This window comes from Vulpes lagopus, chromosome 12, assembly GCF_018345385.1.
Source record: "Vulpes lagopus strain Blue_001 chromosome 12, ASM1834538v1, whole genome shotgun sequence".
Lineage (NCBI taxonomy): Eukaryota > Metazoa > Chordata > Mammalia > Carnivora > Canidae > Vulpes > Vulpes lagopus.
This window is the reverse complement of record NC_054835.1, coordinates 46,536,743-46,825,100: the sequence shown is the minus strand read 5'-3', so window position 1 is coordinate 46,825,100 and position 288,358 is coordinate 46,536,743. Positions and strand designations below refer to the sequence as shown.

The 288,358-nt window shown below is 39.6% G+C and overlaps 6 protein-coding genes across 13 annotated transcripts; 4 read left to right on the top strand and 2 right to left on the bottom strand.

The window, feature by feature from the left end:
- Positions 1-7,009: 7,009 nt before the first annotated feature.
- On the top strand, positions 7,010-15,102 carry LOC121474015 (solute carrier family 25 member 39-like). The gene is given in 8 exon segments (XM_041726844.1): positions 7,010-7,233; positions 10,289-10,356; positions 11,739-11,892; positions 13,595-13,657; positions 13,659-13,961; positions 13,963-14,246; positions 14,586-14,858; positions 14,987-15,102. Coding segments are annotated over 8 exon segments (1,485 nt in total).
- Positions 15,103-66,004: 50,902 nt separating this feature from the next.
- SMURF2 (SMAD specific E3 ubiquitin protein ligase 2) lies at positions 66,005-188,609 on the top strand. The gene is made up of 19 exons (XM_041725565.1): positions 66,005-66,099; positions 132,852-132,890; positions 138,690-138,798; positions 147,828-147,961; positions 150,845-150,910; positions 154,767-154,851; positions 156,874-156,957; positions 159,466-159,668; positions 162,232-162,316; positions 166,454-166,612; positions 170,611-170,806; positions 171,975-172,078; positions 174,975-175,089; positions 176,759-176,937; positions 177,972-178,109; positions 181,026-181,146; positions 183,512-183,713; positions 184,932-185,007; positions 185,260-188,609. The coding sequence occupies exons 1-19, from the start codon at positions 66,048-66,050 to the stop codon at positions 185,357-185,359; spliced, it is 2,247 nt and encodes a 748-aa protein (XP_041581499.1). The 5' UTR covers positions 66,005-66,047; the 3' UTR covers positions 185,360-188,609.
- Positions 188,610-194,675: 6,066 nt separating this feature from the next.
- On the bottom strand, positions 194,676-229,727 carry CEP95 (centrosomal protein 95). 2 transcript variants are annotated; one of them, XM_041724011.1, is made up of 20 exons: positions 229,441-229,727; positions 227,696-227,824; positions 226,373-226,480; positions 222,181-222,291; positions 218,766-218,871; positions 217,482-217,597; positions 213,342-213,458; positions 212,611-212,804; positions 210,470-210,582; positions 210,176-210,305; positions 209,437-209,590; positions 202,007-202,146; positions 201,112-201,201; positions 200,197-200,326; positions 199,199-199,368; positions 199,013-199,087; positions 197,595-197,747; positions 195,892-196,038; positions 195,401-195,472; positions 194,676-195,150 (listed from the first exon to the last, which is right to left on the bottom strand). In XM_041724011.1, the coding sequence occupies exons 1-20, from the start codon at positions 229,457-229,459 to the stop codon at positions 194,974-194,976; spliced, it is 2,451 nt and encodes an 816-aa protein (XP_041579945.1). In that variant the 5' UTR covers positions 229,460-229,727; the 3' UTR covers positions 194,676-194,973. The 2 variants fall into 2 exon arrangements, with proteins under 2 accessions (XP_041579945.1, XP_041579946.1); XM_041724012.1 differs by lacking the exon at positions 222,181-222,291.
- A 194-nt stretch (positions 229,728-229,921) lies between these two features.
- DDX5 (DEAD-box helicase 5) lies at positions 229,922-236,946 on the top strand. Its single transcript, XM_041724014.1, has 14 exons — positions 229,922-230,064; positions 230,351-230,529; positions 231,756-231,921; positions 232,269-232,365; positions 232,475-232,608; positions 232,728-232,793; positions 233,060-233,201; positions 233,287-233,447; positions 233,536-233,708; positions 234,036-234,146; positions 234,360-234,421; positions 234,497-234,556; positions 235,802-236,026; positions 236,240-236,946. Exons 2-14 carry the CDS (start codon positions 230,486-230,488, stop codon positions 236,641-236,643), a joined length of 1,845 nt encoding a protein of 614 aa, XP_041579948.1. The 5' UTR covers positions 229,922-230,064; positions 230,351-230,485; the 3' UTR covers positions 236,644-236,946.
- A 140-nt stretch (positions 236,947-237,086) lies between these two features.
- Positions 237,087-280,044, top strand: POLG2 (DNA polymerase gamma 2, accessory subunit). 6 transcript variants are annotated; one of them, XM_041724017.1, is made up of 9 exons: positions 237,087-239,950; positions 244,248-244,374; positions 244,497-244,602; positions 245,398-245,571; positions 251,333-251,473; positions 253,427-253,507; positions 254,752-254,852; positions 267,630-267,749; positions 278,163-280,044. In XM_041724017.1, exons 1-8 carry the CDS (start codon positions 239,389-239,391, stop codon positions 267,709-267,711), a joined length of 1,374 nt encoding a protein of 457 aa, XP_041579951.1. In that variant the 5' UTR covers positions 237,087-239,388; the 3' UTR covers positions 267,712-267,749; positions 278,163-280,044. The 6 variants fall into 6 exon arrangements, with proteins under 6 accessions (XP_041579951.1, XP_041579952.1, XP_041579953.1 ...); XM_041724018.1 differs by lacking the exon at positions 278,163-280,044 and adding an exon at positions 270,598-270,739; XM_041724019.1 differs by lacking the exon at positions 267,630-267,749 and having other exon boundaries at positions 278,163-280,043.
- MILR1 (mast cell immunoglobulin like receptor 1) lies at positions 271,172-287,075 on the bottom strand. 2 transcript variants are annotated; one of them, XM_041724021.1, is made up of 8 exons: positions 286,879-287,075; positions 282,583-282,858; positions 276,720-277,007; positions 275,076-275,186; positions 272,510-272,599; positions 271,939-271,995; positions 271,742-271,810; positions 271,172-271,304 (listed from the first exon to the last, which is right to left on the bottom strand). In XM_041724021.1, the coding sequence occupies exons 1-8, from the start codon at positions 286,961-286,963 to the stop codon at positions 271,252-271,254; spliced, it is 1,029 nt and encodes a 342-aa protein (XP_041579955.1). In that variant the 5' UTR covers positions 286,964-287,075; the 3' UTR covers positions 271,172-271,251. The 2 variants fall into 2 exon arrangements, with proteins under 2 accessions (XP_041579955.1, XP_041579956.1); XM_041724022.1 differs by lacking the exon at positions 282,583-282,858.
- Between the last annotated feature and the right edge of the window lie 1,283 nt (positions 287,076-288,358).

Genomic DNA, 288,358 nt, shown 5'->3' with positions numbered 1-288,358 from the left:
AGACACCCAACCAACTGAGCCACCCAAGTGCCCCAAACAAAATTTTTTAATCTTTGAAAAATTATCGGCATAAATATATAAATTGATGTGAAATGTTGGGATTTGGGAGTAAACAGTCAAGAAAGAATTCTTGAGACATCTCCTATGCAAAAAGGGTGATTTTTATTAAAGCACGGGGACAGGACCTGTGGGCAGAAAGAGCTGCACTGGGGTCATGAGGAGTGGCACATTAGGGATTTTCAAGTTGGCAGGAGAGTGGGGAGGGCGTAAGTCTCTAAGGAATGTGGAAGCAAGGTTTCCAGGACATTGTGGGGCCAACAAAGTATTCACACTGAGGCAGCTGAGCTCTTTGAGGAAGCTCACTGTGCCTGGCTCAAGGACTTGTCAATGGGCTGCAAAATAAATTTAATTTTTTCTATATTTCCTTTGCCTTTGTTCTCCACATGATAAATTATATATTCATATATAGTGCATATATGCTATATATGTTATATATAGTATATAAAATTATATGCACATAGATGGAGAACTCGCACCAATGTGGCAAAATAGTCTTTGTATTATTATTCTAAGTTTAGAATTTATGCAAGATTAAAAATTGAAAAAATCTGAAACTAATAATGCATTATATGTTAATTAATTGAATTAAAAACAAAACAAAACAAAAAATTGAAGAAAAAAAAAACCCACCAAAACCCAAACCAATACTTGTGTGGTTGACATTCTTTACAGCAGGTAGGTCCTTTCTTCTTTCCAGTTTATTCCTTGCTCTCTGCAGGTAGAATTTTAGGAGGAGAATATTATTAATTCTCAACCAGGAAGCTCATACTTTAGCTTCTGAAAAATGAAGACTTCTTGGCTCCCTAGTTTTCCCATTTTGTTGTAAGGCATTGATGGAATGCCCAGTGCACAGACAGGTGCCCTGCCCAGTGCAGGCTTGCAGGAAGGCCCAGGGGTATGCCTTGGGAGAATGGTTGCCACCCACAGCCTGGGCTCCAGACCAGTCAGGACCAGCTTCCCATGCTGGGGCATTACAGGCATTCTCAGGGTGGGTGTTCCTGTGCTCATCTCTAGGTGACAGTGACCTGCACTGCAGGCCTTTGGGGTTTCCTAAGGACAGTGGGGAGATTAGCTGAATGCCTTAAATCCTTGGGTCACCTTCTCAGAGATGGCGGTTCTCCTGGGGTAGCCCCTGGGGGCTTCGTTCATGCTGCAATCTGAGCTAAGAGGGTCTGGGAAATCATCGGGGGCCACTCTCGGTGGGTGGACACACTGGAGAATGCAAGAGCATATATTTGCAAAGTAGCTTTGGGACAAGCCAAATGTCACACATGGTTTCTCCAAGGGAAAGACCTCCGAAAGCTACAAAAGCCGGTGTGGCCCCTCGCGCACCCATCCCATCCCACCCACCCTGACCTGCAGAGATGCCTCTGGGACTTTGCCTTCCTGGCAAAGTCTGGGCAGGGGCGCCAGTCTGAGGTTGAGTCTGGGTCCCTCTGTTGGCCAGGATGCAGCATGGAGGCAGGGCAGCAGCGTCGGGGGTGGGGGGCAGACATGGACTGGGATGCAGGAAGTAGAGGCAGTCTCTCTAGGTGGATCTTGAGAAAGAAGAATGTAAATCCAATTTACCTTCAAAAGGTAAAGTGAAGCTAGTGCCAATGAGGAGGGCACGTCCTCTTTCTCCTCCCTCTCTGCCCGATAGAGGACACAATCTGGACAGCACAGCAATAGCTTCCAACTTGGGCCTTCCTGCTTCTGCTCTCGGCCCCTACCTCCTGTCCACACGACAGCCAGAGGGGCTTGTTTTTGGCTAACTTTGCGCACCTTATAACGTCTCCTAGATTCCTCCTTTTCATTTGTCTTCGTATTTTATTTTGAGGTCTATTTTATTTGAAATATAATACATACAATAATGTGTGTAAAGGGCTCCAATCTGAAGTGTGCAGCTCAACACGTTTCTACCTATAGACAGACACCCTCACATAACTGCCATCCAGATCAAGATACGGACATTTCCAGACCCCAGATGGTTCCTTCAGGCTCCTCTCCAGGCAATTACCTACTCATCTTTTTCCCACCCCTCCTCTCTCTTCCCCTATCAACCACCCCTACTCCTAGGTGGTTCATAACCACTAATCTGACTTCAAACACAGAGGGAGCTTTCAATTTTTAAGATTTTATTTATCTATTTATGAGAGTGAGAGATAGAGCATGAGCTGAGGGGGGAAGGGCAGAGGGAGAGAGAGAGAGAATCCTAAGAGGGCTCCACGCTGAGCCCAGATGTGGGACTGGATCTCATGACACTGAGTTCATGACGAGAGCTGAAATCAAGAGTCGGACTCTTAATCTACTAAGCCACCCCGGTGCCCCCAGAGGGCTCTTTTTTTTTTAAAAAAGATTTTATTTATTTATTCATGAGAGACACAGGGACAGAGAGAGAGAGAGGCAGAGACACAGGCAGAGGGAGAAGCAGGCCCCACGCAGGGAGCCCGACATGGGACTCGATCCTGGGTCTCCAGGATCACACCCTGGGCTGAAGGCATCGCTAAACCGCTGAGCCACCCGGGCTGCCCTAGAGGGCTCTATTTAAAGCACAAATCACACCATATCCTCTGCTTAATACTTTCTGATGGCTTCCTGTCACACTTAGAATAAAACTCACTACAGCCTGTAAGACCTTCCATGAAGTGGCTCCTATTGGGCACCCGTGTCTAAGACCTCTTCTCTCACACTGTCCCAAGCTCACTGAGCTCCAGCTATACTGGCCTTGCTTCTAGTCCTCAAACTATTCAACCTTGTTGCTGCCATGGGGCCTTTTCTCGTGCTTTTTCCTATTCCTGCAAGGAGTCTCTGCCCATATCTTCATATGGTTTGTTTCTTCGCATCATTAGGTCTTGCCTCAAATATTACCTCCTCCAAAGGCCTTCCATGACATCACCCATTTCCCTCATCACTATTCCTTTATTTTGTTTCATTTTGCAATACTGTTTACTCCTTCTCTTATTGGAAAAGCTTTGTTTATAGGCCAAACTTAAAAATCTCAGTGGCCTACCTCAAAAAAGATTAGTTCTTGCTCATATCACATTCTGATGCACTTTGGAGTGTGTGTGTGTGTGTGTGTGTGTGTGTGTTTGTAGGGGAGTTCTATTCCACATTCTCATTGAGGGAATTAGGCTTCTTCCATTCATTGATGCCACCATTTTCTAGAGATTTCTGCATCTGATGAAGCAAACAAGGAAGAGAAAGAGCATGAGTGACCACCGATAGGCTTTTATGGACCATTCATCACCTTGGCCCACATTTCACTGGCCAGAACTCCATGACATGGTCTCATCTCACTTCCCAGGAGCCTGGAAAGTGTAGTTGAGTGGTGTGTCCAAGGAAGAAGAAGAGGACACAGATACTTGCATGCACAGCGTTTTACTTTGCACTCACCCCAGTACCTACAACAGTGTCGCCAGGCACATGATGTACACAGAACAATCCTTCACATACTAAACACACACATAGATACATACATACACACAGATGCTGCCAATGAAAACTCAGAGCCATTTTTGTCAATCATTTTGGGAATAATGAAGAGAAGGCACACATTTGTCTTGGAATCCATCCTGCAAGGGACAAATTCCCAGCACTGGCAGCCAGGAGGGCGCCTGGCCTCTGGTGTAGAGGCTGGAAGTGACAGCCTGGGGCCCTGCTGGGCCACCTACTTGCCATGATCTTGGGTAGGTTACTCACCCTCTTTGGAACTCATGGTGCTCACCTGTTAGCACAGCCAGCAGGTCCCCACCTCTGGGGCTGCTGTGAGGGTCAGACGACTTATTCCTGTGGGTGAGAGGATGGGAGCCGTCGGGGTGCCCAAGGAGCGCGCCCTCAGGCTAGGCTGTTGTCACAGGCTTGGGGGGGTGTCTTTGCCTGTGGGCCCCACACACGTTCTCAGCAAAGCTCACACCCGAAAACCTGGATTCTGAGGCAGACATGTTTGCAAAATACAAAGTAAACAGGTGTTTCTGTCCTTTTAAGCATTTTATTTTCCTTATTTGCAAGGCCACTGGCCCTTGTTCTAACCTTTACTCTGGGTCCTGGCAGTGGGTTGTCTTCACCACCCTCTCCTTTATCCTATTCTCGGCCTTCTTTCTGCCACCATCCACCCCCCACACCACTTGGTAAATAGTGAGGAACCAATCAGGCCTCAATTCAATCCATCCGGCTCAGGCTGACCCCATGGGCTCTGGCCTCATTCTAGAATTTTCTTTTTTTAAAGATTTTATTTATTTATTCATGAGAGACACACACACAGAGAGGCAGAGACACAGGCAGAGGGAGAAGCAGGCTCTATGCAGGGAGCCCAACATGGGACTCGATCCCAGGTCTCCAGTATCACACCCTGGGCTGAAGGCAGGCATTAAACCATTGAGCCACCCAGGGATCCCCTCATTCTAGAGTTAATAAAGCCACATTTGTTCCTCCTCTGGGCAGAGGGCTTGAACCTCCCCCTGCACCCCCCAGGACCTGCCACCCCACTCCTCACCTGCCACACACGAAACCAGCCACTGAGGCCAAAATTTTGAGCTCTGAGCTCTGAAAGTTTTAACAGGAAAAAATAAACCCACCTCCTGGCCCCTTGAGGTATCTAAACCCCGATTCGAAGAACAAAGATGTTTCTGAAGCTCTGGACGTGTCACCTACCCCAGGGTTCCAGATCCCCTCACTGGGCCACGTATCACCACATTCCTCTACGTGGACTCAACCCCCCCAGGGCCTTCTAAATGGCCTCCAAAATGCACTGTGAGTTGACAATGAATTCCTTTGGTTTTACCTAGGAAGTGAGGAGAAAAATGCTTTCCCTTTTTTTTTTTTTTCTCTTAAATGCTTTCCTGATAGTGATCTAAAATAAGAGAAAGTAGAAGTTCTTGGTTGAAAAAAAATGTATTTTTCTTCTCATGGTGGGTTCATATTTTGCATGTTAAAAATGTGAATACAGGATGTGGGGTTTGCTATGTAAAACAGCACGGGAGATACTGAGTTCTGTGTGTTACCGGGAGGGGAGGTGTTTGTGTTAAACTGTTGGCTTCCTCCCAACTGGAAAAACCACCACAGGGAGGCAGTAGAGCTTAGTGGTTAAAAGTGTGGGCTCCGAAATCCAACGGATTTGAGTTTGAAATCTGATTCCAGTACTTAATAGCTGTGTGACCTCCCGAAAGTTACTTAACTGCTCTGTGCCTCACTTTCTAACTCAGCAGAAAGGGATGAACCTACTATCCAACTCCTAAGGGTGTTTTTAAAGGGTGAATGAGCTAAACAGCTCAACAGTAAGCTCTCAATTAGTTTAAAAAGTGGGAGTTTAAGGTGGGGGCAAAAAAATTCAGATAGATGCATATATAGAGGGTTTTTTTTTTTTGCTTGTTTTGTTTTTGAGAGTGCAATATTTTTAAGACCGTGCAAGGTGCTTCAACCTTCAAATCTCTAAATAGCTACTCAAAGAGCCTGTCTCCAGTCCTCACCTCCAATCACATACATCCCTTCCTGGTCCTGAAGCACATTTCAAGAGCTACTTCAGAAAAGTCATGACCGTCCACACTGCACTGTTATTCTTCTAGCTTTCTTGTCATGCAAAGGATGTATAATTTGTCCCATTTCACTCTTTTAAAAAAATTTAAGCTCAATTAACATATAATGTATGATTGGTTTCAGAGGTAGAGCTCAGTGACTCAACAGTCTTGTGTAACACCCAGTGCTCCTCACATTACGTGCCTCCTTAATGCCCATCACCCGCTTACCCCATCCTCTCACCTGCCTCCCCTCCAGCGACTGCTTGTTCCCTACGATTAAGAGTGTCTGGTGGGGGTAGCCCAGGTGGCTCAGTGGTTTAGCGCCTGCCTTTGGCCCAGGGCGTGATCCTGGAGACTCCAGATCGAGTCCCACGTTGAGCTCCCTGCATGGATCCTGCTCCTGTCTCTGTCTCTCTTTGTCTCTCAAGAATGAATAAATTAAAAAAAAAAAAAGTGTCTGATGGTTTGTCTCCCTCTGATTTTGTCTTGTTTTGTTTTTCCTTCCCTTCCCCTATGATTCTGTTTTTCCTTCCCTTCCCCTATGATCCTGTTTTGTTTCTTAAACTCCACATGAGTGAGATTGTATGATAATTAGCTTTCTCTGATTGACCTATTTCACTTAGCATAATATCTTTCAGTTCCAGTTCCATTTCACTCTTGAGTGTGATAATAAGCATTCTCATAGCCCTGGTTGCATGTACACACACACACACACACACACACACACACAGAAATAATTTATATGATTATCTTGTTATATGTAATAGTTATTGTATTATATACTATATAACACATTATAATTACAAATCACATTTTTTTTTTTTTACTTAGGATTTCACAGAGGTGGAGAAGTCTACTTTTTCTGCTCTTTTTTTGGTTCAAGATTTCAGAAAAAAAGCTTAAAGTAAAAGGTTTCATTTTGCTTGCTGATTACATTAAGCAGTGCCCAAGTGGGGACGGGGGCAGGCATGGGAGTTAGATTGTGGCTGGTAATCAAGTGGGTGACTGATTTGGGGAGAAGGTGAGAGTTAATTAGGTGTGTTGGCATCTGGGTGACCAGATGAGAGGAATTAAGACTTGATTACAGATCGGATCATGGTTCTATGGACAGGGTGGCTGGGTTATAGGAGTGGATTAGATGTTGCTGGACCACCAGATCCCTCACTTGTGAAAGGAAGTGAGAGAAACCAAGAGACAGATTATCTCTCTCCCCCAGTAGCCTGGGAAGATCAGAGTTGAGTTTGAATCCTGCCAACTTCTGAGCTGCTTAGGAGGAATTATTTAGAGCTGGAGAGATTCCAAATGAGAGCTAGGATTTGCAATAGTGAACATTTGCTAAGCAGTTCTTCCGTGCCAGGTACTGCACTAAGTACACCGCTTAGGTACTTGAACTTCTCGGGAAAGCCTCATCACACTCTCTGAGGTGGGTAGTGTCCATTTCTACAGATGAGAAAATGAAGGCACAGGAGGTCAAGTGCTTTGCCAAGGTGCGGCCAGCTTCTCTGGCTTCATCTCCTCCAAAGAACCAAGGGAGGTGGTGTCCCAGAGGCCAGGTCTTTGGCTCTGCAGACCCGCTCCTGGTCAGGGCTCTCCGATGGACAAGGACGGCCACTGACGCTGTGCGGCTCCCAGTGAGCAGCCAGGAGCGGGCCAGGGAAGAGCAAGCTGGTTGCATCTGGTGAAGAATCAGTGTGTTTTCTTAAATCTGAGGGCAACAACAGGGCGGCCAGGATGGGAAGCTGGGGTGTACTAGCCGGGACGCTGGGTCAGAGCTCACCCCACGATGAATCAGCACGCTCCCAGCTGCTGGTGATTTTCGAAGAGGAAAGATCTAATGCTGGGCAGAGAAAGGGCCAGGGCTGGATGGTTTTAAAGATGCTTCCCTTCGACCCAACACTGTTTTTTGAACCTCTTAAGCGAGTGTGGGAAGGAAAATAGTATATACCACAAACCATCCCCTGACAAGCATGACCTCTCTCAGTTCCTACAAGTGCCCTGATGGTGAGGGCAAGGATTCCACCTCTATAAAGAGGGAAATAGAGTCTCAGAGAGGTTTAGGAAGCTGCCTAGGGTCACACAAGCCACGAGATAGCCAAACCGGAGAGTGGACTGTCATCTGTTGGTCCCTTGCCTGGTACTGCCAAGGACAGTACTGATTGCTGGGGTAAAAGCCTGCAAGAAAAAGTCCTTTTCCCCCCTAGATTTTTACTATTCAATAGAAGAGATAAGAATGATATCCAAATGACCAATGGGAATGGCAGACATTGATCGAGAACTTTCTGGGGCTGACTCTCCGTTTTATTCAGTGACTCTAACTGGCTAACGATGGCCCTCTGAGGAAGGAGTCACTGTTCCCATTTTACAGTTGGGGAGGCTGGGTCTCAGAGAAGTTAAGAAAGTTGCTGAAGATTCCCCAGCAAGCAGTTGTCCCTTCCTAGTGGAGGGAGATATCGTGAGAAGAACAAACAACTCGTGTGGGTGGAGGTGGTTACATTTGGTGTGTGTGCAGCTCCAGCCTCATTCCAGGCCTGACATGAGTCATCTGCACGTCACAGAACCAGCCCCTCTGGACCTATGGCTGTTTTATCCATTAGGCAGAGCTGGGCCCGGATAATGTGGTTCTAAGCAGAGAAGATGGCCTCCTTCCAACCACGTCCTCTCTGCAGGCCCTTGGGAGCTGGCCAGGCCCGGTGACCCGTGGAAGAGGTGATGCTGTGCCCTGGTGTCCAAGCAGCATGGCTTGGCCGAGGCTTCTGGGCTCCTTCCAGTGCAGAAACCCATTTGCTTTTACCCTTCAATGTGAACCAGATGTGGGGCACCTCCACTCTGAAGGGCAGAGGCTGCTCCTGGGGGCCCCTTGCCACCCCCACTCCCACAGCATGGGGGGCGCTCCCTGGAAGCAGCAGTCGGTGGCCTAGCCTCCTTTCCTCTCTCCTGCTCCCCTCACCCCCACACTCCATTCCTCACGGCACCCCCTGCATCTTCCCTCCCCACCAACAGGAAATGACACTGGACAGATCTCAAAAGTCCATATGTCTTGGACAGTCTCTCTAGGAATTTTCTGGGCTTCTAGTTTGCTCTATGTGTCATGTCCTTTCCACTCAGCATTTTTGTAAAAAAATAGGAAAAAGGAAAATAAGAGTGAGCGTCCTTCTTTCCCCGGTGCTACCTTCCCTTGCCTTGATCTTGGCAAGAAATGTAATGTCTGCATGCACTCACGGATTCAGTGGGTTGTAATCTGTTACTCTCATTAGTTATTTTGATAATTAGTCTGAGTTTGGCCAGTGGGAGCCCAGTGGCTAATTGCTATGTCCTGTGCCAAGCCTGTCATTCTTTGAGCTCTCTAGCACAAGATGTTCTAGGCTCATCTCACACTTTCCCTGTCCCAGCTCTGTGAAATCAGTCATTTCTCCAAGAATCCTGGTTCATTTTAGTGCAAATGGTGTTTAGAAGTCAAGATCTTGGTGCTGGGTGTGCTCATTGCTACCAGGGTGAGGCTTCCCCGTCACTCTCAGGGGAGAAAACAAGGGAATGTAGGTGTGTGTGTATACACATCCACAGCAGAACACCCACAGGATGACATACATACAGACACAACCAGTTACATCTACGTCTACTTATTATTTTAAAAAATTGTGGTAAGATGCCCAGAACATAACATTTACCATCTTAAACATTTTCAGGTGTACATTTCACTGACATGAAGAACACTCACTTGTACAGCCCTCACCACCATCCATTCACAGAACTCATCTTGCAAAACCGAAACTCTATCTATTAAATACTCATCTCTATAATTATTTTTGTATCTCTATATACTGAAAGAGTTCACACCAGTATGAGTTCACACAAATGTGTCTGATTCCTGTCCAACGCCACGGACTTGGTCCCAACCTTCTCCCTTTGCATATTTATAACTCTGTTCTCTGGCAGAGATGCTTTCCCCTCCCCATGTGGGCTCTGACTCCCCACCCCAGGCCGTCTCCTGCATGGACAGCCTTCCTACCCTTCTCAGGCTCTGAATCCTTATGTGGGGCCACCCACACTCTGTGTCACCATGGCTCCCCACCCCCTCCCACTGTGGACATCTATCTTGCTCTGTCTCACCTAACTTTTAGGATTGAATTGTTCCAGAAAGGAAGAAGAAGGGGAAAAGGATATGAAGAAGAGCTATCAGTGTCATGATTTTAAAGATTTATTTATCTGAGAGAGAGGAAGAGCACATGCAGTCGGGAGGGGCAGAGGGGGGAGAGAGAATCCCAGGCAGGCTCCCTACCTAGGGTGGAGCCCAGCACGGGACTCGTTCTCATGACCTTGAGATCACGACCAGAACCGAAATCAAGAGTTGGACTTTCAACCGACTGAGCCACCCCAGTGCCCAGTCCCATGATTTTTAAAACTAAATTACACAGATTTTACTCGGTTCTCACCAGTTGTTGGTACCACTGGCCTTTTTCCATCCCGGGAACCAATCCAGGATACCATGTTACAATTCAGTTGGCCAATCTCCTCCAACCTGTGACAGTTTCTGAGTCTATCCTTGTGTTTCTTTGTCTTGATACCTTTGAAGAATACATTCAGGTGTTTTGTATAATGCTCCCCAATTTGAGCTTGTCTGGTGTTTCCTCGTGTTTAGACTGGGGATATAGATTTCGGGGAGGAATACCAAAGGGAAACCATTATATCGTATGAAGGGGTGCATGATGCCAATGTGTGTCGGTTACATTTTAAAGGCGGAGAAACCAGGTTTCCAAAGCTGTCACTTGCCTGAAGTCACACAACCAGCAGACAGTCAAGGAAGGTCAGAAGCTAGGCCAGTCTCTGAGCACTGTGCCGATTTCCTGAGTTTGAGAGTAAGGACTGGCCAGTGAAGGAGATGACAAGAGGCCCTTGGCGTTCCAGTGAAGGGTGGGAGGAGGGGAGACTTCACATCTATATTAGGTCCTCGGGCCAGGGCTAATTCACCACCCATGGCCTCTCCCCCAGGACCCTGTCCAGTCTTGTCTTAAATTCCCTCTGTCTTGTGCAAGTGGCAATGAGGGCCCCTCTTTAAATAGATCTGGCAAGACCATCTTTTGTCCATTAGATGAGATTGTCTGGTCTTTGTGCCTCTAGCGCTGGGATGAAAATAGTCTGATAATTCAAAAAAGATGCATTTTTCATGGGGGTTCAAGTTATACAAGAATCCTATAACCAAACCAGCTAGCAGTCATGTGGTCATCTGCCCCCCCAACCCCCATAAGGAGTTTCTGCCTGGTCTTTGGGCCTCTCCCGGTGGTTTGCTTATAGAAGAGGCCGTCAAAACGAATGTCTTCTGGATGTTAGTGACGTTGGCTTTCCTTTGCCTGCTCTTGAGCTCTTTGCCTAGCACTTATCAACAAAATCACTGCATCAGAAACTGAAACATCCTGAAGTTTTAGAGTGGACGTTCCAAACATGTCCTCTGGGCAGTGGTCAACCAGCATATGTGTTTTGTTTGGCTCTCACTCAATTAAAAAAGTTTAAAATTAGTTCACAACATGAAAAATTCAGGAGCTCATCATAAAAGCCTGGATTTTGGCCTCTTTTGAAAAATCAGATGTGGCAATGGATGGTCCACGTTCCCACCTGGCAGCAAATGACCAGGACTGGGTAGTGGCTGCCCCTTTCAGATGTGGTACACATGCTCCCATTCACTCTCTTCCTTGCTATTCCCTACATTTCCATCCCCGACCCCATCCGTGTGTATGGTCTGCCCGGCCTCGCAAGACGTTTGAGTCCACGATCCTGTGTTAGATTCTTGCAGTTCATTCATTCACTCTACATTTATGGAGCCCCTACCCAGGCCAAATTCTGTGCAGGGCTCCAAGATCAACAGCATAGACACTGGGGGTTCTAGAACTGAATGGAAAGTCCCTGATAAGATAAATCCTGTTGATGTGGGTGCATCGAAGGGGGGGTCCCCTAGCTCAGCCTGGGGAGAGTCAGGGGGAGGCATCCTGCAGGAGACACACATCCCTGAAAAGCCAGTCACTGACCAAATTCAAGCAAGGTTTATAGCTCCCTTTACTCTGAGACTCCTGACCCCAGGCTGAGCCATCTGCCTGTCTGGATTTGTCCTGTAGTTGCCTTTGAATGGCTTCATCCCTCTGCTAATTTTTACAGCCTTTCTCCAGCAACTTCTCCTTTTCTGTGTTTATTCAGGACCTCGTGCAGCTGTGAAGAGGTCCAGAGAGTGTGAGAGGGACAAGTGCAGGACACCCAGCTGTGGTGTAAGATACATCATGGCCAGGATTGCCTATCCTGTGAGCGACGGAGGCTCCGTGCTTTGGAGTTTATTTAGGTTTCAAGAGGTTTCGTGAGGCAGGGATGGGGCACAAGCCTTGGAGTCAGATGTGGTTAAGTCCTGGTTTTGCCACTTACCCGGTACCTGATTGTGTCTAGTTGATTATACTCTCTGAGTGTCTGTCCGAGTGTCTGTTGGCTCCTCTTTCAAATGAGGGCAATAGTTTTTATTTATTTTTTTTTAAGATTTTATTTATTTATTCATGAGAATAAACACACACACACACAGAGGCAGAGACACAGGCAGAGGGTCCATGCAGGGAGCCCGATGTGGGACTTGATCCCGGGACCCTAGGATCACGCCCTGGGCCAACGGCAGATGCTTAACTGCTGAGCCACCCAGGGATCCTGAGAGCAATAGTTTTTATTCACAAGGTTGCTGTCAATATCTTGTGCAATGTACATAAAATTCCAAGACTTTGGTTTGGAACATGTTACTTAGCCAACAGATACCGTTGTTTTTTAAATTTTTTTTAACACTCTTTTTTTTGGTTGGTTTTTTGGTGTATAGTTCTATGAAATTTTATGATGCGTGCAGATTCAAGTGATTATCACCACAATCTGACACAGAACTGCTCCATCATTACTGAGAAACTCCTTTGTGTTTGTGGCCATTCATGGCCACACCCTCTCCCTACCCTAACCCCTGGCAACCATGGATCTCTTGTCCGACACTATAATTCAGTCATTCCAAAAGTCAAATAGCATGTAACAATTTTTCTTTTGCAATCAACATATATTATTAGTAGTATCTTGAAAGAAAAGCAGAGCTATTTTAAAAATGTGTACCTATACCAACCAAGCAAAAAGGAGCAAAACCAGCTTTAGGGGTAGGGTCTAATATTTTTTCTTTTTTTCCACCCCCAGCTCTATAGAAATATGATTAACATATATAAATTTGTGGGGGTGCAGCCCTGATGGTCCAGCGGTTTGGCACCGCCTTCAGCCCAGGGTGTGATCCTGGAGTACTGGGATCGAGTCCCCCGTTGGGCTCCCTGCATGGATCCTGCTTCTCCCTCTGCCTGTGTCTCTGTCTCTCTCTCTCTGTGTCTGTCATGAATAAATAAATAAAATCTCAAAAAAAAAATTGTGGGGGCACTGGAGTGGCTCAGTGGTTGAGCATCTGCCTTTGGCTGGGGTCGTGATCCCAGGGCCCTGAGATCGAGTCCCACATCAGGCTCCCTGCATGGAGCCTGCTTCTTCCTGGGCCTGTGTCTCTGTCTCTCTCTGTGTCTCTCATGAATAAATAAATAAGATCTTTAAACCAAAAACAAGGGACGCCTGGGTGGCTTGGGATGCCTGGGTGGCAGAGTGGTTGAGCATCTGCCTTCGGCTCAGGGAGTGATCCCATGGTCCCAGGATTGAGTCCCACGTGGGGCTCCCTGCATGGAGCCTGCTTCTCCCTCTCCCTGTGTCTCTGCCCCTCTCTCTGTGCCTCTCATGAATAGATAAATAAAATATTTTAAAAAAAAAAAACAAATAAAAATTGTAGGGGCACCTGGGTGACTCGGTCGGTTAAGTGTCTGCCTGCAGCTCAGGTTGTGATCTCGGGGACCTGGGTTCCAGCCCTGTGTTGGGCTCTCTGCTCAGCAGGAAGTCTGCTTTTCTCTCTCCCTCTGCCCCTCCCCCTCTTTGTGTTCTCTGTCTCTCAAATAAATAAATAAATAAAATCTTTAAAAAAGAAAAAAAAAGGTAGTAAATATTAAGGCCTACAGCCCTGATGATTTGATACATGTGTACCCTGTGAAATCTGCACGCCTCTTCATGACACCCCTGGATGGTGAAAGTGGGCCTGCAGTCTCAGGGCCCCTTGATGGCCAGTGGCCTGATGCCTCTCTCCAGACTCTGGAGCCTCTCCTACACCAAACTGCCCTCCTCCCTCCCATCCACAGGGAAGTGCCTCCTGTACTGCAGTGGTGTTCTGGAACCCCTGTACTTGTGTCCAAAGGGTGCCCCCTGTGCCACCTGGTTTCAGGACCCTACCCACTTCACTGGTACCATGGACACTTTTGTGAAGATCGTGAGGCACGAGGGCACCAGGACCCTGTGGAGTGGCCTCCCAGATACCTTGGTGATGACTGCTGGCCACTGCTATCTACTTCACCGCATATGACCAACTCAGGACCTTCCTTTGTGGTCGAGCCCTGACTTCTGACCTCTATTCACCCATGGTGGCTGGTGCCCTAGCCCGCTTGGACACCGTGACTGTGATCAGCCCCTTGGAGCTGGTGCGGGCAAAGCTGCAGGCCCAGCATGTGTCCTACCGGGAGCTGGGCACCTGTGTCCGAGCTACTGTGGCTCAGGATGGCTGGCGCTCACTATGGCTGGGCTGGGGCCCCACTGCCATTTGGGATGTGCCCTTTTCAGGTAGGAATCAGGTGCAGCCGGTTGGGTAGGGGAGCCTCTGGATGACACACAAGAGGTCTGTGGTTAAGTCCCGATTTTTACTATTACTGACTTTAAAGTTACTTAACTTTTCTCGGCCTTGACTATCATGTGAAATGGTCCCCGCAGGCAGGGTAGTCACCCAGGTTTATCAGGAGAAGATTCCTATAGAGGGCACGTTACAGAAAATGGTACACAGCAGGCAGTTCTCATTACCAGGAGGGAGGGGTTGTCACATTATGTGGTAGTGGAAAATGGGAGGTTTGGGGCCACCCCATTGCCTCCTCAACTCTAATGAGTGTACCTCTGCGTCCCCCCAAGCCCTGTACTGGTTCAACTATGAGCTGGTGAAGAGCTGGTTGAGTGGGCTCAGGCCAAAAGACCAGACATCCGTGGGCATCAGCTTTGTGGCTGGCGGCATCTCAGGGACGGTGGCGGTCATCCTGACTCTACCCTTTGACGTGGTGATGACTCAATGCCAGGTCGCTCTGGGAGCAGTGGAGGCTGTGAGAGTGACACCCCCAGGAGCCGACTCCACCTGGCTGCTGCTGGGGAGGATCAGGGCTGAGTCAGGCACCAGGGGGCTCTTTGCAGGTAAGCCTGTGTGTGTGTGTGCGCACGCGTGTGCATATGTGTGTATGTGTGTGTATCCCCAAGTTCAGGAAGAATTGGGGCCTCCCCTGGGGCCCTGACTTCTGACCTCCTGCCCCTTCTCATTGCAGGCTTTCTCCCAAGGATCATCAAGGCAGCCCGTTCCTGTGCCTTCATGATCGGCATGTATGAGTTCAGCAAAATCTCCTTCCAGCGGCTCAACAGAGAACAACCTCTGGGCCCTTAAAAGGAGACGGGACAAGGACCCCATCTTTTCCATGGATTGGGAGGGGTGGTGGGCAGAAGGAGACTGAGCCGAGTGCTTTGTCCTCAGCACTGAGGGAAGGGGCCTCATTTCCCTTCCCCCTCAACTCTGAGCCCCAGGGGTAGGGGACTACCCCTCTAGGCCTGCTCAGGCCCCCCAAAACGGCTTTCTTCCTGCCATTTTTCATTCTCAAGCCCCAAGGATAATCACTATTCCATCACCACCCCCCACCTCAAGTTGAAGACCAAATCTAACTGACCCCTCCCTTCCCACTGTTTTCCTGTGTATTTGCTGTACCTGGGTCTGCTCCCGAGAGCCACAAAACCCTGGGCCTGGGGTAGTCTGCACCAATCCCTGTTAATTCCTGGAATCTAAAGATGATGAACTTCTCTCCAAAAAAAAAAAAAAAAGCCCTGACATCCACTCAAGTTGTTCCAAGTAGCAGTAGCTCATTCCTTTTTTTGTTGCTGAGTAATATGTCATTGTATGGATATACCACACTGTTTTATCCATTCACCTGTTGAAAGACATTTGATGTGTTTCCACTTTCTGACTTGAGGTGGTAGGTTTTATGTGTCAACTTGACTGGGCCCCAGGATACCCAGCTATTTGGTTAAATGTTATTCTGGATTTTTCTGAGGGTATTTCTGGATGAGTTTATAGTTTGTTTATTTATTTATAAATAATTTCTACATGAAACATGGGGCTCGAACTCATGATCTCGAGATCAAGAGTCACACGTTTTTCTGACAGCCAGCCAGACCCCCTATAAGTTAGCATTTATATCAATCGACAGGGGCGCCTGGGTAGTATAATCAGTTGGGCATCTGGCTATTGGTTTCTGCTCAACTCATGGTCTCAGGCTCATGGGTCTACACTCAGGCTCATAGATCAGGGTCTACACTCAGTGGGGAATCTGCTTGAGATTCCCTCCCTCTTAGCATCTCCCCCTCCCACTTGCCCTCTCTCTCAGATAAATAAATAAACCTTTAAAAATTAATAATAAATAAGTAAATAAATTGACTGAGTAAAGCATATTGTCCTCATCCAAGCAGCTGAAGGCCTGACTAAAACAAAAAGGCTGACCCTACTCCAAATAAAAGAGAATTTCTCTTGATTGCCTTGAGGTGGGATGTTAGTCTTTTCCTTCCTTTAGATTGAAATGGAAACATTGCCTTTTTCTGGATTTCAGGATTTTGGACTCAGACTGGAATTACAATTTTGGTTATCTTTAGTCTCCAGCCTATGGACTATAGATTTGGGGACTTGTCAGCCTCCATAATCATGTGAGTCAATTCTTTATAATCAATACCTATCTATATATAGCCTATTGGTTCTGTTTTTCTGAAGACTAATGACTAATATATGACTATCATAAATAAAGCAGTAAATATTGTTGTACAGGATTTTGTATAACTGCAAGTTTTTCATTTTTCTGGGATCAATACTGAGGAGTGAGATTGCTAGGTCTTGTAGTAAATGTATGGCTAAGTGTAAAAGAAACTGCCAAATTGTTTTCTAGAATGACTGTGCCATTTTATACTCCTACTGTTCATCATTTAAAAAAATATTTTATTTATTTATTCATGAGACACACACACACACACACACATACACAGAGGCAGAGACACAGGCAGAGGGAGAAGCAGGCTCCATGCAGGGAGCCTGACGTGGGACTTGATCCCCAGACCCGGGATCACACTCTGAGCCAAAGGCAGATGCTCAACCGCTGAGCCACCAAGGCATCCCCTGTTCATCATTTTTATGATCTTACTGTATTGGTTAAATTAGCTGACTTTGAAATGGGCTGACATTTTGAAGGCTGGTCACATAGGGATTTCTGCCCACTTGAATTCTTTTTCCCTTTTTAAAAGATTTGTTTGTTTGTTTATTTATTTTAGGGTGAAAGAGAGACAGAGCAGGGGGAGGTCAGAGGCAGAGGGAGAAAATTTTTTTTTAAATTTTATTTATTTATTCATGAGACACAGAGAGAGAGAGAGAGAGGCAGAGACACAGGCAGAGGGAGAAGCAGGCTCCATGCAGGGAGCCAGACGTGTGGGACTCGATCCCGGGACTCCAGGATCACGCCCTGGGCTGAAGGCAGCGCTAAACTGCTGAGCCACCTGGGCTGCCCAAGGGAGAGAATCTTAAGCAGACTCCGAGCTGAGAAAGGACCCTGATGTAGGGCTTGATCTCACAATCTTGAGATCATGACCTGAGCCAAGACCAAGAGTCCAAAGCTCAACCGACTGAGCCCCCCAGGCACCTCACCCCGCTGAATTCTAATCGTGGCTGTCACAGGCATCCTTGTTTTAACTTTCATATTTATTAGCCAAATACAGGGGTCTGCAGGGTTAGAAATTTGAAATAACAAACCTGGCTGCCTCAGATTTTCTTGGCTGGCACTGGGTCTTGCCAGGCCTTTGAATCGGCTGGGTGCAGGGAAGGGTCACCAGGAAACTCAGGCTGCCGGACTCGACAGGAAGCGTGGGACGAAGCTTACTCTGGGCCTGGCTCGTGGTCAACCCGGCTGGGGCCTGAGGCTTCCAGGCCGGCTCAGTGTGCACCATCAGGAAACAGCCGAGGCTTTTCAATAAAATAAAGATAAATTCATAAACAAGGAAACTCTGAGCTCCTTCCTTTGAGAAATATCATCTTATAGCCTGCGAGAAAATCTACTTGCATAGCAATTATGACCATGCGTCCCTTGGGCTCTATATACCCATAAGTCAGTGACAGGTGGTTTTGAGGCTTTTTTTTTTTCCTGGAGAAGACTTCTATGGAATCATTTACTGATGCTTAATACCCATGACCTTCTCCGTCCACCCTCCCTACACACCTCCCCTAGAGTTAACATGGTCAGAAGTATTTTTTTTTAATATTTGTTGATTCATGACAGATACACAGAGAGAGGCAGAGACACAGGCAGAGGGAGAAGTAGGCTCCATGCAGGGAGCCTGATGTGGGACTTGATCCTGGAACTCCAGGATCATGACTTGTGCTGAAGACAGACTCTCAACCACTGAGCCGCCTACAATTGTTATTATCTAGCACTGCAATTGTAAAGATTTACTTATTTATTTTAGAGAGAGAGATTAGTGCACAGAGGGAGGGACAGAGAGAGAGAGAGAGAAAATCTCAGACTCTCCACTGAGCATGGAGCCCAACGAGAGGCTTGGGCTCATGACCCTGAGCTCCCTACTTGAGCTGAAACCAAGACTCGGACACCTAACTGACTGTGCCACCCAGGCACCTCACCTAGCACTACAATTTTAACACAATGAACCTTTCTAGTTTATGTTATCATGCTGGAGTCTACCAGTAACCTTTATTGTATAAGTAGGTGAACTATCATCCCTATGTTATCTTTCCCGGGAGTAGGACCAAGATTCATAACTACCGAGGCACTTTCCATAGGTCCCATGGCTGTAAGTAGTGTTGCTGGGCCAGGAAGCCAACAGTCTGAGTGCTGGTTCAGGGCCTCACCCTCATTCTAGCCCAGAGCCGACCAGCACAAAAACCATGAGCCATGTGTGGCCACTGAGCCTTGAAATATGGCTAGTCCAAGCTGAGATGTGCTGCCAGTGGAAAATATGCAACAGCTTCTGATGACTTAGCATGAAATAATAATGAATGTAGAATAACTTATGAAGGATTTTTAAAAAAGATTTTATTTATTTATTTGAGAGATAGAGCATGAGAGAGAGCGAGAGAGAGCACAAGTAGGGCAGAGGGGCAGAAGCAGAGGGAGAAGCAGACTCCCTGCTGAGCAGGAAGCCCTACGCAGGGCTCCATCCCAGGACTGTGAGATCATGACGAGCTGAAGGCAGATGCTTAACTGACTGAGCCACCCAGGCGTCCTACTTATTAATGATTTTTAATATTTTTTACAAAATGAGATGATATTTTGGATACATTGGGTTAAAAATTTTTTGTAAAAATGAGTCCTGTCTGTTTTTTTTTTAAAAGATTTATTTATTCATTGAGAGAGAGAGAGTGTACACACATGTGCGAGTGAGCGAGTGGGGGGAGAGGCAGAGGCAGAGGGAGAGCCCTAAGCAGACTCTTTGCTGTATGTTGATCCTATAGCTGCAGGGCTCGATCCCAGGACCCCGAGATCATGACCTGAGCCAAAATAAAAAGTTGGACACTCTGACTGACTACCCTAGTGTCCCAGTTTTTGGATTTTTGAGTTTTTTTTTAATGTGACTACTGGCAATGTGAGTTACACATGTCTCACATTGTGTTACTACTGGACAGTGCTGTCTAGACATACCACATTTTTTTTTAAATAATAAAGTTTTTTAAAAAATAAAGTTTTAGGTATATGATTTCATTATCTCCTAAAAGCATTTTTATCCCTAGTGTCTGCCTTCTAGATGGCATTCATATGGATTTCTCCCTGCCATCTTTAAATGTCACCCTTCTCTGATAAATTTTGGGAAAGAGAACTTGTCTCCTGACTGCTCCTAAGCGCTTTACTTCTTCCTCTCCTCTTCTTTCTTCTTCTCCTTCTACTCCTTCTTCTTTTTATTTTTAGAAAAAAATTTAAAAAAGATTTTTTTCTTCTCTGTATCGTTCCAATTTTAGTATATGTGCTGCTGAAGCGAGCACTAAAAAAATTTTTTTAATCGCTACACTGAACATGGGTCTCAAACTCATGACCCAGAGATCAAGAGTCATGTGTTCCACCAACTGAGCCAGCCAGATGCCCCTCGAATTTTTTTTTATTGTAGTTAATATACACAATGTACAATCTACCATCTAAACTATTTTAAGGGATCCCTGGGTGGCGCAGCGGTTTAGCGCCTGCCTTTGGCCCAGGGCGCGATCCTGGAGACCTGGGATCGAATCCCACGTCAGGCTCCCGGTGCATGGGGCCTGCTTCTCCCTCTATGTCTCTGCCTCTCTCTCTCTCTCTCTCTCTCTCTCTCTGTGTGTGTGTGTGACTATCATAAATAAATAAAAATTTAAAAAAACATTTAAAAAATAAACTATTTTAAGTATGTAATTCATTTGTATTAAGTGCTTTCACAGTATTATGAATCACCACTATTTCCAGAACTTTTTTTTATCATCCTAAATAGAAAATCTCTATCCATTAAACACTAACTCCCCATTCTGCTGCCCTAGCTCATAGTGATCTCAATTATATTTTTTCGTCTCTGTGAATTTGCCTATCCTAGGTACCTCATACAAGTGGAATTGTAATATTTGTCCTGTTGTATCTGGCTCATTCCACTTAGCATAGTGCTTTCTGGTTTCATCCACGTTGCAGGATGTGTCAGAATTTCATTGCTTTTTAAGGCTGAGTAATATTCCACTGTATAGATACACCACATTTTGTTTATCCATTCATCTTTTTTTTTAAGATTTATTTATTTATTTATTTATTTATTTACTCATGATACACACACACAGGGGGGTGGGCAGAGACACAGGCAGAGGGAGAAGCAGGCTCCATGCGGGGAGCCCAACGTGGGACTCGATCCCGGGACTCCAGGATCACGCCTTGGGCCAAAGGCAGGCGCCAAACCGCTGAGCCACCCATTGATTCCCCATTCATCTTTTTTTAAATCCACTCATCTCTCTCTTTTTTTAGGATTTTATTTTTAACTAATCTCTACACCTAACGTGGGGCTTGAACCTACAACTCTAAGATCAAGAGTCATATGCTCCATTGACTGAGCCAGCCAGGCACCCCCTAATCCACTCATCTTTTGACAGATATTTGGGTTGTTTCCACCTTTGGGCCAGTGTAAACAATGCTGCTGTAGACATTGGTGTACAAGTATCTGTTTGAGTCCCTGCTTTCAGTTCTTTGGGGTGTATACCTAGCACTGGGATTGCTGGATCATATGGTAAGTCTCTGCTTCAGTTTCTGAGGAACCACCATACTGTTTGCATAGTGACTGCACCATTTTATATTCCCTCTAGCAGTGGACAAGGATTCCAAACGAATGGTTATCCTTTTTTTTTTTTTTTTAAGAGAATGAGAGATAGGGGGGTGGGGAGAGGAGGGTAGAAGGGCCAAAGGGAGAGGAAAGAGAGAATCTTAAATAGGCTTCATGTCCAGCACAGAGCCTAACATGGGGCTCGATCTCCCAACTCTGAGCATGACCTGAACTGAAATCAAGAGTCGGACACTTAACCAAGTCACCTAAGTGCCCTGAGTGGTTATCTTTTAAAACATCTTTATCCTAAGTTCCAAATTAATGCATACCCATTATAACATACCCAACCTGTAAGAAAGAATTGAAAGGTCGATGTTCTTTGGATGGAACTACACTGAGAGTGACCCATCTGATCTTCGTGTCTACTTATACATGGAAAGCTGTGTCTCCATTCTCCATTCCTGTGTTCCACTGTACCCCAGTCCCTGCACAGGGGCCTTATTTTTTAAAGATTTTATTTATTTATTTGAGACAGAGAGAGGGGAGACAGAGAGAGAGAGAGAGAGAGAGAAAAAACACAGAGGGGGTGGGAGAAGCAGACTCCTCACTGAGCAAGGAGCCCCACATTGGGCTCCATCCTAGGACCCTGAGTTCATGATCTGAGCTGAAGGCAGACATCCAACTGAGTGAGCCACCCAGGCGCCCCCACAGCAGGCCTCTTAATACAAAGCAGAACCTATGGTTTTCCCACCTGGAACCTATATGGACCTCCCAACATACTTTGTATTTATCCCAATCTGGACATTGGCACTTTGGCATGGCTGGCACTTAGCGTCTTCCCCAGCTGCATCTTCTTCTTTCACTCTGCTTTGGCCACACTAGCCTCTTTGCTATGGCTCAACACCCCCTGAGCTTGTTCCCACCTCTGGATATGTATGTGTGTTTGGTGTATGCAGAGCTTGTTACTGGGTGCCCCCCCTCCCTCATCTGAGACACCTGGTATGAATGTCCTACTGCTGTCCAGATACCGATCCACTCAACCGGCTCCCTTTGTCAATATAGCTTTTACCACCAACTGCCTTACATGCTATATGCTCATTTTTGGTCTCCCTGACTGGAATGGAACCTCCAATAGAGTAGGGGCTTTATTCTATTTTGTTCTTCTTGTCCTCCCACTGCCTAGAACAGGGCCTGCAAGTAGTAGGGGCTCATTTGTTAGATGTGTCTGTTTGTTAGGAACATGAATAAATGAATGAATGGATAAAATACATCTATTTTTATTTACAAATATTTTAGTTATTTGAAATACAACTGTATTCATATCTGTCTGCAAAAGGAGCAAAAATGATTGCACAGCAAAGGACTGGTTATTGGGACACGACTATGGCTGCCTTACAAGTAAATTCGAGGCAATTATGCAGGTCTGAAACACGAAGGAGCCTTTAAAAGCTTCACATTCACTGCAGAGCTCATTTGTTCTCTGCAATCAAGCGTATGTTTTGCTTGGCCACGGGATAAAGTGCTAAACACTCTTGATGCCATACTGCTGCCTGTAAAACTGGATTTCTGACACAGGGCTCCAGCTTCATTTCCTCATGGTCATCGTGGGAGGACAAGCATTGGAGCAACCTCCAAGTCATACTCCCATATGCTGTCCTGAACCTCCTCCAGGGAGAGGCTGGGGGAGGGACAGAGCAGGCCACAACCTCCAAAGTAGGCTCTTCAGAGTGTGTGTGCGTGTGTGTGCACGCATGTGTGTGTGTGTTTAATTAAGTATAATTCATGTACCATAAAACTGACCCCTTAAAAGTGTATGATTCAGTACTTGTAGTATATTCAGAGTTTTGCAATCAGCACCCCTGATATCAGAACATTGCGCCACTCCAAAAAGAAACAGCAGACCCACCAGCAGGCTCTCCCCATTTCCCCCTCCTCCCCAGCCATAGGCAGCCACTCATCTGCCTTCTGTGTCCATGGATTTATCTATTCTGTATATTTTATATAAATGGGATCATGTAATACGTGAACTTTTGTGTCTGGTTTCTTTCACCTACATAATGCTCTCTAGGTTCACCCACGCTGTAGCAGTTAGGAGCACTTGATTCATTTTTATTGCCAAATAATATTACATGGATATATCATTTTTTAAAAAAGATTTTATTTATTTATTCATGACAGACACATAGAGAGGGAGAGAGAGAGGCAGAGACACAGGCAGAGGGAGAAGCAGGCTCCATGCAGGGAGCCTGATGTGGGACTCCATCCCGGGTCTCCAGGATCAGGCCCTGGACTGAAGGCAGCGCTAAACCGCTGAGTCACCCGGGCTGCCCATATTTTGTTTATCCAGTCATTGGTTGATGGAAACTTGGGCTATCTCTGCTTTTTTGACTATCATGAATAATGCTGCTATGAACATTTGTGTACGGGTTTTTTATTTTTTATTTTTTTTGTGTGTGTGTATGGGTTTTTATGTGGACATATTATTTTTTAAAGATTTTTTTTTATTCATTTGAGACAGAGAAATACAGAGAGAGAGCGCATGAGCAGGGGGAGAGGGAGAAGCAGACTTCCCGCTGAGCCACGGGTGGACATGGGGCTCGATCCCAGGACTCAGAGATCATGACCTGAGCTGAAGGTAGCCGCCCAACCATCTAAGCCACCCAGGCACCCTGACGTATGTTTTTTTTTAAAGATTTCATTTATTTATTCAAGAGAGAACAGGGGGAGGAGCAGAGGGAGAGGGACATGTCTAACACAGATCCTGACATGGGACTCGATCTCAGGACCCTGAGATCACGACCTGTGCCGAAATCAAGAGTCAGCCACTCAACTGAGCACATAGGCGCCCCTTATTTGAGCAACTTTTGATATTTTGCTATATTTGCTTCTGAGTTTTTGCTCACTTTTAAAGAAATGAGGCATTACTGATAGAGTTCACCACCATTACTCCTGCTATGTAATTCTCACCAATCTTGTTCCCTTCTCTAGAGGTAACTACTCTCCTGAATATTTAGGATGTCTTCATAATTTTACAACATATATGGCATCCACAAATAATATCTAGAGTTGTTGTTTGGGTTATTTATTAACTCTTTAAATTACATGTATAGGGATCCCTGGGTGGCGCAGCGGTTTGGCGCCTGCCTTTGGCCCAGGGCGCGATCCTGGAGACCCGGGATCGAATCCCACATCGGGCTCTCGGTGCATGGAGCCTGCTTCTCCCTCTGCCTGTGTCTCTGCCTCTCTCTCTCTGTGACTATCATAAATAAATAAAAAAAAAAATTTAAAAAAAAAAAAATTACATGTATATATTATGCTTTACCATGCTTTCAAATTTATGTTTTTGAATATTTTTTCCCCTAGTGATACATATAGCTCTAGTTCTTTTTTTTTTTTTCTTTCAAAGCTCCTGCATGGTATTGCATTGTACAATTCTGCTGCAATTTATTTATCAGTCTCCTAGTGATGGATATTTAAGCTGGTTGCAGCTTTTTGCTCTTACAGACAGAGTGGCAATGTGCATTCTTGTTTATGCCTCCTTGGGCAAGTTTGTGAGAGCTTGCTAATGGTGTATAGCCACAAGTAGAATTGCTGGATTGAAGGATTTGTTCACCATGGATTTTACTAGCTATGTTCTTCAAAGTGGTTGCACCAATTTATACTCTTGCCAGCACTGCATGTGAGTTCCCATTTCTGTACATCTTTTGCCAATGCTTGACATCGCCAGTCTTTTAAATTCTTGCCAACCTGAAGGATGTAAAGTGGTCTCTCAGGGTTGTTTCAATCTGCATTTCCCTGTTAATGAGTTTGGGGACTCTTCCCACATGCTTTTGGCCATTCTCTGGGTTTCCTGTTAAAATCCTTTGCCCATTTTCCACTTGGGTTGTTTGTCATTTCTTCTTGAGTTTATAGGAGTTTCTTTATATCTTCTGAAAATGAATCTTAAAGTCTGTGGCTTTTTTTCCTCTGTGAATACAGTCTTTTATTTTCCTTTCTTATTTTCTTTCTTTTGGTACAGAGGGCTTTTTAAAAAAATTTATAGTTTCTCCTATTTGTGTCTTATTTGAGAAATCTTCTATTCCATGCTATAAAAATAATCCTCCCTATTTTTTTTCTAAAAGTTTTCAAGTTTTGCTTCCACATTTAGGTCTCCAATCCATCTAGAATTTATTTTTGTGTATACTATGAAGTAAGGATCTAACTATTTTCTCCCATGTGGGTAACTAATTCTGCTAGCATCACTTTTGAATAGTCCAGCTACCTCCCCCCCCACACACTGATTGTAATGTCCCCACTGCCATATATTGTTTTCATATGACATGGGTAGTTTCTGGCCTCTCTGTTCTGTTCCTTTAATCTCTGTTTCTCCCTGCACACATGCCATGCTGTCTTAATCATAATAGTATGACAGTATGTGGAAGGGCAAATACTGCAACATTGTTCTCTGGATATTTCTTACTTTTTGTTTTTGATCAAATTTAATAAGAAAACCTATTTTCGGGGGTGCCTGGATGGCTTGGTTGGTTAGGCATCTGCCTTCGGCTCAGGTCATGATCTCGGAGTGCTGGGATGGAGCCCTGCAGCGGGCTCCTTGCTCAGCAGGGAGCCTGCTTCTCCCTCTGCCTCTGCTGCTCCTCCTGCTTGAGTGCTCTCTCTCTCAAATAAATACATAAAGTCTTTTTAAAAAACCTATTTGGGGATCCCTGGGTGGCGCAGCGGTTTGGCACCTGCCTTTGGCCCAGGGCGCGATCCTGGAGACCCGGGATCGAATCCCACGTTGGGCTCCCGGTGCATGGAGCCTGCTTCTCCCTCTGCCTGTGTCTCTGCCTCTCTCTCTCTCTCTCTCTCAAGAATAAATAAATAAAATCTTTAAAAAAAAACCTATTTGAATTTTTGTTGAAGTTGCATTGTAGATTATAAATTTATTTGGGGGAAAATGGCATCTTTACAATTTTGAGTCTTCTTGTCTCTGAACAGATTATATTTCTCCAGTTCTAAATATAGGTCTTATGTCCTTCAATAATGGTTGGAGATTTTTTTCTCCATAGAGGTTGTGAATGCATTTTGTTAGATTTATGCTTAAGTATCTTAGAGCTAGTGTTGAACTGTATACATTTAAGGTGTACACAATAATGACTTGACTTATACATTGCAAACTCACTACCACAGTAAGTGTATTAACATCCATCATCTCATAGATATAAAAAAAAAGGCAAAAAATTTTTCTAGTGATGAGAACTCTTTGGATCTTTTTTTAATTAATTTTTTTTGAAGATTTTATTCATTTAAGGGGTACTTGGGTGGCTCAGTCAGTTAAGCATCTGCCTTTGACTCAGGTCATGATCCTGAGGTCCTGGGATTGAGCCCTGCATGGAGCTCCTGGCTCAGCAGGGAGTCTACTTCTCTCTCCCTCTGCCTCTCTCTACCCCCACTTGTACTCTCTCTCTCTCTCTCTCTCTCTCTCTCTCTCGCAAATAAATAAATAAAATTATAAAAAAAAAATATTCATTTGAAAGAGATGTGGGGCTCGATCCCAGGACCCAGAGATCATGACCTGAGCCAAAAGCAGATGTTTAACCAACTGGATCTACTTTTTAAACAACTTTCAAATATACTACACAGCAGTGTTAACTATAGTCATTGGGTAGCTTTTTAAAGCTATAAAATGCATCCTGTAGGCCAACACTCTGACCCCATAGGCGTTGTCTCCTAGCTGGCCCTGTAACTAAGCCTTCAGCAGGCCATTCCACCTTCCTTCAAGCCAATTGCTTCTGAGTGGCAGGACATGTGTTAAGACCAGTGAATTCTGTGAATGTGAGCCCCCATTATGCTTCTTTTGCTTTACAAGGGTTCTTTGGCTGGAGATGCCATTGTGTGGAATAGACAGTGATGAATAAGCTATTCTGTAGATCCCCAAATGATGGTACTGGCAGAAGCACTACAAGCAGGGAAGATCACCTGAACCTGAAATATGCATCTGTTCCTGTGAGGACAAAGCACAGCCCTGTCCATGAGTCCCATATAATTAACATGTTCCCAAGTGGCTGGCTGGTCCCTCCACCCTGGAAATGATGCCATGTTGGAAAGTAAGTTTTGACCTCTGTTTGCAGAAAGGGCCTTTGGCAGTGGCAGTAGACAGATCAGCCCAGGTAAGGGGAAGACTAGTTGTGGAGTCCGTGCATGGACTCCAGTCCAGCTGCCATGGCCACTTTGGCCGTGGGCTATTGAGGAAGCATTGGTATGCTTGGAGAAAGAGCCCAAACGATATCCACAGGATGAGTCATCCTGTCTACCTCATTTATGGGCTTATATATGGGCATTGTTGGGCATACATGTGGGACATGAATGTCTTCACACTCTAGGCCCATTCTAAAGGGTCGAACCACGTCTCTTTTCCATCCAGAATCTCCTTGTCACCAATTTTCCAGTCTTGTTCTTTCCAAGCTCCTGACCAGCCAGCCAACCCATTAGCCACTGCCAGTGAATCAGCGTGGATTCATACCACAGGCCGTATTCGATTCCACACAAAGAGGACAACCACATGTTTGATCTGAAATTCTGCCCACTGAGATTTTCCTTCACCACTGTTGTTCGGGGCCATGCTTGGGTGGGATGCAGCACAGTAGTCATCTGCTTCCTGCTGAGGTCAGCATACTGTACTGACTCAGCCAGAAACCAGGCCTACTGGTTCTTCTTCCTCCTCTGTTAACTGGTCATAAGGAAATTGCCTTGAGTCTCCAGGTAGGGGTAGAGGGAGAGATGGAAGAGCAGTAGGAGCTCTTTGTCATCCACTTATATAGTTTACTTCTGACTTCTGGACCCTCTCAGGCCTGGATCCAGATATACCAACTGCATTTTGTAAGAGGATGCAGGAAAGCTGCTGTGCATGTCACTTTGTGTCCTGTGGTGAAGTGTTCACACTGTACTCGGGTCCAGTAACAAAACAAGACCTACTGTTCAAATGGAGAACAATTTATTAGTAAATGAGGGCGTGACCTTCTCCAATTTATCATTCTTTTGTTGGGCCTTGTCAGCACTCCTTAGAGTATCTGTGTTGGCCAGAGATACTTCTGGTTGCATTAGGCGTGCTAGGTCAAAACGCCCCAAGGCAGGGCAGCCTGAATGGTGGCCTGGACTATCACGGAGCCCTTTCAGGCCCCATCACAGCAGCTTTGTAGGTCACCCAGAGTAGCATGCCCACTTGTGGTACATGCCATCTCCAAAATTCAGAAGTCCCGCTCACCAGGCGTGCACCTTTTGCTTCATGGTGGGCAATGCATAACACAACTTGTCCCTTACCTTGGAAGAGATGTTCTGGTGTGCCCCAAACTGTTGGATCCTAAAAACTTCACAATAAGGCAGGCTTTGAAAGCCATTGGGTTTCTCTCCCACATGGCAGGCATGTGACTTACTGAGATATCTGGGGTGAATACTATGTACAGCTCATCAATATAATGGACCAGCATGATATTCTATGGGTTATCAAGGTAATTAAAGCCTCCTGGACTAGATCAAGATGGCAGAAAGATAGCTGATGGAGTCCTAAGGCAAAACAGTAAAGATCATTTGTATTGACCCCAGCTTCTAAGTTTCTTCACTGATGGGTATGAGGAAAAACATTTTTCTGCAAACAACAAAACAAAACCACCCAGAAACAGTCATAAATACAGAGAACAGAGTGGTGGTGGCCAGAGGACAAAGGGGCGTGGGGAGATGGTGAAACTGGTGAAGGCAATTAAGAAGTATAAACTTACAGGGGTGCCTGGGTGGTGCAATCAGTTAAGTGCCTGACTCTTGATTTTGGTTCAGGTCATGCTCTCAGGGTCCTGAGATCAAGCCCTGAGTCAGGCTCCATGCCCAGCTTAAGATTCTCTCTCCCTCTCCTTTTGCCCCTCCATTCCTAAAAAGAAAGAAGTATAAATTTTCAGTTATAAAGTAATTATGTCAGAGAGATGAAAACTACAGCATGGGGAATAGAGCCAATAATGTAATAATGTTGTATGGTGACAGATGGTGACCGTACTTGTGGTGGTGAGCACTGAGCTATGTGTAGAAGTGTCGAACTACTATGTTGTACATCTGAAACTAATATAACATTGCATGTCAATTATACTTCTATACTTCTACACTATACTATACTTTTTTTAAAGATTTTTTTTAATCAAAGATTTTATTTATTTATTCATTAGAGACATGAAAGAGAGAGGCAGAGACATAGGCAGAAGGAGAAGCAGGCTCCATGCAAGGAGCCTGACGTGGGACTCGATCCCAGGACTCCAGAATCTCACCCTGAGCTGAAAGCAGATGCACTTAACCACTGAGCCACCCAGGTGTCCCTACTTCAGTTTTTTTTTAAGTGTTTTTCTGGTGAGTAGCTGTGTATTAGGTGCCTAGCATTGCAGCTCTGGTGGGCGCAACTGGCACCTGCTTAATTAGTCTCCTGACATTCTCTGTTACCACAGGGGGCTTATGCCACTCACGCAGGCATGCTCTGTGGGCATGGGGTAGGAATGGCTGTCCCTGCATCTTTCAGGTCTTTGCTGGTAGCGCTGATTACTGCACTTTCTTTAGGGTGTAGAGCTGGTTTTGGCTTGACATCTTGGAGGGGGGCCATTGGGAACAGGGAATATTCCACAACTTCTACTTGACCATTCCTTTTTTTCTTTTTCTTTTTTTAGATTTTATTTATTCATGAGAGACACAGAGAGGCAGAGACGCAGGCAGAGGGAGAAGCAGACTCCTCACAAGGAGCCCGACGTGGGACTCGATCCTGGCACCGGGATCCTGCCGCAGCCAAAGGCAGCCACTCAAGCGCTGAGCCACCCAGGCGTCCCGTCTACTTGGCCATTCTTACGCTAAGACCCTCACTGCCTGGGTCAGAGCACCGCTGTGGGGATTCTGTCCCTTACCGGGTGTTATTCTGTGGCTGCTGTAACAAACAGTAACAAATTATGTGGCTTAAAACAACATATATTTGTTATCTTAGGGTTTTGGAGGTCAGAAGTAACATGGTCTCATCTCACTGAGCTCAAATCAAGGTGTCAATAGGGCTGAATTTCTTTCTGGAGGCTCTCGGGGAAACCCATTTTTTTTCTTTCTCTTTTAATTTTTTAAAGGAAAGATTGGTTTATTTATTTATTTATTTATTTATTTAGGATTTTATTTTCAAGTAATCTCTACACCCAACATAGGGCTCGACCTCACAATCCTGAGACCAAGATTTACATGCTCTACCAACAGCCAGCCTCCCCTGGGGAAATCCACTTCTTGCCTCTTCTAGCTCCTAGAGACCATGTGCATTATTTAGCTTGTGGCCTCGTCATCTTCAAAGCCAGCAATGGCTGGGCAAGTCTTTGCATCACATTACTCTGACATTGAATCTTCTGCCTCTCTTTTCCACATTTAGGGACCCTTGTGATTACGTTGGGACCATGTTGTCTAGGATAATCTCCCTATTTTAAGATAATCTGATTAGTGGGCTTCATTCCATCTGCCACCTTGATTCTCCTCTGCCATGATCTGCAACATATTCTCAGGTTCTGGGGATTAGACTGTAGACATCTTTGTGGTAGGTAGGTAGACCTACCACGCTAAGTGTATGTCTTCCTGTAATACATTCAAGGACTAGGGAAATAATCACAGGATACTAGACTTGGGTCACGATTCCATTTGCACCTGGTCTCCATAAACTCTTATTCTGACCAGTAGACCACAGTGGTATTTAGGGTCTCCAGAGACATCAATTTAGAATTTAGAGCCAGTATTTAACAACCCCTAGAAAGTCTGGGTGTTTCCTCTTCCCCAGTGCACAGCCACTCTGGTAAGTGGCCCTGAGACCCTCTAGGAGGGTTTGGGGAAAGATTCACAGTATATACATGTGACTGCTTCTCCCTCAGTCAATGGGACTTTGGTCTGTGACCTGGTAGGTCTGGGAACTGCAAAGGAAATCATGAATCCCTACCACGGCAACGAAAGTTGCAAGATAAAGGAAAGACTGGTTTTTTAAATTTATTTTTTATTTTTTAAGGATTTTATTTTTAAGTAATCCTTTCACTTGAGTTCCTGCCTTGACCCCCCCCCCCCCCCCCCGCTCCTCCCTCACCCCGACCTGGAATTTTTCCTCCTTATGTCAAGTGGCACCTTAAGAGGTGGCTTATCTACTTAATTCCCAGGAACCCTGTGATCAGTTGGCTATCACTGGCAGTACACCCTGATTCCCATTCCCCTCTGCTGTTTATGAAGAAATTGTGCCATGTGATATCTGACAAACACCCACCTGACCTCTACCCTTCTGGGATTTGGCTACTTTCTTTTTTTTTTTTTTTTGGCTCATTTCTTTGTAGTTTCCCAGACCTCATCTCCCGCCTACAATGATAGTCACCACAGAGCTCCTGAAAGACAGTGGTGCTCCTGTCACAATGCATTTGTTAACATCTTGATGAAAAGAATGTCCTCCAGGCCTTAGGGTGAAGGAAGGGAGATATGGCTGGGAGTGGCTGAGAGGTCACATATAATCGATTCACTTGAGCATTGAACATTCCTATTCCTTTGGGCTTTCAGACTCCTTCCTCTACACTTAACATGCCAGGGATTTTTTGGCATCTCAACCTCATTAACTTTAGGTCGCTATTAAATCCAGTCTGAATTAGCCATTGTAGGAGATTATTCATGCCTAACTCCAAAGCCCAAACCTGAGTGAGTATATTCATGTCAGCAAATTCAGCCCAAGGAAGCCTTGTATTTACCCTCCTTGGGCTATGATGTGTAGAACCCATTTCCATATATGCTCCCAAGACTCTTGATTTGAATTGGCAAGGTTCTGCAACTCTTTTTTTTTTTTTTTTTTAATATTGTATTTATTTGAGAGAGAGAGCACACAAGCTGGGGAGAGAGGCAGAGGGAGAGGGAGAAGGAGAAACAGACTTCCCACTGAGCAGGGAACCTAGTGTGGGACTTGAACCCAGAATTTTGGGATCATGACTTGGGCCAACTGAAGGTAAATGCTTAACCAACTGAGCCAACCAGGTGCCCTTGGTCCTGCAACTCTTTCTGTGTATAGGCTATCACCTTCTGGCAGAGGACTTGAACTTCCCCATCAGATGTGTTGGGATCTAACTCTCCTTTCGCGCCTGGGAGATTGAGGAGGAGATTTGGCATCCCCTCTGTGAAGCAGCTGTCCGGAGTGGTCACTAGAGCCTCCAGGGCAGTGCAAGGTCAAGTCCCTCCAGACAGGGAAGGACCACCTGAGCTGACAGGGGAGGTTCAGGGAATTTGAGAGTTCAAGGTTTCTGCTACATGTACAGTGAGGCCGTGGGCTCTGTCTTCAGCTACATCTATCTGCAAGGACAGAAGATGAGGGCTTCTTCAAAGCTACCACCAAGCCTTTCTCACTGACCACTGCATTCTTAGTTCGACAACCATGACTTTCAATTTTTCCTTTTTCCGGTGTGTCCTCCTCAGGACTGCCAGAAGAAGCCAAGTAACCATGATCAGTGAAACGAGCAAAATTGTTCTAGTAACTAAGGGCCCAAGTCACTGCAAATCCTGGTGCTTTATCCACCAGCTGCCTCTCGTCCCTGCTACTGCCCATAAGTTGAGTGACTATAATGCTGCTGATTTCACGGGACGCATTCCATGCCCATCATTCCCTTCAAGGAAATTATGGTTGCTCTCCTCAAATATATGAGCAGTCTAATCTCAGGATTCCATCTGAGGGACTGCCTTTGGCACTGGGCCACTCCTGGTCCCCACTACTAGCAGGGAACAGGTGGCACACTCCAACTGGGCGATTTGAAGAGAGTTTAATGAGAGGAAGGTGAGGAAAACAGCAAGGAATAGAATAGAATGCCAAAGCTGGTAATAGAGGAATGCTTTCTTTGCCATGCCTGGGCCTGAAAGGGAAAGGTAGTAATGATCACTGAAGTCCAGGGATGGAGAGGTCTGATAGGAGCCATGACCTTCAGGGAACAGATGCAGCTTCCCCTCAGGCTGCTGGAGGAGTCAGCGCCCCATCTGTGCCCTCCGCCCCTCCTCCTGTCTTCTCTTGGCACCCCCACTGGCTGGGCCTATCAGAAGCCAGAGGGAGAAGGCCCACTGACATGATCCTTGGAAGACAAGATCCAAGGACAGAGAGTAGGATGGGGAGAGGTGAAGAGTGGATTTGGAGGGACAAATGTCCAGCCAGGCTATTATTATCATTTTGATGTTTAATAATCCTTGAATTCCAGTGATAAATCTTACTTGATATTTAATTTTTAAAATTTTTTTACAAGATTTTATTTATTTATTTGAGAAAGAGAGTGTGCATGCTTGCACAAGAAGTGGGAGGGGCAAAGGGAGGAGGAGAAGCAGACTCTCCACTGAACAGGGAGCCCAATGCAGGGCTGGATCCCAGGACTCCAGGGTCATGACCCAAGCCAAAGGCAGACGCTTAACCAACTGAGCCACCCAGGCTCCTCCTCCTTGATCATTTTAATTTCGTTTTTATTCCCTGATGAATTCATTAGGCAAATATATTGTTAAGATGTTTAAATCTGTTGTTTATTTTCTAGCCAATTAAAGGAAGGGTTTCCCCAGTTGCAATTAGTTTTGGAAGAAATGTCCTTGTGCTGGGGCACCTGGGGGGCTCAGTGGCTGAGTGTCTGCCTTTGGCTCAAGGTTGTGATCCTGGGGTCCTGAGACCAAGTCCCATATCAGGCTCCCCGCAGGTAGTGCAAAAGCCCAACTTTTGCACATAATACATACATACTTTTGATTTTTTTTTTTAAAGTAATGCCTGAGCCAAATGCAAGGCTCGAACTCACAATCCCAAGAGTCACATGCTCCTCGGACTGAGCCAGCCAGGTGCCCCTAGAAAGTCATACTTTTGCAGGGTATGCTGGGGTAATGAAGCCAGTTGCTTGGGGGCAGGAGACGCCCTTCACGCTGGGCCTCCCTGGCTGCCCAGCGGTATTTCAGACTCATCTGTCATCCATTTGCCCCTAGATGTGGCTTTTATGACTACAGTCTGGTCTATAAAATGTGAGGAGAAATGATGTGTTCAAGCCCCAGGCGGTGCCCTAAGGAAAGGTATGCCCCGCCTCCCCTCCCTTCCCTTTCTGCTGCCGGGAATGGGAACACAGTGGGCTTGAACCACCTCAGGCCATCCCCTCGGGAAGGGGCAGCAACAAGAGAGAAAGAGCCAGAATCCCTGACAACTAATGACTGCTAACAGAGAGCCTTTGGAAACTTCACTCGTTTAAGCTGCTGTTTCTTTGGCTCCTATTTGATATGTACCCTGTCAATATATGTCGACTTTACTTTATTACTTAAAACGTTTTTTTGTGTGATGGTTATTTTTTAAATCACAAGTAACGAAAAGCAGGCCTGGATCAAACGTGGACCCGAAGCAGGCAGCCTGCAGCTCTGAGGCAGCTCCTGACGGAGCACGGATTTGTAGAAAAGCCTGGACGCTGGAGTCCAACAGTCCTAGCTTCAAATCTGATTCAGCTAATCACGGCCTGTGGTCCCTCATGGGTCTCAGTTTTCTTATCTGTAAAATGCTATGAAGATGCAATGAGCAGTGATTACTCAAGCTTCTAGCAGCGTCCGTAGCCCTGAGCAGGCCCTGCCCTCTGTCCCTACGGTGGCCTTGGGTCTCCTTCTCTGCCTCCCTGTCCCTCCTCATATTCTGCTCTCTTGTTCTTTCTTTTTTTAAAAAGATTTTATTTATTCATGAGAGACACACAGAGAGAGGCAGAGACATAGGCAGAGGGAGAAGCAGGTTCCCTGTGGGGAGCCTGATGTGGGACTCGATCCCAGGACCCCAGGATCATGACCTGAGCCAAAGGCAGACGCTCGGGATCCCTGGGTGGCTCAGTGGTTTTGTGCCACCTTCAGCCCAAGGTCTGATCCTGGAGACCTGGGATCAAGTCCCGCATCAGGCTCCCTGCCTGGAGCCTGCTTCTCTCCCTGCCTGTATCTCTGCCTCTCTCTCTCTCTCTCTCTCTCTCATGAATAAATAAAGTCTTAAAAAAAAAAAAGGCAGACTCTCAACCACTGAGCCACCCAGGTACCCAGGTGTCCCTCTCTTGTCCTTTCTTTCATGTTTTGGGTTGCTTCTGTCCTAAGCAGGAATCCTGGGACCACCAGTGAATTTTTACCTATAGCGGCCTTTCAGAAAGCCTGCAGTCATCCCTGGCGAACCTGCTGTTACTTCTCCCTCCATCTACAAAGTTCTCCTTCAGCCCACTGAGAGATTTTTCTTTCTTCGCAGGCAGAGAACTCCAGACGGGCAATTATGACTAAGCCTGACTTGATGGCCTGGCTCTACCTCTCTCTCCCCCTCCCCAGGAAGCCAGGGACAGGGAGCTGGTGCCCTGGGCCCCTCAGCCAGCACTGAGGCACAGCCAGCAGGAGGAGGGCGACTGGCCAGGACTGGGCCTTCAACACGTCAGGTCTTAAAGGAAGGTTGCCCACTCTTGTCTGTTCTGGGGTTTGCAGTACATTTTTAATACTTCCTTGGGGAATGTATGAGGGAGAAAAAGAAGAGAGGAAAGGAAACAAGAACAAAAATACCTCTTACTCCCTGAGGGAGCAGAGGCCCTGGCTCTGGCTCCGGCTCCAAGTCCCTCTCTCAGCAGGAGAATCCCCACTTCCTGTGGTAGCCTTGCTTCTCAGGCCTTGGTTCACCCCAGCTCCGAGGGTCACAGATCACCTCACTCCTCCTGGAGAACTCGACCTTTTGTGCAACCACATAAAGGTAACCAGCGTCTGGTGGCTTGATGGGACAGACTTGCAAGGTCTTCCTGCCTTTTGATGCACACCATTCCTGAGAGCTGAGCTGGGCCCCTGTGGGTGAGAGGACCCTTCAGACTTCCTGAGTGTCTCCACACTCAGACTCTTGGGGTTTGTGGTCTGAGATGCTGGCATGAATATTGTGTTCTACAAAGTGTCCCCTCTGGGTCCTAGCAGACCTTTGTGCAAACCACCTCTAGCTGGACTGAGCAGGAGCGTCTGAAAGGCTCTTGACCTTGCTGCCTTTAGCAGAGAATGAATGAATGGATGGGTGGATCTGGGAGCATGAGGGGAACCGCCTGTCTGGGGCAGTGGTGCAGGATGACCCTTTGCTGAGCCAGCCCCTGCGCTCTATTCTGGCACCGGGAGCTGGTTCCAAGTGTACTCAGACATCTCTCAAGCACTCAGTTTCACTAAGGGCTGACATATGTCACCGTATTCTTTTTTTTTTTTTTAAAGATTGATTGATTGATTGATTGATTTATGATAGAGAGAGAGAGAGAGAGAGGCAGAGACACAGGATGAGGGAGAAGCAGGCTTCATGCCGGGAGCCCGACATGGGACTCAATCCCGGGACTCCAGGATTGCGCCCTGGGCCAAAGGCAGGCACTAAACCGCTGAGCCACCCAGGGATCCCCTGTCACTGTATTCTAATCCTCCTCCCACTTACAGACAAGGAATCTGAGCCTCAGTGAGGTTAAGTGACTCCCCTGCCAACACGGGGAGGTAAGATTGGAACCCAGAGCTGGTTGACTTGAGGGCCAAACTACTTCCCCACAGTTGCATAAGGTGTTGGCAAAGTCAGGAAACACGGGAAACTCTTTTCTTTTAAAGTCACCTGGCTGGGGTGCCTGGGTGGCTCGGTCGGTTAAGTATCTGTCTTTGGCTGGGGTCATGATCCTGAGGTCCTGGGATCGAGCCCCGCATTGGCAGGGAGCCTGCTTCTCTCTCTCCCTCTGCCATACCTGCTCATGCTCTCTCTCTCTCTCTCTCAAATAAATAAACAAATTAAATCAATCTTAAAAATAAATAAACAAAATCACCTGGGTGAGGTCATGCTAGTCATGTTTCTCCACTATCAAGCGTCTCTTTTCTCTCACTTTTCAGCTGTGCTTTTTGGGAAGGAAGTCACTATGCACAACCAATGGGTAAGGGTTAAGTACCAGGGAGCCTTGAGGGTGGAGTATGTTCATAGATTATTTGGAATTTTTCTGCATGGGAGATTTATATTTTGTCCTCCCTCATTCATTTATTCAATTACTTATTTTTTAAAGTGTATGCTACTTACATTTTCAAATAATAAGCTCGTTATGTTTTCAGGTGAAATACCTTTATTTTTTATTTATTTATTTATATTTATTTGAGACACAGAGAGAGAGAGAGAGTATGCAAAAGCTGGAGAAGAGGCAGAGGAAGAGGGAGAAGCAGACTCCCCGCTGAGCAGGGAGCCTGATGCTGATTTCGGTCCCAGGACCCTGGGATCATGACCTGAGCTGAAGACAGATGTTTAACAGCCTGAGCCACCCAGGCATCCCCCAGATGAAGTATCTTTAAATTGAAATTATTGAGTCTGTTAAGATGGAAAAAAAAGTACAATAAATGTACCACAGAATGTCCAGAAGTTCTGGAAACATGGAAAGTTGTGTACTTACTGTGTATTCTCCAGATTTGTAATTAGATTCACTGGTTTAAATGTAGAGGCATTATGGGGCACCTGGAAGGCTCAGCCAGTTAAATGCCTGACTCTTGATTTTGGCTCAGGCTATGATCTCAGAATCGTGATCTCAGGGTCATGAGACTCCATGCTCCATGGGGAATCTGCTTGAAGAGCCTTTCTCTTTCCCCCTCCCTCCTTTGAGTCTCCCCTACTCACTCTCTTTCTCTCTCAAATAAATAAATAAATAAATAAATAAAACCTTTTTTAAAAAAATGTATAGGCATTATACGTGGAAAGGCGTTAAAAGACTGACTTCCAAAAAAATGGAACATATTATTTGAAAGTGTTCCTGACATACTGCTTAAACCTAAGTTTATCCTGCCTCCTGACTTTCATAGCCACGAATGGTGTCTCCCCTAGCCTAGCCAAATCCCGCCTGCCTGTGAACAGCTTCTTTCACTCAAGGGTCCATCTCGCTCCCAATCCTGTTCTTTTGAGGATACTAGGACCCAGGTCCCACAGACCGGGGGTGGAGAAGGGCCTGGCAGCCACCTCATTTGATGAAAAATCAAAGAATCTAGGGAGAGGTTGTGGCTGGCTTCAGACATTCGATGGCTGTGCTGAGTGGGAAGCAGTCAGTTATCTTGAGCCAGACTCCTTTCCTGGTGGATAATTCTATGCCTCCCAGGCACCCATTCCCTGTCCTGGCAATTGTTTCCAGGGTAGGCATGGAACCTAAGCAGGCCCAGTTGATGAGAATGTCTGTAACTATGCATTCCAGAAACTTCCAGCTTGACCTTTGTGAAACTGTGAGAAGGGGATCTCCAGCAACTCAGCCAGGATTTAGCTCCCTTCCCCCTACCAACACCATGATTCTGGGAATAGGGTGACCAACCCTCCTGGTTTTCCTGGGACTGTCCCAGTTTTCAAACTCAAAGTCCTATGCCGTGGGAAAACCCTCACTCTTGGGATGCCTGGGTGGCTCAGTGGTTGAGGATCTGCCTTTGGCTCAGGTCATGATCCCGGGGTCCTGGGATCGAGTCCGGCATTGGGCTTTCATGAATAGATAAATAAAATCTTTTTTAAAAAGAAAAAAAAAAGTTCACTCTCAGGCAAATCAGGAGGGCTATTCACTCTACCACGGAGAATGGTTTCTTTGCTTTCCATTTCCAGCCTCTAGAAAGGAAAAAGTGAGTTTGTGAGTGAGTTCGGAGCAGGGTGAGGGGAAGTTGTAGCGGGGAGGGGCTCAAGCCACCAAAAGGTGGCTCCTCCTGGGGGAATAGTTGGCAGAGCATTGAGCAGTGTGGATGCCGGCTTGGGGCTCACCTTCAGACTGTCCTCAAGGTTACTCCATTCCTTCCATCAGGGAAGACCTCTTGGTTTCTTAGTTTACAGGAAATATACGGAAGGATGTAGATATATACACATTGACATGAAGAGATGCTCACAATCCATTCCTTAAGCACAAAAAGCAGGTAGGAGAATGCTTTGTACCATCTGTGCTCTTTTTCTGTAAATAAATAAGTTAGAAGCAGCCTGCCGGGGTGGCACCTCCTGCTATCTTTAACCTCTTATCAAAGACAAGCTTAAAGACGCTTGTTTTGGTTTTCAGAAAGGAGGAAGAAAATACTGCAGCTTTTATTATAATAATCATAATGCTCATAATAACATTCCAAGCTTTGAATTGCTCACTGCATTTCCCCCATAAACATAAGGCCCGGAGTTTGTCTGGAGATTGCTGTGGTCACACAGCGTGTTGGGAGAATTTTCTTGCTTTTTCTGTTCTTCTGGGAACTTGAATTGGTGCATCTGCCCATTTCCATGCCGAGCACTGTGTCTGTGGTTCTTTTCTTAAACAGCCAAGTTGCTTTCCATCAAAAGTTTCCTGGCATGGGTTTTATGACATTCATGCCCTTTGGCCAAAATGCAGAGGCCAAACTTTTGAGCCCACCAAGGCAGAGCTCCTGTGAAGAGTCTGTAGGAACTATTTCTCTCTCTCTCTCTATTCTGGCTGCAAAGTAAGATTTCAGGCCACAACCTCCGTGGTCTGGAACCTAGACCACCTTAACGAAGCTGGGAGATTCCTCTGCTGGGCACCTGAGTGTGAGGTCCCAGGGCTTAGGCAGGCTCAGCTTGCTTCTTTGTCCACTCCCAGGGAAGGTACAAAACACAGGTTTCCTGGAGACCTCTGGGCGCTGGCCTTCTGGACCATGTAATCTCTGATCTCAAATCAAGGAAGACAAGATTGGTAAAAATGATTTGCTAAAAAGCTGCTCCCTATGACAGTTCCTGCAGAGCCTGAAAGCCAGGTGTTCTTTTCTCTCTCTGGCACTGGGTTTTTCCTCCCCACGGTGGAAGATGCAGCGCCGGGACATGCTACCTTGCCAGTGCTCACTTTCTCACCCACAACATCCCCAGGGAGACACTGGCACAGAAGCAGGTTAATCTTCTAGCCCACCCGAGCTGACTGTTGACTTGGCATGAGCATCACCTCTCCATCACCCAAGCTGAGAACCCCAAAGGAGGAAACACCTGTTAGCCCTGTCTTAGGGACGGACGGGCTGTGAATTCCCCAAGATAGAGAGTGAGTCACTACAAGACTGTGGAGCGGAATTTACTCATCCCCCAGGAATGGACCCTTGGAAGGCTCCAGAATGACTAGCCTCAAGTGTTCTGTCTCAGGCACAGGGCATTTTCCCCTGAACCATGTCTGCAGTCACTTCCTCTCTGGACACATCCTGTTTCTGAGAGCAGGCAACTTGCCAGGCAGATCGCAGCCTCTGCTTCTGGGAGCAGACGGGCGGAGACATCCTTCCTCTAATTTCTAGTACCTAATCCCATCTTCCTTCCCAGTCAGAGATATCAATCAGCATCTCCGCTTTTCCCAGGTCCCTGCACGCCAGGAAGGGAGCGTACAGAAGGAGCATGTTTCTATTGGCAACTCTAACTTATTGGAGGTGCTTAGAAACCACTGCTGATTCGTCACCAGCTCCTCAGGCACAGGTAATCTGGAAAGGATCTAGGGCAAGGACCCATCCATCCATTCGCTCATTCACACAATAAATATTTATGGATTACCTACTGTGTGCCAAGCCCCATTCTAGATGGGGCTGGGCTGCAGAGGTAAACGAAACACAAAAATCAATGTCCTCATAGCAGTTACATTCCACTGGGAGGGACCACTGATAAACAAGATAAAAAATTATGGCATGTGAGATAGTGATAAATGCGAAGTGGAGAAAACAAAGCTGGGAAAGCAAATATGGGACGTTGTACGAAGGGAAGTGTGAAATGTTCAACAAGGTGACTAGAGAAGTCCTTGCTGGGAAAGGGAATCCTGAAATGAGACTTGAAGGAGGCAAGAGAGACAGCAGTGGAGGAAATAGCACTGTAGGCAGGGAAGAGCAAGTGCAAAGGACCTGGGGTGGGAGTGTGCCTGGACTGCCTGGTGAACAGGGGAAAGGCCAGAGTGGCTGGAGAGGAGTGAGAAGGAGAGAAGCACAGGAGTTGAAGTCGGGCTAAAGGGAACCATTCCATGCTGCAGCCTATGAGTGGTGATATGGACTTTGGCATTCACCCTGTGACATAGGAAGCCACAGGAGAGTTTTACTAGTGAAGTGACAGGATCTAATTTATGTTCCAACAGGATTTTCTTGTGAACCTGCATGGATAGTAGTAGCCTGAAGAAGGTGAGGGCAGGATGGAAGGCAGGAGATCACCAAGGAGGAAACTGTACGACTCTAGGGGAGTGATAATGGTGGGCTAGACAGGTAGAGACTGGTGTGCTGAGCAGGGACTCCAGAATATTCTGAAGACAGAGCTCACAGGAAATAGCCTGACAGACAGGATATGGTGCATAAAAAATATATATATATAAGAAAAAAAAGGGGGATCCCTGGGTGGCACAGCGGTTTAGCGCCTGCCTTTGGCCCAGGGCGCGATCCTGGAGACCCGGGATCGAATCCTACGTCGGGCTCCCGGTGCATGGAGCCTGATTCTCCCTCTGCCTGTGTCTCTGCCTCTCTCTCTCTCTCTGTGACTATCATAAATAAATAAAAATTAAAAAAAAAAGAAAAAAGAAAAAAAGGGCAACACCAATGTTTTCAGCCCAAGTAAACGGAACAATGGATCTACTATTAATTAAGAAAGGGACCCTTACAGGAGGGGCTGACCCAGGGCTTTTTATGGGTTGGGGCCATAAAAAGTTTGAGATGCTCAGTGGACATCCATGTGTTGAGATCCTGGCTAGAGATACAAATTTGGACTCATGGTTGTAATACTGGCACCGGTCAGTTGGGTTTTATTTCATATGTGAACATTTTAAAAATGAAATCTTTAAAAATGTCCAAAGATGTGGTCAAATTACACCTTCAAATGATTTCCCTTTTCATTCAGATTAAAAAGCAGAGTTTGAAGACCGTTTGGTAGTTTCCATCAAAGCAAAAACTGCCTGGGAATCCCGCAGCTCAATACTTACTCAACTGAAATGCATACTTATCGGTTCTAAAAGATACAAATGACGTGCTTGTAGCAGTACTATTTGAAATATCCCCCAAACTGGAAACAGTCCAAAGGTTGATCAATGATAGGTTAGAGGGATGCCTGGGTGGCTCAGCTGTTAAGTGTTTGCCTTCAGCCCAGGGAGTGATACTGGAGTCCCTGGATCGAGTCCCACATCGGGCTCCCTACATGGGGCCTGCTTCTCCCTCTGCCTGTGTCTCTGTGTCTCTCTTGAATAAATAGATAAAATCTTTTTTAAAAATGGAGATTGGAGAGACAAATTGTGATATATTTACATACAGTGCAATGCTACCCATTAATGAAAAATTGAACCATGACCATGCATAGCAACATGGACAAATGCACAAATAAAATATTAAGCAAATAAAGCCAGACACCAAAGACTAATATGTATGAATCCATTTGCATGAAGTTCAAAACCAGGCAAATGAATCTACAGTAACAGAAGTTGGAATAATGGTCATCTTTGGGAGGATAAGGACAAAGGGGGCATGAGAGGAGGCTTCAGGGTTGCTGGCAATGTTCTTTTTTCTTTTTTTTTTTTTTTAAGATTTTATTTATTTGAAAGAGAGAAGAGACAGTGGGGAGAGGAGCAGAGGGAGAGGGACAAACAGACTCCATGCTGAGTGCGGAGCCCAAATCGGGGCTGGATCCCACAACCCTGAGATCACCACCCAAATCAGGAGTAAGACGCTCAACTAACCGAGCCACCCAGGCGCTCCATTGGCAATGTTCTATAGCCTAGTCAGGGTGGTGGTTACAATGGGTGGGGCCAGTTGGTGAAAATTCGCTGAGTTGTACATTTATGATTTGTGTACTTTTCTCTACATGTGTTATATTTCCATAAAAATCTTATACAAAGTCCTCATCAGAAAAGCCCCATGTGATAATGGCACTCCCTCTGCCCCACCCCCCCATTTCTGGCTGAACCCCAACTCTACTCACTCCACTCTTACAACACTTTACTTATTACACTTCACTGATACACCACTGTTGGTTGTTCCTCCCTTGAGGATTTTGTACTTACAGCTCTATCTGCTCCCAGATATCCAGGTAGCTCACTCCCTCACCTAATTAATTCAAGTCTCTGCCTGAACCTCCTCTTATCAGAGAAATCTCCCCTTATGAACCTATGTGAAATAATATCCTCCACCATTCCTGTCCCCTTGGTCTTCTTTATCTTGTCCAAATATGTATCACTGTTTTACATATTATGTGCTTGTTTGTTCATTGACTTACTATCTGTCTCTCACTAGAATCTAAGGTCCACGAGAATACATACGTGCTTTTCTGTTGCATCTCCATTGCCTACATTGGGGCCTGGCATATAGTAGGTGCTCAGTAAAGATTTACTGGAGGAATGAATGCAATAGACAGCAACAAATAAGACAGATGTTATTGCTGTTCTCATGGAGAAAAGAGTGGCTCAGATCTTTAAAAGCAGTATAATAGTCTAGCTAGCTCTGAGGTAGGAGTTGTGTATTTTCATAGGATGTAGGGCAGGGACTGGCCTATAGAATGAACTTGCAGTTAGTGATTATTGTGTTTTGTATTTATTTATTTATTTATTTATTTACTTACTTATTTTAAAGATTTTATTTATTTATTAATGAGACACACACACACACACACACACACACAGATGGCAGAGACACGGGCAGAAGGAGAAGCAGGCTCCATGCAGGGGGCCTGACGTGGGACTCTATCCTGGGTCTCCAGGATCAGGCCCTGGGCTGAAGGTGGTGCTAAACCGCTGAGCCACCGGGCTGCCCTATTTATTTATTTTTTTAAAAGATTTCACTTATTTATTTATTTGAGAGAGAAACAGTACCGGGGGAGGGGTGTGGAGGAGCAGAGGGAGAGGGACAAGCAGACTCCACACTGAGCATAGATCACAACCCGGGACTCAATCCCACGACCCCCGGACCACCACCAGAGCTGGAACTAAGAGTCGGAGGCCCACTGGACTGAGCCACTATTGTGGTCTTTAAAGCAACATTTCTAAGCTTAGAAATCTACTCCCTCAGAACTCCTGGGTGGCTCAGTGGTTAAGCACCTGCCTTCAACCCAGGGTGTGATCCTGGAGTCCTGGGATCAAGTGCCACATCGGGCTCCCTGCGTGGAGCCTGCTTCTCCCTCTGCCTATGTTTCTTTCTCGCTCTCTCTCTCTCTCTCTCTCTCTCTCATGAATAAATAAATAAAATTTTTTAATTAAAAAAAAAAGAAATTTACTCCCTCAAAGAAAGAATGAAGATAATTAATTGAATGAATGAATGAACATTTTTAGCCCCATGTGTTTCCAAGCCATAGAAAAGAGACTAGATCCAAACCTATCAGCAAGTTCTTGAAATCAGGTGTGTGTGTGTCCGTGTCCCTCCTGAGTAGACGTAACTGCCAACACCATCAGTTTTTTGGAGCTCACTAAATTGTACCACATTTCTACATCTTGACAAGACCATTGCATTCTGAGCAGCATCTCTAGGACATCAGAGCTCCCAGTGTGTGGAGACTGGATTTGCCTTGCTGAGTAAGCAACAAGGGAGGGCAATGAAGGGTTCTAGATGAGAGCTGAAGGCAGGGCTCCAAATCTGGGGAGGAACATTGGTACTGGGGGAGGGAACCAAGGAGGACACATCACTAGCTCTATAGGATGTAGCTGCCCAAGGATGTATCTTGGGCTGGTGTCCCAAGTGGGGGTTTTACACTCATTCATACCTTTACCAGTGACCATCTTTGCCCTGTTCTTAGAGTGATGTGAACAGTTGGCCAAAGCTTGCATTGAGTTGCACCTGTAGCTGCTCAGCTGTGAACCCAATGTGCTGGTCTCTTGGGCGAATGAGAGGATCACAGGATTCAAAGGGTTATGTGACTGGTAATAACCCTCCTCCTGCCTGTTGGGTCTTTTATCCCACCAGTTCACATACCTTTTCAAACAGTAATTAACCTCCTCACAGCCCCAAGTGGAAGCTGGAGATGTTAAACACAGCGTTCCTTGTTTAGTTGGGAGAAAAGAGGCAAGAGCACTTCTAAGTGTCTTGGCTTGAGGGCACACACAGTGAGTCAGCGATGTCTCCCAGGAGGGGAGTCTGGAGTCCTGTCCACAAGTGACATGTTTTACTTTAATCACTACCCCACCCAATGCCTCTGGTCGCTTTCTTCACAACTCTGTGGTGTCTGTTACCACTCCTTCATCAGCACACCCTCTCCCAAAAACGTGTTGGAGTTTTCAACCATGAGATCTTTTTCTTCCTTTTTTTTTTTTTGGCCTTTGTAGGTTTGTCATCTTTTTTATTTCTTTGCTATCCTTTTAGTGAGGTCTCCTGACGCAGAGGAGCAAAACCCAGCTGGACAATCTGCCATCATTAAAAAAGTAAATTTGAAAATTATACTTGATACCACCACTTTACAGAAAATCCTGGGGAAAAAAAGGTGAGGGAAATCTCTCGTCTCTCACCCCAACAAAACAATGTTATGATTCTGGTGTACTGCTCATGTGATTCTTTGCTATGCATGTTTTCAGACTGTGGTCATCTTCTTGGTTTGCATAAAGTTTATGTCCTTCCTTTTTCACTTGATATTTGCATCAGAAGCATTTCCCCTGCGTTTTGACATAATCTTTATAACCACTGCTTTAAAGGTTGTACACTATTCCATTGGGGAGATTTACAAGAATACACTTTAGCCAGGATACTATTGTTGGTCTCTGTTGCCAAATATTTAAAATGTTTCTGGTATTGATTCATAAACGTAGTGGGGAGGGGCAATAAAGTAGGGTGTCTACACCTAGTATTTCTTTTTAACTAGAAAAAGTTATCATTTGAATGTTGCCAGTAAAATTTACTATAAGGGTGTAAAATTAATGGGAAAATATAGATAATTTAAAAAATAGTGTTGGGGATAACTGAGTAGCCATCTGAGGTGGGGGAAAGGGGAAAACTTGGATCCACTTTTTACCTAGGACAAATTCCAAATGCACCTCAGTATTTAGATGTCAAGAAAGAGAAAGCAAGAAAGCAAGAAAGAAAAGAAGGAAAAAACTGTAAAAGTACTTGAAAAATCCAGTGGAGAATTTTTTATTATTTTGTAAGTGGAAATTTTGTCCAAGTATGAAATGAAGTCCAGAATCCATAAAATAAAAAGTGGATAAATATGATTACATAAAAATCTAATTTCTTCATGGCAGAGACCATTGTGCATGCAGTCAAAAAACAAATGACAAACTGGGAAGTATATCTTTAATGCCTAATATAGAAAGGACTAATCTCCCTAATGTATTAAGATTTCCCACAAACTGGTGAGGAAGCAAGCCAATAATGGAAAAATGGGCAAAAGACTATGTATAGATAATTTACAGAAAGGAAACACAAATCATCCTCAGATATATGAAAAAAATATTCACTTTTTCCCATCGTAGGACCAATTCATAGAAAAACTACCCCGTTCATAACAGTCTTGATTTTTCTATTTGGGAAAGGCTGAAAATGCAGTTCAGCTTCGTGATAAAGAGCCTGCACTCAGGCTTAAGGAGCCTGGGCTTGAATCCCAGCTCACTGTTATTGGATGAGTTACTAAATTTCTATGGAGAGTGAATTAGTGATACCTACTAAAATTTAAAGTGTGGTTACCATTTAATTCATTGATTTATTGTGAGTAATGATGCCCCTTTGTGATATTGTGATTTATAATAAGAAATACACACTTGGAGGGCACTGGGTGGCTTAGGTGGGTAAGCAGCCAGCCTTTGATTTTGACTCAGGTCATGATCTCAGGGTCCTGGGGTTGGGCCCTGTGTTGGGCTCTGCATTCAGTGGGGAGTCTGCTCCAGCATTCTCTCTCTCTTTCTCCCTCCCAATACCCCCCAATGCCCCTCCCGCTGTTTGCGCACGTGCTCTCTCTCTCTCTCTCTCTCTCTCTGTGAGAAATAAATAAATAAATAAATCTTAAAAAAAAAAAAAAGAAGAAGAAATATACATTTAGTCTTGGTCCAGGTTTTCACACAGAGCTCCTAAAACCCATGGAATTTCCTAAGTAATGAGAGAGGGAAAGGTATCTTTTGTTATGTCAATGGAGTGTCTTTTTGGGTGACACCTAAGAATGGAGGCTGGCTGCCTGGAGACCCCACCATGTGATTGGAAGTTTAGATTTTTCAGTTCCATTGCATGTGATCTCCTGCACCAGGGGCTAGAGAGGAGCTGGAGATTGAGTTCCATTACTCATGGCCAATGATTTCATCAGTTATGCCTTTATAGTGAATCCTGCATAGGAACCCAAGAAGAAAGGGTTTAGAGAGCTTCTGGGTTGGTGAACACTTGGAGATTGGGGAGAGTGGCACACCTGAAGAAGGCACAGGAGCTCCACGCTCTTTCCCCATCCTCTTGCCCCACACACCTCTTCCATCTGGCTGTTCCTGATTGTTATCCCTTTATGATAACCTGGTGATCTAGTGAGTAAAATGTTTCTCTGAGTTCTGTGAGCCACTCTAGCAAATTAATTAAGCCTAAGGATGGTTATATAACCAGTTATCAGAAGCACAGGTATCAACCTGGACTTGGACTGACATCTGAAAGGATGGGTAGTCTTGTGCGACTGAGCCTTTAACCTGTGGGCTCTGATGCTATCTCCAGGTAGATAGTATCAGAATTGAATTGAATTGTAGGATACCCACCTGGTATCTAACCATTGCTTGGTGGCATGGGAGGAAAACCCTCCTCTACACATTGGAATTTGGGTACAGAACAATGTGACCCTTACAAGGGTGTTTGCTGCATTGTTGGTTGATTAACAAAAGATTGAAAACAACCTAATAAGGGATTGATTAAATAAATTAATATATCCAATTGTACACTGATATGGATGATAATTAAAGAAAACGAGGTGTGAAAAAAGATTACACGTTATCAGTTTCTATAATGTAATACTGGCTTGTCTCTAATATTGTCCCTAAGTGGAGATAGGATTGGAGAATGCCTTTTCACTGTATACCCCCTTTGTATTTTTTATTTTTTAGTGGAATTTATTGCCTATTCACAGAAAAATAAATAACATACATTTTTTTCAAATTAAAAATTGAAGTTTCCAGCAGTGGGGCTGATCTTTAGAAAGACCCTCTCGAGGGGCTTGCTCTACTGGTTAGGTAGACGTAAGGCAAAAAGCACCCCATACTCTGGAGGCTTCCAGAATGTGGAATGGGAGGCCACTCCACCCAAACTCCTTAGAGGGTAGAGCTCGAAATTTGGTGGGGAGGGGTGGGAAACTCTGCCCTTTATGAGGCTTAGTGGTATTAGAATCTCACTGAGTTTCTGAAGGACATGGGGGCTGGAGGAGGAAGTCACCAGGGTGGGCCAGGGAGGTGCTGGGGTTGGAACCCAGACCTGCAGAAATGAGGAAGAGTGCCCAGCCTATGCCAAGTGTCCAACAGCCCCCTTCCAACTGTGACCTCGTGGGACAGCTGCCCCAGCAACCATGGCAGAGATGGGTTCCCTTTGGAAGGTGATTGATTTTTCTCTTTGGAAAAGCCTCTCGGGAGAAAATATAGCAATATGTCTCCAGTCATTTCAATTTTAAGGAAACCAAGTTCTTAATTTTGTACCTGATGCTGGAGAAGCATGACAAATTGGTAATGTTTATTTTTTTAAGATTTTATTGATCTATTTATGAGAGACATAGAGAGAGAGAGAGAGGCAGAGACATAGGCAGAGGGAGAAGCAGGCTCCATGCAAGGAGCCCAATGCGGGACTTGATCCTGGGACTGCGGGATCACACCCTGAGCCAAAGGCAGTCGCTCAACCACTGAGCCACCTAGGCCACCCCAAATTGGTTGTGTTTAAATAATATAATGATTATCAACTTTATGCTTAGTGATTTCTACTTAATGATTTCCCACATTGCATATTATTGTATATTATTTATTTATATGGTATATGATTTAGTCGCTTAAATCTGACTCTGAGAAGGGCTATGGAGTTAAAAGGTATGGACATTTTACATATGACCTTGTCAAAGGGTTACATCCAATTTACATATTTCCAGTCATGTAAAGGACAATGGGTTATTCCATATGAAGACTTACACATTAATGTTCATAATCAGCGAAGAGTGGAAACACTTAAATGTTCACAAATGATGAATGTATAGACAAAAATGTGGCATATCCTTATAGTAAAATGTTATTCAACAATGAGAAGGATTAAAATGCTGATACATGCTACAACGTGGATGAACCTTGAAAGTATTATGCTCAGTGAAAGAAGCCAGTCATAAAAGACCACATATTGTACATCCATTTTTAAAAGGTTTTATTTATTTGAGAGTGAGAAAGAGAGAAATGCAGAGAGAGAGAGAGAGAGGTTAGAGCACAAGCAAGGGGTAGCAGCAGAGGGAGAGGGAAAAGCAGACTCCCCACTGAGCAGAGGGCTGTCATGGGGCTGGATCCCAGGACCCCATGATTATGACCTGAGCCAAAAGCAGACACTTAACTGTTGAGCTCCCCAGGCACCTCTTGTACATCCATTTATTTGAAATGTCCATAATAAGCAAATCTGTAGAGGAAAAAGGTAGATTGGTGGTTATCTATGGCTAGGGGACTGGGGGGGTGGAGTGACTGCCAATGGGTGTAGTGTTTCTTTCTGGGGTGATGAAAATGGTCTAAAATTAGAAAATGATATGGTTGTACAACTCCAAATATGCTAAAAAACCACTGAATTGTAACTTGAAAAGGATGAATTGTACTGTATGTGAATTATACCTCAATAAAGCTACTATGAAAAAAAAAAGGCAATGAGTACTATGAAACCCTAACCAATATGAGGTTGTTTCTTTGTTGTGATTTTTTCCTGATTTAATTAATGAGAAATATTTTAATATTTGAATAACTTAAAGATTTTTTTGAAATTAAAAATTTTTTCTTTATGAGCTGTATGTGCAAGTACCCTTGCCCATGAATCTTTTGGGTTATTGGGTTTTTTTCCTTGTGAATTTATTTGTTACCTACATAATAAAAAATATTAAAGCTTTCCTAATCACATTTGGAGACAGAGTACAGTCTGTTTCTTTTACTCTTACGTTAATTTTTCTTGGTAATGCACAACTTCAAAAAATAATTTTATAGGGTCAGATCCATATTTTTTTTCCTTTTGTAATTACTTTATTATTTTGTAATTACTTTTATTGGGAAGTTATTCTCTGATGGAATTAATAAAGAAGAATAAGAGTCAGAAATAACGTTGAATTGGCAAATAAATGAAAGGCTGATTCTTTGAAACACTAAAATAATCTGGTTATCTAATTAAGTAAAACAAAACAACCTCAAAACCCATAAAAACTAGAACTAGAAATGAGGAAGAGAATATATCAGATGGGAAGAAACCCCTTAAAAAAATTAAAACATATCATGTTGAACTCAATTCTAGTAAATCTTTAATTATTGATGAAGTGAAAATTTTTTTCTAGAGAAATATAAGTTTCCAAAATCGATCCATGACAAAGTAGTGTATCAGAATAAGCAAACAGATATGGAAGAAAATGATTATGTACATCTTTGAGGAAAAAAATCACTTCTAAGAAAATCTCTAAGTCCAGAGAATTTGTCAGTCTATCCTGCTAGCTTCTATGAAAAGAAAGGCTGGTGGATGTGTGGTGAGATAGTTTCAGTTTTCCAAAACAAGATTGTACCTAGAAAGAGTTCATGCCCTTTGACCTCAAGATGATCCCACTTGTACAACTAATAAAATAGCCGGAGATTTTTGAATAAGAATACTTATAACACATCTAAACTAAGTGAAAACCTGGAAACAACCTAATTTTCATCACTATGAGAATGAGCAATAAATCAAGGATATTTACAGCATAAAATACTCTCTAGCCACCCAATTGTGCTCAAATATTTAACAATATGTAAACAGTCTCATGATAAGTGAAAAATCTGGATATAAAATTGATTTTACAACACGATCCCAACTTGTTTAAAACAATTTTTATATTGATGCAGTAAAACACAAATTGGATAGAAATATTAGTAGTTGCAGGGCTGCCTGAGTGGCTGAATTGGTTAAGAGTCTGACTCTTGGGGCAGCCCAGGTGGCTCAGCAATTTAGTGCCACCTTTGGCCCAGGTTGTGATCCTGGAGGTCCCGGGATCAAGTCCCACATCCGGTTCCCTGCATGGAGTCGGCTTCTCCCTCTGCCTGTCTCTCGCTCTGTGTCTTTCATGAATAAATAAATGAATTTTTTTTTTTTTTTAAAGAGTCTGACTCTTGATTTCTGCTCAGGTCATGATCTTAGGGTCTGCTTGTCCCCTCTTCCTCTGCCCACACTCCCTTCCTAGCTTGTGCTCTCTCAAATAAATGTTTTTTAAAGAAAGAAATATTAGGGATGCCTGGGTGGCTCAATGGTTGAGTGTCTGTCTGCCTTTCGCTCAGGGCATGATCCCAGGATCTGGGATCGAGTCCCATGTCCGGCTCCTTGCAGCAAGCCTGCCTCTGCCTGTGTCTCTGCCTCTGTCTTTCTGTGTCACTCATGAATAAATAAATAAAATCTGAAAGAAAGGAAGAAAGAAAGAAAGAAAGAAAGAAAGAAAGAAAGACTAGTCATTATATCCGAATATTTAAAATTTTCTGATTTTTCAAAATGTTCTTTTTTTTGAAGATTTATTTATTTATTTAGGGGAGAGAGAGAGAGAGAGAGAGAGAGAGAGAGAGAGAGAGAGAGAGAGAAAGGAGAAGCAGAGGAAGAGGGACAAGCAGACTCCCTGCTGAGTGTGGAGCTCAATACAAGGCTCGATTCCATGACCCTGAGATCCTGACCTGAGCCAAAATCAGGAGTTGGATGCTTGACCGACTCAACCACTGAGGTGCCTCTGATTTTACAAATTTTCTACACTAAACATGTATTATTTTTATAATCCAAAACAGTATTATTCAAAAATACATAAATCTGTATAGAATAGGGAATAAAAATAATATACCAGAATGATAACAATGGTTATCTTTGGCTGGTAGCTAATAAATTGTTTTTAGTTTCTCCTTTGTACTGTTTACCATTTTCCAGATTTTGTAATGAGCAACAATTACTTCTCTAATAAGCATTTTAAAAAGCAGTCTCCCCTGGCTAGATAACATTTTAATTGTATTTTTAAATTTTTCATAATTATTTTTTATTCATAATTATTTTTAAGTGAATGTTAAAGATATGGTAAGTCTCACGTTGTGCATATTGAATTTTACAATTTAGTTCCCCTAGTGTATTCTGAACATCTATACATTCCTTAAACGTTCATCTAAAATATCATTTTTAATGGCTGCATAATATTTTATTGTAATTTTTACCAGATTCAGGTTTTTAAATTTTCTAATTCACACTATGCTTCAACAAACACTCTTACTCATCCGTCTTTCTTAGACCATCTTTCAGTTTTTTAGTTCTCTATAGTGTCCTAAATGAGGGTAGCCCAGCCTTGGATTTCTCTCCAGAGGAATAGGGCACTATTGCCTCCCCAGATGGACAGTCTGGACCAGCACAACCTACAACATGAACTGTATTTGAGTCACCTGGGCAGCTTTTGGAACTTCAGGCTCCGATTCAGTGGGTCTGGGTTGGCCCTGAGACCCAGTACGTTTTCTAGTGGGTTCCCCTGAAGTCCATGCTGTGGTTCTCCAGACCACACTTAGAAGAGCAGTTCCAAGGACAGCATATCTTCTGCCACTTGGAATTTCAAAAAGCCTTCCTCCTGTCTTGAGTTCTGTCTCCATGGACTTCTAGTCTCAGCTCCTCCCTGCAAAACTGGAGAACAAGGTGAATTGACCTTAAAGGTGAAGACTTTTCAGGTATTTTAGGGCAGTTGATGTGTTCCTCTGAGTCTTCTTTCTCAGCTTTTCCAAATATTCTACCTGGGACATGACTTAAAGTCCCTCAGGGTCTTGATTCCTCTTTCCTTTGTCCCTTTTACAGCACAGTTCCCAGAACGGAAAGTATGGCTGATACTGTAGGCTGCTGGGCTGGGGGTAGGGGGGGGAACCATCATGATCTTCTCCAACAGAATCCAGCTATGAATTCAGCTAAGAGCCCATGTCGCTGAAATGACTCATGCTGAGCCCGTTGTCAGCTCAGAGCCTGAAGTCATTTCCACAGGGGCTGCTGTTGGTTCACATCTTCCTCAACTTCTACTTGAGACTAAGTAATCCACAGGACTCTTGTTAAACTCTGGTTTTCTCACTTGAATTTGGCATAGGGCTGTCCTGGTCTCAGAGAAAAGCAGCTGAGACCACAGGAAGGGGGCGGTGTTGAGTCAGAGATTCCCACCACCATTTAGAAGGAGAGAAAGGTGTCACTGATATTTACAAATTACATCTTTTCAGCTTCATTTTGGAATCTCTCATTTGACAATCAGACATTTCTGAAAAAAAAAATCTACAGTAGTTGATGATAATGCAGAAATTTTTACTTTTAGTTTATTCAAGTGAACTTTTTCCTGACTGTGGAACTATTTCCTTTCACCTGCCTATCCATCCGATATGGGGTGATATATAAGATGCGCTAGTAACATGTAATATTAATAGTATATGGCATATGATTTTAATAAATGTTCTTTGTGGAAAATTCAGAAAACATGAAAGAAGAAAATGAAAGTCCTATTTGACGGCATCATCTACTGGCACCCATTGTTGACATTTCTTTCATTCTTTTTTATTTGAATATTTTTATCTTAAAACTCAGTACTTAAACTGTTTTATTACTGAGTAATAGATATTCAATGTTAGAAAAAAGTGGAAAATACAAATATGCAAAAGAAGAAATAGAAATTCCCATTCTCTAGAAATAGCCTCAGGTTACAATTTAGTGTGTTTCTTTTAAGATATTTAAATCTGGGGATCCCTGGGTGGCGCAGCGGTTTGGCGCCTGCCTTTGGCCCAGGGCGCGATCCTGGAGACCGGGGATCGAATCCCACATCAGGCTCCCGGCGCATGGAACCTGCTTCTCCCTCCGCCTGTGTCTCTGCCTCTCTCTCTCTCTCTCTCTGTGACTATCATAAATAAATAAAAAATTTAAAAAAAAAAATTAAGATATTTAAATCTGTATATAAATTACATTTTTTGTTAAGAAATGAAGTTACACAGGGGTGTCTGGGTGGCTCAATCAGTTAAGTATCTGACTCTTGATTTTGGCTCAAGTCATGATCTCATGGTCATGAGATGGAGCCCCATATTGGGCTCTATGCTCTCTATGGGTGTGGAGCCTGCTTAAGATTCTCTCCCTCTCGCTTTGCCCCTCCCCTCCTCCATCCCTCTAAAAAAAAAAAAGAAATGAAGTTACACAATAATACTATATTATCTCTTTTTTTTATAATTTTAAATTAGATATTTTTTTAAAAACCCTCCCCCACACCCCCCGGGGGGGGGGCCTCCTCCCTCCCCACCCCTCCCTCTCACCAGCCCCCCTACCTGCACCCCCTGGGGGTCCCCTCCCCCACCCCCCCAGCCTCCTCCCCCTCCCCCACCCCCCTAGCCTCCTCCCCCTCCCCCTGCCCTGCCAGTAATACTATATTATAAAGTTCTTTTCCACTTGACAATATATTAGAAGCATTTCCTATGTCAAAAATATACATATTAACAATACTTGATATTTATATATTATATATGCTATGTATCTTATATGTAATGAATATATTTCTACAATATCATTTTAATGGTTGAATATATTCCATAATAAGAATGTAGCATAATTTACTTAACCTCTCCCCTATGGTTAGATAATATGAGTTAAAAATGTCTTGCTGGAATATAAACTTTTTATTCTAAACAGGATCACTGCACTAAATCATGTGTTCTTAATCTCACTGTTAGCATGTGCTCCTTGATGATGCCTCCTTCAAGTTCTTAAATATTTTTTAAACTTAACTTTAGGAGCAGCCTGGGTGGCTCAATGGTTTAGCGCCGCCTTCAGCGCAGGGCATGATCCTGGAGACCCGGGATCAAGTCCCACGTCGGACTCCCTGCATGGAGCCTGCTTCTCCCTCTTACTGTATCTCTGTGTCTCTCATGAATAAATAAATAAATTCGTTTAAAAAACCACTTAGGGCAGCCCCGGTGGCGCAGCGGTTTAGCGCCGCCTGCAGCCTGGGGTGTGATCCTGAAGACCCCGGATCAAGTCCTGCGTCGGGCTCCCTGCATGGAGCCTGCTTCTCTCTCTGCCTGTGTCTCTGCTTCTCTCTCTCTCTATGAATAAATAAATAAAATCTAACAAATTAAAAATAAAATTAAAAAACCCACTTAACTTTATTACAAATATACATTGCAATGTATTAATATAGTTTACCTATTTGGTGTTTTTACTTTTATGGCATTGTATTAATTGAATGTATTATAGATTACTTAGCTGTAATGTAATCACAAATGGTGCATTAGAGACTGCTATTTTCAAAAAAAGAAACCTATTTTCAACAAGAAAATTAACAATGAACATTACACAGTATATTAGACAGCTTTTGTTTTTATTTTCTATATTTCTATATTCCATATATTTTCTATATTAATATTCATGAACATTTTCTACTGTTTTGTATATCCGTGCTTCTTCTTGAGCTTGTTAAAGTTGAGATACTTCAATCCAACAGACCTCCATTTAGGCAACTCTACCATGGGGTGGGTGGGCAGATTTCACCTTGGTTTAGAGGAATTCCCTTCAGCCTTGATTGACTAAATCACTTTCCATGGTTTCAGTTCTATGGAAAACTATTTTAGAGAACGTTCTGTGAACTTACTCTGTATTTTTTCACATTGTGAGGATTTACTCTGTAAGAATATTATTTCACCTGTATTTAGAGAAAGCTGCTTGTTTTGGCAATCTCTCTTTTGCTATGAGAATTCACATGAGCCAAATTCCACTTTCAGAAATGCTGTGGGCCAAACTTCATGCTGTGTAAGTTCATATCTAAAGACTGTAAATTTCTGAATGGCTTCATAAGATGAAATACAACTTACTTGTGCTCACTGCCTTTCCTTAGAAATTAATTCCAGAATGTTTTAAATGCCGACAAACAGTCATAGATTTAAGCTGCTAATGACAGCAGTGAATGAATTCAGAAAAAAAGACATCAGTGTTTTCAGATGGGTTAGATCACATGTTTTAATAATTTCACACATAAGGAAATTCTGACCTTGAGGGTAAACCCCTTTGGTCCCTTTAAAGATAACATAAGTCATTCTAAAGGCTATTTTTAAAGACAGTAACTTAAAAAATTAAGAATTCTATTCAAGTTTGACAGGATTTGGCATAATAAATGTTTGATAAATGAATGTATAGTTTATATTTACTTTACCAGGATAAGTAGAAAATATGGCTCTGGTCTCTTGATTGTTATATGGTATATGTTTTGGCAGGGATACAAATTTACTGTATGCAATTTTGTCTTTGAGCTTAAATATTTGGTTTTCAGATGCTCTCATGTTGTCTTATCCTAGCCTCAAGCCATTGACCATGGTGCTGCTTTTCTTTCTGTACCAAAACCATGTTCTACCTCTTACATCATCTGTCAGCTGTGTTGAAGAGTTCTTTTCCTTCGGGAGCCTAGGTCATGTCAGCCATGAAATAGGCCTAACTATTGAGCACTCCCTGAGCTACAAATATGGGAATGGGGCATAATATTGTTGCATGAGAAGGTTATAGCTTTAATTCTTCTGCAGAATATGGAAAGAAAATCTTTTTTTCATCTCAGTCCCTACTAAAAAAAAAGCAACTCTTCCTGAATCTGAGCTAGCACTTAAGAGGCCTTCCATATTTCCACTCTCCACTCTTGGCACACTGATCAGTCTCCAAGTAAACAAGCTCGGGCTGGCCTGCTGGAGAATGAGAGACCACCTGGAACAAAGGCAAGCTATCTCACTTGAGTCCATCTTAGACTAGCCAGGTCCTAGTTGATCTGCTAGCCAATTGGCATTTGACCAAAGATGCATGAGTGAGTCTGGCTGAGACCAGAAACCTAGCCCAAGCTGCTGACCCATATAATTGTGAGTGAAATAAATGACTGTGGTTTTACACACTGAATTATGAGATTGTTTGTTACACAGCAAAAATTAAGTGGTACACCCTGCTAGAGAGGTCTGGTCATATCACAAATTTAATAACTAGCTCTGTTTTACTTGATTGTGAAGTAATCTTTGGAGCTATTCTGTTCTCCCCTGACATATCAGCTCTGCCATAGCAACTTAGTGTGGTGGTTGAGGTCTTGGGCCTGTTTTTGCAGACCTAGGTCTGAATCCAGTTTCTTCCACTTACTTGCTGTACGATCTTGGGCAAGTCACTTTCCTCCCTCTGAACTTTATTTTCTCATAATGTGTAAAACATGGAAAAGAATATTACCTAATAATATCACATGTGGTTACTTATCCAATATCCTTTCCTGGTTCTCATACCTCCTAACAGAAGCCTGATTTTATTCAGTTATTCATACACTCTCAACATAGATGAGGAGGTGATTCCTAATTCGTTTCAACAATCTTGGAAATTCCATTGTCCTTACCAATGATTATTTTATTTATTTATTTACTTAAAGATTTTATTTATTTATTCATGAGAGAGAGATAGAGACTGAGAGGCAGAGACACAGGCCCCATGCAGGGAGCCCGACGAGGGACTCTATCCTGGGACTCCAGGATTACACCCTGGGCTGAAGGCAGGTGCCAAACTGCTGAGCCACCCAGGGATCCCCTCCAATGATTAGTTTAAATGTGGGCATATGATCAAATTTTGACCAATGAGAAATGAGAGAGAAGATGCTGGGGTAGAGGGATTTTGGGGAAATATTTCTTCACTTTCTTTTTTAAGTTAATTTACTTAAATCTCTATACCCAACGTGGGACTCAAACTCAAAACCCTGAGATCAAGAGTCACACACTCTTCCAATTGAACCAGCCAGGAGGCCCTATTTATTCACTTTTAAGAAGCAGGCAGAGATGACTTGTTTCTTCTAAAGATTATTTGGTCTGGATATGAGGCCTGGGACTATAGTAGCCATCTTGTGGTTGTGGAGGGAGTTACTTAAAAGTAAAAGCCAGAGGCACGCGCGTGGCTCAGTCAGTTAAGCATCTGCCTTTAGCTCAGGTCATGATCCTGGATCCTGGGATGGAGCCCCTTGTAGTCAGGCTCCCTGCTCAATGGGGAGCCTGCTTCTCTCTGTCCTCCTCCCCTTGCTCATACTCTCTGTCTCAGAGGAATATATGAGTAAATTTTAAAAAGTAAAGCCAAAACCCCGAGGAAGGCAGAGGCACCAGATAGGAAGAACCTGTGTCCTTGAACAATATCACTAGACACTAGAACTCCAATCATGGAATCACCCCAATCTCAGAGATGCTTGTTGTGTGAAATATAAATCCTCTATGTCATTCAAGTTTGTTTGAGTCAGGTTTTCTGTTTTTTGCTAACCAAAGCATCCTAAGTGAGATACCTCTTAGCACAGCATCTAGCTCATTGTAAGCCCTCCATAAATATTAGCTCTTGTTATAATTGTATTGGCTTCTTTCCCTCAACTATTAAATGGTTTCACATTTCACAGATATTGAGAAAACACTTTACTGAGTTCTACTGACCCTCCCAAGTGTGGTACTGTTCTCTTTACTTCTGGCTGTAGATCTAGAGCAGGGGTTGGCACTATGGCTAGTGGGACAAATCTAGCCTACTGCCTGCTTTTGTAAATAAAGTTGGCTTCTGTTCTGCAGTCAGGTCCTCACCTCCTCAATGATTATTCACTTGGGGACCTAATTACCGATGCAGATTGCAGCTTTCACCACAGAGATTCTGCTTCACTGGATGTATCGGTTAGGACTTTTACAGGCAAGTGACTGCAAACCTGACCCAAGCTGCATGATGGCTTCAGGATACGGGGGCTCAAATGGGATCATCAGGATCAGATTCCATTCTCTCCATCTCTTGGCTCCTCTTCCTCTGTATTGACTCCAGTCTCAGATAGTGTCTGACATTGAGGGCCATCATATGGCCCATTGGTGCCTATCCTTTCTAATTCATGTCTAGTGGGAAAGAGGTAAACATCTTTCTTGACATTTTCAGTAAAACTTTGGAGAATCACAGTGATTGATTTGACCTAAGCATTGAAAATGCTCTCTAGGGGGGCACCTGGGTGGTGCAGTTGGTTAAAGCATCTGACTCTTGGTATTGGCTCTGGTCTGATCTCAGGGTGGTGAGATGGGGCCCTGTGTCAGGCTCTGCACTCAGCCTGGAGTCTACCTGAATTTCTCTCTCCTTCTCTCCTCTGCCTATACTGTCTCCCCAGCCCCCAACTTGCGCTCTCTCCCTTTCATGTAAGTAAAGAAATAAATCTTTAATGAAAAAAATGTTCCCTAGAAAGCAACAGATAATTTCTTTTTACCCTTTGCATTTTATGTGTTGTTTGTCTTCCTTTCCTAGATTACAAAATCTAAGAACAGTGCTCGGCAGCTAGTATATGCCTAGTAAATATCATTTTGAATGAATGAATATATGTTTATTTAAAAGTTGGAACTGGGATCATTCCTCACATATATATTTGTTTTCTGCTGTTTTAAAGTTTATGTATTTATATCATGAGCATTCCTTTATGTCACTAAAGCTGTTTGAATTGGAGTCGAGAGGCAACGAGCCGTCATTGAAGGTTTTTAAGCAATGGTTGACATTGACCCATTGGCTTATGAGCCATGTTGATCTCATTCTGGCCCATATTCTCTGCATTACCCATAAAGACTGCATCATACAAATATTTCCACATCTCCTCCTCCCATCCCGCCCTTGGAGAATTGTGTTGTAGCTACTACAGTTTTTATTTTGAAGATGATTGGATATGACTTTTTTTTTGAGCCTGCTCATGTTGCTCAGTTGTCCAAAGTAGTTGCAGTCGTGTGATGCGCCCGCTCCCTTTCCCCCGGGGTTGGGGCTGCTACCTCATCCCCAAAAGATGTATTGCTTCATGAGATCAGCTTACAGCAAACCATGCACAGATAACTTTTCAAACATTTAATTGTAATACTTCCATGCTTAAATCACCAAATTGGCCTTGGAAAATATGCAATCTCTTCAAATTACATTCTCTTTTAACTCAGAATTTACAATATAACAGGGCAGTCTGTATACTTAAGATGTTTGAAAATGGGTGCATAAAAATGGCCTTGATTTACAGGATTTTCTTTTTTTAAAAAAGTACAGTATTGTAGATGCAACAAATAATGAAAATCAGCTGTGTAATGTGCCTTTTTACCTGTATTGCACATAACATAATTGGGTGTAGAGGGGACTTAGCGGTTATATTAGTTTCCTAGGGCTCCTGTGACAAAGTATCACAAACTTGGTGGCTGAAAACAACAGAAAGGTATTCTCTCACATTTCCAACGTTAAAGTGTTAGCAAGGCCATGCCCTTTGAGCTCTCTGAGACTCTGGGTAGAGTACTTCCTTGCTTTTGCCTAGCCTCTGGTAATGACCAGCAACCCTTGACATTCCTTGGCTTGCAGCTACACACTCCAATCTCTGCCTCTGTTGTCACATGACATTCTTCCTGTGTGTCTCTGTCTTCATATGGCATTTTTCTCATCTTAGAAGGACAACAGGCATATTGAATTAGGACCCACCTGCATGGCCTCGTCTTAACTTGATTACATCTTCAAAGACTGTATTTCCAAATAAGATTATATTCACAAATATGGGGGTGGAGTTGAGGACTTCAATGTATCTTCTGAGGCGAATAATTCAATCCATAACGAAGGGCATCTAGTCTACGTCTCTCCTGGACACATGAATCTGCTGTACAAGATCTGTTCAATCTTAAGACTTAGTGCAATGCACAACAGTCAGTTTGAATCAAAACCAGGTACCTGGGGTAATGGCAGGAAAAGGATCCTGGCAACAGATCTTCCCATACCCCCAAGAGTGAGATAGTTGCTGTTGAAACTGATCTAGCTATAGAAATTGGTTGGAAACCTGGATGGGTAAGATAAAATCTAAAAAAAAGTGCTGTGGGGAAAGTCAGGTGCTGAGCAGAGTGGTGGGGAATCCAGGTGGTGGCAAATATTCTGGAGGTAGATGAATGGGATGGTCATCACCCTCTAGATCATCACTGGTCAATAGAAGTACAGAGAGAGTCATATTTGTGGTTTTAGATTTTCTAGTAGTCATAAAAGTAAAAAGAAAGAGGGAAATTAACTATATTTTATTTAATCCAATAGATCCAAAATATTATCATTTCAATGTCATTGGTATAAAAAATATTAAGACATTTTGCTTCCCTTTTTCTTTCTTTCTTTTTTTTTTTTAAAGATTTATTTATTTATTTATGATAGACATAGAAAGAAAGAGAGGCAGAGATACAGGAGGAGGGAGAAGCAGGCTCCATGCGGGGAGCCTGACGCGGGACTTGATCCTGGGACTCCAGGTTCGAGCCCTGGGCCAAAGGCAGGTGCCAAACCGCTGAGCCACCCAGCGGTTCCCTTTTTCTCCCCATACTAAGTCTCCAAAATCCAAAGTGCATTTCATATGTGCAGCACATCACTAGCCACCTTTCAAGAGCATGATAGCCATAGGTATTACAGTGCTCTAGGTTCTAGAAGTGCTACCCCTCAGGGGTAGGATCCAAGCCACAGGCTGGGTTGTAGGTGAGACTCATTTCTGGGGAAGAACCTTGGCAGAAGCAAAGCAGATAATCAAGGATATGTGGAGAAGAGTTTAGGACAGTCCAACGAGGGAAAGGTGTGGACACAAAGTGAACACAAGGGACAGAGACCCACTTAAACTTGCTTAACTACGGGTGGGGTGGTTGTTCTGCACAGCAAGATCCGTTGGAAATGAATTGTAAGAAGTCATTTGTGGGCCAGGAGTACAGGCCGGAATTCTGTTAGACAATCATTCTCTTTGTCTCCCTCTTCAGGGTTATGAAACCACTTATTCTCACTTTGGTTTGTCTGCTTTGTTAGGCTCTTTCTACACACTCATTTCCTCTTTTATTTATCTACTTGAACTTTAAAATGTCTTTCTCAGCATCTAGCCCTACCACCTCTAACCCAGCCACACACCACATGCTTAGTCCCCCACTGTTCCCATTTCATGTTCCAAGGACAGAAAATCTGATTGGCCTATTGGTGAAGTCATCCCATAGCCAGGAGGCCCAGCTCACCCAGTACAAACAGGGCCACCAAGGCTCATCCCTGATGTCAGGCAGTAAGTTCTCACAGTGGGTTCTCTCCATCAGTAGCATTAGAAATGTAAATTCATGAGCCCCACCGAAATCTATTGAGGTAAGATTTCTGGGGGATGAACATTGAACATAATGCTAGAGCAGTAGATGGGGGGCAGATTCCTTCAGAAGAGGAAAAGGGTAGGGACTACCATTGTAGGCAAGAGTGAGGTGAGTGGCCTCCACCTGGAGAAACACAGGCCCCAGATGTGACCTCAGTTTCCATCGGTGGCAGCCAGTTCTACTGGGAGGGGGTCAGGGGAAGGGTCATAGAGAACAGCTTGGAATGTGACCTAATTCTAAACTATGTCAGAACAGGACTGCACTTGTGGGTTTTTCATAAGCCTAACTTAGAGAACCTAGGACAGGCAGAGGCAGAGAGGAAATGAGTGGAGATAGGGGAAGAGAGGGTCAGGTTAACAACTGTGAGTACTTGGGGGTTCTGCTTAGCTGCTTCATTAGTGATAAGCTGATTTGAAGGGAACTAGAACTAAGTATTACATTAAATTAAATTCATGATATTTTAAACATTAAAAGAAAGTTGAATTTTAAGCAGTGGCAGAAACTGCTGAGTGCCTGATGTTTGCTTTTTTCCATGGTGCATAAACTGTATTAAATTTGAAATTTACACTACAAAAATAGCTTCACAGGAGTTCCATTATTAACATAACCTTACCTCGGACAGATTTTTTATTACTGGAGACAACTCTTCTATGTAAAAAATATATTAATGGCTGGAGCAGAAGAAAAATACCAACTACAGATGGTAAGCATTTTCTTGCAAAGTCACATCAAATTTAACATTAGCCTTGGAAAACAGAAACATGTTTTAAACAAAAGGTTTTAAATATTCTTATAACCATGTGTAGATTTTCACCTCTGGTCTGGGATACCATCATAAAGAGTGCAAGTTTCAGTGATTAAAATATGTTAATAAAAAAGTTTAAAACTTTTGCTCCAAAATGCTATTTAATGAGTTGTTATTACAGGATTTTCACTGGAAGTTTCTACTAAGTGGCATTTATGGAAAAAGACTTATTAGTATGAAATAGTATGAAGTTAGTAAACTTGAGGCAGATGCCTACAATAATGATTTGATAAAAGGTGCACAATTTTACCGAGGGCAAATTAGAAGTCATAAGGGAATAGAAAAGCTTTGAAAAGATTTTCTGCAATTCCCATGCCCACTATAGATATGTATAGGTATGGTTTATATTGGAAGTGGATTTCTATTTTAGGAAGAAAGAAAAGGGTGAATTCCCTAAGGATTGTTTTTCCTGCCTTTTTTCTCAAGCTAATGTCTAAAAGTGTTGCCCTGATGAAGCAATGCTATACATGTAATGCTGAAATTTAACCTAATGGAAGTTTAGCTCCCCTTAACTGTATGAATGATTTTAAAGTGTTATTCTTATCTGAATCTTCTGTTTTAAAGGAGATTTAAACCTATACATAGGCAAGCCTAAACAGAGTCCTCCTCCGCATGTTAAGCAGGTATACATTTTCCCCACACCGTCTCTTACATATTTGAAGGTACTGCTTTAAACGTCTCAACAAGTAGTCTCCTCAGCTCCCCCATCACTGTTCTCAAATCCTAACTTCTATTGCTTAATACAAAGCTACAAATTATGTTAGTGGGTGGTTGGGGACAAAGTGTGTGCCATAAGAGTAAGGCAAGTGTGTACGTATCTGTCAGTTTGCTAATTTTCTTGCCATTGTCCTTCCAGTCTTTTAAATTGTGATAGCAGCCGTTGTTCAAATTGGTCAGGTTACCTTCAGAGCTCCTGCAGTACAAAGAATCATTTCTAAGGGAACTTATTCACTGCTTTGCACATAGTAGGCAATCAGTATTTGAATTTGAGTGCATTTCTAGCACCGTCCTTTGAATTTCTAGCCTAACTCATAGAACTTTATGAAATTCTGGAGTACTTTAATTGTAGGGCGGGAGGCAGACTGATGAGATGCTCTTGGAGGTAACTTCGTCTGGAGAATGAAGAGACATTATTGATAAATTAAAAGTAATGGCTGACACTGAATTAGCATTAAAATGTATTAGATTTTATTAAACATTTAAAATTGCATTAGGGGAACCCTGGGTGGCGCAGCGGTTTAGCGCTTGCCTTTGGCCCAGGGCGCAATCCTGGAGACCTGGAATCGAATCCCACGTTGGGCTCCTGGTGCATGGAGCCTGCTTCTCCCTCTGCCTGTGTCTCTGCCTCTCTCTCTCTCTCTGTGTGACTATCATAAATAAATAAAAATTAAAAAAATTGCATTAATAACAGCCTCCAGCAAAACTAACAAAGCACATAAAAAAAATCCCATCGTTATTCTTAGTTTTCATTGTCCTAGATCTTTTTGCATGCATACGACTTTTTGATGTGCTTTTAAACTTTATTTGTAAACTCTTCCATATTATATGATCTTCATAATTGCCATTTAAACGGCTGCATGAAAATCGATGCGGATGATGTAATACAGTTCACCATTAGGCTGTTCCCTCATTCCCCCTTTTGTTATTAACCGAACTTTTCAAAGAAACATCTTCTGTCTTAATATATCTGTATACAAAAAAAAAAAAAAAAATTCCCAAGAGTGCAATTACAGGGTCAAATGGCAAGGTACTCTTATTTTTATTTCATTTTCTATCTCTTTTTTCTTCCTGAGATAACGAGATACAGTTCTGTATGAAAAGCTTTTCAAACACTGGCTTATCTTGATAATAATCCTTTAAGGTATTATTATCAATCGCCTATGCTCCGAGATACAGCTGGAAAAGAGCCGGAGCGGGCAGGTAACCCGATCTCGTCCACCAGGTGAGTCCAGGATGGAGGTGGCAGCCGGGATACCAGGAGCACAACACCGCAGGGGGTTTGCAGGGGCTCCTGGTGTGGGACTCGTGGCTCTTCCCTCGCCCCAGCGACGCTGAATTCCCCGAGGGCAGGGGGCTCGGTTCCAACCTCGCTCGCTCCAGCCCCCTAGAGCGCCGTGCGCGCAGCGGGCATCTGATACATGCAGTCTGCGTCGCACGGACAAAAGCTCTCCCTTAAGTGGGCTGGACACTGAGCCCCTCCTGGTGCCACCGAGCTCGGCGCCGCCACTTTCTTCCTTTCGCCCGCTGTCTCCACCAAGTTCCGTGTGGGACCCTCGGCGGCCGCGAGCGCCCCCGCCCCTCCCCGCCTGCGCCCAGGCCCGCCCCGGCTCCGCGCCCCGCGCCCCGCGCCCCCGCGCCCCCGCGCCCCGGGCACCCTGCGCGCGCCCGCCCGCCCGCCAGGCCCCGCCCCGCCGGCCCCGCCTCCCGTCTCCTCCCCGCCCCCCGGAGCCGACGAGTGGCGGCGGCGGCCCCAGGACCCGGTTCCCTCAGACAAGAGGGCGGGTGGAGGAGGAAGCGGCCGAGCCCCGAGTCCTGCTCCGGCGCCGCCGAGCACCGCCCGCCTCGGCCGAGCAGCGCCGGCGGCCCCTGGGCCTCGCCGAGCCGAGGGGAGGGACGGGCGGAGGCGGCCGCGGGCGGGCGGCGGGGGCGCGGGCGCGGGCGGAGGCGGCGCGGCCGGCCGCGGCTGCCGCTTTGTTGTGCGGCCCGGGCCGAGGAAGGAGAAGTGGGAGGAGGGGGGAGCTCGGCGTCCCGCTCCCTCCGCGGCTCATGGCGACGACGCTCGGCACATCCGGGACCCTCCGGCCGTGGCGGCCGCGGCGCCGGCTGCTCGGGCCCCAGCCCCGGCCGCTGTGGTGACTCCGCCGCGCCTCGCCGTCGCCCCCGCCCCGCCCGCCCGCCGGCCCCGGGCCCCGCGCCGCGGCCGCAGCCCCGCCGCCGCCGCCGCCGCCGCCGCCGCAGCAGCCCCGCCGCCGCCGCCGCCGCCGCCGCCCCGCCGCCCCCGCCGCCGGGGACATGTCTAACCCCGGGGGCCGGAGGAACGGGCCCGTCAAGCTGCGCCTGACAGGTGAGGGGAGTCGGGGGGGCGGCCGCGGGGCGGGCGAGCCGGCGGGGGGTGCCTGTGGCCTTGGGAAGGGCCAGGGTCGTGATCAATGGTGAGTCGGGGGTCGGGGCGGGGGAAGGCCTAGTTCAGGGAGAGGAGTGGCAACACCGCCCGCCCCGCTCGGGAGGTCCCGGAGCGAGCCGACCGGCGTCGGGGTCTTTTGTTGAGGGGCGGGCTGCCCCGGTGGGACGCGCAGGCTGACTGGAGGCCGGAACGCGCTGGCGGAGGAGCTCGGCTCTCCCGGGGCTGCCGCCCAGGTGGGGTCGCCGGGGGGGGGGGGGTGACGAGCTCCCGTGGCGGGGATTGTTGAATCCGGCCGCTGACTGCGCGCAGTAAACACTCCTTAAAGATGGAGCGCTTAACGGGAGGGTGTGTGTGTGAGAGAGAGTGTGTGTGTGAGACTGTGTGAGAGAGTGTGAGAGAGACTGTGTGAGAGAGTGTGAGAGAGACTGTGAGAGAGACTGTGTGAGAGACTGTGTGAGAGACTGTGTGAGAGAGTGTGTGTTCCCTGGTAACTTGTTCGCCCGCTGTGCCCGCCTGCAAGACCTTCCCTCTCCGCCGCCGGCCGCTGCGGCCGGTGCCACACACCTGAAACGCAAGTCCTTGGGAAGGGGGAGGAGACCGAGGTGGATTTTTTTTTTTTTTTTTTTTTTCCGGTGTGTCCGCCTGCTCCGCCGACTCTGGCTCATTGTACACTCTGTGTTTTGGAAGTGTTTGATTGTAGGGTAGCATGTTTTGGGTTGTTCCTTGTAGGCCGCAGAACTTGTGTCTCACTTCTAACTCCAGACCTGCTCTAAGAACACACTTTTTTTTTTTTTTTAAAGAGGGTACGTACAAATTTGCAAGGGAAGTTTTGTCTCTTCTCCCCTCCTCCCCTTTCCTTTTCTAAATGGAAAAGAATGTATGGAGGGGTTGCTAGGTAGAAGGCTTCTCTCTTGCAAAATGTTTCTGATTCCGAGCGCATTAAATCTTTAACGGTACAGGTACATTTTGCTGACACAGTGCCATTTTTTGGGGTTCTTACATGGTCGTGTCACCTCATCTTAAGGACGGATCACTTTTGGTTTGAAAAGTGGAATTGAAATCACTGTCGCTCTCCCAGTTTCACCATTCAGTATTATCCGCGTCGATGTTTGGATGCGTGGTGAGAAAAATGGTCTTAGAGGTTGTGTGTGTGTGTGTGTGTGTGTGCACGCGCGTGTGAGAATAAACTGTAATTATGTTTGCCTACACTAGACATTGAGATTTGTATGGACTAATTTTGTAATTGAATGCTTGTGTGTCACATCCCAGTCCACTGGCTGAACTTTGCAGATTAAAACTTGCAGTGAATTTGGTATTTGAGAATTTAGTCTGACTGTAAATTGGCTGCGATTTTAAAAATATATGACTTGTCCGACAGTTTTACTCTCTCTAGGGAAAAATTGCAAAGAATCATGAACTGAGTGGTTCTTAATGGAAAACCTGGGTTAGGGATTCCCCCCCCCCCCCCACTACCGTTGCCCCCATTCAGTTTCCTTTGGAAACCTTTATAAGGGATCTTTGTTGCTTTAGGGTTTATCTACTGATGCTCTTCTCTGGAATCAGTCCCGTGGTGGTGATCACAGAAAGAACCTGTGATTCTAGGTGTGCAAAAAACCTCAGAAATAGGCTGTTGACCATTTACTTCCTTCTAGGCTATGTGCATCATGAGAAAATGAAGGAGAAAACAGGTATTTCGGAGGGTTTTTTTTTTTTTTTAGATATAATGAGTTTGAAATTTTTATTAGATCTTAATGTGTTTATTTGTGGTGTCCTTACAGTCTATGATACATTATAAAAATCCATGAGTAAACTTAGGAGAAAAGATGACACCTCTTTTTTTGGGGGGGAGAGGGAACACTGGGCTAAATTTATAGAGTGATTTTGTATTTTTAGATTTTTCTGTGGAATATTAAATACACTGTGTCCCCTTAATTGTAAAAGCAGTTTGAGGTACTCTCAGTTTTTGAAAACCATTGAGAATTTGTCTCTGTCATATTTTAAGAAAAAGCTATTCAGATATTAAAAACATTGCCCTCTCCTTTTTGGTTATATCTGGTGGATTCTGTTTTGCCAGGAAAGTTAACTTATATTTTCTCATTTTTGTCCATTTACAAATTAGATGGTATAGATTTTAACAAATAGATTTCAAGAGCTGGATTCAATTAGCAGCTTTTTAGGACATAAACATTAAAGGGTTAGATGGAAAAGATTGTTTTGACTGACTGGATAAATGACAGGGCTGTGTTTGATGTGCGTCCAGGAATTGGTCTGGAGCTGGTGCCCAACTTTTCAGTCCATCTTGAGAAGCCAAATAAAATATTTAACCTAGGCCTCGTTTTGTTTGAAAAAAAAAAAAAAAGTTGATTCTTTGTTAAGACCTTAAGAAATGTTTGGCATACCTTTAGACTAAGTGTTTAACAGTTCATTTAGATCCGGGTTCCATAATAAGGAAAATTGCTTAAAAAAAAAAAAAAGGCACATCCCACAGTGAATTTTTATTTGGTTTACAATACACTTGGGCTGTAAGATGCTTTAAAATTATTGTTCTTTGCCTTAAGTCAGTATCATACTAGTATTTTAAGTTTATATAAAATGTCTTTGATTCCATGGTGCTTTATGAACTGTAGTCAATTATATCTTTAACATAGAGTTGTCCCTTTACTGAAAGGTATAAACAGTTCTTACGTGATGACACACACACACACACACACACACACACACAGTCACACATACACACAGACTGGAGAAGAAATATTTGAGCCATGAGATCTCTGCCCATGACAAATATTATTAGACTTTTCCATGTATTATTCCTTAGCCCACACTTACCTAGTGAACTGTTTGGTGTTTTTGATGCTAAGGAGGTAGGGTTAGTTTAATCCCACATTTGAGATTCCTCAGGCCATTGGTAGTTAAAATCTGACTTGGTCCATCAAGTACTTTGGTTGTTCTTATGACACATTAACAATCATTAAAAGTGGCTGTATGGTAAAGCTATCAATTTCAACTGTTATTTCTATAGGAAATTGATTATAAAATATAAAATTTGTATTCATTGTACTTATGAATATCTGATATAAGCTTTTCTTACAATGCTTTGGATAGAAAACATCCTTTGAATTTGGTTACAGTAAAAATTTGGGGGTAATTTTTTTATATCCTTGTTTTTGAAAACCAAAATCTTGAAAAAGCAGTTTAGTATAATTTCTTTTTTTTTAAATTTTATTTATTTATTCATGAGAGACACAGGCAGAGGAAGAAGCAGGCTCCATGCAGGGAGCCCGATGTGTGGGATTCCATCCCGTGTCTCCAGGATCACGCCCTGGGCCGAAGGCGGGCACTAAGCCACCCAGGGATTCCCAGTTTAGTATAATTTCTAATATTTAAATTTCTTAGATATGGAGAAATAACAGATTACTTCTCTAGAACATTTATTGCAGGCCTTTTTGTAAACTAAATGTTTTTGTATGCTGTTCTTCATGTATTAATTTTTAAAACCCTTGGCAGTAATGAGGTTAACCTTGTCTATAGCTAAAGGAAAATCAACTTTAAAAGTCTCACTTTAAGGCAGCCCAGGTGGCTCAGTGGTTTAGTGCTGCCTTCAGCCCAGGGCGTGATCCTGGAGACCCGGGATCGAGTCCCACGTCAGGTTCCCTGCATGGAGCCTGCTTCTCCCTCTGCCTGTGTCTCTGCCTCTCTCTCTGTCTCTCATGAATAAATAAATAAAATATTAAAAAAATACATAAAAGTCTCACTTTAGATATGCTGGTATCTTAGTATTGTTTTTACTGTGTATTTTATGGATTCAAGGCTTTATTTTAATTTATTTTTTATTTTTTTATTTTTTTGGATTCAAGGCTTTAAAAATTAAAATTTGATTATATCTCACAGGCTTCTAAGTAGGGGTGTTAGTGATTTGAATGTCCCCAATTCATTTTATTTGCTTGGTTTTTGAGGAGGAAGCTAATGTGGCTTAAGCTCCTTCCTCTTGTCTGTTCTAGTCTAACACTCAGACATGCTGTGGAACCTTGCCTAGGTGCTTCATGTAGTTTGGTTTTCATTGCTGAGTAAAGGGTGTGTGTATGTATTAAAATCATAGATTCTACTTTTTTCCCTATTGGTTGAACTGTAACTATCATATACTACCATGTCACTTATTTTGTTTATCATTTAGCATATTTAGCATGTAACTCAATTTTCAAGGTAAACAAAGGCCACACTTTAGGCACACAGATTTTTTATTGTAGCCATTTTTGATGTCTTTTATAGATTGTGAAGGCTTTTTTTTTTCCTAAAGATTTATTTATTTATTTATTCAGAGAGAGAGAGAGAGAGGCAAGACACAGGCAGAGGGAGAAGCAGGCTCCATGCAGGGAGCCTGACGTGACTCGATCCTGGGTGTCCAGGATCACACCCCGGGCTGCAGGCGGCGCTAAACCACTGCGCCACCGGGGCTGCCCAGATTGTGAAGACTTTTAAAGATGTACAATATCCTACTTTTTCCAAATAGACTATATTTAACAGAACTTAATGTTTTATTTATGATTTAGTATCATTATGAATATAAATTACTGTCTGTTGTAATGTGTAGTAAAAGAATATCATCATGGTGTATAGGGATAACTTTGACGCTGGCTATATGGTGATAAGTCATTTAACTCCATTCTTACTGCTTTTTCTCTTTTTTACTCTCATTTTTTTTTTTACTGTTACTTTTATTCTAAGAATGCTGGACCCTTGAAATACACTGTTGTAATCAGCACTGTTGTGTGTTTTTGTATGACTGACATGTATTGAATGCTTATTAAGTGCCAGACACTGTCTTAAGTTTATATCTGTTACCACTTTTAATCTGTAATAGCTCTAAGAGGTAGTAAGTACATGTTGGAATCCCAAATTATCTGTCTAGAAAGCTTGTTACAATGTCTAAGATTTTGTGTGGAAAAATAAAATAAATATATCCCATGTATTTGGAATTACCCTTGGCCCTTGAGATTCATGGTCATCTTTTAAGGTTCAACTCAAGGCTTACCCTTATCCCTAGAACTTTCCTTGACCTGAGTAGGCCTTTCCTCTGTGACAAAGAGGCTTTTCCTCTGGTATCAGATCTAACTCAATGAAGGATATTTGTTGTTTCTATGCTGTAAGCTCTAAGGAGCCAGAATCTTTGTTTCGGCATGGATTAAGAGTTTTTGGCATTTTATTGAATGAATGCTGGAGACAAAGAAGTAATTCTCTGTAGTTCTATATGTGTTCTTTGTAGCTAAAGCACTAAGTATGAGTGGCAAGAGATGAGTCTATAGACAGGGACCAACCCAATTTGGAACTTACTATATTTTGCCAAGGTGTTTGATTTTTTTTTTTAAAGATTTTATTTATTTATTCATGATAGACATAGAGAGAGAGAGAGAGAGAGAGAGGCAGAGACACAAGCAGGGTCCATGCAGGGAGCCCGATGCGGGACTCGATCCCGGGACTCCACGATCGTGCCCTGGGCCAAAGGCAGGCGCCAAACTGCTGAGCCACCCAGGGATCCCAGATTTTTTTTTTTTAAGGTGGGGGAACCATTGAAGGATTTTAAGCTTTGGTATTTAGAAACATTATCTTGGGGCAGTGGGAAGGATAGACTGGGGTGGGAACTGGGAAGACTGATTTTTCTTTTCAAGGATTTTATTTATTTGAGAGGGAGAGAGAGAGAAAGTGAGAGAGAGAGAGAGAGACCACGCACGCGTGCGCAGGGAGGGGCAGAGGGAGAGGGAGAAGCAGCCTCCCTGCTGAGCAGGATACTGGACATGGGGCTCTATCCCAAGACCCTGGGATATGAGCCCAAGGCAGATGCTCAACTGACTGAGCCACGCAGGTGTGCCCCCAAAGATTGATTTTAGGATAACCAGTTAAGGGGATACTACATAACAACTATTATTGTTACTTTTTTTCTTGTTACAACTTTTATTTCTAAAATTTTAATTACAGATAATTGCTGTGAACATCTTGATGTGGATAACTTTTTAAAAAGGATTATTTTTCTAGGATATTTCCACAGAAAGAGTGCTCTTGTGGGGGCACCTGGGTGGCTCAGTCTGTTAAGCCTCCAACTCTTGATTTTGGCAGAGGTCATGATCTTAAAAGTCCTGGGATCCAGCCAGGCGTAGAGGCCCAGAGTCAGGCTCTGCGTTCAGTCTTAAGTCTGCTTGAGGAGTCTTTTTCTTGCTGTCCCTCTCCTTGCTCACATGGTCTCTCTCTAAAATAAATACATCTTAAAAAAAAAAAAGTGCTATTGTGTTATGGGGTGTGGATCTTTTCTAAGTTCTTTATTAATTCTTCCTCAGGCTGCTTCCTATAAGAATTGTGCGTATATATAGGGCAGCAGTGAAAAAATAAATGTACCTTCTTACTATCCTGTTACAAGCATTGGCTCTTGTTTTTACATTTTTTTCCTAATTCCATAGAAATATAGTTTTTCAACGTTGTGAAGTTGAATATCCTGTTTTTTTTCTTTTAGTTGACTTATTTGGCCTTGTCCTACTTACCTGTTAGGACCTTCATGTTTTTTCTTATTGATCTGCCTGAGAATTAAAAATGTTAATCTGTTGTTAGATTTGCTACAAATGTTTTCCCCAATCTGTTATTTGACTTTTAATTTTGACCATTTTTGGACATCAGAAATTTGTTATTTTAGGAGTCAAATCTGTTAAACTTTTATTTTTCTTATTCTGTTACTTGGAAGACCTTTTTCTTTAAGAGGCTTAGTAGATGTTTAAGTACATTTTATCTTAGTGCTTCTTAAAAATGGTTTAGGAAGATATTTATCTCCCAGTTTCTGTTTAGTCATCTCATCATTATTGATTAACCCATTCTTTCCACAGTGATGGGATATTTTTTGTTACGTTAAATTAATTATAATAGAGTCAGATTATCTCCTGTTCAGCGCCGTACTCTTTTCATTATGGTAGCTTTCTAATTTGGTTTAATATGCTCATTGTGATGGAAATTTTTTATGCTATCTTCACTTATTTGCTCTTCCATACAAATACTAAACTTGTTAAGTTTAAGAAGAAATTTCCTTGGGGTTGTAATTAGAATTAACCTTACTTTGGGGAAAAAGCATTTAAGTGTTTTTAGTTCTCCCTCCTAGAAGCACACTATGTTTTTACTTTTATGTAAGCTTTTGTTTGTATTGCTCTGGATAGTTCAGTAATTTTCTATGTTGTGATATAATTCCAGCTAATTTATATTTGTGATATTTTCATTGTATTTTGTAAGTTATTGCTTGTATTCAGGAATGCAGCAGTAGGTATTTTTGCTTGATTGAGCAATTTTGTTGAATGGTAATCCTGTTAGTATTTCACTTGATGCTAGTTTTCCAGGTATCAGTATTTGGCTTTTTTTTTTTTTTTTTTTACAGTTAAATGTTTATATTTAAAGAATTTCTTTTCTTTTGGATTTTTCCACTAATGCATAATTAGTTGAACAAAATGAGGAATTTCATATTAGTTTGTTTTAGAATAACTTCTGAAGGCATAGACTACTTTTAAAATAAACATATTTGGTATATTAAGTATTGACATATATCTTTTTGTTTTTTAAAGGTTTTATTTATTTATTCATGAGACATAGAGAGAGAGAGAGAGAGAGAGAGAGAGAGGCAGAGACACAGGCAGAGGGAGAAGCAGGCTGCATGCAGGGAGCCCGATGTGGGATTTGATCCTGGATCTCCAGGATCAGGCCCTGGGCCGAAGGCAGGCGCTAAACCCCTGAGCCAACCAGGGATCCCATATTGACATATATCTTAAGTTTAGCAGTTTGGTTTCTTACTAAAAATTGACAGTAAAAAAAAAAAAAATTGACAGCCGACATAAAAATAAAACTTAAGTTTTATTTAATTAATTTTTCAAGTTTTAAGGTAAAATGGTAATAATAAGGTAATAATGAATCTAATACCTTAAATGTGAGGTAGGAATTACTACATTGATGATTGCACAAAGTTTCTTTTTTCCCAGAAAGTTTCTTCATGCCCCTTCATAGCCAGTCTCCTCCCATCTCCAGTCCTTGGCAACCACCACTTTACTTTGTTACTATGGTTTTGCCTTTTCTAGAATTTTATGTAAATGGAATTGTGCGTTTTGTAGTCTTCTGGGACAGACTTCTTCTCTTAGCATAGTGCTTTTGAGATCTGTCTATCTTGCATTTCAGTTGTTCGTTCCTCCTTATTCCTGAGGAATGTTGCATTTTGCACATATGCCCCATTTTCTTTATCCATTCACAAATATCCACAGACATTTGTTCTTTCTAGTTTTTGGCCCTTACAAATAAAACTGCTGTGAACATTCGAGTATAGACCTCTCTTTGTGTGAACATGTTTTTTTATTTCTCTTGGGTAAATAATTAGATTGTTGGATCATATAGTAAATATGTAAATATGTGTTTGATTTTTAAAAAATCTGCTAAAGTGTTTTTCAAAGTTGTACCGTTCTGCGTTTCTACCAGCAAGAGTTCCAGTTGCTCCCAGTCCTAGCTAATACTTGAAACTTGAACACTTGCTCTTCTCATCTTTGATATTAGCCATTCTAATTGGCATAGAGATATTTCACTGAAGCTTTAGTTTTAATTCCCTTATTGACCTACAGTGATAAGCATCTTTTCATGGGCTTACTTGCCATCTGTGTGTCTTTGGTGAATGTCTGCTGAAATATTCTGCTCATAATTTGAATTATTTTCTTGTTATCAAGTTTTGAGATTTCTTTTTGTATTTTGGATATAAGTCCTTTATCAGATATGTGTTTTGCAAATATTTTTTTCTAATTTGGGGCTTTCCTCCCCAGTAGTGTTTCAAAAAGCAGAAGTTTTGAATTTCTATTTAGCCCAGTTCATCAGTCTTTCGTTTATGATTCATACTTTTTATGTCCTAAGACATCTTTTCTTTTTCCTTTTTTTAAAAGATTTTATTCATTTATTTGTGAGAGAGAGAGGCAGAGATGTAGGCAGAGGGAGAAGCAGGCTCCCTATGGGGAGCTGATGTGGGATTCCATCCCAGGACCCTGGGACCACAGCCCGAGCCAAAGGCAGATGCTCAACCACTGAGCCACCCAGGCATCCCCTAAGACATTTTTTTTAATCCACAATTCTAAAAGCTTTCTCCTATGTTTTCTGTGTTATAGTTTTAGCTTTTACATTTACATCTATGACTCTTTTTAGAAAAAGAGTCATATATTTATTTATTTGAGAGAGCCCAAGAGTACCTGTGTGTGCACAAGCAAGGGGAACTGCAGAGGTAGAGGGAGAAGCACACTTCTCTGTAGGGTCCCGGGGTTCCATCCCAGGACCCTGAGATACTGAGATACTGACCCAAGCTGAAGGCAGACACTTAACCAACTGAGCCACCCAGACGCCCCCATCTGTGACTCTTCTAAAGTTAATTTTTTAATACAGTGTGAAAGATAAAGGTCAATATTTTTTTTTCTTCTTCTTCCCCGTGTGGATATCTGACTTTTTTAGCATTATTTGTTCACATGCTTTTGTTTCTTCTGTTGCATTGTTTTGGCACCTTGGCTGAAAGTCAGTTGAAAATACACATATGGTTAGTTCTCTTTCTGGACTTTGTTCTGTTCCTTTAGCTATAATTCGATTGTTTATAAGTTTATCATTTATAAGCCACACTTTCTTGGTGACTATAGCTTTAACATAAGTCTTCTGATTTCAAACAGTGATTAAAAAGCTTTTCATAAACATTTTAATAACAGTTTAATAAGCATAAGTGAGTCTTTAATTTCTGGATCCTGTAATGATTTAGAATCTTGTAATGCTTTGGAGTGATTATTTCATTTATTCAACAAATAAATATTTATCAATTTCTTGACATTTGCCAGACAGTGATTATTTTTATTATATAGTACCATGATTGGAAATATAGGAAATCAGAATAAACCTAGATTGGGGTCTGTATTTTTCTTCTGAAAATTTCTATTACAGACTTTTTTTTTTTTAAAGATTTTATTTGTTTCTGTGACAGAGAGCGAGAGTACAAGCAGGGAGAGCTGCAGGCAGAGGGAGAGGGAGAAGCAGACAGGGAGAGAGAACAGTAGGCTCCCCGTAGAGCAGGGAGCCCGATGTGGGCCTCCATCCTAGGACCCTAGGATCATGACCTGAGCTGAAGGCAGATGCTTAGTTGACAGAGCCACCCAGGCTCTACTATTAATGAACCTTTAATAATTTTATTATTTTTATCTCTTACTGATGAAAGTGGATTGCAACAGGTATGAATTAATAAGGTTTGCCTGTCAGCCCCCTCAGATCGTTTTTGGGAAAAGGTGGGATAAAAAGAATAAACATATGTAAAATGTGGCAATAGAAAGGAAAGGATATACTGTAATTGTTAAATGTGTGTTGGATTATGGGTATTTTTTGGTTGGATTATGAGCATGTATTTTCTATAAGACAAAGGAAGAAAGTCAATTTCATTAAAATCTGAGCAGACTTTATTTATTAGAGAGACAGCATGAGCGGGAGGGGCAGAGGGGGGAGAGAGAGTTGAATCTCACACAGACTTTATGTTGAGTGTATAGCCTGATAATGGGGCTTGATTGTGAGATCATGACCTGAACCAAAACTAAGAGATGCTTAACTGTGCCATCCAAGCACCCGAGACTTTTTTTTTTAAGATTAAAAAAATATATATATTTTGGGAGAGAGGGTCCATGTGAGCCTGAGCAGGGGGAGGGGCAGAAGCAAAGGGAGAGAGAAAATTTCAAGAAGACTCCACACCAAGCATAGAGCCAGCCCCATGGGGGTCTGGACATGGGGTTTGATCTCATGATCCTGAGGTCACCATCTGAGCTGAAACCAAGAGTCAGTTGCTAACCAACCAAGCCACCCAGGCACCCCCTAAGCAGACTTTTTTATTTGACCCTAATACATTCCTAGGAATTGTCACAAAACAGACATCCATAAGGTAGATCTTATTTCCTGTGTAAGATTTACCCCCTAAGATTTAATTAGGGAGAAGGCCATTGGGATGTTGTGGAAAGAGTATAGAACTTGCAGGCAGAAAATTTAGATCTACATCCTAGTTAGGCCACAGGTAAGCTTTGTCCTTTGAAGCATATCACTTACTTTCTTGGTGCCTGTGCTTTTAGTTTTGAGTGCATGCTTAAAATGACAGTATTTTTATTAATCTTTTTTTAAAATAATTTATTCATGAGAGACACAGAGAAAGAGAGGTAGAGACATAAGCAGAGGGAGAAGCAGGCTCCCTGCGGGGAGCCTGATGCAGGACTTGATCCCAAGACCCTGGGATCACGCCTTGAGCCTAAGACAGACTGTGAACCACTGAGCCACCCAAGTGTCCCAGAATGACAGTATTTTTTTTTTTTTAAAGATTTTATTTATTCATGAGAGACACACACAGAGAGAGAGGCAGAGACACAGGCTGAGTGAGAAGCAGGCTCCATGCAGGGAGCCTGACGCGGGACTCAATCCTGGGTCTTCAGGATCACGCCTTGGGTGAAAGCGGCGCTAAACCGCTGAGCCACCAGGGCTGCCCCCAGAATGACAGTATTATTTAAGATACTGCTGGACAAGAAATAATTGTGTGAAAAATACTGATCAAGTTGTAAAGTATTTTGTTAATGTATTTTGTAATTTTTGATCAAAGACTTCTGAATGTTAGTCATAACCAATTATATGCTTTTATTTACAGGAGCAAGAACAACATTAATAAGGGTTAATATAGGTATCTGTTTAATATCATGTCTTATAAAATAGGCACAAATGTCTTGCATACCTTGGGGTACACAGTGTATCATAAAGAATTCATTCATATAGTTAGATTAGCTATTGTGTTACAATTTTCATTATTAACTTATTTAGCAAACACATTAATACTTAATTCCAGAGCATTAATTCCAGAGCATTAATTCCAGAGCATTAATTCCAGAGCATTTCTCTCTCCTCCTTCTTTTGGTAAAAAATAGAGCTTTGGAGAATAGTTTGACTAGCTCAGGGTGTTGGAGGTGGTGAAAATGGATCCAAATTCAGTCTTTCATGACTTAATACATTTCCCTCTAGCTTGCTGGCACTTTCAAGAATAGCCCGTAGTCTCACCTCTTGTCAGTAGGTGGGGATATTTTTGCACAGGTAGATGTTAGGAGTGAGTTAAGACCTGTAAAACTGAAAACTAAAAGTCTAAATGAGTGTACTTGAAATAAATGGAGTTGGAGAATTAGAACCTATCAAAGGTGACACTGGCTTTTAATCAAAAGCCATATTTTAGGATAAACTTTGTTTCATAAACTATATGCTACATGTGTTATAGGAGTAGATACAAAACTCTTTTTATTAGAATTGCAAACATAAGTAGTTAATTAGTTCATTTAAAATTTTTTTTGTATTTTTTTATTGGAGTTCGATTTGCCAACATATAGTATAATAACCAGTGCTCATCCCATCAAGTGCCCCCCTCAGTGCCCGTCACCTAGTCACCCCATCCCCCCCGCCTACCTCCCCTTCCATCCCTTCACCCGTTGTTCGTTTCCCAGAGTTAGGAGTCTTTCATGTTCTATCACCCTCTCTGATATTTCCCACTCATTTTCTCTCCTTTCCCCTATAGTCACTTTCACTATTTTTTATATTTCCTGAATGAATGAGACCATATAATGTTTGTCCTTCTCCAATAGACTTACTTCACTCAGCATAATACCCTCCAGTTCTATCCACGTTGAAGCAAATGATGGGTATTTGTCATTCCTGATGGCTGAGTAATATTCCACTGTATACATAGACCACATCTTCTTTATCCACTCATCCCTTGATGGACACCGAGGCTCCTTCCACAGTTTGGCTATTTGTGGACATTGCTGCTATAAACATTGGGGTGCAGGTGTCCTGCCGTTTCACTGCATCTGTGTCTTTGGGGTAAATCTCCAGTAGTACAATTAATAGTTCGTAGGGTAACTCTATTTTTAACTCTTTGAGGAACCTCCACACAGTTTTCCAGAGTGACACATTCCCACCAACAGTGCAAGAGGGTTCCCTTTTCTCCACATCCTCTCCAACATTTGTTGTTTCCTGTCCTGTTATGTTAATTTTCCCCATTCTCACTGGTGTGAGGTGGTATCTCATTGTGGTTTTGATTTGTATTTCCCTGATGGCCAGTGATGCGCAGCATTTTCTCATGTGCTTGTTGGCCATGTGTATGTCTTTGGTGAATTTCTGTTCATGTCTTTTGCCCATTTCATAATTGGATTGTTTGTTTCTTTGCTGTTGAGTTTAATAAGTTCTTTATAGATCTTGGATACTAGCCCTTTTTCTGATATGTCATTTGCAAATACCTTCTCCCATTCTGTAGGTTGTCTTTTAGTTTTGTTGACTTCTTTTGCTGTGCAGAAGCTTTTTATCTTGATTAAGTCCCAATAGTTCATTTTTGCTTTCGTTTCCCTTGCCCTCATAGATGTATCTTGCAAGAATTTGCTGTGGCCAAGTTCAAAAAGGGTGTTGCCCGTGTTCTCTAGGATTTTGATGGATTCTTGTCTCACATTTAGATCTTTCATCCATTTTGAGTTTATCTTTGTGTATGGTGTAAGAGAATAGTCTAGTTTCATTCTCCTGCATGTGGCTTGTCCAATTTTCCCAGCACCATTTACTGAAGAGACTGTCTTTTTTCCAGTAGATAGTCTTTCCTGCTTGTCGAATATTAGTTGACCATGGAGTTGAGGGTCCATTTCTGGGTTATCTGTTCTGTTCCATTGATCTATGTGTCTGTTTTTATGCCAAGACCACAGTCTTGATGATCACAGCTTTATAGTATAACTTGAAATCTGGCATTGTGATGCCCCCGGCTCTGGTTTTCTTTTTCAGTATCCCCCTGGCTACTCGGGGTCTTTTCTGATTCCACACAAATCTTATTTGTTTCAACTCTCTGAAGAAAGTCCATGGTATTTTTATAGGGATTGCATTGAATGTGTAAATTGCCCTGGGTAGCATTGACATTTTCACAATATTAATTCTTCCAATCCATGAGCATGGAATAGTTTTCCATCTCTTTGTGTCTTCCTCAGTTTCTTTCAGAAGTGCTCTGTAATTTTTAGGGTATAGATCCTTTACCTTTTTGGTTAGATTTATTTCTAGGTATCTTATGCTTTTGGGTGCAATTGTAAATGGGATTGACTTCTTAATTTCTCTTTCTTCAGTCTCATTGTTAGTGTATAGAAATGCCACTGATTTCTGGGCATTGATTTTGTATCCTGCCACATTGCTGAATTGCTGTATGAGTTCTAGCAATCTTGGGGTGGAGTCTTTTGGGTTTTCTATGTACAGTATCATGTCACCTGCGAAGAGGGAGAGTTTGACTCCTTCTTTGCAAATTTGAATGCCTTTTATTTCTTTTTGTTGTCTGATTGCTGAGGCTAGGACTTCTAGTACTATGTTGAATAGCAGTGGTGAGAGTGGACATTCCTGTCGTGTTCCTGATCTTAGGGGAAAGGCTCTCAGTGTTTCCCCACTGAGAATGATATTTGCCGTGGGCTTTTCATAGATGGCTTTTAAGATGCTGAGGAATGTTCCCTCTATCCCTACACTCTGAAGAGTTTTGTTCAGGAATGGATGCTGTATTTTGTCAAATGTTTTCTCTGCATCTATTGAGAGGATCATATGGTTCATGAGTTCTCTCATTTTTGTATATGATCTTATGTCATCTGGCTTTAAATATAACTGTTTCTCTAGTGAAGGAAAAAACTTATGATTGGTCAGATTATTCAGAATCATGTGAATTTAATACTATAAGATTGAATCTTTTTATTATCGAAATTTGGGAATTTGGTAAAGGAAGAAGGATGAGAAAAAAATTTTAAGAAAAGTGAGATGCCATTTGATACATGTGATACATTCAAAATACCATAAGGTAGTACTCAGTACATAGTATGTGTTCAGTAAGTATTTGTGAATTAAAGAATGATTGAGGGGATCCCTGGGTGGCGCAGCGGTTTCGCACCTGCCTTTGGCCCAGGGCGCGATCCTGGAGACCCGGGATCGAATCCCACGTCGGGCTCCCGGTGCATGGAGCCTGCTTCTCCCTCTGCCTGTGTCTCTGCCTCTCTCTCTCTCTCTGACTATCATAAACAAATAAAAAAAAATAAAGAATGATTGAGGGGGCGCTTGGGTGACTCAGTAGATTAAGCCTCCAACTCGTGATTTTGGCTTAGATCATGATCTCAGAATGGTGAGATCAAGCCCTGCAGCATCGGGTTCTGTAGTCTGCTTGGGATTCTTTCTCTCCCTCTGCCCTTTGCCCCTGCACTTTCCTGTCTGCTCTCTCTCTTGCTCTGTCTCTTTCTCTCTAAGGCAAATAAATGTCAAAAAAAAAAATGAGGAAATTGAAGAAAGCTTACATGGTCTTTAGGACTTCACTTGAAACAAATAATAGGATCTCTGTGATGTCCTTATTGAATTAACTGACATTTTATCTTAGTAATTTTGACAGAAGTTATAAAGAGAGAGGACTAAAGTATTCATTCAAATTAATATTTGACTTCATGAATAGAACTCTTTTACCATATTCTGCAAAATTTACTCTTTCTTTATATTTTATTTTTAGGGCACCTGGTGGCTCAGTCAGCTAAGTGTCTTAGTTTCAGCTTGGATCATGATCTCAGGGTTATGAGATCAGGGGTGTGGAGCCTACTTAAGATCTTTCTCCCTCTGACCCACTCTCCTCCCTCTCTATAAAAAAAAAAAAAGGAAGAAAAAAAGATTTTAATTAATTTCTGCATCCAAAGTGAGGCTTGAGCTTACAACCCAGAGATCATGAGTCACATGCTCTTCCAACTGAGCCAGTCAGGCACCCCCAAAATTTACTTCTTAACAAAGTAAAGATCAGTGTGATATTCACTGCAAAAAGATCTGTTTTGGTAGCATCACCTAAGAAAATTCAGGTGTATAACTAGTCTGTCAGTGTTAGGGAGATAATTAATTTTTCAGAGCTTTACAGTTTTATTTATTTATTTATTTATTTATTTATTTATTTATTTATTTTTAGCTTTACAGTTTTAAAGTGTTCTTATATATAATCTATTCAGAACCCAGCTTTATAAGTATTCTGAACCAATGAAAGTGAAATGAGAATCTTTATGTGATGAATTTTTTTCTTAAATCTTACGAAGAGAATATAATAGATTTTTGAGGAAACAATTGGCACTATTATTCCATTTCTATAGAAACGAGGCTAGTTGAATCAGAAGTCCTTTTTAATAAATTATGAATCCTTCTGGAGGTGCCTGGCTGGCTCGTTCAGTGGAGCATGTGACTGTTGATCTTGGAGTTGTGAGTTTGAGCCCCACGTTGGATGTACAGCTTACTTTACAAAAAGAGAAAAAGAAATATGAAACCTTCTATATTTTAGTTTTCTATTTTCTAGTTTTGAATTTTTCTTTTTTCTTTTAGAGGTAAGAAGGCTTAGATAGGAAATCAATATTTTTGGTACTTTAAAATGGGATTGTTGATGACATTTCAAATTACTTCTGATATTCAATTTGGTTAACTTTTTTTTTAAGATTTTATTTATTTATGTATTCGAGAGACAGGGAGACAGCGTGAGCATGTGCTTGGACAGGAGGTAGGGGCAGAGGGAGAGGGAGAAAAAGACTCCCCACTGAGCAGGGAGCTTGATGTGGTCCTCAATCCCATGATCATGCCTTGAGCTGTGCTTAGCAGATACTTAACTGACTGAGTCACCCAGGTGCCCCAGTTTGGTTACTCTTAAGTATGTCTTCTCTAATTAGAAAGAAGACTTGGAATGGTGACAAAATATTTATATACTCCATTTAGTGAATATTTGTTGAGAGTTTTACATGCACCTAACACTGAGATGTAGGCACTGGTATTTCAAGAAGAGGTTTGGACCTTGATCTTGCTTTTGGGGAACTTGCAGTATACAGGAAGAAAAGACTTGATGAAGTAACCAGGCAGTCAGTGCTAGAGTTAATGGTACACACAATGAGGATGAATAAAAGAATGAGAAAGCCTGTGGATATTTTTAAGGGAGCTCAATTTTCAGATTCTGAAATTGATCAGTCTTTCACATTTTCTTCTACTTTACAGAAAAAAGGTACATCTCTTGTCCATTCCAAATAATACATTGTCCTGTGGTGAGAAGACTTCCATGGCATGAAAGAGACAAATCAGAGTATTGATTAGGTTGTTGAGAAGACAATGACTCCAGTGACTGATTAACATCTTTTTACAAGTCAGGTGTTTTCTGGTCCTTAATATTCAACAAAATTGAAGGATTCGATCAAGTTGTTAGCTGATCATTAAAGATAGTTTTCATAAAAAATAGAGATGTCAAGTAAATGCCATTATTTTCCAGAAAGTTAAAAAAATCATAATAGATTATTGTGGGGCTTTTTTTTTGTATATAGCTTGAAGGATTAAAATAATTTTATGGCATTTGCTATAATGTGAATCGTTTCATTTTCATCTACTTATTTACATGAAGAAATTTTCTTAGCACTTAGGTTTATACAAATGAAAAAATAGGAATAGAATATTTATAATAAATATTTAAATAATATTTACTCAGTTGAAACTAAGAAAACTTCACTCATTTTATGAAGAGATGCATTTCTACCTCTTTTCCTCCTTCTTCCTTACCTCTTTTTTGACTAATTGGTTCTAATCAGGAGGCAGGAAAGGTCTGTGCATTGTTTGGTTGGTATGTCTCAAGTCTCTGTTAAACTATAACCCCCATTCCCACTTTGAACTCCTTACCTTTTCTTATGCTTTTCATATTTTCTCATAACTCCCAGATTCTTGATAGTGCTGTTTCCTTAACTTTCGTTCCTTATCTAGTCTTCCTGCCTAGTCTTCTCACTTATGAAGACATAACTGAAGCATTATTTCTTTTGAGAAATCTTCTCAGATTTGCCCAGGCTTAGTTAGGTACCCCTCTCTGGCAGTTAGAGTCCTGATAAAAAACAGGTAACATTCTCACCATAGGTGAAAGAGAATGTCATGAAGGGACCACTTACAATGAATGGACAAGGTTAGGGGAATATACCAAGGAGTAGTGCAGCATCAAGGGACTAGCACCATCTTTGGACCAGTCAAAGCAAAGGAAGAAAGTAGTTCTAGGAACCCGGAGAGACCCTTGCTGTTGCTTCTTATTTACTGAACCCAGTTTGCAGTTTGAAGCCAGAACGCCAGGGAACCTAGGTTGTATAGTTCATAAAAGTCATTCTCCTAGGACACTAAGCATTGGGTGAAGGGTGGAGAATGGATTTGGAGAGCAAATAGAGAATATCCAGTATAGCCTTATTTATACTCCTACAATACTTTAGCACACTTCATTGTACTATATTTCGTATTGACTTAAGAGTCATTGGTTGTATTAATGTGTTCCTCATAGCACTGTGAACTCCTTTGTAGCTATAAACTAACTTTTATTCATATTTGCATACCCATGGTGCTCATTAAATTTTTGTTAATTAAGTGAATAAAAGTTTTAGAAAGCTGGATGAGATACATAAATTAAAAGGTCTGTCCTACTTAGTGGTAATGTGTGGTGATTCCTAGTTCAAAAGAGAGTAAATCTAATAGTTTTTGCTTTGTTTGGCAGTTTTGATGTTTCTGCAGTAATTGGCTCACTCCTTTTAGTTGAAGAGAGGCCAGTGATTGATTTAGTCCTAAGAGATAGCTACTATATTTAAAAGGATTATAATGCAAGACTCTGAGTTGGCTGCTTAGTGGCCTGATTAAGTATATTTGTGCACTTTCACTTGTTACAGGAGAATCATGATGCAGGGCAAAAATCTGTAGAGGCTGGAAAGCTAACTATGTTAACTTCAGCAAGATATGCCTTACTCATTAGACTTTCTATGGGTTATGACATAGCTTTTTCAAATCTCTTAAATATTTGAAAGCTGGTCTCTATCAGGAAAATCCTTCCTTATTGTTTGCCAAACAAATTCTTTCTCTCTCCCTAATTAATTGGATTAATTACTATATTTGCTATAAAACCTTGTTAAAATTGCTGCATAAAAAATTACTGTAAAACCTAGAAGCCTAAAATACAAATGATAATTTTATTATCTCTCATGGTTTCTTTGGGTCAGGAGTTTGGGATGGGTGGTTTTGGCTCAGTCTGTCATATGTTTTACTCAGATGATATCTGAAGCTGGAATAGCTGGGGGCAGGCTGGACATTTATCTCTCTTCAGGTCATTGGAGAGCCTCTCTGTCGCCTCTCTGCACTGAATAGACTAGTTTATGGCAGTTCTAGGGCAGTTACACTGCTAGTATGACTGGCTCAGGGCACCAGCAGTTGTCCAAGGAACAAGGTGAAAGCTACATATCCTCTTTTCCTAGTGGTCTAGGAAGTAAGTCTGTGCCCCATTTTATTGATTACAAGCCAGTTAGTTCATTACAAGCTCTTCTAGATTCAAGGGAAAAGAACATGGATCTCATCTCTCTCTCTTTTTTTTTTTTTTTAAGATTTATTTATTTATTTATGACAGACATAGAGAGAGAGAGGCAGAGAGAAGCAGGCTCCATGCCGGGAGCCTGACATGGGACTCGATCCCAGGACTCCAGGATCACGCGCTGGGCCAAAGGCAGGCGCTAAACCGCTAAGCCACTCAGGGATTCCCGGATCTCATCTCTTAATGGAAAAAGTGACAAAGAATTTACAGCCATTTAAAGAAAAAGTGAATTGGGCAATTTTGCTCCCTTGCTTCAAATTCTCCAGCGGAGGGGCACCTGGGTGGCTCAGTGATTGAGTATCTGCCTTTGGCTCAGGTCGTGATCCTGGGGTCCTGGGATTGAGTCCCACATTGGGCTCCTGGTGAGGAGCCTGCTTCTCTCTCTGCCTGTGTCTCTTGCCTCTCTCTCTGTATCTCTCATGAATAAATAAGTAAAATCTTCAAAAAAAAAATCCATTGGCTTTCCATTATGCTTTGAATGAAGTAGACATTATTTGTACAAGATTCTGTATAATCTGGCCCCTGTTGATTGGTCTTTCCTTTGCACATTATGTTATAGTCACATTGATTTTGTTTTAATTTCTTGAAAAGGTCAATCTTTTTCCCATCTTAGGGACTGTATGTGTATTTTTTTGGCAGAGTGGGGAGGCAGGGATCATCTTTATCTTGTTTTTTTTAAATATATATTTTTAAAATTTATTTATTCATAAAGACACAGAGAGTCAGAGACACAGGCAGAGGTAGAAGCAGGCTCCATGTAGGGAGCCTGACATGGGACTCGATCCTGGGTCTCCAGGATCATACTCCAGGGTGCAGGCGGTGCTAAACTGCTGTGCCACCTGGGCTGCCCCCCGCCTTTTTTTTTTTTTACCAAAAAATAATAATGATACATCACTATTATTGTTTTAATTTAAATTTTGTTAGTTAACATATTGTGCAGTATTGGTTTCTGGAGTAGGATTCAGTGATTGATCACTTACATACAACACCCAGGGCTTATCATGACAAATGCCCTCTTCAGTAACCATCACCCATGTAGACAATCCCCCACTCACCTCCCTCCATCAACCCTCAGTTTGTTCTTTGTCATTAAGAGTCACTTGTGGTTTAAATGATACATTATTATTACTTAAAATCAATACTTCACTCAAATTTTCTTAGATTTTACCTAATGTTGCTCATTATCTCTCATCTCTGCTAGTTTGGGAGCTCCTGCAGGCAGGGTCTATGTGTTTTATTCACCAAGGGTAATAATAAATACACATTTGGGATATACTCTCTGAATATTTCTTGAAAGAATGACTGTTAGAAAGGTGTCTTAGGGTAGCCTGGGTGGCTCAGTGGTTTGGCGCTGCCTTTGGTCCGGGGCGTGATCCTGGGGACGTGGGATTGAGTCCTACGTTGGGCTTCCTGCATGGAGCCTGCTTCTCCCTCTGCCTGTGTCTCTGCCTCTCTCTCTCTCTGTGTGTCTCTCATGAATGAATAGATAAAATCTTAAAAAAAAGAAAGAAAGAAAAGTGTCTTAGAGTTTATAGACTAACCTCTTTCCCATTTTAGGTGAGTATTTTGCTTAGGGACATCATGTGTGTCTTTCTCCATTCCACGGTGAGTTTGCAAGACCCAAGGCTCCAAGGTGGTACTAGAAATCATATTTTGTCATATATAATTTGCTATATACAGGGGTGAGTTTACTGGAAAACTCATGAAGCTGTGAAGCTTAACTTTCAGGATTTTATTTTAGGGCCTGGGAGGGACCCTGGCAGTGAGTTCACATGGTCACTTTAGATAATCTTTTATTGGTGTATACTATATACATGGAAAAGTGCAAAGATTGTAAGTGTGCACCTTAAGGCTTCTCACAAACTTAGCACACCTATATAACCAGCATCCAGATCAAGAAACAACATTTCTTGTACATTGTCACATAGTTAGAAAGAATTTGCTAATGTAGGATACCCTAACCACAATCAGTTAAGATTGCTGTCTCTTTTTTCATCGACTTCCCCTCTATTACACTTGTCCCCACGTTGGTGGTACTGGAATGGCTGTAGGCATTTTGGATATCTGGTTATCTGGAAACTGACATTAGGAATACATTTAATTGGGTTTTAGCAGGATATGTTTATTTGGTTCATAGCCTATTCATGAATTGTCAGGGTGTTATTAGTCATCCCAGTATAGGGATAGTTTCTAGGAGTATTGCACATTCTTATGTTAACTTACCTGGCCTTGTGACATAAATGTGCAGACCTAGAAATGGTACAGTGATAGGAATGTGTCCCTTGGTATCTGGCACCTGACGTATGTGGTTAGTGAAGGAAAAGCAAGGTTTGATGCCAAAAGCCAGTCTGTGAAAATTCTTCCAAATCTTAAAGCTTCACATGAAAAAGACTTGTTAAGAGTTTTCCCAAGTTTGGCCACAAATCCTAAAAGTTTACATGACATTACCATTAATGAACCTGTGCTAGAAGAAACTTTTTGAAGCCATCAACAAGAAAAAATATGTTCAAGTACACTAAAGGAAGGACTGAATTCTTCTTTTGTTGTCTCTATAGAAATGACACCATTATAAAACTCGTGAGAAAGTATGATGCTAGCATAAGGGTTGACAGATCAATGGAATAGAATCAAGAGTCCAAAAATAAACCCCTATACCTGTGGTCTGTTGATCTTTGACAAGGGTGCCAAGACCATTCAGTGTGAGGTTACTCTTTTCAACAAATGATGTTGGAAACAACTGGATATCCACATGGAAAAGAATGAAGTCAAACTACTACCTCATAGTATATATAAAAATTAAAAGTGGATTAATGACCTAGTTTAATAGCTAAAACCATGAAAACTTTTAGATGGAAACACAAGACCATGAATAGGAAATGATTTCTTAAATGACATCAAAAAGCACAGGTAACCACAGGAAAAAACAAGTTGGACTTCATTAAAATTAAAACTTTTGTGCCCCATTGGCAAGGATTCTTATATACTGTTGATGGGAATGGAAAGTGGTTCAGCCATTCAGCCTCTGTGGCAAAAAGTTTAGCAGTTTCTCAAAAAGTTCAACATGTAATTACCATTTAACTCAGCAGTTCCATTCCTAGGTATATAAGATCAATGAAAAGCTAGGTTCACACAAAAATTTATACATGACTGTTCATAGCAACGTTATTTGTAGTAGCTAAAGTAGTTGTATGGAAACAACCCAAATGTCTATTAACTGATTAATAGATAAAATTCAGTATATCTATACAATGGGATATCATTCATCCCTAAAAGGTAATGAAGTACTAACATATGCTACAATATCAATGAACCTTAAAAATAGGCTATGTGAAAGAAGCCAGACATAAAGGGTCACATATTGTATGATTCCAGTTGGTAAATATATAGAGACATAAAGTAGATTAATGATTGCTTAGGTATGGAGTTTCTTTGTGCAGTGATAGAAATGTTCTGGGATTAGATAGTGGTGGTGGTTGTACAGCATTAGAAATATACCAAAAAAACTGGATTGCAGTTTAAAATGTGAATTTCATGTTATGCAACTCTTATCTCAGTAAAACAAATTGCAAAATATGCCATATGGGAAGAGAAAAAGAATATGCAGCCAGAAAACTAGGAAAAAAGGTATCATAGGGTTGTGTCAATTAACAAAAATAGTTTTTTTCTGCTTTTATGAAGTGGTATTTGTCAGCTTGTTAAAATTTATGATTTTCCCACTCTAAATTGACTATTTGTTCTCATACCTGATTTTATATTCATAAAGTGGGACCCTCAAACTGTAAACTCTGGGCTTCACAGAACCTAGATGCACCCTAGTATATATATTAGCATCAAATAATCATTCAAGCACTATTGTCTTTTTAAGCTTGAGGGATTGAACAAATGTTTATTTCTGTTCTCTCCCAAAACCTCATTTTGTGAGAGTAAAGAGATAAAAACAGCATACACCTACAAGAACAAACAAAACAAAACAAAAAAACCCCCCAAAAACAGAAGAGGAGACAATAGCTAAGTGATGTGAAAGAATTTCAGGAAGATGAAAGGTGGTTGGAGTAGGTAATTTAGCTGAGAAAATAGAATATAAAGTATCTGCAGACAGGTATACCCAATTTCTTGCTGTATTCCAGCTAGTTCATTTCACAGATGTCTAGAAAAGGCTCAGAAATTGGAGGCATTGTCTATCTCTGAGGCTGCAGGTGAGATGTGAGGCTGCAAATGGGAAATAGTTTAGTCTATAAACGGTTCTGTATATACTTCATCCCAGGCAGCCAGGTGACTGTTTTTCCTCAGCCCTCACAAAAAGTGTCTTATTTGCAGAGGAAGTTAACCAAACTGGCTTCTGTCCCAGGGATACCTGACACTGTGGAAGGTGAGGGAGAAATGCTCACCTGAAAATGAGGGGACTGGCAACATCTTAAACAGGGAAACTCCCAGCCCCCTTGCACTGCTCAGCTTCAGGAACACTAGCAGCCAGTTATATCTTTTATCCTTTATGGAGAAGTCTTTTCTGGAAAAGATTGGACAGCTCCAGAGAAAACACAAATACCAAGTCTCTCAGTGAAACAGCTTGGTCACCCTGCCAGACACCCTACAGTGTGAAAGTATCAGTTGCCAGTAGGGGAAGGGAGGGTCTCACCACTCAGTTCTTAAGCTTTTAATTTCACATGAAGAATTAAAAATGGCACTGACATCTCAACAACACTATCAGAACTGGGAAAAGAGTTGAGCAATATTCAGTATTCTGAGGGAAGATGATGTGTAGCCTAGAACCCAACCATTTGTTCCATCAAGTATGAAGGCAGAATAAAGGTATTTTACATGCCAGATCTCAAAAAAATCTGTCCACGTATCCCTTCTTGAGATTAAAAGATATGACCACCAAAATGAGGGAGCATACTATGAAAGAGAAAGAAACGGGATTGTACCCTAGTTACACAAAGGGAAAGGAAGAGGGAGGCAAAGGAAAGTCCTAGAGCTGTAAACCTAAAGTCTAGGGTAGGACACTCTGCTTTGAAACTTTATGCAAGCAACATCTTGTGTATTTTTTTCTTGAGAGAAGGTCTGTACCAGGACATTTGTCTATAAATGACCAAAAGCCAGACTTGGGAAAATGCATTGCAAGCCGTGAACATGGTCACCTTTTTAGCGATTTTTAAAAAAATTTTAGAATTTTAACAATTTTGTAGGTGAAAGAGATGGTATGTTTAAAAAATTTTGAATTTGAAAGTCTTTATTTAAACTTAAACCGATTTATTTGTTAGAGAGAGAGAGAGAGAGATGGCATGCATGAGTGAGTCAGATGCGCCACCCAAGGTGCCCTTGAAAGTCTTTATTAGTCAAGTTGATCACTTTTACTATCAGAACTGTTTTCTTTTTTCTTTTTGTCAATTACATTATGGCTTTATTGCTAAAATACTTGCTAATAGAAACACTCAAGTTTTAAAGCTGGTTGAGAACCAAGCAATTACCTTAACCTGGGATATGTATAGATCTTTAAGCAGTCTTTGTATTGGTTCCTGGTGAGCACTGTAAATCCCTTGGGTTGTATGTAAAATTGTATATGTGGAAACTTTTTCCCCCCTGGCATCAGGTCCAGTTTCATATTATTTAAAAAAAAAAAAGAAGTATCTCAGAGAGGTTAAATGACTTACTGAGCAGTGGTCTCCTGACTACTGTTTTGATGTGCATTCTTCTGTTATCCTTTAACAGTTGTATTTTTTTCTACAGAGTCCTGAATTAGTGTAGCTTTTGTTGTGTGATCAATTTAAAATTTCTTGAACAGTGTATTTAATGATTAAGATGAACCTAAGAACTCATGTGGGTTTTACTTGAGTGATACACTGTGTTAAAACACCTTAAAGTTAAAAAATGTGACTAACCTAAAATAGACATTTCAAATAGTCCTGAGCATTATGGAAAATAAAATTTTACACTTCTGTTTTAGAAGAAAAATATTGTGACAAAAATAATTCTGGAAACAGTCTTAAAGGGGGAAGTCTGCATCTCTCTCACATTTCATAAATATGTATTTTTTGGAATTGCACAGGAATGAGTGTATAGGGACAACTTAGGTTCTTTATTGGAATTTTTTCTAAAATGTAGATCTCTTCTACTGCCCTAGTTAGTAGTATCTTAATGACTGTTTCAGGATCTTGCTTTCTTTGGTTTGAACATCAGTCTGAATGCATTTTAGCATTGAAGCCTTAAGTAATGTAGGAAATTGAATTGGACACACATTACATATTCCTAAGCTTTTAGTTCATTTTGGGGATAGAATTTAAGCACTCGTGTATCTGTGACATACCCTTGAGCAACTACTGAGTCTAATGCTATGTCTTATTAGGCTGAAACCTACTTGGGAAGGGACTTATTTTATGCAATCTGTATCAAACCTACAAGGAGAATTCAAAGCTTACTTATTAAATAATAAAACCTGAGTTTAAGTTTGTTAGAATGTATTTTTTAAAAAGATTTCTCTATTTGAGAGTGTGGACATGCACATGCACGTGTGTGCTCACTAGTGACGGAGATGGGCAGTGGGAGAGGGAGAGAATCTTGAGCTGACTCCTCTGCTGAGTTCAGAGCCCAGCACAGGGCTCAGGCTCCACCCTGAGATTTTGCCTGAGCTGAAATCAAGAGTTGAACGCTTAACTGACTGAGCCACTGAGGCACTCTTAGGATGTATTTTAAAAGATGAAATTATTGTCATTTATTATATTATTTAAGAAACACTGATTACAAAATAATTTTAGAAGTTTTGAAAATTACTATAAAGTACTAAGAAAATAAGGTACTACCCAGAGATTACCATACATTTTGGAATTATTTGAAACATTTTCTTATAGTCTGTTCAGTAATGTGCTTTAATAGGAAAATTGCTTTCTAAGTTTAAAAATAGATTTATATTGATAGGCAATCAAGGACAGTCTTGTCTCCTTCCTCTTTCTTTCTTTCTTTCTTTCTTTCTTTCTTTCTTTCTTTCTTTCTTTTTCTTTCTTTCTTTCTCTTTCTTTCTTTCTTTCTTTTCTTTTCTTTTCTTTCTTTCTTTCTTTCTTGAATAAAGCAATAGAATTTTATTAAACAAGGATATAGAAAAAGCTCTCAAGAGTGAGAAGGGTCCTGACAGGGTTGCTCACTTTTTTCTCTTTAAAAGTTTTAAATTTTGATATATAATGAGAAGGGAAAGATCAGAGTTGCTGTGAGGTAGTTATTTAGCTTGAACTGTGAAGAAGATGACTTGTTCTGCTATTGTGACTGGAGGTGAGTTGTTACCTGATTTTTGTATATTTTGTGCATGATTTAAAAAAAAATTTAAAAGTGAGCTAAATGTATATACTTAGGAAATTTAGCTTGTACAAAAGATTATACAGGAAAGGATTAATTTCCATCCACTCCCTACTTTCTTAAAGTGGCTCCACCAGATGTAATACTCTGTTACCAGTTTTACCTACTTTGTAAATTGCCTACTGCTGAAGTGGATGATACTTGCAGTTTAGTTCCCTTTTCTTAGTAACTTATCCTACTCTTCCTTTTGGGAACCTCTTCTGTCCTACTCTCAGTCCAAGTAATTCCAGTGTTCTCAGCCCATCTCTGGATTCATGGTGTTTTAATCTTCTGCTAGAGAAAGCAGCATGAGCAAAAGCAAAGGATATAAAATGCCAACTTATATGTGTGGAGTAGGGTATAAAGGGGAAGAAAAGGAACACCTGAGGTCAGATTGTACAGAGACTTAAATGATAAACTAAGGAGTCTGGGTTTATCCAGTAAGTAGTCAGAAGTTAATAAACATTTCCAAACAAGGGAGAAATTTTGTATTTATAACTAATTCCCCATTCATCCCAACCCTGTCAATCCCTGCCTTTTCTGCTTTGGAATCTCTCTAGACCCATGCCTTCCTTTTCCATTCTTTCTCATTCCACCACCATAAGTCAGTCTTTATTACATCAGACTGAGATTGTTGCTGTAGTTAACAAACAAATGGTTTCTCTGCATTGAGCCCTTTGTCCTGCAGTCCATTCTGGGCATTACTATCCGATTAATCTTACCTAGAGCTTCACTTTGATCATGTCTTTTTCCTGCTCAGAAAGTATTTCTTTAGTTTTTCCCTATTGTTGACAGGTTAAGATCCAGACTTCTTCTTCCTTTTTTTTTTTTTTTTTAAGATTCCATTTATTAACTCATGAGGGACACACGCACACACACACACACACAGAGGCAGAGACACAGGTCAAGGGATAAGCAGGCTCCATGCAGGGAGCCTGACGTGGGACTTGATCCCAGGTCTCCAGGATCACGCCCTGGACCAGGGTGGCCCCAAACCGCTGAGCCACCCAGGCCGGCCAGGATCCAGACTTCTTAGTCTGTCCTTCAAGCTATTTAACCCAGTCTACCTTTTAAGCCTTAACTTTTTTTTCCTTCATTTAACCTAGGTTCTAGAGAACTTGGAATGTTCCTTCTACCCTCTCCTATATCTTGCCCCCTCCATTTTAAAATTTTGTCTTTTTCTCTCTTCCTCCTGGATTATCTCAAGTCTCATCTCTATTGATTAAAAATCATACTCATCCCTAGAGTTTGGTTACAATTGTACCTCTCTTGTATAGCTTCTTCAGATAATTGAGAAGGTAGTTAGAGTTCTTTTCTCTGAAATCTCAGAATTCTTTGCTTGTACTTAAGGCACTTCTTACAATGTTTTCTATTGTGCTTGTGTGTCTTAACTGCCTTGCTAGATGATAGAACATTGTTGTAGTGTTTATTTTCCACACACTGCCTCCGTGTACTTGTGTGCTTGATAAATATTTGTTTTGTTAATTGGATTTTCCTATTTTGGACTGCCTTTTATGCTGATGTATTTTGATAGTTCAGTTTAGCACTAATTTGATAGTAATTGTTTTATGTTTCTTAGTCTTGGTTTCCCAACTAGAATATAAAATTCTTAAGGGCAGGAAATATGTCTAATCTGTACTTCCAGAATCCTTTCATAATGTATGTATAATGTTTCTCATTTTAAAAAGTAGTGCTGAGGACAGCATGGGTGGCTCAGTGGTTTAGCGCCACCTTCAGCCCAGGGCGTGATCCTGGGGACCCAGATCGAGGCTCCCTGCGTGGAGACTGCTTCTCCCTCTCCCTGTGTCTCTGCCTCCCTCTCTCTGTCTCTTGTGAATAAATAAATAAAATCTTAAAAAAAAAAAAAAAGTAGTGCTGAGATACTTCTGTCTGGCATGAAAATATTTGACAATTGGTGAAAGGACTTAGAGGGTTTTTTTTGTTGTTGTTTACTAATGAACAATTTTAAACCATTTCTCAGAACATGTTTCTGAAACATTTGTATGACAAACACAAATATGGAATTTTTAGCTTTAGATTAGGTTATATTTTAAGGAAATAGGTTCAGGTAGCCTTTTTTGGGGGGGCACTTATACAATATGATGCCCTTTTCTATAATTTATATTTTCTATAAATATAATCTGTGGTATTCTATAATTTATATTTTCCTCTGTGTAAATAATCAAAAGCTTATCTACTTGAATAGTTCTATAGGGATTTGTGACAAGAGTATCTTTTTCTGTGTTTGAAATTTGACTTTGATGGGATGATTTTAGACAGCTCTTACTTTGTGTTGACAGCTTATAATGTGTCCTTTATAGTTGCTACCTAGTATAACTTAATATAATTATCTTTTTTTTTATCTTGGAGGGGATATGTGCATATATGCTTGAGAATTATATGCTAATGGCAATTGAGTTTAATAATATTATGTATTCTTGTGTCTGTATTTTTGCCTAGTGATTCTTTTTCTTAAAATCACAGAAAAAATATCACAGAAAAATCAGTACCTCTCATGTACTATTAGAACAATCATCTTGAAGCATTTGAACATGAATATGTAAATGATATAAAAACATAAGTACATAAGAACCTTTAACCAAGGTTCTTAGACTGTATGACTGTCTGGTTTTGTAACAGACAAGTGTTAATATGAAATAAAATTGTTAACATAGTCTGCTTTTGAAGTGGAATTTGGCAGTTTGTGTTCAATTCAGAGGCTTTAAAACTATTCAGGGAACAAAAGTAGAAAACAGTTTTGTACATATATGATAATTTAGAAAACTGATGTTATATGTCAACTATAATAAAAAAGTTTAGATTAAAAATAATCTTGACTCTTATCCTTTTTAAAAACTACAAACATATTCTCTATAATGTAAATTTTTGAAATCTAAATTATTTAGAGACCCAGGAAGTAGTAAACATTAAACATTTTAATTTTCATTGTTTAATTATACAAGTATTATAAGTCTACATTCTCACTAAAAATTTTATACAGTGTGGAAGTGAATACAGTAAAAAGTGTAAGTTCGCCTTTGAACCTCGTCTCTCTTCCCCAGAGATAACTGCTGTCCCTAGTCCATTGTGTATGTTTTCTAGATTTACTCTGTGCATTTGATTTGTATGCAGTCACACGTTTTTTTCTTAATAAAACATGGAAATTGAATCACATTGTACAAGTGTTCTATGACTTTTTCACTGTCTCGAAGTTATTCTATTTAAACCATAGTATAGATAGTATAAAAATACTATACGGTGATTAAAAATAGAAGACTCTTGTCTTTGCTCAGTATTTGGATTGTCTCTTTTCAGCTCTAATAAGTAGTGGCCCAGTGAGCATTTTTGTGTGTGTATCTTTTGGTTCATATTTTAGTATGTCTACAGAATATTTCTAGAATTGCTGAGTAGGGTAACTGAATTTTAAATATTGTTAGATACTGCAAAATTACTCTCTAAAAAGGATGTATGAATTTACATTAGTGACTATGCATGTTAAAAAAAATATGTTTACAACCCTGAAAAATACTGAGTTTTAACAAATCTTTTAAATTTTGCTGGTTTGGTGGGTTAAAATGTTACTGTGAGATTTGTTTTTTTATTTTAATTTCTTGATTCTTAGTTGTGGTAATCATATTTTCATATTTTTTTTTAAATTTTTTATTTATTTATGATAGTCACAGAGAGATAGAGAGAGAGGCAGAGACACAGGCAGAGGGAGAAGCAGGCTCCATGCACCGGGAGCCCGACGTGGGATTCGATCCCGGGTCTCCAGGATCGCGCCCTGGGCCAAAGGCAGGCGCCAAACCGCTACGCCACCCAGGGATCCCATATTTTCATATTTTTATTTGCCATTTCTACTTCTGCAAATTTCATGCTTATATTGTTTTAACTATTTTCCTATTAGTTTTTTCTAATTGATTTGTAAAAGCTCTTTTTTTTTTTTTTTTTAAGATTTTATGTATTCATGAGAGACACAGAGAGAGGTAGAGACAGAAGCAGGGAGCCTGATGTGGGACTCAATCCCGGGACTCCAGGATCACGCCCTGAGCCGAAGGCAGGTGCTTAACTGCTGAGCCACCCAGGAGTCCCGATTTGTAGAAGCTCTTTGTGTGTTTTGGATATTAATTCTTTGTTACACTGTATTTCATTTCATTTCTTTTAAAACTTCATGGTAACTTTTACCATATAGAAGTTTTTAAATGGCTGATTGTTGTAATAAGATTTCATATTTAATATTGTATAAAGATCAAGTCTGGCATTATAAAACTGACCTAATTAGTATGCCAGATTTTAGTTTAAGAAAAGTTTGATAAAAACTCATTTTATTTTCTTGCTGTTATATAACACGGACACTTAAAAATCATACTTCTAAGTATAAAGTTGCATACGGGCCTCCTTCTGTTCCTAATTTTAAATAATAAGGACAGCAATTTAAATAGTTAGATTATGTCTGGTGATACCAAAATGAGTTAACTTTTAAGGCAGTGCTTTCTAGATAGCTCTTTTTTCTTTAAGCTTCTTTTTTCCCCCACACAGTTTGGTTTCTTTTAGAATTGATAATTTTCCTGAGAAATAAGAGCCTAGAAAAAAATTTTTTTTTTTACAGAAAATAAATAAGATGTGAAATCTTGTATCACTTTGGACTGAAGTCTCACTTTTTTGATGTTTTAATAAGCACATAATTATGGTACTTGAACAAGAGATTGATTCTAAGCATATATACAAATAGAATTTGTGGTCTCTTCAGTTTTTTTAATTATAAAGATTTTATTTATTTATTTGACAGAATGAGAGAGAGCACAAGCAGGGGCAGAAGCAGGACGTGGGGCTCAGTCTCAGGACCCTGAGATCATGACCTGAGCAGAAGGCCGACACTTAACTGACTGAGCCATTCAGGCGCCCCTCTTTAACAGTTTTGAGCATATGTTCTGTAAGGGTACTCTAGAGGAAATTCTGTCCTGAAAAAGTGATTAGTAAATGATTCTAGCAGTGTCTAATGCCTTCCAAAATATGGAATAATTAAAACTAAAAAATAATGACAAAAAATTTATCTCGACGAATTTTCCTAAATGCAGGGTTAGCTATAGAAAACATGCTAAATGATCACCTATTAATAGAATAAAATGGGAAAAGCATATTCTCATCATAATTGATGTGGGAGCAGATTTTAACACCCACTTATGTTAAAAAATGCTTAGAAAATTAAGCTTAGAAGAAACTTTCTTAACTTGATTATCATCTACTAAAGTAAGAGAAAAATTATACTGAATGATCAAATGGTAGAAGTATTCTCTTTAGGATTAGGGATAAGTTCAGAAAGTCCAGTATTACTGCTTTTATTCATCATTGTATTGGAAATAATGTACAGTATTTACAAGACAAGAACAAATATAAGAATTGAGAAGACATAAAATTACAAATGCAGAGATGCCTGAGTGGTGCCGAGAGTTAAGTGACCAACTCTTGGTTTCAGCCCAGGTTCTGATCTCAGGGTCACAAGATGGAGCTCTGAGTTGGGCTCAGCACAGAGTGTGCTTAAGTTTATCCTTCTTGATGAGCACTGGGTGTTAAACTATAGTTGGCAAATTGAATTTAAATAAAATATTTTAGGGCAGCCCAGGTGGCTCAGCGGTTTAAGCGCCGCCTTCAACCCAGGGCTTGATCCTGGAGACCCGGGATGGAGTCCCACGTCAGGCTCCCTGCATGGAGCCTGCTTCTCCCTCTGCCTGTGTCTCTGCCTCTCTCTCTCTCTCTGTGTGTGTGTCTCTCATGAATAAATCAATAAAATCTTTTTAAAAATAATTATTATCAACATGTAACATACATACAGAAAAATCAGGTATCATAAGCATACAGTTCAATTATGTTCACAAACTAAAGAGACTTGTATAACCAGCACACAGATCAAGAAAGGGGATCTTACTGCCTGTGTCTCTGCCTCTCTCTCTCTCTCTCATGAATAAATAAATAAAATCTTAAAAAAAAATTTTTGTTTAATCCCTCTCCTCTGTCCCTCCCATGCTCTCTCTCTCAAACAAGTAAGTAAATCTTTAAAAAAACCCAAAAAACAAAAAACAACCCCAACAAGCAGAAATGGCATAAAAACCTAGGGCTAGGGGTGCCTGGGTGGCTCAGCAGTTGAGCATCTGTCTTTGGCTCAGGGCGTGATCATAGGCCTCAGGGATTGAGTCCCGCATCCGGCTTCTACAGGGAGCCTGCTTCTCCCTCTGCCTATGTCTCTGCCTCTCTCTGCTCACATGAACAAATAAATAAAATCTTAAAACAAAACAAAACAAAAACCTAGGGCTAGAGACAATATCCTGTATAATGACCACCACATTTAAGAGTAGAATAAAGGACCCAGCAAGTTGCACTGAACTAATTTTTAAATTTAAATATGATAAACATACTGCTGCTACTGCCCTTAAAAGTTTGAAGTTTTTCATTTACTTTTAATAAACCCTTAAAATTTTGCCTCATTCGGGAATAAAGCACCAATGAGCCTTTTTCTGTCTAGGATGGTCATTTTTACTGTTAAACAGAGCAAGCTGCAAATAATTTCTGAGATTACTTTAGGATGTCATTACACTTCCTTGACAAAAAAACTTTCATGTTGGTATTCATAGTAATTGGTGAATTTGTAGTTCTCAGTTGATTCTGAGGTAAATTATCTTCATTGCCTATGTATATTCATTCATTCATTTTGTTGCCTGCTTTGTCAAAATAAAGCCTGAATGTGGTATTGCTGCTATCTATATAGGTGGATGGAAAGATGAATGAGGCTTGTCTCTTCTTTCTGGAGATCAGTTACAGCTTCAGTGACAAAAATTATGTAAACAGATGTTTCATTTGTTCATATCCCAAATAACTCATTTTTTAAATATAAGGGATGTATATCAAATATATCATGATAAAATAGTGAAGGAATTGGGTCTGTTTTTGGACTTTCTATTCTAATCCATCAGTCTGTTAATGCACCAACACTGATCACTGTTTTTCTTAGTGGTTTTAATTATAAAGGCTTTGTAGTTTGTTTCAGTATCTGGTAGGACTACTCTCCTCTCCCCCCTAGCTTTTCCTTTTCTGTGTTTTCCTAGCTATTGTGATATTTTCTATATGTAGTTAGGTATCTATTTTCCAGAAAAAAGTTGCTCATATTTTTATTGGGATTTCATTGAATTCATAAATTAACATAGGGGCAGTATTTTAATGATGATGAATGAAACTTTTTTTAAAATTTTATTTATTTTGAGAGCAAGCAATCGGGAGGAGGGGCAGAAGCAATGAGAGAAAGAGTCCCAAGCAGACTCTAAGCTCAGCACAGAGCCCAGCATGGGGCTTGATCTCATGACCCTGAGATGATGACCTGAGCCAAAATCAAGTGTAAGATGCTTAAGCAGCTAAACCATCCAGGTGTCCCACTGAATGAAACATTCTTAATCAATAATAAGGGATTTCATTGGTTACATTTGTTTTTCAGAGAGTGTTCATAATATTTCTACTTTATAAACACACTGAGGGTGCCTCGGTGGCTCAGTCAGTTGGTTAAGCATCTAACTCTTGGTTTCTGCTCAGGTCCATGAACTCTAGGTGCTGAGGTTGAACCCCACATGGGGCTCTTCACTTCTCACTCTGCTTGGGATTTTTCTCCCCCTCCCATCTCCCTGTTCATGTGCTTGCTCTAACATAAAAAAATCTTTAAAAAAAATATATAAACATTCTGATTTTTTTCAGGAGAGTGATCCTAATATACGATAAGCTTTTATGATGGTTCTATGTGTATGTGTGCTTAATATCCACTTTTATCAGGTTATTATATATAATATCTGTCAGAACATGCAATAATTGTATAGTGTGCTTTTACATATGTTCCTGTCTTCTTCTTTGTAATTCTTTATTTTTATTTATTTTTTAAAGATATTTATTTAAGAGAGAGCACGAGCAGGGGTAGAGGGGTAGAGGGAGAGGAGAAAAAGGGTTCCTGCCTAGCAGAGAGACCAATGTGGTACTTGATCCCAGAACCGTAGGCCACCCAGGCCACCAACTGAGCCATCCAGGAGCTCCTGTAATTCTTTAAGTAGATATAATAAAATACTCACCACCAGTCTTTGACCTAAGTTGCCTTATTTATTTTTATTACTTGGGTGAGGCTCATCCTACAGTGAAACTCCTCAAGAAGGGTCTATGGATAGAATACTTCTTGAGTTCTTGTACATTTGAAAACAACTATTTTTAAAATCTTGATGCTTGAAAGATCATTTTGCTTGATGTGAAACCCTTGGCTTGTACTTTTTTCCTTGAATTTCTTGAAAATGCTTCTCCACAGTTGCCTTGCTATGTGTGTTGTTGAGAAGTTTGATACCAGCCTGTTTTCATGGGTACTAATTCGATCTTACCTGGAAGCACTGAGGATTTCTCTTTGTCTTTAAAGTCTGGTTTTACTTGGGATAGGTCTCTGAGTTTATTGTTTGAGTCTGTTTTCCCTGGTATACGATGGGCCCTTTTCAGTATGTAGATTGACTTTCTCTTATTTCTGGAAAGTTATTTTGTACTGTGACTTTAAATACTAGACGTAAAAATCTTTTTTATTCTATTTTTCCTCCTTGGCGACTCTTGATTATATGTCTATGTATTTTTTTTTTTAAATTTTTATTTATTTATGATAGTCACAGAGACAGAGAGAGAGAGGCAGAGACACAGGCAGAGGGAGAAGCAGGCTCCATGCACCGGGAGCCTGATGTGGGATTCGATCCCGGGTCTCCAGGATCGCGCCCTGGGCCAAAGGCAGGCGCCAAACCGCTGCGCCACCCAGGGATCCCATATGTCTATGTATTAATCTTATTTTTCTCTCTTCCATTTCAGTCTTTCTCTCTGCCTCCTTTTATCGCCTTTTTATTCTCTCGGTTGTCTTCCTGCCTTTCTTCAGTGACCGTTTTTGTTTTTTTATTTTTTATTTTTTAATTTAATTTTAAAATTTTTTTATTTTTTATTTTTTTTTAATTTTTAATTTTTTTACCTTTTTGTTTTTTTAAAGATTTTATTTTTTTATTTATTTTTAAAGATTATTTATATATATATATATTTTAGATTATTTATATTTTTATTCATAGAGACACAGAGAGAGAGAGAGAGAGAGGCAGACACAGGTAGAGGGAGAAGCAGGCACCATGCAGAGAGCCTGACGTGGGACTTGATCCAGGGTCTCCAGGATCACACCCTAGGTTGTAGGCGGCACTAAACCGCTGCACCACTGGGGCTGCCCTAAAGATTTTATTTATTTATTCATGAGAGACACACAGAGAGAGGCAGAGACACAGGCAGAGAGAGGAGCAGGCTCCTAGCAGGGAGCCTGCTGTGGGACTTGATCCCAGGACCAAAGGCAGATGCTCAACCGCTGAGCCACCCAGGCCTCCCTTCAGTGACCCTAATTTTTAGCTCTTCATTTGATTGTTTTCCCATGGACACTTTGTGATTTTTTTTCATTCTGTGGTGGTTTTATCTTTCTTCAGTTTCTGGCCTGAGTTTGTTGCCTTTATCCTCCTCCTCCTCTTCCAGATTCTTTTCCTCCTCTCTGTTTCCTTCTTCCATTTTATTCTTTGTTTTTATACATCTCTTGTTTGAGCATATTTAATTCAACTTGGAGTGTTTGTTACAGGGTTTTTTAATCTTTTTTTTTTTTTTGAGGGGAGCAGTTTTTATCAGCTGAAGTGTTTGCATTTTCTGTTTTTCCATCTTTGTATGGAGAATATAAAATTCATTTTTTTTCCCTAATCTCTTGGTAGTTGCCTGTGTTCTTAAGTTACTCTTAAGTATAGTACTGAGAGCTGTATGCAGTGTTTTAAGCATACTGTTGAAACCTTAGAATTATAGAGGTGAGAATTTTAGTGATACTCATGATGCCTTTACTTGTTATTTATTTGAGAGAGAGTGTGAGAGAAAGCATGTGGGGGGTGGGGAGAGGGAGAAGTAGACTCCCTGCTGAGCAGGGAGCCTGATGTGGAACTTGATTCCAAGACCCTGGAATCCTGACCTGAGCAGAAGGCAGATGCTTAACCAACTGAGCCTCTCAGGTGCCTGTCTCCCCAACCCTTGTGATGCCGCTAATTAATTGAAGTTGTGAAATCACACATATTATGTGAACAACAAACCAAGGAAGATAGTTGAGTCCTGGAATTTAGACTTACTTGCCATATAGTGAATATGACACAGTTAATGGTTATTCTTACTTTGTTTGGTAAATATGTGCTAAGGGTTTTATATAAATGACTGTAGTATATTTTTACGAGCTAATACAAACACTTCACCTGGGATGGAATGATACTGGAGTGGGTGTGGAGGAGTCAGTGGGAAGGGCGTTTCTTGCCTCTGCTTCTGTTTTTATACTGCACTTTCTCTTTGAAGCTGTTGTTCCCTCTGGTTTTAAGGAATTCTGATCAACTCCCAAAGCCCTGGTTATAGAGGAATCTCTCATTAGGGATTCTACCTTTTATTGTAATAATAAATACCATGTACCTCTGTTGCCAAGTACAGGTTTCCTCTGCCTAACCAAAAGTAGAGCATTGCTATGAAATCTTTTGTAAGCTGAAATTGTGTATAGCAAAGAAATAATTACATTTTGTAAAATCAAAAATCCTCTTCAGATTTCTTTTGGCTAAGTGAAAATGGGTACTGATACGGGTCTATCCTAAAAGCGAAGTGGTTTAAAGCAAACTTTCAGATAGTGGAGGAAACCCGTATTAAGAAATTCTTGGGACACCTGGGTGGCTCAGTGGTTTAGCACCTGCCCTTCAGCCCAGGGCGTGATCCTGGAGACCCAGGATCGAGTCCCACATCGGGCTCCCTGCATGGAGCCTGCTTCTCCCTCTGCCTATGTCTCTCACGAATAAATAAATAAAATATTTATTTTTTAATTTTTTATTTTTTAAAAAGATTTTATTCGTGAGACAGAGAGAGAGAGAGGCAGGGACACAGGCAGAGGGAGAAGTAGGCTCCATACAGGGAGCCTGATGTGGGGACTCGATCCCGGGTCTCCAGGATCAGGCCCTGGGCTGAAGGCGGCACTAAACTGCTGAGCCGCCCGGACTGCCCAAATAAAATCTTAAAAAAAAAAAAAAGAAAGAAAAAAGAAATTCTTTACGTAATCCTCTTATCTAATTCTCAAAACAATCCTATGAAGTAGGGGGGTACAAATAATATAAATATATCATCCTCAGAAAACACTGATGATGGTTAAGTCATTTGTGTAAGGGCTCAATGCTAGTAAGTGTGAGAGAGCTAGAATTTGAACACAGATGTGTTTTACTCAAGGTCTGTGTTATACTGTCTTCCTAAACTGTTTAGATCTCTTGACAGGTGTGGAGGCCTTTGAACAGCTTTTCCCTTTCTCTTCCTTTTTGTCTTTTTCCACAAGCCAAAAAAAAAAAAAAAAAAAAGTGGACACAGAAGCATCTGTAAGTTCCTTTAGAACCAGGTTTCAGGTCAAATAGGCCAAGTGAGTGTTTTGAATTAAGAGATGTTTGGTTTTTTCTGCCCATGTCTCTTTTTGACAGTTGTCTGAGTGTAATCAATTGGGGATTCATTTCATTAAATTGGTGAACATTCTCTTGGAGGATTGATGTTAGGAGTGTGTTGGGACACAGGAACTTATTAACCATGTGGTGTGGATTACAGAGGATGTTTTGGCCATTTTACTCAGACATCTGAACTAATGGAGAACCTTGTAATCAGTGTGTCAAGAATTAATTAAGTCAAAATTTCTAGAGATTGAAATTTCCCCTTTTCCCCTTTTTAAACAGAGATGCTTAGAACACTAGAGTGATGGCTGGCTAATGGATGATCCGAGAGGCAGTATCTGATAGTGAAGTGCAACTTCACAGTGTGACTGTGTGTTGCTCTTCTCTAAACTTTCATTTTCTTCTGTAGAATGGGAATAGTATCAATCCAGAGAATTTATTTTTTTTTTAAGTATTTTATTTATTACTGAGAGAGGGGGGTGGGCAGAGACACAGGCAGAGGGAGAAGCAGGCTCCATGCAGTGAGCCCAACGTGGGACTCGATCCCTGTTCTCCAGGATCAGGCCCTGGGCTGAAGGCGGCATTAAACCGCTGAGCCACCAGGGCTGCCCTAAGTCCAGAGAATTTAAAGAGCTAATCCATGTAAGTGCTTATTAACCCAGTGCCTGAGAAGTAGTAAACACTCAGTGAATAATAGTTATTGTGTAAATACTTCTTACACCCAATAAAGAGGGTATGACAATTAGTTCAAAAGTAGAATTTAGGAATCTTGTCACATTAAGCTGTTTTGTTGTTGTTGTTGTTGTTGTTGTTGTTGTCAGTCAGGCATAGGGGTGGGCATTGGTTAAATATATTTTGTCTCCTGAAAGAGTAGGTTGAGGAGCTGGTTTCCTCCAGGAGCTTGAAGAAGACCTGTCGAAGTATGTTCCTCATTCATCTAGGCCAGTTAATTTTCCTTTTGGGATCTGAAACTTGCCGTGTCAAGTATCCTTTTACACTTCTTTCAGAATTTAAATATCCACATGTGCCTCTCATATTAAAAAGTCTTCAGCCCATTTCCTTTAATTCCTGTATTCTTTTCAAGTTTGAGTTTTAGATGAGAATAGTCTGTTCTCATTACTATTCACATTTCCACTTTCATTATGGTTTAGTCCAGTCTTTACTCAGCATCTTCCAAAATTGTTCTTGGTGAAGAAGACTGGTGCCCTCATTGATGAAACGAATGGAGACTTTTCTGTTTTAGCTTTCTTGACCTTGCAAATTCACTTGACTAGGAGTTAATTTTAAGGATATCCTAGAGCTCGTTGAATGCTGGTGAAAGCAGGGCCTCAGGGGTTCTCTTCAGTCCTATCCAAGGAAAGCTCTTAGCTGGAGCTTATTTTAAAAGCAGGTTGCTCATCAGTTCAGCTACTGAGAGGCAAACTCTGGGTAATTCTTATAGTTTTTTAAGGACAGAGTAAAAAACCTATTTGGGGTAAATTTGTTTCAACTCTGGATGGACTGTCATTTATTTTGTCTCCCTGTGTGGTTGTCCTAGAGCCTTTAAATAGAAATTTTTAGGTCTGTTGGTATTAACAGACAGTTCTAAAAAAAAAACAAAAAACAAAAAAAAACAGACAGTTCTCCTGCCTTAATGCTTACACCAACCTGTTGTACCAGTTTGGGTGTGGTGGCAAGAGCTAACTCCTTGTGTTTTGGCAGATTAGCTGTCTGCATGCTTGCAGAGTAACAGGTTCCCTTTCTTTTCTGGCATTTAATATAAGCAGGATCATATAATTTTAGAAATTCCCAATTGACTGATAATCTCTCAAATGAAGTGGTTTTTTACTGGATTGATGCAGCCATAACTTTGGAAGTCTCATGTTAAAAACAAAAGAAAACAAAACAACAAAACTCTTCTAGGATGTTTGGTAACCACTTAATCTGCATTAACTTTATGTTTCACAACCTAGGGATGAAAGCAGATGATTATTTCCTCTAGTCACTTCACATGGCTAGTCTTTCCTATCATTCATTGTCCCCTTTCGTAAAACCACCCTGTTCACTGAGCTCAGGTTTATTAGCTAATCTTCATGCATATTATGGGAGTATTTCTGGGCTCAGTTGACATATAGTTGAAATACAAGTAGTTTCATGTCTCTCAGCTTGAAACTTGTTTGAAATATTAAATAGCTCCTTCCAGGAATCTTTTCATGATTTCCCAGGTCATTCTTCTAAACCTTGCTAACACTTAGGGTTATTGTTTTTATAGTTGTTGTTGTTTTTTTTTCTACATCTTCTGTGTGTAAGCCTTTATTTTCTCCACCAGGAGCCTATGTTTTAGGATAAGTATTTTTCTTGCAGTCAAGTCACCAAATTCATTTCCTGTAGACTTCAGGTCAAACTGTGGTCTCAAGGTAGCCTTCTTTGGTGGCTCTTCTAGGCTCTTCATGTAGGAGGTTTCTGAATAGGCTTGCTTTGGTTCTGAATAGTTTACCTATTTATTATCATGATTTTTTTCCTGGTCTGTTTTCTTCTGTTTTTCTGTTTGCTTTCTGTCTCCTTGTGCTATGTTGTTTTAAAAATTCTATTAATGCTGCTCTTCTTAGCCTCTTAAGATTATTTGTCATTCTTTCTAATAAGCCTTTCTTTCTTTCTCCTGCTGTGTAGCTTAAAAAGTCTTCTTTAAGATTCTGACCTGGGATCAGGCCCAGTCTTCAAGATTCTTTCTCAGGACATTGCTTGGTTCCTCTGAAAATTTTATCTATTTAGAAAACCTGTGGCTTACTCTGGTCTGGTTGTCCCTTTAATTTTAGTGTAGTGAAAATTGCTCTAACTTGTCTTAAGGGTTCTTAAGTACTCTTTACAATTTATAATCATGTTTTGGAGAGGGATGAAGTTGCCACAGTAGATGAAGGGAGCTATTTTCTCTTTAGATTTCATCCATAAGTAAACAGCAAAATGTAGTGAAGAGTATGAATTTGTTTTTTTTTTTTTTTAAGAGTATGAATTTGAAGTGAGAAGAATTTGGATTTTAAATCTTCCTTTTCTGCTTGATATTGTTGTCGTTGTTGCTAAGAGAGAGCAGGAAGGGTAGGGGTGGGAGAGGAGAGGGACAGACAGAGGGAGAATCTTAAGCAGGCTCCATCCACAACCCAGCATGGAACCCAACATAGGGTTCCATTTCACAAGCCTGAAATCATGACCTGAACTGAAATCTAGTTGAATGCTTAACCAACTGAGCCACCCAGGGGCCCCACAACTGATGATTTGATACACATGCTTCTGGAAGACAGCATTTGAGGAGTGAAAAATGAAGACCTTTTAAACCCAAAGACTATGAGACAATCTCTGTTTCATATTAGGAAAGCAGAGTGCTGTTGGTAGGCTGGTTACATAGGATTTGTTGGTCAGATAAGCCATGAACTGGCCAGAAGTGATCTGTGTACATGTCTTGAGTGTGTATGGATATGGATGTCTTGAGATTATGGTGTATAGCTAGCTAGCTGCCAATGCATAGGATAACCTATAAACAATATGGTTTGATTGTACAAGTTTAACATAGTTAAACTCATTCTCACTATGCCAAGAGAACACAATGATTACTTGGTACTTGATTTGAATCCCCAGAAAAGGGGCACCTGGGTGGCTCAGGGGTTGAGCATCTGCCTTTGGCTCAAGTCATGATCCCGGCGTCCTGGGATCAAGTCCCACATCAGGCACCCTGTCAGGAGCCTGCTTCTCCCTCTGCCTATGTCTCTGTCTCTCGCTATGTCTTTCGTGAATAAATAAATAAGATTTAAAAAAAAAAATCCCAGAAAAACACTGGAACAATCTTTTTTTTTTTTTTTTTTTTTTAAAAGAACCAATCACAGTTTTGCTCTAGTATCTTGTTCAGAAGTTGTCTGTATGTGCAGTCATCAGCTTGATCTGTGGTTCTGGGGCAAGTTGTGTGTTTCTTGGAGTCCTCTGTTTCTGAAGTTATTTTAATAAATCCACTGGTCTGGATTGGTAGCTTTGTTTTCACTGGTACACATAAACGCATACATCAACACCTTGAGGCTTGACTGCTGTAACTGTTGACAGGAAGACTTGAAATGGTCCCTTTAGGTGAGGTCCTTTCCAGAGAAAAGATCATTTACACTTATTGGGGCTAAGACTGAGTATCTAAAGTTAGTGTCTCAAGGTATTTAGCTAGATTTGCATTAAGAGTACAGAATAAGTTTTTAGTGGATTTGTGGCCCAGTCGAGTTGGGTACATTGTAATGATTTCATAGGGAGAAAGTCTGTATGAGCTCTGAGAGAATAATTGCGTGGCCATTGATTTTAGTGGCAAAACTTTAGGCTAGGAAGAATGAAGAGTTTCTGAACGTTAGGGATAACATGAGGAGTGGAGTTTCTATGTTAAGAAAAATACGTTACAGAGTTTCTGTTTGAATTGAATTCCTTGAAATGAAATGAATTCCTTCCAATGAAATGAATTCCTTGATCATTTGACAGGAACAGAGGGGGTTCCCTATGTTTCTCCAATCAGCAGATCTACTTTAGTGCCTCCATGTTCAATGGTAGCAGCGTATCTTGCATGGGGATTGCCTTTGTCACTTTTAAGATAAGTCATTCCACAAACAGTATTAAATCAGAATCGACAAAAGTGGGTATCTGTAGGACCAGAGCCGGGCATAATTAATTTTTGAGTTATTGCTAAGCAATCAGGTAGTTAGTTCCCCTTTATCTGAGGAGGAGTTGATGTTGCAAGAATAAATTCTGAACAGAGTTGAAGGGTGATTTAAAAAGTGAGCAAAACAGGATTTCATAAGAGATTAGATGGTTGACAAAAATGTTGAATGTTGCTTAGAAGTAAAAAGAATTGGGTAACACGTGGGATCCATCGAATGCATAATGTGCCACCCAGTGCAAACAGGGATAGTATATCTTGGCAAGATAAGCAATAGGCTTCTGGTGTGAACAGTGCTGTTAGATTACTTATGGAAGGAATTGAGGAAAGTTAGGTGTTTCATCAAGAGCTGTGATTTTGGGCAGCCCCGGTGGTGCAGCGGTTTAGCGCCGCCTGCAGCCCAGGGCGTGATCCTGGAGACCAGGGATCGAGTCCCACGTCAGGCTCTCTGTATGATGCCTGCTTCTCCCTCTGCCTGTGTCTCTGCCTCTCTCTCTTGTCTCTATGAATAAATAAATAAATAAAATCTTAAAAAAAAAAAAAGCTACTGTGATTTTAAGGATCACAATTCCATTGATGCCCTGAGATCTTTAACAAATCTGTAGTCATTTCCGTTAGTTTTCTCAAGGAGCAATAGGTGAGCATTACAAAAGACAACATATCTTTGTTCTAATAAAGGGTCAATATGAGATTTGTTCTTGATAATCACTTCAGATTTAAATATTGGAGTAACTGAGACAGAGTTTTGTAAGGATCAGTTTGAACTCTTAATGGGATCAGCACCATATGTAAGTGAAAATTTTAGTTCAAAGAGTACAAGTATCTGATCTAACAGTGGATTAGGAGAGGCCAGTAGGCACAAGACAACAAAGGGGTCTAGGGCTGTTTTGTGCACACTTTTCATTTGGGATTGCTAAATCTCTGTCTTCTGCAAAGCATTTAACTTAATGCTATCTACAGAACAAGCCTCAACCTAGCAAATTATGGAGAGCAGAGGTCATACTAATGGGCTAATTGAAATTGGTAAAAGTTGGGAGACTGAGAATAATAGCGTTATTCGTGATACTATCACTATTATTCTTTTAGTACGATGAAGGAGAGTAGAAAGGAATTTAAAGTAGAAACAGAAGATGCTATGCCCACTAGGAATTTCTAGGTCTGTTCTTGAACGGAGTATTATCTTCATCTTGTCTGGTAAGAGCAGAGAATAGAATAGGTGTTTTTTTTTTTTTTAAAGATTTTATTTATTCATGAGAGAGAGAGAGAGGGAGAGGGAGAGAGAGAGAGAGAGGCAGAGACACAGGCAGAGGGAGAAGCAGGCTCCACGAGGGGAGCCCAATGTGGGACTCGATCCTGGGTCTCCAGGATCACGCCCTGGGCTGAAGGCAGTGCTAAACCGCTGAGCCACCTGGGCTGCCCTATAATAGGGTATTATAGAGATTCTCAGAGGCATGTCTGTTCTGTATCTCTAACTTGGATTGTTGGATTCCTTTCTTGTTTTTTAAGGTACAATTTTCTAGTATCTGAACTTTTCATACATGCTGTATCTCCCTGAGGACAGTTCTTTATCTGTCGTAGGAGGGAAGGTTGGACTTTGAGTAAGTTTAATTTGAAGGGACATGTGGGCCTCCCTTTTGATAATATTCTGTTGTAATTCACCTAAATAATCTGCCAATCTGGTTATTTTCGGTTTTAATCTGTTACAGGGCTGAGAAGACCATATGGTGGTCTGGTTCTAAGTCCTTATGAAAATATTCCCTAAAATTTCTAAAATCTTCTGATTATGAATGATTTTGCTTGCAATTTTAGATTTTGGTCCGGTCTACCTTGGTAAGAAAGGCTTCTGGGATGGCCAGAGGCCCTTTTCTATATCTTTAGCATTCTTTAAACTTTTTTCTGATTTGGGATATCTGATCTGCATTAGGATCCTGCCTTTTTTTTTTTTTTTTTTTAAATTTGACATTCTGTTGAGGAAATTAGTAGTCTGTATAAGCTTGTGAAGTTCTGGAAGGCTTGGGAGTATAAGTGTCTAAAAGTATTCCAAATTCCTCAGAGAACCTTAGGCTCAGGGTGCCTGAGTAGCTCAGTCAGTTAAGCGTCTGATTTAGGCTCAGGTCATGATCCCAGGATCCTGGAACCGGCTCCCTGCACTACGGGGAGCCTGTTTCTCTTTCTCCCTCTGCCTGCTGCTCCCCCTGCTTGTGTGCTTTCTCTCTCTCTTTGTGTCAAATAAATAGATAAAATCTTAAAAAGAAAAAGAAAAAAAGAAAAAAGAACCTAAGGTTCTTAGTGGGTTTGGGGATTCCCTCAGGTACTGAAATTTAAAAAACAACAGCATGACCTTCTTTTGAAGAGTGTTAAGTTTTTAATGGAAATTGCATGATTGTCTGTTCCTTAGTCTGTATGTGCTCAGTAACAAGGGAGGAGATAGGACCTTCCTATTTAAGGGAGGAAGATGTTAAGGAAACCAATGATGATAAACTGAAAAAAGTATGAGGTCTTCATCTGAAGAATCAGATCATTAGGATTCTAGAACACTGGATAAAGGCTAAGCGTTGGAGGCAGGTAGTTAGGCACAGAGAATAAGCTACCTTTTCTTTAGCTTTTGCCAGGGAGTCCTTCAAAGCAGTTAAGTTATGTTTTTGAGGTGTTTAAATGTCTTGATGTACCAGTTTAAGAAAGTGGACTATTGTCTTGGGGGTTTTGCCTCCTTTGGTTCTAAGGTATTGCATAAGTATAAGTCATTACTGAAATCATGAGTTCCTCAAAGTGGCTGCTGCAATTATAAACTATCCATGGTGTAATTATACCATATTATCAGAAATGTATATGAACTTGGACTATAATGAATAAACATATACTTGATTCTTTGAATTGATAGCTCCCACAACAGATATAAAAAGATATTCCTTTGCTTTGTGGTAGACAAATGTATACACAGACTATGTAGGCAGTTGAGAGGGAGCCAGTAGTCTAGTACCTGTGGTCCTTGAATCTGGCCCAGACCATGAGTTTCTGAGGAATCCCTTAAACAAGACAGAGGTGGACTGACAAAAGACATATACAGAATAGATCCCCTCTCTTTGTGTCATTCAAGAAAGAGACCAAATTTCCTTTCCATCTCTACCCTTGAGAAACCAGATGGCTTGGAGCCAGAATAAGCAAAAAGTTGCGGGACAGAACAGAACAAACTCAGAGCTGAAATCATCTGAATCATTATCAGAAGTTGCCAAAACGCTGCTAAATCTAGGGCTCAATAGGTTCTTAAGTATCGGTGGTCTGTCAGCTTCACTGGGTAGCTCAATCATATGATCTCTGTGGGACCTCCAAACTGTTAAAGAAAGCATAACAACTCTTATAGAGCAAAGATTGAACACTAAGTGAAAAAGTTCTGTTGCCAAGCATGGAACCTGATCCAGCCCAGAGTTTAGGGAGGCTCTCAAGGATGAAGTTCAGGGCAGGAGAAATGGAGTGGGTATGTGTCTTTTTTTTTTTTTTTTGCCAGAAGACCATGAATTATCTTTATTTCATATTGGAAGAGGGAAATCTTTGAGTGTTGTTGACTGGCTGGTGATATCTGGGTTTGTGGTAAAGCGCTGGACTAGCTGGAGATAGTCTGTAGCATAAGTGTGGTACAGAATTGTGTCTAGCTTCCTCTGTTTTGTACATAAAATGTGTGAGTTTAGGAATATGTCACCCATTTGCTTCTTTGGCATCAGCAGGCTAAGTGGCCTGGTCAGGGTTTATCAAGAGTTTAGTAGTTTTTTGTATATGAGGGGGATGAGTGTTAGGTCTGGGTATGGTTCTTTAGCTATATACTTTGAAATGTGGTCTAGTACAAAAAAATACCGGCTTTAATGGGTCTTAATCTGTTCTTAGTTCATCTAATTATCTGTTGATGTTCAATAAACCACCCCAAGACTTAGTGACTTAAAACAGTGACATTTATTTTACTTGAGAAACTGCAATTTGTTCAGGGCACGACAGATTCAATTTGTTTTTCTTCTACTCAGCATCAGCTGGGGTGGCTCAAAGGCTGGGACCTATGTTATCTGAAGATTCACTAATAGTCACTGGTGGTTCAGCTGGCTGTCAGCTGAGACTTTAGCTGGAACTCTCAGCTGAAATTCCTACAAGGGGCCTCTCTGTGGCTTTGGTCAGTTTCAAGGTGAGTTGACCAAATCACTTCCAAATTTCGTACCCTGGGGATTAAGCTTCAACATACGAATTTTGGAAGGACACAAACATTCAGTCTGTAGTATACTTATTTTCCAATTATATCAAAATTTTATACCTTAATTTCTATAAAAGAACACTTTACTAAAAATAAAACATTATGTGAGATTTTTCAAATGTAGAAATAAAGGTTTACAAACTACATATAGTGAAACATTTTTTTACAGATTTTTACTTTATTTTTTACAGATTTTATTACAAGGCCTGTCACATTTTAGTTGCAACAGTAGATGCTCTTGAGGATACAAAAACCTAATAACTTTTTGAAACAAAAATCCTAAAAATTCTGCCTTTGCACAATAAATGACATTTAGGTCATTATGTAAAAGTGCTTATGGGTCTGAATTTTTCTAGTGGCCCAGAGAGTTTTCAGAGAATGAGTTTCTACGTTTTGTCCAGATACAGTGAATTTTATGTACAGGTTTCAGTGGACAACAAAGTGACTCCTCATAGCAAGAAATGTGTCCATTAGTTCTAATCTAGAGTTTTTTTTTTTTTTAAAGGGAATGCAGGTATGTCTTTCATGTGATAATTAAGATCTTGATCTGTTCTTCCTAAATGGTTTTTTTCTTTGTAATTAAATCTAGATACAGATTTTGTCTGTTTTGAAGATAAAACTTTGTCTGTTCTTCTGTAGCAGGGTACAATTGTTTTCAGTTTTTCCAAACAGAGTCTTCTTGATGTTAATTAGTAATTTGAATAAAAAAGCCTGGCTTTTTTTTTTTTTTAAGGATTTTATTTATTTATTTGACAGAGAAAGTGAGAGAGCACAAGCAGGGGGAGGGGCAGAAGGAGTGGGAGAAGCAGGTTCCCCACTAAGCAGGGAGCTTGGTTAGGCTCCATCCCAGGACCCTGGGATCAAGATCTGAGCAGAAGGCAGCTTAACCAACTGAGCCACCGAGGTGCCCTAAGTCTGGCTCTTAAAAAAAAACAAAACAAAAAACCCCCCAAAACCCAAGATGAATGTGAAAAAACATTAGGTAAAACTTAAAACTGTACTTGAAAAATATGTGTATAAGATCCTTTGTTATTATTTTAATGAGATTCTAACCCAGAATTATTTAGAAGAGGACATGGATGACCTTCTGAATTTCCATAAACCCTTTAATGTGTGTGTGTGTGTGTGTGTGTGTGTATAAGTACATAGTTTTCATCAGAATTTCATCGTGGCTCTTTACCACCACCATTTCATCCCCTGGAAGTTAAGAACCATTACTTTCTGTGGTTCTCAAAGTGTGGTTTAGAGATGAACAGCATCAGCATACCTCGGAACTTAGTCTTGCTCCAGTCTTATTCCAGACCAACTGAATTAGAAACTCTGAAGGTGCACCTGTGCTGCCCATTCCCTATCTATTTTTAATAAGCACTCCAGTCGATGTGATGCATGCTACAATTTGAGAAACATAACTTTAAGGTGATAGAGTAGATATACTCAAACAAATACTGCAGTAGACTCCTTTGCCCTGTTACTGTGTCAGGTGCAGTCTGAAAGCAGATAATCCTCTCTATGACCCATCATCAGAAGGTCAGTAGTATCCTATCACCATTTCACAATGCCTACATGATTCACCTCACCTTGTCATGTAGACATTTTATCACACATTATCACAAGAAGGGTGAGTACAGTACAATAAGATATTTTGAGAGAGAACACATCCATATAACTTTTATTAGCTTATTATTTTTAAAAATATTTTATTTATTTATTCATGAGAGACAGAGAGAGAGAGAGAAAGAGAGGCAGGCAGAGACACAGCAGAGGGAGAAGCAGGCTTCATGCAGGGAGACCAATATGGGACTCGATCCCAGGACTCCAGGATCATGCCCTGAGCCAAAGGCAGATGCTCAACCGCTGAGCCACTCAGGTGTCCCAGCTTATTGTTATAATTCTATTTTATTATTGTTAATTTCTTACTGTGTGTAATTGATAAACTCTATCATAGATATGTGTATAAAAGAAAAAACCTTGTTTATACAGGGTGGGGACTGTCTACCATTTCAGGCATCCATTGAGGGTCTTGGAAATGTATCCCCTGCAGTTAAATAGGGACTACTGTAGTTTTCTGTATGTTGGCTCATAGTCTGTACCAATCTATACTAATGTTAATTTGATGATCTGTTACAGAATAGAGATACTGGTTGAATACAAAATTAGGTATTATAAGCATGTTTATATGTTCTTGTCTGATATTTTTTTGAACACAAGTTTTGTTTCTGTTGAGATTTAAGATTAGAACTAATATTTGAAAATATCTTGATGATAAATGTTAATGATTTTAGGTGAAGTGAATTTTGGTCTATGACAGTACTTTGGTAAGCCCTCAGGATTACCTTTATCTTAAAACATTTTTGGTTGTAAGTAACAGGAAAACCACCCATTCAGACTAAAGTAAAAAAGAGACATTATTGGAAGGATATAGTTTTGGCACCCAGATGGGAAAGTGCAGCCTGACTTTAGGCGAGACAGGATCCAGGAAATGGAAAGCCTCAGAAACTGAAATAGCTAATCCCAGTGGCCTATTAGGGCCATTTAGAACTCTCTCTAAGTGCTTCCTAATTTTAGTGGCTCCGACTCCTAGTGCTAGTTTCACAGGAGAGGGGATCTGACTGGCTGCTCATCCAGTCAGCTATGGCCAGTGGGTCAAGATCACACTACAGATACAGCCATGGATAGATAACTCTCCGGTTTATGCTGTAGCTATAGATTACATTTTATTGAGAGTAATGTAACACAGCATTTTGATACCTGTTAAGGTTGACTTAGGGATACCTGACTTGCCTTTTAGTCAGTAGTGAGTAGGTTTCTTTTTCCTTATTGTAACTCTCTTTAAAAAACAAGCCATCACAAATTATTTAGTGAATATTGTGATATTCGTGAATATTGAATTTTAGTGAATACATTGTTATACTATAAAGTTGCTTAGTAGAATCATCCCATTATAATCTTGGCTTATTTTTGTATGTGTTTGAATAGGCTATGGGAGCATGTCTTCACCTTATAATCAAATGTAAATGAGACAGTATATGTTTAGTTTATGCTTTTTTCTTTCTGCATACTATATTTATTTATAATTCTATAAAACTTTGTGTATTACACATAAAGATTTATAAGAAGATATTGGTAGGTTTTAGATGCTTTGTTTTACATATATACTAACTGAGGGGGCATTGTGTATAAACAAGTATCAGATTTTTGGCACTTTCTTTGTCAGTAATTCTTTTGCCACTGTTGGAAAGGATTTGGCATTATGCCTTTCATTTAAACTCTACAAAGTTAAAAATGATCTGTTGAATAGAACTTGGAGAGGGTAATGTAAATGGCAATATGCCATTATAGAAAGAATCTAGGAAATGTGATGCATTAGTCCTTTGCACTGGAAAGTTTACTGGGAAATACTTAAACTTTTGGCTTGCAGTGGAATAAGAGGGAGGAACAGTGGAAAAAGGAAGCCTTTTGTTTACCGTAAAACAATGCAGCAAATTAGCCATACTGATGTTAGAACAGGAGTCTAAACATGACGCATCTAGGCAGATTCCATTGGAATGGCAAGTTATGTTGTGACACAATCTTGAGCCCTCCTGTGGAGCTTCAGAATCTGTAAGACTTCAGTATTTGCGGTAATTTTTGAAGATGTACTTTGCATGATTTTCTAGACTCTGGGGGTGCAGTGGAGATGAAAATTAAGTTCTTGACCTCATGGAGTTTAATGTTCTAGTGGGGAAAGACCTTAGTAACTGAAGGATTAATTGGCTTAACTGTTTATGTTTGAAAAATGTGGTTCTTTATGGATGTTTAAAACTGTAATTCCCTGGACTCCTTGGAGAAATGACTGATTCTAGGACAGGGGCAGGGAATATCCAAGATGAACCTGGAGCATTTTCTAGTGTCAGAAAGTATGCAAGTATGCCCTTTTTCCCCACAATTATGTGCCTATGTCAAAGGAACACAGGAACCAACTAGGAGAACTCCCAATGGCCAAAGCTGGAACAGTTTGAGCAACAGAGTAAAGTAATACTGGATTATAATCCAAAGTATAAAATAAATATTTGTGAGTCCATACTGGTATAAATAAATGATTGAATAAATAGATAATTGGAAAAGGATAGACAACTCTCCCATGCAGAATTCCAAATAATTTATGTGGACATTCCACAGTAAAGGGGGGAGGAAATAACTCCCCAGTTCTTAAGTGTGGGCTGCACATAGTGACTTCCTTCCAAAGAGTACAGTATGGAAGGGTGGATAGAAGAGTACCTATAGAGTTGAGAAATCCTACAAGCACTACTTCAGCCAGGTCAAGGTTAATATCAACAGTGATAAGTCACCCTTGACATGATATCATGAGAATGGCACCTTTACCTTTGTGGTCTTCCTCTCAGTGACTCATAAACTCAGAATAATCATGAGAAATCAGACAGATTAATTTGAGGGGCATTCTACAAAATACCTGACCGGTATTCCTCTAAACTGTCAAGGCCATTAATAATCAGTCCGAGAAACAATAGCAAAATCTGAGAAACTATCAGAGCCAAGAGGAACCTGAGGAGACATGATGACTAAATGTAATATGGCTTCCTCAGTGGGATCTTGGAACAGATCAAAGACATTATGTGAAAACTAAGGAAATCTGAATAAAATATGAACTTTAGTTAATAATAACATATATTGGTTTATTAATTATGTGACAGATGTACCATACTAATGTAAGATGTTATGAATAATAGAATACGTGGTTATGGAGTATATGGGAACACCCACTATCTTTGTAACTTTTCTGTAAATCAAAATTATTATAAAATAAGTTTATTAAACTTAGTAATTCCCTATCAACCCAGGAAATAACTCAAAAGCATGAAGTTATAAAGAAGTATTATCATAAATCACAATGCTCTTTTACAGTTTCAGTCTTCTTTCCTATTTGTGCTACGGGTTTATATTTACAAATGGGGTTGGTTTGGGAAACTATTATCTTTGACACTCTGCTCTATTAGAGTAGATCATCAGATATTTAAGTGGCTACGGTTTTTAGAGGCTGGGATGCAGAATACCTGAGAGCTTATCCTGTTTGCACTGTTGTAGAAATAAGGTTAATATAATTGGTGATAATAAAAGGTGATAGTACACCTTTTTATTGTGTATGAAAGAAGGCTCAGTGAGATCTGTTTTTTTGTTGTTGTTGTTTTTTAGATTTTTAAGTATCTCTATATCCATGTGGGTTTGAACTCACAACTCGGAGATCAAAAGACACATGTTCTACTAATTTAGCCAGCCATGTGCCTCTTAGTGAGATCTGTTTTTAAGGAAGGACTTCAATAGGTAGTTGGGCCCTAAGATAAGCAGAGTGCTTACAAATAGTTGAGAAAGCCACCCTGATTTGAACAACAAAAAGACTTACTAGGTTAAGCGAAGCAAAGAATGAATTTTATTATTTACCCTTTAGTTTGGTCATGCTTATAGTTTGTCATTGGTTTTCTGAGGATTTTTATTGATTTCAACAAGTATTTGAGTGCATATTATAAGATAGCACATATCTAATAAACTCTAGGAGGGATGAAAATAGGTCATGGCTTTGTCATTAAGAGATGTATAGGTTAGCAGGACATTGAAGGACAGGTAAGATCTCATGTGAATAACTTTAATACAAGCTTATTAGTGAGAAGGGACATAAAAACAGAGTCAAAGTGTTATTGGAAGTTCATAGGAAGGGAGAGAGAAAATCAGATAGTGAGAAAGGAAATCAGAAAAGGTTTCACATGAAGTTGAGATTTGAATGGATAAGATTTTGAGGGTAGGTGGTTAGAATAATAACTTGAGGTGGGAGGAATATTTCGAATGAAGACAAAGGCAGAAAAGTTCTGGGCTTATTTCAGGGGACAAAGAGGCTGATATTTTCAGTCTAGGGGTTAAGGAGAGAGAAGACTGGGATCATTGACGGCCTTCTGAGTAAGGAATCTATAGAAAAAGAGAATAGAGCCTGGATTCAGAATGCCTAGTAAGCTCAATTACTAGATGACAGTATAGGGCAAGCCATAACTTTTGGTTGTAGTCTCCTTTTCTATGGATATTAGAACACAACTCCCAAACTTTTGTAAGAAGCAAGAGACCCTGTGTGGAAGTTTTTTGGGCACATTATAAAGTACTCTAGATAGAGTGTTTAAATGTGAACACTGAAAATGGGAAATAGGCAGAGATATGTATATGATACCGGATACAATCTGGCAACTGCATTAGATGTGAAATGGTCAGGGAGAGGAGAGATAAGAGACATTTGCTTTCTAGATGATTGGAAGCATGTGGTATAATTCACAAAACTAGGAAGGTCAGAAAGAAGAACAGCTGGTTCTGGAGAAAAGCTGTTTGATTCAATTTTGAGTAAATAAAATTGGAAGTGCTGGTGAGGTATTCATGTGGGTATATGGGATAGGCAATTGAAATGTGGGCTTGGAGCTTGAGAGAAGAGTGACACTAGACATATGTATTGAGACTCACTTATCACTATTTACTTATTTATTTATTTATTTATTTATTTTTTACTTATTTATTTTTAAGTACATAAACTTTGTTACTGATTGCATGTTTGTGTGTGTACCCCCCCCCCCCAAATTTTATATATTGAAGCTGTAATTCCCAATTTGGGGGTATTTAAAGGTGGGGCATGGTAATTAAGTTATAAGGATGGAGCGAGCCCTCATGAATTGGGATTAGTGCCCTTAAAGAGGCTCAAGAAAGATGAGCCATGTGACCCTACAACAAGAAGGTGGCTGTCTGCAAAACAGGAAGACAGCCCTCTCCAGACATAAGATCTCTTGGCACCTTGATATTGGACTTCCTGGCCTTCAGAACTGTGCAAAATAAATGTTTACATTACCTACTGTATGGGATTTGTTACAGCAACCCAACTAAGATTCTTCACCAGGTTATGAGAAGACTCCTTTCTTGCTTTTTAAATTTTTTCCCCTTTCTTGCTTTTTAAGATGCTTGCAACTTGGTGGCTTAATTTTATTAGAAAGTTTAGAGTAGAAGGGACAATAATAGCTAATATGTACTGAGCACTTGCTGTATACTAGGTGCTGTCCCAAATGCTTTTTGTGTTTCAATTTATTTAATCTTTAAAACACCACTTGAGGGGTGCCTGGGTGGCTCAGTTGGTTAAGTAGCTGCTTTAGGCTCAGGTCATGATCCCAGAGTACTGGGATCAAGCCATGCATGGGGCTCCCTGCTCAGCAGGGCTGAGGGCTCCCTGCTTCTCCCTCTCCCTCTGCTTTTCTCTCTTTCAAATAAGTAAATAAAATCTTAAAAAAAAAAAAGCACCACTTCAGGGTGGCTCCTGGTATCCTTATTTTTATAGGTAAGATGTGAGGTAAAGAGGCATTAAGTGGTTGTTTGAGGTCAGAAGTTAATAAGTAATAGCGCCAGATTCAAACTCCTATAGTGCTTATAGTTTAACACTATACTGTGCTGTCTCTCTGAGTGTCTCTAGAAAAAGTAAATGAGAGAAACTTGGGAGTGGCCAAAAAGTGATACAACTTTCCCCTGATATATAGAATAAGTGTTCAGGCTTCATTACACCTATGTACTTATATTTTATAATGTTTTCTTCTTGGTGTTCTGATGAAGAAGTAAATTATCATGTGGTTAAATTTAAATTTAGACGTACCAGTTACTTTGAGCAGCCTTCAGTTATGAGTTCTGTCTGTCTGAATGAAGGTGTTTAGTAGAGAGGAGGCAGTGGCTGTATCTCCAATAACACAAGCCAGGTGAGTGTTCAGTCTGCAGACAGCATAGGAGGTCATAGTTTTTTTACTGTCTTTATAAGAGGAGACAGTATTTTTATGTATTCTCACCCCCAATTTGGAGAAGAGAATTTATGGAAATAATGATTCAAGATATATAGCTGAAATGTTTTCAGAGAGTTTCTTACAATGATACCTTCTGTTGTGTGTCTGTTACCTGCCAGGTACCTAGACTACATGCTTTACATTTATTTCATGCTGAATGTGCTGCTTGGCTTTAGCTGAACATTACTTATTTTTTAACATGTGAACTTATACCAGAATTTGATTACTGTGCTTGTAAGAGAAGTTTCATTTTAAAATTACCTTACTATAAGGCAGATGTTTACAAGTGTGGCTAAAACAAATAATATATCTGCATTTATTATGTCAAAATGAATCATTGTTTTTGTATTGAATGAGTGAACAAACCTGTAGTTAAATTTTTAAAAGCTGGGGATCCCTGGGTGGCTCAGCGGTTTAGCGCCTGCCTTTGGCCCAGGGCGCGATCCTGGAGTCCTGGGATCGAGTCCCATGTCAGGCTCCCGGCATGGAGCCTGCTTCTCCCTCCTCCTGTGTCTCTGCCTCTCTCTTTCTCTCTCTATCATAAATAAATAAATAAATCTTAAAAAATATTTTTTTAAAAGCTTATTTGTACACCCTAATCTTGTTTCAGTATTATTTAGTTAAAATATGCTTCTTTGGGAAAATTTTTTGAAAAATCTTCATATTTTAAGGTAAAAAAGCTATAGTTACTTAAAAGTTGTTTAGTATGAGTGAGCTAGAAAGGTCACTTTTAATTGGTTAACTTGAGAACCCATTTTGCCTTTGGTGAGATATTTAAATGTTGGTAGTTTGTTTTTTTTGGTTATTTTTGGTAAGAATATTTACCTCAGGGGAGCCCGGGTGGCTCATTCAGTTAAGAGTCTGCCTTTGGCTCAGGTCATCATCCCAGGATCCTGAAACTGAGCCCCACGTAGAGTTCCCTGCGCAGCGGGGGAGTCTGCTTGTCCCTCTCCCTCTGCAGCCCCCACTTGTGCTGTCTCTATCTCCCAAATAAATAAGTAAAATCTTTAACAGAAATATTTACCTCATTGTGGTAGAACCTGTGTATCTTTTAACATGTCCTCTAATATGCTAATTTAATTAACTGCCTGCCTGGTACTAAATATATTAAGTTAAACTTAGTAGGCCCAGTTTGTTATATAACATGCATTAAAACAGATTGCCTAAAATTTCTTGATTAAATGGCACTATGGCGGGCAGCCCTGGTGGCTCAGCGGTTTAGTGCCACCTTCGGCCTGGGGGTGTGATCCTGGAGACGGGATTGAGTCCCACGTCAGGTCCCCTGCATGGAGCCTGCTTTTCCCTCTGCCTGTGTCTCTGCCTCTCTCTCTGTGTGTCTGTCATCAATCAATAAATAAAATCTTTTAAAAAAATGGAACTGTGGCAAGATACTTTGTTAAAAAGCATATGACTGTAGAGGTAAACCATTACATCTATTGAAAGAAGAAATTACTAATTTTTTGTAGAAGGCATCCTTAGGTTTCGTTGACCATTTTGTGAATTTGTATTATACCAATAATTGCTTTAACCAGCATAGGTTCCTTTATATAGGAAGAACTAACCTGAAACACTCTGTTTCCCTTTATATATGTTGGTTAAAAGATTGGATTCTATAATTAGTCTGAGTTGGAATCTCAACTCTAGTACTTACACTGTAATCTCTGACAAGTCTTTATGTCTGAATCTCCATTTCTTCATCTCTAAAATGTAGGTAATAATACCACTTACTTCACAGAGTAGTTGGCATACATTTGTACATAGTATTCAATAAGTGTTAGCCAATCTTCTTACTAAAATTACATTTTATTAAATGTACTGTTTGTAAATGGACTTTTATACTTAGTGGTTAAATATTTTCTTGTCAATAAATATGTTTACATAATTTTAACGAATGTGTAATAATATTTCGACATGCTACTTGTCTTCCTCAACTGTTTCATTATTATTATGCACAGAGGATTGTAGCTGATACTTCTGCTCACTGCAACATTTTGTAATAATGCTTTTGAATGTGAATCTTTGTGTAGTGCTCCTTTTTCAGGCAACAATAACTAAAATAAATACTTCTAAAATTTGTGTATGAGTTTTCTATAGAGCTTAAATTTCATTTTCATTCCATGTGTAGGAGTTGAGGGTGGTGGTTGTTTCTGAGAGCAGAAAGATCTAGATTACTGTCATGTGCCAGCGATCAGGAAGGGTACATATTAGTAGACATTTTTAAAGCACTAGGCCATCTTGTTGGAATATGTATAGTAATGTTTTCCTGAACTTCAGTTTTATTTTACAATGATAATACAAGTTCAAAGAAAATCCAGAAAAAAATCTACTCTTTTCAAAAATAGTCTATACAACTTTTGAGTTGCAGGAACAGTATTATAAAATCTGTTTTCATGGGGAGACAGAAGACGAGATGTCTGAGTGGTTTTTTTTCTTTCTCTCAAGCAGTCTCATTCCAATCAGCAGTGTAATTGGAATGCAACTCCAATCTGGAGGAGGAAGGGGAAATTTTGGCAAGAAAATACTGAACAGTTGGGAGTTTTATTCAGATTAAGCATAGACAGCCATTCATTATGAGTACAACTCAGTAAGAACAGCAATACCATTCTGTTTCTACAGCTGGGATTTACTCTGATGTTACTACATGGTGTGTTGCCTATAGATGACTCCTATCCAACCATAAAAAGAAATTATTGACTGAAACAGTAATATTGATCGCATCTGCACTTCTGCAAATTGTTTTCTCCACTCACCTCAAATTGGTTGCCTCAAATGAAATATACTAAAGGAGATTTTTACAAAATTTAAAATCATTTCCTGAAACAGCTAAAAAAGGTCATTGATGGTGTATTTGAATTATATGTGACCTGCAAGCTCTGAGGGTCTTACTTATCTGCGTATCTGCAGAATCTGTCATAGCACTTGGCACAAAGTAGGTGCTTAAAAAATATTGAAAGAGTGAATGTTACAGGAAGTGCTGCCTTCTTATTAAGTATCTCAAGACAGGGGATCCTTGGGTGGCTCAGCGGTTTGTTGCCTGCCTTCAGACCAGGGCTTGATCCTGGAGACCTGGGATCCCACATCAGGCTCCCTGCATGGAGCCTGCTTCTTTCTTCCTCTGCCTGTGTCTCTGCCCCCGCCCCCCTTTGTGTGTCTCATGAATAAATAAATAAAATCTTAAAAAAAAAAAAAAGTATCTCAAGATAATCACATCTGCTTTCGTGTGAAATAGAGTTACCAGCATACCAAAAAGGCTCATCTTTACTTTGATCATCTCCTCTACGCATTTAAACCATCTATCTGCAGAAGTGGTGAGCAGAATAGGTAGAACAGGATGGGTTTGGGAAAATGCTTTGAAGGAATTTGAGAGGGATAGTAACATGATCAAAGTAATCTAGTAAAATCAGTCTAGTGCAAATCTCCAGGCTGTGTGAGACATGGTCCCAGATGGATTCTGGAGTAATGATACTATGCTTGTGTAATGGCACATTTATAGTTAGCATTAATCAAAACTGCTACATGACTGCTAAATATCTGGCTCAGCTTTCTATGGTTTGTTTTAAAAAACGATAGATTTGGGCAGCCCGGGTGGCTCAGCAGTTTAGCGCCGCCTACAGCCCAGGGCGTGATCCAGGAGACCCGGGATCAAGTCCCATGTCAGGCTCCCTGCTTGGAGCCTGCTTCTCCCTCTGCCTCTGCCTCTGTCTCTCTCTTTCTCTCTCTCTCTCTTAAATAAATAAACCTTTGGGGGAAAAAAACACGATAGATTTACAAATATAAATTCATACAAATACAAATGTAAAGTTATGTTATCAACATAAAATTACATTATAGTATTGTGCATACATTCCCCAGGAGATTCTGATACATACCTCCTTGGTTGAGAATTTGTTGTGGTGACAAGTAGGAGTTTGTCTTGTTGAAATTCACTAAATCATTGAGCATTTACTGAGGTCTTACAATTGGTACTGGAGATGGAAAGAGCAGTAGGCTGTGGTTCTAGTACCCAAATACATTCCTGAGAAAAAGAACTGTACAGTACAGGCTTCTAGCTATGAAAATTATTTAGTTATGCAATTAAAGAATATTACCAAATCTCAAATCATGTTTAACGGTCTTTTAAAATTTACAAATGTACATTTTTGCTTCTAGGGTATTAAATAGTTGAAGCAAAAACTGGCTGAAGTTGTTGAGATCTAGTGTTAAGGTTAGCAATCTGATCTTTTTTTTTTTAAAAAAAGATTAATTTATTTGAGAAAGAAAGAACGGGTGAGGGGAGGAGCAAAGAGAGAGAGGGAGAAACTGATTTCTTGCTGAGCAGGGAGCCCGGAAGCAAGGCCTGATCCCAGGACCTCAAGATCATTTTGACCTGATCCAAAGTCAGACACCTAACCAACTGAACTTCTGGCCAATCTTGATATTTATGTTTTAAGTTAATCTTGTTTCTTCTAGGACCTTGGTACTGTCTTCCTAGGCTCTGGATTACTAAAATTCAGTTTCTTTTTATAAACTTTGAATCTGATTTTAAAGTTGTTATTTTGATTTTGATTTTTCAATTGCTCTTTGAAACTTAATCATGTATTAACATCTTATCAGTGATTTTTTAAAAGAAAATTGTCAAATATGATCTGATGAGTATGTTTTAAATAAAGGGAAATAATAAAAATAAAATTTCATAATTTAAAATTATAATTACTTGAGGATTGTTTATCTGTCATATAATATAAAAAGTCCTCCTTTTGGGATGCCTGAATGGCTCAGCAGTTGAACATCTGCCTTTGGCTTAGATTGTGATCTGAAGGTCCTGGGATTGAGTCTCACATCAGGCTCCCCAGAGGGAGCCTTCTTCTCCCTCTGCCTATGTCTCTGCCTCTCTCTCTGTCTCTCATGAATAAATAAATAAAATCTTAAAAAAAAAAAGTTCCCCTTTCAATGAAATTATTTTAGGTAATTGTGGAGTCTGTTTCATTCATTCAACAAATATTTATTGAGCACCCATCAAATTGCCTGGTGCAATATGTGCTTGTGCCGGAGAGAGATACAAACAAATGAGACAGACCTGACTTATGCTCCATTGTGTTTACCACTCCCATAGTTACAAGCATTATTCTAAACTTAAGCAGTTACAGTGAAGTATGATGAGTGCATGTGATAGGTATGGGCTTCTGTGAAAATAGAGATGGGTGGAGGGTTGAGAGAAACATGTTCTGAAAGGGTTTCTTTCCCTTTTGAGATGAGTAGGAGAAGAAGCCTGGGAAAAATGTTTTAGGCAGAGGAATGGCACATGAATCTCTGTGGGTGAGAGGTGGAGTATGTTTGACAAAGTAGAAGTTTAGTGTAGTTGGATCTTGGACTTGGAGGCTCGGAGAGGAGAGGTGGTAATGAAAGATGAGGTCAGAGAGGTAAGCAGGAGTCAGAGCCTGAAGGGCATTGTAAGTAAACTAATATAAAGTTTGGGCTCAACAACCTTGGGAATGTTTTAAAAATGCAGATCAGTAGAGGACTTCTAAAGTGGTAGGATGGCTAGGAGATCCTGAGCACAGGTCGGAGGATAGTTCTGAGGAATGTTTTTAAGGATATTTTGGAATGTTATTAGGAGGAGGGGAAATACGTGGAAGGACTTAATTGTATTTGTAAAAACAAATGGATCACTTTGGATCCATTGTGGAGAACTGACTGGAGTGGGTGGGTTGAGGCTTGAGGCAGGAGACTGATTGGGAGGCTGATTCAAAGGCAGAATTGATTAGAATTGGTATTTGCCAGGACGGGAGGTCGGGAAAAGTAGTGAAGATTGCTGTGGAGGTTTTTGACCGGAGCAGTGGACTTGAAAGTGGGGTTGTTCATTGAAAGAAAGTAAACTGGAAGAGCAGTTCTTGGGGGAGGAGGAGATGGCGATTTTATTTTGGGGGGCATATTTACCCTGTGTGGATCTGAAGTTCAGGAGAGAGTTAAGATTGAGTCTTAATATTTAGGTGTCACCAGAATGATAAAAGCCAGGGAGAACGTATGAAATGTAGCTCTTTAAATTTATTTTTTGAGAGGGGAAGAAGAGCTTTTTCAAATTTATTTTTTGAGAGGGAAAGAAGAGCTTTTTCAGTCTGTTAAGCTATGAATTTTCTTCTAAGAAAAAATGTGTGTTCTTTCTCCAGAAAAATATAAATGCATATAGTAGTTTACATTACAAAGTTTGCAAAGATGGGCTTCTGTACTCCTCAGGTTATAGAGTAAAAGAAGAGGTTCTAGGCCAAAAATCCTGAAGAACTCCAATTTCCATGGATGGGGAGTATAGGAGAAAAATCTGGCAAAGAAGATTTAGAGTGCATTTTATGCCTGGTGTAAAACCAGGTGAATGTGGTATTGAAGAGAAACCAAAAAGAAAAGAGGGGTTCCAGAAGAGGGAGAAACGGCAAATGCTCCTCAGGGGTCAAGTGTGATAAAGAATGAAAGATGTTTGGGCAGCCCTAGTGGCTCAGTGGTTTAGCGCTGCCTTCGGCCTGGGATGTGATCCTGGAGATACTCCCTGGAGATACGGGATCAGGTCCCATGTCGGGCTCCCTGCATGGAGCCTGCTTCTCCCTCTGCCTGTGTCTCTGCCTCTCTCTCTCTCTCTCTTTGTGTCTCTCATGAATAAATAAAAAAAATTTTTTAAAAAAGGAAAGATGTCCATTAGATGGATTTAGTAATTAATATTCCTGGTGCTTTGGAGAAGCCATGTAGGGGCAATGATGAGAAGAAGCCAAATTGTAATGAATTAAGGTATTAGTGGGAAATGAAGAAATGGAGTCACTCTATGTTGTTCAGAGTTTTTATCATGCATGAATGGATGTTGTACTTTGTCAGATACTTTTTTGCATCTATTGAGATGATTGTATGTTTTTTATCCTCTTTCTTGTTAATACAATTAATTGCATTGATTGATTTGTGAATATTGAACTGCCCCTTGCATCCCTGGGGTAAATACAACTTGATCATGGTGAATGATTTTTTAAAATGTATTTTTGGATTGGGTTTGCTAATACTATGTTGACAATTTTTGCATGTATCAGTATCAGAGATATTGGCTTATATTGTTTGTTTTTGTCTTTTATAATGCCAGCCTTATAGAAGGAATTTGGAAACTTTCCTTCTGTTTTTTGGAATAGTTTGAGAACAGCTATTAACTCTTCTTTAAATGTTTGGTAGAATTCACTTGTGAAGCCATCTTGTCCTGAATTTCTGTTTGTTGAAAGCTTTTTGATTATTATCAAATTTGATTATTTTGATTATTATTAATTTTATGAGTACTTGGTCTGTTCAAATTTTCTGTTTCTTCCGGATTCAGTTTTGGAAGGTTCTGTGTTTCTAGGAATTTATTCATTTCTTCTAGGTTGTCCCAATTTGTTGGCATAACATTTTTCATAATATTCTCATAATCCCTTGTATTTCTGTGGTGTTGGTTGTCTCTTTTTCATAATTTCTGATTGTATTTGAGTTCTCTCTTTTTCTTGATGAATCTGGTTAAAGTTTTATCCAGATAAAATAAAATTTTATTTTTTCAAAGAATTAGCTCCCAGTTTCATTGAGCTTTTGTCTTGTTTTTTTTTTTTTTTCAAGTTTCTATTTTGTTGATTTCTGCTCTAAACTTTTATTTCCTTCTTTCAACAGGCTTTGTTCTTCTTTTTCTAGCTCTGTTACATGTAAGGTTAGGTTGTTTATTTTTCTTGAGGTAAGCCTAAATTGCTATAAACTTCCCTCTTAGAACAGCTTTTGCTGCATCCCAGAGATTTTGGGCCATTGTGTTTTCACTTTCATTTGCCTCCATGTATTTTTTAATTTCCTCTTTGTTTTCTTGGTCCACCTGTTCATTGTTTAGTAGTATGCTATTTAGCCTCTGTATACTTGTGTTCTTTCCAGTTTTTTTCTTGTGACTGATTTCTGTAGTGGTAGGAAAAAATGCATATGATTTCAGTCTTTTTTGAATTTATTGAGACTTGTTCTGTGGCCTAACCTGTGATCTATCCTGGATCCTGGACAATGTTCCATGTGCACTCAAAAATAATGTTTATTGAGATGGAATGTTCTGTATATATCTGTTAGGTCCATCTGGTCCTGAGGGGGGGAAATTAAGAGCTTTTCCTCTAAGATCAGGAATAAGACAAAGATGTCTACTCTCACCACTTTTATTCAGCATAGCCCTGGAGGTCCTAGCTGCAGCAATCACAAGAAAAAGAAATAAAAGGCATCCGAATTGGTAAAGAAAAAGTAAAACTTTGACTATTTCAGATGACATGACTGATACTATATATAGAAAACCCTGTGGACTCCGTCAAAAACTATTAGAACTGAAAAATGAATTCAGTCAAGTTGGAGAATAAAAAATCAATATACAGAAATCTGTTGCATTTCTATACACTAATGATGAGGTAGGAGAAAGAGAAATTAATAGAGCAATATTTATAATTGGACCAAAAAGAATAAAATATTTGTGAATAAACTTAACCAAGGAGGTGAAAGGCCTGTACTCCAGAAAATATAAAACATTAATAGAAGAAATTGAAGATGGTACAAACAAATGGAAAGATATTCCATGTTCATACATTATAAGAACCAATATTATTAAAATGTCCATACTACCCAAAACAGTCTATAGGTTTTGTGCAATCCCTATTAAAATACTAACAACATTTTCCCACAGAACTAAAACAAATAATACTAAAATTTGTGTGGAACCACAAAAGACCCTGAATAGTCAAAGCAATCTTGAGAAAGAAGAACAATACTAGAGGGGTATCACAGTTCCAAATTTCAAGATAAATATACCACAAAGCTGTAGTAATGAAAACAGTATAGTACTGGCACAAGATAGACACATAGATCAGTGGAAAAGAATAGAAAGCCCAGAAATAAACTCACACTGACATGGTCAACTAATCTATGACCAAATAGACAAGGATATATGGTGGGAAAAGGACAGTCTCTTCAACAAATGGTGCTGGGAAAATTGGACAGCCACATGCAAAGGAATGAATCATTTTCTAATGCCATTCACAAAAATAAAATGGATTAAAGACCTAAATGTGAGACCAGAAACTGTAAAACTTCTAGAAGAAAACAGGCAATAATTTTGGCATTACTGTGGAAACATTTTGACTGTGGAAACATTTTTCTAGATATGTTTCTTCAGGCAAGGGAATCAAAAGCAAAGTTAGATTATTCGGAGCATACCAAAATAAAAAGCTTTTGGACAGCAATGGAAACCAACAAAACAAAAAGGCAAGCTACTGAACGGGAGAAAATATTTGCAAATGATACATTCGATAAGGAGTTAATATCCAAAATATATAAATAACTTATACAATTCAGGGATGACTGGGTGGCTCAGTGGTTGAGCATCTGCCTTTGGTTCATAGGATCCAGGATTGAGTCCCACATCAGGCTCCCTGTGGGAAGTCTGCTTCTCCCTCTGCCTATGTCTCTGCCTCTCCCTTTGTGTCTTTCATGAATAAATAAATCTTAAAAAAAAAACTTATACAATTCAATGTGCAAAACCCACAAATAATCCTATTAAAAAATGGGCAGAGGATCTGAATAGACATTTTTCCAAAGAAGACATGCAGGTGGCCAATAGATAATGAAAAGATGTTCAACATCACTAACCATCAGGGAAATGTAAATAAAAACCATAATGAGATTCCACCTCGTACCTGTCAGAATGGCTAGAATCATAAGGGCGAGAAATAACAAGTGTGGGTGAGGATGTGGAGGAAAGATAGACTTATCATATGATCCATATGTTCCACTACTGGGTTATTTACCCAAAGAAAATGGAAACACTAATTTGAAAAGATATATGCACTCCTATGTTTATTGCAGCACTATTTACAATAGCCAAGGTAGGGAGGCAACCCAAGTGTCCATTGATAGATGAATGGATAAAGATGTACAAGGAATATTACTCAGCCATATAAAAGAATGTTGATCTTGCAACAACATGGATGGACCTAGAAGGTTTAATGCTAAATGAAATAAGTCGGAGAAAGGTAAATACTATATGATTTCACTTATGTGGAATTCAAGAAATGAATAAACATAGGAAAAAAGAACTAAAACAGATTCTTAACAGAGAGCAAATTGGTGGTGGTCAGAGAGAAAGATCAGTGGGGAAAGAGTGAAATATGAAATAGACGAAGGGAATTAAGAATGATCGTGAGGATCACTGAGAGTAACGTATAGAGTTGTTGAATCGTTATATTGTCCACCTGAAACGAAGATAACACTGTATGTTAACTATACTTCCTTAAAAAAACAATAATTAGTACAGGTATAAATAGGAAGTTGGAGAATTCAGATATATTTTCTGTTTCTCTAAAGTAGAATGTCAAATCATTTCAATTCTGGGATTGTAGGATGGTGGTTCAAAAAACATCATGTCACCAATACTGAAGATTATAATTTGGATTCATGTATGTATTGTATGTGTATTGATCCTGAGTATTCTATTCAGCTTATATGGTTGATAATGAAGGTTTAGGGAGAAGTTCTTCTAAATCCAGTTTGTGATTTAGTACTCTTAGTTATGGCCCTTAGTTTTCATGATTGAGGGTTTATGTTGTTAAAAATAAAACTTTCTAAGATAAGGCTTAAGAAACTGACTAGTAAATCAGTATCTTGTGCTTACTTAATAATTTTATTAATTTGCAATGGCATCTGTCTTCAAAATGATTTTTATTTGAACTTTTATAGTGATTATATTTAGACTTACTGCTGAGGTTTGTTATGTTAAATGAATTTTATGCACTAAATTTTAAATAGTTGTAATTAATTGAACAGACTATATAAACTGAGTAGAAGTGGTAGAAATTAACCAAACATTACATTTACAGATTTTTTATAAATCATAAGTATATGGAACTTGATATTTTCCCTTCTCTTGTAACAAGTTTGAATTAAAGTTTACAACTCTACATAAGCACTAACTTTTATTTGACATATAATCACATACTATAAAATTCACCCCTTTAGAGTTTGCAATTCAGTGGTTTTAATATATTCACAAGGTTGTGCATCACCATAAAAGTAATAATTTAATGCAGGGTAATTCAGAGGATGTGGATTTGGGGTACCTAGCTCAATATATTAACTTTCAATTTTTGGTAGATACAGTTAATCCATCTTGTCATTGAGCTGGTGATTTAGGAGAAGGTAATTTATCACTTGTAAAATTTCTGTGGAGTTGGATGGAGAGTAAATAACAATGTTACTTTTTTAAAAATCTCATCTATATCAAGAAAGCTATATCTTATTTATGTTCTTCAGTACAAAATTATTTCATTTAAAAAGCATATATGTCAATCTGAAATTACGTATTTCCTCCTTAGAACTGTTTTCTTCTTTTCACTGAGCTACTTTCAGGTGAATTTTGATAGAAGATTGATTGGAAGTCAAACCAGATTTATAAACTTTCTGGCCCTCAGCTGTTACTGGTGATCATTGTTGAAGTTGCAACTACCAGTTCAGCTGTCTTTTGCTAGTCTTTAATAAAAATTTGTAATCATACTTCAAACTTTGCTGTAGTTAGTGTTTAATTATTCACTGGTGTTTTCAGTGTTTTAAAATGAACCTTTTGACAATGCAGCCTTAACCATTTTAATTCTTTTCATGTATTTTTTTGTTTCCTTTACAGTACTCTGTGCAAAAAACTTGGTGAAAAAGGATTTTTTCCGTAAGTAAATTAACTTTAAATCTTGTATGTAGTGTGTAGACTTTTTGGATAACATTTTCAGGATTGTCTGGCTTAGTGAATTCTCTATTCAAAAACATACTCAGTACTGTTTTATGAATGCTTTGGTTCAGAGCCTTTTGGCAACACTTTTTTTTTTTTGGATTTTGTGCCTTTTTAGCTTTAGTCCCTTTCCTCATATCCACCTCTTACACATATTTGTGTGAAATGTGTGTGTGAATGTGTATATGTGTTTAAAGAATATCGAAGGTGTGCATGTACTACTAGATTTCTAGAAAAGGTAGAGATTATTTTGTAAAGACTTTTTTTTCTTTTCTAACATTTTATAGGAAATTTTATTCAGGCAGTTATGATTCCTTGGAAAGTAGAGAAGTCATTCAGCCTGCTTGGAATTTCCAGAGTGTAGGAAAGAAATCTCTGCCACATTCGATCATAGATACTCTTATGTCTCAGATTCCAAAGCAGACATTTGGTTCCCATATTTGCAGTCTCTTTGCCAATAAGTTGTCAGAAATTTTTTGTGGCTTTATTTAGGATTAAGTTTTGTGAAGGAGGATTGGGAAGAACCCCTCACGTGTGGTTAGAATCTTTTACCCTGTAAGATATCTCATAATGACTTTAAATTATTGAGTAAAAAATATATATCTATATAAATAATTGAGTAAAAATGATACAATTTTTAGTAAAGAACTCTAAGCCAACAGAATTTTATATGTAAAATATTTGAAGTTATAATTTGAGAATATTCATTAGATTTAAAAATTCAAGTTCTACCAGCCAGCAAAAACTAGCTGTGAGTGCTAATTTAGTATGATATTACTTAATTTTCAGGCTTTGATTAAAAGAAGTAATAAGCGCTTGATGCATTTTAAAATCCTACTTAAGTTCATTTCACTTGAAATTTTCATCTAAAATTTCTAGAGAAAACCAGAATTAAAGTTTATAAAATAACATCTTATAAACCTATATAATTAGAAAATTTTCTGTTGTCTGTGCTTATATGGGAAGGGAGTTAAATAGGATAATTTGGGACATAGTTAAAGTTTTAACAGTGTCCGATTTATGTACCATGTGCTCTCCACTCTACTGCATATCCCAGCAAAGCAGAGGCCACTGGTCTTTTTCCATGCTTCCACCAAATATTATCTCCACAGGCTTTTGCTGAACTATATATCTCATCCCTATCATGAATAACCCTAGTAATCAATGTATATACTTTTTTTACCCTTCTTAAAGGTTGATTTGAGGTAGGATTTATCTCAGTAGTACTGCAGAGTTGCAAATGGGATCAGATAGGCAGGTGACAAGGAAAAAGGGAGGCAAATGAGAAGTGCATACTCTTACTGTGCTTCTGTACTCTCCAAGACATCTGCTCTGGTTTTAAAGATAAAATCTTGCGTTTTTGTCTCCCAGCCTTCCTTCCCGAGTTCGTTCTTTCCTCCAGAGTCCCAAGACACAGCTTCTCCAGTAAAATATCCAGATATCCTTGTCTCAGTTTTCCTAGGAAATCTGGAGGAATCTTACTTTAATTTTTGGTAGAGCTCAGAGAGCCAGTTATTAGCACTACTATAATCTTTATCTGCCCTTAAGTTGTAGGTGGGGAAAAAAAAGAAGAAACTATTTTTTTTTCATTGGTGTAGGAATAAAAATTAATAAAAATTATTAAGAGTTGTGAGTTTGCTCTAGAGATAAGATAAATTAGGGGAAACTATGTGATTATCTTTAAAACCAGAATGGAAGAAACACTTGATGGCTCTGGAAAGGGAAACAGGAAAGCCAATCCTGAGGCCTTCAGAAGGCACTCAGCCAGGGATGGACTATCTCCCGGGTTCACAGTGGGAACAACCTCTGCTGTAGTAGGTTTACACCTGTCTTTGGTCTGTTTATAACTTGAAGGTTGCCCACATTAAACCCAGAGAAAGAATTATAATACTTCTAAATCTCTTTTTTTAATAATAAATTTATTTTTATTGGTGTTCAATTTGCCAACATACAGAATAACACCCAGTGCTCATCCCGTCAAGTGCCCCCCCCCCTCAGTGCCCGTCACCCATTCACCCCCACCCCCCCCCATCCTCCCCTTCCACCACCCCTAGTTCGTTTCCCAGGGTTAGGAGTCTTCGTGTTCTGTCTCCCTTTCTGATATTTCCTACCCATTTCTTCTCCCTTCCCTTCTATTCCCTTTCACTATTATTTATATTCCCCAAATGAATGAGACCATATAATGTTTGTCCTTCTCCAATTGACTTATTTCACTCAGTTCCATCCACGTTGACTTCTAAATCTCTTAATGAAATTTGAGTTAGAGTGTCTGATTATTGATCAGAATGCAATTATCATTGATACCAAAATATAAAGTGTTTACTTGTAGTGAGGTTTAAATCATGTTGAATGAGAAAAGTAAATTTTAATATCAAGCACGACTATAGACTTATGAAATATATTGTGTATATATTTAATTACAGGAAAAAATACACTGCCAAGTGTTGTCTTGTAGAATAACTTGTATAATTTGAGATAATACTATTTATTCTGGGTATCTACCATTGCTGAGAAGTTTTGCTAACTCACTTTTTAGAATTGTTTGGATACTTACTGGCTTTAAAAAATAAGTCACTTCCCCTTGCCCCAGAATTTTAGAGGGAAAAATGTCTAAACGTATGGGAACATGTAGGAAGTTTTGTAGTGAATATCCACCATCAAGATTCTACCAGTAATTTTGTCACATATCTGTTTATGCATTATCTGTTTTTAGAGAATGTTTTCATCAATATATATATTTTTTCTCTTTTATGCAACATTTAAATAAAAGATTTGTGGTAAGATGCAGTAAATACGGGCCAAATTGAAGTCACTCAGAACCAAGATAATGGTATAAAGATTTTTTTTCTTCCACCAATCAAAAATAAAGCTTTAGGGGTCCCTGGGTGGCTCACTTGGTTAAGTATTATAGACTCTTGATCTCAGATCTTGATCTCACGGTCATGTGTTCAAGGCCTGTTTTTTTTTTTTTTTTTTTTTAAACAACAACAACTTTGTTTTCTCTGGAAAGTAGTATACTTCTAAGTTGAAATTTTGTTTCATTATTATTTGCAGCTCAAGTGCATTTGTGTAGTGAGGAAGTCTTGAGCTTTAGCTTTTTTTATGACTCAAATGATGGAGATAGTTGAGAAAAATTTTAAAATACAGAAAACACCTTAGCCACTTTATATTTACCACTAGAGGTCTCACTCACTTCAGAAAACTGACAGTTTTTGACCACATCACAGTAACCTCGCTGTCAAGTTAAATGTTTGTAGAATAATATAATCAGGTAAGTTGAAATTTAGGTATTTTTGTTGTTGTTGTTAGGGTAGAGAGCTTGTATTTTGTATTATTTAACAGAAGAGAAACTTAGGAGGTTGGGACTGAGAGTTTCATACTTAAGCATTTGGAAGCCATGCCTAGTGTTTTTTGGTTTTTGGTTTTTTTTTTAAGATTTATTTATTTATTCATGAGAGACAGAGAGGGAGAAGCAGGCTCCCTGCAGGGAGCCCGATGTGGGACTCAATCCCAGGACTCGAGGATCACAACCTGAGCTGAAGGCAGGCGCCCAACCACTGAGCCACCCAGGTGTCTCCGTGCCTAGTGGTTTTGTGTGAAAAAGGTGTTTTCCTTAGTCCTTAATTCTGTAACTAGTTAAACATCTAAAAGGAAAGCTAGTAGTGCAATTTTTTGTTTTTTGTTTTTGCATGCAAATATACATTTATATGTTTGTTGAGATTGTAGACTCAAAAGAACAGGAAAGAATGGATTCCTCCCAGGAAAATATACTTAATGTTATTGAAGGCATTAGGTATTAAAAATACTTAATGTTATTGTTTGATATCAATAACAATGTTATTGAAGTATGAAAAGTACTTTTCCATTAAACACATTTAAAAATGATTAGGTATTGAAATAATATGAATAGCAATAAATTTCAAGAATATAGTTAAATATATCAATACCCTAACTTCCAAATATCTTCTTAAATACTTAACACTTGTAAATTTTAGTCTTCTCTTATTTGAAGTTGACAGAGCACAGAATTATAGAATTGGGGAACTGATAATGCAATTTCTGCCTGGCCTTGAGTCTTGGCACATTGGTATCTTGACTTAAAAAAAAGTTAGTGTAGATATCAAGGAGTAAAATTTCTTCAGTTACCAACACTTACCAACATTTTGTTCTGGTACTTTTAGCTGCCTATTTGCTATCTCAATATGTCTAATATCTAAATTGTCATTTTTATCTCTTTAACATTTTATTTAGTTCTACCTTCTAACTTTTTTCCCCCCAAAAGGACCAATCTTCTCATTGTTACTTAGGGCTGAAAACTGTAGTGTCATATTTTTTAAAAAAAGATTTTATTTATTTATCCATGAGAGACACAGAGGGAGACAGAGACATAGGCAGAGGCAGAGTCCCTGTGTGGAGCCCAATGTGGGACTTGATCCCAGGGCCCCGGGATCATGCCCTGAGCTGAAGGCAGACAGTCAACCACTGAGCCACCCAGTTGCCCTTGTAGTGTCATTTTTGACTCTAGTTTCATGTAAACTCATATTAGATCTTTCAGAGTAGCTTACTTCACTGTCACTTTCCTTTTCATGTGATTTCCCTCGTGCATGGTCTACTCAATTTACTCTTATATCCTGCTGAATGAAACTTACAGCAGCTTTATAGGTGATCTCTGTACCTACCTTTCCTTCTCCCAGTCCACCCTGAATACCACTAGTGGAAAAATAGAACCATGCATTTACAGCCATGCTTCGGAACCTAAAGTGGCTCCCTGTTACCTACTTAAGTCATTTTCTGACTTTTAATCTCACTTACCAGCAGTATTTACTTTTACACCTTAGCATCGATGATTTGGTTAGACGACTGAGAGCCCTTCAGATATTGTCAATGTTGTCATACTTTTCTCAGCAATCTTCCTGTTTGTCCTTTAAAGCTCAAATGAATCCTGTCTCTCACCCCCCCCCCCAAAAAAAGGTCTTGGTTTACTGTTCAAATTCCAACTGTTTTCCTGTTTTTCTAAGCTTACTTGTACTAATTGTTGAACTGCATAGTAAATGAGAGGTATAACATAGCGTAGTGGGTAAAGCATGAAATCAAGAATGAGATTATACATGCATGGGTTTAAAAATCCAAAATTTAGAACCTGGCTCTGTCATGTGCTGTTGTTTGTCCTTGGACTAGTTAATTAACCTCTTTGTGCCTTAGTTTCCTCATCAGCAGAGTAGAGATTATAGTAGTATTTACCCCATTGGATTATTGTGAAGAATAAGAGATTTAATATTTGTAAAGTACTTAGTGCCTGACATAATATTAAAAGTGTATTCTTTATAATCAGTACAAACACTTGTTTATTCTCAGGCTCCCCTCTCCTCCATGGCATTAAAAAAAAGATTTATTTATTTGAGAGAGAGAGAGTGTGAGCACAAGTAGGGGGAGCAGCACAGGAAGAGGGAGAAGCAGGCTCCCAGCTGAGCAAGGAGGTGATATGGAGCTTGATCCCAGGACTCTGGGATCATGACCTGAGCTGAAAGCCGTGCTTAACTGACTGAGCCACCCAGGCACCTCTAGAATTAACTTTAATTTTAGTTTAAAATGGGCCACTTTCATTTATAGCTAAATGTTAAACTTTTCATGAAGAATGAGATAATCTTGTAGCAAATGGTAGCTTTATACAATTAATCTTCTATTTTCCATGTCAGAATATTCTTTAATTAAAAAAAAAATTCTTCCCTTTTTTCACAGGACTTCCTGATCCATTTGCTAAGGTGGTGGTTGATGGATCTGGGCAATGCCATTCTACAGATACTGTGAAGAATACACTTGATCCAAAATGGAATCAGCATTATGACCTGTATGTTTAAATGATTCATTTGAAATGAAACATAGAATCAATATTATTTTATATAGTCTTTGAAAAGAATCACTGAAAATGATCAGAGTCTGATCTGGGGTATAATTTGGTCTTCATGAAGGGATATAAAACCTAATGGGAAGGTACTTTGGCTTAGTGGTAGCTGGTTTTGAAAGATGAAGTGCCCTTAATAAGCCTGTGGAGAACAAAATGTATATGCAGTATACAGCAACCACACCCCATCTTCTTTCAGTTAAATAAAGGTATTTACTTTTGGCAAATTATGAATATAAATGACTATGAGTAAAAAAATAGAAGTCATAATTGGGGTGCACTCATAGGCACTCTCTTTGCTTTTGTAGGGATGGTTTCTTTCTTCCAGTTTTATTTTATTTTATTTTATTTTTATTATTATTTTTTATTTTATTTTTTAAAAGATTTTATTTATTCATGAGAGAGACACACAGAGAGAGAGAGAGAGAGAGGCAGAGACACAGGCAGAGGGAGAAGCAGGCTCCATGCAGGGAGCCTGATGTGTGACTCAATCCTGGATCTCCCAGATCACGCCCTAGACTGAAGGCGGTGCTAAACTGCTGAGCCCCTGGGCTGCCCTCCAGTTTTATTTTAATTACAGTAGTATATGTAACTTCCTAAAAAGGCTCATAATACTATAAGGCTTTTAATGGGAAAATGCAGTGTGCTGCCCCATCTTATTCCTGATTCCCATTCTCCAGGTAACTACTTTGAGTAACTTTGACAGTTTATTCTGGTATTTTCTTCTGTTTCTAGATATCATGCTTATTTTATACATCTCTCTCTGTGTATGGATTGAAAGAGGGAGGAGGAATGCAGAGAGAGATTTAGTGTATATGTACTTTCAGCTTTAGGTATTAGTTTTACATTTCCTACCCTACAAGAAAATTTAGCTTTTATAACTGATCTCTCTCATCCTTACTCCCACAATACCCACATGGCCCTTCTTTCTCCCAACCCTCCAGTATAGTTATATGAACCTTCCTGGTTAAATCATTGTTCTATATTTACATTATGATCATGTAACTGTTCATAACTGAGTCACGTAGTGTGCAATGATTACATTTCCTTTCTTGACAACTTTTGTTTTTCTGTGGTTGTAACTATCTTACTTTGTCATTTGCTTAGTTTTCTGTCTTATTAATTAATTCCCAAACTCTCCTACAGGACTGAACATTTCTGCATATATTCAACCACATGAGCTCTTTCACTGGCTTTATTTTCTTCTTGGAGATATCCCTCCTAAAATCTTTGTCCTATTCCTCCAGTCTGGTTTGGTAGTCTAAGCTGGTCTAAGACCTGCCGCACAGTTGTCTGGAAACTTGCCTTTATAATTACATTGGGAATTTCCTTTGTCTCTTCTAGCTTCAATGACTATATTCCTTGTTTTGGTGAAGTCTATCTTTCATTGAGAAAGAATACAGAGATAGGGAAAATTCTTTGAGATCTTATCTGAAATTATACTTTGTCTTCTCACTTGATTGATAGTTTGAGTATAAACTTCTAGGTAACACATCACTTTCTTTCCAAATTGTGAATACAATGCTCCATTGTCTTACAGGTTATCAGCACTGCTGAGTAGAAATACAGTGTGGGCCACAAATGGAGCTGTCTGTAATTTTAAATTTGCTAGAACCGTATTTTAAAAAGCTAATAAAAAGGATTAGGCTCAATAAATATATTTTATCTAGTTCAGTATATCTAAAATACCCTTATTTCAACATAAAATCAATATAATAATTATTTTAAAATAAATAATAGATTAAAAAAAACATTTTTAAGCTAAGTCTTTGAGATCTTAGAGGAGTTTGTTTTGCACTTATGGAGTGCCTGAATTTGGCCTAGCCTCCAGTATTCAATAGCTCCATGTGGCTGGTGGCTGCCCTTTTGAACAGTGCAGTTTTAGAGTATTGCTAATGGCATCTGAATTTGGTCTTCTTGATTATTGTTTTCCACTGGAAGATTGCAGGGTTTTCTCTTTGTGTCTGATACTAAATTTTTGATGATGGTCTTGGTATATATGTTACATAGTACTAGATATGTATTGGGAACTTTTTTTTTAAGATTTTATTTATTTATTCATGGGAGACAGAGAGAGAGAGAGGCAGAGACACAGGCAGAGGGAGAAGCAGGCTCCATGCAGGGAGCCCGACGTGGGACTCGATCCCGAGTCTCCAGGATCACACCCTGGGCGGAAGGCAGTGCTAAACCGCTGAGCCACCCAGGCTGCCCTGTATTGGGAACTTTTAATCTGGATAATAAACTCTTTTAAAAAATTTTAATTCCAGTATAATGTACAGTGTTATACTAGTTTCAGGTGTACGATATAGTGATTCAGCAATTCCATATCTTAGTGTTCATCAAGATAGGTGTACTTTTGGGGCACCTGTGTGTCTCAGTAGGTTGTGTCCAACTTTTTATTTCAGCTCAGGTCATGATCCCAGGGTCATGAGATTGAGTCCTGCATTGGCTCTGTACTGGGCATGCAGTTTGCCTAAGATTCTCTCTCCCTCTCAGTCTGCTCCCTACCCCCCAGTCCCATTCACTCTAATACTCTCTCCAAAAAATAGATAAGTGTACTCTTAATCTCCTTTATCTTTTTCACCTGTCCCATCCTGTCATCCCCCCCACTTCCCCTATGGTACCTATCTGTAATTAAGAATCTGTTTTTTGGTTTCTCTTTCTTTTTTTTCCCCTTTGTTCATTTGTTTCTTAAATTCCACATGTGAGTGAAATGATACAATATTTTTTAAAAGATTTTATTTATTCATGAGAGACACAGAGAGAGAGAGAGAGACGGAGACACAGGCAGAGGGAGAAGCAGGCTCCATGTAGGGAGCCTGACGTGGGACTCGATCCAGGGTCTCCAGGATCACGCCCTGGGCTGTAGGCGGTGCTAAACTGCTGAGCCACCTGGGCTGCCCGAAATGATACGATATTTATCTTTTTCTTACTGACTTATTTTGTAGCATTATACTCTCTAGATCCATCTATGTTGTCATAAATGGTAAGATTTCATTCTTTTTTATGGTTGAATAATATTCCATTCTTTATCCATTCATGTCTCAATGGATCCTTGAGCTGTTTCCATAATTTGGCTATTGCAAATAATGCTGCAATAAATACAGGGTACATATCCCTTTGAATTAGTATTTTTGCATACTTTGGATAAATAGTAGTGTGATTACTAGATTGTAGGATAGTTCTATTTTTTTATTATTTTTTTTGAGAGAGAGAGAGAGTGAAGCGAGTGCTGGGGAGGGACAGAGGGAGAGTGAGAATCTCAAGCTGACTCCATGATGAGGGCAGAGCTGAACATAGGGTTTAATCTTATGACCCTGAGATCACAACCCAAACCGAAATCAGGAGTTGGATGCTTAACTGACTGAGCCATCCAGGTACCCCTCTGTTTTTAAATTTGAAAAACTTGCATGCTGTTTTCCATAGTGGCTGATCCATTTTGCATTCCCACCAACAGTGCACGAGGGTTCCTTTTTCTCCTCATCCTCACCAACACTTGTTTCTTGAGTTTTTGATTTAGCCATTCTGACAGATGTGGAGTGATATCTTATTGTGGTTTTTATTTGTATTTCCCTGATGATGAGTTATGTTGAGCATCTTTTTATGTGTCTTTTGGCCATCTGTATGTCTTTGAGATATGTCTGTTCCTATCTTCTGTGTGTTTTTTAATTGGATTATGTGGTTTTTTTGGTGTGGGTTGTGTAAGTTCTTTATATATATTGGATATTATCTCTACTGGATATGTCATTTGCGGATATCTTTTCCCATTCAGTAGGTTGTCTTTTAGTTCTGTTTGTTGTTTTCTGTGTAGAAGCTTTTTATTTTGATGTACTCCCAATAGTTTAGTTTTACTTTTGTTTCCTTTGCCTTTGGAGACCTATCTAGAAAGATGTTATGGCTGATATCAGAGAAATTCCTGCTTGTGGATACTTTTTAGTTATGGGAAAATTTTTATTTATTTAGTAAGTAATTAAAATATCTTATTTTTAATCTCTACACCCAGCACAGGACTTGAGCTTACAACCCTGATATCAAGAGTTGCATATTCCACTGACTGAGCCAACCAGGTGCCCCCCTGTCTTTATGTATTTATGGTTGATTTCCCCTCTATTTTCTCTTTTTCCTTTTCTGGAACTTTTGGATGTTCCTGTTATTTTGGATGTTATCCCTTATGAATTCATCATCATTTAGTTGCCCTTTTTTTCTCTCATATTTTCTCTTTTTAAAGATTTTCTTTATTTATTGGAGAGAGAGAGAGAGAGAAAAGAGAGAGAGAACAAATAGGGAAAGGGGCAGAGGGAAAGGGACAGGCAGACTCCCCACTGAGCAAGAGCGTGACACAGGTCTTGATCCCAGGACCTTAAGATATGACCTGAGCCAAATTCAGACACTTAACTGACTGAACTGCCCAGGTGCCCTTTCTGTTTTAATAAACCATTTTTGTTTTAATAAAAAATTAAAAACTGTGATGAAATATCTGGGCTGTTTCCCCAACTTAGTTTAACAACATACCTTTTATTGTAATTTCTGCTTTCACATTTTTAGCTTCTAAGATCACTTTGCTTTTTGAATATCTTTTTTTCATAATTTCTTCATATTTCTTGGATACAATATCTTCTCTAATAAGAGAAATGAGTTTTCTTCTCTTCTGTTGCCTCTCATTATTAGAGTTCCTTTTTTTTCTGTTAGTTTGATTTGGATTTCTATCTTTTTATATTTAAGGGGAGGCACTTTGGTGTTGATTGGAAATTCTGTTCCTGTGGGTAGAGCTGGTCCACTCATGAGGGTATCAGGTGTGACTGTGACAATTTCATTGCACAGAATTCTCCTTTTTCCCTCTTGGGTACTATATGTATTCTTGGATGCTAATGTTCCCAATGCTAAATAGCGTAAGGATGCTAGGAGTGTCTCTATTGACCATATTAACCTCTTCTTAATATCTCTGCTTTTGTTATGGACTTCTATCTCCTTCCTCAGCTGTGTCTAGTATCCCTCAGAGATAGATATATCCTCTAGATCCTTTTCAGAGAATAAACCTTAGGTCTCTGCCAGGATTGAGGATGAATTGGATCAGGGAGGGGATTCAGGAGGGCTTTCCATTCCTTTTAGTACTTTCACCAATCTTTGTTTCAGCCCCACTATCACTGTCACAGGTTTACAAGAACAGAAATATTTCAGGGATTTGATAGCAGTAATAGTCTTGTTTCTTATTTGTCTCTCCCTGAAATCAGGTGTAGATTTGTTTTCTCCAGGTTGTTAATTCTGTTATCACCTGCTTTCTACACCACTACCATTTTGTCAGCATTTTCTCATGTTATAAACATGTTAACTACCCTGATATCCTGAGTTTTAAGTCTTTGGCCTTTTAAGCTTTAGACTTCACCTTTCATCAGTTTCAGTTTTTTTTTCAAAGTGTTCCATTTGACTTACCTACAAAAATGAGTTTTAGATCTCCTATCAAACCTTTATGCTTGACATCTCACCTACTAGACAATTAGTGCTAGAACTACCCTAAAGTACCTAGCTCAGCTTGGATTTTGGTCAGTACTTAAATTTGACTTTATAAATCACATGTGAACAAATGTCATGTTTGACACTTGTTCTGAAACACTGAGATACCTAGAGATAACTCAGAATAAGGCTTTTGTGTATGCCCCTCAGTGCTATGGCTCAATAACTACAATTTGGTAGGCAGATAAATAGGAACCAAAAAGTAGGTGATAGAAGTGGAAGTACTTGACTTCCCTCCTCCACAGCTTGCTTGTGTGAGCATTAGCTCAATATTTAACCCCTTGTGCATCAGTTTCCATTGATGACAGCAGTAAGGCCTACGTTAGAAGACTGATAGGAAGAATGAAACAGGTAATATCAACACAAGTGAATAGGAATTATAAACAGTGAGATAAGAATATGGGGACGTGTAAGGTTCTCTAAAAATATGCAGAATTTCTTTATATGAATTTAGGAGTTAAGGACGGCTTCCTAGAAAAAATGGCATTTAGACTTAGACCTTAAGTAGGAGTTAATTTGAAAAAGGAAAAGTTGGACAATTCTAAGCAAAAGCAGCCTGTGTGAAGACCCAGATGTGAAAGGGATCATGACTCTGAAAACACTTTGGAGGGGCAACATTAGTGAGTTCATGTACAGGGAGTATGGCATAGGACAAGCAAAAAGAAGCAAGAAGGAGCCAGCTCATGAAGGTCCTTTGAAAGCCTACTAGTAAGTTTGAATCCTCTCTTAAAAGGAGTGGAGAGCTATGAAAGGGTTTTAAGTCGGGGAGATGTTATAATCTTGTTTATATACAAGAGTGGGTGCTTGGGTTATAGTGGGAAGAATGGCTTAGAGGGAGGCAAGGATGTCTAGGAGACTAGGTCCAACACTGGAGTATTGGGTGACCTGATGGGGTAGAGGCCACTGGCACAGGCAGTGAGAGGATTCACCCAAGGCAGAACAAAGGAGACAGAAGTTTACTGAATACTCTGTGAGGGAGCAGTGGACAGGATAGCAAAGGAGAGACTCTGCCAAGAGGCAATGGTATGGGGCTATAGTTAACAGGGGGGTGAAGAGGTCTGGGAACAGATAAATTTTTCTTTTTTGGTAACTGTGCCAGTTGTAAGCAGCCCATTGGTCAGCTAAGGCCTATGGATATTTTGAGGTGGGTTTCTTGCTGAGCCTATTTGCATTCAGCTCAGTAGTCACTGTGGCCCCTTTGACCTTACTTAAGTTTCCATTGCTTAAGCCTGTTGCCCAAAAGTAGCCTCTACATTCCTCCCTGGCAGACCGGCAGTGACAAATCTTTGGCATGGGTGGAGGTTTCATCTTCAGTAGCTGCTTCATGTTGGACCTGGGAGAGAGGGTATCTATACCTAAACTTGTTGGTCTGTCAGGGATTCTGTGCAAGTTACAGACCAGAGCTTGGTATGATTCTAATGTGCTAATAGGTGATTTGAGTGAGATTCCTGGGTGGCCAGGTCAGTGGGATATAGGAGGAGGGGCCTCTCCAATGGTATGGGCTAGAATCCCTGTTGAATCATCATTATTTGTATGTGGATCCAGCAAATAGAAATGATGACTTTATGTTAGAAAAGTGGTAATGTGAATGTGATGCTAATGTAATGGTAATGTGGAAATGTGAATGAAGAGATGTAGACTTTCTAAATATTTATAATATGGCCTTAAAACTTAAAAATGTACTTGAAATGTACTTGAAATGTACTTGAAAAATGTACTTGAAAAAAATGAAATCGCACTGTATCCTATGCTTTGCTATATTTGGCTCACAGAGTTGGTTTGCTGACCCCTCCTTTGACTCCTTGCTTTTCTAGCCTTGTTCCTATGGTCTTTCTCAACACAGCAGCTGAGGCAATCTCATTAAAACATATTTCAAATCTTGTTATTCCTGCTGCACATCTCCCATTGATTTCCAGCCTCACGTGGACTAAAGGTCATACCATGGTTGACAAGGCCCTTTATGATTTTGCACCCTGTATTGATTAGAGCAGACTAACTGATATAATAGGCAACCTCAGATTTTCAGTAGCTTCATACAGTCACAGTAATGAATTTTGTATAAAAGTTCCATTTGGCAGGGAGACGATTCACTGTCTCAGTTGTTCAAGGACACAAACTGACAGAACCTCCTCTGTTTTCAGTGTATGTTCTTAAGGTCTCTGGGTCTTGACAGCCAGCCTCCTGACAGGATGCTTACACAGTGGTGGACTCTTCTAGGCATGAGGGAATCAGTATTTTATCATACTTGTATATCAAGCTTACCAGCTGGGAAATGGATTTAATGTGATTTTTTTTTCTTTTAGTGCTTGGCTTGGGGTGATTTAGCTGTTTAATAATTGATTCTGATTCTAGAATTTTGACATATCATGCAGTAGATACTTGCCAAGTTAGGTCTGTTAGGTCTATTTAAAAATTAGTGCATGCGTGCTGGATATTTGAGCCCAGAGTTTTTCATTTGCAGGCAAGAGTAATGAAATTCAAATTGGCTTAATTTTTAAAAAGAGAATGTATTAGCTTGCATAATTAAAAGTCCAGGGGGGTGGCATGCTTTAAGCACAGCGGGATCCCAAGTGTGGCTTCCCTGTTTCTCAGTTAAGTTTTAGTTCTCACTTAAGTGGTTTTGGCTTTTTTATATACTAGGTGAATTTTCTGATACTACTGCTTTACTGAATGACAAAGTACTTTAAGATCAAGGTTGCTGGACCAAAAATTTGACCACTTAGAGACAATGAAATTGAGTTAGGGTTCTACTGATATAATTATTTATTTTATTATATTTTTGCATGGGATGGCACCATGTGAACAATTGGCTGTGGTAGAGCTTTTACATACTTGCAGGTGTATGCACAGACAAGTGTAGTAACGCTTTTCCCTGCTCTGCTTGTCTGCAGGCAGTGAAGTGAAATCTGCAAGAGTCCTGCTCGCTCAAGGCCTGCATACAGGGAAGAAGCAGGGGAAAAGCGTTACAATCAGCCTTTGTTCTGCCGCATTTTAAAACATAACAGGTATGTCAGATTTTTGGTCTGTCAGCCTTGACAATGCCCCTTGAAAACTAAGCGAGTATTTTCTGAGATAATAGGTTACGTCTTTGAAATGTTTTTAAAATGTGACTGTGATAAAGGTTCATGCGAGATTTTTGTTCTTGGAAAGAAATATTGGAAACTCCCTTGGTGTTATTTGACACTAGCTACTAAAATAGTTTTTTTACTAACAAAAATTGTTACCCAGACTGAGAGTGGCAGATGTGATGAAGGATATAATAAAAATAACTTTTAGATTTTACTTTTAAGATTTTTTAAAAATTTAAATTCAATCCTGTGGGATTGATTGAACTCAAAAAATATTTTGTAGTATTTAGCCATACTCTGAAGTATTTGTGACTTTAGATTACAAAAGCAAAAGAAAAATGTTATACTAACTGCTTATAGTTGTCACATCACTCATTCAATCATGTTGTGTTTTAGGTATATTGGAAAATCTGATTCAGTCACGATCAGTGTGTGGAATCACAAGAAGATCCATAAAAAACAAGGTGCTGGATTTCTTGGTTGTGTTCGACTTCTTTCCAATGCCATCAACCGCCTCAAAGACACTGGTTGTGAGTAGATACGAGTGCTTTTTAAAATAAAAAAAAAAAAACAAAAACAGAAACATATATTTTGTGTGTGTGTGTGTGTTTTCGGGGGAGGCAGGGAATCCAGGAACTTAACTTCCTGTGTATGTTGGAAACATTGGTAAAAATTCTTGGTTAAATTTATTTTATGGACTTTATAAAAAGAATGAAACATTTAAAATATGTGAAACTTGAACTGAATCAGAGCTGATGCTTAGTATGCAGTGAATTTATAAGTGTTAGGATAGATTTGATATCCAAGTGTAAAAAGAAAGGTGTCAGAATATGTATGCCTTTTTTAATTTCTTAGCACCCTTCTCTGGTTTTGGTGGATTTAGGAGATAAAGTAAATTTTATTTAGGTGATTGGAGTGTTTAAGGTGGCAGTTAAAGGGGAATTATTAGAGTGATACATAAAGAGTGATACATAAAACTGTGGAAAAAATTAAACATTCTGGAAAGGTAAGGCATTGAGTATAAGACAGCCTGTATTAACTACTTAATTATAGCTAGTTTTCCACCAGCCTGGGCATTTAGAAGATCAGGCCAAGGTCAAGACATGAGAAATGATTTCCATATTGGATTGACAAGTTTAATTAGCATATGCATAATTCATGAAACTAGGTGACAAAGCATCTTTGGGTGGTTATTTTCATTGGGACATAGATGAAAATGTCTTTTTCAACAAAATTTTTTGTTGTTTCCACAGGATTCTTTTTTTTTTTTTAAGATTTTATTTATTTATTCATGAGAAATACAGAGAGAAAGGCAGAGACAGAGGCAGGCTCCCTGTGGGGAACCCGATGTGGGACTCAATCCCGAGACTCCGGATCACCCCCTGAGCTGAAGGCAGATGCTCAACCACTGAACCACCCAGGCATCCCCAGAATTCTTTTTTTTTTTTTTTAATTTTATTTATTTATTTGTGACAGACAGAGAGAGAGGCAGAGACATAGGCAGAGGGAGAAGCAGGCTCCCCATGGGAGAGCCCAATGTGGGACTCAATCCTAGGACCCTGGGATCACGACCTGAGCCAAAGACAGATGCTCAACCACTGAGCCACCAGGTGCCCTCCCAGAATTCTTTTTTATATAACATAAAAAATATTGCTAGTCATGCATTGTTATGGGATTTTAGCCCAAATGAGTCTGCTAAACAAAAAATTCACATAGAATCTAGCTTAAAGAAATTGATAAAATAAAGAGCAAGTTTAGCTTTGAATATTAGATATATTAATAGATGATCCTTTTTTTAAAAAAACAGGATTTTATTTATTTATTCATGAGAGAGAGAGAGAGAGAGAGAGGCAGAGACACAGGCAGAGGGAGAAGCAGGCTCCATGCAGGGAGCCCAACGTGGGACTCAATCCCGGGTCTCCAGGATCAGGCCCTGGGCTGAAGGTGGTGCTAAACCGCTGAGCCACCCAGACTGCCCAAGAGATGATCCCTTTTAATGTAGTATGATATCACAGTCTAGATATATAAATATTGTTAAGAAAAAGGGAGAAAATTATGCCAAAAGTTCTGAGTTGGAGGAAATTAAAGGCATCTGAGAATTTCTTGTATTTCTGAGTTGATAGGGTCACCCAACAGGAAATAGAGGATGTTAGGATTGGTAAAGTTCTAGCATATACAAACGAACTGTTTTATTACCCAACCCAGCAGGCAAACTGAAGACTTACAGGCCACATGTACTACCTTATCTCTGCTTTAATTTAGCCAACATTTATTGGATCTTTAATGTGCCAGGTACTGGCACAGAACCCTGGTGGTATAAAGGTGAAAAGGAATGGATCCTTTCCTTTGAAAAGCAAGGGCAAGAGCCTGCTGGCAAAGGGAGGAGGCAGCATTTAGAGAGATTGAATAAGAGAGAAGGAATTACTTTGCAGAAGTCCACTAGATAGTGGATTTCACAGTGTCCATTTATTTTACAAAGAGAAAAATGTCTATTTTTGGCTAGATAGCTAGGCACTGTAGTTTTTGGGACAGATTTTTCTTTCAGCTGCCTGTGAGTGTTTCATTGCATTGATTTACTTGCTCTTTTTGATTAATATTTAATTTATCAAACATTTATTGAGCATGCTGATACAGTGTTTTACAGTTTGGAGTGGAGAATACAAAGACTAATGTATGGTCTCCCCCTTTTATCAATTTACAACTTCTTGAAATAGACATATGGCATATAGCTGTACAAGAATCTAGTTTTAAGTGCTATAATCAGAGTAAAAGCAGTGTGCTGTGGGTGACACTGTTCCTTACTGTAACTGGCCAGGTCAGTGTTAGGCCTGTTCTGTTGATAAGGCATGAAAGAATAAATGAGTTGCCCCTAAATGAGTAGCAGAACTGACTCAGCTTCTTATTAATACTTACTTTGTGTGTGTGGAAGTCATTTAAATGGTTAGATAAAATATAACAGTAGTAATAGCTAACGTTTATATGCCAGGTACTGTTCTAAAAGTTTTACATAATTACCTAATTTGATCCTTAAAATATTAAGTAGGTACCTCAATTATATGTTAGAAAATCAAGACTCAGGGAAAAATTGCTTAAGAACAACAACTATTAAGTGACAAGCCAAGACTCAAAGTGGTCTGAAACCTTTAGAGAAAAAGTAATTGCATGTTGGCAGTGTATATGCCAGTGCCTTATGGTATTTGAAATCTGAATTTATCACAATTTTGTTGAAACATTTATATAATTATAAATTTACTTAGAGATTTTAAGCATTTGTTTCATCTTTAAAACATTATTAATTATTTAAATGATAGGCCTGATTGCCATTGGATTATGCAAGTTTACCATCACCTATAGTTGTTGGAAGCTCTGATACCAGCTTATTTTTAATTGCTTTTTTTGTTGATTTGAAATAGATCAGAGGTTGGATCTGTGCAAACTTGGGCCAAATGACAATGATACGGTTAGAGGACAGATAGTAGGTAAGTGTGGAGTTTAAAATTATGTGGAATTTAAAGTCACATGAAATTTTGGCATCATTCAGACTGACCTAAACTCTAAATATCTTTTAAATCTTAGTACATTAACTATAGCTTTATTGTGTTGGCTTGAGTTAAATGTGTCCTGTAAAATGTTTCAAACTGGATCCAGGTTGTAGGCTACTTTAATTTAAAAATAAAAACCTTGAACTATAAATAATGTTAAAAAAAAAAAAAAGAGGCTCCTAATGTTTAGGCATTCTTTTAAAGACAGAATTTATAGGTTATATGAAAGTTTTCTAAAAATAATTCTTAAACTGGTTTTTGAGTAAGAATATTCTGTTGAACTTTGTTTAATGTTTTACAGTTTTAAAATAATCTGTGCAAATTGAAAAAGATATGAGGCATGATAGTAGAACACTGGAGAAAGGGAGAAGTTGTTTTCTTACTCATAAGGCACTTAGTGTACTATCTTGAATTGACTCAGAGGAAGGGTTTTATATAAAATTTCCTGAGACTGAAGAATTGATGGATTGAACTTTAATCAAGATATATAGTGTGGTAGACACTGAGATGGGCACCTTTGAGGCTTCTTAAAGAAGAAAACATAATTGGAACCTTACCACTTCTCTCTAGAGCAGAATTTAGGATAAGTTGATTGCATTTTGAACCTATCAGATTCTAGTTACTGAAGTTACTTTTGAAGGACTTCATTTTCCAAGAGAATGAATTGGATTCATAGTGAATTGCCAGAGTAGCAACATAACAAAGCCCTGCTACAGTTATCACAGGGAAGTATATACACTACAGCCTTATTAAGAATTCCTGTCATTCATAGATTGAGAAGGGAGTAAAAAAACTCAAACGTAAATGCTGGCATGTAAGACTTAAATGTGATTGTTCTTACTTTATTTGATTTGGTATGCTATGTAACGTTTGCCAACTAATGTCCAGTAGTAACAAAATAGTTGCAGTAGATGTATAAATTGGCATTTATAAAAACAGACTTTTTTTTGTCAGCAATTAAAAATAAACTTGTGGAGTATACTGTATAAAAAAGGAATATTTTACTTTAAAATGTGTGTGTTTAAATTTGAAACTTTTGTGTGAAATGGTTTTCATAGTAGAGATATGTTGGACTCAAACATTATATGTTATGATCCTGCCATTTTAAAATGGAGTAAGTTAAGAAAAAAAACCAACCCAGAATAAGTTCTAGTTTTTGCTGAATTAGATCTTTACAAATAATCATACATAGATTTATATAACATCCTTTTGGAAAATGGAGAAAAGAAGGAGGTTAAAATACTAACTTTAAAAAATATTTATCCCTTTCTAATAATTTTATATACACTTATGTGTATATATATTTTTTATGATTTTGGTTCAGTGAATATAAAGCTTTTGTTGCACTTACTGTAATTATTAGTGTTTATAATGAATGATTTTAAAGGATGAATTTTATAAATATATCATAACTTAATCACTGGACTTTAATGTTAATTTGTTGCTATTGTAACATTGAAACTTGTAAGCATTTTTGGGCACTTAGCTTTATCCTCTTTTTGGAGTATTATCTTAAAGAAAAATCTTCCAAATTGTGACGACTGATTCAGGATTATAAATCTTTTCCCTTACATTTGAAACTGTTACTCAATTCTTTCCATTTCTTGTGAGTGTTTTTTTTTTTTTTGTTGTTGTTGTTAAGATCAAATCAAATGAAACTATAGGCAGAGAACATAAGGAGCACCTATAATATGCTATCATTGTCATTACCTTGATATATATACCTTTTCTGTTTTTTAAAATGATGTATTTTGTTGTGGTGGTGGTTTTTTTTTTTAAGATTTTATTTATTTATTCATGAGAGACCCAGAGAGAGAGAAAGGCAGAGACACAGGGAGAGGGAAAAGCAGGCTCCACGCAGGGAGCCCGATGTGTGGGACTCGATCCTGGGACTCCAGGATCACACCCTGAGCCGAAGGCAGGTGTCAGACTGCTGAGCCACCCAGGCGTCCCTGTTGTTGTTTTTGAAAATGATATTACACTGCAGAATTTAAGTTACCTGTTTTAATCTGTCTTGCACATCTTTTGTTGTTGTTGTTCATGGATAAAGTTCTATAGCATTTTTAATGTTGTATGGCAGTCCATGGTGGGCAAATAAATTAGCCAGTCCATTATTGCTGAATATTTAGATTATTTCTGATGTTTAAAGCTTTGGAAAGGGTTCTTATAAACATAGTATTTCTGTGACTCATTTTATATATTGCTAGGATTAGGCCATTTAAAAATACAAACCCACTTAAAAATTGCTTAGGTGTTTTGTAATACAGCAGTCTGGAGTTGAAGCTCATAAAATCCTTCATTTTGAGCCTTAATATTATTCTGAACAAAGCTAATGAGAAAATATTTAGTTTTTATAGTGATTATATCTGGGTAAGCATTTCATGTAGCTTTTCTGTATAAAAACTGGTAAATACTGTTTCTAGTACAGTTTTCATAGAACATTTTGTTGATACTCACTGAGGAGAGTTATGCTACCATGTCACCTATAAATGAAGTTCATATAAAGAAGTAATGTGTTAAACTTTTTGATTAAGAAGTTGGATTATAGTCACATTTGCCCGTTTCTATTTTATCTTTTGGAAGAATTGCCAAAAATAGAATTTAAAAATATTAGAGCAGCAAAGAATTTCAGGCATATCAATTAGCCTAAACTTTAAGAATGTTAAGTGTTTTGTCCAAGATCATTGTGCCAAACTAGGTGTTAGAGCCTGGTTCTAGAGTTTACATCTCTTGCTTCCAAATTTATAGTGGTAGTTTTACACTATACTGGATGATGAATGTTTTAACTCATGGAATTTATTGCTCTATTGCCAAAATCTACTGTTTTTTTTTTTTAATTTTAACTTATTTAATTTTAAAGATTTTATTTATTTATTTTTAAGATTTTATTTATTTATTCACGATAGACATAGAGAGAGAGAGAGAGAGCGGCAGAGACACAGGCAGAGGAAAAGCAGGCTCCACACAGGGAGCTGGACGCGGGACTTGATTCCGGGTGTCCAGGATTGTGCCCTGGGCCAAAGGTGGCGCTAAACCGCTGCGCCACCCAGGGATCCCCAAAGATTTTATTTATTTGATAGAGCACACAAGCAGGGAGGAGTGGCAGACAGAGGGAGAGGGAGAAGCTAGCTCCCTGTGGAGCCAGGAGGCCAGTGCGGCACTCTATCCTAGGACACTGGGATCATGACCTGAGCTGAAGGCTGATGCCTAATTGACTGAGCTGTCCAGGTGCCCCTAGTTTTTATTTTTAAGGATTTATTTATTTTAGAGAAAGAGCAAGTTACAAGCAGGGGGTGCAGAGGGAGGGGGAGAGGGAATCTCAAGCTGACTTTGCAGGGCTTAATCTCATGACCCTGAGATCACAACCTGAGTCCAAACCAAGAGTTGTATGCTTAGCCAGCTGTGCCACTCAAGTGTCTCTTTTTTTAAAGATGGGTCAAGAATTAAACCCAAATTAATGTGAACCTTTCCAGTCCCTCTATATGTGAATATATACCTTTGATGCGTTATGCCTCTTAAGTATAGTAGAGGCCTTGCTTGCCCCATTACAACAAACAAAAAGGATTTAAACTCCCCTCCATAAGTACAATAAAGTGTAGAAAAACATAAAACTCTAATGTCACTCCTAAAGGGAAAATCTCATGGAGAAAGAAGTTACAGAATTTATTAGAAGCTAAAGAGTTCATTCTAAAGTATTAAGGTAAGCTAGATGTCTTTTAAAGATATATGTTTTAAATTGTAAGAAATCTTTCTAGTTTTATGACTCTTAGTAATTTTTTTTATTGTCTTATAGTAAGTCTTCAGTCCAGAGACCGAATAGGCACAGGAGGACAAGTTGTGGACTGCAGTCGTTTATTTGATAATGATTTGCCAGATGGGTAAGCCATTAATAGAGCCAAATCATTAGAGAAATAGTTGATAATATCCTTCAAATAATGACAGATAAGTTGGTGTTTATTGTATTCTTAACTTTAAAAATTTGCTGATCAGTTCCAAAATCTAGATTTTCCTTGTACTTGGAAAATTATTGAGGAATCTTGTCAAGACAAATTTATAAAAGAAGCCATGAAGTAGATGTGGTAAATTTGGTTTTTAAGAGTTTTGACTTAAGAGACAATCAAATTGCTTGACAAATATAACTTTCCTGTAAATATTATGTACTTAAAATAACAACTTTTTATTTGATTAAATTATTCAAAACCAGGCATATAAGTGCTGAATCGGAGACATTACTCTGTTTCGAGGAATGGGACAGAGATTTGTGTAGTAAAAATTTTAACAACATAGAAACATTTATTGAGCATGTGTGTGTCAGGTATTTTTATAAGTACTTTATGTGATACATTAGATCATTTCATTTACATGGCTATGATTCTGGAATTAGACCATCTGCGTTCCAATCCTTACTCTTCTATTACAAGCTTACTCTTCATTACAAGCTTAATGAATTTAATCAGTTTATTTAACTTTTGCAAGCATTGGTTTATATTTACTTATAGAAGAGGATGGTGATAATAGTATATATACCATACACCATTTTGAGGATTAAATGAAATCATTCATGTAAAGCACTTAGCACAGTGTTTTGTATATAGTAGGTGCTTAATAAATAATTAGCTGCTATTATTACTCCTGCTGCTACTGTTGTCACCCTCATTCATTTCATAGATTAAAAACACTGGGACTCAGAGGAGTTAAGTAAACTTGCCTTGAAGGCCACATAGTGAATGGGAGAGCTGGAACATAGACTTAATAAGCCTTGATTCCAAAGCTCATGCTTTTGATCACTGCTCTGTATCTTTGTTTGATACTAATGCTGACATTTTTCTGACTTTATTTTTAACTTTCAAAGTATTTTTAACTTTCAAAGTATGTTTAACACCAGTGAGGTGTAGTTTATATATAATAATAAGTTATAATATATATAATAATAAGTTATTTAAAGTATATAATTGGTTGAATTTTTACTTAAATTATTTTTGATACTAAATTTTACATCCAACCCAAGGTATTTGCTCATTTTGTTTAAACTCTTAAAAATCGCCATAGTTTAAGTTTACTTATAGACCACTTTAGCTCCTTATATATATGTTAACTTTTATGGATATGAAGTAGATTATGGTAATTTTGAAGGGGAACTTTAGTATGAAATAACTAATCAGTATTAAGAGATTACAACAATGTAAGGCTTTGCTTTATTGTACTCCCCCCCATTTGTTTTTATATCACCTCCTTTAAAAATACCAATTTGGTCTATGTTTTATAATATATAGTCTTATTATAAATTAATTGTTAAACACTACATTTTGTGCTTTAATTGTTATCACAGGGCAAAAAACCTCTTAGCATATCTTTATTTCCTATTTTTTATGGCTCCTAAACCTCTGCCAGGGTTTTGATGGAAATACTAACATTACCACATTTCTATGGTCATTTGCTTATTTTGTTATATGCATTAAAAAGTTACTGAGGAAGTACCATTCTTTTGAGAAAAAATAATTTGAGTAGGCTAAAAGCTTTAAAGAACTTTTACATACTTTTATGTTAATTTTTAAAATTAGGTGTAATTTTTATTTTTGGTATGGCTTTTTTTCCCCACTAAATACTGGAGAAATTAGTATTATTTATGAGTGTTGACATTATTGAAGAATTCTGAGTTTGACTGATGGAAAATATTAGTCATACCTCAGTGTAAATATTTTAGAAGCTTCAGAATTCCAGAAAAATACATTGTACAGTTTTAAAATAAGTTGAAAATAGTTCCAGTATTCTGTATATTGATTTTTCAGTTTGTCATTCCTGATTTATAACAGCAGATGTCTTCCTGACCCAGTTATTGCACTAAAAACATTCTGTATCCACCTTCTTATTAATGCCTTATCTCTCAATTTTTATTTAAGCTGGGAAGAAAGGCGAACTGCCTCTGGAAGAATCCAGTATCTAAACCACATAACAAGAACTACGCAATGGGAACGCCCAACACGGTAAGAACATAAAAATATCTTCCCAGGGTCTGTGCTTTTTGCCTTCCTGAAGTCATCACTTTCTGTTTATCTGTCAGCTTTACCAGATTTCCTTTCTTGGTTTATACTGCTCAAGATCAGTAGATCTTACACCAAGTGCCATTATTATTTCCAAAAGTAATTTTCAATAAAGATTGTTTAGCAGGTCATCCTGTTATTGTAGCTCTAGGCCTGTGATGGTACTTAATAAATATTTATTAAATGAGTTAATTGAATAAATTGAGAAGTTACCTTATTTATGGGACTCTTAAAAATTTTTTTGAGTCTGTTATTGAATGGCTGTAACAAACTATATATACTGGATCTTCATTTGTTCAGTCATGTTGGGATATGATTATATTATTATATTACATCTAATAAGGTCTGTGATCAAGATAAGAACCAGATATTCTGAGACCATATGGCAGGCACCTAATTTTGAGTGGGAGGCAGCAGGTTGTTAGAACTTGCAAAGGAAAACTCTGAAAGAGGAGAATTTCTGAACTAAATCTTGAAGAATGTTCAAATTTAACCAGATAAGGGGAAGATGATGAAAAGTGTTCAGAGTAGTGGTAACCAAATTGTCATTCATACATTTCACCAAATCGTCATATGCCAGTTACAATGCTCAGCATTTATACTATAACAGCGAGGAAGGGAGAAGGGCCTTCACAGAGCTTAATGTGTAAAGACACAGAATACAAGATAATTTTTGGAAACTCCAAGGAAGTACATTTTTTTAAAAAATTATTTATTTATTTATTTATTTATTTATTTATTTATTTATTTATTTATTTATTTATATGAGAGAGCCAGGGTGTGCACGTGGCAGAGATGGGGGTGGAGGGACAGAAGAAGAGGAAGAGAGAATTTCAAGCAAGCCCCATGTTCAGTATGGAGCCAGACTTGGGGCTCAATCTCATGACCCTGAGATCATGACCTGAGTCAAAATCAAGAGTCAAATGCTTAACCTACTGAGCCATCCAGGCCTCCTGGAGGTACATTTTAAGTAACTGATGGGACACCTGGGTGGCTCAGCGGTTGAGCATCTGCCTTTGGCTCAGAGTGTGATCCCAGAGTCCTGGGATTGAGTCCCACATTGGTCTCCCTGCATGGAGCCTGCTTCTCTCTCTGTGTCTTTCATGAATAAATAAAAAAAAAGTAACTGAAACTGAATAGGATAAGTGACTGAATTTCCTTTTTTTTTTTTAAGTTAAAAAAAACTGCTGCCTTTACTCTGTTTTTCCCCCCTCTCCCAAACCTCTCCCCTTTTTCTGAGCAGGACTTGTACCAGACACAGAACATCAAATACTTCTCTAAGCTATACCTACTTTTATTTATTGGGGATTCGTTGCTTAACTCATTAAGTCACAGTTTTCTGTGTTATATTACAATCCTCAGGTAAAAGCTTAGCTCATGTTGCTATTTTAAGAAATACTTATTTGAGAGTTGTATTTCTAATATTAAACTGCCAAGGATTTTATTGTAGTCAACCCATTTTTATTGCATCTGAGCGTAAATAAATATGTACTTGTGTCAGTGCTTTAGTGAAGTCCCATTTCCTCCTAACTCATTTAACTAATGAAACTGACTTAATTTCCATATGTATAAAGTTGATTGTGGTTGTAAATGTTAGTTTAAAAATTAATTCTTGATTATTCTCTTATATTTTGGATGCCCTACCATATACCAGAAGTTCTTTGAAGAGTCACACTATCTTCTTTATTCATTCGATAAATATTTATTGAGCTACTTTTATATATATGCCAAGTACTAAGTGCAGGGGATACACACATATATGTATATAGTGGGAAAGAAACTAGGTAGACTTTCTTTTCTCAAAGAATATTCTAGTAAGGGAAAACAAACTAAGGGTTCAGATTAAAAAATAATAATAATTGCTGGGCTGAGAAAGTAAGGTGATGGACTTATCAAATGCCTAGTGACTGCCTTAGACTTGAAGGTCGGGAGACCTCTCAGACATTTAAGCTTAAGTTATGATTTGAATGACAAAAAGGAGCCTGGCCTAGGAAGAATAGAAGAAAGCATTCTGGGTGGGAGGAAGAGCTCCTTTCCAGCCCTGAAGATAAAACAGTCTTGGTTCAAGGCAGGTTCAAGGAACGCAAGAGAATCAGTGTGGGAGAGATGGAGAGGGGAAAGGTAGAAAGTCAGGTCTGAGAGGTGGGCTGAGGCTAAGTCAAGTAGTGCTTTATAAACTAGTACTCACATCTACAAGTATTTCTGGACTTCGTATAAAATGTAATTCCAATCAGTACAAAATGATTTCAATACATAATTGATAGTCTGCCTATTAACATGAGTTTGGTATTTAGAGGCATCAGGATTGCTTTTATTCAGAATTCTTGAAATCATTATATTTGTATTGATCATTCCATCTTGTGACTGTTCCTATGGTACATACATTGTCTGGAGAACTCTACCTCTGATATCTTGGTTGAGTAACTTTTTTTCCTTGTTACTTTTCAATAGACCAGCATCTGAATATTCTAGTCCCGGCAGACCTCTTAGCTGCTTTGTTGATGAGAACACTCCAATTAGTGGAACAAATGGTGCAACATGTGGACAGTCTTCAGATCCCAGACTGGCCGAGAGGAGAGTCCGGTCACAACGACATAGAAATTACATGAGCAGGACTCATCTACATACTCCTCCAGACCTACCGGAAGGCTATGGTATGACTAGCAGAGGAAAAGTAGAGTATGGTTTACTGGTTTCAACTTACTAAGAAAGCCAGAAAATCAGCTTTAAAGAAGTTATTAATCTGGGTTTAGGATTCTGCATGAAAGTAAATGTGTAAAATCTCCCAACCTTGGAAAACCTGTGAAGTGGTAGAGGACTACCTAACCAACAGTTGACTTGGGCTAGTCATTTAACCTCAGCCCTTTTGCTCTTTTATAATGAAATGAGATGAATGATACCTCTCCTTGTCTCAGAGGTATCATGAAGAGCATATTTGACAATGTGAGGTTACTTGCAAATAATACATTCTATAAAGGTAAGATGGTACTCTTATTGATAATGGTAATCTGAAGTCAAACCTGCAGTGTAATTTTCTAGACCTACATATTTAGAAATAACTTCAAAAATATATTTCTGATGGTATTTATATCTTTGTATTGTCTATAATTTTGGATTATCTACATGATTTGGGTTATTGTTGTAAATGACTTAGTCACTTCTCTGTATAAAATTTTTATAATCTAACATAATTTCCCAAATTGTAGAATTTCATGTGGACGATGACTTCTAGTTGGATACAGAACTTTCTGAATTAGTCATAACCTGGGAGTATTCTTGTAGATACTAGGAACTCAGCTGTCTTCTCCTTTCTTGCTAAAAGTAAATCAAAATAATTATATCCTTGCCCTCCCAACAGCCTGTAGATAAACCATGTCTGGACTGATGGTGACACCTAATGACCAGCGTTGGGAATCACCTGATCCAACTTGTTTTATTTTTCCTCTACAATATGTTTTAAACTGTTCCGCAAATGCATGATTCTAGCTTTATTTTTTAAATATATTTTAACTCTTTAATTTAGAAAAAACCCAGTTTGTCCATTAACTGTGCTATACTGCACAGGTTAACTTATGTAGCACAGTGATGAGAGCATGGCCTTGGGAAATAGACCTGGGTTTATATCCTGGCTTTACCACATATTAGTTGTGTGACATTGGGCACATTATTTAATTTCTGTGAACCTCAATTTTTTATCTTCCATAAAATGGGGAAATTAATAGTCCCAACTGTGGAGGTTTGTTGCAAGAGAGGAATGATGATTTCATGTAAAATGCCTGATAGTTTCTGGCACAGGAAGCACTTAGTAAACTTTGCTTGTTATTATTAGCGTTCAGACCTTAGAATAAAGTATTTTCTGTCATTTCTCTCTCTCTTTTTTTAAAGATTTTATTTATTCATTCATGAGAGAGAGAGAGAGTGAAAGAGAGAGAGAGAGAGAGGCAGAGAAGCAGAGACGCAGGCAGAGGGAGAAAAGCAGGCTCCGTGCAGGGAGCCCGACATGGGACTCGATCCTGGGTCTCCAGGATCCCACCCTGGGCTGAAGGCGGTGACAAACTGCTGAGCCATCGGGGTTGCCCTGTCATTTCTTTTTAATTGAGATTATAAGGCAAGATGTTTGGAGTGGGAGTGGTTATATTTTTACAATATTTGTGTGATTTGAATTAAAAACAAATTTTGTACAACCAAAACCTAGGAGTAATGTGGCTACCAAGGCTGAAATTATTGCAGCTGTCATATGTCACCAACTTTAAACATTTTTATGTTTATAATTTTAAGAAGCTTAAGTTTAAATTGATTTCATTATAGGTTTATAAGTATGTTTATAGTAATAAATATTAGCAATAGTATCGTTTTTTATATTGGAATTTTTCATTAGATTTTGTTTAAAGACAGGTGGTTGGTTCTGTTGCTTAAAAACACAAATAAATAAAGATTAAAACTACCACTGAAGAAACTTTTCCACAGATTCCTTCCCTTTGCCCTGGCTTTCTTACTCTCTTCCCAGGGGCTTGGAGTTAATGTCGCCTTTGACCTTTTTCTCCCCAGAATGCATGCTTTTTCTCTGTTCTTCCTCTTTCTAACTTGCTTATTTTTGCATCTTTGTCTATTTTTGAATATAGAGTGTCTCCCCGTTTAATGACATATTCCATCTTTTTTGCCTTTGAGTCTAAATATGGTAGTCTTGAGAAAACACCTCTCTCAAGAAAAAAACTTAAGTTTTGGTATAAAATTAGGCATACTAAACAAGCATTACCAGCCTGCAAACCCTTTGAAAGTTTTTGCAACTCCCTGCAGAATCTCCCTATAGTTGGTTAGCCTCTTCCTCTGAGCTTTCTTTTGTTCCCCTCAGGCTCCACTTTAAGACGAATAAAAGATCATTTCTTCATGTTTCTTTTGTTGCAATACTGGTACTGTGACAATCTTGTTTTCTGTTTTCCATAGCAACATGTTTAGTATTTGAGGCATCTTGTAAATATAGTTGGCTGTTAGATAGCCAGCCTCTGACCCTCATCACCATTTGTAAGATTGTTTCCAGGAGAAAATGTATTGAGTTGAAAAAAAAAAAAAAGATTTATAAGCATTTTTTTGGTAATACAATAGACTGGTAATTTGGAGAGTTTAACTATTGATATAATATCATCCTAGTGTCTATAGCTGTCTTTGATTTGGACATTCTGAATATGTTTTTATTATTAGTGTTTCTTAATTTTACAGAACAGAGGACAACACAACAAGGTCAGGTGTATTTCTTACATACTCAGACTGGTGTGAGCACATGGCATGATCCAAGAGTGCCTAGGTAAGAACATATCCACATACTCTCCACACCGCTGGATACCTATTTTACCTAGGATTTCTTTGATTATTTAATCTTCAACTTATAATGGTTTGTGTGAAAGTTAGGCTCTTTGTGATAGGCATTTCAGTTGACAGTGGAAAGGCCTTCCTATTCCTCTGTAGTCCCATCCCAGTGCCCTGCCCCCCAAAAGCCCCCAGTCCTTCTACCTTCTCACCCTTAAGAAAAAAAAAATCAGGGTGAAAAAATGGGTCTTTTAGGAGTTTGAAAACTGACGTGGAGAAGAACATACAAAACCTCACAAAACATACATCTCCTCCCTGTTCTTTTTAAAGGGTAGTAAATTGATATTTTTATTTCTGGTTAGGCTTTCTTTAAAAAGATAGATTTATTTTAACCTAATATGAGAGTAGTCAGTGTTCTATTATGTATTATTTAATACAGTTTCATCTTAATGTAAAAAAGAAATAACCTAATTAAATTTTATTTATTTACTTAAGACTTTTGTCACTTGTTTTTTTGCATCAGCTGGTACTGTCATGTGATTTTTCCTTTTTATGCTGTTAACATGACAGATTACGTTGATCAGTTTCCAAATACTGAACCAGCTTTGGCACCCTCTGAGTAAACTTGGTCGTGGTGTCGCATGAATTAAATTTCTTTTAAATACCAGAACCTGTACATTTAAACTGTAGGCATTATTGAATGCATTTACTAATCCAAATGTGAGTTATCTTTTAATTTGAAGATGGAATGACACATAAATCAATTTAGTAATTTAGCATAATTTTTGATACATTTTAGTATCAATAACTTTTTCAAAACACTATTTAGCTCTTTGGAGTTATTTTCTAACGAACAGATATAAAGTGTCAAGTAGTTCATTTGAAGCTACCTCATTTGAAGTTGAACTACAAAAAAGATCGAATTCTAAATTCTAAATCCACTTGATAAGCTGCGTATTTTTACCTTTGTGAGTTGAACACATTTTATATTCTAACTGCACCATTCTCTTCCTCTGTAAAAAAGACCCATGGAGGGTGAAGAGATCTTTTTCTACCTAAAGCTTATACTCAAGAGCTCTACTTATCAAAAGTCTTGCGTTTGAATCAAAAAACAGATGTAACTAGATGATCTTGGATTGCTTTGATACTCTGTATTTACAGTTGACTCTTGAACAATACAGGGGTTAGGGGCACCGACCACCCACACATTCAAAAATCTTTGTATAACTTTTGATTCCCCCAAAACTTTGCTAATACCCCATTGTTGACCTTATTCTTATCAATAACATAAATGATTAACACATACTTTGTATGTTATATGTATTATATACGTATTCTTATAATAACGTGTAAGCTACAGAAAAAAAACGTTCAGGAAATCCTAAGAAAGGAAAAACATATTTGTAGTAAGCGTTACTCTGTAAAAAATCTGCATATAAGTGGACCTGCACCCTTTAAACCTGTATTATTGAAGGGCTAACTGATACTTATAAATGAAGCTATTATAATGTAAATATTTTACTTTGTGATATAGCCTAATTAGAATCTTTTGAGGGTGGCAACCAAGGAATGTGCTATCATTAGTTATTGTATCAAGGTTGCTGTTTCTGCTTCGATAATATAAACTGTTTAAAAAGTAGTGGGGAGGAAATTTTTGTTTTATTAATAAGGTCACTGAAAAAAATCCAAGGGCCTAACTTTTAGAAACAAGAATTTTGTTACATAAATTATGAAAAGGTGTTTTGGATTCTGTTTATCAAATTGTAGGTCAATAATGAGCTTTTCTATAAAATATTTTAATTATTGGCCAGGAAATGTATAGAACAAAAGTGATTTTTTTAAAACTAAATGATTTACAATAGTGAAAATTTGATCCTGAGTTATCTGTTGAAAGAATAGTATATGAATTGGCGTCAGAAGTTGAAATTGAGAGAGATTTTGGCACCACTGTTGTGATGTTTCTTATTCCTAAGGATGTTCCTAAGGAAACATGTCAGTTTTTTATTAATGAGTAAAGGGTTTCTATAAAGGTTTAAGAATATTTTATGTTGAGTGTTGAATAATGACTTTATAAAATAGTGCTCTAGATTTTTCTTTAGTCTCTGTGTTCCAAATTGTTACTATAAAAATATGTACCATATCTTTTGTTTTCCATTAAGGAAATATGCCTTTTCTATGGAGGATCTTTTATCAAAGCAGACCATGAATATTTAGATTATATTAAAATATCGCTGTTCAAAGACATTTATAAAATAGTGTAACTCAGACACTTTTGTTTAAAGATACATAGTAAGATTTATGTGAGAAGTCCCATTTTACCATCTTTTGTATTTATCTTTAAAAATAGTGATTAAGGCCTTATTATTTGTTGTATTTCATGCTAAGTATGTTGTCTTGTGATACAGATCTGTACTTTTATGGCTGTGTATAACATTCCATTTTTCTTTATTTCCCAATTGGATATAAAGATGGCTTCCAGTTTTCTGCTCTTTTAACCCATTCTTTAGAGCTTTCTCACATATGAATAGATTTATAAAATTCTAGATAAAATTATATAAAACCAAACTCTGTATTATATCAAAAGAATTATTCTTTGATTTCAGTAATCACTTTTCATTTCTAAAAGTTCCATTTAAAAAATCCATCTGTTCATTCTTAATAATCTCTCATTGATAGTTTGTCTTTGTAATTCTTACTCCCTCTCCGCCCCCCCCCAACCTTTGTAAAGGTTGCCTATCATAGCTGTTCTGTTTGATCTCTGACAGTACTTAGGGATCTAATTCTGTGGTTTACAGTTTCCACTCACTCTCAGTCGTCCATCATGACCTTTCTTTCTGGAGTGTGTGGTGATCTTTGTGAATTTGTTTGATCTTAATTGGTTGGAATTCTGTGGACCTAAAGGGGAATTGAGGAAGTTTTCCTGGAATCATTTCATCTTCCCTTTGAATTCTCAGCTTAGTGGGGGAGTTCCAGGTTTCCTTTTCCAAACTTGCTGCTGGCCTGGGGCTGAGTTTCCCAGTTAACAACTACTCCCTGGCAGCCCTACCCCTCTGCCTGCCTGCCATCAGTACCAGCTCCAGCTCCAGTCACTTTTTTTTTTTTTTTTAATTTGAGGAAGATGCTTGGAACTTTTTATCTCACCTCTTTTGAGGCTAGCAGTATATTTTCTAAGCTTTAGTTGATCTGTAGCAGAAGAGTCTCTTGGAGCACCTATAAGCAGAAGTCAGATCATTGTTTCAGCAAATCTGGGTGCTTATATGTGTCCATCATTATGCTTTACCATGACAAAGAAGAGGTTATTTCAGGAAAAATCTTTTTCTAGTTTAACTTTTAAGACATGATTTTGATGAGATTAATCATTACAATTATCTGTTATAGTTTAAGTTTACATTAGACATGTTTTTATTTAATTCTTTAAGGTCCTGTTAATCTTATCTATATATAATAGTGTTTTAAGAATGTATAATACAATAGCAGTGGTCTTTGATCCATTAAAAGTCTTTTTGCTTTTTTTGCTGTAGCAGTAACCTGAGAGCATTCTTCCTTAGGTGTCTTAAAAAGGTTTTTCATCTACTAGCTCTGTAGGTTTCAAAATTCAAAATGGAGCAGTTTTCCTTTAAAAAATCTACTGTGATTATTTTCAGGGTCTCTAAATTCAATAACATTTCCAGTTCGCTTTGTTGGAAAATTTAATATGGAATGAACATTTATTTACACAAATCTTATGGTATAATAATGAAAGTAATAATTGAAGGGAAATTTTAGAAAACATTTCATTCCTTATGTCACTGACATTTGTAAAGCAGTATTTTGTCAGACAAATATTGAAGCAGCTTATATTGGCAAATGTTGTGATTGCTTTTATATTAATTTAAAATCTGTATTACGTTAAAACCCAGGAATGAACTTACTAAAAATGTAGGCTATGTGATAAGTTCCTGAGCCATTTATGAATTGAGTTTTGAATATGCAAGTTTGTTAAACCATTGGGAATTAAAGATTCTAGCTGAACATCTCAGGTTTCTGAAACAATACATTTTCTCAGACTTCATGGAATTGTTCTGTGTCATTTACACTTGCCTGGCTCAGCAGGCCCAGCAATGAGGTATTTTTTATTTTATATTTGTTTTTGCAGGGATCTTAGCAACATCAATTGTGAAGAGCTTGGTCCATTGCCTCCTGGATGGGAGATCCGTAATACAGCTACAGGCAGAGTTTATTTCGTTGACCATAACAACAGAACAACACAGTTTACAGATCCTCGGCTCTCTGCTAACTTGCATTTAGTTTTAAAGTAAGTTTCTGAAATAATACATGTTAAAATGCAAGCCTGAACAAGAGAAGACTAAAGATGCCATTTGTAATGCATTAGAATGTCTGCTCTCTTCAATTATAAGTTACTTTTGTTGGACAAAATTTTACATAAGAATATGACTTGTTTTGCTCTGATACACGAGTATTTTAATCCCACTGTGCTTAAGTAGGAACCTGTCCTGAAGTATTAAGGAAAGGTACACTGTAGCACACTTGACGAGACAGGATGTTTTATAGGGTAGATATTTTTTATTTTTCTGTTAGTGCATCATAAATAGCTCCAGGATAGTTGAAGCCATCCCAGAGGGTTTTTTTTTTTTTTAAATTACCTTTATTGAAGTGTAAGTGACATACAATAAACTGTGCATGTTTAAAGTGTACAATTTAAGTTTTGACATATTATACATCTATGAAACCATCACTGCAATGTAGAAAATGAACATAATCCATCCTTCCCCTAGATTTCCTTGTGCTTCTTTGTTAACCCCTCCTTCTTTAGGGCTTCCACCTGTATTAGTTTCCTAGAGCTGTTGTAACAAATCGTCATACACTGGGTGGTTTAAAACAACAGAAATTTGTTCTTTCACAGTTCTGGAGGCTAGAAGTTTAGAATTAAGTTGTCAGCAGAATTGGTTCCTTCTGGAGGCTCTGAAGGAGAATCTGTTCTGTGACCCTCTCCTAGCTTCTGCTGGGTGCTGGAAAAACTTGCTGTTCCTTGGCTTACAGACACATCATCTCCATCTTTGTCTTCGTGTGGTCTTCTGTGATCTGTTTATATACATAAATCATCTGACCATGTGTGTGTGGGTTTTCCCCTCAAGCCTACCAATTCTCTAGATCTCTAGGTAACAACTGAGTGTGCAGCAGTTGAATTCAGGTCTGACACTACCTTGCAGTTAGCATCAGACCCCACAGGTTAAGGGCTTAGTATCACAAGACCATCACCATCTCAGATGCCAATCCCAAATATTCTGTACTTCTTATTGACTGGCTGTATATTGGGGAGTTCCTATGACTCCCTCTTTGGGTTGAGTAATTTGCTAAAACGGTTCCAGAACTCAATGCCATTACTAGTTTATTTTAAAGGATACAACTTGAACAGTCACATGGAAGAGTTGCATAGGGCAAAGTGTGGGAATGGGAGCGCCTAGAGCTTCCAGGCCCTCTCTAGGTGGTGCTTCACCCTCCCAGTGCCTCAGTGTATTCACCAACCTGGAAGCTCATCATTTTGGGGGTTTTGTGGAGATATCATCTCATATTAACTCAGTCTCCAACTTTCTCCCCTACTCAGAGTTTGGGAGTTTGGGGCTGTGGAAGTTCCAGGGTTCTAATCAAGCTTTGGTTTTTCTAGCAATCAGCCCCATAAATATCTAGGACCCCACCAAGAGCCACCTCATTAAAGCAAAAAATGCCCCTATACCCAGGAAATTCTAAGGGATTTAGGAGTGCTGTGTCAAACCAGAGGCAAAGATCAAATATTAGAACAAAGGGACACTTCTGTCATCTCTGTCACTCCGGAAACTTTGGGGGATTTTAGGAATTCTGTGTTAGGAACCGAAGACAGTGCCAAAGTTTATTTCTTTTTTCACCCCTTTTTGTATGTGTAGATCCAAATTTCCCTCTTTTTATAAGGATACCAGTTTATTGCGTTTAGGGCCACCCTAATGCAGTATGTTCTTCCCTTAGAAGCTCTGCAAAGATTCTTTCTAAATGAGGTCACTTCCCACCGAGGGTTAAGACTTAAGCATATCTTTTTGGACACAATTCAGTCCAAAACATACCCCATCTTTAGCTAACCACTGATCTGCTTTCTGTCACTATATATTAGTTTGCATTTTCTAGAGTGTTAGATAAATGCATTTCTGCAGTATGTGGTCTTCTTTGTTTTCTTTTACCCAGCATAACTATTTGAGATTCATCTCTCGTTTGTATAGGTCATATATTTTCTTTGCTGGGTGGTATTCCATTATATGGATATACCACAATTTACCCATTTACTTATTGATGAACATTTGGATTATTCCCAGTTTTGGGTTATGACAGAACTATTATGGATGTTTATGTATAAGTCTTTATATGTTCATATGCTTTCACTTTTCTTAGATAAATGAGCATCTACGAGTAGAATAGCTACATCATATGATAGATTTATGTTTAACTTGAAAAAAACTGGCAGGTGGTTTTTCAAAGTGATTGTACCATTTGACATTCCTCCCAGCTGTGTATGAGAGTTATAGTTGTTCCACATCCTTGCTAACATTTGGTATAACCTTATTAAATTTAGACCCTCTAATAGGTATATAGTGGTATCACATTGTAGTTTTAATTTGAATTTGTCTACCAACTAATGACATTGTGCACCTTTTGTATGTTTTTTTGCCATCTGTGTATCTTATTTGGTGAAATATTTTGCCCCCTTTTTAAAAAATTGAGTTCATTTATTTAATTTTTGAGTTTTTAGCATTCTTTAAATATTTTAGAGTCCAAAATATTAGACATATGCCTCAGAAATATTTTCACCTAGTCCATTACTTATCTTTTTGTTTTAACAGTATTTTTTGAAATTTTGATGAAGTTTAATTTATCCATTTGTTCTTTTGTGAATTGTGTTTTTGATGTCATATCTAAAAAATCTTAGCCTAACACAGGCCATGAAAATTGTCATTTGTGTTTCAGAAGTTTAATGGCTTTCAGTTTTACATTGAGGTCTCTGATTTTGAATTACATTTTTGTGTGTAGTATGAGGTATACCCAAGTTGGTCTTTGTTTTGTTTTGTTTTGTTTTGTTTTGGGGGTTTTTTGGGCATAGGATTATACAGCTGTTTAGGGAGTATCTTTAATATAATACTCTGTTATGTGTGTATAAAAAACATCTTTAATGTTTATGAGAATAGTAAATAGTGATTTGTAATTTTCAGGGAAGCTGTATTTTCTCTGGGTAGTTATGTGTTTTAGGAATAAAATCTGGTCTGGTTTATGTAAGAATCACTGTATGAAAAATAAGTTTGGTGTGATTTGTTAGAGATCTTAAAGTTATTTTTATTTATCATAGCTACCATTGCCCTTTGTTTTTAGGTGAGAAGATTGTGCTCCTGTCTGTTGTGTGTAAAATTAAACTCCAAAATGATTCAGTGTATGCAAGGGCATCAATAGTGAATTTTGGATTTTTTATTTCTAGTTTTTTGGAATTAAGTAGTTTATTATATCATAAGGTTCTTTAAAAAAATTCTTACGTGTAACTTACAGTATTTTTGCCAAGAGAATAAAAATATCTGTAGGCAATGTGCCTTTTCAAAAGAATATTTCTGCTGTACTTGAGAGATTATTTTCATGTATTTGTGGTAAACCATATATGTACACACTTAGAAGTCACTTTAGCACAAAGGTGAGAATGTACTTAATGCCACTGACTATATATATTAGATAAAGGTTAAAATGGTAAATTTTATGTGTTGCATATTTTACTACAATAAAAAGAAAAGTAGCCATTTTATAAGGCATTTAGACGTGTTTGTAATGTGTTCATTTCTCTGTGCCAGTAACTTACACGTGACCTTCCACATTCTTGTGGTCTAGACTTAGCGCGTATAGGAAAAGGGGCTCTGCCAAACTACCAGCTCAAGCTGTGCGTCTCTTCCAGAGAGACTGACTCCAGATAACAGGCACAGGATTTGACATATGTCTAAATTTTAAAATGAGTGATGGTCAACTATGCAGAAAGAAACAGAGATGGTATTTGAGAAATTTATTCTCAGCAGCTGTATAAAGAAGAATGGATAAAACTCTGTTATCCAATTTCATAAATTTGTGTAGATCCTGAGAAATAAACTTTGAAGCTAGTTTATTGTCATCAAAAATGTCAAGCCAAGAATATCATAAAGCCTGAAAATTTGGGGTAGATTTGCTTTATAGTATGATGCTCTTTTAAATGTACAACTGCAGTCTCTTATTTAAAATAACATTCCTGTTTACTTTTAGTCGGCAGAACCAGTTGAAAGACCAACAGCAACAGCAAGTGGTACCGTTCTGCCCTGATGATGCCGAGTGTCTGACAGTCCCGCGGTACAAGCGAGACCTGGTTCAGAAACTAAAAATTTTGCGGCAAGAACTTTCCCAACAGCAGCCTCAGGCTGGCCATTGCCGCATTGAGGTTTCCAGGGAAGAGATTTTTGAGGTAAACTTACAAGTCTTATTTTTAAATATAGAAAAGTTAACTTTCAGTGTTTCACTGTTTTCTAAGAATACTTTCTGGAATTCCTCTCTCTCTAGAATGGGAGTTTTCATTAATTTCTTTTTTAATTATGGGGAGTAAAGACAATAATATCAGATATTTAATCTAGAAGATAAATATTTAAATGGAATGAAAAATGTGAAATATTCCAGTTGGTTCAGCTTGGTCTCTGCATTGCAAATGTTATTTGTTAATGAATTTGTGTGTGTGTGTGTGTGTGTATAAATATTTTAAAGTAAATTCTGTGCCCAGTGTGGGGCTTGGCCTCACAATGCTGAGATCAAGAGTTGCATGCTTCATCGCCAGCCAGGTGCCCCTGCACTGTTAATGAGTTTTAACAGACTACAAATAGCCATCCCTTATTTTCTAATTCCTCAAAAAAAAACAAAAACAAAAAAAAAACAAAACGGTTTTGTTTCTTTATGGACTGCTTCCTTAATTTATTGAAAATCTTCCTTTTTAGTATATTCTTTTATCTTTGTATTTTTTAGCCCTACTGTCACCTTCAAAGTTCTTCCCTAATAAGTGAACAGGGTCCAAGACAGGGGTTTCTCACTCATCAGAGGATTCGTGGGTAAAAGATGTTTGGGGATTTGATCAGCCTTTTCCTAAAGGATGAACTTTTTTTCTCTTGGGACAGTTCTGATGTTGTTTGTAAGTCAGTCATTTGTATTTTAAAATAATATGAAGATGCTACTTTAATGAAGATCACATTAATGATTACTAATGTTCTTTTGAACTTTATTTTTTTCATCTTTACTTTCTGCCTAGAATTAGGTCAACTAGCTTTTAAAAATTCGGTACTTTTATCAAATTCCATTTTTAATGTGAGTGTAGTTATTGCTGTGGTTGATAGAAGTTAAATATGGAGTTTTGCACTGAGGCTGGTAATATATTTATCGAATGAATTAATTTCAGTAGTACTAAGCTATATCTGTCTTGTCTTTATAAGTTCCATGAGGTTTCAAACACTTGGAGTTTATCCATTGATTTGGTGAACAAATTTCATCTCCTTTCAGTAAATGTATGTTTTGTAGGTGGAATGCAAGGGAAAGTTTAAATAACAAGTTTAAAGTACCTAGTAACAATACTGTGTTAATTTTTTTTTAAGGAATCCTATCGGCAGGTCATGAAAATGAGACCAAAAGATCTGTGGAAGCGATTAATGATAAAATTTCGTGGAGAAGAAGGCCTTGACTATGGAGGGGTTGCCAGGTAAAGATTTGCTCATGAATAAATAGCAAATGACATATGGTTATATTTATAAGTTTAAGATACTTCCTCTGGTAACCTTCTCACTGAAACTTATTTTCTAGTGTAACATTCCCTAATTTTTGCGATACAGAGGTGTCCTAATAGATATGTTCATGGTGCCACCACAGAGTAATAGAGAACTCCCTCATGGATGATACAGCCCAGTGAGACTTCCTCTGAAAACTAGTTGCAGCCCTACCTGGGCTGTGGTGGGTCCCACACACCCTGCTCTCCATCTCTCTCCTTCCGTATGTTATTCCCTCTGCTTTGCAGTGTTAGCAACCGTCTGGAGAGTTTAATGACATGTATTCTAAACTGAATGCTGTTTTTCTTTACTTTCATTGCCATGCTTTTTAACCTTATTAAAGTAACGTTCGTGTGTGCACATAAGTATGTGTGTGTACATACGTATGTATTATACATGGTCTTTAAGATGTTTCAATAAGGAAGCTGTAATGTATATGCTACATTCATACAGACATTTATTGTTTTACAAGGTGTGAAAATTTACTTTATGTAGATGTAGCAGAAACATTACAGCTTCTGTACTGAGACGTCCTAAGGACCATCATGATATTTCTGCCATCCCTAATCTAAATCCAGCCTAAATTAAATTTGTGTTTCCACCAAGTCCCATAAGTATTAGTTAGCATTAACTTGTTTCACCTGTAGACTTATTTTTATTCTGTGGCCTTTTTACCTATAAATGGACAGTTTCTTTAGTTTGGAATTTTAGAATTGATCACATGCACATCATACTTAGGACTTGATAGTTTCTGTGGAATTCTTATGACTTACTCATAACTAGATTTGAATATGTCTTGGGAAAAACTTGTTAATTATCTGTTGATGGAATATAAATGCTGTAATTATATGTACATTTAAATAAGTCAGTTTTTGTTTCTTTTTTTTTTTTTAAGATTTTATTTATTTAGGGACGCCTGGGTGGCTCAGCGGTTAAGTGTCTGCCTTCAGCTCAGGGCATGATCCTGGAGTCCTGGGAATAAATAAATAAGATTTATTTATTCATGAGAGACATAGAGAGAGGCAGAGACATACATAGGCAGAGGGAGAAGCAGGCTCCATGCAGGGAGCCTGATGTAGGACTCAATACTGGATACCGGCATCACGACCTGAGCCGAAGGCAGATGCTGAACTGCTGAGCCACCCAGGCGTCCCTTGTTTATTTCTTAACCTCACTACTGTCAGAGTATGGGCAGATTGGGATGGGATGTGACAATGAAAGGCATTTTCTGTTCTCTGTTGCATAGCAGACCCCTCAAGTAGCTGGGATCTGCTTACATGTGTGTTCTAAATACTTGGGAAAACAAAACAAAAATTTGGATTTTCCTTTAAAATAATACATAAAAGGGGTGCCTAGGTAGCTCAGTCTGTTAAGTGTCTGCCTTCGGCTCATGTCATGATCCCAGGGTCCTGTGATCAAGTCTGCTTGATCAAGCCTGCTTCTCCCTCTCCTCCCTGTGTGCTCTCTCTTGCTATCTCTGTTGGTGTCTCTGTCTCTCTCTCTCAAGTAAAATCTTTAAAGAAAAAAATGCTTTAAAAAGTATAGAAGACATGTTAGGTGAGCGTTAAGTGTGTTGGCAAACTTGCTTACATGTAGGCCTTCCTCACATCCTTTTTTAATCTCTAGAGTTTTTCCAGTATTACATAAATGGTAGTGATTTGACTTAGACTGCATGACTTACAGAATTTTGAAAAATTTTTCTTTGATTACTTGTCAGTAGTGTTTCACTGCATTTCCTAAAAACACTATTCAGTCTGTTTAATCCGTGATATCAGAGCATACTTAAATACCTTTCCTGGTGGAAGAATGATAAGAATTGAGACTAGAATTATATCTCTTTAAGTCCTAGACTAGTGATTTTATTTTACCAAGATGAATAATAAGTTACCTTTCATACTTTGGAAAACATAAAGGATTTCATAAGTTTAAGGTGAGAGTACTATTTATTATGTGGTTTTTAAAAATACTGATGTACACTTGAAACCAATTACTGTGGAACCTAACCCCCCAAATAGAGACTTGCTCTTGTGTTCCTACCTATATCAAATGCCTTGTAGTCTCTGACCACTTACTAATTTTATTGTGGTATATTTTAAGGTCTTCACAAAAAAAAAATGATGAAATGGGATAATTTCCTTACTAAACAATACCAACAACAAAACAGAGCCTTCTCCAAAGGTGAAAGAAAATTAATGCTATATTATGTATCAGTATAAACCAGTATAAATTGGCCATTATAGGAATGGACCAGGATAATATAGATCATGTGGATGTTTTGAAACAAAACCATACCCTTCCCCTCATTTTATATTTTTCCTGGATTAGAAATTTATTTAGTAATTAAATAGGTAACAGATCACTAGGCTGTGGCATCTAATGAATGGTTGGTTCTTCTGGATAATACCTTTATACTTTCTGATACTGAAATGTCATAAAGTTGCCCCACATTGAGTGATTCCAGTATAACAAAACAAGAGATTTCATTTGCTTTTTGGTGCATGGTAGATTTTTCCAATATCATTTTATAGAACTACTTTCTTTTATTTAAAAAATTCCTTGCAGGGATCCCTGGATGGCTCAGCGGTTTAGCACCTACCTTTGGCCTAGGGTGTGATCCTGGAGTCCCAGGATCAAGTCCCACATCAGGTTTCCTGCATGGAGCCTGCTTCTCCCTCTGCCTATGTCTCTGCCTCTCTCTCTCTCTCTCTCTCTGTATCGCTCATGAATAAATAAATATAATCTTCAAAAAAAATTCCTTGCTAAAATGATTAATAGCATATCTTAATGAAAAATATTAATAAAAAAATTCCTGTGTCCTATTTTGCTTTCTAGGGAGTGGTTATATCTCTTGTCACATGAAATGTTGAATCCTTACTATGGCCTCTTCCAGTATTCAAGAGATGATATCTATACTTTGCAGATCAATCCTGATTCTGCAGTTAATCCGGTAAGATTGGTGGTTATGATGTGAATGAACTTGTGACCTGTAATGCTTTTCATATTGAAATGTCAATGTAGTTTATGATACAGGATTAGTGTCCTTAGCCTAGTCATAACTTGCATCTTCACAAGTCCGCTTTTAGAATATTTTCTAAATACTTTCTAAATATCTAAATGGTAACAGATTTGTGCAGTAATTTGTGCACAGGGATGTTTACTACATCATTGTTTAAAGTAGCCCTAATTGGAAACATTGTTTATAAGAGAAGGGTTGAATAGATTATGATACGAAGCACAATTATATTAATGGTTAAGAGCATAGATTCTGGAATTAGAAAGATATGAGATAATATAACCTGGTCCTTTTACTTACTAGCTTTATGATTAAGCCTCAATTTTATCATTATTAATAATAATAAACATAGTTTGAATCTCAGAAGGGGTGGGACCCTGCACAGTGTTTAGCATAGTGTTGTACATTGTTAACCCTAATATATGTTATTGATCACTCGACAAAAGTTAGTAGCTGTTATTAATTTGTTTTTAGCCTTCCATACAAGGGCATATTATATGGCCATTAAAATGACCCTGTGGGACAGTAGTTAATGACATGCAAAGATGGTGTTCATGATACATTAAGTGAAAAGGTTGCAAAATAAGATGATACAATTTTGGTAAATACATATATGTGTAAACATTGAAAGACTCTACACTTTAATACTGATAGAGGTTATCTCTGGGTATTAGATTATGGGTGAGTTTTTTGTTTTACTTGTCTTTCTAAATATTTTCTTCTATAAAAGGGAGGTTTAAGATGAGCTTAAAGATTGCTTATTAATTAGAGAAGTAAAAAAAAAGTTTAAAATGCAGCTATCTTTATAATTTATCATCAGAGACCAAATATATTCAAACATGGTAGAAATGTTAGGTTCACTGCAGGGAAATTTTATTTTATTTTTTTTGGGGGGGGGCGGAATTTTATAAAGGGAAGATTTTTAGGTGAGGTTCTGCTTGGGGAGCCCATTACTACCGTATGCCTGTCTAGTACCATGAGCTTCATCATCTCATTTTATTCCTTCCAGAGACCTATTTGAGATACTGTTATTACCCTCATTTTTTCAGATGTGGAAAATGAGTCCTATAGGGGTTAAGTAATTTGTCCAAATAGGCCTGGCTAGTAAGTGGCAGAACTAGGACTCTAGTCCAAGTTAGAATGAAATCTCTACTTTTAAGTCTGTGGTGTTCTGAAGATTAGTTTCTGGTTAGATCAAGGAAATAGGGAGCTTTAGGATTGAAAGCTTTTTTTCCATAATGGAGTCAGGATCATAACGTGCTCAGCACATGACAAAAGGAGAGGAAGAGAATGAGATCTGTGAGTGGTTTCGTGAAGCTACAGTGGGAGTATAGTTTGGACTTAATTTCTAATTTTTACAAAGTGACTGTACTCTGGGAGTACATTGTCCCTGGTGTGATATTTTAGCAACGGAGAGAATTTTGAACATGCCCTATAGACAACTCTCCCCATTGATTCTGACCTTTGGTGTGATAATCTGTTCCACTTAAATAAGTTGTAGAGTATAAATTGATACTTATAAAAAAAGATGAATGTTGCTTAATTAGTAATTCCCTGCATATCATTTAACTTGACTATTTATGTAAACTTTTCTCAATTTCAGGAACATTTATCATATTTCCACTTTGTTGGACGAATAATGGGAATGGCTGTGTTTCATGGACATTATATTGATGGTGGTTTCACATTGCCTTTTTATAAACAGTTGCTTGGGAAGTCAATTACTTTGGATGACATGGAGTTAGTTGATCCAGATCTTCATAACAGTTTAGTGTGGATACTGTATGTATTGAGTCCTGTGTCTGTTCATTATAATTAGAATCTGAACCTTAAAAAAAGATACATGTTTCAAAATGGATGTACTTTTTTTTAAAAAAAAATGATGTGCAGAAAATATTGAGAGAGATTATTTGAGTTTTAGGATTGCAAAAGACTTTTGCTTTCTACTGCTTTCCTGTATATTTCAACTTCCCTAAAGTGCTATTACTTAACTTTTAATTTTATTTTTTAAAAAGATTTTATTTATTTGAGAGAACTAGAGAAAGCACAAGCAGGGGGAGGGGCAGAGGAAGAAACAGACTCCCTGCTGGGCAGAGACCTTAATGAGGGGCTCTGTCACATGACTTTGGTGATCATGACCTGAGCCTAAGGCAGACACCTACCCGACTGAGCCGCCTCAGCTGCCTCGGTGCCCCAAAGTGCTACTACTTTAAAAAGGGGGGGTGGGGAACAAGTATATTTCTGTTTTTAAAGGTACCACATAATAATGATATACTCCACATGATAGAAGTTCTGTTCCAATCCTGCATGTGTGAGAATAGCAAATTCCTGCTGCCGTAGTGATTGTTGAAACCATACTTTAAAAAAGATACCTAGAAGAATCAGTTCTGTTTTGTCAGAGGCCATTTACTTAAGAATATACATTGGCCATACTTAGTTTTCAAATACACAGGTAGCTTTCCCATGGGACACTCAGGTATTTGGTTGCATGGGGGTACCCAGATTCAAATAGGGCTTCTTACCTAAAAGCCAAACATAACTGAAGTTTTCCCTGTGTAAAGCCCAACTTTGGCAGGGGACTTTGTCATTATTCAGGAAGTGAAATGTTTCCTGTGTTTATGAAGGTTAAAGCTTTTTGACCTTTCTGCCCCAAAACTAGGAGATATGGTAGCATAAGGACTAGCAAAAGGAATCTGATCTTATATTTGTGATGTCATGAAACTATCTTAATTTTATTTGTCTCACCAATTAAGACATCTGTAGGATCCATATTTTAGATTTTCCAGTTTAATATCTTTCTCTCTTTTCCTTTCTAGTGAGAATGATATTACAGGTGTTTTGGACCATACTTTCTGTGTCGAACATAACGCATATGGTGAAATTATTCAGCATGAACTTAAACCAAATGGCAAGAGTATCCCTGTTACTGAAGAAAATAAAAAAGAATATGTCAGGTAAACACTTCTGTGTTTTCAAGCCTGAGAATTGTTTTAATGCTCTCGAATGGCAATACAGAAAAACACTGATGTATTTAGGTAGTGTTGCTTATTGCTACAAAATAGGCTTCTGCAGAATTTAGTGGCTTTAAAAACAACCACTGTTTTCTCTCGCAAATTCTACAGGTAATTTGGGTAGAGAACAGTAGGGATAGCATAGGGCTCCTCCATGTGGTGTTCGCTGGGACTGACCCCAGGATGGCCTTTTCATTCAAATACCTGAGCCCTCAGCTAGGATGGCTCCGGTGGCTGGAGGCTGGCTGGAATGGTCACTGGGTCACCATCTGGGATCTTGTTCTCACTGTTGGTTTAGGCTCCCTGGTTATCTCCATGTCAAGTCTGAGGCCTCTCAGAATTCTCCTCGTGGCGTCTGTCTCCCCAGCAAGATAGCCAGACTTCTTAGGAGCAGCTGGTTTCTCAGAGCACAAAAGCAGAAGTTGTCAAATCTTTTTAAGGCCTAAGCCTGGAACTGGCTGGATCACCTCTGCTATGTTCTTCTGTTAAAGGGAGTCACAAACCAGCCCAGGCTCAGCGTGTGTGGAGGGAACTGTTTAAAGGCATGAATACCAAGAAACAGGGTGCATGGGGCTAGTTGTAGTAGAACTGCCCCAGCTAGCTGTACAGAACACTACATGCTGTGTTTCCAGCAGTCATTTTGTTTATAAATAGTGAGTTTAAGGGATAAATATAAGAAATGTTCTTCAAATTTTATATAATCACCTGATGATTGAGGAGTTTTGAAATACCGGGTTAGATCATTTGGCCTATGGGAACTAAAGTTCTTTGAAACATAAAACTATGGTAATCTAATGTAGGTGTTTGAACTTTGCCACATGTACATAGAAATGTGCACACTGTTCTTTTTGTGTATATTATGTCTCTAAGTCTTACTGGCTTAAGTTTTCCTGGTTGACACATTGAGGCCCATTAGTCTCACAGACTGTTCATGGGAGTGAACCCTGGAATAGCTTTTTTGGAAAGCAATTTGATAACATCTCCCAAAATGAAAATGCACATGCCTTTCAACCAGCAGCCCTGTTTTTTAGGAATCTATTCTGTGGAAACACATGGTAGTTAAAGAAATATAAATAAGGATGTTCACTTAAATACTGCTTGTAAAAACAACTGGAAACGGATGAAGTGTATTAGAGGAGAACAATTTACATACATACATACACTCAACAGAATATTATATGGATGGATGTTTAAAAGAAAGAGACTATATAAGTTGTCAGATTTAAAAAGCAAGTTTTAGGGGCACCTGGCTGGCTCAGTTGGAAGAACATGGGATTCTTGATCTCAGGGTCATGAGTTTGAGCTACAGATTGGGTACAGAGATTACTAAAAATAAGTAGATACGCTTTTTTTTTTAAAAGGCAAGTTTTAGACATTATGGGAAACAAAGTCTGTGTTATTTTATAATTATTCGGAAGATGTCCAGGAAGACTACATACCAATAAGGTGTTTGGCTAGGATGAGGGAGTGTGAGTGCAGGACCTGGATGCAGACAGGGAGGGGAGGATAATAGAATGGGCTTTCAGTTTTTATTCTGTCTCTACATTTACTGTTTGATTTTTCTTTACATAGAAAACATGCATGTTATTACATTTCTAATTGGCGAATAAAAGAATGGATGGGAATTTCCTGAATGTCATTCAGTAGTGTGTCACTTTGGAATCTAGCATGGACTGCTAAGTTCTTAGACCCCACTTGCTGGGACTCAAGCATGTTTTCAGCACAAAGTCATATACAGTTTTGACAGAAAAAAATTAGAAAAACTTTTGTAGATGTACAGTTTTGCTGTCCTCTTAAATAAAAACGAGGTCCACCAAAGGATCTAATGTTAAGTAGCTTCTTAAAATAGAGAATTGTTTCCCTAGGTTTGGAAGTAGAAATGTTGACATATTTGGAAGGTGAATAGTTCTGAGATTTTTGAGATGGAGAAGTTTTCCCAGGTAAATAGATTTTTTTAAAAGGCAATCCAAGGGTTATAAGTCCAAGTCAAAAATATAAGTAAAGCTACATGTTCGATGTAGTCTGGTATACTTTTTGTTGGTAGAATTAGATCTTCCAGTTTTTTTAAGGCCTCCAGGGAACAATGAGTATTTAATCAAAAAGTGTTTACTATTGGCTTTTACTGTTCTCATTTTGGATTTAAAGAGTGTCTTTACTTCCTCTTTCCCTACATACCACCCGCAAAATATAAACAAAATACCCCACACATTCAGATAATACTTTGAAGTGCAACCATAAAAATAGTCTGTTTTGGTTGAATGGCCTCTTTCTTTCTGATTGGTGGCATGTATGCTAAAAGTTCAGAAAGACGTTTCATACAGATTTTAACTTCAGACCCAACTAATTTCTAGCTGCCTTCCAGTATACTAGGAGTTTCTCTGATTTGCAGAGTTGCTTTATTTATGCTTCTTTTGTTAGTGGAAGGTTTCCACTTTTTCATTTATAATGAACTATCTCTCAGGTCCAGGTCCAGCACCCTCAGGAATCTGAGATTCCTTTAGACTGTAGACTAAATTTTTTTAAAGATTTTACTTATTTGAGAGGGAGAGAGCAGGGTTGGGGGTTGCAGAGTGGCTGGTGTGGGTGGGGGGGAGGAGAGGAAGAGGGAGAGAATCACAAGCAGACTCTGAGCTGAGTGCAGGGCCCGATGTGGAGCCTGATCTCATGACCTATGAGATTAGGACCTGAGCAGAAACCAAGAGCTGCACCCCAAACTGACTGAGCCCCCCAGGCAGCCTACACTCTAGACTAAACTCTTAATGCTAGGTGCTCACAAGGTGTACTGTTGCTCAAGTAGAGATTCGTAATACCAAATCTGAATCTATTTGATCATGTGAAATCCCTGCCCAATGTTTACAGGCTCTATGTGAACTGGAGATTTTTACGAGGCATTGAGGCACAATTCCTGGCTCTGCAGAAAGGATTTAATGAAGTAATTCCACAGCATCTGCTGAAGACATTTGATGAGAAGGAGTTAGAGGTCAGTATGTTAATGTCATGACATCATTTAGTGTCACAGGGAAGGTTGGGAATTTTCTGTTAACTCCGTTTTAGAGGAAAGTCATATTGCTGGTGCTTTTGAAGTTTTATGGTGCAGTGCTTAATAATTCTTATTCACAGGAAAGGTCTTTCCTGCTGTGGAAAAGCTTTTTATGCTTTGGATTTTCTGCAAGTAAGCCATCTCTCTCATATTGTGAATACTCTTATTTTTCCATATTTTCTTTTCTTATTTTCAACAGATTTCATGTCGTAGGTGTACATTCTTCTATATGTACATGTTTTCTATTCCCTAATTAAGTGGTTATTTTTTTTTTCCTAATTAAGTGGTCATTGATATAATTAAATGCCATCACTTTGTCTCCACCATATTGGAATTTTTTTGAATGAAAAGCTTAGGTTCAATTGGATTTACACTAAGCTTTGCAAGACAGCATTTGATAAACAAGATCATAGAGAAATAATTAAAACATTTAGGATAAAGTGTATCTAAAGATCTTTCTTCTCTTTGGAAATATTCGTTACCAATAGCAGTAATAAACAGTTAACCATTTTTTTGTTTTCTTTTAAAGCTGGTTGTTAAAACACCTTTAGTCTGGTTTTATATTTAAGACTTTTAAACAAATACATCTGAACTACTTTGAAAAAATAATGAGGTTTTTATTCTACTGAAGGCCCCAAATTTAATTCGTGGCTAGGAGTAGCATAAATATTTGAAATCTACAAATAAATGTAAAAATTGATTAAAATTCATTAACCTCAGTGTCCTTTCTTTTTTTAAAAAAATATTTATTGGGGCACCTGGGTGGCCTCAGTTGGTTAAGCATCTGCTTTCTACTCAGGTCATAATCTCCACATTCTGGGATCAAGCCTGCATTAGGCTCCCTGCTCAACAGGGAATCTGCTTCTGGCTCCCCCACCCTGCCACCGTTGTGTACTCTCTCTCAAATGAATAAATTTTTTTAAAAAATTAAATTTTTAAAAATTTATTTAAGTAGTTTCTACACCCAGCATGGGCCTTGAACTCACAACCCCAAGATTGAGAGTCAGTCACAGGCTCTTCTGACTGAGCCAGCCAGATTCCCCTTCAGTGTCCTTTCTAATTAAATCTATTAATAGACCTGTTAGGGGATCTAAATAGATTGGCTTGACTCCCTAACCCCGTTCCTTTTGTGTTTGAACTATTCAGTAATGAAATGGCCAGTGGAAGTGGCCGGGAATGGCAGTAATGGTTGAAATGAGTGAGGAATTTCACCTTACAATTACCACTCCTCTGGAGAAAAGAACTGAGGAGGTATCTTTTGTGTTATAAATACTTCCGTAATCCTATTTGGATACCTACCTCCCTGTTGAGCCTAGCTGTGATTCAGTAATCTTTCCAGAACCCTATTGAAGCTTTGGTGAAGATTTTATGCAATATGATTAGGGTTTATTATATAGTTTCTATTGGTCATGAAATTAATTTTTTTATGAAAATACATAATTTATTTTAGTGTTATATGGGATTAATAGAACTAATTCCAAAATGTGGGATTCGCAGTTATGTTTGCAGTTATGTTATGCTTTAATACTACACACTGTTATAATTCACTGTTATAAATACTTAAATGAATTAGTCTTGGACCCCAAGGATATATATTAATAGTATCCAAGTGATTTTGATATGGCTCATCTATGCTGACCTTGCATCAGGATGTACAGCAGAGTTCTCTCTCAGAGCAGTTCTGTATTTTGTACTTTGCTGTAACTTAAAGATTATCAAATGGATTGTTCTTGCTTATCCAGCACCTATTTCTTGAGTTCCTGAGCAGTATGGTTCTTGCACAGGGTATAGTAAAGTAGGTGTTAACACAGTATTACAGCAGTGGAAACTGCTGGCCAAAGCGGATGGACTCAATTGCCCAAATCCTAAAGCTCGTAAGTGTTGAAACCCAGTATGATACAGGTATTAAGGAAGGCACGTATAAACTGTATTTACTCTGAGTCTATTTTCTGTCCATTAAACATAATTTAGAATTCTATGAAAATACGAGACTTTCATCCTGTCATGTTCTCCACACTGGTGGTTCTCAGACTCTGGATAGGGAACCTGTAGGAAGTAGGTACCACCCATGGATCCTTTTAAATACAGATCCCTAATATCACCCCAGACCCACAGAATCAGAAGTCTGAACATAGGACCTGATGGTGTGTATGTTTTGAAAAGCTTTCTAGATGATTCTGATTTGTATCTTTGATTAAGAACCATCATATGAGAGCCACCACTACAAATCTAAAGTACTGTTTGAGGGATTTGGGGCTTAACTTTGGATTTCCATTGGCTCATTATTTGTGCAATATTTTAACAGCTCATTATTTGTGGACTTGGAAAGATAGATGTTAACGACTGGAAGGTAAACACCCGATTAAAACACTGCACACCAGACAGCAATGTCGTCAAGTGGTTCTGGAAGGCTGTGGAGTTTTTTGATGAAGAGCGAAGAGCACGGTTACTTCAGTTTGTGACAGGATCATCTAGAGTGCCTCTCCAGGGCTTCAAAGCTTTACAAGGTAGAAAAGCCAGAAGAACACGACATGGCATCAGAGCACTGGTGGAGGGCGTCAGTGTTTGGTTTATATAGTTTACAAACCACAGGCTTCTAAGCAGATTCTCTTCATTCTCTTCCATATCTGACTCTCCTTATCTTGATACCTTCTTCTCCTTCCTCTCCTTTGTTCCCCTCCCGAGAACCTTTTCCCTGGGGCCTCTGTGCCTGTAGTGAGTGCTGTACGTTAGAGACCGTAGGCACTGCCTTTTCTTTTCTGGTCACCTGGCTTTTAACCTGTGTGGCGCATTCCAGTAGGGAAAGCCTGTCTGCTTCCACTTCCACATCTCAACCTGGCAGAGCCAAAACCCACTTGGGACGCCTCTTCCCTCTACTTCTGTATTCTTTTCTTGGAGGCAGCCTGCATTGTGGAAGCCATTTGTTTGGTCATTATTGCACGGTGTCAGACCATTTATTTCCAAACATACTCCATTTTTAAAACTTATTTTCTGCGGCATAGCTGTTTAATTTGGGGGCGAGTTGGCAATATCGCTAAGAATTGTGGCGAAGGCACTTGCTTCCTTTCCCTCTGAAGCTCTTCATTTGCAAGGCTGCTGCCACCAGTCACATCTGAAGACCTACACAGCCAGACAGGACAGCGTTGCCCGCAGCACACGTGTTGGAAATCCACGGACGGGGAGGGCATCCTTGTGCTTAATTCCTTACTTGGAGAACTTGTTAGCAGACTACCTAGAAGCGTAAAGTGAAGCTATATTTCTACATACACTTTTATGGGGTGTCTTATGTTAACTGGAATTTATTCCATGGACTGCTAATCTTTTGCTCTCGGCCAGGTTTGAGGCATGAAATCTAAATTTGCATTTAGGTTGTCATCTTTTTGAATGTGTGTATATATATATTTGATCTTGAATTTATCCATTTACTTTTCCTCTCATACATTTGGCACATTGATTTTTTAATAGAAGATAGAAGTTGGCAAAGGATTCCAATCCTGGGCCTTTTCTCAAATTGAAATGCTAGCATATTAAGGAATCCGGTGTTATCCAAGGTCAATTTTATTTTTCAAGACCCATATTCTTTTCCTCCTGCCCTTGGCAGCTTATGTGGAGTCACCAGTGATTCCATTTTAGGCCCTGTGGTTTATGTATCAGTTTTATTCTGAGATTTTGGAGACTCACACACACACCTACAGTGACGTGACCCACATTGACTTCTTTTGCAGGCGCTGCAGGCCCACGACTCTTCACCATACACCAGATTGATGCTTGCACTAACAACCTGCCGAAAGCCCACACTTGGTAAGTTGTTTTTGAAGCTTTTCCTCTGCATTCCATGTACGTAGGTGTTAGGTTTAAACCGATTTGAATTTGAGATTATGCAGAAATTGGTAGGAAAGCCTGAAAGTGGCAGTCTCTACTTTAGAGGAGTACAACTTTTTCTTTTAATTTTCTGTGTGTCATGAAATGTGATGTGACTGTATTAGTATACACTTGCTAGGCCAGTTTGCTTATTCTGAATGAACCGTGTCAATCTGATTTGCTCATTTACAGCTTCAATCGAATAGACATTCCGCCCTATGAAAGCTATGAAAAGTTATATGAAAAGCTGCTAACAGCCATTGAAGAAACATGTGGGTTTGCTGTGGAATGACGGACTTCAAGGATTTACCCAGGACTCTATTTATACCCCGACCGACAGCCTCCTTTCAGCAAAGTTTCGCGGAATGCTGAAATACAGGAAAATGCCCCCCCCCCTTCAAAAGATTTTTAGGACACTGTGAGGGGAAAGGACAATTTTGAAATTCCTTTTCAAGGAAAAAAAAGAGGTCTTTATGCTTTGCCATGAGGCCACACTCAGCTGCTATTTAAAATTAATATCTTGAACCTAAAGAATGCTGACTTTTCCTACATTTCCAGAGTTAGGCAGTATTCTACACTTAAAGACTACTACTATTTTTATAAAAGGTAATCTATTCAAATTGCTCCACAGATTTCAAGTCTCTCAAACATCAAGACAACTTCAGCAGTCGGTACACGTCACATTTCATTTTGATTGAATACATGATTTTGAACAGCTCCTGTACTTGCTCTTTGTAAAAGAAAAATAAATAAAATTATTTTGAATTATTCTACCTTTGTAAACAATTGGCTAAAGGAATCATTATCTTTAAAAAACAATTAAGCCATTTACATGTTTAATTACATTTTTCTATAGCAAAGCATTATATTTTAAAAGCATTATATGTTTCAAACTAGCCTAAGTAAGTCTTTTGTATATTTTTCAAGCACGAACTTCCTGGAATACAGCCACATAATTTTGGTTGTCAGATTCCTAATGCAACCATTTAGTCTAAACTTAGCTTATTTGATACAGTAAGATGCATTCAGGGGCTCCTTTTTTTAAGAGACTTTTAAAAAAATCCTAATTTTTTTATCTTGAATCAATATGATCAGGTATTTGGGATTTACTTCATCTTAAATGGAAATACTGCATTTTTATAGGTCCTCAGATTGTTGGATGGGATGGGATTTTCATTCTTTTGCTGGGTCAGCGTATCTTTAATATATATACTATTTCTGTAAACCAAAGTCTCCTATGACAAGTGCACCTAATTTATATTTTAATTATGGTCTAACTTTCAAGTAAACCATCTACAATCTTTGTTTAGCTGCTCATGATATTTTAATCAGCTAAAATTATGACAAAGGAAAAATTTTATTCAGCCAGCTTAGAAAACCCCTGTTTTTACCTAACAAAATGAAGGTAGGGGTGAGGAGGGGGTAGGATTACTGGAGAAATAGTGATTCTGAATCTATGGTATATATTACTTTAGAATGGAAGAATTCTGTTTTGGAGGTAAGGGAATCCCAGTTCCCTGGGTGTTGATCAGTGTCTGATTTTGAAATACCCAGATTGAGCTTTCAAGGTGTGTGGCATGTTGCATGATCCAGAAGGTAACCAAAATTCTGGAGTAAAGGATTGAAAAAATCTGAAATCATGGGTGGCTTTTAAAATCCAACTATCAGAAATCTGCACTATATATATTTTTTCTTACACAGATGTGAATCAAGAAGGGCAAATTTTGATGAGATAGCTCCTTGGAAATGTTGCAGCTTAATTATCAAGTGAATAGGCCCTTTGTGTTCTTTCATCTGATGGATTGGTTTTCAGTCTGTGTTCACGAACCAAGGGGTTCCTCAGAGGTGCCTCAGAAGTAGTGGTTTAAGAGAGGAGGGGACGGAGGGAGAGGAGGGGCCTGGTTGGTATTTGAGTTGAAGCCTCTAACTCCCCACCCTCAACCCCTTGTACAGGAGCAGCTCCCAAGTCCTCTCTTGTGTATTGGAATTCCAAGTAAGTTTTCCCAGAGGTGGGAGGTTGAGGCGGGCGGGGATAAAAGAAGCGGAAATTTTGCTATTTAGAAAAAAGAGTCGAGAACTGCTTGTGTAGTTTCGAAGCATTTGAATTTATTTCATTCAGCCAAATTGGACCGCTACATGCAAGCTAGTCATAGTCCTGTGCGGTGGTAACGTGCTTCCACTGACCTTTTCCTTCCCAGACACCTTGTGTCTTAGTAGCACTCGAGAACATCTTGAAATGTACAGAAAACGTTTCTAAACTCGATCAGTTGTCAGCATTCACGGTAGTACCCTATTGGCTGCAGACTCGTCTCTTGTATGTTATATTAAAGCACTAGTGCAGTGTGATTGTGCCTACTGTTACAATCTTCCAAAAACGAAGTCCATGCTGAACACGTTAGAGAAGTCCTAACCAATGGATGCAGGAGTAAATGCTACTATCATAACGTACAGTAAAGCAGGCTAGTACCATCGCTTTTGAGTGCCTTTTTAACTTTATAATGATGACTTAATAGAGCTTTAAAAGAAATCTACCCTAGCAGTCTGTGGTATCACCAACATGATTTATAAAGACATGATTTAGATTTCATTTTTCAAAATTACGTTACCTGATTACTTCCAAACAGGTGCTAAGCAAACTAAACCCCCACCATGTCATTGAATCTGAGACTAGCCCCTCATGTGTAATGTGAATATTTATTTCCACACATCCCTCTTAGCTGGGTTTTTCTGCTCCCTGCCCCTAGTTGTGTTATTCCAGATATGTGATGTCACGTTTCCATACAGTGCCTCTCCATCATGAGTGCTTAATTATGAACAGTGATTACTTTGTAGAGCTCATATGCAGTACAGAGGTGAGTTTTGTTTCAGAGGGTCTAATTTCTTGATGTAAAGAGTTTTTAAATAGTGCTGTGTATAGTGTACATTCTGTTTTGCACATAGTTTGTTGCCCTGAATGGGTTTTATTTTTACTGAGTCTTCTTCTTCTTCTTCTTTTGGTAGCATTTACGTTCAGAGCACAAAACTCCTTTCTTTTAAATACAATGTAATTTGCTTATTTTACAACACTAAGTCTGCTTTGAACTTCCAGTGTGTTGAACTGGTTGCATTGTTGGGAATTAGAGATTATTTCAGTCATCTGTACAGTTTGATAGAGCAGCTCCTCCCGCTTCTGTTTTTAAGCGGTAGCACGCAGCCGGTGGGTGCCACATGTGGCACCTAATGTTCTTAAGTTAGGGTGATGATTGTACCAAATGCTGAGTTGTTTTGTTTCTAGATGTAATTAGTTCACTTCATGTAATATTCTTCTTTCTCTCAAACTGACTTTAAAAACAAAGTTTTATCATTTTCATTGTATTTGTATTTATTACAGAGTGTTTTAGCTTTGATATTCTTTGTATTTTCACTCGGTTGTTACATGAGCTTTATCAATAACATCTGTATAAATGGTTTTTAAAAATTAACTATGTATGTGCCCATGCCGAAGTTGAGCAATAAAATGAATGCTGTTTGCACTGTCACAGCATCAAAGTTTTTAAAGAATACTGAGTTTACAATGAATTGTTTTGAAAAACCTTCACGATTGGCTTGATAAAGAGCTTAGGAACCATCACGAGAGAAGTTTAAGAAGATTCACGTGCCTTCCTTGGTTGTCTTTGTCACACTGCAGGGCTCCAGAGAGCTCAGACCCCCCTTCCTGTCCGCAGGCAGAGCAGGAAGGAGGGTGCTTGCTGGGCAGGTGGGCTGGCAGTGGCTGCTGGGGGGCTGTGTGGGATGGATTGCCGAGGCCGCCCTGGGCTCCCTGGGGAAGTGTTCCAGTCCCAGAACCGTGTCTGTCAGGGCTCTGGCGGGCAGAGCTGTGGTAGGGGCCTTTTTTGCTACCTTGGTGTTAAAGCAGTAAAATCCTCAAAAGGAGAAACCAATTACATTTTTCCGAGAAACCGACTTTAAGGGCCGTGATTTACAACTCTGTAAATGATAGTGGATCAAAGTCCAGCTAAATATATGGGTGGAAAAAAGGAATGGCTACGGTGTTTTCTCATCCACGGCACAGCCTGTGTAAGGCTCCCTGTAGCATAGGCCACACAGGAAGGAATGTTGGGGAAATGCAGCGCAAGTAGTAGTGGTAAAGTTCAAAGACTGGGCATGGTGTCCGTTTTTTTTATATCCTTTTGAAAATTTTTTTGCTTTGTCTTACCTTGCCATTTTTTCTGGTTATTATATAAAAGTCGTAGTGCTAGTATATTAAGGATGTTAGTATTTTTATAATCTATGAGCTATGCAAAAGTTTGATTTGACGTGTGTTATGTTTTTCTTTTTATTCTGTGACAACCTAAAAGGTATGTCTCTTCGTTGTGATGAAGGTTAACCTTGGGTATCCATTGCATTCATTTGTATTGTCTTTTTTTTTTTTTAAGATTATTTATTTATTCATGAGAGACACAGAGAAAGAGGCCGAGACACAGGCAGAGGGAAAAGCGGGCTCCATGCAGGGAGCCCGACGCAGGACTCAATCCCGGGACTCCGGGATCACACCCTGCACTGAAGGTAGACGCTCAACCGCTGAGCCATCTGGGCGTCCCTTTATTTGTATTGTCAACCCGAGAAGCTTATAGGATATAGCTTAGGATATAGACCACGAATGAGAGCTTTGTAACAGGATAAAGGTAATTATACAGAAAAAAGGGTTGTATTCCTACATTTACACTCTTAGCAAACTAGACAAGCCCAATTTTAATTTATTAAAGATTTTAAAATTTGTTTTAAAGATTGATTTGAGAACAAGCGAGAGTGGAGGGGGAGGGGCAGACAGAGATGTATAAAAAATCCCAAGCAGACACCATCCTGTGCATGGAGCCCAGTGCAGGGCTCGATCTAATGATGCTGCGATCATGACCTGAGCCGAAACCAAAAGCTGGACACTTAACTGACTGTACCACCCAGGCACCCCAACGTATTTTAAGTAGTTTCTATACCCAGTGTGGGGCTTGAACTCAAAACTCCAAAATCAAGGGTCACATACTCCACTGATGGAGCCAGCCAGGTATCCTGACAAGCCAGATTTTGAAGTTACATTTTATTAGGTCTTTTCCCTATGACTTTTTTTGGTTGTTGTTCATTCAACAAATAGCAACTGTATTCCTGTGTGTCAGGCTCTGTACTCGTTGCTAGATACAGCTTCTCTCTTGTGTTTGTGTTTGTCGTACAGTTGGCTACATTTCCACAGTTGGCTACAATCCACGGTGATCTGCTCACCTGTTGCTGGTTAGCATACTTCTGTGGCTATTTGGGCTATGATCTATCTAGGTTAACAATGCCTTTAATATGAGCTGTCAATCCCACTTCTGTCTCCCTTATAGGGTTTTGTAAGTGAAGGAAGTGGGGAGGCAACTGTAGCAGTCCTTGGGGTGGGGAGGGACCCTTCTAAGATATTTCTCCTGCCCACCCGAATGTTCATGAAGTGTTCTGACTTTTAGCCCAGGAACTGGGCTTGAGGATGGAGATGCACATCAGACTCAACCTTTCAGACCACTCACTTCTCCCAGAGATGATGCTGGCATGGCAAGAAGGGGAGAACCATCGAGACCAGAAGGGCCAAGTTCTTTTTAAAAATTGAGGTATAACAAGATTAGTTTCAGTTGTACAACTTAATGATTTGGTATTCGTGTATGTTGCAGATTGATTACCACATAAGGTTTAGTGTAACATCAATCACCATATATAGTTACAATTTTTTTTTCTTGTGATGAGAACTTTTAAGATCTACTCTGTTAGCATTTTTCAATATGCAATATAGTATGAACTAGAGTCACCGTGCTGTACATTATATCCCTGTGACTTCTTTAATTTATAATTGAAACTTGTACCTTTTGGCCCCTTTCACTCATTTTGCTGTCAGCCCCCGTCCCCCTTTCTGGCAACCACCAATCTTTTCTCTGTATCCATTTTGTTTCTCATTCCACATATGAGATAATAGTATTTGTCTTTCTTGGACATACTTCACTTAGTGTAACACCTTTACAGTGTTTTTTTTTTCTTTATGGCTGAATTATGCTGCATTGTATATAAACACCATTGTTTTCCATATTTGGCTATTGTAAATAATGCTGCAGTGAATATGGGGGTGCATACATCTTTTCCAGTTAGTGTTTTCATTTTCTTCCGATAAATACCCAGAAGTGGAATTGCTGAAACATACAGTTAACTAAAAAAATTTTTTAAAGATTTATATTTTAGAGAGTGCAGGCAGGGAGGGGCAGAGGAAGAGAGAATCCTCAAGCAGACTCCCCACTGAACATGGAGTCCCATGTGGGGCTTGATCCCAGGACTCTGAGATCATGACCTGAGCCAAAACCAAGTTAGACACTTAACTGACTGAGCCACCCAGCAGGTGCCCCGTCTATTTTGAATTTTTTGAGGAACCTCCATATTGTTTTCCTTTGTGAATAGCCTATTTTACATTCCCACAAACAGTGGACAAGGGTTCCCTTTTATCCACAACATTTCTTTTTGGTAATAGCCATTCTAACAGGCGTGAGGTGCTTTTGATTTGCAGTTCCCGGATTAGTGATGTTGAGCACCTTTTCATGGACCTGTTGGTTGTGTCATCTTTGTAAAAACGTCTGTTCAGTTCTGTTCGTTGTTTCCTTTTTCTTTTTTAATTTAAATTCAGTTTGCCAACATTTACACCCAGAGCTCATCTCATTGTGTGCCTTCCTTTATCCCCACCACCCATATACCCCATCCCTCCACCCACCTCCCCTTCTGCAGCTGTTTCCCAGAATCAGGAGTCTCTCATGGTTTGTCTTCCTCTGTAATTTTTCACCACTCGGTTTCCCCCCTTCCTTTATTGCTTTCAAAATAGTGAATTTCTTATATTCCCACATGAGTGAGACCAAATGATAACTGCCTTTCTCCGATTGGCTTATTTCACTCAGCATAATACCCTCCAGTTCCATCCCCATCGATGTAAATGGTAGGTATTCATCCTTTCTGATGGCTGAGTAATAGTCCATTTTGTGTGTGTGTCACATCTTTATCTGTCAAAGGACATTGTGGCTCCTTCCACAGGTTGGCTATTGTGGACATTGTTGCTATGAACACTGGGGTGCAGGTGTCCTGTTGTTTCACTACCTCTGTATCCTTGGGGTAAATACCCAGTAGTGCAATTGCTGAGTTGTACAGTAGCTCTATTTTTAACTTCTTGAGGAACCTCCAGTTTTCCAGAGTGGCTGCACCAGCCTGCATTCCCACCAACAGTGCGAGGGTTCCCCTTTCTCCACATCCTCACCATTTGTTCTTTCTTGTCTTAATTTTATCCATTCTCACTGGTATGAGGTGGTATCTCATTGTGCTTTTGATTTGTATTTCCCTGATGACACGTGATGTGGAGCACTTTCTCATGTGCTTGTTGGCCATGTGTATGTCATCTTTGGAGAAATGTCCATTCATGTTTTCTGCCCGTTTCTTGACTGTCTTTAGGGTGTTTTTAAGTTCTTTATAGATCTTGGATACTAGCCCTTTATCTGATATATCATTTGCAATTACTGTCTCCCATTTGGTTTCCTTTGCTGTGCAGCCTTTTATCCTGATGAAGTCCCAATAGTTCATTATTACTTTTACTTCCCTTGCCTTTTTTCTTTAAAAGATTTTATATGACACAGAAGGAGCACAAGCAGGGGAAGCAGCAGGCAGAGGAGAGAGGGAGAAGCAGGCTCCTTGCTGATCAAGGAGCCTGATGTGGGGTTTGATCCCAGGACTCGGGATCCTGACAGGAGCTGAAGGCAGATGCTTAACCAACGGAGGCACCCAGGCGCCCCTCCCTTGCCTTTATAGATGTATCTTCTATGCCTATTTTTTAATCATATAGGGGTTTTTTTTGGCTGAGTTATGTTTTTTGAGGGAGAGAGGATCTTAAGCAGGCTCCACACCCAGCATAGAGCCTGATGCGGGGCTCAATCTCCTGACCTTGAGATTATGGCCTGTGCCAAAATAAAGTTGGATGCTTAACCAAGTCACGTAGGCGTCCTAAATTGTATGAATTCTTAATATATTTTGGATATTAATCCCTTGTTAGTATCTCATTTGCTAATCTTTTATCCCCATTCAATAGGTTGCCTTTCATTTTGTTGGTTTCCTTTGTTAGGCAGAAGTATTTTAGTGTGATGTAGTCCCACTTGATTTTTGCTTTTGATGTGAAATGCAAAAAAATCATCACCAAGACCAATGTCAAGAAGCTTACCTCTCATGTTTTCTTCTAGGAGCTTTATGGTCCTGGACCTTACGTTCAACCCTTTAATCCAATTGGAGTTAATTTTGTGTATAGGACAATGGTTCGGTGTCATCTTTTGCATGTGACTGTCTTGCTTTCCTGATACCATTGAAGAGACTGTCCTTTCCCTATTGTATATTCTTAGCTCACTTGTTGTAAACTAATTGACCACATATCTGTGGGTTTATTTCTGGGCTCTCCATCCTATTCCACTGATCTGTGTATTTCTATGCCAATTGTTTTGATTATTACAGCTTTGTCATACAGTTTGAAATCCGGGAGCACGATGCTTCCAGCTTTGTTCTTCAGCAAAGTTTTATTTTTCTTCCATATTTTAATTTATATTCTAGTTAGTTGACATATAAGTTTAATATTGGTTTCAGGAGTAGAATTCAGTGATTCTTCACTTACATATAATACCCAGTGCTCCTTGTATCAATCACGTGCCCTCCTGAATATCCATCACCCATTTAGCCCATCCCCCCACTCACCTCCCCTCTAGCAATCCTCAGTTTGTTCTCTTATATCATTAAGAGTCTCTTATGGTTTGCCTCCCCCGCTCTCCTTCTCCAGAGGACAAAATTGTTTGTTTTCTTTAACGATTTTATTCGTATATGAGAGAGAGGCAGAGACATAGGCAGAGGGAGAAGCAGGCTCCCTGTGGGGAGCCCGATGCAGGACTCAATCCCAGGACCCCAGGATCACGACATGAGCCAAACGCAGATGCTCAACCACTGAGCCACTCAGGTAAAGGCACGTTTTAGTTTAAGACAAGAAGAAATTGATCGTGTCAATCAAATCTGCTGGGTAAGTCTGAATGGCTTGAAATGCCAGATGAAACCTGTTCATATGCTCATCACCACGCTACTCTCTACATGCCCAAATGGGAACCTCTCTTCTCCCCTTTGGTCCTTTCCTGGTGCCCTGTGCCATTCCCTGCCTTTGATCAACAAAGTTCCATTATCCTCAACTGCTCTGAAGCCTCCTCCCAGCTCCTGACCTTCACTAAAGCTGAAGCCTCCTTCTCCATGGAAGGTACCATACCCTGCTGGGTTTTGAGGATTTTCCCCTCTCCTATTGCTCCATACCAAAAATAGGGTTGGTGTACCTTGCATGGTTCAAAGTCCACTGTACCTCTTCCCACCTGCAAGCACTAGTGCTCCCTGAGGCCCATACTTTTTTGCCTTCCACCCTTTGCCTGTCCTCTGCCAACTAACAAGCCGTATACACAAATTCTTATCTTCCAGCCACCAGATGAAAAATCTACACACATCTACACAGTATCTTACACGTTTAACCCCAGTCCCCACCTCTGATGACAAGCCCACGCTCCTAGTGCTTTTCCAAATTAGAGATTTTTATTGTTTTTACTCAACTATAGCAATAGGCTTGTTAATTACTTTAGTGTAACTATGACTAATGAAGAACGTGTGCCTGCAGTCCCCCTTTTAAGTCATAAATCCAAAATGGTATACTTTAAGAAAATGATTTTTATTTTAAAAATTTCATAAAGTATTGGAATTAATATATAACTAAGGCATTTAGAAAGGAGTCTCCTGGTTTAAATTATTTACTGGCTCAGTTCTAGCTCTAGCCTAGTAAAGTCCTCTCAGAAACTTCACTTATAAAATCTGGCCTTATGGGAAAGGATTTTTACTGTACTGAAAAGAAGCCATATGAAGCCGAGATCTGAAGCGCTCGGCTTCCAATTCCCGGAAGAAAGCATCGTCGTCATTCTGGGTTATCATGTGCTGCAGCTGCTGAATTTCCTTCTCCATCTTCAATCTCAGCTCCCTCTTCACCTTATACAATGTCTAAAAGAGAATTCACATCATCCTGTGATTCACATTTGTCCGGCCCTTGCCTATTTTTGCTCCCCCTCCCTCTTTCAGCTCCTCAAGCTTCTGTAATTTTACGAGCTCTTACAGAGACTTAACAGATAAAATTAACAGGATAAATCCTGTGTATAGGGTTAACCACAGGATAAGTGTTTTGAATTGTAGTACAGTTGTTTTCTACTTCTTAAATACGTAAATTGATTATTTCTCTCCTGTTAATTATTACCTGGGCCTGGGATTTCTCTCTGGCTTTGAGTTCCTGGCGTTCTTGTGATATGGCTTCTGCCAGCAATGAAAACTGTACAGAGAGGAAAACAAATGTTTATCTGTAGCCCAAATTTAGTAATTCTTATAATATAATGTTCACAGACTTAAAAATCTTTTTTTTTTTTTTAAGATTTTATTTATTTATTCATGAGAGACACAGAGTGAGTGAGACAGAGGGAAAAGCAGGCTCCATGCAGGAAGCCTGACGTGGGACACACAATCCCAGGACTCCAGGATCACACCCTGAGCCAAAGGCAGACACTCAACTGCTGAACCACCCAGGCGTCCCAAAAACCTTTAATAGAAATAGGGCAATATAACTGTGCTGCTAGCTTACTGTGAATCATCAGACTAACCTATATAGTGACAGGTTCTGAGTTAATAACAGACTAAGCTGCTGGTGGTCAGGATTAAGCACATTAGAATGTGAACCAGCAACAGTGAGCCTACCTGGTCTTTATAGTAGTTCTCCATTGAGTCCAGTTCATTCTGGTGCTGTCTCTTTTGTTCAGCTCGCTTTTCTTTGGCATAGTTTCTTAAGTCTCGTAATCTCTGCTTCTGAATCTGTAAACCTTCTTCAAACAATTTCTTAAATATCTGTTTAGTTAGAAAAATAAAGTTATGCTGAACTTTCATGGAAGAACATAAACATTTTGTCCAACTATACTGATTCTATTTCACAAAGTCTTTAGTATCAGCCTGAGATATCCACATACCATAAAATTCACCCCTTTAAGAGGTATAATTCAATAGATTTTTGTATATTCAGAGCTGTGCAACCATCATCATTTCAGAAAGAAGCCCCTATACTCATTAGCAGCCACTCTCCCATCTACCTCATCCCACCTACTGCAACCCCTAATATACTAGGTCTGTAAATTTGCCTATTCTGTATATTTCATGTAATCATAAAATATGTGGCCTTTTGTATTTGGTTTCTTTCACTTAGCATGTTTTCAAGTTTCATCTATATTGTAGCAAGTATCAATACTTCATTCCTTCTTATTGCCAGGTAATATTCCACTGTATGGGTATATCACATTTTGTTTATCCATTCATCAGCTGATAGGCCTTTGGGTTTTTTCCTCTTTTTATATATTATAAATAATGCTGCTATAGAAAATTGTACATAGGTTGTGTGGATATATACCTAGCAGTGAAATTACGGAATCATAGGGTAGCGATGGTAACCTTTTGACGAACTGCCAGACTGTGATCTAAAGTGGTTGCATCATTTTGCCAGCCCTGCATGAGGGTTGTAACTTCTCCACATCTTTGCCAACACCTGTCTTTTATTTCAGCAATTTTAGTGAGTGGTTTCCCACTGTGGTTTTGATTTGTACTTCCTTAATGACCAGTGGCATTCAGCATCCTTTCCTGTATCCTCAAATTCTCTAATGCTTTCAGAAAGCAGTTCTCAAGGAGCCACGTATATAGAGGAAGAACCGCGGCCAGAGAAGAAACAAATGGTGCATTTATACATGTGCACAACTAAGGGTGAGGTGGTTATCATCGAACTGGGCCAGAGGAAAACAAATTATTCAAAGGATTTGGATATGCTGATTTTCCTTAGAGCCATGCATTCATCAGTATTATCTTAGTCAAGTAACTTCACCTCACATCAGTAGTATGGTCTAGAAATGAGGATGGATGATAGCAGTGGCCCAATTAACTAATTACCTTAATGTTTTATTCTAGAGATGAAATTTACTGCCAGTTTGGAATCCCAAAAGATTAAGCATTTCAGCCTGATTAGGATGAAACAACAAATACCTTGGAGAAATACTTCACAGTGCATCTGTCCCACACTCCTTTCTCAATTTTATGTGGAATCCAGGTCATCCAGTCACATCTTAAGTCCCTGTCCCTTCTAACAAACTCCCAAACCCCTTGAAGCAGTTGTACTGGGGAACAAGTGCAGGAGGTCGGAGGAATAAGGCCTTACATTCAGATGAGAGCACTGGAGACAGAGCAGACTGAATACCATGCGGATAATAAAATGAGGCACGGACAAGTCAAAACTCTCATAGGATGCATCTTAGGTCTTGCATTTGGATTTTGGATTCAAATTGGGAAGGAATTGCAAGGTAGTCCTGAAAGCTAACAGATAAAATTCATCCATCTGACAGGATTGGATAAAAAGCTGTATTTACCATTTCTTCCCGGGTCCTCATTCTCATCATTTTTGCACGCAACTGAACTCTGTAATCATCGTAGTATTTCCGGGCACGGACAATCTGCTGCCGATTTTCTTTTATCTTTGACTGTGTCAGCTTTTGCCTATGAATGCGGTCCTTGAAGTCTTGCTGGGAAAGGGAAAAAGAGTTAAGAACAAGACAGATTTTGGCATTCTTAGCTGCTCCAGTCACCATCGCAAGATCTTCAAGGAGTAGCCAGGCATGTAGGGCCAGTGGCCTATCACCCGGGCATAGACTCTATAAAACTGTCGGCTCCCAGAAGCCTTCTAGCCTTTGGTAGGTTCATCGCCAGTCCAAAGGGCTGCCCCAACAAGCCCACACTGCTACAGATGATCTTGGTGGAATTTGAAGATCTCATCTTCACATGTACCGGACGGGGTCACCAAAGCCACACCCAGATGCCAGCTTAACAGGAGTAGAAAAAAAGACATTCCGACTTTCAAGCAAAGCTTTTAGTTCCACCAAGGGTATTTATGTAAAAACGAAGGAAATTAGACAATATCTTATAAAGTACTAAGGGTGAAATCTGGTCATGTACATAAAGCCCTCAACAAGGTGTTCAGACTGATACTTTTCTTTTCCCTAATAGTTTTCAAATGGCTTCCTCTTCTTTCTCTGGAACTGCTTAGGAATATAGTTCCTACTGCTTATCTCAACCAAGAGTCTTAAAATCTCTTCTAACATCGTCTTTGACTTCTGTCCTCTTCATTATACTGAGGAGAAGATGTGCTATGTACAATTCTCAATCCAAATTAGAAGGGATAGGGGATCCCTGGGTGGCGCAGCGGTTTAGCGCCTGCCTTTGGCCCAGGGCACGATCCTGGAGACCCCGGATCGAATCCCATGTCGGGCTCCCGGTGCATGGAGCCTGCTTCTCCCTCTGCCTGTGTCTCTGCCTCTCTCTCTCTCTCTCTCTCTCTGTGTGTGACTATCATAAATAAATAAATAAAAATTAAAAAAAAAAAAAACAAATTAGAAGGGATGATGATAAACTAGCTCAGCTCTATACTTGTGATCTAAGAAGATCAGAGCAGACAAAAAGCATTAGCTTACAACCACTTGGTACCTCGAAGTTGCTGTGGAAGTAGAGACAGACCTGAATTAAAATCTCAACCCTGCCTCTTGCTGATTACAGTGGGACCAACCACAAGTTAGCATCTCAAAGAAAACATCTCCCGTTATGTTACTCGACCAAATGAAGCTGTATATGTAAGCACCTTTGCCCCTCATCAGTTTTGGTTACAGCTCTAGATGCTTCCATAGGCACTTGTTAAAGGCAAAAGTCTCTGGGACTGTTACCCAGCTATATAAATACAAGTCATTAACACAACTTACAAATTCAAAATTATTAACACAACTTGATCTTAACATACCAATCTCTTGTTGTGTTCATATTCTTTCTTGACAAGTGCAGTAAGGAGGTCATGCCTTTTTAAGGCTGCTTCTATCTTTAAAAGGGACAGAAAGGAAGGACGTTAATAATGCTATTCAATAGATTCTGAAGGATAAGCTCTTCTCCTGATTTATATTCCTAAGCTTGTAATTGACAGTTAACTTACTTCATCCTGGAGTTTCTTCTTTGATCTATTTTCTCTATATGCATCTTTTCTGAGCTGTTCAATCTGTGTAATTTGCTCTTTCCACATTTTGCTTAGTGTTTGGCCAGAAACATAGAGAAATGGAAACTGCTCCAGCATAAGGGGCAGGAGACTGTGTTCATTCACTTTCACTGTAAGGTCAAAACAAAAAAACAAAAAAACCTCCTCAATCTGAGACAGTTTCTGATGGCGTTTAATAAGACCTCTCATTCTATCTTCCTGATAGAGCAAAGCTTATCTAGTGATGCAGTCTGGTCCTGAAAAGAATAAATCTAAAAGTACATCATTAACTTTTGCACTCCTTCTTTGATCCGAGTACTACCAGTAAGGATGAAAATAACACTCAACAGTTCTGACTGATGACATGCTGTTCTTGTGAAGTCCATCCTAACAACTCAGCTGACTCAGCGACTGAGGTGGACGCTGTGTGTGTGTGTGTGGTCAAACACACTTCTCAGCCCCACCAGGAGGCAAACTCTTCTGATGGGATGTAATTAGAAGGCCAGCAGTGTTTGAAATGGAACCCTGGCATTTCACATGATCTCGTTTTCCTTGTAACTGGACTCTAACACTCACTGGCACCAACTGTCAACATAACAGGAGCTGGACAGGACATCTGCTTGCTTTGGAGCATCCCTTGGGTTCTACCAACTTCCCAGAAACAAAGAAAAGGCAACTAGTGTGAGTGAGCAGATTGAAGCAAAAGCTGGAGCAGCAGGTAGTACCTTATTGTGCCTCTGGTACCAATATACAGGCCTCCTGAAGGTATTTAGAGTTTTAAATAAATGCCTTAACAGTTTTATCTCTCTTTATAGAAATCTAGCATATGGCAGTGATAAAAGGGGAACTTTCTCCAGCTCACTGGTGGATGTTAAGTTTTCAGTGCTGTGTCCTTGGAATGTAGCACACACTTTCAAAGTATGCCAGTTTTCCATAAAGTACAATTTTGTGGTTCTTACTTGGAACTGCTTTATTTGGCTTTGGCAAGCCACCTCTTGGACTTGGAGTTGTGGTTTTTCTGGAGTAAGTCTTCCAGGGCTGACTGTGTTTTGGAGTTCCTTTATGAACAGCTTCTCTGTATATTTTTTCCTTAGAAGCAGACAGACATAAGAACAAAAATGAGAGAAATCTAATAACTCTTTAATACATTGTCTTAAATATTACATATTGACAAAAATAGCTAACTAATCCCCAACCAAACACCTTACTTCAAATTTCTAAAATCTGGTTAGTGTTTATCTACCCCAAGTTAAAAGCATCTTTTGGTTTCTGGCACCCCTTGGAATTTCAGAGTCACCATAGTCCCACATCCTCAATACAACCACTAATAATGTTTTGATGTACTGGCTTCTTTGACAACTTTTTCCATGTAGATTAAAAAAATTCTTAAATCATGTTTAGTTGTAACCATACTGTATTTTATATCCTGTTTTGTTCATGAACATTCCAGCACAAGCATTTTTGCTGTTTTCACTTACTTTCTATAACCATCCTTTTAAAAGGCAATAGACATGTCTGCTTTGGGCTGCTTCTACCCAGGCACAGAACAGATGAGATTTCTCCTCATTCCCCTTTAACCTGTCAGCCTCAACTATCTTTTAAACCTCTGGTCAACTGCTAAACAGAACCCCTTAAAAACCGATGACGTCTTGGATAAGAAGGAAAAGTGCTGGTGTCCTTTGGTACCATGTCTTGCCACATTTTAGCAACGTGGCTACTCTATAAAATAAGAGAAACTCCTGCATCATGAGATGAAATACTAAGGAGATAATGATTAAGGCCTGTTGATTTCTTTTTCCTTTTAAAAAGATCATCTCTGTACTTTCCACTGATCTGATCAAATTGCATTTATTACAGTAGAGACTTTTACCCACTGTTTCCTTCTCCTCATTTATTCCTAGAGATCCAATATTCTCCTGAACTTTATTTCTTCTTAGTTCCCTTTCAAATGCTTCGGTTATTGCCTAGAAGCAGAAAAAGCCATATGACATTATAGTTATCAAAAACATATACGAAATGAAAATGCAGGGAAAAAAATTAACCTAAAATTCTGCCATTTGAGTCATTTTTTTTTAAGGTCCTTTCAGGCCCCACTATCATAAATATACATTATTTAACAGACATGTAATTGGAGCATAAAATTTTACATAATGCATTTCTTTATTTTCAAGTTTTGTTAATTATTTTGACAGTCCCTTGAATGAAAGTTACACGCTGAATTGAAGTTACATGTTATTATAAAACATCTGAATTTCAGTTTTTCACTATCACAAACTATACTGTAGCAAACAATTTAAGTGTTCTAAATTTATGCTGTGTATCAAAATCCCTATTCCACAGCAGAAAGCCTTCCTTGGTAATCATACATTCTCCATGTTGAATCCTAAACACCTCTGCTCATTTCTGTCTTGGGCACTTTAATCCTATCTGTAACTCAACTGGCCTATCACTTTTAATCCACCTCAAATTCTCATCCTCTCTGAAATATCAACCCATACGGATCTACTTCTAAACCCATTAGAGTACTGGGTTATATTTAACAAGGTTAGTTTTCTTAGAATATCCCAAGTTTCATGTTCCCTAAAGGCAGGGGTGGAGGAGGGGGAGGCACATAAAAGCTGTGTCACATAATTTCCTATCATCCACTCAGTTCAAGAATATTAAATGCATTTTAGGGCTTTAATGACCTAAATGCACAGTCACTATAATATTTGGTTGAGGGTAAACTGTATTGCCTACTACCCAATTGTAGTCAAAGATGGAATGTACCTTTGCTTGGAATTGGCGGATATCTGTTTCTTTTGGCTTTCGCTGCCGTTTTTTCTCCATATGGAATTGTGTGTTTTTGTTAACTGGAGAAGGAGAGAGTGAATGAGATCTGTAGGGTGGTGTTCTACGCGTGGGAATTCCTACAACATGGAAGAAACATGTACCATTAGTTCCTATATCGCCAGAAATATTAAGTTGGAAATCAAATGGTTTTTACCTAATCCAAAAAGAATGACTGTGAATGTGCTAAACATGTTCTCTCCTATAACTAATTTGTGTTTATTTGTATGTTTAGTGAGACCAAGTAAACAAATACACACAAATGTATAGAGTCTCAAAAAAGTACTTAGGTTCTATTTTCAACTTTGGGTTGAAAAGAAAGCAACATGTGGAATTAAGTGGAATGAAGTGGTGGTAGAGAAAGAAAATGTTAAGTATATATATACATCTTACCCTTATAAAGCAGCATGCTTAGAAGAAAAAGTTAATGTAGTTCATCATTTTCTAAGTAGTCCCAATTTTTCCTTATGTAGTTAAGTTAGCCCTAACTCCATAATACTTAAGAAATCTAACAAATCACAAATGTTTTTATGTTACAGTGTTTTTAGTTTTACTTGGGCATCTGCTAGTTGTATAGAGGTAGACTCCATGCCTTTTCAGAAAAATGAGAAAGTCTAAGGTTAAGGAAATTAGTTTGACATGTTTATAAATAAACCTTCCCAGGGAATTCAAATTTCACTCAGCTTTTTTTTTTTTTTTTAACTCTTTTAATTCAAATCTTTCAAATGCAGTTTAAATGTAATAAGATATTAAGGGGGTTCCTGACAGGCTCAGTTGGAGGAGCATGCAACTCCTGATTTCAGGGTCATGAATTTGAGCTGTGTGTTGGGCACTGAGATTACTTAATTAAAAAAACAAATAAGATATTGGGGTGCCTAGGTGGCTTAGTCAGCTGGGCACCCGACTCTTGGTTTTGGCTCAAGTCAGAATCTCAGGATTGTGAAATAGGCCTATTGACACAGGGAGGAGTCTGCTTGAGAGTCTCTCTTCCTCCTCTTGCTTACTCTCTCTTAAAATAAAATCTTAAAAAAAAGATATTAAGAAAAACTGACCTGCACCATTTACATGATGTTTTTATGACATCTTATTATGTTCATAATGTACTCTTTTCATCAAAGAGCCAATGAAAAAAACATTTTAACTTAAAATGAATTTTCAAAATTGGGTACGGTATGTATGTGTATCTTAAGTAAGGGAAACATGTAGGTAACTAGGTGAGGCTTACTTTGAGATTACCTAGGAAAGTTTAAGGGGAGAAAGATGAAATGATCAAGAGAAAAGAGTATTTTTGGAGTAAAAAGCAATTCTACTAGATATAGATCCTAGGGAAACTTTTTTTTTTTTAAAGTAAACACTACCCTCTACATGAGGCTTGAACTCACAATGCTAAGATCAAGAGTCCTGTGCTCTACAACTAAGCCCCAAGATTCTAGAGAAATTTTTACATGTTACAGGTTTCTACTTTTCATAACTACGATTTTGCAATCTATAGTCCATCCATGCAATGGATTCCATTATACAAATGGAGTATATTGCATAAACTCAGATTTTCAAAACAATACTAACAGAAAAAAGTTGTAAAATAACAGAGTAAGTAAGAGCTGTTACCAATATAAAAACAGGAATGAGAAGGTTCCGGTTTAACATGGCAATATAAAGGCACCTGAAGGTACCTCCTCCCATAGATGCTCTGAATCTACAGCTACATATTGAATAATTCCCTCAGAAGGGAATCTGGAAACTAGATGAATGACTCCTATACCTCAGGTGAATGAGAAAAAAACCTACATTGAAAGGGGCCTTGGCACACCCTCATCTCCTGGGAGCCATAAAGAACAAACAAGGTAGTTAGGATAATCACAAAGGTTTGAGACACCCAAGAGCTAGGAACGTGCTTTAATGTTAAGACTGATCTCCTACATAAGACTACTCCTTCAAGACTGGGAGAGGCGACTGTTTTACCTGGTGCACAGAGACCAACACAGACAGGAAAATGAAGAAAAAAGAAGAGTATGTTCTTAAAAAAAAAAAGTGAGATAACCTCAAATAAATCTTAGTGAAACAGAAAGAAGGGCTTTAGACCTGATGGAGACTTAAAAACAGTGGTCATAAAGATGCTCACCAAGATCAGGAGAACAATGTGTGTACAAAGTGAGAATTTCAACAAGAGAAAATAAACAAAAGTACCAGACGGAAGTTATATAATTTAAAAATATACTAACTAAATTGAAAAATTCAATACAGGGGCGTTCAGCAGCAGACTAGCTAAAGCAGAAGAAAGGATTAGCAAACTTAACGACAGGACAGTGGAACTTACCCAAACAGAGGAGCAGAAAGAAAAATGAATAAAAAAGATTGAAGATAGCTTAAGGGATTTGTGGGACACAATCAAGTAAGACCAATATTCACACTATAGGGGTCCCAGTAGAGAGAGAAAAAGAGAAAGCCAATTCAAAGTAATGGCTGGAAACTCCCCTAACCTGGACAAAGGAAAGAGACATCCAAACCCAGGAAGCCCAGAAACTTTCAAATAAGATAAATCCAAAGACCTCATACTAAGACACATTATAACTAAACTGCCAAATTTAATTTGAGAGAATCTTTAAAGCAACAAGAGAAAACTTGTTATATACAAGGGAACCTCCATACCACTCCTGAGATTTTCCAGAAGAAGCTTTGCAGGCCTGAAGGGAGTAATATCTATTCAAAGTGCTGAAAGAGGGCAGCCCTGGTGGCTCGGCGGCTCAGCGGTTCAGCGCCGCCTTCGGCCCAAGGCCTGATCCTGGAGTCCCGGGATCTAGTCCCACGTTGGGCTCCCTGAATGGAGCCTGCTTCTTTCTCCCTCTCCTGTGTCTCTGCCTCCCTCCCTCTCTATCTCTCATACATACATACATACAAATCTTTTTTTAAAAAAGTGCTGAAAGAGAAAAACTGCCAACCAAAACTTTTACTCAGCAAAATTGTCCTTTGGAACTGGAGAAATAGTTTTCCACACAAGCAAAAGTTGAAGCAGTTCATTAACACTAGAACAGCTTTACAAGAAATTTTAAAGAGGCTCCTTTAAATAAAAGGGTGGTATTTAGTAATAGGAAAGCATATGAAAATATAAATCTCACTGGTAAAGGTAAATATATAGTTAAATTCAGAAAAGTCTAATGTAACAGTGGTGGGTAAATCACATATAAATCTAGCATGAAGGTTAAAAGACAAAAGTAGCAAAAATAACTACAATAATTTGTTAATGAATACACAAAAATATGTAAATTATGACATCAAGAACAAAGTATGGGAGCAGGAAAAGTAAAAACACAGAACTTTAGTATGTGTTCTAATTTAAGTTGTTACCAACTTAAAATTGAGTATTACAAGATGTCTTATATAGGCTTTAGGTAACCATAACATGAAAACCTATAATAGATACACTACAGATAGAGAAGTCTAGAGCAAAATCATCAAATCACAAAGAGAGCAAAAGAACAGAAATACAAAACAGCCATAGAACAAAATGGCAACACTAAGTCGACACCTAGCAATAATTACTTCTAATGTAAATGGACTAAATTTTCCAATCAAAAGACACAGCGTGGCTGAATGGATAACAAAGCAAAACAGACACAGCTACATGCTGACTATACAGGACTCACTTAAGCCTTAAGGACACACACAAAATGAAAGAAGATATTTCACACAAATGGAAACCAAAAGAAAGCTGTAGTAGCTACGCTTCTATCAGATAAAACAGACTTCAAGACAGACTGTAACAAGAGACAAAATCATTATATAACAATAAGAGGATGAATTCATAGAGAGTATAAACATTTCCAAGTATTTATGCACCAAACACAGGAGCATGTAAATATGTAAAGTGAATATTAACAAACCTAAAATACAAAGGAGAAATAGCAATACAACATTTAACAGACATTTATAGACATTTACAGAACACTCCATCCCAAAGTACCAGAATATACATTCTTCTCAAGCATACAGGAACATTCTACAGGACCAAGCATATGCTAGGCCACCAAACAAGTCATAATAAAGTTAATATTGAAATCATATCAAGCATATTTTCTGACACTTGATATGTTATGAAATTAGAAAGCAATTACAAGAAAACTGGAAAATTCACAAATATGTGGAGATTAAACAATATGCTATGGAACAACTAGCAGGTCAAAGAAGAAATCAAATGAGAAATTTAAAAAATCTTCAGATGGAAAAGGAAATATATCAAAACTATGTGATGTCTTAGTTAAGCATCCAACTCTTGATTTCAGCTCAGGTCATGATCTCAGGATCTCGGGATCAAGCCCCGCCTAGGGCTCTGTGCTGGCTATGGAGCCTGCATGGGATTCTTCCTCTCCCACTGCCCCTCCCCACACCCACCACTGCACAAGCTTGCTCTCTAAAATAAACAAAATAAAACCCATTTAAAACAAACAAAAACCACCTATGGGATATAGCAAGAGCAGTCTTTTTTTTTTTTTTTTTTTTTTTCCTTTTTTCCCTTTTTTTTTTTTTTTTTCTCCCCACCAATACATTTATTTGAGGGAGGAAAGGTCAAATTTGATCAGGAACGTAAAAAGCTTCTGGGGGGATCCCTGGGTGGCGCTGCGGTTTGGCGCCTGCCTTTGGCCCAGGGCGCGATCCTGGAGACCCGGGATCGAATCCCACATCGGGCTCCTGGTGCATGGAGCCTGCTTCTCCCTCTGCCTGTGTCTCTGCTTCTCTCTCTCCCTGTGTGACTATCATAAATAAATTTTAAAAAAAAATTTAAAAAAAAAAAAAAAAAGCTTCTGGAATGAGAAAAAAATATTTGCAAATTAGAGATCTGACAAAGGGTTAATATCCAAACTATATAAAGAACTGCAACTTGATAGCAAAGAAACAAACAAATTTAAAAATGGTCATGGAAACTGAACAGACATTTTTCCAAAGAAGATCTACAAATGGCCAACAGGAACATGAGGAAGTGCTCAATATCACTAATTATTACAGAAATGCAAATTAAAACTATAATGAAATATCATTTTGTGTCTGTTAGAATGGCTTCCATCAAAAGACAACAAGCATTGGAGAGGATACGGAATAAAGGGAACCCTTGTGCACTGTTGGAGGAAATGTAAATTGGTACAACCACCATAGAAAACACTATGGAAGTTCCTCAAAAAATTAAAAACAGAATTTACCATATGATGCAGCAATTTCATCTGTTGGAATATATCCACAAAAAACAAAAAACTGTGGAACAGATTATCTGCTACCCCATGTTCATAGCAGTATCTACAGTAGCCAAGACATGGAAATGTTAAGTGTCCAATGATGGATGAATTATTTAGCCTTAAAAAGTAAGAAAATCCTGTCATTTGTGGAAACATGGATGGACCCTGAATTACTGTATGACCTCACTTATATGTCGATCTGTAAGGAAAAAAAGAAACCACTTACATGTGGAATCTTTAAAAAAAGGTGTGTGTGGGGGGTGCAAACTCATAGGAAAAAAGATCAGATTTCTGGTTAACAGAGGCAAGAGGTGGGGGGAGGAATTTGGTGAAAGTGGTCAAAAGGTATAAACTTTCAGTTATGAGATAAATTAGTACTGGTAATATAATGTACAACACAATAACAAGTTAGGTCCACTGTATGGTATATATGAAAGTTACAGAGTTCTCAACACAAAAGCAAAAAAACCCTTTTTTTTTCTTGATCTATAGGAGATGATGGGTGTCAACTAATTGTCATAATCATTTCACAAGATGTCAATCCAGTCATCGTACAGTACATATACACAGTGCTGTATGTCAACATATCTCAATAAAACTGGGAGAAAAAAAAGAGAAAAAAGGTCTCAAACCACCTAATCTTATTCCTTGGAAGCAGGAAAAAAAGAACAAAAGGCCAAAATTAGGAGAGAGAGGGGATCCCTGGGTGGCGCAGCGGTTTAGCGCCTGCCTTTGGCCCAGGGCGCGATCCTGGAGACCCGGGATCAAGTCCCACATCGGGCTCCCGGTGCATGGAGCCTGCTTCTCCCTCTGCCTGTGTCTCTGCCTCTCTCTCTCTGTGTGACTATCATAAATAAAAAAATAAAAAAATAAATTTAAAAAAAAAAAAAGGAGAGAGAATCTTAAGCATTGTGGGTGTGGGGCTTGATCTCAAAACCCTGAGATCATGACCTGAGCCAAAACCAAGAGTCAGATATTTAACCAACTGAGCCACTTAAGCTCTCCTGAATCCAATCGTATAGTAAAAGGATCACACACCATAATGAAGTGAGATTACAGGAATGTAAAGATGCCCATTTTTTAATTGGAATTTTTTTTTTTTTTGCTATTGTGTTGTAGGAATTCTTTATATATTTTGGATATTAATTCTATATCAGATATCTGATTTGTATTTTCTCCCATTTGGTACACCGCCTTTTCATTAAATCAAAATTAAAAATACCACATGACCCAGCAATTATACCCAGAAGTAAAGAAATCACTACCTCAAAAAGATACATGTACCCTCCATGTTGACTGCAGCATTATTTACAATAGCCAAGATACAGAAACAACCTAAGTGCCCACCTATGCACAGATAAATGGATAAAGAAAAAAACATACATAAAAGAATATGATTCAGCCATAGGGAAAAAAAAAAAAAAGGAAATCCTGCCATCTGTAACAACATGGATGGGCCTGAGGGCATTATGCTAAGTGAAATAATTCAGACAGAGAAAGACAAATAATGTATGACCTCATATACGTGTGGAATCTAAAAACAAACTAAAAAATACAGAGAACACATTGGTGGTTGCCAGAGGTGGGTGTGAAGGTGGTCAAAAGGTACAAACTTCCAGTTATAAGATAAGTAAGTTCTGAGAATATAACATCCAGTATGGTGACTTTAGTTACCTGAAAGTTGCAAAAAATCCCATTTTACAAGTTTTAAGAAAAAAAATGTGGATCTATGTGAAGTGATGTTAACTAAACTTACTGTGATAATCATTTTGCAATATATACCAAATCATTATACTGTACACCTTCAATGAACACAATGTTTTATGTCAATTCTATCTTAATAAAATAAAAAAATAAAAACAAGGATATGAAGATACAAACTTTGAGAGTCGTTTCTTTGAAGGAGGGGAAAAATGGACTGTGGCGAGGAAAGAGGAGACTTCAACTCTTATTTTTAAACGCAAAAAGTGTAAAGTATGTATAATTATTAACATATGCTTTTAGATGGTGAAGATGCAGGTATTATTATTTTTGATCCTTCTATATATCTTTGAAATATTTAAAATGAGAAATCCAGTCATAGACAAATGGAAGTCCTAAATGGGTCCCTGGAACATCCTTATCCTGGCTTCTCTGGGGAGGTACCTGGTCTTCGCTTCTTTGACCCACACTCCATGATGCTGTCACTGTGCTGAGACAGTGTCTCATCCTTCCGACTCTCCATCTCTTCATTTCCAATATCATCTTCTTTATAGTCAGTCTTTTCTTTAATTCGATCACCCAGGGCACTTTTTAACATCTATTGAGAAAATACAACACCTTTCATTGATTTTAGCAGAATGCACGTTGGGAACAGCAGACAGAATCTTCACAAAGCTTCTTCTCCTAATTAGGCACTAAGAACATTTGGATGCTTATGTATGTTTAGTTTCTGAAGGGTGTGTATCACTGCTACTGGAATATTCAGTTTCAATAGACTTCAGAGTAAATCACATAAGGACTTAATACATTTATTCAATGATACCCCTCAACTGTTAATACTGGATTCTGGGAGTTGAAATCAAGAGATCGAATTTATACCAAATCTGTCTTAGATGTATCTAAAAATAAAAGTTTTAATGTAATCAAATAGAATGATTATTTTCATCAGAATTCAATAAAAATCAGGATAAACCTGTACCAAATTTGGTTATACCATGAAAGGCCAAGAGATGACTTCTTATCTTGTGTCCTACCTGCCTGATATATGGAACATTTTCACAGTAACTAAGACACAACTAATTTTAGTACATTAGCTTACTTAGCTTTCATCTTTAATTGGAAGATCACTTAAATACTCACCAACTATGGCAGTCTCGATATAGATATAAAAAACAAGACTTGCCCAATCTAGTTCAGAGAGCCGTTGAGAGAGTTTCTCAGAAACTGCATATAACTCTTGTTCTGTTAACCTCTTTCCTGGCCTCTGGGAGAAGGTTGAATCCCAGGATGAGACTGTAGGTCTGCTGTCATATCTGTAACAAAATGACCACATGACATTTAAGTAGCCAAATGTGCTGTGTAATGCATGCTGTAACAAAGATTTCATACTGGTCTTCATAGCTCAGTTTGGAGAATATACTCCTTTCTTCAAATCCCTTTGCAAACAGACTGAAAACACTGCAATAAGTAAGGTTACCTTTTTCCTCTGGGAAGCTTCCTTGTCCGAGGGCCTTGGATCTGAGCTGAACAAATTTCCTGTTTGCTATCTTTAGGCGACTTAGAAGTTAAGACAACTCTATTATCTGATTCCTATTAAAAACAAAAGAGAATTGATTTGAAAAAGCTACAAAGAGGGCACATAAAAACATTTTGGATGGGAGGAAAGGGGAGAACCTGTGGGACAAAGTTCAGTCCTTTTATTCACCATGTTTTAAGTTTTTAATTTATTTAAGTAATCTCTAGACCCAATGTGGGCTCAAACTCATGCCCCCAAGATCAAGAGTCACATGCTCTTCTGAGCCAGCTGAGCACCCGTTTGACTTTTTAAAAAACACATTTGTCAGGGTACCTGGGTGGCTCAGTGGGTTAAGAGTCTAGTTTGACTCTTGATTTTTGCTCAGATCATGATGATCTCAGGGTCATGAGATTGAGCCCTGCATCAAGCTCCACAATGGGCATGGAGTCTGCTTATCACGCTTTCTCCTTCTCCTTCTGTTCCTGCACATGCTCTCTCTCACTTTATGTCAAATAAATAAATAAAATCTTACCGAAAAAAGAGTCAATAGAAACTGTCTGTAATTGAAATACTTAAATAAAGATAATGCCTTCCAAAATATGAATATATACTCTCAATGTTTTTAATAGATTTCTTTTTTAAAGGTTTATTTCTTTCAGAGAGAGCAAGCAAGCATGTGCGTGTGCTTGCAAGTACACAGGAGAGGGGGAGGGAAAGGAGAGGGAGAGAAGTCCCCAAGCAGACTCCCCACTGAGTGTAGAGCCCCATGTAGGGCTTGATCCCAGGACTCCAAGATGACCTGAGATGAACTCAAGAGTTGGACACCCAACTGAGTAAGCCACCCAGGTGCCTCATTAAACAATTTCTTTCTTTTTTTTTTTTTTTTTTATTTATTTATGATAGTCACAGAGAGAGAGAGAGAGAGAGGCAGAGACACAGGCGGAGGAAGAAGCAGGCTCCATGCACCGGGAGCCCGATGTGGGATTCGATCCCGGGTCTCCAGGATCGCGCCCTGGGCCAAAGGCAGGCGCCAAACCGCTGCGCCACCCAGGGATCCCAAACAATTTATTTCTTAATCTCAGAGTTAATCTTATGAAGAAACATTTGACATTCAAGAATCTCTTCAATTTCACTTATCTTGTTCTTCTACCAAAGTAAAATTAAACACTTTTTAGTATAAACAACTATAATACAATTGCATTTTTAAAAACTTTTTATTGAAGTGTCCTGCTCAAGAATTATTTCAAAATGAGCATTCACACTTAAATGCCACTCAGGTTAGGAAATAGAATATTATCAACAACTCAGAAGCCCTTCTACCATCCTCCCCTAAAACTCCTCCAAATGTAACCATTATCTTATGATCCCTTTTATCTATCCACCCACTCTATCTGAACAGGTGTACAGAATGTTTATTATGGCCACCTAATGCTAATGATGCTTATTTCATCCTTACACTTTTTATGCACTGTTTGAATTTTTAATAATGAGAATGTACCATTGTTTAAAAATTCACCTTTTGCATATGTCCCTAGCTGTTCATTTCTAGGCGGATAGGGACAGGATAACTTTACAAAAAGGTTTTTTTTTTTTTTTTTCCAAAGAGTGGAAGCAAATAGGCCAAGGTATTAACAGCAGTTCACACTGGATAATAGGAATATGGGTGTATGGTTTTTCATACTTTCTTATAAAAGTTTAAGTGATTTAACTAAGGACACAGAATATGGGTTCTAAAACTAGAATACTGAGTTTAAATCCTGACTCTACAGTTCCTGTGTACCTGAACTTAGATATTTAATCTCTTTGTAACAGCTTTCCCATGGGAAATAAAAATCATACCTGTTCCATAGCTGTTGTGAGGAGTATATTATTCAATACCTGCAAAAACCTAGAACTATGCATGACACAAAATAAACACCTAATACTATTTTCCTTTTTATACATTTATCCCTACTGTCTTAAAGTAAGAACATGTAGGTATACGCAGAGGTAAGGCTTGAGAAATATAGGGCTCATTAGTGGAGTATCCTTGATTACTATTCTAGTAGACCTCTTTAAATTTATGGACTTCTACCTACTCAAAAGCAAGCCTTTCCACTTACCACAGAAAATGCTGTGCTCTCTCCAGTAGAATTCATGGCAGGGGAGATGTGACTTGAACGCAAGTATTCTTTTCCTATGGGACAGGGTGCTCTAGGCTCTGAAGGGTGGTAGGGTGGATGCAAAGGAATAGCTGATCGAATAGGCTCCCCGAGCTTCCTAGCATTTGGAATCACATCCACAGAAGGAATTTCCACTAGTTATCAAAAATAAAGTGGACATTAAGGTGAAACTCTAAAAAATATATCGTTTATTATGTATACATACCTATCGATACTAAAAACCTAAATGACTGGAGGATAGCTACATAAAAATGATGGTTTATCCACAGGTTATAAAACTAGGTAGCCATAACAATGATTTATGTAATACTAAGTAAAATCCCAGAGAGAACAGTAAGAAATGAGAGTATTTTTCAAATGACTATATTTTATCATTCCCTAATAATTTGAAGACCATCAACTGATAATACTAGTATGTATATTAGAGATTCTAATTATCCTAAAATCTTTAAGAGAAGAATATGGATGCAAAACATATGACCAAAAGCTATTTTATGAAATCAGAGCTCATAATTCATTACCAAACATTTACAAATATGATCACGTAAAACCAAAAAGAATCACAGCAAGTATAAAGCAACAAAAGTAAAAAGGCTAATAGCAACAGAAACTATCTTAGGAACTATTGTCTCTAACTCATAGCAATAGTCTAACAACGCATTACTACTCACTGTCTTCAGTAAAGGATGTCCTGCTCTTGGACAAAAAACTAGATGAGGGAGGGTGCATTTCTTCACGTGACATGGTTAAGGCTTTTTTGGACTGCATTTCACTGGGGCCAGCGGCACCTAGAGAAGAAGGTATTACGTGTAGAATTGTTTTTTATTTGCTGAATGTTATACTAAAAACCAAGAATTTTTTTACCCAGAGGCTAAAAATCCCAGGAATGACATGATCATTGAACTATGTTGGTCTGATTGCCCAAACTTCCCATTACTATTAATAATGATCAGAGAGGAAGCTCTAGTTCTATAGTCCAGAACCAATTATACAAATTTTTTTCCACTTATTCAAATTAAAAGCAAAGTTTCACATCATATTACTTTGCTTTAGAAAAAGAAGTGCCACAGAAATAGATACACAGATCAAAATAACAGAATAGAGAGCCCAGAAAAAAAAAAAAAACTAGTTTATATGGTCAATTAATTAATCTCCAACAAAGAGGTAAGAATATAAGGAAAAACTGGTCCCTTCAATAAATGGTGGTAGGAAAAGTGGACAGCTACATTGCAAAAGAATGAAACTGGAGTACCTGACACCATACACAAAAATTACCTAAAAATGGATTAAATAACTAAATGTGAGACATGAAACCATAAAACTTTTAGAAGAAAACACAGGCAGTAATCTCTACGACATTAGCCTTAGCAACATTTTTCTGATATGTCTCCTCAGGCAAGGGAAACAAAAGCAAAAATAAACTATTAGGACTACAAGAATCTTCTTCTGCACAGAGAAGGAAACCATCAACAAAATAATTGGTGAGTCATTTGGATCTTGTGCCATAGTTTGCCAACCTCTGACCTAAAGAAACCACTGTTAACATTTTAATTTCTTTCCTTACAGATATGCTAATGTGCATCTTATGTGATCTTATAAAGTGTAATCAAACTAAGTAATTTTTAATTGAGGTACAGTTGACACACAATATTATACTTGTTTCAAGTGTACAACATAGTAATTTGGCAACTCTGTATGTTATGCTATGCTCATCATAAGCATAGCTACCATCTGTCATTGTATGTTATTTTAATACTGTTGACTATATTTCTTTTACCTTTCATTCCTGTGACTTACTCATTCCATAACTGGAAGGCTATATACCTCCTATTCTACTTTGTCCATTTTACCTATTCCCCCCCACTTTCTCCTGTATGGAAACCATCAGTTCTCTGTATCTATTTCTTTTTTACCTATTCCCCCCACCTTCTCCAGTATGGAAACCATAAGTTCTCTGGTCTACTTCTTTTTGTTTTCATTTGCTTTATTTTTTAGATTCCATATATAAGTGAAATTCTTTGGTATTTGCCTTTCTCTGAGCTAGGAATCTTGGCTGATACCATAATAAAAAAGCTTACAGATCAAATTGTTTTGTCTAATTTTAAATGCTTTTTATTTTAAATCAGCTTTATAAGATTACATAGAAAGCTACAGTAAATTTTTCTGAAATTGAGGGAATATCCACTTTGCTCCTTTAGAAATCTAAGTACACAAACTTCCCACAAACAGAATGGACTTAAGAACCCCCTCTCCAAATGACTATTTACTTTTCTCCAATTTAATGAAAAACTTCACCATAAATGTATTCCTTACTTGGAAGGTCTGAGAATGCACCCCGAAAACCCACTGTTACCAAATGGTCAACTGACAATCTCTACAAACAGAAAAATTCACGTTGCACAGACCCCAAACTCCACGCAATTTATTCCAAGATACTTGTGTATTTCAACATTTCTGACGCTGATTTGATGCCTTCTTAAAACCAGCAAATACATCTTTTTGTGCTTTCCTTTTCTATAATCCAGTGCAATATGGCCATTTTCATATCAAAATGTTTAAAATATGTGAATCTCCCTGTATAACTTCCTAATTACATGAAAAGCATCTAAGATCTAATGTTCAAAATTCATAATATGGTCCATCCACAATTTCTCTACTACCCAAACTGAATTTGTCATCAGTTTGATTTGAGGCTAATTCAGTTTTACCTGGGCTTATTTTTTCTTGGATGATCAAGTAATTCATATGCTCTTCATTTTTGATGAAATTTCTCTTAAAATCTCATGCTTAGTTACCATATGGGACTTCTGTCAGACTGAAAGTGATACACTCAAATCTTACCTCATAATTTCGAGATTGTTTTAGGACATATTGCTAAATATGTCCTAAAACTTGTCTACTGTAAGCATTAATATATTCACTAAATATCTATATAATAAATGTATGTAACATTTCATTAAGAAAAGGGGGTGGCCCTGGGTAGAAAAAATGGATGAAGATGGTCAAGTGGCACAAATTTCCAGTTAAATAAGTCATGGGACTATAAATATACAAAGAGGCTAGATCTTAAAAGTTATCACAAGGAAAAAAAATTTCAACTATAAATGGTGACAAACATTAACTAGACTTCTGCGATGATCATTTCACAATATATGTAAACATAAAATTATCAGGTTGTACATCTCTAACAATGTTACATGTCAATTATCTCAACAGCCCAGGAATCAAAGCCTAAATTAGATGCCCATAAATGTATATGATGAGTTAATCTGTAGACTTAAATCCAAATATAAAAGGAAGTTACCATAGTCCTTTATGACATTAAACCCAAAGACCTTAGCCTAGCTTTTCTCTTAATCTTTTTTCTTTTGCCTTAATCGTATTATAATCTGAATAGTTAAAATCCGAAAACAATTCACTTTTTACAGAAGCAACCTTTCTACATGGCAATTGCTATCACAGAACACCATCTCTAAAATCACCATTTCTTCCACCTTCTGTTAATCCTACTCTCTTTCCTTCAAGAAACAGTATTACCTACACTTGACTTTTGGTCATCACATTACTTTGCTCCTCCCAGTAGCAAGTACATGTCTTTGGTCTACTGTCTAACCTGCCAGACTTAGGTTCTTTGAACACTGGAATTCAGTGTCTATTCTTTGCAATCAAAGTATTAATGCTGAGAGAGTGATTTCAGAGATGGTTTTGTGGAATTCTCTGATTTCACACATTAAGAAACTGAGGCTCAGGAAAGATAAGGGCCCTGACAAAGTCACACAGCTAGTAGCAGAGTCTGGATAAGAACTTGGTCACTGGATTCCCAATTTAATACACTTAATTCCTCTCTAGCATTCCTGTTCTTCCATTAAAAAAACCCCCACAACTTATTGCGGGCCTGGTGTTTTGCAAAGCTTTGGAATATTAAGATGAATATGAATAATTTTACTATATATTTCACTTGTTTGTCTTATTGGCTGCCTCCACAAGTAGAATGTAAGCTCTACAAGGGAAGGAATTTGTGTCTATTGTGTTTACCACTGTAACACCCCTGCTTGGCACAGGGAAAACATTAAACATGTGCTGAATGAGTACGGTGGCTACTGTCCCTGAAACTCATGACATACTCAAAATTTCTATGCAATGTGAGAATGCTATTACCAAAATAAGGTGAGAGGGCCACACTGTAGAAATACAGAGCCTTAGAGCCTGAGGCACATGGGGGAGGCTGGGCTTTGTAAATTTGCCAGGAATAGAAAGGAAGGAAGAATACCCCAATAGGATGCCAGAAAAGAGCATGGCAACCAAGGTAGGGAGGACAGGGAGTGAGATGTTGGAGGACAGCAAGATGGGACGCTCAAAATGGGTCTGAAAGATACTTAGGCTTACTGTATATAAGCAGCAGACTATTAGAAATGTGGCCTGACACCTGGCAGAAAAATTGCCACTGGATGATATACAGGCTTCTTGGTTGAAACCACGAAAAGAGTAAGTCACCCAGTTAAGGAAGCTACACTTAGGGAGTAACCTGAGTGTAAGTGGATGATTAAGTTGCATCCAGAATTCTCTTCCCAGAGTATCAAGTCCCATATATTACAAGACAAACTTGCATCTACCTGCTTGCATTGTGCCTGTGACTCCTCCTTGACTGATTTCAGGTTAACTGTTCATATTTAGGATAATGGTGGTATACTCTTACAAATTCAATTCTAATGTCAAGTTATAGCTTTCTATGTTCTTCTCAACTATAAAACATTCCTAAGTATATTTTTATAGTTAGATGTTGAATAACTAACTGGTATCTAATTACTTACCATTACTTCTTAGAGAAAAAGTATGTGCGGTATCTCCAAGTCGAATTATTTCACCGGTGGATTCTGTTTCATCTCCATCCCAAGAGGGGCCCAAAGCCTCTGATGACAAGGAGCACCTGAAAGAGTTCCCTTACTTATTTAGGACCTGGCCTAACCACAGAGGGGCCCCTACCAAGAAGGACCCCAAGAGTTGCTTCAAACAGCCTACCTATGGGTAATGAGACTAATTGCAATATGCAGAAAAAGGGCAAGACACTCCACTCCCTTCTGTTGCTTTTCACTTGCTGCTTATCTGTTTTGACTGATGTATGTATGGTAGAAATAACTGTGTGGAAAGTGTCAGGGATTAAATGCACTGGAAAATACACAAAGAACAATAAACAATGGATACTCTAGGGATGTAGGAGTAGAGTCTGGGTAGGGTATTAATTTTGCATTAATATTCTTGTGTTGTTTCACTTTTGCACTTTAAAAAAAATCTAATAAAAAAAAAATAAAGTCAAGAAAGTCATCATATGGTGATCTCCCTTAAGACATGTTTTCCACGATGTACTACACCTGAATAGGAAAGCACTGCCTGGGTTTTTCAAATCATGACAAACTCCATGAAAAAATGGAGAATCAGACATTTAAAACAAAGCCATAGCATCATATTCAACCGCTAGTTAGAACTACCATCAAATGTAGGATGTTTAAAAAACAACAATAACAACAACAACAAAAAAAAACAGGAATAGCCACCTCCACCTTAGAGGAGTGGTTTAGCCAATTATAAAGCACACATATGAATGGTCTGCTATACAGTAATTAAAAACTACTACAAAGAGTTTAAACAACTTGAAGGCTACTGATGTGTAAAATTTTTAAATGCAGAAAACAAAATTACATAAATATGACTAAATCTAAAAAAACCCCAAAAGAATAAAAAAGACTAACGTATAACAAAGCATCAAATAAGTACTTATTTAGTCAAAATGATAGAGCTCATTTTTTTCTACTGGTTTCTATTCTCCGTACTTTCAAGTTTTCTGTAAGGAATACAAACTATTTTGATAACCAAGGGAAAACATTTAAAAGTAAGTAGGTGCTTAATACTGAAAATTAAATATTACATATAGCTCAAGGCTCTTAAACCTCCCTCAGGGGGTTTAAAATATGAGAAAATATTAAAGTTTTCACACTAGTTTTTGCTTCCATTCTGGTATACTCTGTGCCATTTCAATTCTTTGTAGAAGAAAATAGCATTAATTTGCTTCGATTAAATTCATAGACATTGAGCACTACCTCCCAAAAGAAACCTTTTTCCATGATGACTTGGATTCCTTAGTACTTTCTGGCTCTTCCAAAGGTTCTCTTAGATGGGATTCTTTAAAACTCTGTCCAGTTTCACCTGTTTAGAATAAACACAATACCAAAAAACCCCAAAATTAATAATGCTATTTTGATACAGAGGTAGGTAGAAGGAAGAATAGTAAGGCACCTCATCCTCTCCTGGTAAACTGGGCTCTTGTGAACTTGAAAGTAGAAAGAACCAAATCATCACTTATGATGAGCACGTATTGGGTAACAAACAAAACTGTTGCTTGAAAAGCAGTGTCTACTTGTATTAGCAATGTTTTATTTTTTAAGCTAAGTGGTAGGTCCTTTTCTGTTGTTTAGAACCTCCCTACCTGTAAAGGATGTCTGAGGCAAGAGGATGAGGCTGTGGTTTCAGCCTCACATGACTGTGTCAGCCTACCTCAAGTTCCAAGACTATCACTCTCCTAGCCTACCTAAGAATCAGACTACATCAAGGCTTGGATGGAATTTTCCTTCAGATGATCACATTCTACCCCACATATCAGAGGAATATAGTTTCACTAGTGATAGCACCTCGCTAGCAAAGTGACTTCAGGAGGTATGTGGGTGAACCTTCTATGATTCATATTTATACCTCTGGATATTCCCATTCCCATTTCTAGAGATTCCCTGTTCAAACATCCACCTTCATTTTTTTTTCTATTTCTGTATTCAACAAACATTTTAATAACATGAGTTAACATTCACTGTGCGTTTACTCTCAGCTAGGCTTGGTGCTAAGCTGTTTATGCATACCTAATTTGACCTTCACTACAGCCATGAAAGAATTTCAGATGAGAAAACTGAGGCTTCAAGAGCTTCAAACAATGAGGGGCAGAACGCAGCACTGACTCAAGTTCTGCTTTCAAATCTCTTGTCCTTCAGTTTAAGTAAATGACAATGCTAGCTCAGGTACCAGGAAAGAGCTGCAATACATACCTGATGTGCCTAACGATAATAAATATTTACTTCCCGTTATTAACTGGCATTTTGAAGAATCTGCTCAGCTCTAGGTAATTTTGCCATAGCAACTTGGAGAATCAGACTTTAGAAAATACTGTCCACCTCAGGTACTACCATACAGGGAGATCCCATCTGTGCAACTCCCTTCTAGCAGCCCTAAACTCACCACATTCTACTGACCTCCCCTCGAAAGATCCCTCCTTACCCCCTACCTCAGCATTTCACTATTACCAGACTCACATATAAGTACTTCTCAGTTCTGTGTTCCTCTCTCCATCCCCACGGCCCTATCCATGGCCAAACCACTATGGTCCCTGCAATAGTAAAAACTGCTGCTGTCAGTGTAAAATTTCAAATTAATCAATCTCCACCTAATGGTAATTTTCTACCTCTTAATCTTGCTGCTAAAATGACTAAAGAGCTACAGAGCATCAAAATACCTACTGGTAGCCTTGAATTAGGTTTCACATGTCTCATTCTCCCTTAATTCTATAATGTTTTTATTGTACAATAGTCCCCACTTATCCAAGGAGGATATTCCAAGGCTCACAAAGAATGCCTGAAACCCCAGATAGTACTGAACACTATACACTTTTTCCTGTACATACATACCTACGATAAAGTTTAGCTTCTAAGGTACATTAAGATCAAAAACAGCTAATAATAAAATAAAGCTGTTACAATAAATTGGCACAAAAGTTACCAAAATGTGGTCTGTCAAAATATCTTACTGTCTTATACTCCCCCTTCTCATGATGATGTGGGAAGATAAAATACCTATGTGATGAGATGAAGTGAGGTAAATGAAATGGGCACTGCAACACAGCATTAGGTTATTATGGCCTTCTGACAAAACGTCAGAAGGATCATCTGCTTCTGGATAGAAGTTGACTGTAACTCAAACTACAGAAAGTAAAACTGCACATCTGTGGGGGACTACTGTATGTATTTACAGCTGTCTTCCTGACTTGAGTATAGGCTTCCTTGAGAGCAATAAACATGGCATGCAATTTTGAATCCTCCCAGAGGATTCTATTTTCAGCATATATTTAACATATATTAAACATTCAAAATACTTCACATTCAAAACACTCTTTTTATTTTTTTTTTTCTTTAAATATTTCACTTATTTATTCATTACAGACAGACAGGGACACAGGCAGAAGGAGAAGCAGGCTCCATGCAGGGAACCCAATGTGAGACTCAATCCCTCTACAGGATCACTCCCTGAGCTGGAAGGCAGACGCTCAACCACTGAGCCACCCAGGCATCCCACCACTCAAGTTTTTAAAATAAAAAATACCTTGTAAAAAAAAAAAAAAAAAAAAAAATACCTTGTGTGGCAATTTTTCCTTCCAGGTCATACTTACATATTTTTAAATCTTTTCAACAACAATGATAAAAGGTAGAAAACTATCACTAAAGAGTTTAGAGTTAATTTCAAATGTTATAATCACAGCATACATTTCACCATCAACAGGGAGAGAAATAGGAAGAGTAAACCTACCGAAATTTTTCTCTTCATTCATATTAGAATTTGTTACTGCTGCTGAAAATTTGTTTGATAACCTTAAAATAGTAAAACCATTCTTATAAAAAAAAAAAAAAAACCATTCTTATATGGGCCATATACTACTCCAATCATAACACGCAGCACTATTTACTCAACCCATCTCAAATTTCTAAGACGGGTTTTTCTTCTTTGCAATAACACTGCAATGAAGACTTTTAAGCACCTTCCTTTTATATTACCTTCCTTAGGATAAATCCCTAGAAATGAGATAAACTGAGTCAAAGATTATAAATAGCTCTTAAATACTGCTGATCCACTTAAATAACCATAAACTTTTCATAAAATATGACGATATTATCTTTATAATTATGAAAAACCATAAAATAAAACTTTTACACAATGAATTGTTACAATTTGGGAAACTGGGTTACTCAAAGACTAAAATAAAATGTTCAGGCTGTCACAAACCTAAATGTAGGTTGAAGATAAAAAACACACCAATTCTTCCTGCTAATGTTTTAGCAATATCCAAATTATAACAAAAATGGCAGTTCTGACAGAGGAAAATTATAGAGTACGTAATTTCATGCAATAATAGGACAACAGACAAATTTTAGCCAGAATTTAGCTATTCCAGATTAGCTTTTTTTTTTGATTAGCTTTAAAATAATTTATAAGCAACATCCAAGTTGACAAAGGACATGGTAACAGTCTAGGATAGTTTTCAACCACTTAGAACAGTAAGAATTGTGATTTATGATTAAATTTACCAGGAATATGCATTAGTGATTCTAATTCCCATGAACAAAAACAGGCAAAAAGGGACATGATATAAAATATAAACCAAATTTTTTAACAAAATCAAATTTCTATTTTCAAACTTACTTTTCTCAAGAGATGTCTCACTGATATTTTCTGTAAGATACTCCAGCAATCCATCAAATATTTCTAGCAGATTCTTAATAGATTCACTATCTCCTTTCACTATATTTTCTCCTAAACACAAAATAGAGTTAAAAATATTAACCAAGAAATTGAGAGCCTCATAATTTTGTTTTTTTGTTTTTTTTTTTTGAGCCTCATAATTTTGAAATGAAGACATCACCATGTAAATACTGTTCAAGATAAAAGAATTATAAACTACCTCAGAAAAAACAATATTATAAATACTAAAAACAAATTTTCTGATGCCTGATTATGTCTGAATAATCAAAGGAAGCAGCCTTGAATATAATGTTTGATAATTAATTGGCACATTCGATCCTTTATCAAGAAACAAAGTAAATGGACTTAAGGAAACACACCCTAGGTAAAATTTATACCAAAATATAAAGCATCTAAAGCAGAACTTTATTAGGCTACTGAAAAAAATGGCAGTGGAGAACACAGTGGGATACTACTTCTAGACGGTGGCTTGTTCTAAAGATAACATAATAAAACAAAAACTAAGGCGCCTGAGTGGCTCAGTCAGTTAAGGGTCTGCCTTTGGCTCAGTCATGATCCTGGGGTTTGAGCCCTGTGTCAGGCTCCCTGTTCAATGGGGAGTCTGTTTCTCCTTCTGCCCCTTACTCTCCTCGTGCTCTCTTACTTGCTCTTTCTCTCAAATAAATAAAATCTTAAAACAAAAAACAAAAAACAAAAAACTTGTTACTTTCATCAGGAGTTCTTCATTTTCTGTTAACTCCTATTCATTTTGTTTGGATCACGCCATTTTCTTAATTAAAAACTGTCCATGAGGGGGATCCCTGGGTGGCTCAGCGGTTTAGCACCTGCCTTTGGCCCAGGGCACAATCCTGGAGTCCCAGGATTGAGTCCCGCGTCAGGTTCCCGGCATGGAACCTGCTTCTCCCTCTGCCTGTGTCTCTGCGCCTCTCTCTCTATCATGAATAAATAAATCTTTAAAAAAAATAAATAAATAAAACAAAACTGTCCATGAATACAAACTTTCAATTTGTATAACTTCCAATTATAAATAAGTCACAGACATAAAAAAATAAGGCATAGGGAATAATGTCAGTAATATTGTAATAAGCATTAAATGGTGACAGATGATAACACTAATCACAGTGAGCACCGTACAATATACAGAACTGTGGAATCACTATGTTGTGCACCTGAAACCAATATAACTTTGTATTTCAACTATACTTCAGTAAAATTTTCTTTAAAAAACTGTCCATGTATATACCCCCCCCCTTTTTTTAAAGATTTTATTTATTTACTCATGAGACACAGAGAGAGAGAGAAGCAGACTCCATGCAGGGAGCCCAACGTGGGTAGGACTCTATCCTGGGACTCCAGGATCAAGCCCTGGGCCAAAGAGAGGCACTCAACCGCTGAGCTACCCAGGCATTCCTATAAAACCCTTTTTAGTCTCACCTTACCCCCAACTTCTCCAGTCCAATTTCCCACCACATCCACTTTATACAATCCCTACCACAATACCTGGCCCATAATAAATTTTCTTTCAAGGTTTTATTTAAGCATTTGAGAGAGAGAGAGAAAGCATGAACAGTGGGGAGAGCAGAGGGAGAGAGACAAGCAGACTTCCCACTGAGCAGAGAGCCCCCTGGGGGCTGCCTGATGCGGGGTTGATCTCAGGACCCCAGGACCAAGACCTGAGGGAACTCAGAGACTTCAACCAACTGAGCCACCCAAGTGCACCCCATAATAAGTTTTTAATAAATGCTAAATTGAAATATTGACAAGAAATGGGTTAGTAAAAGCCTGGAAACTTGGCACGCTTACTGTCACGTAAAATGGACTCTAATCAACATCAGGTATGGACAGAATTTAACTCAAGACACCTACACCTGGGTTGTCCTCTGGGAGATCATGCTTGTAAATTCTCATAAGTTCAAATCGGTAAGGGAGAGGCAAAATGGAAATATGATATTTGACAGAATCTAGCCATTCAAAACTTCATTCATGATGCAAAACAAGCCTAAACCAAAAATGTGATGTTCTACACTACTAGTACAGATGGACAACATTTGTCAATTTTTTTCTGTTTAAAGCAAACAGAAATCTTGTTCTTAAGCCTTATGTTTTTCTGGCTTAACAAGATACACAAGTATACCCCAAGGGCATACTCAGAACTTCTCAGTTGCCAGGATGGGGAGCATCCTCTGCCAACCCAGCAACTAAGACTGCCCACCAGAATGCAGTGCTTCATGGTTGCTTTAAACAGAAAACAAGAACTAAAAAGCTGCTTTGCAGTATACCAGAAGAGGTAAGCAGTTTTGCAACTTTTCATGGGGTGGGTGTGAGTTGTCAGGAGTAGCTCTTCATTAAAAAGTTGTATATGTAGATACAACCTTGCTATAGATTTAAAAAGCACAAATGCCAAAACTTGCTGTATTCGAGTGATAAAGCAATTCTAAGTTGAAGAACAGGGAATTCCTGGGATCACCTTTAAAATGAATTATCTCCAAACTAATTTACCACATTTACCCAGAACTCCACTCAAAAACTTAAGACAATTTTCAGTAAAATTTGTCATCAATATTAAATTAAGAGACGCAAATGACTTATCCTAATTAATATTTTTCTGTCTTAACTGCCAAAGAACAAACCAACAGTGTAGTGTAAGCCTTCTCTTAGTGATGCAAATGTAGTTTCAAGCGCACAGATTCCCTGTCTTCCTTACTTGAAATTAATTTACTGGAATAATCCTCATTCTCTTGCTATCTAAAATATAGGGATTTATAAATATATTTGGTAAGTTAGCTTTAGAATACAAGCATGATATAGTTTATTTTGGGAAAGAGTTCACAATTTCACTTTATTAATTTTGAATAGACAATATATTCATGAGGTTTAAAATTCATCAAGGGTGGGGCGCCTGGGTGGCTCAGTCAGTTAAGCAACTGACTCTTGATTTTAGCCCAGGTCATGATCTCAGAGTTTTGAGATTGAGCCCTACACCCACAATGCTTAAGATTCTCTCTCCTTCTCTCTCTGCCTCTTCCTCACATTTGCACACACACATTCTCTCTCAAAAATGAAATAAAATAAAAAAATAAAATTCGAAAGTGCAAAAGGTGTATAATGAAATCTCATCCCATCTTCATCCTGCAGCCCTGAAGTTCCTCTTATTGGAGGCAATCAGTATTACAGGTTTCTTGCACATGCTTTGAAAGAGTCCTTCTGCAAGCAATCAACTATCTATTTATTCTCCTCACCTTCGTTTTCTACAAGTAGCACCACACTGCATATTATTATCAAGTGCACATTTTTCTGACATTATATATATTGGAGACTGTTGCACTAACATGGAACATTGTACATAATGAGCATTATCAAAAATCTTCTACAGTGGCAAATACCCTGTAGAGAGTTATCATAATTTTTTGTTTGTTTCTGCTATCATAATTTATTTATTTTTATTTTTTTTATCTTTTTTTTTTTATAATTTATTTAACCTGTCCCTATTCAGTGGACATTTAGATGTTGCTAATTTTTAGCTGTCACAAACAAGCAGCATGTTAGCTTTAAAATAACTAAATAACAGGGCACCTGGATGGCTCAGTTGCTTGAGCATCTGACTCTGGATCTCAGGGTCATGAGTTCAAGCCAAACATTAGGTGTGGAGCCTACTTAAAAAAACAACAAAACAAAAAACATACTTCAAACTACCAGCTAGGATATTTATATCTCAGACCCAAGTCCATCAAAAACTCAATGTCTGGGATCCCTGGGTGGCGCAGCAGTTTGGCACCTGCCTTTGGCCCAGGGCGCGATCTGGAGACCTGGGATCGAATCCCACGTCGGGCTCCCGGTGCATGGAGCCTGCTTCTCCCTCTGCCTGTGTCTCTGCCTCTCTCTCTGTGACTATCATAAAAAAAATTTAAAAAAAACAAAACAAACAAAAAAAAAAACCTCAATGTCTAACTTGCTAAAAAAGCTCTCAAGGATGGCTGCCCTAATTCTACTGGTCAATTGTCTTGGCTCAGTATTGTCATTTGGTTTATTTCATAAGCTTACTCATCTGGTTACCTATACAATCTATAGGATTCTACCTAACAAATTATTTTAGTAAAATACAAAATTATCTGATGGTTAAGTATATACCAACCTGTTATGTGAGACAAGCTGACTTGCAGGTAATCCAAGGCCAGTGAATCAATTACCGCTTGTACATTGTGAGCTTCATCCTCTTGACTCCTAGGAATAGCTATGAGGTCTGTAGGGAAGGAAAAAAAAAAAGCTACATAATTTTTCATCCGGGGGTCCAAATTATAATGGTCTCTGACCAGGCTTCTGAGTCAAGTTAACTGCTACAAAAGCAAGCTCTACCCAAACAGAACAGGCTATAAAGTACAGATAAAACTAACAGAGCCTGAATCCTACAGAGCATCTTTATTGGCTGAATACTTAACATATATATGTACCATAAGCACTATACCATAGAAAAAGAGACCCCTAAATTCAAGGGGATGCTAATACTCTAATAACAGAGCATCTTTATTGGCTGAATACTTAACATATATATGTACCATAAGCACTATACCATAGAAAAAGAGACCCCTAAATTCAAGGGGATGCTAATACTCTAATAAGGGAAACAATACATAAAGTGAGACTCTAACCCATAATCATGGGGAGCTTTCCATGAGAGGAAAAAAACCCACAAAAGGTACAAAAGGAGAGTTCTTGTAAGTCTTGTCAAAGCAGCCTAGTAGGAACTATTGATATGATTTAAAAGGTCAGTATAGACCAGAGTGAGGGAAGATTTTAACATCAACTTTGAGAGTTTCTCCTCTGGTATTGAGAGAGATGAATTTTGGGGGGAAGGATGAAAGAAGTATTTTAAAAGACTGCTCTGATAACCATATGCCCTTGCAGTCAAAATAAGGTTAAGACTAGCAACAAAGATACCAGCTAGAGGCCATCTCCATTATTCCAAGTGATGAGGGCACTAACTCATGGTAACAATGGGAAAAGAAGAGAGACTACACAGTTTTAGTACTTAATGGTTATGAGCTACATAAACAAAGAGATAGTAGAGGAATCTTAAAGACTCTGAGCTACTCAACCAGGGATGCAGTACAAACATCAACTTATATTTGTAATATTGGTTAAGTAATAGGACCCAATAGTTTTCCAAGTTCCACTCAATTGTAGGTACATTTACAGAAAAGGTGTGACTTTCTGTAGGTAAGGTATTAGGCATAATTAAACAGTAATGACCAAGACCACTCAACCCGATTTGACCAAGGTTGTTACTATGTGTGGGTCTCAGGAAGGTATTAAGGTAACAAATGTAACAGTCAGAAATAAGATATAAACAAAGAAAAAAATTTAAGATTTTATAAATACTATAGGGTCTAACTGAAGGCACTCAAAACTCCTGGCCTAAGATATAGTCACTATTACTCCCGCTTCTTAGTACCCTTACCTGGTACCTTTTCTCCCAAAATAGATTGGTAAAGAGCAATAAAAACATTAGCATCACAATCTTCTAGTTCTCGTATCCTCAAGTGTATATGACATTTCAAAAGAAGGTTATTGGCAATAGTTATCCACTCTGTCAGGAAAGGAAAAGATCAGCCTTAAATAACACTAGAAACAGTCAATCCCCACAAAGATAAACACCAAATGATGTAGAAGATAAAATATCTGATCAAAGAAGTTCAAAGACCCTCTGAGGCATGATTTTTGAAAACGTATTTAATTTCTTGGGATGACTTCCAGAGTGCTGGAATTTCAATGTAGTCAAACCTATGATGCAAATCCAATTTTTACGGCTGCAAACTAAAACCTTGTTATTTTATCTTTTCTTATTTCACAAGCCATACATAGCTGTTTTTAACATACTTAAAAGTAAACAGGAATAGATGTCATAAACGAGACAGTTTGTTAACGATTGTCTGAGATTAGCAGAAACTAATTAATGGATGCTGCTTCAAATTCCCAATAGCATTCATCATGTTTCTACCCAATTATTTTGTGCAAGTCAGAATTTCTCTGGTGCCCCAATAGGTGGTGATTAATTCAGGCTGTTAAAAAACTGAAGTAATGACCCCAACACTGCAACATTTGTTTTAGTTCTTTAAAAAAAATTACATTTAATGGAGGCGCCTGGGTGGCTCGGTCGGTTTAATAAGCCTTTGCCTTCAGCTCAGGTCATGATCCCGGCAGGATGGAGCCCCCAAGTCTGGCTCCCTGCTCACCAGGGAGTCTGCTTTTCCCCTTGCTCATGCTCTCACTCAAATAAATAAATAAAATCTTAAAAAAAAAAAAATAAAGTCAATGAATAAGAAGTAAAATACAGGCAATACACAAAGACATCCCTAAATTCAGAACTAGCACATTACCAACACTGTTGGAAGTTTCCTGTGTGCCACCGCACCCCTCCCCCAGACACGGTCGGAATTAGCAAGATTATTTCACGACTTTCTCCAACAAAGGTAATTTCTAAAGCCTGACCTATTTGCTCCCTGATATAATTTATGGTGGTTAAGGAGAAGTCCTCCTACTCCGTATTTGACGAATTGAGCGCGTTCAAGGCACGTTATCTCCCTGTCCCCGTGCCCACTTCTCACAGCTGACCAAACCACGAGCTGGTTTGAACGCTGTCCTGAGGAAAGGATGAAAAGCGTCCCGGACAACCCAACCCACTCGGTTTTCAAAAGCGGTTGCTAGACAATGCCGGTAACTCCAGAGGGCACTGAAGAGAAAAATCCGCCACTATCCTACAGTGGCAGGAGCATCAGCAGATCCTTAGTGCGCCGTTCCCCTCAAAACTTCAATGCACATGGAGGTCACGGCCTCAGTCCCCACAATCCAAGAGGCAGAGCGCGCGCTGACAGTGGCTGGATTCCCCAGAGAAACGCGAGTCCCGGGAAGCAGCTTTCTGACTGCCCTTTTTGCAGCCAGGTTGCGGGCGTGCTGCGGGCCTCGCCACGGGGTTCTTCTCTCCACACCCCAACATCTCGCTAGATGGCCTCTAGGAGGAAGACCCAGAGCGGGGCCAAGAAACCCACGGAACCGCCGACTACGACTGGGTGTCTGTCACCAGCCCCGCCGGCAGCCCAGACCCAGGGAGTCCAGCCGGAGGATTCGAGATAAAAGGCCTAGGAGCGTCCGGCGGACGTAAAGGGTTTCAGTCCACACACACCCGGGCTCCGGGCCGAGACTCACCAGCCTCTGAGCCGGCCATGTCACGGAGGCAGGTCGCTGCCGGACTTCCAGCTGGGCGCGAGGTGGACGGCGTCCGGGAAGGGCCGCACAGCGCAGACGCAACGCCGAGGTGGGGGGAGAACGAAACGAAAGGGCAGGGGGTGAAAGAGGGAGGGACGTTAAAACGGCTTCTTGCTGCTGATTGGTCGTCACGGGAGGACTTCCTTTCGCAGCACGCGCCCAGGCGGCGGTTTGTGGGCTCTAGGTACCATTCTCCGCGGGCAAGATCCCGCTGAGGGATTCTCAGGTGGGTGGGTTTGACAGGCCGGGTCACCCAGCGGCCCTGGCCGGTCTCCCGGGGGCCTTAGCACGGCACTTCCGGTGAGCTATTTCGTTTCGTATTCCTCCGCCGACGCCAAGTGGAGAAGTAGTGCGGTCCGCTTACCCGATGGGCGGGAGCAGTCACGTGACAATGTCAGGCTCCGCCTTCCCGTCTCACTTGGTTAGGGGCGTGAAGGCTCTTTGGAGACGTAAACATCTCCAAGTGGGCTGAGTGGGTTGGTCTGTGCTGGCCATTTTGTCGGCAGGGCTAGACTTGGAAAAGGGCGGGGTGGCTTCCTTGAGGTGTGGAAAGACGAGAAAAAGGTGAAGAACACAGAGTAGGCTAAGGCGTCTCAGTGCGGGTGGGCCCAGCCGTGAAAGGGGCCCCAAACCGGCGACTCTGAGGGAAGCGGAGGGTGGGGGTGGGGCGAGAACATGGCGGATCCCGGAACGCCGGCGGGCGTTGCGGCCTCTGCGCAGGGGCGGGGTGATTAGGTCATAGAGCGGCTCCCAGCATTCTCTGCGGCGGAGGAGGCGGTCCAGGCTATAAAACCGGCTGCCGGGACGCGGCCGGCACCTCATTCATTTCCACCGGTCTCTTGTCGAGCAGCTCCGGCCCCTGTCATCGCCGCCCCGCTGCCGCCGCCGCCCCCGCAAGGCTTTGCCATCGCCAAAGCCACCTGCAGCGACTCGTCGCACCCGATTCTCTTTACTTCGTTCCCCGCCAACCGCAACCATTGACGCCATGTCGGGTTATTCGAGTGACCGAGACCGCGGCCGGGATCGAGGGTGAGTGTGGGAACGGACTTGTCAGGCCCAGCAGTGGGGGATGGGAGGCCGATGAAGGAGGCGGCGGGCGGGGGCGACGGACAGTCGGCTTTTTCCGCCTATATTTAGCCTTTACGAATCGAAGGCTTGCGCCATTTTGATATTTGTCCGGAACTGACAGAGGGATGTTTCCCTGTTAACGGTCCTCAAGCTCGCCTTTTGTTGGTGGGGGGATGGGGGAGGCGCCGAAGCCCCCGCCCCCACCCCCGCCCCCGGCGACTGAGCAGCTGTCGGGGAGAATTCGGGGGAGTGTATTTCAATGGTTGGAAAGCGCGACGCTTTCAGGAGAACGAAGTCACCGCTGTTCGGTGCATCTTTTCGGAAGTGTTGTAGGGGCCCCGGGAGTTCTGTGGTAGTCGAAGGGGTCGCCTCACGAGCCATTGATGGCGCGGGAGCAGGAGGGCGGCCGGCACCGCGGGAATCGGCCATGTGGCTGAGCCGCGGGTACAAAATGCCGGCGTCGGACATGGCGGCGGCGCCTTTGTTACCCCGCCCGGCGGAGGAGCTCAAAATGGCAGCGTCGAGAAAATGTGGCGCAGAGAGAAATGCGAGACAAAGGGGGAAGCGCCGCCCCAGCGGGAACGCCGCCCGGTCCGGGACTCCTCCCCCGGTAGTTGCCAGCTCCTCCTCCTCTTTTTCTTTGCGTTATATAATTTTGCTATCTTCATGAGCCCTCCGGGGGGATCCCCCCAATTCGATGGGCTTGCATAAATGTCTCGGAGACCACCGTCCTTGTTCTGTTCTCGTTGGTGCTGTCCCATTATTCCTTAAAACCAAAGCTGCTTGGCTTGGAAAGAGCTGATAATAACATTGCTGTTAAGCACCTCCCTTGTATTGTCTCTCTCCCAGACATTTAATGCCTAAGCTCACGGGAAAGACTAGGAGCCACAAGCTGTTGTCTATCCTTGTAATCTGAACTTGGGGCGTTTGGGCAGCCAATTTCCGACCTGATAAATCCCGGGCTGTTGATTTGGCTTCAGTAGTGTGTATTTGGGACAACGGGAAGTGAGAGAGATGGTGCTAATTGTGGCTTTTGAGAGCATGACCCATCACTAAGGACAGTGCTAAGTCTTAAACCTGGAAAAGTCTTTCATTTATCTGTACTGTGTGTCAAGGGACAATAAATAGTCTGTATGTAAACGTCTTAGTAGGTAGTTGAAAATATCACTTTTTTGTTTTAATTTCAGGTTTGGTGCACCTCGATTTGGGGGAAGTAGGGCAGGGCCCCTATCTGGAAAGAAGTTTGGAAACCCTGGGGAGAAACTAGTCAAAAAGAAGTGGAATCTTGATGAGCTGCCCAAATTTGAGAAGAATTTTTATCAAGAACACCCTGATTTGGCTAGGCGCACAGCAGTGAGTAATTTCACAGGGCTTCCTTGGGCTGTAACTCAACAGTGACTTTTAGTAAACAGAAATTTGAACAGAGGCCTTGGAAATAACCGAACTTAGGGAAACTCATATTTTCTGATAGTCGAGGAAGAGGAGGTGCTTTGGCAAGTGGTATCTTTGAATTTTTCTATTTAGAGTGGTTAAATATAACTATAATCATGGATCTTGTGCTCTGTAGGTTTTCTATATGTGGATATAGATTTTAAGTGGCCCGTTAAAGTTTGCTAATCCTTGATAAGCTTAAGGCCTGCTGATTGCATATTAGTGAAGATTGTATGGTACTTAGTAGGTTACTATAATTTGTTTTATAGCAAGAGGTGGAGACATACAGGAGGAGTAAGGAAATTACGGTTAGAGGTCACAACTGCCCAAAGCCAGTTCTGAATTTTTATGAAGCAAACTTCCCTGGTAAGTGCTAGTTTAGAGCACTCACCCCCCCCCCCCCCCCCGCCTTTTATTAATTTCACCCTTTTTCTTAGCTTCACTAAATTTACTGAATTACTGTTGCTAATTACAGCAAATGTAATGGATGTGATTGCAAGACAGAATTTTACTGAACCCACTGCAATTCAAGCTCAGGGATGGCCCGTTGCTCTAAGTGGATTGGATATGGTTGGAGTAGCACAGACTGGATCCGGGAAAACATTGTCTGTAAGTGTGGGAGAATTTTTGAGTTTTAATGTGATTATGTTAGAGAAAGTGGATTAGTGATATAAGGAAATTAGAAGCTTTTTAATTTAACTTTTGTTTTGTTCCCCCACCCCAAATAGTATTTGCTGCCTGCTATCGTCCATATCAATCATCAGCCATTCCTAGAGAGAGGTGATGGGCCTATTGTAAGTATGTGTGTATTTTTTCTTAATTTTTGTGTGAGTACAATAAAGAGAGCTATAGAATATATAGCAAAACCAATTCTGGTGGTTTCACATAGAGACATCAGTTGTGTTATGTAATTTAACTGGAGACAAAGTTGCCTTGATCATCCTGGAATATTGGACAGCAAAATCCATTACCTGCTGAAGTAATGCCAGTAAATGCCCCTATGTTTAAAACTAGGATCCAGGACTCTGCAAAAACCTATTCCACTTTCTGTTTCTTTTAGTGCTTGGTGCTGGCACCAACTCGGGAACTGGCCCAACAGGTACAGCAAGTCGCTGCTGAATACTGTAGAGCATGTCGATTGAAGTCCACTTGCATCTATGGTGGTGCTCCCAAGGGACCACAGATTCGTGATTTGGAGAGAGGCACGTAACAAAAAATTCTTGTTTTTGTTGGTGTTAGAAATTCTAGATGTTACAGTTATATTTATATTTATATGTTTAACTGAAGGTGTGGAAATCTGTATTGCAACACCTGGAAGACTGATTGATTTTTTAGAGTGTGGGAAAACCAATCTGAGAAGAACCACCTACCTTGTCCTTGATGAAGCAGATAGAATGCTTGATATGGGCTTTGAACCCCAAATAAGGAAGATTGTGGATCAGATAAGAGTAAGTACCCCTAAAAATGTTTTATTTTGAAACGTGGCTCTAAATTTATTTAGAATATAACGCTTTTTTAAAATCCAACATTCTTTAGCCTGATAGGCAAACCCTAATGTGGAGTGCAACTTGGCCAAAAGAAGTAAGACAGCTTGCTGAAGATTTCCTGAAAGACTACATTCATATAAACATTGGTGCACTGGAACTGAGTGCAAATCACAACATTCTTCAGATTGTGGATGTATGTCATGACGTAGAAAAGGATGAAAAGTAAGTTTTTTATAGAACTGAAAGTTCAGTGTACAAATTTAGAAGTTAAGAAACTTACATAGGGTAGAATGTGAACGTGTTCTTTTAAAATCCTGTCAATCTTAGCAATGTTTCCTTCATTCACAAAATTGGTTATCGGTAACATTTCTTTTAGGAGAGGAACCTGTTTTGTGGTTTAAGGACCAAAGGTAGAATTGCTTGATAAGTGTTCAAGCAGGTGTTTTTTTATTCATAGCCATGTAAATTGAAGATAGTTCTTGAGTGACCATAAATGTGTGGCTATAATCATAGACTTCTTTTAAAATTCACTATTTTTTTCCCTGCAAGACTTATTCGTCTAATGGAAGAAATCATGAGTGAGAAGGAGAATAAAACCATTGTTTTTGTTGAAACCAAAAGAAGATGTGATGAGCTTACTAGAAAAATGAGGAGAGATGGGTATGTGAGTTTTTTCCATTAAAGCAAGTATATGAGAGCTGAATTTAAGGGAAGGGGCAAGTGGATTTGAATGTCATAGATAAGTTTACCTAGTGTAAATAAAACTGCATGGGTCAGGTGAAGTTAGAGGAATTAGTGACTAGATAGGCAGTAAAGTAAAACCTATCAGGCTTTAAATGCAAAGCCTACTGACAAAATTTTTCTTGAATGTAGGTGGCCCGCCATGGGTATCCATGGTGACAAGAGTCAACAGGAACGTGACTGGGTTCTAAATGGTAAGTCAGATGAAAAATTTTTTCACTCAGAACCTGGAGTTCTCAAGATTATTGATGATCGTTTCTTTTTCACAGAATTCAAACATGGAAAAGCTCCTATTCTGATTGCTACAGATGTGGCCTCCAGAGGGCTAGGTTAGTAAAAACTCGAATTCATGGCTTGGTTTCCCAGAAGATCTCCATATAATTTTTTTAAAGAAAGTTTATTGCTTTCTTTAACCTCTGCATTTTTTCTAAGTTTTTTTCATATAAAGGTGCAGTCTTTGTGGCAAGGCCTAGGCATGACAATCGGAGGACTCGAGGGGGATGGAGGACTAGTGATCGGCTGGCTGCTTCCAGTCGATTAGAGAGGTGAAAAGCTGAAAGTGTGCCAGTAATCTTCAAAAGGCAGAACATACCACCTCTGCCCCGTAAACTGTTCTCTCCGGGGGAAAAAAATGGAAGTTATCCTCACAGTTCACTGCCGTGGTATTTCTTCTGTCCCATGCTTTGCATGACTGCCATGGTACAGCATTGTTTCAAACTGTTTACTGTGATCTGTGGGTCTTTGAGTTTCAGTGAGTTTGCTGAAATGTTGAAGAAATATTTCCAAACTTCAATGTTCAATGAAATTTTTGTTCAAGTTTGAAATGGAGAGAGCAGCTTTAAAAGGTACTAAGCCTTTTACAAATTGGTGAGTACTGGCACATGAGATCTAGAGCAGGAGCAACTTCTCACACTTAGTCAGTGGGAAAAGAAAGCAGTGCTTTGAAAGTTCCTCCCTCACCTACACAGTAGTCGTCATGTCGAGACCTGCCAGAGAGAGACACATTCTCAAGTGAATCCTGGCTTCTTGGAAGCGCTTGCCTAGACGAGACACAGTGCATAAAAACAACTTTTGGGGGACAGGTATGTTTTTCTTGCAGCTGCGGTTGTAAGGTCTTGGCAAGACAAGCAGTGTGGCCAGAATTTTGAACTTCTGATGAGTGTGTAATGCGAAGGACCATGTACATTTTTGTTTAAAGGTCCTCAAAATGAGCACATGAAGAGGTTGCTGTGAACCTTTAAGTGGCCCTACTGCGCAGAAGCATTCAGATGTCACTTGATGATCTGTAAGGGGACTTGCTGGTTTGGGAATATGTTAGAGAATACACGTCCTTTTGATAGGTTCTCTGTCATTGGGTGGGCAATGAGACAGGTAGATGGTGTGTGCTTTTTTTTTTTTTTTTCCTTCCAACCTCAATGGTATTCCTACAGGGAATGGATAACCATTTTAACTGTATTTTTTGCAGCCCGTACCTTCTTGGGAATACAATTGTCTAACTTTTTATTTTTGGTCTGGCTGTTGTGGTGTGCAAAACTCCGTACATTGCTATTTTGCCACACTGCAACACCTTACAGATGTGGAAGATGTGAAATTTGTCATCAATTATGACTACCCTAACTCCTCAGAGGATTATATTCATCGAATTGGAAGAACTGCTCGCAGTACCAAAACAGGCACAGCATACACTTTCTTTACACCTAATAACATAAAGCAAGTGAGCGACCTTATCTCTGTGCTTCGTGAAGCTAATCAAGCAATTAATCCCAAGTTGCTTCAGTTGGTCGAAGACAGAGGTTCAGGTAAGACTAACCTTCATTAAGAAATGTTGGTGATTTGGGGTCACATGATTGTCTGCAAATCCATTAAATGGGATTGGCGGGTGAGTAAAATCGTCATATGAAACTGAGAAAACACTTTAAACTTTGAATACAGCTTCTTCCTAATTTCTTCTGTACTAGTAATGATTTGTGCTGTGGAAATAATCAGCTTGCAATTTTTTTTTTTTTTGACAGGTCGTTCCAGGGGTAGAGGAGGCATGAAGGATGACCGTCGGGACAGATACTCTGCGGGCAAAAGGGGTGGTTTTAATACCTTTAGAGACAGGGAAAATTATGACAGAGGTTACTCTAGTCTGCTTAAGAGAGATTTTGGGGCAAAAACTCAGAATGGTGTTTACAGTGCTGCAAATTACACCAATGGGAGCTTTGGAAGTAATTTTGTGTCTGCTGGTATACAGACCAGTTTTAGGACTGGTAATCCAACAGGGACTTACCAGAATGGTTATGATAGCACTCAGCAATATGGAAGTAATGTTCCCAATATGCACAATGGTATGAACCAACAGGCATATGCATATCCTGCTACTGCAGCTGCGCCTATGATTGGTTATCCAATGCCAACAGGATATTCTCAATAAGACTTTAGAAGTATATGTAAATGTCTGTTTTTCATAATTGCTCTTTATATTGTGTGTTATCAGACAAGATAGTTATTTAAGAAACATGGGAAATGCAGAAATGACTGCAGTGCAGCAGTAATTATGGTGCACTTTTTCGCTATTTAAGTTGGATATTTCTCTACATTCCTGAAACAATTTTTAGGTTTTTTTTGTACTAGAAAATGCAGGCAGTGTTTTCACAAAAGTAAATGTACAGTGATTTGAAATACAATAAATGAAGGCAACGCATGGCCTTCCAATAAAAAATATTTGAAGACTGAATTAAGTGGAAATTGTACTTTATTTTACATCTATAATGTCATGTAAAACTTTGCTTAGATGGTCTGGTTTTTTTTTTTTTTTTTTTTAACCATAAAAACTAAATTGACTGCTCCTTTCTATGGTTTAGGTTTGGGAAGTGGGGAGAACAGAAGGCCCTTCTTAAAAATGATCTATTTATATTGCAAGAATTAAATGAGATTAAGTAAATTTACAATTGTAGGCTAAGTTGTATTAAGGCTTTCTGCCAGTACCTCATCAGGTGAGTCATTTAATAGCCTATTTATTAGCAGAATGGGGAAGTGAGATTAAAATAGGACATAATCAACTGTATAGCCCCACCCTCAAACTGCTTAGTGTGAGAACAACATGGATGACTATTTCTTTGCAAAATTTTATCATTTGAAAAGCTCCAAATAACTTGATTTTTCAGAATAGTTTATGGTCTTGCTCTTGGCTCTAATGTGAATTAGCAAAATGGTGAACAAAGCTAAGACTTTAAATTTATATAGATTGTAGTCTTCAGGCTCTTGGGACATTTAACTGTAGTTGACACTGGGAATCATGAATGTCTTTACCATAAATCAGGGAACTCTAGAGGAGTTTAAAAACTGGAGGGTCTATTCATATTCAAACAAAACCCCATGAAAGTAAATGAATGATGAACCAAGAGGAAGCAACATAACCAAAAGCACAGTGACTTGTACAAGTCGTCTTAGGTCAACATGGGTTTTTATTGCTAGAGAGGTCAGGGGACGATGTATTATTTTTAGATTTAACTTTGGCTCACCGATCTAACACTTCATTTCAATAATGACTAGAAATAGGTCTGAATGTCTTCCCAGAGAGTCTGGTATATATGTTCCTTTTTGTCAGGAGAGGAGAGGTCTTTATGAGACTTCATTTAAATTCTGATTACTAAACAGGCTTTAATTGGTGTCAATGCCTTATCTCTAAAATGTAAAATCTTACTAGAGTTTGCTTGGGGTTGGGGGACAGGGGAAGTGGTATTTTTAGGACTAATACATTGAAAACTGATTCAGCCTCTAGTGACTGAAAAGTTTTCAATAGCATGGTTAGTCAAATTCATTATGACTTTTAACTTATAAGAAGCTTTTGGGGTAGGTTGGAGTATTTATTACATATTTTACTGTTTAATGTCTAACGGCCTTTTAATTTGTAAACACTTATTGAAATGATTGTGGGGCTGTGGAAAACATTTACCTATTTACCTTTGAAGTAAGTTTTAAGACAGTCCACTTTTTAGCATGTGTGTTGTGTCCAGCCTGTGGTTGTCTGAACTAATAAATGTGATTTTTCTCCCCATTCTCGCTTTTATTTATTTGTGTATAGGCCTCTTCCCTGGTGTGTTTCCTGATTGGAAAACACGATGATAGAGTCCAGCTTTTAATAGAATTTAAGTAGAGCTTTAAATAGAAATTTTTAACAAAATTGTTTCCCAGCAATACTGAATTTTTTAAAAAAGTTTCTGCACGTGTGCTTTTTCTGAGCCTGTCTTGCAACATACACGTGTAATGATAAATTTTAACTATGTCTGCTAGGCTGCATCTTCCTTTAACTGCCCTTTGTTACTTCAGTAGAATCCAGTAGCTTGTTCTCTCCTCTGTGATAATCTTTAATGGTTACCCCAACTACACTTTAAGGGAAGCTAGAAGTAAGAATCCTGGGCTTTGAGAGGAACCGTTTTCTCTTGTGGGCTGTGCCACTTTTGCGCTATTTGGGCAATTCCTGAGGGCTCCAAGTGTGGGAAGGAAAAGAGATCGTAAGTGCCTGTTCAGGTAATCCTGGATCTGTCTTAATCACGTTTTGAATGTTTTGAAGGACTTGTAGAAGACTTGTAGAAAGGTTCTCTGGTAGAAGAGCTTGTCTTTAGAGCTATCAGTATGCCTCCACGTTCACCTGGAGGGCTGGGTTCCTCTCAAAATATTCGGTGGGGGGGGGTGCCGGCAGCACTGACCGAACTACGCCCCCCCCCCCCCACTACGGAAAGCCCATCCCCGTTCGCGGCCACATCTCCATCAGCACTCCTGTGAGTAGACACCATAGCAGCAGCGTTTACAGAGAACTAAGGCCTGGGTCTCTAAACCATCATGAAGGGTGGAGAACGCCGAAGTGTGAAGCAAAAATGACTCCTAGTACACAGCGTGATGAAAAGTAGGGGAGAATGACCTCTGCTGGTGCTAAAGACGGGAGGGGCCGGGCTTAATGGAGGCAAGAAACGATAGGGGGTCTGCGTCGGCCCCAGCGACTCGGCCGGGTCCCGGCCGCTTCAGCTGGAGCGCCGTGACGCGCTTCCGTGGGTGTGGCCGGCTGCGCTCACGCTCACTTCCGTCGCGCCTGCGCCGTTGGCCGCCAGCCTCACGTTTGCGGCGGTTTGCCGCGATAAACCAGCTAAGAGGAGACCGCTGTTGAAGCCCGCGGACGATGCGTTCTGGTGCGGCGGTCAGGGCCTGCCGGGAAGTCTGCAGGTGCCTGTTGTCTGGGTTTGGGGGTCGAGTGGACGGAGGGCCGCCCGAGCTGTCGGTGGAAGGGAGCGGCTCCCTCGGAGTGCCCCTGAGGTCGCACGCAGAGCCGCCCGGGGGGAGCGAGCCGCCCGAAGCCCCCGAGGCCGGTGAGGGGAGCCAGGAGCTGGTGGAGATCTGTCGGAGAAGGCGTTTCTTCAGCGGCAGCAAGCGGCAGCTTAGCCAACATTCTCTTCTGAACGGGTGCCACTCCGGCTTTGGCCCCTTGGGCATAGAGTTGCGGAAGAACCTGGCAGCAGAATGGTGGTCCTCGGTGGCGGTGGTCAGGGAGCAGGTCTTCCCGGTGGATGCCCTCCATCACGAGCCTGGCCCTACGCTGCCCGGGGACAGTGCCTTCAGGTTAGTTTCAGCAGAAACTCTACGCGAAATCTTGCAAGACAAAGAGCTGAGTAAGGAACAGCTAGTAGCATTTCTTGAGAACTTATTAAGAACTTCTGGGAAACTACGGGAGAACCTTCTTCACGGTATGCTACAAAATTCATGCTTTTCATGCTTCAAAATTGATGGGGTGGAAAGGCAGTCTTGGAGATTTCGCGATTTGCAACTGGCCCTATATTCACGTGGAAAGGCAATTATCGGGTCTCCTCTTTGAAGTAGTTGGGTATATTGATAGTGTTTCTACCGGGGAGAAAACTGGCCTGTGGAATAGTTACAGTTTCTTAAACTATCTGGCTGAAAGACCAGGTGATGCTCTCAATTTTATGGGGCAACCCTAGAGTTCAATTGAGCAGCCCTAGAATTAGCGGTAAATTAAGTCCCTTGAATCATTTGTTCGTCATTACCAAAGTCTTTGTAAATACTTCCACAGTTATTCTTTAATTTTACACACAACAGACTTATCAAGAGCTCGTTTTTCTAGAGCAAAATAAATCGGCCTTTCCCAGTTTTTCCTACAGAAAACCGATCTACACTCTGTTTGAAGAGCCCTTTAAGTGGTATTTGAGTTGACTAAAAAATAATAGGACTAATCAAGCTTTGTAACCGATTCTTGAGTAAATGCACAGAAATTTGTGGGGTACCATTTGCCTCTAAAGTTTATTTTGTAATCTCTGCCCTCAACGTGGGCCTGGAACTCACAACCCTGAGATCAAGAGCTGCTTGCTGTATCTGACTGAGCCAGCTAGGCGCCCCCACCATTTATTTGCCTTTAGTCAAATAGAACAGGATTGCAGAGATTTGGTGCGGGGGTGTGGGGGGGGTGTGGAGGGGGGTGTTCAAGTTCTTTACAAGACAGACTTGCTGCCACAGCATCTCATCTTTGCAAAATGCTATCCTTACTATATTTTAACTAAGTGGCACTACCAAGTAATTTATCCAATGTCCATGGTTCTCTGAAAATTAGTACCCACATTATAGCTTTTTAAAGACTTCCTTAATAAGATACAGCAAACTAAAGCAAACTGGTGAATATTTGTGAGTTTTGATTTGTACTACTTTAATTATTCCATAATGTCTGTATTTTGGGCAAGTTAAGTCACTGCTTGTTACCATGTCTAAAGCAAATCAATCTTTTCCCTATTAGGAAGATGAAATTTAGCTTGCTTAGATATCCATTCATCAAAACATCTATTGATACACCAGACATTTTCTTTCCTTTCAGAAATGTTAAAACCACTTATTTTGCAGAATCCTTTAGTTGACTATAGTGTTTTTAGCTTAGAGTTACCCAATTTGCCACTTTTTCCTATTCCCAGACTCCTTGCTCTTTTTATTTCATGCCTGAACTACTTTGGTAGCCTCTACTTACGAATAGTTGTTTAAAAATCTTAGTCATTATATTTCCAGATATTGTTATTGCTCCATTCTCTCTTGTCCTTCTGTGACAAATTACATGTTAGACCTTTCACTCATCTTGTCATCAACTTTTTTTTTTAATTTTTTAACTTTTTAAATTTTTATTTATTATTTATTTTTTGTCATCATCTTTCTTGAACACAATCACATTTTTCCTAAAGTCTGCATCTAATAACTCAGATATTTCTGTTTCTACTGTTTGTTTTTCTCTGGACCTTTGGTCCTTTGGACTTTTCTGATATTCTGTGTAATTTGTGTATAAATTGTAGAGGTAAATTGAGCTTCTAGGTGATGTTTCCTTCTTTCTGGGAGGAATTACTTTGCTTTTGGCAGGCAGCCAGAGTGGAAGCATACCCAAGATACCCAATATCTTTTTTAAAAAATATATTTATTTTTTTGAGAGTGCACACACAAACGGGGAGGGCCAGAAGGAAAAAGACAAGCAAACTCCCTGATGATCTGGGAGCCAGATTCAGGATTTGATCCCAGGACTCTGAGATTGTGACCTGAGCTGAAGTCAGATACTTAACCGATTGAGCCACCCAGGTGCCCCATAGAGTGGGAGCATATTTTCTTAATACAATCTGGGATTAAATTTATTGGAGATTAGTCTTCAGTGTTTTCATCGCTTCTACAAGTGTAGCCCTTGAGTGTCCCTAGTGAAAGACTGGAGTGTTTACCAGAGCCGCCCCTCCTTGAGGAGCTAGGAACTACAGTTTTTGTACTTCCCAGTCCCCTAAGATGTCAGGAAGCTTTGCTCAGCGTTTTCAACCTCTCAGCTCTGCTACTTGAGAATTAGAAAAAGAAACACTAAATGTTGGGTTCACCTCTCTGCTTCTCCCTTCTCTCCATGTTTTGGACCTTCAAGTCCTCACTGCCTTGATAGCTTAGTCTCTAAGCAGGTGTTTTTTTTTTGTTTTTTTTTTTTTTTTAAGTTTCTTGACCAGCTTTTCTTATCTTTCTGATCTATACTTATTACCAGAAGTGGAAATCTCAAGTAACTTAAACACAGTGCTGTCATTTAGTGGGATATAATTCAAGTTCATAAAGAACTAAGATTTAAATTTAAGATTAAAGAACTTAGATTTATTCCAAATAGAAATGTTGGAATTATAATTCTGAAGCTATTTCATATGTTATAGGATAAAGCAAATAGATGAATAATGTTATTAGGAACCAAGATTTTTCACTGTAAGAAAAAGATATAAAAATAAGATAAGGATAAACTTTGTAATGTTAAATTTGAATCAGCAATATCAGTACGACCTCATATTTTAAAAAATATTATTTCTTAACTTTCTTCATTGAAAGGGCCTACAAGTAATGACACTCAATAGCAGTGAACACACTTAGTACACAGTTTTTGATTTCTAAAATGAACCAGTGCTTGGAGAAATGTCTCATCCCAGGTCTGGGGCATGGAAGTACAAGGTGAGTTTGGGACATTTTATGGTGCTAGAAAGCTAAGAATTACTTGAAGACTAGCTGGGTCATGTCAAAAGGACACAGTTGCTGGCTTGAAGAAGACTCCCACTGGCTAAATTTGAGACAGACTGAATATTAAATATTAATGGTAATGGATCTTAACACATTAAAAAAAATTTTAGTGTCAATCAAAAAAATAAATAGTTGAGCTGCTGGTAGGGGAAGGAGGTGGAGAAAGTTTATATTTTTACAGAAGCTACATAATAAATGTAGAAGGAACACAGAAAAATCACCGTTTTATGATCTTGTAATGTCCAGTATAATAATTGATTCAAGCAGGAACATCAGTGGATTCTAAAATGTTTGATGGAAGATTGTTGAGCAGGATATTGTTGGGGAATGGATATTTGCTACCTAACCAGGTAATCAAAGTTGATTTCATTAATATGGGATAATTTGATATTATATTCTTCCTGTTAAAATACAAGAAGACGTGTACATCAACTATGTAGTATTTATTTCTGCTAAAAATGATTTACCCAAATCAATGAAACAATCAGCTAAATCTTGACTATGACTGGTCTGGACTCAAAAGTCCATTTCAGGGACGCGTCGGTGGCTCATCGGTTGAGCATCTGCCTTTGGCTCAGGGCATGATCTGGGTTGGGGGATTGAGTCCCACATCAGGCTCCCTGCGAGGAGCCTGCTTCTCCATCTGTTTATCTCTCTACCTCTCTCTGTGTCTCTCATGAGTAAATAAATAAATAAAATCTTTTTAGAAAGCCAACATTTCATTAAAAACAAAGTTAGAAAAGGAAGGAGTAAGGGGAAATGTTCCAGGTTAAAAGAGATTAAAAAGGCCCAATCAAAATGCAGAGCAGGAGGCTTAATTAGGGAAAAAGAGAATAGCAATAAATGGCATTTTGAGTGACAATTGGAGAAGATAGAATATTGACCATATGGTAGATGAAATTATGGTATTATGATTAGTTTTATGGTGTAATAATGATATACAGAGAATAATTTTAGACACATACTGAAATGTTTTGGGATAAACAAGAAAATGTGGCAGAGTGTTGACAATTGGTGAATCTAGCTGAAGAGTTTATTGTGTTTATTTACACTGTTGTACTATCAACTTTCTCATAGATTTGAAAAATTAAGAAGTTGGAGGGAGGGCAGCCCGGGTGGCTCAGCGGTTTAGTGCTGCCTTCGGCCCAGGGCATGATCCTGGAGACCTGGGATCAAGTCCCATGTTGAGCTCCCTTCATGGAGCCTGCTTCTCCCTCTGCATGTGTCTCTGCGCCTCTCTCTCTCTCTCTCTCTCTCTCTCTCTCTCTCTCTCTCTCTTATAAATAAATAAATAAAATCTTAAAAAAAAAAGAAGTTGGGGGGAACTCAGTAGTAATCAATATCTGCCTTAATAGTTCCATGCTACTTGTACTGCTGTGTTAGTGTTATTATTAATTTGTTTATAAACTGACCCTTATGACTTGGGTATATAGAATAGATTTATACAATGACAAATTTATCTTTTGACAGGTGCTTTGGAGCACTATGTTAGTTGCCTGGATCTGGTAAACAAGAGGCTACCTTACGGCCTTGCTCAGATTGGAGTATGTTTTCATCCTGTTTCTGATACTAAGCAGACATCTGATGGTATTAAAAGGTACAAAAACTGGCAGATAACTTGATCTTGTATTTAAGTAATCAAGAACCAGTCACTTTCACTTTGGGATAGGTTATATAATCTTCAAGTAAGTAACAATCTGATCTTTCTGATATCCAAAGAATCGGTGAGAAGACTGAGGCTTCACTGGTTTGGTTTACTTCAGCAAGAACTGCAGGCCAGTGGCTTGATTTCTGGTTACGTCATCGACTCCTGTGGTGGAGAAAGGTACCCTTAATTTAATAATTAATAGGTAAAATGTCTTAGTGTGACAGAGATAATACTTTCTATAATAAAATGAAATTTTATTTGATGTGATTTTTTTTTTGTAAGAGGCAGTTCTAACAAATCAGTTAACACACATAAAAGCCTCTTTGTAATGATTTTCATTGTTTCATATAAAAAGTTACTTTAGTAAAGATAATCTGTTGATGTCACTCTGCTCAGAAGCTTTTGTTGATAAGCCTTTGCATTTGAGATACCCTCACCTGGCATTCCTGGCTGGTGTGGAGTTTGACCCTTGCACACCCTTACAGCTTCAGCTTTTGCTCCCTGCCTCCACGAACTCTGTATATTTATCAAAATGGTTCTGTGATTTATCATCAAGTGTTAGTACATGCTGAAGAGGAAAGAGTAGGCATTTGTGGCTCACCATTGTCTTACCTTTCTCCAATTCTTAAAATCCCCAAATGCCCACTTCAATTAAGTGGAATAATTACAAATAATCATACTCTTCACAGAGGACAATAATGATGAGTATACACTTTCCTCTCTGTCCCATTTAGTTTATGGTCACCTTCCACTCTTATTAACCGACCACAAAAAGGCTAGATCACACCAACAGTTTTTCTCTGTAGGTCTTTCAGACTAAAAACAGTATTTTTAGCAATATATTCACTCATATTTAACTGAACTTCATAATTTTTATTTGGGACCTAACCAGTTTCATTGAGTTGCCGCATAAAAAGTCTTTGGCAACTTTTTAACTTTTATTTTAATAAACTAATAAACTTTCTTTTCCAGTTTGCTGTGAGTCCATCTAACTTCAGCAGCAGCGATTGTCAGGATGAAGAGGGACGAAAAGGAAACCAGCTTTACTACAATTTCCCCTGGGGAAAGGAGCCAATAGAGACCCTATGGAATCTAGGAGACCATGAACTTTTACACATGTATCCTGGAAATGAGTCTCAATTACACGTATGTTTTGCCTTGAGCTCCTGTATATCCTTTACTCAGATTCTCTGATCTTTTTTTTTTTTTTTTTTTTTTATTTATTTATGATAGTCACAGAGAGAGAGAGAGAGAGGCAGAGACACAGGCTGAGGAAGAAGCAGGCTCCATGCACCGGGAGCCTGATGTGGGATTCGATCCCGGGTCTCCAGGATCGCGCCCTGGGCCAAAGGCAGGCGCCAAACAGTTGCGCCACCCAGGGATCCCTTCTCTGATCATTTATGAAACCATTTGAAAACAAGTTGCAAACACGGAGCCCTATGACCTATTAAAAGTACAGTATGTATTTTTGAGGTGCAAGGACACTCACCTACATAACCACAACACAGCCGTCAAAATCGAGAATATACTAATAATCCATTATTATCATCTAATCATGTAATCCTTCAGATGTGACCAGTTATCCTAATAAGGCCCTTTGATAGGTCCAGTATCCAATTTAGGATTTCATGCAGTTGTCATGTCTCTTTAGTCTCCTTCAACTGAACAATTCCTTTTATCTTGGTCTTTCATGACTTTGGCATTTTTTTTTATAAGATTTTATTTGTAACTAATCTCTACACCCAATATGAGGCTCAAACTTATAACCCTGAATTCAAGAGTCACATGCTCTACGGACTGACCCAGCCAGACATCCTATGACCTTGACATTTTTAAAGGATAGAGGCTTTTGTAGTTACTTTGTAGAGTGTCCCTCAGTTTGAGTTTCTGCCGTTTTTCCTTGTGATTTATGTATTTTTTTCCTAAGAATACCACAGAAAGGTGCTATTGTCTTCTCAGTGCATCATATCACAAGGCATACGATACTAAATTTGTTACTGGTGATGTTAACTTTTATCTTCTGGTTATGATAGTGCTGCCAGGTTTCTCCAACATAAAGCTGACAGATATTTTGTACTTATTAATTAGTGAGTAATTAATAAGTCTCTTGTGGGCAGATACATTTTGACCTACCAGTTGCAGCATACATTGCTGATTCTTGTGCAAATCAGTGATATTTATGAGAGTTGCCACATGGTGTCATTTTTTAAATTATTATTAATTTTATTTTATTTTTTTTAAGATGTATTTATTTATTCATGGAGACAGAGAAAGAAAGGCAGAGACAAGGCAGAGGGAGAAGCAGGCTCTTTGCAGGAATCCAATGCGGGACTCGATCCTGGATCCTGGATCCTGGGATCGCGACCTGAGCTGAAGGCAGCCACCCAACCGCTGAGCCCCAGGCAGGTATCCCACTTCATTATTTCTTTTGGATTTATTTATCAACAAATAAATATGGGATACTTATGGGGTCAAGTTTTTTCCTCCTCTCTTTCTGTGTGCCCACAGATTCCTGTTTTTCTCAAAAGGTTATAATCTATTACTAGCATTCTTTATTTTGATGCTAAAATTGTCCTGGACTTGGCCAGTGTCCTTTTGACATATCTCCTTCATTGTCTGAGTACTTCCTTACTTTTTGTAGCAACAAACTGTCCCAGGATCATCTTGTTTCTTGGCCTAGCTGTGGAATCAGCCATTTCTCTAAGGAACCTTAGTTGTTATTGGAGGAAAATGTATTTAAGATCTTAGATTTGAAGGGGATCCCTGGGTGGCTCAGCGGTTTAGTGCCAGCCTTCAACCCAGGATGTGATCCTGGAGTCCCAGGTTGCGATCCCCACATCAGGCTCCCTGCATGGAGCCTGCTTCTCTCTCTGCACCTCTGTGTGTGTGTGTGTGTGTGTGTGTGTGTGTGTGTGTGTGTGTGTTTGTGTTTATATGTGTGTGTGTTTCCCATGAATAAATAAATAAAATCTTTAAATAAAAAAAAAAATCTTAGATTTTGGGACACCTGGGTGGCTCAGTGGTTGAGCATCTGCCTTTCACTTAGACCATGATCCTGGGGTCCTGGGATCAAGTTCCTCATCAGACTCCTCACAGGGAGCCTACTTCTCCCCCTGCCTGTGTCTCTGCCTCTCTCTCTCTCTCTCTCTCTCTCTCTGTGTGTGTGTCTCTCATGAATAAATAAATAAAATCTTTAAAAAAAAAAAATCTTGAGATTTTGCTACTAGGTGTTCTTGTACATGGGTATCATTGCTTCTGAGCCCTAACTGTGGACACAGCTAGGAAATCTTTGGAGGCAATTATGTTACATATATGTTTACATACTGACTTCTGTATTTGTGTTTATATTTACCTATTATTAAAAACTAGGAGTTCATACCGTTCTTCAAGTTCTAGTCTACTGCCACAGGGTTTATTCTAGCTTTTTCTCTTTCCAAATTTACAATTCTTTCCTGTGACAGTGAGAAACCTGGCTCCCAGTATCCTCAGCGTATTGGTTTTTCGTTTCTTGTATGTAACCAAACTCCCTACCATTCTTACACAAAGATCAGCCCTGATACACCCTTTGTCCCACCCACCAGACACTCTAGGTAAGTGTTTGAACCAGGGGGAGGAAGGAAGAAAGACTAATTAGAGAACTTGACTTGGACATTTTGCTGCACCCTCTCTTTATAGCCCCCCTCACTAGGTGCTCTGACCAGATCATAGAGAAGGGGGAATGTTAGAAAGCCTGGTCTTGAACCTCAGTATCCCCTTTACCAGTCCCACTGACCAAAAGTTTGGCTTTGGATCAACCCAGGTTGGATGTACTAGCCAGCTGACCAAAAACTCAGGCCTGACTAAAGGGAAGAAGTGCTTCATTTACTTCCTAAATAGAGTTTTCAAAATTTTAAATAGGTGATACAATTTTTTTAGAGGAGGAAGCTTGCCTTTTCATCCCACAGAGTACTGTGTAAATGGCTGTAAAGTTTCTCAGGGTACCCGTGGATGCAAAGTTTTAGAAGCCATGTGGATGTATAGAATTGTGGCTGAGTCCTCTTTACTGACCCATTCTTGAGCAATTCCAGATTTGAATGTTTAGGGTTTCTGACTGGCCACAGGTGGAGTTTTATGTGCTACTTGGTGACTAATAGAGCCTTAGTGAAAAAAGGCACTTGAAACTTGAAAATGTAATAATGAAAACATAGTAGTTCTCACACAATTAGATTAATTTTAAATATAAATAAGACCATGAAAAATTTTAAAGTTATTTATGAATATTTTCCCATAACCCCAACACCATCACATTTCATTTTGGGATATTCAGCTCATATGAAACTTGGTTATCATAGTCATTTTAGTTAAATAATCATTATCATAGTTAAAAGCCAATCAATCTTGTGACTAAGAATTTATTTTTTAAGCTCATTTATTTATTTTTAGTACTCTCTACACCCAGTGTGGGGCTTGAACTCAGGATGCAGCAATGAAGAATCCCACACTCTTCTGACTGAGTCAGCCAGGCACCCTAATCTTATGAGTAGGAATTTAAAGATGATCTCTTTGTCGTGACTGTTATTAGTCTCTTATTTTGTTCATTATTGTGGTAACTTTCACTATCTCAATGAAAAGCTTTATTTTGCAGTTTTACTCCATTTAGTTGTTGCTTTTCCATTTCCATAGTTCTCAAAATTGTTCATTAGTTGACCATGTTATAAAATAATAGAATTTCTGCCATTTAGTATACTTTTTTGAAAGGCTTCTTAGGCTGTTTTGTATTAGTTTTTAGTAAGTTTTACAGTTAATATCTAAATATATTCTTTATTTTTAGAGAATGGTGAAGCAGATCTGTAAAGTCTAAAGAACAGAGTTAGGATAGAAAGAAATTCATTCTGGATGGTATGAGAAATCAGATATTCTAGCTAAGAGGATTTGCCATTGGATACCTCAGCATCCTTAGATATCCAACATTCAAAGAATTAGAAAACAGTAGGGACACCTGGCTGGCTCAGTCTGTAGAGCATGCAACTCTTGATCTCAGAGTTGTGAGTTCAAGCCCCATGTTGGGTGTAGATATTACTTAAAAATAAAATCTTAAAAATAAAAAACAAACGCCTGAATGGCTCAGTGGTTGAGCACCTGCCTTCATCTAGGGTCATGATCCTGGGGTCCTGGAATTGAGTCCCAAATCAGGCTCCATGCAGGGAGCCTGCTTCTCCCTCTGCCTATGTCTCTGCCTCTCTGTCTCATGAATAAAAAAAGTCTTTAAAAAGGTAAAATAAAGTCTTCTTAATATTTCAATATTATTCAGGGTTTTTTGTTTTTTGTTTTTTTTTTATTCAGATGGCACCGCAGAAGCTTGCAGTGTCTCAGTGTTATATTAAATATCAGTTCTATAGGGAAGCCTGGGTGGCTCAGGAGTTTAGCGCCTGCCTTCAGCCCAGGGCATGATCTCGGAGTCCTGGGATCAAGTCCCACATTAGGCTTCCTGCATGGAGCCTGCTTCTCCCTCTGCCTGTGTCTCTGTCTCTTTCTCTGTGTCTCTCATGAATTTAAAAAAAAATTAAAAATCAGTTCTATAAATGTGTGAAAGACATCAAGTAATAAAGTTAGATAGAATCCCAGATTTCAGGAAATGTACTGCCTTTTTTAAAATTTAAAATTAATTAACTTATAGTGTATTATTAGTTTCAGAGGTAGAGTTTAGTGATTCATCAATTGCACATAACACCCAGTGCTCATTACATCAAGTGCCATCCTTAATGCCCATCACCCAGTTACCGCCCCCCCATCCACCTCTCCTCCAGCAACCCTCAGTTTGTTTCTTATAGTTAAGAATCTCTTATGGTTTGTCTCCCTCTCTGGTAGTGTCTTATTTTAGGTGTACTGCCTTTTGAGGACAAATTTACATTAATCTATAGTACTATAGGTCATTAAAATGGGTTTAAAATGCCAATACATATGTATTAATGAAGACTGGCTAATGAGTAGAAGCTGAGGATTAACATTTTTTTTAAGTATTAGAGAATTACAGATGGCAGTGATAATGGTAAAAAAAAAAAAAAAAAAGAAAAATGAAAGTAGAACTGTTTATATGCAAAACCTGTTAAATTTTTAGAATTGACATTGAAAAAAAATTCAACATGATTCTTCAGTTTAAAAGTCTCTTTATCAATCCCTGATTTATATCATGCATTATAGTATATTTTATATTCTTAATTATAGCCTTAAAGTAAATACTCCAGATCTTTTTTTTTTTTTTTTTAGATTTTATTTATTTATTCATGAAAGACACAGAAAGAGGCAGATACATAGGCAGAGGGAGGAGAAACAGGCTACATGCAGGGAGCCCAACGCAGGACTCAATCTCAGAATTCCGGGATCCTGCCCTGAGCCGAAGGCAGACACTCCACCACTGAGCTACCCAGGCATCCCTCCAAACCAGATTTTTAATAGATGTTTGCTTATTGTAAAAACAACATTTCCAGAGACTATACTCCAAATTCCTATCCCTAAGCATACTAATTTTTTTCTCTAAGGGCCTTGCCAAACTTTATATAATATTATCATCTTTATTATAATACTTCCAGTGCCCACCTAGGGAGCATTGGAAAAATAGTGATACTGAGGTCCCACTCCTGTCCAGGTAGTTGGGGCCTCTGAGAGTGGGGCCTAGGCATGAAACCTTTATATTTTAAAATTCAAGGCAATTCTAATACTTCGCCAGTTGAGACTCACTGATCTAAACCCTGCTCTCCCTGAGAGCAGCGAACATGTCATAACCATCTTTCTGAGTCCAGTGCCTAGCATAGGCTTGGCCTGGAGTGGATGCTTTGTAAATGAATTAGTAAGTTTGTGTTCTGATTCTGTAAATCTATAGTGAGATAGCTCTCCTAAATGATCATTTTTTTTCTACTTTTCTGTAAAGGGCCGAGATGGACGGAAAAATGTAGTTCCATATGTTTTATCTATTAATGGCAATCTAGACCGAGGTGTGCTGGCTTACCTCTATGATTCTTTCCAGCTAACAGAGAACTCCTTTACAAGAAAGAAGAATCTTCATAGAAAGGTGCTTTTAATATTTCAGAGATAAACTTGGGAAACTAAAAATATATGTTTTTCCTTCATATGTTAGTGTGCTTGGTTTTTAATGCAAACTGTGAATAATAAATTTCTTTTAATGCAAGTTATTTTACCATTTTTCAGTTTTAGAATCTGGCCGCAGGAGTAATAAGCATGTTCTCACAGAATAGAACAAGGCATTCCTATTGGGTAATCCCAGAGGCATTTCTGTTTGATCCTGTGAGACAGAGAGAGAACAATCTCTGATTCTTAGCCCCTGAGCCTTTTTTCCTTGGTGGCTTCCATTTGTATTAGAGTGTTAAATGGGAATATGTCAGACTAGAAGACTTGTGGTATTGACCTCTCTGCTTCTAGTCTGACCCCAAGTGGCTATTCACTAGATCACAGGAGCTATCTATGGGCCTGGGTCAACATTTTTATGGGCTCAAAATCAAGAGGGAAGAGGGATTGAAGCTATAGCAAAGAAAGTAAATGACTAATGGAGCAAGATTTTGGAAGAAACATGAGGGGTCAAGACAGAATCAGGAACACCAGTGGAGGGATTGGTCTTGAAAAGGAGTTATTTGAAAAACCAGAGAGGAGAGAAATGATGCTATAGATAATAAATAGGCTACCAGGGCTGGTTAGCCTTTGAAGGAAGTTTTCCTCATACCCTCTATTTTCTTAGAAAATTAGAAGGCAAGATTATTAGCTTAAAACATGGAGAAGTAGGGGTTTAAATGGCAAGAATTTATAGTATTAATATTTCCCTTAAATGTGAAAGAGAGCTGCCCCAGATCAAAAGTTTCAACATGTTGAGTACTCAACTGGGATTGGAAACCTTGAGTTTGTAATACCACTTTAAATAACTGAATGGTTTATTACACTGTGTTCATTTAGCCTGATATTCCTATAAAGAAAGTCACATTATAGAATTGTTCTAAGGCTTGGGATTTATAGGATATATAGCAAATGAGGGATCTTTTCTTTCTCTTATACCCTGTACCCAAACCATCAGCAAAAACCATTTGATTCTGTCTTCAAAATATATCCTGAATTTGACCATTTCTTACCACTTCTCCTCCCTCCCCACTAGCACTGAGTGGCCCTTTTAAAAGGTACATGTTACTTTAACCCCACTGCTCAGAACATTCCACTAAGCTCCTCAGTTCATTTAGAGGAAAAGGCAAAGCCCCTAAAGTGTTTTTTACAAAACCCTTCTGACCTCCTCCTCCATCTGCACAGACCCCTTGCTGTTTCTAGAACATGCCAGTGTCTTCCAGCTCAGAACTTTGTCATTTGTTCTCCCCTTTGCCTGAAATGCTCTTTTTCCAGGATCCACAACCACCTTTATAAAGACTTCACTCAAATGTCACCTCAGAGAGGTGACCCACCTTATTTAAAATTGCAAACAGCCTTCTCCAACCCAGCCCTTGCCAGCACTTCCTATCTTCTCCTCCCCCCACTTTCTTTTTAGTATTTCCCACATTCAAATATATTATTTACTTGTTTATTATCTATTATCCCTACCATTTGTCCCTAGTACCTACAACTGTTTTTAGCACCAAGGAGCCATTCAAATGTTTGTTGAGTGGATGGATGAATAAGAAGAGTGGTAGGTTTTGGTAAGAGAAAGTTTAAATGATAAGCCTCATAGTTGGGGCTGGGTGGGGAAGGCAGTAATACCAGAAAGGGACATTTTGATTGAGGGAAAATGGAGTTGTCAGAAAACAAGAAAATATCAACTGAACTTATCTCTCCAGAACATTTAAGTGGAGAAATCAATGAGCAGCTTGATATAGCCAGCTGAATACATCATTACATGATTTTTTATGACCTCAGCTAGCTTCCATTTTCACACAAAATCTTACTATTTTAGAATCTCTGTGTTTGTTAAAGTACTTGTGTTAGATTTAAACAAAATGTGCTGTCCTTTTTTTCCCTCTTTAAATTGCTTTAGGTACTTAAACTTCACCCTTGTTTAGCCCCTGTTAAGGTTGCTTTGGATGTGGGAAGAGGCCCAACAGTGGAACTAAGACAGGTGGGTAAATGAGTTTTAGTGTCATGATTTTAATTATAACCATTATTTCAAATAAATGAGTAGCTTGCCATTTAAATTTTTATTTTGATTCATTTGCTTTTTTAAAAATTTATTTATTTATTTATTTATTTTTTAAAGGTGTAGCAACATTATCTTTTATTGTTTTTTATGATAGTCATACAGAGAGAGAGAGAGAGGCAGAGACACAGGCAGAGGGAGAAGCAGGCTCCATGCACCGGGAGCCTGACATGGGATTCGATCCCGGGTCTCCAGGACCGCGCCCTGGGCCAAAGGCAGGCGCCCAACCGCTGCGCCACCCAGGGATCCCTGCTTTTTTAAAAATTTAAATAGCTGCGGATAATACTATGGCTTATTATAGATAATTTGAAATATATAAAAGAAGCTGCATACAGTTCAGTGGGTTTTGCTGTTAAAGTTAGGCTTAGTCATAGTTGCATTTTTCAAATGACTATGCATAGTTTTGCTAACTGAATATTTGTACAGATGTCTAGTGAATTATTTCTTGCCCACTTACATGTTTAATTAACACCTTTGATACTTGCTGGTATAAGCACAGGTTCCAGATCTGTACCTTATTTTGGTTCTTCTAATCTGTCTGGTCTAATTAAACATTCTTGAGAAAAGCCAGGAGAGTGGTTTTAGTTTCTTTCCAGAAACCCCCTCAGCAGTCATGCTGGGTCCAGGTGACTCAGACCCACCCAGTACCTGAGTGAGGACACTAGCAAGATTCACCCAGCTTCCTTCCTTGGGCTCCTGTGGAGAGGTCTTGGAAGGTGCGGATAGTGCACTCAGTGGGAGGGAAGGTAGTGATTTAATTTCCACTTTTCCTCCTGGGGTTCTGGCCACCTCCCCCAAGATCCTTGTAGGTTTTTCTCTGACAGAATCTGTTTTGGTTTTGTTGATGTTTTGAATGGCGATGATGATAATTCTTGTATTTGTTATAAAATTTTCTCTTAGGGAAGATTTGCATTTAGTATTCAGCTTTGAGGTGCTGGATTTCTTCATTTTCAGTGGAAGTATGCAATTTACAAGTGTACAGTGTATGAATTGTAAACAATATTACCACATTGGTAAAAGAATTTATGCCCCATTTTAAGGACTGAAAAAAGTGGTTTAAAAAAAAAAAAAAAGAAAAAAGTGGTTTGTGGTTTCACAAAAACAGGGTAATCATTCTAGCTACTTTTACTTCCTTCATATTTGAATTGTGTATATTTTTTCCTCAGGTTTGTCAAGGGTTATTTAATGAATTACTAGAAAATGGTATTTCTGTGTGGCCTGGTTATATGGAAACTGTGCAGTCCTCATTGGAACAACTTTATTCAAAGTAAGAATTGTCTTTCTTGTCACTAAGATATGTGATCAGAGTTTTTGATCATGTGATGTTTCTTTAGGAGTAACAAATTTCTTCTAAATACTCTTCTAAGTATATATATATATATATATATTTATATATATATATGTAAAATACAGTCTAAAATTATTCCTAACTTTCCCGTTTACAGAACCATATGCCTCTAGTTAATTGCTACAGCAGGGAACAATATTCATTAGTATATCTAAGTACATATTATATGCAACTTCAAGACTTAATGTTATGTGGTATGTGTACCTGAGTTTCTCATTTTATCAGGGATACAATTGGTATATTGGATGCGTTTATGGAATCAGGATTGAGGGAAAACGAGTGTAGTGCCTTTTCCTTGCTGGTGCTTGGTTCATTCTAAGGCTGAGTGGAAGATAATTCCATCCCTGACAAAGACCAGAACAGTAGTTTCAATGATGAGCACTTCTGTTCATCTAGTGCTGCATACTGCTACCTGGATTTATCATCCTTAACTCCTTCTTCTTCACCTCCAGTTGATAACTAAATTCAACCCTGTCTCCTAAATAGTATCAGATCTTTCTCCATCCTCGCTGCACTACCCATGTTAAAGTCACCAGTGTCTTTTGGCTGGATTGTTTGTTTTGTTTTGTTTTTTAAGATTTATATATTTATTTATTCATGAGAGACACACACAGAGAGAGGCAGAGACATAGACAGAGGGAGAAGCAGGCTCTCCCCATGGGGAGCCCAATGGATCAGGACTCAATCCTGAAACCCCTGATCGTGCCCTGAGCCGAAGGCAGATGCTCAACCACTGAGCCACCCAGGCATCCCTTTTGGTTGTATTCTTGGAATAATCTCCTGATTGCTCTGTCTCCAGTCTTGCCCCTGCTATTTCATTAACTTCCATTTTATAAGTAATCGATTCTTCCCTCCTTTGGGCTTATTTTGTTATCTTTAGTAACATATTACTAAACACAATGTTGTGTTTAATATCTGTCTTTTGGTTGAAAAGTTGGGAAGCTTTATGTTTTTCTCTTCTCTAGTAACTTGTTAAAATACACCTTTCAGATGATATAAGAGGAAAAATAGGTTTCTATAGATAAAGCAATTAATGGTTTCATTGTATATAAAACAAAGGGATGGTGGTGCTTGAACTCTCCAGTCCTCTTAGTTCTAAAATCTTATCTTTTGAGTCATTAAAGGATAATTGAGTGAACATTATCAAGTTACAGTTGTTTTTTGAATGGTAAAGACTTTGTGGTCCCAGCGTATCTTTAATGAAATATTTATTAAGCACACTTACTTTGGTTTTTTTTTTAAGAGGATTTTTTTTTTTTTTAACCCGCTGCCACGGGGAGCCTGCGCCCAGGGCCCGCCCTGGTCGCAGACTCAAGAGGATTTTTTTAAAACATTTTTTATTTACTTATTTGAGAAAGAGAGAGGGTCCGCATACACACGCAAAGAGGGAGAGGGAGAAAATCTCAGACTCCACACTGAGTGTTGAGCACATCATAGGCTCGATCACATGATCCTGAGATCATGACCTGAGCCAAAACCAAGGATCTGAGGTTCATCCCTAATTTCACCCCAAATAATGTGTTGAGGTACCAGTGTTTATTTATTGGATTTTATTTTCTTTTATGACTTTTTATGTATTACAATAAGAGAGAAACTTTCTGAAAAGTTTATTTTGAATATGGTTCAAAAAATTTAAAAACGTGTTTTTTGGTCCAGCTCTCAAACCCTGCTTTTGAGTTTTCTGACTCTGGAAAGTGGCTGGATTCTAAAATAATTAAAGCTGGTAATATGGTGAATTTATAATTGTGCTCATGTATTTTGTTTAACTACTTTTTTCCTTAGATATGATGAAATGAGTATCCTGTTCACAGTTTTGATTACTGAAGCTACTTTGGAGAATGGGTTAATACATCTGAGAAATAGAGATACCACAATGAAGGAAATGATGCATATATCCAAAGTAAAAGACTTTTTAATCAAGTACATATCATCAGCTAAGAATGTATAGCTTTAAATATTTGTGTAATAAATATTCTCCTTTCCTAATTTGACTGTCTTCTGTTAAATTTGTTCTTAGCCCCTTTACTCATGGACATTTTTGGTGCTCTTAATTCAGTTTTTATTACTTATATTTCTTAATGGATTCCATTCTATCAGAAATATGTTCAGCCATAAGAAACAAAAATTCCACCATACTGGATTAAGCAAATTGTAGTTTGTTTTTCTCATTATAAGAAGTCTAGGGGTAGACTGCCCAGAGCTGGTATAATTGTTTCCTCTAGAGTTAGGGACCCAGGCTCTTGATGCCTGTCTGTTCTACCATCTTTAGTGTGTTGGCTTTAATTTTTATGCTTGCTGCTTTGTGGTCACAAGGTGGCTGCTGTATTTCTAGACTTGTCCACATTCTAGTTAGGAAGAAAGTCAAAGAGCTAACCAGCCAAAATTCTTCCCCTTTTTATTTGTTTTATTTTGCTTTATTTTATTTTTAAAAAGATTTTATTTAGTTATTCACGAGAGATACAGAGAGGCAGAGACACAGGTAGAGGGAGAAGCAGGCTCCATGCAGGGAGCTTGATGTGGGACTCGATCCCAGGACTCCAGGATCACACCCTGGGCCGAAGGCAGGTACTAAACTGCTGAGCCACCCAGGGATCCCTACTTCCCCTTTTTAATTGGGAAAGTAAAAACTTTCCGAGACATCCCAATCAGAAGGCTCGTTTATATTTCATTGGTCAGAACTGGGTCACCTAGTCATCCCAAGGCCAGTCACTGCCTGAGGGAATGAGAATATGATTTATTTGGATCAAACACAACTTAAGCTTTAGGGTTTTGGTAGTCTCTTATCCTCTCTGAAATGGGTTTTATTATCAGGAAAGAAGGAATCTTTATAGAATCTGCCACACGTATGGGGCACCTGGGTGGCTCAGTTGGTTAAGAATCTGCTTTTGGCTCAGGTCATGATCCCAGGATCCTGGGATCAAGTCCCTGCTAAGCAGGGAGCCTGCTTCTCCCTCTGCCTGCTGTCTGTCCCCCTGCTTGTGCTCTCTCTCTGTGTCAAATAAATAAATGAAATATTTTCTAAAAATCTGCCACATGTATACTGTCAAATAATGAAGGTTAACCTAAAACTAAACTTTAAAAAATTAGGACATTTATTGATTTTTGAACAGCAAGAAAAAATAAATGTTAGGTGGCATAATCTCATACTATAGTCTATTTTATATCTGGTTCTAATAGATATATTTGAAGGAAATCTTTGAACTTTTATGTCCTGGTTATGTTTGTGTTCATTATACTGTCATTACCTGACAAAAATTCCAAACATACGAAGAATAGTATAACTCTTTAAGTGCTATCACCGAGCACCGGTAACTATCACCTGTGAACATCTTGCCTCATCCTTCCATCAGTTTGAGGCAGATTGCAGCTCTCATTTCATGTGTAAGTGTTTCAGTTAAGTGTCTTTTGTTAACCTTTATCATTCCTAAAAATTAACACTTGGTGATATTAAGGAATTATTGACAATTTCCTTGGATGTGTGATAATGGCATTATTGCCTTTTTAAAAAAAAAATCTGATAGATATATACTTAAATATTTTTGAGTGAAATTATATGATATCTAAGACTTGCCTTAAAATTCTCTAGTTTAAAAGTGGTGGGATAGGGGAACCTGGTGGCTCAGTAGTTGAGCATCTGCTTTTGGCCCAGGTTGTGATCCTGGGGTCCTGTGACTCAGTCCCTCATCAGGCTCTCTGCAGTAGCCTGCTTCTCCCTCTGCCTATGTCTCTCCCTCTCTGTGTGTGTGTCTCATGAATAAATAAATAAAATCTTTTAAAAAATAAAATAAAAATGGTAAAATATAGATTAAAAAACAATAGTATTTCTGAGTTGTTGAAGCTGGGTGATGGGTACATGATGGTTCATTGTATTTTGTGCGTGTTTGAAAATTTTCATGATAAAAAGTTTTTAAAAACCAATTATTTAATAATCAGATATCTTTTCAGTTGTCTCATAATTTCTTAAAATTGATTGAAGTTGATGGTTAAGTCTTTTAATCTCAAGCTCGCTCTCTTTTTTTTTTTTGAGAAATTGGGCTGTTTATTACAGTGTTTGTCACTCTTTGGATTTTGCTTATTACATCCCCATGATGGTTTAACCTGTTTCTCTATATATATAATTTCCTATGGATTTGGAAGTTGAATCCAAAGCCTTGATCGGTTTCAAGTTTAATTCTGGGAAACAAGATTTTTCTTAGGTTGTTGTATTCTCCCATCAGGTGGAGTAATGCCTGGTGGTTTTTCTTTGGGGATGCTAGCAATCATTGATCAGTGCTTAGGTCAGTCAGTTCGTTAGAGCTGACAAAACGGTGATATTCTGATTCTTCATTAACTAGAATACTTCTGTGAAGAAAAACATCTATTACTTGCATAGAGGTATGAGAGAGGTAGGATAAATGCAGATTTGAAGTTGTTCTCTTTGATGTTCAAATTGTCCTATCTTTGGCCAGTGGGAGCCTCTTATTAGAGTTGGCTTGGAGTCCTTTTGACAACTTCAGTAGTCTTTGATAGCTTCCTTTGTATCTAATGTCTTACACAGAGATATATATTTCAGAGTTTCTCTAAGAAGCCCCTGGTTCCTTTTAATGGAAAACAGTATTTGGAAGCTGTATCTGGGTACTGGGGCTGCTCATTGTTAGAAGGTGATCTTTGTTTCTAGGCCTTTTCAGTGTTCAGTACTAGCAAATACGTAAGTGTGTTTGTGTATTTCCCCCTGAATTAAAAAAGTCATGAATTCACACCAATACTTTATATTCAAATTCAAGACTGCAGTGTGTGTGTGTATGTGTTAATCAGCTTTGTAGAGATAAAATTTATTTCAATATATTTGCTTATTTTAAATGTATAAATGATGAGTTTTTACAAATGTGTAACCACCACAGTGACAATAGAGAACATTTCTTGTCACCCAAAAAATGTCTCCTCCTACCTTTTTAGGACTGCAGGGTTTTTGCTGAATCTCTTTTATCATGTATCTGTATTTCTTCTCATTCCAAAATCCCAGTTCTCAAGAATACTGAGGGTGATGATAAAATTAGAAAGCCATGCCCCACAAGTGCTCATTTGCTTGATCTCATCTTCATTATGGCAGTCTCAGAATTGTCGTACCAGTATGACCACTATATGTCTACTTAAAAGTTTAAATTTCAGAGGTACCTGGGTGGCTCAGTCAGTTAAGCAGCCTGCTCTTCATTTCAAGTCAGGTCATGATCTCAGGGTGGCGAGATTGATCCCCACATCCAGCTCTGCACTCAGCAGGGAATCTGCTTGTCCCTCTCCCTTTTCCCTGCTACCACTCACATATGTTCTCTCACTTTCAAATAAAATCTTTTTAAAAATTTAAATTTCATTTTTGGAGTTTGGGGCTCAATACTTAAAGTTTTAAAGCATTTTTCTCTTTTTTTAAAAAGTGAACTCATTTTTAAAAAATATTTATTTATTTGAGAGAAAGAGAGTGAGCAAGAGTAGGGTGGGGGCAGAGGCAGAAGCAGACTCCCTGCTGAGCAGGGACTCCCAACGTGGGGCTTGATCTCAGGACTCCGGGATCATGACCCGAACAAAAGGCAGACTCTCAACCAACTGAGCCACCCAGGTGCCCTTTAAAGCATTTTTCTAAAGAAAACCCCAGTCCTGCCCGCGGGTACCTTTATTTAGGTACCTTGTCCTCTTAGAAGCCTCAGCCTTCATGGAAGGATTGTATTCCTGGTCTGACTGCGGACTGTATCCGCAGTAACTGCTAAGGCATCTGCAGTACTTAGCAACTTGGAATGTTGACACTGCAGGTGAGGTCAGTGATACTTATGGAGGTTTATCCAGATCAGATGTATCTAGCTGGAGTTCTACATCGGAATCTCCTCTAGCGCTTGTTTTTGTTTTTTGTTTTTAAAATTTATTTATTTGAGAAAGAGCATACAAGCCGGAGAGGAGCAGAATCCTCTCCCTGGGAGGAGCAGAATCCTCCGGAGGGAGGGAGAGAGAATCTCAGGCAGACTCCCTGCTGAGTGCAGAGCCCAGCACAGGGCTCAATCTTAGCCCCCTGAGATCAAGAGCTAAGCCAAAATCAAGTTGCTTGTTCAAATGACTGAGCCACCCAGGCACCCCAATCCTGTGGAACTTTTTAAATATACTTGAGCCCTATTTACTGGTAACAGTCTCTGACAGTGGGGCTCACACAAGTATATTTTTGAAACTTACAGGTGATTTCTGATATTCACCCAGGAATAATCGCCATTAAATTTATCAGAGAGCTGCATGCCTGGGTGGTATGGTTTTGATAGATTTTCCCTCCAATCCAGTTTTTATTTTTATTTTTTTTTCAATCCAGTTTTTAATAAAGTTTCTTATCAAATACCCTTCTTAGGTATTAAATGACTCAAATATATATTGAAAGATGTCATTAGAAATAGTTCTATGAAACTCATTGTTGATTTAGCCATAAGAGTGTTCTTTTTTTTTTTTTTTTTTAAGTTTATTTATTTGAGAGAGAGATGTGGGCATGTGCACAAGTGGGAGAGGGCAGAAAAAGAAGGAAAGAGAATCCCAAACAGACTCAGCACTGAGTGCAGAGCCTGCTGCAAGGCTTGATCTCACAAGCCTGAGATGATGAGCTGAAACCAAGAGTCGGAGGCTTAACTTACTGAGCTACTCGGGTGTCCCTGCTGCAAGAGTGTTCTTGAAGGCTTTTTTTTTTTTTTTTAAGTCTTTTGTTTGCTGTTATAGCACATCTTCCTGTAAGGAAGCATGGGAGAGTTTTCTCTCAGATAGTGTACTTCTCCTGGCCTGCTATTATATGTGTTATCTATTTGTTCATTTTATTCATTCAAAAAGGCTTTTTGATGGGATCCCTGGGTGGTGCAGCGGTTTGTTGCCTGCCTTTGGCCCAGGGCGTGATCCTGGAGACCCGGGATCGAGTCCCACATCGGGCTCCCGGTGCATGGAGCCTGCTTCTCCCTCTGCCTGTCTCTCTCTCTGTGACTATCATAAATAAATAAAAATTAAACAATTTAAAAAAAAAAAAAAAAAAGGCTTTTTGAGCACCTAACTCACAGGGACTGTAGGTACTGGGGATGTAGTGGTGAACAAGATAGAAAAGGCCTTTCTAGTAGACAGGTGGGGATGGACAGCCACTAAGCAGGTAGGCACATGGACAATAACAGGTAATTTCAGATAGTGTTGTAGGTAATAGAATTATGTGCTAGATCATGTACTTTGCATAAGTGGTCAAGGAAGCTCAGAGTATGTGACCTTCAAACAGGCTGAATAATGCAAAGGACCCAGATGTGTGAAGATCTGGGATAGCACATCCTGGGGGGAGGGACTAGCGAGTGCCAAGATCATTAGGATGGAAAAGGTGTGGAGTGATCGAGGAGCAGAAAAGAGGCCAGAGGATGCTGGAGTAGGTGAGCAGAGGTGAGATGAGTAGTGGATGGGATCAGAAAGGGTCAGGACCCACATCACTTGGAGCCATGGCAGCCATAGCAAGTCTTCTGGAAGCCACTGAGGCAGGAGGGGATGGTTTAAGTAAATAAAGGACATACTGTTATTTTGAAAGGATCACTGTGGGAATGGAATGCAGAAGAGAAGCAGGGAGACCTGTTAAGGAACGCTGACAGGTGATGGTGGCCAGGACAAGCAGACGGCAGTACCCTTCTTAGGCCTGCAAGAGGAACCCCTGTACTGGGCCCTGTCTTCGAGCATTCTGCTCTGGCCCTTCATCTGCGTCCTTCCCAATGGGATGTTTGAGGCGCCAAGGAGGCATGCTTGGAGATCACTGTAGTCCTTAGGCAGCTAATTTTTATAACCTGCAAATCAGTTACAACCTCTGGTAGATAGTATTGGGGAAGGGTCAAGGGCATAGTCCATGTCCCTCAAAGGTGGGAAGGAGAGAGAAGGAAACTGAACTTCAGGCATCACAGAACTACTGTTGATCATTCCTCTGGTTAGGTCTCCCCTTTATATCCTTCCTGAGAAGCATCACTGAGAAAAGGCAGTTAGAAGGGACAGCTGGTCATCCCAACAAGGCTTTTGTGCTGCTCCGGTGTTAACCCTGCAGGTACCATCTTTTCCCAATTTTCTCTTGGATTATTGGTGGGGTTTTTTCCCCCAATAATTTATAATAGCTATGGAACTTCAAACTTTATCTGAGATGGTGGGTTCAAAATATTTGCCCTAGTTACGCTCTTGGCTTAGCTTATGATTTTTAAATGTAATTTTTAAATGAGTCATATAATTAAAGAATCCTTTATGTCTTCTGAATTGTGAGTCATACCTAGAAAAGTCTTCCCCTCTTAAAGATTATTTTTAAATTCCTCCTGTTTTCTTCTGGCACTTCTATGGCTTCATTTTTGGGTATTTTAATATTTGATCTATCTGACTTTATTTTGTTGTAGAGAATGAAGTAGGGGGTCCAAATTTTTATTGTAATTCTCAAGTTTTTACAGTATGTTGAATGGTCCATTTTTTCCCCACTGACTTAAAATGCCATATTTTTTCATATACTGAATTCCCATGTGTGTTTAGATTTATATCTAGACTTTCTATTCCATTCCACTGTTCTACTTGTTCAGTAATATGTATGCCAATATCACACTTTAAACATCATGGTAGCTTTATAATGTTTCTAAACCTCACACCTCTCTCCCTCTCCCCCTGCTTTCTGTCATTTATGTTTTCTATATGCTTCTTGAATCCTATACTCTTTATCTGTGTTTACTTTTCTTTTTTCTTTTCTTGAAGATTTTATTTATTTATACGTGAGAGACACAGGCAGAGGGAGAAGCAGACTCCCTCCAGGGAGCCTGATGCAGGACTCAATCCCAGGACCCGAGGATCACATCCTGAGCCAAAGGCAGACACTCAACCACAGCACCCAGGCGCCCTGTGTTCAGTTTTCTTGTTCAAGTACATTGTGTAGTTCTTTCAGTGAAAACATGATGGAAAAACCTCCTTCTTAGTCTTTGTCTTAAAACATCTTTATTTCACCCTCAATCTTGATTGAAATTTTGGCTAATGTGGAAGATATATTGAGTGGCTCTCTCTCAAACTCATCATAACCCTTCTTCTATTTGGCGGGGTCGGAGACCTAAAAACATTACCATTCCCTTACTGCCAGGGTAGGTATGGTGGTGAATATCTTCCAATTGGATGCATGTGCATGGGATTTAGAAAGTACAACAGAGATAGTGATTGTCATGAGAAGCAAGTAACTAAGGTGGTAGAGTTCCACACTCCGTGTCTGACCTCCAGTTTCTGAGCCTGAGGCTATGGTGACAGAGGCAACAATGGTAACAGTAACGGCAGTAGCTTACTGGTCTCCAGATTGTAAGAAAATCTACAGGTAAATTATTAAAGTTGAAGAGAGTTTAGTGAAGTTGCTAAGGGATACACAATCAAGCTCAATAATATTGATTGTGTCTCTATATATCAGCAACATAAAATAAAAACACAACTTATCATAGCATCAAAATATCAAGTACCTAGGAATAAATCTAACAGAAGATATATAAGATGTTTATGCAGGAAATGATAAAACACTCAAGAGAATTAAGACATACACAGTGAGATATTTGTAATTTGGAAGACCCATTATTCTAAAAATGTTAATAGTTCCCCCCCATTGTTCTATAAATTTAATGCAATATCAATCAAAGTCCCTATAATATTCAGCGTTTTTTTTTCCTTTAAAAAAATGAAAAGCTGAGTCTTTTTTTGTTTTAAAGCTGACTCTAAAACTTAATTGGAAATGCAAAAAGGTCAAGAATAGCCAAGACATTCTTAAAAAGAACAAGTTGGGAAAATTTCCTTTTCCAGTTATCAAAACTTATTTAAAAGAGTATGGTTGGGGATCCCTGGGTGGCTCAGCAGTTTGGCGACTGCCTTCAGCCCAGGGCATGATCCTGGAGTCCTGGGATCGAGTCCCACTTCGGGCTCCCTGCAGGGAGCCTGCTTCTCCCTCTGCCTGTGTCTCTGCCCCCGCCCCGCCATGAATAAATAAATAAAATCTTAAAAAGAAAAAAACATCCATCTGAATGATTTAATACATTTTCTTCCTATGTTTACAACTAAATCCACAGTGCTTAGTGTGATAGTGTGAAAAATTAAGCTACAGAGTAGGAGGACAACTATTAAAAAAATAGGAAAAAGTCAAAACACCTTATAGAAAAACAAGCAAAGAGCCTCTAACAGGCATTTCATTAAAAAAGAAATCCAAATGGGCAGCCCAGGTGGCTCAGTGGTTTAGTGCCGCCTTCAGCCCAGGGCCTGATGCTGGAGACCCGGGATCAAGTCCCATGTCAGGCTCCCTGCATGGAGCCTGCTTCTCCCTCTGCCTCTCTCTCTATCTCTCTCTCTCTCTGTGTGTCTCTTGTGAATAAATAAAATCTTAAAAAAAATTTTAAAAAAGTAAATCCAAATGATCTATAAATAGAAAAATGTGTTCAACCTTGCTAGTCTCAGGGAAATGCAAATTAAAACCACAATGAGGGCAGCCCAGGTGGCTCAGCGGTTTGGCGCCTGCCTTTGGCCCAGGGTGTGATCCTGGAGACCTGGGACCAAGCGCCATGTCGGGCTCCCTGCATGGAGCCTGCTTCTCCCTCTGCCTGTGTCTCTGCCTCTCTCTCTCTCTCTCTCTCTCTGTGTGTCTCATGAATAAATAAATAAAATCTTTAAAATCAAAATGAGATATCATGATATGCCCACAAGAATTGTTAAATTAAAATGACAGTGCTAGTGTTGGTAAAGATGTAGGGGAATGGAAGCTCTCATACTGCTCAAGGGAATGAAAAGGGGATAGGACCACTTAGGAAAATATCATGGCATCATCTACTTAGATTGAGGATAAACCCCATGACCCATTGTATTCCTACACATATTAAACATAATTGCATGCACTTGGGAAGCAGCAGACATTTTCTTAGCTGAAGAGTGGTCATAGCCACATTATTTGTAATAGCCCCAAACTGGCAACAGCCCAAATATCTGTCAGCCATAAAATAGATAAATTATGGTATATTCAAACAATGGAATGCTATTTAGTAATGGAATACATAATTACAGCTACATGCAGCAATGTGGATAAATCTCACAAATAAAATGTTGAGCAAAAAAAGCCCAACACAAAAATAAATGCTATATGATTCCATTTATATTAAACTCAAAAACAGGCAAAAATACAATGTTCATATGCATACTTGGTGGTTCAGGAATGCAATAAAGAAAAGCAAAGAATTAATTCCCATAAATGAGTAGTGAAGGTAGGGAAGGGAGGGTTTTGAGTAGGAAGAGGCATGCAGAGGGCCTCCCGGGTGGCTGGCAGTGTTCACTTGGTCTAACTTACTACACAGCACATATCTATTTTTACACATTTTCACATAACGTGTGCTTTATTTCACAACAACAAAAAACAAAGAATATATGGATTTGGAAAAGAACCAAAGTGAAACTTAAACAGACATGAAAAAAATGTAGCTATTGAAATGAAAACTCAGTAAATCTTTTCCTCCTCTTCCCTTCCTGAACAATTCCATCCAAAAGCCTGACCGTCGGTGTAGGGGATAAAGTAGAATGGGAAGCCACAGGAAGTCGCAGCTGCGTGAGGAGGGAGCCTAAGTACACAAGGCACTTAACAGCACCTGGACCCTGGTACATGCTCCACGTGTGGCAGTTATTATTGTCGTTACAAAGGAATTCTTGGGAGATGGCGTACCGCCACCTCTGTATCTTGTGTCACATCCCCTGAGCCTCACCTCTGATTCCAGCTGCCTCTGAGACTTCACTCACTTTGTGTTGACAACTTCTTGCTTCAAGTGTACAACACATGCCACTCATTTTCTGTCCTGGTGCTTTGCAGTAAGATGCCAGTGGAAGCCCATGTGGAATATCCATATACACAGCCTAGAAGTGGGGGAGGCATCACCTCCTGGGACAACCCTCAGTCAATTAAGGGTGGAAGCCAATGGAGAGGTCCTCAAGGACAGTTCGGAGAGACATTTTCTCATTGCTCCGAAGGTTCCAAGTGGGATCAAGCCCCAGTTGCCCATAGAAGGGCCCAACTCAACAGTATGCCCTGGTACTGGCTCTTCCTTCAGTCCCTTACACTTGTTCCCGCAGGTCACTTATCAGATAAATTATTTGCCCTGAAGGCCTTATGTCAGGCTTTGCTTTCAGGGCTAGTCCAGGATAAGACAGGGTATCAGAAGACCTTAGAAAGCAGCCCTGGGAAATGGAATTACTGCTTAGATGGATAGCAACAGGCGATGTTCTAAGGGGGTAGTGAGGAGGGTGGTGATAACCATTACAGCCATAGCTTCACAATTACTTTACAATTACTAAGACCTTCCCCTACAGTGGGGAAGGAGGCTGAGTATGCAGTGGCTTTAGCACTTGAAAGGCATGGGGCAATGGTAATTATATGGATTGTGGAGTTGGTTGGCTTCTACTAACTGCTTTAAAAGCTTTGCAAGGAGAAAATGAAAGGCTATTGATTCAGGGCATGCTGTGAAACTTAGATGCATTTCTGGACTTTAAAACTTCAGAAGGTCTTAACTGGATCAAATCCAATTACCATTATGGTCTGGAGCTTGCTAGCTCCTCCCCAACCCTGTGTTGACTTTTCCTCTTGTTTCACTGCCCTGCCCCCCAACTCCTGCTGTCTGAGGTCACCTGCCATATAGGCTACCTGCATCTAAGTCCTTGTTTCAGGCTCTGCTTCAGGAGGGAACTCAAGACAGAAGAAGCAGCCAATGGTGACCAAGTTACCAACTTTATGGCCTCAAAGACTTAAAGATTTTTAAGGGGAGCAGCCAATTCATATGCCTCAATGTAAGTATCATACCTCAAATAACTAGCCTTTTTTGAATTATTATGTACCTGGCCCTGTTCCAAGACCTTTACATTGATTACCTGAGTTAATTCTCAAGGCAGCCCTATAATGCAGTTATTATTTACCGCCCTTTCTCTGCCCCCCAAAAGAAAAAAAACTGAAGCACTTAACTTATCCAGAGTCACACAATTAAGACATAACTGAGCCTAAATTATGCTCAGTCTGTCTGACTCTGGAACCCTTACTTTTTTAGCCTCTATGACACACTGATTCCCTCCCAAATAAAAATGTCAATGGAGGGTGCCTAGGTGGCTCAGTCAGTTAAGCATCTGCCTTCAGCTCAGATGATCATGATCCCGGGGTCCTGAAATCAAGCCCTTCATTGTACTCACTGCTCAGTGGGGAGAGCTTCTCCCTCTGCCCCATGCCCCTGCTGGTGCTGTCTCTCAATTTTTTTTTTTTGTCTCTCAATTTTTTAAAAAAAGATTTTATTTATTTATTCATGAGAGACACAGGGAGAATGGCAGAGACATAGACAGAGGGAGAAGCAGGCTCCTCACAGGAAGCCCAATACGGGACTTGATCCCTGCACCCGGGATCATGCCCTGAGCTGAAAGCAAACACTCAATTGCTGAGCCACCCAGGCGTCCCTCTCTCTCAAATTTTTAAAAGTCTTTTAAAAAATGTCAGCAGAGAAAGGGCAGAAATTATGCTCATGAATGCTCCTTTATGGCAACAAAATCCTCAAATTAATCTGGACCTGTGTGCGTTGTATCCCTTCCCACCCTAAAGAGGCATTCCCATGGCCAGTGCTTCTGCTGATCTTTGCTAGGATTTAACTCCCAGTTCAACCACTACTAAGCTATGAGTGACCTTGTAAAATTACTTACCCCATCTGAATCTAAGTTTCCTTACCTGTAGAAACAAATATTGCCCTTGTAGGATATTATATAGTTAGTGTCTAATCGGTAGCTATGATTTTTCTAGTTAGAGATCCACTGTTGGGAACAATTAAGACCGGTTCAGGCAACCCCCAGAAGAAGAGCAGAGCAGAAAAGTTTTGGCCAAGTTGTTTTGTTTGTCTAGAGCCCTTCAAATGCCTCTTTGCTTTTATTGGACTTTACTAATAACTCCTAGGATGAGAGATTTAAACTAGATACAATTTGACCTCTGAGGTGGTCTGAATGGTGGCTCCCCAAAAAGGAAAGTCCAGGGCAGCCCAGGTGGCTCAGCGGTTTAGCGCTGCCTGTGGCCCAGGGTGTGATCCTCATTCCGAGGATCAAGTCCCACGTCGGGCTCCCTGCATGGAGCCTGCTTCTCCCTCTGCCTATGTCTCTGCCAATCTCTCTCTCTGTCTCTCATGAATAAATAAATAAAATCTTTTAAAAGGGGGGGGAGGGGAATCCCTAGGTGGCTCAGCGGTTTAGCGCCTGCCTTTGGCCCAGGATGATCCTGAAGTCCCGGGATCGAGTCCCACGTTGGGCTCCCAGCATGGAGCCTGCTTCTCCCTCTACCTGTGTCTGCCTCTCTCTCTCTTTCTCTCTATGTCTATCATGAATAAATAAATACAATCTTTAAAAATTAATTAATTGATTAATTAATTTAAAAAAGCTAAGTCCATGTCCTAACTCTTACAAACTGTGAATGTCACCTTATTTGAATAAAGGTCTTTGCAGGGGCACCTGGGTTGCTCAGTTGGTTAAATGGCTGACTCTTGATTTCCACTCAGGTCATGATCTCAGAGTCCAGCCCTGTGTCAGCCTTGTGCTCAGTAGGGAGTCTGCTTGAGGATTCTTCCTCTTGCTCTCCCTCTGCCCCTCCCCCAGCTCTCTCTCTCAAATACATAAATAAAATCTTTATTTATTTTTTATTTATTTATGATAGTCACACAGAGAGAGAGAGAGAGAGAGAGAGAGAGAGAGAGGAAGAGACACAGGCAGAGGGAGAAGCAGGCTCCATGCACCGGGAGCCCGACGTGGGATTCAATCCCGGGTCTCCAGGATCATGTCCTGGGCCAAAGGCAGGCGCCAAACCGCTGCACCACCCAGGGATCCCTAAATAAAATCCTTAAAAAGAACAAAAGGTCTTTGTAGATATAAGTAAGGATCTCAAGATGCGGTAGGTCATCCTATGGGGGAAGGAAGGATCATAAATCCAATAACCAGCGTCCTTATAAAAGAAAGGCAAAGAGGGGTGCCTGGGTGGCTCAGTCAGTTGGATGTTTGCCTTTGGCTCAGGTCATGATCTCAGGGTCTTGGGACTGAGCCCTGCATCAGGCTCCCTGCTCAGTGGGGAGTCTGCTTCTCCCTCTGTGCTCTTTCCACTCCCCCAAATAAATTTTTAAAATCTTAAAAACAAAAAAATAAAAGAAAGTGAAGAGGGGGTGTCCCTGGGTAGCTTCAGCGATTTGGCACCTGCCTTCAGCCCAGGGCATGATCCTGGAGTCCCAGGATCGGGTCCCACGTTGGGCTCCCTGCATGGAGCCTGCTTCTCCCTCTGCCTGTGTCTCTGCCTCTCTCTCTCTGTCTCTCATGAATAAATAAATAAAATCTTAAAAAAAAAGAAAAGAAAAGAAAAGAAAAGGAAGAGGAGGCCATATGAAGACAGAGGCAGAGATTGGAGAGATGTTGCCATAAGCCAAGGAACACCAGGAAACATAAGAAATTGAAAGAGACAAGCAAGGATTCTCCCCTAATGTCTTCAGAGGGACCACAGCTCTGCTGACATCTTGATTTTGGATTTCTGGGCCCCAGAACTATGACAAAATAAATCTCTGTTGTTTTAAGCCACCAGTTTGTGGTGATTTGTTCAGATGGGCAAAGTCATCTATTCTCCTTTCTTCCATAGAACTCTGTCCTCTCTACAGAACGCTGATAGGAAATGTAGCACATAAAGGCATGCCTTTGACATTAGCTAAGTATTGAAGACTGAGAACATCAATGAAAATCAATGTAAATATTTTTGCAGCCTTCCAAAATCTGAGAGCAAATTGAAATGGTAATGGATAATAAATGTGTACTCAGTAATCTCACTTTACTCTTATGGTAACTACAGGGACTCTTCAGACACATTTTCAAGGTTACCAATTTTTGTTTTAGAATTTAGACATGATTTTTTCTTCTGAACCTTCAGTGGGCATGGTGGTGGGGACACTGGAAAGATGATCACTATACTGCTTCTAGGATGCACTTATCAAGAGCACAGTGGTCTAGCAATTATTCTTTAAATGATATGGCAATGGGGAGAATGGTCCATACCTAAAAATAGCAGAAGCATTTAAAAACTGTCACCAGTCAGGATCCCACCTGACAAAACTGTTGTCTGATGACAGAATTGGATGTACACAAATAGGCGAAAGGAATAGTGCTAATCATGAAAAATAGTAATTCATTTTAGGTCACCAGTGAGGTATTTTTAAGTATTGATCACATTTGCTTCATGTAAATCAGCTTTATAAAAAGGATCTAACACTGAGATGTAGCTTATATCACAACTTAGATTTCACAAGATGAGATCAGAATAAAGATAGCCAGTTTTATGATCGTTACAGGCTTCTGAAATATAAAAGAGAAAATAATTCAGTAAAATTAGAACATATATCCATAGAGACTCTAAAAGCACCCTCTCCTCCCAAAAAAAAACCCCTCATTTTAGTAGCAGGGTGGTCTGACAGAACCATGTATTAAGTGTTTTTTCCTGTACTATAAAAATAACTTATTCTTGAAAATGGTTTAAAGTACCCCTGCATCCTTCCTTCTCTTTGGATTTTTTATATGATACTCTCAGTGTCACATTCTTCCCTCCTCCCTACCCACCCATCTCTTGATGAGATTTGTTAGGAGCTGTGGTATTGGTTGCTATTGGTTTCCTGGGGGTGTGCATGACGTCCCCATCTACCCCATCCTTGGGCTTCTAAAGCCCCAGAGTATGGTGGCCTTACAAAGACTGTGGTCTCATTTTGATACTATCTCTTTCCCAAACTGTGGCTCACCATGAACTCTTGGTGCCACCTCCTGGAACATGGGAGTAGCATAATGGATCTCCTGTGGGTGCCTGATTCCTGGGGTGAAAAATAAAGAACAGAGTTATTGATCCTATAATCTGAATCTCTGATCACTTGGGGGTAATGGTTTAGCCAGCCACCCTCAAAATGATGTGCAACCTCTGGACTTAGCAGGGAACACTTACCTTCTTGGGCTGTGGGAACACACTGCCATGGTTCCAAGCCTGGCACAGGTTCCTGACCTGTAAAATGGGAACAACATAAATTAGGACTTAGTGGTGTTTGCATAGACAAGGCAGGCAAATTGCTTAGCACCATGGAATAGGGCCAGCCCTCAGGCAGTGTTGGGCTTGTTCTTATTGTTACCAAGACCTTGAGTCTATTTACCATAAAGCAGTGTATGATGCCTGCATGAAGAGGGCAGAGGCTCTAGAATACAGTGTGGACCATTCCAAACTGACATTAAAAAAAATCTCCAAGGTATGTTGTTAAATGAAAAAAAATCAAGGCATAGAATGATCTGCTAACCCTTTGTTTAGTTGCTAGCATCCACATAGAGTATCTATGGGAGATTTTTAAAAACTGGTTGTTGCTCCTGTAAAGTGGGATTGACGTCAGGTGGTGGGGGAAAGACATTGTATTCTGTTCCTTTTCATTTTTTTTTAACCCATGTATCTGTACAACCTTAAATAAAAAAGGCAAAAACCTGAAACCAACCAACCAAACCAATCAAAATACCCAATAAAGTTCTCTTACCTGCTTGATTTGCACAGATATTTGCATATATTCCAACTTCCATGGCCGTATTTCCATTGTCTCTGGGTGCCTTATCTCTCATAGCTTTTCCTACATTAATTGATGCATAATTATTAAATTAAACCAATTCAGCCACATTTTTCTCATTTCCTCTGCTAAGGAGCAGAATCCCCCAAAGACGTGAAACAAAGAATCACTTGCTCCAATAGCCTACACTGCTGTCTATTGAAGGAAAACCATGGACTCAGAAAGGAATCCATAGCACCCACTCCTCCAAGCCAGAAGCCCATCTGATTTATTTTCTTGGGTCTGCAAGGAACATCCTCTTATCAGATTACACTTGAGGTGGCCAGAGACACATTTTCTTTCCTTCACTGAAAAGAACAGCCTGTAAAAAGCTTTGTAATATCTGCAAGACATCATAAATTACCCAGCTGAGTTCTATTTAGCCCTGGCCAGTAATCAAGAATACTAATTCTGGGATCCCTGGGTGGCGCAGCGGTTTGGCGCCTGCCTTTGGCCCAGGGCACGATCCTGGATCCGGGATCGAATCCCACATCAGGCTCCCGGTGCATGGAGCCTGCTTCTCCCTCTGCCTGTGTCTCTGCCTCTCTCTCTCTCACTGTGTTCCTATCATAAATAAATAAAAATTAAAAAAAAAAAAAAGAATACTAATTCTGCTTTTGCAAGACTTTTTGTAGGAAGGGAAGATAGGTTTTAAAAATGTATAAGGTGTATACATTTTGACATCTATTTTCAAGTTTTATGTCAACTGAGTTTCTGACTTCAGGCACAGGAGGCTAACAAGTATCACTTGGTTCTCACCCTAGTTGTGACAGTGTCTCCCTATTCTACAGGTCAGAATGCTGAGGCTCAGGTAAGTGAAGGAGCCTGCCTGACGCCTCTCAGCTCACTGCTGGGTGCTGGTGCTTAGACACACTGTTCTTTGTGCATATCTTGATATTCCTCTATTACTTGCATGCCAAATGAAAAGGCCATTTTTTTAAGATTTATTTATTTATTTATTTATTTATTTATTTATTTATTTATTTATGATAGATATATATATAGAGAGAGAGAGAGAGAGGCAGAGACACAGGAGGAGGGAGAAGCAGGCTCCATGCTGGGAGCCCGACGTGAGACTCGATCCCGGGACTCCAGGATTGCGACCTGGGCCAAAGGCAGGCACTAAACTGCTGAGCCACCCAGGGATCCCCCGAAAAGGCCATTTTGAAATTTTAAGTAGAAGTGGTCATAAGAGGTGAATATAGCGAGAAACAGTGACTGGGGCTTGATGCAGGACTGAAGGTGAGGCATAGAGCAATGAAACTCTTGTTGAGCTTCCTCAGAGTGGCAGAGCTAGGATGCTGACAAATACAAGGCAAAGCTCTTGCCTTTGCGCAGCTGGCAGTCAGAACCCATTACCTTATTTGCAGGGCCCAGTGCACAGCAAGAATGCAGGGCCTCTTGTTAAAAAATTATGAAGATCTCTGCACCCATGTTCCTAGCAGCAGTATTCACAACAGCCAAAAGGTGGAAGCAACCCAAGGGCCCATTGACAGATGAATGGATAAACTTAGTGTATATGTTTATCTGTATCTACGTATCTGTCGTTAACGGAATATTCTTCAGCTTGAGAAATGATGGAGATTTTGACACATGCACAACATGGATGAATCTCCAGGACATTTCTGCTGAGTGAGATGAGCCAGTCACAAAAGGAGAGATACCATATGAGCCCATTATACGAGGTCCCCAGAGTAGCCAAATTCATAGAGACAGAAAGGAGAGTGGTGGTTGCCAGGGGCTGGGAGGGTGGGGGGCTCAATGGGGAGAGCTTAATGGGGACAGAGTTTCAGTTTTGCAAGATGAGAAAAGTTCCGTGCGTGGATGATGGCGATGACAATGCACTTAATGCCATGAAACTGTATACTTAACAATGGTTAAGATGGCAAATTTTATTGGTATGTATATTTTAAAATTTAAAAAATAATTTAGGGCAGTCCGGGTGGCTCAGTGGTTTAGCACCGCCTTCAGCCCAGGGCCTGATCCTGAGACCTGGAATCGAGTCCCGTGTCGGCTCCCTGCATGGAGCCTGCTTCTCCCTCTGCCTGTGTCTCTGCCTTTCACTCTCTCTGTCTCTCATGAATAAATAAATAAACAAAATCTTAAAAAATAATAAATAAGTTAATAAATAAATAAATAAATAAATAAATAATTTTAAAAAGAGTGAAAAAAAGGATTCAGAATTTCAAGACAGTGACGACAGAGAATGAAACCTAGTATAGGGCTCTTCTTAGTGAGGGCCCCCTGTGTGACCACACAGGCCACATACCTCCAAGTGATCTAAACAAGAAGGGCTTCCACCAGAGAAGTGAGAACCAGCCTAGGCGCGAGCTGTGCAGGAAGTCTGCTTCATTTACCTTCCCCCTTTGCATCATTTCCTTCGTTCTTTGTTTTCCTTGTATCCAGTGTTGTATTTCCTTTTCCCTTCCTCTTCATCTTCTCTCCTGCTTTCTGTACCCAACATCATGGCAAATAATGAGAAAGCCACTAAAGAACTTACTTGCTTTGTACTTTGGTAGTATCCAAAATGCCAGAATTGGGATTATTATGATTAGCACCAGCAATAACCCCGGAAGTAGTAGCTGCAGGCAGAAAGGACAGCTGTATCCACCTAGAAGAAGACAGCATTCACTGGTCACCACACAGCTTTCTTTTCCAATGACACTGAGCTATGGAATGTTCTGGAAAAGGTAGTCACCACTGTCTTTGAAGCTAGCTAATGTACTGTGCACCCCGGTCCCCAGACTCCTATAGGCAGCTGCAACTCTTGAGAGTTAAATTGTGAGTCAGTGAAGTTCTGGAAGTCATGACCAAGTACATCTTCCACAAGGAGTCATACAAGGAAGAGAAAAACAGCGGAGTATTTGACAGACTGATTCCTGGTGGCATCGTTAGGGTCATAAGGCTCAGAACAGTCACTTATTTATTGGGCAAAGCCCTGAGTCATTTTGGCATGGTTTTTGTCGCCTAAATAGCCACCATTCATTATTAACTGCACACCAGCCACTGTGTTAAGCACTTTCCAAGCATTGCCTAATTTATCTCATTGATACTACTCTCATTTTACAAATGAGTAAAGTAAGACTCAGAGGGGTTAAATGACTTTCCTACAGTCACACGGCTAGTAAATGGAAGGGCTGTGATTGTAGGCAAAAGCTTGATTCTGGGGCCTGAGTCCAACAGGCTGCCTCATTTGTTAGAACTTACTGATCACCAGGGCGTGGGCTCTATTCTTCAGAAGATAAGGGTGGGTGAAGTGTCCAATACCCAAGCATGCCTACTGCTTTAGCTAACCTCTTTTTTGTTCTATCCTTCTACCTCAACAAATGTCCTTTCGTAAGGCCCTTCGTATGCAGCCTAGTATGAGACCTCTAGGTCTCACGTGCACATGGACCCTCTAGGCTGTATGTACAAATGTTGTCCATGCCCCCCCCCACAAACAGCCCCTTTACTTGGGTCCAGGGATGCTCACTTCCTTTCTGTAGTACAACCTTGGGAGGATAAGCTGGGAATGAGACTTGTGTAGGCCCTGGAAGGGGGTTCTGATCTGATTGGGTGGGAAATTCAGGTCCAGGTACCCAGCATATGGTTTAGGAAAGTGGGACAAGGTCTAGGTGGGGACATGAGAATATGCTGGACTCCTCAGCCTATGGGAAGATGCATGGCCAAGAAGCACCAGAGCAATGCCCTCTAAAACACAGGACTAGGACAGGAGCCCTTCTCTCCCCAAGGGTGGTCCTGGCGGTCTACACTCACCAACCCTTAGCAGTGGGCAGTAAACAGTCAAGCAGGCAAGCAGAGGTGTTAGAAGTCAAGGGAAAAGCAAAAGAGAATCAAAACCCGGCAACTCTGAGAGAAATGCAAATTCTGATATGATTGCTTAGAACCTGGCCAGTGGAAGATCAAGCAGGAAGCAAGGTCAAGTGGGGAAGTCTCCGTACAAGATCCCCTTCTGACCTAGTTTCTAGGCTTGTCTTCTTCCTTTTCATGGCAGAAAGAAACCCCCAATCAGAGTTGGTGTAGAACCTCCCAAAAGAAAGGGATTTGGATGCAGATGGCCAGCAAGGAAAGAGGGATGGGAGGAGTAGCTGCAGTTTCTGGAAGCAAATCCAGACCCTGTGGAAAGAGCTCCCATAGCCCTTACCTGTTTGAGGATTGATGAGGATTGGCTGACTGTATCTTGTATGATCAGGCAACTCATTTTTAGCTTTGCACTTATACTCCTCCATTTCTCCAGCACTGTTCTTGGTTATGTTGAATTCAGCAGGCTCCCTTACGTACTTGGGAATAGCTGGTGATATGGCAATATTTTTCTCAAAGAAAGTATAAGTGATGGGCAGAGAGCCATTGAAGGAGATACAACGTAGTGTTATATGTCGGTCTGTTTCTATTTTAACAACATTAACGTTCAGCACTGGTGTGATCACTGGGTCTAGAAAAATGAAAGTGTGTGTTAAAGGTATAAGCAGATTGGATTCACTCACGCAGTCCACAAAATGGATTGAACACCTGTTCTGTTCCCGACTGTGGACCCAAAGATGAATGACACCCCTTCTTGAAAAGTCAAGAAGCTGGCATCCCGGTGAGAAAGACTGATGATACGTGGTTAGCTCCACTCAGTGTGGCACAAGCCAGGTGCTGAGAATGCCAGAGGGTGGAGGCTGTCTCTCTGCTTTGAGGAATCAGAGCACAAACTTGTCTTTCATCAGAAGTCTCAATCTGTTGCTGAGAATGAGTATAGTTTTTTCAAAGATCTAGTTCCAAGTATGAAGTTGAGAGGTGCTTTTATTCCTAATCTTTATAAGGCTACAGTGGGTTTTTTAAATCAAATCTAAAAATATCATCTCTTCTAACTATATTTTTATTTATAGAATTCATCTCTGCAGTTATCTTTTACTTTTTCCCACAAGCAGGAAGTAACCCTGGTAAATAGGTTCAAAGGAACTTTTCAAAAGGAAGTCTGTGGGTCTGCTAGACTCTGTCAAATCATATCCTATTTTGTGGGAGAACCCAGCTATATTATTTACTTTATAATTCATTAATAGGGACGCCTGGGTGGCTCAGTTGGTTAAACCTCTGCCTTCGGCTCAGATCATGATCCTGGGGTTCTGGGATCGAGGCCCATGTTGGGCTCCCTGTTCAATGGGGACTCTGCTTCTCCCTCTCCCTCTGCCCACCCCCCACTTCTGTGCTTTCTCTCTCTCACTCATTCTTTCTCAAATAAAAAAAATATATAATTCATTAATAAAGCAGTATTATAGGAAAGGAAGGATAATTGTTGAGTATCCATCATGTACCAGGCTTACTATTCACATTACCTCATTTCACATCACAATTGTACTATAAGGAAGGTAGTACCATGCCCATTCCACCAGTGAATGAACTGTGATTCAGAGGTTAAGAAATTAGTCCAAGGTCACTCAGCTAGTAAACAGTAGATCCAGTTGGCTTGGGCCAACTCCCAAGCAGATTTTTTCTTTAAACAATATCAGGTTGGCACAGAAACAATGAAATACAGGGACCAAAGTATAAGTAAAATCAAAGAAAATAATTTAGAATCTCCTTACTCCATCCCTCCCTTGAGCAGGAATCCCTGGGACAGCATCCTTGACAGAGCAGCACCTGGCAACAGTGGCCTCAGAGAACAACTTTGGGAATAGTGATGGTGGCCTTGGAACGCAACTTGGGGAAGAGCACCAACAGCACCAATAATTCATTCTTCCTATGGAACTGAAGTCTACATCCCGTAATTTTCAGGAAGGAGCAGTTGAAACATACTTGAGGAAACATGGACTCTTCTCTGAGATGACATGATCCAAACTAGACCAAGGATTGATATCTCAACTGACTGGAAAAATATAAACTTTCCTGAGAGTTTGTAAAAGGACTGGCCAAGGGCATCATAGCATCATAGTGCTTGGAGTAAGAGAGTTGCTACTCTTCACTAAACCAGTTATATTTTTACAAATTTCAAGGAATCCGTGAAGACTCGTTCAGCTGTCAAATTTCCCAGAAGACCTTTCCTTAATCCTCTAGGCTGAAGTACTTCCTCTTCTGCCTCCCATCCTTTTATTATCTGATCCACTTGGATGTCTATGGTCCTCTCAAATGTAACCTGTTTGAAACTGAACTCTAGCTAATCTGCTAATTACTGAAAAATCAATAGGTAGATAAACATATACTAAAATCCAATTGTTTAAAAAATGTTTTTATTCATAGATTCATTCATTCATCCATCCATCCATTCACTTATTTTACTATGGTAAGAAGAGTTAACATGAGATCTACTTTCTTAAATTTTTAAGTGCTCAACACAGTGTTATTAACTATGTACAGCAAAATGTACCGCAAGATCTGGAGAACTTGCTCATCTTGCATACCCAAAACTTTATACCCATTAAACAATTTTTTCCCCAACTCCTCGTTCTTCCAGTTTTCCCCATCTCAGTAAATGCACCACTTCCCATCGGCTGATCATATTAGATATCTGGAAGTCATTCTTGATTCCTTCTTCACCTTCACTAACGTGTGAACCCAAATCAAATCTAATCATCTAACAAGTCCTACTGTTTCTTCCTCCAAAATACACTTTGAATCCACTTATATCTCCATTGTCCATCCTCACCATTGTTTGTCTCCTGGATGACTGCAAAAGCCTCTCAACCAATCCCCAACTTCTACTCTTGCCCTGCCTCACCTAGAATGGAATAACTTTGAAGACAATAAACTGGGTGCCAGGCCCTGACTTGTTCCCTTCCCTCTCCCTTCTCACCTGAGGTCACACTCCCCTCATCTGATTTTCAGCCATACCAGCCTCCTTTTTTAGGTCCTTCCCAATCAGCCAAGATCTTTCCCAAGTTGGAACCCCTGCACAGGCTATTGTCCTTTGACTAGAGCCCTCTTTCCCTGTTTCTTCACATGGCTAATTCCTTCTCATTCTTCAGGACTCTAGTTAAATGTCATCCCTTTGTAAAGCCATCCCTAACTACCCTATCTAAGTAGATTGCTTCACCATCCTCTGCTTCTCTCCATTACTGTGCCATTTTACTTTTCCTTCATAACAATCAGCATAGTTTGTGATTATGAATTTGTTTGGGTACTTGGGTTTTGTATCTCCCCAACTAGACTGGAAGCTCCACCAGGGCAGAAATTAATGTATATCCCAGAGCTTGGCACATTTGAGATATCATTAAGTATTTGATGAGTGAATCAATGATCAATGAATTTGTGTTCATGGTTTATATCCCTATTGAGTTGGGGACAAGAACATGTCTTAGGCATCACTGAAACCCCAGCAACGCCCAACAAATTACTTGCATCTGGGTAAGCACTCAATAGATATCTACTAATCTGATCTAAATGAAGAGAAAACAGTTTTATAACCCATCAAAACAGTTCGGGCAACCCAGGTGGCTCAGTGGTTTAGCGCCGCCTTCAGTCCAGGGCCTGATCCTGGAGACCCAGAATCGAGTTCCATGTCAGGCTCCTGCATGGAGCCTGCTTCTCCGTCTGTCTCTGTCTCTGCCTCTCACTCTCTCTGTGTCTCTCATGAATAAATAAATAAAATCTTAAAAAAAAAAAAACAGTTCTACAGGACAGTGCGATTACTGTAACAAATTGCAGGAAATGTGTGCATTTACTTGGAAGGCAGGATGTGGGACGATTTTATACATATCTGTGGGACAGAAGCTCAGGAAATGAAGACTTGAGGTTTATTAATCAGCTCATTTGAAGCTTCAGCCATCAAGTTCATAAGTCATCTAAAATAAGCCCTGTAAGGGTTTATTCCTTGCAGAAGTGTAGGCCCCTGTTATTCAAATGGAGGAAACCCACACCAGTAGTGGGATTTGCCATCCTTTCTCATGCTGAATCTCAGTGATTTGAAGGGCATTCGGATGCTTTCCCTGCAAAGTGAGTGCCTACTCTCCTCACCCCATTATGCACACAATAGACTGAGACTCAATCAGAGTTAAAACCAATGTTAGCATTGTACTGCCTATCTTCTCAATTCATATTTAACAATTGAGGACTGGTGGTATATCAAAGGTGTAATGAAAGGGAATAACCAAAGTTTCACAGGAAGCTGATGGTACACAGGTTCCCCAATGCTCATCCCATTTCTCTTTCTGCAATACCGCTGCCCAGTCCAGTCTGGTGGCCTACACTGACCACCAGAGAATATTATCAGCTGGGGGACTGCCCTCACATTATGCACAACATCCCAAGATCATGTTTACAGGTGTTTTCTCCCCTCTTCACACTTCTTTTACAATATGGCTTCTATTCAGTTTGTGTTCAAAACTGTCCTATGATGGTTGGTTTTAACTTGGATCTCCTAAAGCCGTGTGCAGAAATTTGCATTTGTAATCTCATGAATGTTTCTCAGGGAAAGTACCCATCACTATCATTGATTATTAAGATGGTTATAACCTAGTAAGCTAAAAAGCATTGAGCTAGAGCAGTGATGTCCAATAGAGCTTTCTTTAATGATGGAAATGTTCTGTCTGCATTGTCTAATATGGCTGGCTGTACTGAATACTTGAAACATGACTAATAAGACTAAGAAGTGAGCTTTTTATTTCATTTAATTTTAATTAATTTGGATTTAAATGTAAATAACCACATGTGGCTAGTGGTCTAGCCACTAGTGCTTGAGAACGCAGACCTAAAGATCACTCAGGGATTTGATCAGTAAGTCAGAGCTCCTATGTTTAGAAGCCTCCAGGTACAAGTCACACATATTACCTGGAAACCCTCTCTCCTTCTCCCAGGAATCCATTACCAAGGTCACCTTTATAAATGAGACCATTAATGCTAGGTTGTGAGAGGCTTGGGGTGGAAAGATGGGAAAGAAAAATATAGCAGTTATAAGATGTGCTGGCTTATGCGGTACCCGATGGATGGTCACTGCAAAGGGGAGAAGGTGGGAAAGACCTGGGGCTTTGAAGGCCCTTGCCACAGTGTTCACTACTGATTCTAAGACTTCCTGAATCTTCAGAGAAAAAGTAATTTTTGCCTACATGATGGGAATCCTAGAGTAAAACATCTAGAAAAGATCTCAACAATTTCCCAAATTGTTCAGATAAGACTTTTTGTCTAAGGCAATCAGGCTATTATTATCTGAAATAGCTAGAAGTCTTTGGAAGAGGTATGAAGGATTGCCAAGATGTCATTCCCCCAATTACAAGCCATTGCATTTGGCCACTCTACCCACTATCCTCCATTCAGCTGAATACAGCATATCTCTGCAAGCCTGGAAGACACAAGCTGAGCAGTTGGTCACATGATCCCAGCTTAAATGAGAGTACTTGCTTCAGTACAACAACCCCAGCTACAGAGGGCTCAGTGAAGATCCTGCCTTGATTTGTAGACCTGTACGAGATCAGCAAATATCTATCCCAATTTCAAACTCACTCCCAGGACCTCACTCTTAGGAGCTCTGTTTGAAAGTGGGCCCCCCTTGGGGGATCCCTGGGTGGCGCAGCGGTTTAGCGCCTGCCTTTGGCCCAGGGCGCGATCCTGGAGACCCGGGATCGAATCCCACATCAGGCTCCCGGTGCATGGAGCCTGCTTCTCCCTCCGCCTGTGTCTCTGCCTCTCTCTCTCTCTCTCTGTGACTATCATAAATAAATAAAAAATTAAAAAAAAAAAAAAAAAAGAAAGAAAATGGGCCCCTCTTCTTCTGGTATTATGTTTTCAAAACTGACAGGGGTAGGAAAATAAAACCCAAAACTTATTCAGGAAGGAAAATTGGATCGAACATTTAATGTCTCATGTTAAGTCTGGCAATGCTGACTCTATGTATTATTGTTTAGATAAATCTTCTATTAATCATTTAAAAGTAGTCTTTAGAGGAGAAAGTAAAATAGAATTATTAAGAATAATGATCTCAGTGACATACTTTCCAGGCTCTTGAGTGAGTATTTGCAGGGGAGCAGAGAGACCATTAGAACAGGAAAGAATCCGGTAAATCACAGGGATCCCCCAAGAATGAGTGCTCTACTTACCAACAAATATGAAGTTGAACTCACGACTGTACTTGCTAATTGAACAGTTAGAAATTTGGGCTTTGCATTTGTAGGGGCCCAACTCATGGGCTTCTGAGACGCTTAGGTTAAAAATCATGGGTTCACCTTTTCCATTCTGGGTTCTCAGGTGTTTCTCATTCCGAAACAAAAAATAAGTGATCTCTAGTGATTTGTTCTGATTGGAACAAATTAGTGATACATTTTGACCTCTCCTGACTGCTTTTGTTTCTGAGTCCAAACTTGGAGAAAGGAGTTCTGGAAAACAGTAACACAAGAAAAAGTCTTTGTTAATGTCCCTTAATAACTAAATGGTGATCCAGCCACATTTTGTGGGTCAAGGTGGTAGAGACACTGGTCTTTACCTTGCCTGTACAGCTAGGCTTATGAGTGTGTAAGGAAGCCTTGGCAAATACCAGAGCTCCTCCCAGTGATGCATGGGGGGCCCTGACAAGCTCTCTCATGCTTGTCACCTCTTCTGCCAGCGAGAGCTTGAAGTGGACACTCTGATTTTTTTTTCTTTCTTTTTTAAAATTTAAATTCCAGTTAGTTGGGGTACCTGGGTGGCTCAGTTGGTTAAGCATCTGCCTCTGGCTCAGGTCATGATCCTAGGGTCCTGGGATCAAGCCACATGTCAGGCTCCCTGCTCAGGGGGGAGCCTGCTTCTCTTTCTCCCCACCCTCTCTCATGCACATGCACTTGCTCTCTCAAATAAATAAGTAAATTTTTTTTAAATTCCAGTTAATTGACACATTACTTTCAGATGTACAATTTAGTGAAGTGCACTCTTTTAACACTTGCTATTCTGACTTAGAAATATTAATTGACGGTTCATATCTCTAAAAGACAAGGACTTTTTTGACGTAAACATAACAATACTATTATCACACTAAAAATTAACTTTTAAATTATCATCAAAAATTAACACTTTTAAAATATCATCAAACATCTAGTTAGTGTTCAAATTTCCCTAATTGTCTGCTGTTGTTATTGTTTTGGATTCAAAATGACCCACTGTAATTAGTTGATATATTTCTTACGCCTGTTTTTTTAATATTTTATTTATTTATTCATGAGAGGTACACAGAGAGAGGCAGAGACACAGGCAGAGGGAGAGGCAGGCTCCATGCAGGGAACCCGATGTGGGACTCAATCCCGGGACTCCAGGATCATGCCCGGCGCCAAAGGCAGTCTGTCCACAACTGAGCCACCCAGGGGTCCCTTTTATTTTCTTCTTCTTACATATTTTTAAATCTATAGACATTTCCATTTCTCTTTTCTTTTTCTCCCCCTGCAATTTATTTGTTGAAAATGGCAAGCTGTTTGTTCTATAGCATTTTCCACGATCTGGATTTTGTTGATCACAATGCCATGGTATCCTTTACCATGTTCCTCTGTCCCCTGCCCAAAGGCTTAATAAAATCCAGATTAGCTTTTATTTAGCAAGAATGCATGGTGGTAGAGTATACTTCCATTAGGAGGTATATAATGTCTGATCATCTCTCTTTTTGTTTCTTAGTTGGCTTTGACAATAATCACTTAGAAGCATTATTTCATTAGAGGTTGCAAAATGGTTTTAGACTAATTCTATCCTTCCTTTTTCATTTATTATCTGAAATAATTCTATAAAGAGAAGCTTGCCCCATCAACTCTTTGGTTATACTGAGATATGATTTACATAGAAAAGGCAGGATAAATGCTTGGATCACTCCATTTATTGATCAGTTCTGAAAATAATGAGTTGGTGTCTTAGCATCTTGTAACAGTAGGATGTTCTTCTTTCATTATTGTTATTTTTTATTTAAGAATCATTATAAACTCATAGTTTAAACATATTTAATGTATTTCAATCCATTGCAATTATTATTTTTATTGTCCCATTTTTTGGCCATGGGAAACACCTCTAAACCAACTCCTGAGACCTTTTTTTGCTTTGTTTTTGTTCGTTTTAAGATTTTATTTATTTATTTGAGAGAGAAAGAGAGCATGAGCAAGCAGGGGGAGAAGCAGAGGGTTTGTTTGTTTTTAAGTAGGCTCTATGCTCAATGTGCTGCTCAACTCACCACCCCTGAGATCAAGAGTCCTATGCTCTACCAACTGAGCCAACCAGGCACCCCTCCTGAGCCCTTTTGTCACTACCCAGCCATCTTTGAGTGCTTGTGTATTTGTATTTTATTATTTTAAAATGCCAAGGGAAAAAATAACCCTCATCAGAAAAACTAATATAAAAAGAATAAAATTAGTAAAGAATTAAGAGAATATTAGAAAATAGGGATGCCTGGATGGCTCCGTGGTTGAGTATCTGCCTTTGGCCCAGGGCATGATTCCGGGATCCTGAATAGAGTCCCACATCGGGCTCCTTGCAGGGAGCCTGCTTCTCCCTTTGCCTGTGTCTCTGCCTCTCTCTGTGTGTCTCTCATGAGTAAATAAATAGAATCTTAAAAAAAAAAAAAGTTATTATATCATCTGAGGAGAAAAGTTCTTCCAAGTAAGGCACAAAAATTAAAAGGCACAACAAAAACATTGAAAAACTGACTAAAACATAAAGTTTCCTTATGGCAAAATTAAGACAAGTGACAGCCTAAAAAGAAATACTTAACACATAAATGAAAGTGAAGGATTCTTTTTATACATGTAAGTCAATGGCAAATGAATAAAAAAAGACAAATAAATGGATAAATAATATGAATAGGTAATTCCCAGAAGAATGAATGCAGAGAGCCATTAAATATGCGAGGGCCAAGGGATGGCTTGGGTGGAGAAGGGGCTTAAGCCCCTCAGAAATGCCATGGATACCTCCCTTTCCACTAACATTTTTTCAGTGTTACATAACTCAGCTTCAAGACACAGTCTCTCCTCTCTTCCATTTCCTCTCTATGGAACTGAGTGTTCATGACCAATAAACATGAAAAAGATGCTCAACCTCACAAGTAATGAGACAACTACAAATTACAACGACACTGAGATACTGGTCTTTACTCATCAGATTGGGACACATTTACAAATGGATTGTCTCTGCTGTTGGAGAGGCATGGGAAACACTTGCCTATGTGAGTAGTCATGGTGACGGGTTCAGAGTGTTGGGAGGGCAACCTAGCAATTCAGATGTACATGGCCTTTGACCTGGCAATTTCACCTCTAGGATTTTAATCTCCAGAGATGCTCTCATCCTCTCGTGAGTCCGCAAAGGATGTTTTGTACAATGATGTTTATTGCAGTGTTGTTTACATTACAAAGAAAAAAATGGAACAATCAGTAAGGGGGATGGTTACATCAACTATGGCTGAGTCATATTACCAAGCACCATGAAAAAGGAGCCAAGTCTACATCTACTGCTTGCAAGGATGTCTGTGATTATTGTTATCTAAAAAAGGACAAGTCATGAAGGGTTTGTTTACTATGGTACTGAACAGAGAATGAATGACTGTTAATAGTGGTTGCTTCTGGAAGTGGAAGAGAATTGTAGAGTATCACAGCACTTTCATATTTCATATAGTAACAACAACCTGGCCTAGCATTTCTTGACGGCTCACCATACACCAAACACTGTACTGAGGGACATGGCTTGTCTCACTCAGGCCTGACAAGAACCCTCCCCTAGGTGCTTTTATTTTCCCAACATCACAAAGGAAAGAGATTAAGTGGTTGCATCATGCACCCAGGCTTCCTGCTGGAAAATGGTAGAACCAGGGTTAGGACCATGACCCTGGCTGGTCTAGCTCTATGATGATAAACTGCCTCTCAGTATATATTTTTATTTTGTTGCTTGAATTATTTTACAATGATTACGTGTTGATTTTCTACATTAAAAGAAACAACAACAACAGGGGCACCTAGCTGGTTCAGTTGGTTAACCTGACAACTCTTGATTTTGGCTCCAGGTTCTGGGATGGAGCCCCACATCCGTCTCTGTGCTCCAGTGGGGAGTCTACTTGAGATTTTCTCTCTCCCTCTCCTTCTGCCCCCTCCCTGTTCACACACACACTCTCTCTAAAATACATAAATAAATCTTTAAAAAACAACCTAGAAAGAAAGAAAAATATTTCTTTGTAAAAACAATCTCAATATTTATCTCCAAATCTCAGGAAAGAGGCTTCAACTCCCTGCTTCACATCTCATCATTTTAAACTGTAGGTTTTTGAGAAGACTTGACTCTGGTTGCTCATCTAAAAGCATAGAAAGACTTATTCATGAACAGTCGTGTTGAAAGTAGACCATCCCCACTGTGTCAGTGAAAATGGTTTCCGTAAAAGAGAGAAGGAAGTAAATGAAACTTACTGTTTATTCCTCTTGTCTCACAATCCAGAGCAGCTTTTTGAAGTGAAAGAGCGAAAAGGAACGCGAGAAAACTCCTTTTCCACATCACGTTGGTTTGGAGATACAAGCTTCAAAATGGTAAATAAGCCTTACATGTGGGAGAAGAAAAGAAGCCCCAAAAGAACAGTTTATTCAAATGACTCCACATTCTGTCAGAAGAAATCAGAGAGGGGGGCAAAGGAGGCGTGGTGGCCCCAGGGTGGTGAGTCATTTAGGGACTTCCTCTTTTTTGGCCAAGTTAAAGAAATTAGAGTTGCTGGGACAAGCTTAAAACGATGTGACTGGGTGGTTTGACCAACCTGTGTTCCCTCAATGAGTTCTTATACAAAGAGAGAGAGATGTGATAGGTTGCCCTAACTCTGGCTGTCTGGGAAGCTGGACAGTGGGAAGAAGGAAAAATTTGACTGTGATATTGTCTTTGTGAATCAGATGTCTCTGATCATCTCTCTCTGGATCTGGCCTATATCAAAAAGAATTTAGTGGAAGTTTGGTTTAGTCTTGGGAAGCAAATACTGACTGTCTGGAGTAGATACACACAAACAAGGCATCAGAAATGCCTGTTACATGCTGATTCCTAGGCCCCACTCCACACTTTCTAGAGATAAAACCAGGGGCTCTGAATTATAAGAAGGGCCTAGCAGTATCAGAGTCTCTACATCACAGTCCAGAGGGGCTTGTGATTCACTTCTACTCAGTCTAGAATTCCCCTGGCTCTCTGATATGTATGCAGAAGTAAAGCCACATATTCCGGTGTCACCAGTCTGAAGTGGAGAATGGGAAGTGTTGAGGGGCTTCCCAAGTGGAGGGAGCTATGACCTAGCCAGGTTACTTTGGTAATGATTTCTGTTGGCCTACCCTATAGGTCTTGCACTTTTCTGTGGACAGCTATCCTCTCTGTGGAGAAGCCAGTTCCCTGCCCAGGTAGATATTCTTCTGGGACATTGTCCAAACTCCTGTATTCACTCACAGAATTGCTCCTTGCTTGGGCTCTCTAGATTTCATCCTCTGGAGGTCAGTCATTCTAGGTCCCATACCTGGCCACCGCTGGAGGACTGAGCAAAGCCACAGTCTGCCACTTGGCCACCACTGTCTAGAGGCAAATCATTGGGTAACTATTAGTGCCTAGAAGGCCTTTCTTCCCTTCTGACATTAAAGGTTACTGTTTCAGCACCTACTCTTCTAAAAAGCACAACCCTCAGTGATTGTCAGTGATTTTTCACATGGGAATATGATATTGGTGATAATTTGTCTCACTAACGAGTGGGAGGGAAAGAACCTCACAAGTTGAATCTCTGGTGGAGTGATCCTTAATATCAGAATTTTTGCCAGAGGAAATTGGAAGTTTTGTAGGCTTTGCTGCTTTGCCACTTTCTCACCAACATCTGCATCCTTGCCTGGGTAGGGTGGTGGGGCTAGCCCTGGGGAACTTTAATGCCCAGAA

What these genes read in the sequence shown, in the direction of transcription:
- POLG2 (XM_041724015.1), top strand. Translation starts at nt 239,389, where the DNA reads ATGCGTTCTGGTGCGGCGGTCAGGGCCTGCCGGGAAGTCTGCAGGTGC. An exon ending in GAAATGAGTCTCAATTACAC is followed by an intron (nt 245,572 to 251,332) that starts GTATGTTTTGCC and finishes TTTTCTGTAAAG; the next exon opens with GGCCGAGATGGACGGAAAAA. An exon ending in CAACAGTGGAACTAAGACAG is followed by an intron (nt 253,508 to 254,751) that starts GTGGGTAAATGA and finishes TTTTTTCCTCAG; the next exon opens with GTTTGTCAAGGGTTATTTAA.
- CEP95 (XM_041724011.1), bottom strand. An exon ending in CAGCTTGTCTCACATAACAG is followed by an intron (nt 222,292 to 226,372) that starts GTTGGTATATAC and finishes TTTTGTGTTTAG; the next exon opens with GAGAAAATATAGTGAAAGGA. An exon ending in AGAACTACTATAAAGACCAG is followed by an intron (nt 195,473 to 195,891) that starts GTAGGCTCACTG and finishes CTCTCTGTACAG; the next exon opens with TTTTCATTGCTGGCAGAAGC.
- SMURF2 (XM_041725565.1), top strand. Translation starts at nt 66,048, where the DNA reads ATGTCTAACCCCGGGGGCCGGAGGAACGGGCCCGTCAAGCTGCGCCTG. An exon ending in GGTGAAAAAGGATTTTTTCC is followed by an intron (nt 132,891 to 138,689) that starts GTAAGTAAATTA and finishes CTTTTTTCACAG; the next exon opens with GACTTCCTGATCCATTTGCT. An exon ending in CTGCCGAAAGCCCACACTTG is followed by an intron (nt 185,008 to 185,259) that starts GTAAGTTGTTTT and finishes GCTCATTTACAG; the next exon opens with CTTCAATCGAATAGACATTC.
- MILR1 (XM_041724021.1), bottom strand. Translation starts at nt 286,963, where the DNA reads ATGTGGAAAAGGAGTTTTCTCGCGTTCCTTTTCGCTCTTTCACTTCAA. An exon ending in ACTACCAAAGTACAAAGCAA is followed by an intron (nt 272,600 to 275,075) that starts GTAAGTTCTTTA and finishes CAATTAATGTAG; the next exon opens with GAAAAGCTATGAGAGATAAG. An exon ending in GGTGGCACCAAGAGTTCATG is followed by an intron (nt 271,305 to 271,741) that starts GTGAGCCACAGT and finishes TTTATATTTCAG; the next exon opens with AAGCCTGTAACGATCATAAA.
- DDX5 (XM_041724014.1), top strand. Translation starts at nt 230,486, where the DNA reads ATGTCGGGTTATTCGAGTGACCGAGACCGCGGCCGGGATCGAGG. An exon ending in ATTTGGCTAGGCGCACAGCA is followed by an intron (nt 231,922 to 232,268) that starts GTGAGTAATTTC and finishes TTTGTTTTATAG; the next exon opens with CAAGAGGTGGAGACATACAG. An exon ending in ACGTGACTGGGTTCTAAATG is followed by an intron (nt 234,422 to 234,496) that starts GTAAGTCAGATG and finishes TCTTTTTCACAG; the next exon opens with AATTCAAACATGGAAAAGCT.